The following is a 288,358-nucleotide window of genomic DNA, read 5'->3' on the forward strand; positions in this document are numbered from 1 at the left end:
ACCATGCCTGGCTAATTTTTCTATATATATATATATATTAGTTGGCCAATTAATTTCTTTCTATTTATAGTAGAGACGGGGTCTCGCTTTTGCTCAGGCTGGTTTCGAACTCCTGACCTTGAGCAATCCGCCCACCTCGGCCTCCCAGAGAGCTAGGATTACAGGCGTGAGCCCAGCCTGAAGATGGGTTCTTGCTCCTGCTTTTACTTCTTCCTTTTTTTAGTCTCTCACTTTGTTGCCTAGGCTAGAATGCCGGGGCGTCAGCTTAGCTCATAGCAACCTCAAACTCCTGAGCTCAAGCAATCCTTCTGCCTCAGCCTCCTGAGTAGCTGGGACTACAGGCATGTGCCACCATGCCCAGCTAATTTTTTCTATATATTTTTAGTTGGCCAATTCATTTCTTTCTATTTATAGTAGAGACAGAGTCTTGCTCTTGCTCAGGCTGGTTTCGAACTCCTAACCTTGAGCGATCCTCCCGCCTCTGCCTCCCAGAGTGCTAGGATTACGGGCATGAGCCACCACGCTCTGCCTGCTTTTACTTCTTTATCCCCAGTGCCTGGCACCCAGCAGTGCTGAATAAATACTGCTTGGCTGTAAATCTGAATGAAAGCCTTCCAGAGAGATGTTCTCTCCCCATCTGAGGTTGGGAAGGGGTCGGGTAGAGCTTCCGTCTTTCTTCTCATTCCCCTCTTTCCCATGGGGTCTTGAGCACTGGGCATCAGGTCCTCTGTAGGCCTGACTGTTCTTCCTCTTTCTCCTTGTCATTGATACTACAACAGTTGACCTCTAAGCCATCAGTGACTCAGAGGGCAGTGAATCTAGAACAGAGGGATCTAGAAGTTCACAAGCTGCCTTAGAGGAAAAACTTTGCCACTCACCTGCTGTATGACCCTGAGCACATAACCTCATCTTTAATCTGTGCAGACAGGAAACCAGCATTCATGGCAAGCCTACCAGGTACTCATGCATGCATTCGTGTTGTTATCTCATGGGACTTGCGAAATGAAGGAGTTGGACTATGTAATTTCCCAATTGCCTTCTGGGAAAGGTTTCAGTAGTAGCTTTCAAAACCACTCCAGCTCTCAGTTCACAGAAGAGGCTGTGACACCACAGAGAGCCCAGGACATGGAGCCAGGCCGACCTGGGTTGCCAATGTCCCATCTGTCACTTCCCAGCTGTGCCCACATTGGGCAAGTCACATGGGCACTCTGAGCCTCCGCTCCTCATCTACAAAATGGGAACAATACTACTTCCCCTGTAGGGCTGCCTGGAGGATAAAATGGGACAGGGCATGTAGGAGCTGAGCGCTGTACTTAGCACATGGTAGGGCTCACCCAGGGTAGGTCCTTGCCCTTTGCCAAGCTCCCCAAAGAAGACTTGAAGATGAGTCTTTGTGCAAATGATTTCTGCCAACCTCTGAAGTCTTTGGCTTGGGTTTGGTTTTCGAGAAGGAAGCAGAGAGTTTCATCTGATGGCCTAAGACTGCTGATGGCAAAGGTTTCGTTTCTGCAGCCTCCACTACAAGCCACAGTGTCAATGGTCATTACCACAAACCCTAGCGAAGTAAGCCTTTCCCTCAAGACTCCACTGCCCAAGAACAAATATATATATGTGTTTTTTTTTCCTTTTTTCAAAAAAAAAAACAAAACAGCCTAACTGTGCTAAGGGCAGCAACAATCTGGATCACTTTCTCTGAGAGGCCCTGCATACAATTTGAGCCCCTCCCCCTCCTCTGGCAACTCCCTGTTCCTCTTTCCTACTTTATTTTTCTCCATAGCACTTGTCATCACAGAATGCACGTGCACACACGTATGGTCCACCAGAGCGTAAGCGCTGTGTTCGCCGCAGTATCCCCACTGCTGAGAACAAGACCTGCATTCAAAGGCACTAAATAAAAGTGTGCTGAAAGAATGAATCTGGGCCTGAGCTAAAGCCAAGCTGGCAGTTATGGCCAAATAATAATAAAATATCATGTAAGCCACTGACTTTGTGGATTGCAAAGGCCTCTCCTAATATTTATTTGGAGACTTTGTCTCTGCATTTTCCAAGTAAAGAAACCTGACACAGAGAGATGAAGTATCTCTGGAAGACGGAGGAAGGGAAGCTCTTCTGGCCTCCCAGCCTTGATCAAGTCACTTCCCTTCTCTAAGCTCATTTTTCCTTAGCTGTAAAATGAAAAGTCTTGGACTGGGTCCCTTCTGGGGCTAAGACTTTTAAATTCTTAAATCCTATGACCTGGCTATTAACCCTTTAAAGACTGATTCAAATGATGTTACCCACAAACTATAATTGCAGAATCAGGACAAGCTGAAACCTCAGTCCATCTGATTCCATTTCCAGTTCCCTTTTAGACCCCACCACCACTGGGGGATATTCCAGCTGGTCTACTACGACCCTCAAACAAAAACACTCAGTAACTTCTATATAAGCACGAGTGGTTGTAGCTGTTGTATTTGTTGTTGTTGTTGCAATTTATTTAGTTTATTTTTTTATACTGATTATCAGTGTGTAATTTTATTTAGTTTAAAAATAAATCACTCTGCACTTAACTGGATTTCCAGTAGACTCCTAATTATCTACCTTTAGGCTCTCCCCTCTAATCCATCCTACACACTACTGGATAATAAACAAACCTTGTTTACGAGAAATCAACAATCTTCAGGAAATCAACAATCTTCGGTGGCTCACTACTTCCTACAGAATATAGTTGAAAGGCCAGGTGCGGTGGCTCATGTTTGTAATTCTAGCACTCTGGGAGGCCAAGGTGGGAGGATTGTTTGAGCTCATGAGTTCGAGACAAGCCTGAGCAAGAGCGAGACCCCCTCTCTACTATAAATAGAAAGAAATTAATTGGCCAACTAAAAATATATAGAAAAAATTAGCTGTGCATGGTGGCACATGCCTGTAGTCCCAGCTACTTGGGAAGATGAGGCAGGAGGATTGCTTGAGCCCAGGAGTTTGAGGTTGCTGTGAGCTAGGCTGATGCCACGGCACTCTAGTCCGGGCAACCGAGTGAGACTGTCTCAAAAAAGAAAAAGAATACAGTTGAAGGCTTTAGCCTGCCATTTGAGGCCTTCCTCAATCTTGCCCTACTACTTTCTTTTTTTTTTTTTTTTTTTTTGAGACTGAGTCTTGCTTTGTTGCCCAGGCTAGAGTGAGTGCCATGGCATCAGCCTAGCTCACAGCAACCTCAAATTCCTGGCCTCAAGCAATGCTCTTGCCTCAGCCTCCCAAAGTGCAAGGACTGCATGTGTGAGCCACCATACCTGGCTCTACTTTTTTTTTTTTTTTCTTTTTAGAGACAGAATCTCACTCTGTCATCCAAGCTAGAATGCAGTGGCACGATCACAACTCTCTGTAACCTTTTTTTTTTTTTGAGACAGAGCCTCACTTTGTTGCCCAGACTAGAATGAGTGCCGTGGCGTCAGCCTAGCTCACAGCAACCTCAGTCTCCTGGCTCAAGTTATCCTCCTGCCTCAGCCTCCCAAGTAGCTGGGACTACAGGCATGCGCCATCATGCCCGGCTAATTTTTTGTATATATATATTTTTAGTTGGTCAATTAATTTCTTTCTATTTTTAGTAGAGATGGGGTCTTGCTCAGGCTGGTTTTGAACTCCTGACCTCGAGCAATCCTCCCGCCTCGGCCTCCCAGAGTGCTAGGATTACAGGCGTGAGCCACCACGCCCGGCCTCTCTGTAACCTTGAACTCCTGGGCTCATGCAATCTTTCTGACTCAGCCTCCTGAGTAGCTGGGACTATAGGTGCGAGCCACCATGCCCAGATAATTTTTTTCTTTTTTTGTAGAGATGGGAGTCTCACTGTGTTGCCCAGGCTACTCAAACTCCTGGCTTCAAATGATCCCCCAACATCAGCCTCCCAAACTGCTGGGATTACAAGCATGAGCTATTGCACCCAGCCTTGAGTCTATTCTAAATGCAGTAGGAAGCTGTTAGAAGATGTTCATAGGAGAGTGACATGATCTTTTTTTTTCTCTTTGAACACTGTGTTTCGATAGACATGATCTGATCTATGTTTTAAAAGATGACTCTGGCTGTTGTATGGAGAATGAATTGTGGAAAATAGGAGAAAGGCGGCAAAGAAGAGCAGTGTGGAGGCGTTTGAAGAGTCTCAATGAGGGGTTATGCGGCCTGAGCCGGGGGTAGCAGTGCTGATGGAGAGAAGTGAAGGGGTCATGGATGTTTCTGGAAGTAGAGCTAATAAGACTAGCTGAGGGAGTCATTAGGGGGACATTGGGTAGTAGGGAGAGGGAGAGTCATCATTTTAGACCTGTAGCCTTCCTCAACAAGAATTTAGGCTTCTCCCCTCTTTACTTTCTTTCCACCTCTACTCTCTGCTCTGTTTTCTCTTTTTTTTTTTTTTTTTTTGAGACAGAGTCTCGATCTGTTGCCCAGGCTAGAGTGAGTGCCGTGGCGTCAGCATAGCTCACAGCAACCTCAAACTCCTGGGCTCAAGCAATCCTCCTGCCTCAGCCTCCCGAGTAGCGGGGACTACAGGCATGCACCACCATGCCTGGCTAATTTTTTCTGTATATTTTTAGTTGGCCAAATTAATTTCTTTCCATTTATAGTAGAGGCAGGGTTTCACTCTTGCTCAGGCTGGTCTCGAACTCCTGACCTCAAGCAATCCGCCTGCCTCGGCCTCCCAGAGTGCTAGGATTACAGGCGTGAGCCACCTTGCCCGGCCTACTCTGTTTTCTCTCCACCAGATCTAGACCTACCCATTTTCATACTCCACCCCCCTTTTCAGTGGCACCTTCCTTTTCTGCTTTCTTCAGACCCAAGGATCTTCCTGCACTGACTCTCTGGCTCCTGGTGGGTGTATATCCATCAGTCAGACACTGAAACTAATCTCTTTTTTTTTTTTTTTGAGACAGAGTCTCGCTTTGTTGTCCAGGCTAGAGTGAGTGCCGTGGCGTCAGCCTAGCTCACAGCAACCTCAAACTCCTGGGCTCAAGCAATCTTGCTGCCTCAGCCTCCCGAGTAGCTGGGACTACAGGCATGCGCCACCATGCCCGGCTAATTTTTATATATATATATCAGTTGGCCAATTAATTTCTTTCTATTTATAGTAGAGACGGGGTCTTGCTCTTGCTCAGGCTGGTTTTGAACTCCTGACCTTGAGCAATCTGCCCGCCTCGGCCTCCCAAAGAGCTAGGATTACAGGCGTGAGCCACCGCGCCCGGCCTTAATCTCTTTTTTGATAGCTGTGTTCTACCTTGCCTACTGGGTGATCAATTCTTTAAGGGTAGATACCCTAGCACAAAAGGGGGATAGAATAGCATGTCAGCTATCAGCACAGCTGGAATCTCATTTTTTAGCAATATCAGATAAGTTATTGACTTATCTGAGCTTCAACTTCAGAACTGAAAAAAAAAAGAGGTGGGAGTGTATGATTACATAGATAATGCATGTAAAGTGCTTAGTACAGTGCCTGGTACATAGTTAGCCTTCAAGGAATGATAGCTGTGGTTATTAGTCATCCCTCGGTATCCGTGGGGTATTGGTTCCAGGGAAGCCCCTATCCCTATAGATACCAAAATCCATGGTTGCTGAAGTCCCTGATATAAAATGGTGTAGTATTTGCATATAACCTGCACCTATCCTCCCATATACTTTAAATCATTTCTAGATTACCTATAATACCTAGTACAATGTAAATTGCTATGTAAATAGGTTGTTATATGGTATTGTTTGCAGGCGTCCTCAAACTGCGGCCCATGGGCCACATGTGGCCCACCGAGGACATTTATCTGGCCCGCTGGGTGTTTTTGCCACCGCTGCCTGTCCTGCTTAGCAGCCGACTCGTCCCGGGCCCACAGTGCGCATGTGTGGAATGTGCGCCGCACTCTCCAATGGTCTAGGGACAGTGAACTGGCCCCCTGTTTAAAAAGTTTGAGGACCCCTGGTTTAGGGAATAATGACAAAGGAAAAAAAAATCCATACATGTTCAGTACAGAGGCATTCATCCCTTTTTTTCCACCAAAATATTTTCCATACATAGTTGGTTGAATCCACAGATGCAGAACCCACAGATATGGAACTCACAGATACAGAAAGCCGACTGTATTTGCAAGGCAGTTATGCTGCTTGTGGCTATGACTTTGGGCAAATTGTTTTCCCACTTTCAGTCTCAGTTTGCTCATCTGTAAAATGGGATGAGGTTACATTTCAGCGCTAAGATTCTTAATACTTCTATTTATTAACACTTTAGAACCCACTTTAAATAATGTTATCCAAAACCCATGTGACAGGATTTCTTCTCCGTAATGTTGTACCGCCCTCTATTGGAGATACTCTGCCAGCGTTTGTTGGAGCCTTAAATCAGCAGATGCTTAAATGAAGGCCCAGACCTCTTCGTTTATATTCTGAAATAATCTCTTCTTAAGTAGCATCTCTCCCCATGTGGTTATGGATTATTTTTACAAAAACAAAAAAGTTTTTTTTTGCATTTTAAAATCCTATCCCTATTGTATTCCTTTTTTTAGGACTTCATAAATGTTTAGGATTTTTTTAAAATTAACATATTTATTTTAATATAATTTTAGATTTATAAAATAATTGCAAGAATATTATAAGGATTATAGTACATCCTTCACCCAGATTACCTAATATCAATATTTTACTGCATTTGCTTTATCATTTTCTTTCTCTCCACACACACACATATGTAATATTTTTAATCATTTGAGAGTAAATTAAAGATATAGAAAGACTTTATTGATGGTTATGAAATATTATCAAATCTTCAGACTTTACCAAATTTCTCAAATTATCTCAATAATCATTTCATAGCAGAAGAAAGTCCTATACTCAGTTTTTTTTTTTTGAGACAGAGTCTCGCTTTGTTGCCCAGGCTAAAGTGAGTGCCGTGGCGTCAGCCTAGCTCACAGCAACCTCAATCTCCTGGGTTCAAGCGATCCTCCTGCCTCAGCCTCCCGAGTAGCTGGGACTACGGCATGCACCCCCATGCCTGGCTAATTTTTGCTATATGTATTAGTTGGCCAATTAATTTCTTTCTATTTATAGGTGAGACGGGGTCTTACTCTTGCTCAGGCTAGTTTTGAACTCCTGACCTCGAGCAATCCGCCTGCCTTGGCCCCCCAGAGTGCTAGGATTACAGCCGTGAGCCACCACACCCGGCCTATACTCGATTTTACACTGAGTTGTCATGTCTTTTTAGTTTCCTTTACTCTGAAATAGTTTCAAATCTTTCATTATTTCTCAAGATATTGACATTGGTATGGCTATTTAAATACTAGGAAATAGAGGTACTCTGATGCAAACTCAGCTACACTTAGCTTATTTGCATTTTGTTTGTTAAAGATTATTTTCCATATCAGATGAATGTTTAATACGAAAAATATCTTGCTATGCTATGCTTTGGTTAGTAGCTTTCCACCAACCCTCATTCATGTACTTTTTCTTTTCTTTTTCTTTCTTCTTTAGAAACAGAGGCTTGCTCTGTTGCCCAGGCCTACAGTGTGAGATTATAGTTCCCTGCAAACTCCAACACCTGAGCTCAAGCAATCCTCCTGCCTCAGCCTCCTGAGTAATTGGAACTACAGATGCATGCCACCATGCCTATCTAATTTTTAAAGAATTTTTTTGTAGAGATGGGGTCTTGCTATGTTGCCCAGGCTGATCTCAAACTCCTGGCCTCAAATGATCTTCCTCCTTTGGCCTTCCAAAGTGCTAGGATTACAGGCATGAGCTACCATATCCAGCTGCATGTGTTTTTTCTAAAAAACAAATGCACAAAATAAATGACTAGCTATCATTTAGTAATTTCATTTATAATAAGGATTTTAAAACATGATGCAGTATTTTAAAACATTTATAAAACAGAATCATTCTTCAAAAGGAAGTCAAAGAATACCTTTAATGTTTTTCTTCTGCATCAAAATCAAAAATTTTTGCTGAAACTAAGATCTGTCTAAAAGGCTCAGGAATAGAAAAACAAACCTGAAGGTCTGGTTTGGTTTAGTGTAGTGGGGTTTTTACTGCTTTTTTTCTTAGGAAAAGGAATTGGAAAAGTATGTGGGCCATCTACCGTGAGTTATAGAACAAGCACGGGAGTCCTGGGTTCTGGTTAAGTGACTTCCCCTCTCTGGATTTTTATGTCTTTATTTATAATATGAAGGGATTAGAGCAGACAGTTTCCAAGGAACCTCCCATGTGCCGTCATCCTCTCAGCACTGTCCTAGGCACTGGGGACATAGCAGTGACCATTACCAAGTCCCCACAATGAAGGAGTAAGCAAATAAATAAAGGAAACCATTTCAGGCCAGTGACTAAGGCAAATAAGTTATTAAAACAGGGTAATATGATAGAGATTGTGGGGGAAGGGGCTCCATGAGGCGTTGGTCGGGGGAGGCCTCTCTGTGGGGTGACATTTGAGCTGAGACCTGGATGCTGAGAAGCAGCCAGCCACAGGGAGAGCAGAGGCATGGACAGCACCAACACGCTGGGATGGGACCAAGCTTGGTGACTCAAGGACCAGCAAGGGGGCGTGACAGTTGGCAAGGTGGGAGAGAAAAGCACTGGCTGTGTGGAAATGGACAGCCAGCTGTCCCTGCCTGGGCACAGAGCCACCTCAGCAGTGGGATGAGAAATGAAAACCCTGAGAGCCACGCAGGCAACTCCCATCACATCATTTATCTCTACTCCGACCCTCTGTTTATCTGACCCTAACTGACCTGTGTCTTCTAAATGGTCTCCCTCCTGCCACTTCTGCGCCCTGGAGTCTTCTCTCCTCGACAGCCTCAGCGATGCTGTTGGAGCCTAAGCTGATCACCATGCCTCAGCTCACTATGCTCCTTTCCTTCAGAGGAAAACCCAAAGGCACAGTGATGGCCTGTGAGGCCCTAAGCAATCTGCTCCCCCTCCCTCCCAGTCTCATCTCCTCCTCTCCCCACCCCAGCACTGGCCTCCAGCTACACCGGCTTCCTCACCGTCCCCAGGCATGTCAGGCCCACTGCAGCCTCAGGGCCTTGCTGCTCTGCTGGAAAGACCCAGAAGATGCTCCTCTCTGAGACCCCAGTCGTTCACTCTCCCCCGTCCTTAAGTCTTGGCTCCAATGTCACCTCCTCAGTGAAACCTTCCTAGACCACCATATTCAAAGTTAAAACCCCCCTACTACCTTTACTTTTCCCCTATCATGTATCCCCTTCTATGCTACATATTTTCTTGCATTTCTTGGATGTATTTATGCTCTGCATTGTCTACCTCCCCAACGAGAGTTTGCCCTTTCCATGAGAGCAGGAATCTTCGCTTTGTTCCCTGGTGGATCTCTAGCTCTTACAACATGCACATAGTAAAGTGCTCAAAAAAAAAATATATATATATATATATATTTTTTTTTTTTTTTTTTTTTTTTTTTTTTGAGACAGAGTCTCACTTTGTTGCCCAGGCTAGAGTGAGTGCCGTGGCATCAGCCTAGCTCACAGCAACCTCAAACTCCTGGGCTCAGCAATCCCTCTGCCTCAGCCTCCCTAGTAGCTGGGACTACAGGCATGCGCCACCATGCCCGGCTAATTTTTTCTATATATATCAGTTGGCCAATTAATTTCTTTCTATTTATAGTAGAGATGGGGGTCTAGCTCTTGCTCAGGCTGGTTTCAAACTCCTGACCTCGAGCAATCCACCTGCCTCAGCCTCTCAGAGTGCTAGGATTATAGGCATGAGCCACCACGCCTGGCCTCAAAAAATATATTTTTGAGTAAATGTAGAGAAAACAGTGAGCTCCAGCCTTAGAGGGGTCCTCTTCCGGATCTGTGAGTCCATCTCCTGGCACAGCAAATATGACAGAACCCCTTTCTCCCTGTAAGCCCCTTATATTTGTTATTGGGCTGGTAAAATGACACATTTAAAAAAAAAATATCTAAACTAGGGGCCTTTACCCAGCCTCAGACACAGACACTCTAGACCAGTACAGTCCAACAGAAATGGAATGAAACCACAGATGTAAGTTTAACTTTTCTGGTAACCACGTTAAAAATGTAAAAAAGAAACAGTAAAATTTAATTTTAATAATACATTTTCTTTCTTTTTTTTTTTCTTAACTGAGTTTCACTCTGTTGCCCGGGCTAGAGTGCCATGGTGTCAGCCTAGCTCACAGCAACCTCAGACTCCTGGGCTCAAGCAATCCTACTGCATCAGCCTCCCGAGTAGCTGGGACTACAGGCATGTGCCACCATGCCTGGCTAATTTTTTCTATGGCCAATTAATTTCTTTCTATTTATAGTAGAGACGGGGGTCTCGCTCTTGCTCAGGTTGGTTTCAAACTCCTGAACTACAGCGATCCGCCCGCCTCGGCCTCCCAGAGTGCTAGGATTACAGGCGTGAGCCACCGCGCCCGGCCAATAACACATTTTCTTTAAGCCAGTATGTCTATAATATTGTCAGTTCAACATGTAATCAAAATGAAAATTATTAATGAGATATTTAACATTTTTTTCATACAGACTTCAAAATTCTGGGTGTGTATTATACCTACAGCACATTCAATTTGGACCAGCTACATTTCAAGTGGTTACCTGTGGCAAGTGGCCACTGCCCGGAACGGCACAGCTCTGCAATCTCTGCAGGGAAGGTTGTGGGCCAAATGGGGCCAAAGTAGGAGCTTTGGGCCCCCAACCTAAGGGGTTGGTATAAAATCCCACACCAGCAACATCTCCAGGAACAGCCAAGACTCATTCTCTCTCCCTCCCTGAGCCACTTCCTAAGGCCACTGTAGGCTTTTTGGTCTCCCTTGGGTGCTGGCAGTTCCTGCTCCTTTCAGGTCTCTTCCACTTCGAGGATCCCCCATCTGTGACACTCTCATGACCCAGACTCTCAGAGGTGGGCGAGTACCAAGTTCCACCTCCTCCACCAAGGGGAGGAATAAAAGTTGCCAGCTGCCCCTGGGGAACGAAACGCGCTCCCATGTTCCTCTTCCCCGGGAAAAGGAACCACACACCCAGGCAGGAGGAACCAAGGTTGGGGAGGGGAAGGAATGGGCGCATCAGCTGGAATTTCTGTTTATTCTTCTTTTCAGGGGAAAAAAAAATTCTGGAGCAATTTTGGCTTCCTTCTCTTACAGGTCAGGATAGTTGACTGGTTTCCAGGGTGAAGTTATTTGGACTTCAGTCCCGCTTCTCCTAAAGCCCGTTCCCCCAAAGACTCTGCCATAGGGTCCTGTTTTGCATCTACTGCTTGGTCGGGTTTTAGTCCAGGCTGCCTCATCTCTAAGACTTCCACTCGTTTACTTTATTTTTTTTTTTTTGAGACAGAGTCTCGCTTTGTTGCCTAGGCTAGAGTGAGTGCCGTGGCGTCAGCCTAGCTCACAGCAACCTCAAACTCCTGGGCTCAAGCGATCCTTCTGTCTCAGCCTCCCAAGTAGCTGGGACTTACAGGCATGAGCCACCATGCCCGGCTAATTTTTTCTATATATATTAGTTGGCCAATTAGTTTCTTTCTATTTATAGTAGAGACAGGGTCTCGCTCTTGCTCAGGCTGGTTTCGAACTCCCGACCTCGAGCAATCCGCCCGCCTCGGCCTCCCAGAGAGCTAGGATTACAGGCGTGAGCCACCGCGGCAGCCATTTACTTTATTTTTATCACCCTCCCTCAACCCCCCAGGCGTATTTCTGCCTTTTCCTCCACCTCATCAGTCTCTGCTGTGGTTTTTGATGATTTCCCCTTTGTTGAAGCATTCTGGTGAGATAGGACCCAAAATAGAAAACAAGACAGTGCTGACTTGCATGGAAATAGAGCCGCTAGAACAACTTCAAGCAACAACACTGCGCGAATCACCCTCCCCTAAGCAATGGCAGGTCGCATATTTACAGATCGAGTGTCACCTTACAAAGGGGGACAACTCTTACTCCGCAGCCAGCACATATGTGTTGTGGACTTATTACAGACAAGGCTGTAGGGGAGAGACAAAAGTGGGTATATATATCAAGGCTTCTGCCCCAAAGCCCTTGTACCCCCTACAAGGGGTACAAGCAGACGATGCCTGCTCTGACCCTACATACAATATTTAAAGCAGGATGAAAGGAGGGGAGATTTCATGGATAAGGAGAGTTTGAACTGGGACTTGAAGAGCGGGAAGGATTTTAAAAGGCAGAAACAATAAGGAACTGCCTGCCTTGCAGATTAAAGGGACAGTAGAAAAACATGTGCAGAGGCAGGAGTAGAAGAGATGCACCCCTTGGGCACAGCGCCGGCGTCAGCCTGATTGCTTGGTTCTGGCTGGACTGATCGTTCAACATTTTTAATATTATTCCCAAGTGGAAGGAAAATTACCAACTAGTTTCCTATCCTCACGCTTTCTGGCTCTGCAAGCATACGAATCAGAACAGTTGAGGGAAATGAACCTGAAGAACAGAGGGAGGGTCTGGACCCTTCAGCTGAGCTGCCACTGCCACCAGACTCAATTTCTGCAGCCTGAGCCCGACAGCCTGAATTACACAGGCAGCCAAAGCCAATCCTCCCAGGTCTGTCTGCAGTGTGAGGGGCAGCCCTCCTTGAGGTGAATAGTTGAAGATATTTTCTCTTTTGCAAAAACAGAATTATGGGGGGTGGGGAGAAAATGCCTCCACCGCACCTCCCCCCCCAACAAAGTATAAAAATTCCTGCTATTTAAGCAACTAATTGATAGGGTAAGTCTGGAAGAGCTTTACAGATCACATACATTCAAAGGGCTGGGTTCATTTTTACCTCTTCTGGAACCATTCCCCCAAGCACAGCTCAGTTATCCAAGAGACATCAGTTATCCAACAGTTGTCCCAGCCCCCGTCTAAGATGGGGCTGGGACACACAGAAGCACCATCACATCACCTGGGTTTGATGTTTTTTTGTTTTTTTTTTCACAGCATCTATCGTTATCTGGAATTCTCTTGTTTATTCATCTAGGTTCTTTTTTTTTTTTTTTTTTTTTTTTTTTTTTTTTTTTGAGACAGAGTCTCACTTTGTTGCCCAGGCTAGAGTGAGTGCCGTGGCGTCAGCCTGGCTCACAGCAACCTCAATCTCCGGGGCTCAGCGATCCTACTGCCTCAGCCTCCCGAGTAGCTGGGACTACAGGCATGCGCCACCATGCCCGGCTAATTTTTTGTATATATATTTTTAGTTGGTCAATTAATTTATTTCTATTTTTGGTAGAGACGGGGTCTCACTCAGGCTGGTTTCGAACTCCGGACCTTGAGCAATCCGCCCGCCTCGGCCTCCCAAAGTGCTAGGATTACAGGCGTGAGCCACCGCGCCCGGCCTCATCTAGGTTCTTGATTGTTTGGTCTCCTCCCCTGGTCCCCAATCAGATAAGTCCCCATAAAAGCAGGGATCTGTCATGTCACTGCTCTATCTCCAGTGTTTTGCATCAATGTCAGCATGAAGTGTGCACTCAACGAATATCTGTCAAATTCCACAGATGCAGGAATGATAGCTGTCTCCCAAACATACAAAAGCACTCACCCTGGCCGGGCGCTGTGGCTCACGCCTGTAATCCTAGCTCTTGGGAGGCCGAGGCGGGCGGATTGGTCAAGGTCAGGAGTTCGAAACCAGCCTGAGCAAGAGCCAGACCCCTTCTCTACTATAAACAGAAAGAAATTAATTGGCCAACTGATATATATATAAAAAAAATTAGCCGGGCATAGTGGCGCATGCCTGTAGTCCCAGCTACTTGGGAGGCTGAGGCAGAAGGATCACTCGAGCCCAGGAGTTTGAGGTTGCTGTGAGCTAGGCTGACGCCACGGCACTCACTCTAGCCTGGACAACAAAGTGAGACTCTGTCTCAAAAAAAAAAAAAAAAAAAAGCACCCACCCTTTGACTCGGTGACTGTGAATGAGAAGGTGAGGGCGAATCTCACTTACGTTTTCCTTAAAGGAACCAAGAGCAGCTCTGAACCTCAATCATCAAAGTTATTTATTACACCATTGTTTGTAATCACAGAAGACTGGGAGAAAGTAAATGTCCACTTGGTTAAATAAATTACAATACAGGTATGCAATGAGGATACTAAGTACACCTATAAAATAATGAGGAAGCTCTTTGTGAATATAGAAAGGTTTCCCAGATATATTGTTACGTGAAAAAAAGAAAGGTGTTATGGTATGCTGTCATTGGTGGGAAAAAAAAGGGGAAGGATATATACATATTTGCTTGTTTATGCAAACAGTATTTCTGCCGGGATACCAAAACCAGTCATGATGACTGCCTGCAGGGAGGTGAAATGGATTACTTGGGAGTCGAAAGACTTTTCACAATAAATCATTTTGTAAGTTTTGAGTTTTAAACCATAAGAATGTACTACCTGGCCGGGCGCGGTGGCTCACCCCTGTAATCCTAGCACTCTGGCGGATTGCTCGAGGTCAGGAGTTTGAGAACAGCCTGAGCAAAAGCGAGACCCCCATCTCTACTATAAATAGAAAGAAATTAATTGGCCAACTAATATATATAGAAAAAATTAGCCAGGCATGGTGGCGCATGCCTGTAGTCCCAGCTACTCGGGAGGCTGAGGCAGGAGGATCACTTGAGCCCAGGAGTTTGAGGTTGCTGTGAGCTAGGCTGACGCCATGGCACTCACTCTAGCTAGGGCAACAAAGTGAGACTCTGTCTCAAAAAAAAAAAAAAGTATTACCTGCTTAAAAATAAATTCAATTAAATCCACAATTATATTTATAATTTATTTACAAATATGTACAAATATGTATTGATTGAATAATTTGGTGAATGTACCTCAGTTTCCACTGGTGGCTTTGGGAAACTTAAGCCGGTGTCTACCTCCCTCACTCTCACTCAGGGTCACCGCCTGGGCCTGCCACAGTCTTCTCCCCTCCCCTAAAATCATGCCAAGTTCCTGAAGATTGGCCCCTGTGGCAGCTGTCTCACTTGCTCTGGAGGTGTGTGAAGGACAGGTAAACAGTAGCATGTGGTGGCAACAGAAATTCCCTTCATGCCAATGTGTCCTATAAACAGAATGAAAGAATGTCCTCATGTTTACCTTCTAGGGAGCTTTACAAAAACAACTTTCCTGCTTCCTGAAGCTTCCAGATAAAAGAAAATAAACTTGGCTCTCCTTTGAGTCAACTGACTTAGCTAGAAACCATGGAGTTGGAAGGAAACTTTTAGTAAAGGAGTAGCAGCAGCCTCTTGTATGCCTGGTATATCCTGGCTGTGGAGTGTTCTATTTGGAACAAGTATCATTTTGAGCTGATGGGGAAAGCGTCTCTGAGAAGCTACAGTATCCACGAACAGAGCATGGCCAACCCAGAGAATCCCAACATATCTCCTGGCCTGCCGCCAAAGGCAGCAAACAGGGCCAGCTTCATGGGTGTGCAACCCAGGCTTAGAAGGGCTCCTGACCTTGGTTGAATGCTCTGCTGTCGCTGTCTTGATATTCTTAATAATTTTTTAACAAAGGGCCCATATTTTCATTTTGTACCAGTCCCTGCAAATTGTGTAGTCTGTCCTGCAGGAAGTGTCAAAAAATCCTGTGTCGCCTCAAGTGGCTTATTATTTGCTGTGAAAAACATAGTGTATACTCTCATTCACCAGTGTACCCAAATTTATTGGCTTCTTTCCTGAAAGCCATTTTAGAAGAGCTTGAGAGTCCAGGCACTTGCAGCTATGAACGTGTGGTGGGGGAAGGCCATGGTCGGGGTCAAGGGAGCAGGAGGGTAGGCTAGCCTGCTAACGTGGGATATGGCCAAGCACGTTACCCCAGAGCAGAGAGAGTAGGGGGAGATGGCATCAGGCCTCTTTAGCACTGGGGGGGGGTGCTCTTAGGAGTAGAGAAAGGAACTAAGCCAGTTACATTTGTGTGTGTGTGTGTGTGTGTGTGTGTGTGTGTGTGTGTGTGTGTGATAGGGTCTCACTCTGTCACCCAGCTAGAGTGCATTGGCATCATCATAGCTCACTGCAACCTCAAACTCCTGGGCTCAGGCGATCCTCCCACCTTAGCCTCCCAAAGAGCTAGGATTACAGTCATGAGCCACCACACCCAGCCCAGTTACCATTTCTTGTGCCAGCATCTCTATTTATTACCGGCTGCCACTGGGTGCCTAGAATTATTGTTTCACAGCGTAGTGCCTTTGAGAAAAACCTTTCAAAGAAGACACAGGGATAGGGTCTTTAATTATTTGTGCAATTATTTGTTCTTTCATCCAAGAAATGATGATCCACTTATCAAGCATGTAGACACTGAGGATACGATAGGAAAGCACGTTCCATGCCTTCGTGAAGCTTACAGTGTAGTGGAGCTAGGCCATAAACAACTAAAAATGATAAATAGGAACTGTGGTTAGGGTTATGGAGGACACAAAAAGATTGCCACGAGACAATAACTGGACAGCGGTGGGGAGGAGGAGGAGGGTTACTTGGATAGGGTCATTAAGGAAGGCCTCACTGAAAACCTGATCCTTTTCAACTGAGACCTGAAGTATGAACAGAAGCAGCCATGTGAAGAAAGGAGGAAGGGCAGATCAGGCAGGGGAATAGCCTAGGAAAGCACTTTGGGATGTTGGAATGTGCAGGAACTTGGCCTGTTCAAGAACTGGACGAACGCCAGCGGCCGCAGCGTCAGGAGCAATGGGGAGTGCAGTGGGAGGATACTGGAGCTGGAGAGGTGGGCAGGGCCACATCCTGCAGGGCTCTGCGGGCCACACTGGGGACCCAGCACTCGTTCCAAATGCATCAGGCAGTCTTTGAAGACTTGTAAGAGCGATGGGGATGCCATCAGATTTGCATTTTGGAACGTTTACTCTGGCTGCTACATGCACACTAGAATGCAGGGGGACAGGACCCCAATTGGGAGAACTAGTTAGGTGTTACTAGCCAGGTAAGAGATGACAGTGTCTCAGACAGGGGAGGAAGTGGTGGGAATGAGGAACAATAAGTGGAATTGAAATCTACCTTAGAGGGGGAATAGTCAGAATTTGATGATGGATTGAGGAGGGTGAAAGAGAGAGATGTTAAGGTACCTGGCATGGAAGACTGGGTGGCAGCAGGTGACATTGACAGAATTGGGAGAAAATAGATTTTGTACAATGCTCAGAACGGGAAAAAAAAAAGTAAATAAATCAAATTTAAAAAATAAAAGAAAATCAATTTTGGAGGTAGAGACTGAAACCAACATACACATTCTGAACATGATAATTTGAGGTGACTGTAAAGTATCAGAGTGGACATGGCTATCCCACTCCCCACTAGACAAGTCAGAGGGTGGTTTCTGTCTAAAGGCCCACGTGGAGGGATAGGATGGTCAGAGGAGCAGAGTAGAGCCTGCCTTCCTGCTCCCTCACTGCCAACCACTGGGGCCCAGAGCCCCAGACTGAGACTCCAGCATAGATGCTTTCTGCAAGATTTGGAGTGATCAGTGACCTCTCATCCCTACCCTAATCTCCCAGTTGCTTCAGTTTACCACCTGATGTGGTACTTGCGTGCAGAATAACAAGGTATAGAACAAATATTATACAAGTAGGAAACACATGCACTGTGGAAGGGCTCATGCTAGTTGAATGTGGGCACTGACCTTTTCTCAGGGGTCCTTGAACCACACTGGTCTAGGAGGCAGGGGCTCTGGTTGGATGGCACCTCCACCGGCACAGCACTTTGGGGCTTGCAAACACTTTCACCACATCCATTGTCTCATTTGATTCTCTCATTAACCATTGAGACCAGGCAGGGATTATCCTTAACTCCACTTCATGTTACAAGTTTCAGAGAGGTTAAGTAATTTGCTTAGGTTGCACAGGTTATAGGAGGAATCAGAAATTAAAGTCAGGAACCAAAACAAACCATCTGATGCCAAGGTTGAGGCACATCCTAGCAGGCCATATCATTTCATGGCAGAGATTGGCCATGTTAAGAGAAAGCTGCCTTCATTTCTGAGATAGGACGTGAGAGGCAAAGGAGGCCACCACCGTCTGTGACATTGCACAGAACCACAGCCTAGGAGAGCTACAAGGGCCCCACAGAGATTCTACCCAGTCTCCTTGTCTCACAGCTAAGAAAAAACTGAGACTCAAGGAGGGAAGGAAGTTCATGGCCCTATCAGAACTAAAACCTAAATCTCTTTCCACTTCACTCAAGGGCTCCTGGGTCTGGCCCTCTTCCATCTACCAAAAGGTCAGCCCTTGCACTAGGAGAGCTTTGAGGAGCAGAAGAGTAACCAGAACCACAAGGCAAAATGTTGCTTAGCAACTAGAAATGTGGGCATGTGTGATTTTGCCACCAGGCATCCATTTACCTTTCTTTCTGGTGTCTTCATCACCAGGCTTCCTCTTGGGGGACCACTCACACCCCCTTTTCAGACTCAGCACCTCAATGGAATTCATTTCCTAGAGTTCATGTCACTTTGACTCTAAAAGTGGGCGTGTGACTCAAGTTTGGCCAATCAGAGCATCACATTCCTCTGGCTGTGGTGATTAGCTCAGGAATGAACATGTGAACTAAGCTCAGCTGGTTGCATTCTCTTCCCCAAGGCCCCTGGATCTCCAAGGAGTGGGGCAGGAATGGAAGAAATGGCTGGAGTTCATTCGTCTGTGCTGCAGCAGCCTGTGCTTGTCAGCCTAAATCTTTAGTCTTCCTGACAATTCATTGCAGCTGAAGACCTCTCCACAACCCTTTCGAAATGGTAGTTAGGAAATCAAGTGATAATATCATTTTCCTTATTTCCTGACATCAAGAATCTCTTTCATTTAGCCATAGCTACTTTGCCCCTAAATAGTTACTTGGAAATGAGACCCAATGCCAGAATATTCAGCCGACATAAAATATTTTAAGGATCCTTTCAAATCAGTGACACTCTGCTTGTGGTCCCTGGATCAGCAGCATCACCATCACCTGGAAGATGCAAATTCTCAGGCCCCACTCAGGCCTGTGTCAGAAACTCTGGGGGAGAGGCCAGAAATCTGGGCTTTAAGAAGCTCTTCTGGTGACTCTGATGAGCACTAGAGCTTGAGAACTGCTGCTTTAAGCCATTAGGTTCAGTCCTACATGGATTCACTTAAAGCAGTAGCATGTGAAGAGAGGAGATGCTTAAAAGTTGTGCCTGTCTCATTTTAGATCACATTTTACAGGATTGTTTTATGTTAATCTAGTGGCTTGGAAATAGGGCTTTGCATCAAACAGACCTAAGTTCTCCCCTTCACCCTGTTATTTGTTGGCTGTGTGAATTTGGGCAAGTTGTGCTACTTCTTTAAGCCTCAGTTTTCTCATCTGAAAAACCTGGAATAATAACATCTACTTCATGGGTCACTGTGGAAATTAAATGAGATAATGACTATAAAATTGCTAGCACATAAGAAACTCTCAATACATTTCAGCTCCTAATTATTATTTGTGAGATTAGGCTACTAATTAATTCTTTATAAGTGCTGACTCCCCTTCCCCATCCCAGATGCTGGCTGAGAAAATTGATGTCTAGTCTGAGAGCACACAGAACAGAAGCAGAAGACATGGCTTTCAGGCCTGGCACTGCCCGTAACTTACCGTGTAACGTTCAGTGAGCCAATTTCACCCCTGAACCTCAGTTTCTGCACATGTTAAATAAGTGAATTAGGCTACCTGGGTCCTTCTTGGCTCTGACACTCTGCAACTCTATGTCTTAAGCCTTGAACAGAGTTTGTTAATTACAGTCGCTTGCTTTTTTCTCATTACCCACTCGACTTATCCACACTCGACATCCAAGTGCAAAGGGTTAATTGGCCATAGGAAGCACGGGCTCTAACGCCAAAATGTGTCCAAAAGCAGCTATTTATGAGGATGCAAGAAAGGAGGCCCAGCCTCTCAAGGTGGGCATTACAGGGAGGCAAATCTTTCCACAGAACAAACGTCCCTATAGATTTCCCCCCTTGTCTTGAGGACCACCCCAACCTCTGGGTTGTACCACCAAGGAGCCCACCTCCCAAGCCACCAGCCTCTCTTTCTCTGTTCCACTGGTGACTGCCTCATCAGTTGGCTTGAATCAGGTACCCAGACACTCTGGCCAAAAGCCCTCCTAAAACAGAAAGCAGAGTGATGACTAACCCTCAAACCTGCCAACAATCACAAGAAATTCACTCTCTGTTGAGTTTCAAGCCGGGCTCCAGAGTGTCTCCCAAGAGCTCTGCTCTGCTTATGGCAAAATGGCAGGGCACCGAATCGCCCCTTGCACTTTTTTTTTTTTTGCGCTTATCAACATTCTCTATGTTCCACTTCTTCTGCACTGCATGTTTATCATTTCTGTTTAATCCTAGAAGCAGTAGCTGTGAATGGAGAGGCAGCTCTGCCCCAGCTGCATTTTTCTCAGGCCATCTAAGACAAAAGCCCATTTGGCCTTGCCTTGTTATCTCTTGGTCTTAATCAGCTACGCTCCATTTTCTATCATGTTTTATCTGCAGAAGCCTCCTTGGCTGCCCAACATGAAAGCTGGGCCAAGCTCCCAGAGTTAGTCTGAAGACCAGGCTGGGACTGGTTTGATGGGAGAAAATACAATGGGTGTGCTGGGCCTACAGCCTGTGGTACTGCCAGAGATCCACATCTCTGCACACACAGGCAGCGTAGTGTAGTAGAAAGAGCAGGCAGACAGGCCTGGCTTCAAATTGCAGCTACTAGCTGTGGCAGTAGCCTGTAGTCCCAGCTCCTGGGGAAGCTGAGGCAGGAGGATCACTTGAGGCCAGGAGTTCAAGGTCAGCCTGGGCAACATAGTGAGATCCCATCTCGGAAAAAATAAATTCTAGCTACTTCCCAGTTGACTTTGAGAAAGGTATGTAGCCTTCTGAACCTCACCTTCTTCATCTATAAAACAGGGATGATACCCTAATTGTGTATGTGGCATCATGAGTGCCGGGCCTGAAAGACAAATATATCCAGAGTTCCTGGGTATATTTGTGTTCCTGATGCTCAAAGTGTATTGTCATACTGGTGAAGAATTAGAGGTTCCGCCCTCACCTGGAGGTGAGTCATGGTGCAGAGCCCACGTATCGGTATGAGGATGGTGCTAATGTTCACCAGCTGTGACTAATTCCTCCTCTTAAGATTCAATTTCCTAATCTCTAAGTGGGAAGTTTAATATCTCTCCTGCACCCTGAGATTATGGTTATGAAAGTGCCTTGTTAACTGTAAAATACTAAGTCAGTTTTATCTCTTTGGTACACACTGGTATATAATCAAATCCTTTTGATTTGCCCACCTTGGGCAAATCATTAAACCTCTCTGGATTTGTCAGTCAGGGTACCAGCAGGAAAGAGATGGCACATTCAAACTGGGTAGTTTGTTTAGAGTGTAACAATGGGGCTACTTACGAAGGTGTGTGACAAAGTGAATAGTGCAGTATCTGAGGGCTGGGAAGCATGAGAAGCCTTTGCTATCCCTAGGACTTAAAAGAGCAAAGGAGAAGCAGTTACCTGAATCAGAGGTGCCAGCTAGACAGAGAAGGCCACCTGACAGGGACCATGGCCTTCAGGGGAAGGATGTGTTTCATCTACGTGCCCAGAAGGGAGGGAGTTGAGGAAATAATGCCCTCACCTCACTCCTCCTGCCCTCTGATCTCCTGCAGATACTTCCCTTTGGCCTAACCAAACTGGAAGCCAGAGGCTAAGGGAACCCACTGATGCTGTCCACACAAGTCAGCCTCCCAGGACACAGGACAGGATGGAAAAGGGTGGAGAGCAGGTCTGGAGGGGCAATTGGCAGATATCCAGCACCCTGGGCTTTAATGTATTTCACAATTAAAGGAAGGTGTTGAATGAGATGACGTCTCCTTCTATCCCACCCTCTGATAGATTCTCAGTGCTTTTTCCAAGCTTTAGATCAGGACCTAGGGTTAGACCCTTGGAGAGGATCCAAGCCCTCTCCTAAGAAGATCTTTAGTCTTCCTGATTAATCAAGAACAGAGACATCCTTTTCTGGCAGTCCCAAGTTTAAATTACCCCCTGTGAGTTCTATACTCAAAGCAGTGGGCAAGCCAGCCACAGAGGGGGTAATTCTTTGGAATTCTTATGTTTTAGTATTTATTTTTCTCTTTTAACCAAAGTAAGCCAGGTGCATGTCAGAAATGCTAAACAGATGCCCCTCTGCTTTCATTCATTAGAAGAAACATAATGTAGCATAGAGGTCTCTTTAGGCCTTATCTTTAGAAATAATTGTGTACAGGAGAAAACCCTGGAGCAATCTAATTTCTTCCAGCACCTTCTAGCTGACAGGCACTGTGGCTCCCAGAGGATAAATCAAAGAGCTCAGTAATGTTGGGCAGACAATACTTTCTGAATCTCCTTTTCAACTCTATCCCATCCCGGATGGTTGATATAAATCATGTGCCCATAAAACAAAAGAGAAGGTTTCCCAGGAAATCTCAGCACAGTCAATAAGGGACAACAATTAAAACCATGGGCTCTGGAGACAGTAAAACCTGGGTTCAAGTCTTTGCTCTGTCATTTACTAGTTGTCTTTGGGACCTTGGACAAGTGATCTAAGCTTCAGCCTCCTCATCTTTCAAATGTGCAGAATAACGATGCTTTATCTACCTCATAGGGCTATTTCAAGAACTGGCTGAAATGGTACATGTCTTTAATATATAGGAAGTATTCAATAAATGTAGTGGAGGGGAAGTGGGAAACTCAGGACACATTAGCTCCACAACAGTGACCCTCCTGCCAAAGCCAGCCACAGTAGTTCATGTATGCTCTTCTATGGCCTTCATCATCCCTTGTGTTTTAGTCACCTATACAGTTCCCCTGCTCCAGACATGTCAATTACAGCACATGCCATATCCACAGTCCCCTTGCAGAGGAGAACCACCTTCCCCCAACTACTATAAACCAGAGAGTTTCATGCTCCCTAAGCAAATCATCATAAAGAAATATCACATTCCATTTATTCTCCATTATAGAATACAAGGCAAGGAAAGGCCATCCTGGTGCTGTAATGCCAATGAGCCTAGAACCAGATGAACCTACTTACTGTACTAGACAGAACCTAGAAGACTGACTTAACCACAGAATTTACATGAAACCTATCAACGAGCTGTGACAACACAAATAGTACCTGTGGAAAGGAAGCCTGCAAACACAAAGCATACTTAGAAAAGTAGAAAGGAAGGAAGAAAGGAAAGGAGGGAAATTTGAAACATATTTATGTTCTATTTCTAATTTTTCACATTTTTATTTATTCATTTTTCTGTTTATTATTTACCTTTTTTAGGAACTAGCAAAGCATTTTCCTATGAAATCATGAAGTGAGAATTACAACTCTAGGAAGAAGGTTAATCTTTCCCTTTTTACAGCTGAGGAAACTGCAGCTCAGAGAGGGTAAGTGACTTACCCAGAGTCACACAGCTAGTTAGAGAAAAAGTTAAGATCTCAACAAACACTTCTTTCAAAAGTATGTTGTTAGCATTCTCCATAAATAGCCCCTGAAGTCTGCTAACGTATGGCTTGCAAGTCTATTGCAAGACTATTGTGCAATGTTGTAAAATTTCACCATGATCTGTTTGCATTGCGACAATGTACCTAAAGAAAATGTTTTCCTAATTGATTGTCTATTTTTTTTTTTTTTTTACATTTGTCTTTCACAATAAGCTACTGGCCTAGAAGAACTATCCAAGCATTTATAGTGTGCTCTTCCAGCCTTGGCTTGCACCCTCTTTTCTTCATGCAGCCTTTAGTAGATGATAAAGTCTTACTCTAAAATCTTTAATCTGTGGTCTTATTTTTCCACATCCTTCTCTTCTGAGCCCCACTGCAGTTGTTCTAGGTCAGGTCCTCAGATTAGTTTAATAAATTCCCAATGGTCCCCCACCACCCCAACCTCCAGTCCCCTCTATTCCAATCCATTTTGCATACATTGCTGATTAATTTATCCACAGCACTGCTCATATCTGAGTACTTAAATACTTTCAGTAGCATCCTACTGCCTATAGAAAAACGCCTCTTCTCCCCCTTTCTAATCTGCCTTTCCAATATTAACACCCTTGCTCCAGTGACCCCATCAAACTATACTTCTCACTGTTGCTTTCTCCTCTCTATACTTTCCCAGTGATATGTCCAGGCTCAGTTTCTCCTGCCTCTGTCTCTGCCTCTGTCTCTCCCTCCCAGCTCTACTAACTCCGTCGTGAGGGTTCCATGCTCAAAAACCTCTCCTTTGAGGCCGGGCGCTGTGGCTCACGCCTGTAATCCTAGCTCTTGGGAGGCCGAGGCGGGCGGATTGCTCAAGGTCAGGAGTTCGAAACCAGCCTGAGCAAGAGCGAGACCCCGTCTCTACTATAAATAGAAAGAAATTAATTGGCCAACTGATATATATATATATATATAAAAAAAAAAAAATTAGCCGGGCATGGTGGCACATGCCTGTAGTCCCAGCTACCCGGGAGGCTGAGGCAGAAGGATCACTCGAGCCCAGGAGTTTGAGGTTGCTGTGAGCTAGGCTGACGCCACGGCACTCACTCTAGCCTGGGCAACAAAGCGAGACTCTGTCTCAAAAAAAAAAAAAAACAAAAAAAAACCTCTCCTTTGAGCCTGAAAAATGACTGCCACTGGCTTGTAGGGATATGTGCTTCCATGTTCAAATTCAGTAGAGAAGAGAACATCTGCTTCCTAGTAGATCTCATTGTCCCTGGCTGGCCTGACTTTTGTCATACACCCATTTTTGAATCAAAGCTTGTGGCAGGGGGATGGGATATGCTGATTGTAGGGACTCCCAGAATTTCCCAGTCATGAGGTTTGGGTAGGACTAACTCCCAGCTTCAAGTCCAAGGATGGGCCCTGCCTGGCTTAGGGTAGTGGAGGGAAGTCACTCTGATAGCCCTTTCTTCCAGGGCCCCTTTCCCTTACTGCCAGAGCTAAAAAGCAATTCTAACTCATCTGAATTTGTAAAGCTCTTTATCGGCATTTCTCTTATTCTGTTAATAGTTACTACTGTCCACTTGCATTACAGCTCTCTGTCTCACCTCTGTGTCTTGGGCATCAGTCACAGTGCACATCACACCCACAATCTTCTATGAGAAATGGCCCTGTCCACTGTCCCTGAGTAAGCAGCCAGCCCTTCATGTGATCATGCCCACTCTGTCTCCCTGCTGGCCATGCTGATTCAAATTGGGTGGGCAACTGAACCAAAAGCAGGCAATTGCAGGCTGGCCAGCAGCTTCTGAGGGATCTGAAGAAACAGTTCTGCCCAGAGACCTCAGTGATTAGTCTCAAAGGCCACCATGAGCTGCAATGACAAGCAGGCAAAAGCTCTGAGCAAGGAGAAGCCACGAGACAGGCAAAAAGACAGAGTAGAGATTGAAAACTATTATTATCCTCAGGAGTAAGGAAACTGAGACCCAGAGACACCAACTCACTTGCCTAACAGGTGGTCTAATTCTAAAGGCTACCCTACCAACCAGTACACAATGCTGTCAAATTGCTGCCCAAGCAACTGCATTTCATTTGATGCAGACAAATCCTTATCACACAAGTTCATACTGGGAAGTGTTCATAGGAAATGAGCAAAAGGGTCATTAGAGTTGTCTCCTTTTCCTGAGATGGTCACTCAGAGCTTCTCTTCTAGCCCATTAGTCTTCTTTTTTTTTTTTTTTTTTTTTTTTGAGACAGAATCTCACTCAGTCACCTGGGCTAGAGTGCCATGGTGTCAGCCTAGCTCACAGCAACCTCAATCTCCTGGGCTCAAGCGATCCTTCTGCCTTAACCTCCTGAGTAGCTGGGACTACAGTCATGCGCCACCATGTCCAGCTAATTTTTTCTATATATTTTTTAGTTGGCCAATTAATTTCTTTCTATTTTTAGTAGAGATGGGGTCTAGCTCTTGCTCGGACTGGTTCTGAACTCCTGACCTCGAGCGATCCGCCCACCTTGGCCTCCCAGAGTGGTAGGATTACAGGAGTGAGCCATCACGCCAAACCTAGCCCATTAGTCTTTTGGTCACTCCTCTCAAGACTGTTCAGGAATCTTTCTGCCACACCGTGCCCTGATCAAGAATGGCTTTTATCTACCCTCAGCCAAGAGCGGTCTCATTGGTCCCAAACATGTTGAATAGAAGGCAAAGCCCTGGAAGAAGGCTCTGTAATGGGGGAGATCACCCAGCCCACTACAGCCCCCACCTCTCAGAATGTTCCTCCACTCCCACCCAAGAATGGTTTCCAGATGCACTATACTGGCTACTTTCATTTACATTGGTTCATTTTATTCTCATAATAACCTTGAGATGATAAAATTGAGAATAAATAAATTGTCTCAGACTACAAAACTCTTACATACTATAGTCATGACTCTAACTCAGGTCTGGCTGGGTCCAAAACTCATGTTCTCTGTACTGTTTATGGCTGCCTCCAAATGGACAAATGGGCCACTCCATTTGACTTAGGGTACAACTATAACCAAGGTTTTTGTTTCATTTTTGTTTTGCTGGCATTAGTAGTATTTATAATATTTTTATATTTAACCTTTATTTTGGCAATGACACACCTGTAAACACCAAATGAACCCTTAACAAGTTGGCATCGTGAATCTGGGGAGTTAGTACACATGGTGGTACCCAGCCATGGGATATAGTGTTGAAACAAGTCCCACGAGTACTCAGATGGGTTAGGATTCTCTTGCAATGAGGATATTACTTATAAGAAAATTTTAAAGGCATGAGGAAAAACCCTCCCTCAATTGTGGACTACTTCCAATACATTGAAATGGAGTTGGAAATGTGCACGTAATGTCCTGATGGGAGCTCATCTCTGTATGTCCAAATTTGTTAAGGCAAGTTTGTCCAGAAACACTCACTGAATGTGGCTAAAAATCCAAACAGTAAATGGTCCATGTTCTTTTTTCAAATCATTTCACTATGGGCTATTATTGCTCTAGTCTATAATGCCACATTGATTTGAAAAAAGGATATATTTTATGCATTTCATTTATAAAGTCAATAAATGTATTCTGAGTGCCAATATGTGGTATTTATTCAATAGTGAATAAGTACCATCTCTTCCATTAAGGAGCTTTGGTGGTTTTTTTTGGTTTTTTTTTGAGACAGAGTCTCGCTTTGTTGCCCAGGCTAGAGTGAGTGCCGTGGCGTCAGCCTAGCTCACAGCAACCTCAAACTCCTGGGCTCAGGCAATCCTTCTGTCTCAGCCTCCCAAGTAGCTGGGACTACAGGCATGCGCCACCATGCCCGGCTATTTTTTCTATATATATTAGCTGGCCAATTAATTTCTTTCTATTTATAGTAGAGATGGTGTCTTGCTCTTGCTCAGGCTGGTTTCGAAGTCCTGACCTCGAGCAATCCACCCGCCTCAGCCTCCCAGAGAGCTAGGATTACAGGCCTGAGCCACCGCACCCGGCTGGAGCTTTGGTTTTTAATTCATAAGGTGTTTCTGCAACTCCATAATACTCATAATCAGGCCTTCTTTCTGTTGATACATTACAGTTCATTTGAGCTTCATCACAATTCTGAGGTAGACAGAGCAGGTTTTATAATATAATCATATTACAAATGAGAAGCCTTAGGAAGTTATGCTTTTCTCCCAAATCCTATAACTTACAAAGAATAGATCTGAGATCCAAGCCCACTTCATCTGGAGGTCCCTTTCATGGAGATGAGTGCTCCGCAATCATACTGTAGACATGATATTTCTTGAAGATGCACAGTATTCTGTTTGTGGTACTTCAGAGTAAGGGTTAGCAACCTATGACCTATGGGCCAAATCCACTGCCACCTGTTGTAGTAATTAAACATTTTATTGGGACACAGCCACACTCATTCATTTACATATTGTCTATGGTTGTTTTTGTACTGCAACAGCAAAGTTGAGTAGTTGTGATAGAGGTCGTAGGGCCCACAAAGCCTAAAATATTACTTCTGGCCTTTTAGAGAAAGAGTTTGCTGACCCTGGTCCACAATATAAACTTGACTTGCCTTTCCCTTGATTGCCATCTTTGGCCAGGGTTATGAGTGAGTCTGAGATCAGGATCAGGGTTCAATCTGGGGCCATCAAAGATTACAATTCCACAAATTCTACCATGCCTAGGGCTTTTCTCCATCTGCTTGACCTCAAAGATTGCCATGTGTCTCCACCTCTTCCGGTATGACCTAGAGAGGGCCCCCAGAAGAGTATATGACTTCATATCCAAAGGAAAGAATGTGCATAAACAAGAACTTGATTTGCCGGAAAACTGCCCTCGTTGACCCTATCCTATAGCCACAGAACATTCCATTCGCTGTACATAACATCTAACTCAAGAGGAGGCTGCCTAAGAACTCACTTGGTCTGAAAGTCAAAATGACTCTTTAGGAACAATCCTGTGCTTTTCCAGCTGTGCCTAAATTTAAAACAAGTTCTTACTTTGTACTCCCAGTGAAGCCCAAGCAACCCCATGATTTGTGTGTTTCAATGGCCAGGGCTGCCATTCGCACTGTCCATACTCTTCTGCCCAATGTGCCCATTTAGATGCCCTCCCAGCAACTGGATTCCATCAGTGAGAGCCTCTGCAGCTGGCACCCTCAGCACCCATTAATGAGCAGGTCCTATGAGAGGCCCTAAATTCTTTCTCTGATGCTAGGCAAGCCTAGTATAGTTTAGGGGAGGAGACAGAAGTCATTTAATCCAGGCCTCACATCCAGACTTTTGGCATCATCTACTAAACTACTTACAACTAGAGTCACCACACTACACTGACGGGATTAACCTCAGTGCTGGACCATGTCACTTAGCGTCCACTTTAGACTCAATCAGTATTGCCACAGAACTTTGGCAATGATTTATGAATAACATTTGTCTTCATCCATTCAGGCTGCTGTAATAAAATACCTTAGCCTGGGTAATTTAGAAACAGCAGAATTTATTGCTCATAATTCTAAAGACTGAGAACTCTAAGACCAAGGTGCCAGCAGATTTGGTGTCTGGTCTAGGATCTCTGCTACAAAGATGTCATCTTTGTTGTTGTTGTTGTTGTTATTTATTTTTATTTTAGTGTATTATGGGGGTACAAGTGTTAAGGTTACATATATTGCCCATGACCCCCCTCCACCGGATGTCATCTTCTTGTGGCATCCTTACATAGTAGAAGGGGAGAGCAGCTCCCATCAACCTTTTATGAGGGCACTAACCCCATTCATGAGCACAGAGCTCTCATGACTTAATCACTTCCCAAAAGGCCCCACCTCTTAATACTATCACATTGGGTAATAGGTTCCAACATATGAATTTTGGGGGGACACCAACATATAAACCATAGCAACATTATAAAATTTTTATTTATTTTTATTTTTTTAGAGATGGGGTCTTGCTCTGTCGCCCAGGCTGGAGTGCTGTGGCATAATCAGCGCTCACTGCAGCCTCTAACTCCTGGGCTCAAGCAATTCCCCTGCCTCAGCCTCCTGAGTAGCTGGGACTACAGGCATGAACCACTGCACCCAGATGAAATTACATTTTGACTTTCATAGTAAAAATATCCATTTGTTAAATGTAAATATTTTTAATATACCACAACTTGTATAATACTGCTTTAGAACGTCTTCATATTTTCATTTGCCAGGAGTTACAAAAAACAGAAGAGACCTGAACTTCCTTTGACTTCCAGAAGCCCTGTTGCTGGAAGTCAAATTAATCCACTCAAGAAAGTGGTCACTGATCTTTCCTAACAAAATCCCCGAGTTTGGCTATAATTGGGTATGTTTTAATTTCTACTACTATGTCCCACATAGTAAGTACGCCTCATCCGTCCACATAGGCCAACGAGGAAGATCTCCTGCCGCCATGCGGGTCATCCCCTCTCCTGCATCTCCTCTTGGGAAAAGGGAGAAAGATTAGCCCCGGAGGAAGGCTTATTTTACAATTTCAGACATGGGACAACCCAAGAATTACCTACTGCATCAGTGGAACCAAAATACAAATTCCATTACATACAGCTGTAACTCAGCAGTGCACAAACTCAAATATCATCAGAGGCTGAGCAACCAGCAGAATTTCTGCCAATCACCTATTTAACCTGGACCGGTGCTGCCTACAAAGTTGATATTAATATATATATGATGGTAACATATATGTTTAATATTTATACATATATACACATGTATACATTCACGTGTACATAGATACACATAAATATATTTTATAAATATACACAAACATATGTATGTAATGAATTGAATTGATGCTTATTTCTGAAATTACATTTCCTGAGATGAAAGCTCCTGAATCTTTACAAGATCTGGTGAAACCCAGAGTCTGAGGGGGTCACTTGGGGTTGGGGTATTCGTTCATTTAATAGACTTTCTTTTTTTTTTTTTTTTTTTTGAGACAGAGTCTCGCTTTGTTGCCCAGGCTAGAGTGAGTGCCATGGCATCAGCCTAGCTCACAGCAACCTCAAAGTCCTGGGCTCAAGCAATCCTGCTGCCTCAGCCTCCCAAGTAGCTGGGACTGCAGGCATGCACCACCATGCCCGGCTAATTTTTTTCTATATATATATTTTTAGTTGGCCAGCTAATTTCTTTCTATTTATAGTAGAGACAGGGTCTCGCTCTTGCTCAGGATGGTTTCAAACTCCTGACCTTGAGCAATCCGCCCGCCTCAGCCTCCCAGAGTGCTAGGATTACAGGCATGAGCCACCACACCCAGCCTGATTTAATAGACTTTCATTAGGCTGCCTAGACACCCAGGATTGAAAGAGCTAAATAAGGTAACCCTGCCTGTGAGGGGCTCACAGAGCAGTGGGGGAGACCAGCTCCAATGTAAATCAGACTGCAAATGTGCCGTTGTAGAAATGTAAACCACGTGCTGCTGTATCTCCAAGGAGGAAGCGTGAATTGTGGCTGGAGGAAGACTTCACCTAGAAGAAGTAATATTTGGACTGGGCCTTAAACAATGAGATTTTGAGAGACAGAAATGAGGGAAAAGGCTTTCTATTCAATTTAACAAACACTCTTTGATCACCTCCCCTCTACCAAAAACACTAAACTCTGTGCCTTTCTTAATAGAGGCTCAACTTTTTGCTTTGTTTTGTTTTGTTTTTGAGACGGAGTCTCACTCTGTTGCCCGGACTAGAGTGCCATGGCATTAGCCTAGCTCACAGCAACCTCAAACTCCCTGGCTCAAGCAATCCTTCTGCCTCAGCCTCCCAAGTAGCTAGGACTACAGGTGCGTACCACTATACCCAGGTAATTTTTTTCTAATTTCCGTATAGATGTGGTCTCATTCTTCCTCAAGCTGGTCTTAAACTCCTGAGTTCAAGCAATCCTCCCGCCTCAGCCTCCCAGAGTGCTAGGATTACAAACATGAGCCACCACACCCAGCCAACTTGTGTAACACTATTATGCTGCCAGGTGCAGATAGAGCCAGCACTAGCCCATATGCACCTTTGTTCCATTAGAAAAGGTATATTTCCCACTAGACATTCAGAAGCCAAAATCAGGGCTCATGGCTTGATGAGTCAGGCTGGATTTTAGACCCTTTTTACAGCTCCCTTGTACAGTGAACAACCTGCTCAACCTTATGTGGTAGACCTGGGTGCAGGAAACATAAAGATGAATAAGACATGGTCCGTGCCCTTGAGGAGCTCATCTGGTCAAAAGAAGAAATATGAAAACACATATGATATCACATAAGTGACATAATAAAGTTATATTCAAACATTAACTTTGATTTTGAGGGAGCATCAAGAAATGTGATCAAAGATAAGGAGGCATGAAAACATGAGTACCTTGGGCAGAAAGGGGCAGGTGGCCTTATTTCTCTGCCTCGGTGGTTCTCAAGCCTCCAGGGTCATCAGAATCATTTAGAGAGCACTTAAAAATTACAGACCCCTGCCCTCCACAGCTACCCCAGGGTAGGCCTGAGGTGGGAAGTAGGAATCTTCATGATAATAAGTCCCCGCAGGTGATTTGCTGGGTTAGGAACCACAGTTGTGAACCGAGCCCCCACCCAGCCTCTACACACCCAGTGCCCACTCTCTCTTGGTGAAATAACAGTGTTCAGTACTTTCTCCTCACAATAAAAAGGAAATGAAAGTTCTGTGATCACTACAGCTGACTGCTCAGGTGAAATTTCAGTTCTGCTTTAGGAAGACAACAGGCACCTGAGACCCGAGGTGACCAACACATCCAAGGGGCAGGCTACACAAGGTCGAATGAGCACTTTCCATCCACTGATGTGGCCACTGCCAGGATGCAGGGACAGTAAGGAGCAGCCTGGCCAGGAGAGTAGCCTGTGAGCAGGAGTCTGGATGACAAACCCTCAGATGGAATTGGTCTCATGTCTGTGAACCTGACTATGATGCCTAACCTACCAAAGGCCTCTTCCTGACTTCCTTGCTTATGACCTTGGGCTATGTATTGGAGGAATACATCGTAGCTGGGTTACTCAGTGCTGGGTTCAGTGCTGGGTTACTCAATTGGAAGATGAAGCATGTTCTTAGTGGACCAGCAAGACATACACACATAAACACACACACATACATACACATACACATATGACAGAAAGAAGAGTCTTCTTATCCATGAATATGGAGTATCTCTCCATTTGTTTAGTTCTTCTTGATTTCTTTCATCAAAGTTTTCCAATTTTCCTCATATAGATCTTGTACATAATTTGTTAGAGTTATATCTAAAGATTTCATGTTTTTGGCTTCTAATGTAAATGGTAATATGTTTTCAATTTCAAATTCTACTTGTTCATTGCTGTTATATAGGAGAGTGATTACTTTTTGGTTTTGTTTTCTTTTGGATATGGGGGTCTCACTATGCTGCCCAGGCTGGCCTTGAAGTCCTAGGCTCAAGCAATCTTCCTGCCTCGGCCTTCTGAGTAGCTGGGTCTACATCTGTGCACCACCATACCTGGCTCAACTTTTTTTTTTTTCTTAAGAGACAGGGCCTTGCTCTGCCACCCAGGCTGGAGTGCAATGGTATGATCATAGCTCACTGCAGCCTCGAACTCCCGGGCTCAAGCAAGCCTCCTTCCTCAGCCTCCCAAGCAGCTGGGACTACAAGGGAGTGCCACTATGCCCAGCTAATATTTAAAATTTTTTGTAGAGATCGGTTCTCACTATGTTGCTCAAGCTTGTCTCAAACTCCTAGACTCAAGCAATCCTCCTGCCTCAGCCTCCCAGAGTGCTAGAATTATAGGCATGAGGCACTGTGTCTGGCCTCAACTTTGGTTTTTTCTTTTTCTTTTTCTTTTTTTACTTTTTTTTTTTTTCTTTTGAGCAATGATTTTGCTAAATCAACTTTGGTTTTTAACTTTGCATCCTACAACTTTGCCATAATCACTTAGTTCCAGGTTTTTTTGTTGCTTCTTTTGGATTTTCTGCATAGACAAATATGTCATCTGCAAAGGCAGTTTTATTTCTTCCTTTCCAATCTTTATACCCTTTCTTTTCTTCTTTTCATTCTTTTTTTTTGGGGGGGGCAGAAGAATCAGGTTTGTGGAGGGATGTGGGCTCAGCATGGGGCTGAGGTGTGTGTGGGTGGAGGGGGCTCAAGCAGCCAGGAAGCCCCCATCCGCCCGCATAGTGGAGCCCGTGGTCATGCTGCATCGGTCACATAGCAGGGAGAGGACGACGTCCGCCACATTCTCCACTTTGGCAGACTTGCCAAGTGGAAAGCAGTCTAGCATGATGTTGGCCTCATGGGGGTCACTCACAGCTGGCTTGGACCATGGGCGTCATCACCACCATGGGGTTTATTGCATTCATGTAGACCTTGTGCTCAGCATGTCCAGGGTACCCTCGGTGGAGCAGCACATGCTGTGGTTAGTCACTGTGCACTGGAAGGCCTGGCTGGAGACATTCACTATGGCCCCGGGGGCTCCCCAGGCTATTGAGCCCCTGGACATGATCTGGGGCACCTGGATGACAGCCTAAAGGTTCACATCAAAGGACATGTCACAGGCCTCCTCGGTGACTTCAGGAAGGCTACAGCAGAACCACACCAGCACTGTTCACTAGCACATCCACTCTTTCGAGATTTTTTCTTTATCATTTATTTTCTGTAGTTTGAGTATGACATGCCTATGTGCAGAGTATTTGGGTTTCTTGTTTTTTGACAAAGGGTCTCACTCTGTTGCCCAGGCTAGAGTGCAGTGGCATCAGCCTAGCTCACAGAAATCTCACACCCCTGGACTCAAGTGATCCTTCTGCCTCATCCACCTCAGTAGCTGAGACTACGGGTGCACACCACCATGCCTAGGTAATTTTTGTATTTTTTGTAGAGACGGGGTCTTGCTATTGGCCAGGCAGTATGTGTAGTTTTGTTTGTTTGTTTGCTTCAGATACTGCTTCTGTTTCTTTCTCTCTTTCTTTCCCTTCTGGGATTCCCGTTCGACAGATTTATAGCTTTTGTAGTTATCCCACAGTGCTTGGCTAATCTGTTCTGTTGGGTTTTTTGTTTGTTTGTTTGTCTTTAGAGATGGGGTCTTGCTCTGTTGCCCAGGCTAGAGTGCAGCAGTGTGATCATAGCTCACTGCAGCCTTAAACTCCTGGATTCACGTGATCTTCCTGCCTCAGTCTCTCAAGTAGCTGGCACTACGGTGTGCACCACCACGCCTGGCTTCTATTGGGGTTTTTCCCCCAGACTTTTTAAATCTATGCTTTTCAGTTTTATGCGTTTCCACTGTCATGTCCTCAAGCTCAGAAATTCTCCTCAGTCATGTCCAGTCTACTAATAAGTCCATCAAAGCATTCTTTTTTCATGTTACAGTGTTTTTGATCTCTAACATCTTTTTACTTTTTCTTGGAATTTCCATCTCTCTGCTTACATTATCCATTTATTCTTTTTTTCCCCTTCTGTTCTTGTATGTTCTCTAATTTTTCTACTAAAGCCCTTAGTTAATCATAGATTTTTTTTTAATTACTGGTCTAATCATTCCCACATTCCTGCCATATCTGATTCTGGTCCTGAATCTTGTTTAGTCTCTTTAAACTATGTTTTTTTGTCTTTTAGTATGCCCTGTATTTTTTGTTGAAAGTCAGCCATGATATATTGGGTGAAAGGAACTGCAGTAAACAGGACTTTTCTAAGATGGGAGTAAAATGTAGGGGAGGGCAAGCGTTCTATAGGCCCATAATCAAGTCTCAGTCTTTTGGTGAGTCTGTGCCCCTGGACTGTGAACTCCACCAGTGCTTCTCAGTCTTTCCCCCCTTAGATGGGACAGGATGGGTAGAAGGGGCTGGGGTTGGATATATCCCTTCCCCCAGATTGGTTAGGTTGTGATGTAACCCAGCAGGTAAAACAGTTTCTCCTGAGGGTAAACCCCATTAAGAACAGAATTCTCTGGTGTTTTCTAAATGGTTCGTTTTCCTCTCTCCCTGCCAGAAGCGTGAGGGAATTTTTCTCCAATATTTGATGTGAGGACCTGATAGAACTCCCGGACATAAAACTCGCAGAAGTGTGGAGTCTTCCATGACTGGTCTCCCTGAAGGTTTTACTTCTCAGACTTGTCTATACTGAGCCTCCAGCAATTTATCCATTACGGTTCAGGTTTTTCTACTCCAGCACTTGTTCCCATGCAGGTTTCTGCTCAGGTAAGTTGTGAATCTCTGTATCTGCCTGTCTGTCTCTCTGGTTTCGGGAGCAGAAGTTTGCCTTGTGACTTCACTTGTTTCCAGGATCTAAGAAGAGTTGCTGATTTTCGGATTTGTTTAGCTCTTTACTTATTGTAAGGACAGAGTGGTGACTTCTAAGCTCCTGGCATGCCTTTCTGGAAATGTGAGGTCCCTCACCAAAATTTTTTCAGTATTTGGGGTCTCAAAAAGGACTTACTCCACCCGAGTGGAATAGAATTTCAGGTAACATTTGTCAAGCACCATCCTAAATACTTTCACATTCATTATCTCACTTAGTCCTCACAACAACCCTGAGGGGTGTGTATTACTATGATCAGCATTTTACAGATGAGAAATCTGATACTCAAACTTAACTGACTTGATAAGATCACATAAGTAAAAAATGATAGAGCTAAGATTAAAACCTGGTCGTCGGGCATGGTGGCTAGCACTCTGGGAGGCCGAGGCGGGAGGATCGCTCAAGGTCAGGAGTTCGAAACCAGCCTGAGCAAGAGCAAGATCCCCCATCTCTACTATAAATAGAAAGAAATTAATTGGCCAACTAAAAATATATAGAGGAAAAAAATTAGCCGGGCATGGTGGCACATGCCTATAGTCCCAACTACTTGGGAGGCTGAGGCAGAAGGATTGCTTGAGCCCAGGAGTTTGAGGTTGCTATGAGCTAAGCTGATGCTACGGCACTCTAGCTCCGGCAACAAAGTGAAACTCTGTCTCAAAAAAAAAAAAAAAAAAAACAACCAAGTCGTCTTCTGACACCAAGGCCAGGGACTTAACTTTAGCAAATGAAGTCTCAAGTGATTTTTCTCCTCCTCCTCTCTCTGGGACCCTCACTCATATTTGGCTTTTCATGGAGGTGGGGACATTGGGGGCACTGAAGTCCATCTGCTAAATCAGTGCGGTAGCAGAGGCTGGAGCAACTCTACGGCAAATGCAATTCAGATTTATTCTAACTTCCCAAAACGTACCACCAGAATTAGCAGACAACTGGCACAGTTCAATTTCAATAAGAAGTTCTTCTGTTCTATTTTTGACTGTATAAACCAGAGTTTCTTAACCAAGGTCTATGGATCCTTTAAGGAGTTTCAGGGGCTCCGAGAGGTTTATGAATCTTTTGAAACTGTGTTAAATTTTGTGGGTGTGAGAAAACATGAGATTTCTTTTTTTTTTTTTTTTTTTTTTTGAGACAGAGTCTCGCTTTGTTGCCCAGGCTAGAGTGAGTGCCGTGGCGTCAGCCTGGCTCACAGCAACCTCAAACTCCTGGGCTCGAGTGATCCTTCTGCCTCAGCCTCCCGGGTAGCTGGGACTACAGGCATGCGCCACCATGCCCGGCTAATTTTTTGTATATATATTAGTTGGCCAATTAATTTATTTCTATTTATAGTAGAGACGGGGTCTCGCTCTTGCTCAGGCTGGTTTTGAACTCCTGACCTTGAGCAATCCGCCCGCCTCGGCCTCCCAAGAGCTAGGATTACAGGCGTGAGCCACAGCGCCCGGCCAAAACATGAGATTTCTTGAGGAGAGGGTTTATCTTTCTTTTTTTTTTTGAGACAGAGTCTCAGTTTGTTGCCCAGGCTACAGTGAGTGCCGTGGCATCAGCCTAGCTCACAGCAACGTCAAACTCCTGGGCTCAAGCAATCCTGCTGCCTCAGCCTCCTTAGTAGCTGGGACTACAGGCATGCGCCACCATACCTGGTTAATTTTTTCTATATATATTAGTTGGCCAATTAATTTCTTTCTATTTATAGTAGAGACGGGGTCTCCCTCTTGCTCAGGCTGGTTTCGAACTCCTGACCTCGAGCAATCCGCCCACCTCGGCCTCCGCCTCAGCCTCCTAGAGTGCTAGGATTACAGGAGTGAGCCACTGCGCCCGGCCTATCTTTTTAATTAAAGTCTCAAAGAGGTCTCTGATGCAAACAGGGTTAAAAATAATTAACGTAGGCTTTATCTAAAAAGGATTTGTCCACTTTCTCTCTCTGGATAAAAAGATTTTTAAATTAAAAATTTTAAAAATTTTTTCTAGAAAAAGGGATTTGTTTTACATTTTTTAACTCCAGCCTAGGGGAAAAAAACAGCTACAAGTAAGGAATGCAGCAGTTCATATCAGGAAATAATAATAACACTAATACTTCAGTAATTACTTTTTTCCTCTGTGCTGATTGAGACATAGATCTGGCTTTGGTGAAACCAAAAAAAAGAAACCCCAATGATTTGTGCTGAGACCGAGAGGATGCATCTGTTTCCTGAATCAACCAGATCAAATGAACAGTGCATCAAAAGCTGCCAGTGCTGAGATTTTATTTTCTTTCAGAGAAAGATGAAGCAGTTACATTCAAAGGAGTTGGGAAAAAAGAGTAAACCCAAGCAAGAAGAGAAAGAAATATAAGCTTTAATTTGGGATGATGCCAATGGATTTCTTGATATGATACCTTCTCTAGACTAAAGATCACTCCAAGCAGGTATTATTTCTAAAGTACCTGCATGCAACTCTTCTCTCTGAAATCTTTGTACAATGGAGACTTTGGCTCAGTCTGTCTGCAAGTACTACACTGTATCTTGCCACCTACTCTTACATCTTACCCAGTTCTTCCACACATCTGCCATGATTCAACCATACTTAATTCTTTGCCAAGTTCTCAGTTGCTTCTCCACCTTTGCATTTGCTGTTCCCTCTGCTTGAAATACCCTTCACTCCTTTATTCCCCTGACTATCGCCTCCTCAGCCTGAGGGACATTTCTTCTAGGAAGGCTTCTCTAACCCCTTAGGAAGAATTAAGTGGCTGTCCTTGATATCTCCAAAGCATCCTGTGCTTATCCTCATCCTGGCACCTAGTAGGACCATTCCACTCAAAGCACCTTGATGGCAGGAAAAATGTGTTTCATCTGAGATCTTTAAACATGCCTGACACATAATAGGCTTTTACCGAATGTGTGTGAAATGAATGCACGATTAATTCCCATCAGTGCCTAAATATGCAAGTTAATTGCCTAAAGTAATAGACCCTTGTGCAAATATTCTGCTCTTGAAAGTGACAGAACTATTCTCTGTTCTTTTTTTTTTTCTTGGAACCTGGAGATTTTATTTTTTTTTTATTTTTTATTTTTTTTTTTTTTTCTTAAGGAAGCAAAAAGTCAGTTTAGAAACCTGGAGATTTTAGAAATACTGACCCCTCAGTATCCAAAAGCTCAATGTAACACTTCACACCCATATCAAAGGAGCTATAAGAAAAAAAAGAAAAACATATTTAATCTGATTTATTATAAGAGAACAGATTATGTAATATATTAAAACAAAAGAAAAATTTTGGAATGTAGTCTCAAAAACATCTCTGTTTCCTTATTGTGAGGACATTACTGTGAGGTTTAGGGTAAATAGCCACCATTGGCTATTTTTTTAAAAATCCTCTGCATGTGACATATGAATTCCTTTAACTATCTGGTTTTCCAACGGCTAAATCAGGGCCACTTATTCAGTCATAGTGATGTTCAACTTTAAGTTTTAGAAATGTGGTTACAAAATAGAGAGATTGTATAAAACTTTTAATTTCCTTCCTCTAAGACATGTTATGTGTGGAAAGAGAAAAGGAAAATGGACCAGAGATCAGCCACGTCAGCAATTACATCTGATTGGGAAGGCCTGGTCTAAGACTTGCTTAATGTGCTTAAGGCAAATGAAATTAATCAAATCACATACAAAAGGAAATACTTTGATCTCAGAAATGGGATTTGAAATAAATACAAATTCATTTTTTTAATTTTCTTTTTTTCTTTTTTTGAGACAGGGTCTCACTCTTGCTCAGGCTGGTCTCAAATTCTTAACCTCAAGCAATCCTCCTGCCATGGTTTCCCAAAGGGCTAGGATTACAGGCATGAGCCACCATGCCTGGCTTTAAATTTCATTTTTAAATGACAAATAATAATTATAAATATTTATGGGGTACATTGTTATGTTCTGATAAATGTTTCCAACGTGGAATGATTAAGTCAGGCCAGTTAACAAATCTGTCACCTCACATACTTATCTTTTTTTGGTGGTGAAATCTACTCTTCTATAAATCCAAATTCTTAAAGAATAGAAGAGCTGCTTTCTTTCCTGGAAGCAGAATACTGCACAGAATGACCAGTTGATGTTAGAATTCTATGATTTTTTTTTTCATGTCAGAATAGTATAAGATCATAAGTTTTTAGATTTAAAAGGGACTTTGAAGACCCTTTGGGGATCCAAGCTCTCACTCTAGCCATCTTGATTTGATTCATATCTCTCTGTCATTATATCCCTGGAGAGCACAGGTGGGATCCAGTCCAAAATAGGCATCCTCAGAAGGATTTGGTTCTCTGAATATTTGCCCCAAGGGTCATGTGGTCTGAATACCTTCATTTGAGAAAGATGATATCTAAATATATGCTTCCCACAGATTCGTCCAGTGCTTTATGGTTTATAAAATGTGTTCTCATCATATTATCTAACTCAATAAAGTATGGTTCAATGGCTCTCCAAGGTCACCCAGCTTGCTATTGGTGAAACCTGGGCCAGAGCTCCTGCTGAAACGCTCTTTCTCCCTCACTGTGATACTTCCTCACTGAAAGTTATTCCGAAATGCTACATATGTGATTTTGAGCAGGAGTGCTTGGCCATATCCCGGGACAATACAGAAGTAAGTAAAAATTCTGATGTTTTACAATGAAATTAACAAATCCTTTCTTGAGGGGAGCACATTGCATACAGCCCTTAAACAAGGAAGTGTGACAGAGATATTTCAAAGCTGAGGCGAAACTGGTGACCCCAAAGCCAGTGGTTTTTTTGTCTCATTTCAAAGCATTTCACAGGCTTATAAGGGAGGATATGTTGCAAGCAGTGATTTTCAAACTTTAATATGTTTAGAGGCATCTCAGGATAATGGTAAATGCAGATTCCGACTTACCAGGTCCTGGGTGGGGCCTAGGATTTTGAATTTCTAACAGGCTACCAGGATTTACCAATGCTGCTGGTCCACGGACCACACAGTGTGTAGCAAGTTTTAAGGAAAGAAATCAGTATGGGAAGCATAAGACATAGATCCAAGTTTCAGCTGTGCATTTATGAGCCATATAAACTTGGGCAAGTCTCACTCTGAGTCTATTTCCTTATCTATAAATTGGGGTTATAATCACATCTCTATATGCACCAAGAGCCTTGACACTATTGTCCACCATTCTTCTTCTGGGGCTCTATCCTAAGCATGTGTGTGTTCATATATGTATGAGAACATTTTTTTTTTTTTTTTTTTTTTTTTTTTAAAGGAGAACATTTTTGACCAAAAATGTTCATTATAATATTTTTTGTAACAGTAGAAAACTAGAAGCAACCCACACAGCCAAAATCAGGGAAACATCTTAGTAAGCTAGGATATAGCCATTGAATTGAAGATTAAGCAGCCATTTAAAATCAGGTCTAATGCTTGAAGCTCTTACTCGAGGGGGGAGGGGGAGCATGGGCAATATATGTAACCTTAACACTTATACCCCCATAATACGCTAAAATAAAAAATAAAAATAAAAAAGAGGGAAAAAAAGAAAAATAAAATCAGGTCTAGTATATATATAGTATAAGTATACAAAAAAAAAAGTCTACGTGACAACATAAAATTTTTAAGCCAAAATATAAAATCGTACATATAGAATAACCCCCACAGTAAATATAGGGTGTCCCAAAAATCTTCATACAAAGGAAAAATTTTGTAAAATTTTTTAATGAATATTTTGTAAGTAAAGGTACATAGCTATAATTTCTCATTTTTCCTATCTATGGTGACTTTTGGGACACCCGGTAAGTAAGATCCTTGCCCTGGCTAACTCGCAGGAACACTGAGAACAAAATGAACAGCCATTGATAACTCACTACACTTATAACTATGAGGCATTATTATACTTCATATGAGGTATCATATCCTAACAATGAGGTATTATTGTAATTATTTTCTAACGGCATTGAGAAAATCCAGGTCAGGTTTTGTCTCCTGCTTTGGCAGCCTGCCCTAATTCTGCAACATAACATTTCCTAGAAGGGCTGAATTCTTCTTAGCAGGAAGAATTCATCCTGACTATGCTTCAAAATATGAATCCAAGAAGCAAAGAATGTGTGTGTTTCAACTTCTGTTGTTACCCTTGAGAAAGAGGAAGAAGTGGACAGAATGGAAATACGAATACCACATGCACTCTCTAATAACTGGGAGCTGATCGATGGACACACACAGGCACAAAGAGATAGATGTGAAGGTCACTGGAAATTTTTTTAAGAGTTTTCTGGAACAAATTATTTAAAGGGAGATATTAGAAAAGTAGAGGTGTTTAAGATCAAACAGACTTGGGTTTGAATCCCAGATTTGTCATTTATTGGTTGTGGGTCATTGAACAAGTCAAACACCAGTTTCTCTGACCTTCAGTTTTCAAATCTGCACAACAGTGCTAATAGAATTTATCTCATAAGGTAGTTTGAGGATTAAATGAAATAAATTAGTGGAAAGTGCCTACTATAATATCTGGTACACAGTAAACTCTCAATAAATCATAGCTAATTGTGGAAGACAGGTTCTAGAGTGGCCCCTATGTTCACACCCTGCACGGGTGTGCGTGGGACCTTTGACTTGCTTATAACCAATAGAATCCAGTAAAGGTGATTAAACTTACAATGATATACATAAGGTTCCATCCTGCTAGCACATACTAGAGAGACTATCTCTCCATTGCTTGCTTGGAAGAAGTTCCCTGGCCCTTTGCCATGTTCTCAGTTGCCTCTGCACCTTTGCATTTGCTGTTCCCTCTGCTTGAAGTTCTCTGGGAGGGCCACATGGACAGGAACTGTGGGCAACCCCTAGCAGCTAAGAGCAGCCCCCAGCCGGCAGCCTGCAAGAAAACAAGAGACCACAACCGTAAGGAAATGAATTCTACTAACAACCTGAATGAGCTTGGAAATTAATTCTTTTGTAGCAGCCACCTTGATGGAAGTTTGATGAGACCCTGACTCCTGAGACCCCTCACTCCTTTCTGCCTCCTGACCAAACCTCTCTATGTGGCCCTGTGTGGTGAGGCATGCATTTCTTGGGAAATGTAAGTAATAAATTCTTTCAATGGCATTGACTTCTCCATGTCATCACATTGGCACCTCTGTCAATTAAAATCACACATGTATTTTGAGACAGGTCTACCCCCTGAACTTCCTAGTCAGAAGAAATAATATATTCCTTTTCTGAGATAGTTTGAGGTAATATTCTGTCACCTGCAACCTAAAGAATCCATACTGGTATATACAGATCCCCAGGTTCTACCCCAAACTGTAGAATCTGCATCTTAATAAGGTGATTCTTTTTTAGGTAACCATGTGTAGATCCCAGGTTGGAGTTTGAAAACCCTTACTGGAGGCCAAAAGGCCATGCCAAATTATTAGAGCAGATGAAATAAAATGATCAGATTTGGATTTCAGGAAAATCACTTCTGGCAGTTGGTTTGGAAGATGGACCAAGAGGGCAAGACATGAGGGCAAGGCCACTCCCAGGCCTGACCAGGCCACACACAGATTGGTGGTGCGGATTCCCCAGGCTCTTGTGCCATTCCCAGGCCACTGGGTGTAAAAGGAAAAGGAAGGGATGTGGGCATTTGCTGACGCCCAGAGCCGGGTCTGCAGCCTTTGTGCTGCTTGCCCAGGAGGGCGTACTTTTGGGAAGGGGTGTGTTCTGAAAGTAGGGAGGAAGTCACCACCCCATTGGAAAGAATCTGCCACCCTGCCTTCCAGCTGAAATATCAGATAGTCTGTTCTTCTCTGGGGCAGCAGTGAACTGGAATGGCCAGAGGGATTTTTTTTTTTTTTGAGGGATTGTATGAAAGAACATGATGTCTTGGGCTCACAAAGGGAAAGAAGATAAGGGAAAAGTAGCAAGTTAGAAAGTCCATTGTGTATGTTATCTCTGTTATTTTAGAATAAAAAAAAATAAGTATGGCAGACTGGGATCACAGTTCATGCCAGCCTGGTCCAAAATTGTTGCTTTTATCCTTTTTCCTTGGTTTTGTACTTTGGCAAAGACTTTTCTCAAGAAGTTTTCTGGCGCGCAGTACCAAATTGCCTGGCTAAGAAAGAAAACAGAGACCCACTGAGTCGAGCAAGGGAGGGGTGGGGGAGAAAAGATCTCAAGCTCTCTCGAGACATTTAGAAATGTCAGCTGGGCGCAGTGGCTCGGGCCTGTAATCCTAGCACTCTGGGAGGCCGAGGCGGGTGGATAGCTTGAGGTCAGGAGTTCGAAACCAGCCTGAGCAAGAGTGAGACCCTGTCTCTACTATAAATAGAAAGAAATTAATTGGCCAACTAATATATATAGAAAAAATTAGCTGGGCATGGTGGCGCATGCCTGTAGTCCCAGCTACTCGGGAGGCTGAGGCAGAAGGATTGCTTGAGCCCAGGAGTTTGAGGTTGCTGTGAGCTAGGCTGACGCCATGGCACTCACTCTAGCCTGGGCAACAAAGCGAGACTCTGTCTCAAAAAAAAAAAAAAGAAATGTCATGCCCATAGGTATTCTCACCATGCTTAAAAACACTTTCTTCTTCCGTGGGAATATGAATAGACGATTAGCATCACAGCGTAGGAGTTTCAACTGGAAGGATAATGGAGAGGTTTTGTATGTCCCGGGAGGGCAGCAAGCTGGTTCCAGAGAAGCCTCACAACTCAGGTGAATGTGCCCCCGCCACATCTGTCCTCAGCCTCACCATTCAGAATCCTTAGCTTAGCTTGTAAACCTGATGGATGAAACTGGAATGCTAATTTATTTAACAGTAGACTTTGGCAAGCTGAGCTGGGGATCAGACACTTAATGTAGCCAAACTCTCCAGTGTGTAATCGTTATAGTAAAAATAATAATAACAGCCAACATTTACTGAGCATTTACTATGTGTTAGACATTGTGCTATGTGCTTACATGAATTTTTTCACATAATCTGAAGTAGGTACTTTCATTATCCTCATATTACAGATGAAAATTGAGGCACAAGGAGGGTAAGTAATTTGCCCAAGGTCGTATGTTGACTCTCTATCTGGTCTTTGAACTAGAATTGAACCACTATGAACAAAAAGTTGACAGAAAACTTGGATGAGAGACTTTGTGGGTATAAATAGAGCCACTTTGGCATATAGATAGAACATACTACATTCTCCCTACCTCTGCCCAGAACCAGCCCTGTTCCTCTCCCTAAGGCAGGTGGTTTTAGAAGCCTGGAGACATGGCTTTGGCACACACTTTGGTGTCCTCATATTGAGTCCCTTCAACTCTGGCCACCCTGAGACTCTATCTACTGGCTTCAAGGGCAGGGGAACTAGACCAAGGGAAGCCAAAGCTAAAGAAGAAGAGGCAGACTGACAGGCTGGTTTGAAAATATGTGTGAGGCCTTCTTTGTGGGGCTAGTGGGGTCACAGAAGTGATGTGTGAATACTTTGGTGGCAGAGGCTAAGTTCCTACTTGAGCATGTGGCCGGTATAATTTGGTCATACATAACTGACTCCATTTGCATACATATTCTGGTTCATGAAGCCAGGTGATGGAGGTGGCACTCAATGAGAAGGAATTGTCACGGGGCTTCCAAATGCCCATGTCAACAGGACCAGGGCATTCATTCCCGTCTCCTTTACCTAAGAAAGTTTCCATGTGGAAGGTAATCAGAGTTTCACTCCCCCATTTGTGGCACCTTAGTGAAGTTGGCCATTGCTAACATAGTAAGAAGGGGACACATACCACCATGCAACTGCACAAGGAAACAAAGCCAAATATTTTGAGGGTTCCTGACTATCCAGGATTTTTTTCCCAAAGGTTCTCTGAAGAATTTTCAGTATAAAAATAGGTGTGAACTGTGTGCTCTTTGGAAAGGAATGAGTTGGCCACTGTGGGGCTAAGATTGGTATTGTTCAGTAAACCAAATTCCTGTTCACTGATGTTGTTTTGGGTTGGGCTGACCTTATGAACTAGATTTCTTTTGAGATGGGTGTATTTTTCCTTATTGCAAATTTCCTTCAATTCATCAGCAGAGATTCTAGCCACTTTGCTGGAAGCTTATAACCCTGGTTTGGATAGCTTATGAATACTTGCTTTTCAATAAATGCTTATTTATTTTTTTTGTAGTTTCTGCTTGGCAGTGCCTGCTTTCCCTCTGGACACCATCTTACCCTTCTGTCACCACTCTCTAGTTTCGTCCCCTGTGAATCACTTCCTTTGGGTCACTTGAGTTTTTCTGCTGTAGAAGAATCTTATCTTCATTAACAACCAAATGGAAAAAGACCTTCCTAGATTCCTGCTTTACTATAAATTCAGTGATTCCTGGGCATCATGACTTGGGTGCAATCCACACATCCATTGCTATATTTATCCATACCATAGGGATTGCCACGGTCCCCAAAAGGGCATTGCATTTTCTAACACAGCTCCCACCATACTGTGGGTAATTTGTGGCAGGCCTACATCCTATTAATGGAGCTTTAAGAGCTCACTTTTCTCTGGATTTTCCTATCCAAAAATAACTATAACAAGATAAAATAAATTTGAAATAAGAAACATATAGCAAAGGGAAAGTAAAAGTACAGACATAGATGCAAGTCATGAAGTCTTTACCATAAATAGTATAAAAGTTGGCTCAGAGATTCCTGGTAATCAACAGAGAGAAACCTGTTACAAATGCATAGTGTCTCTAAAGAACAAACACACCAGTTTCATAAGTACAGTGCAACTCTTCTAGAACTAATGTGTCTCCTGTGAGTCCTCCCAATGAAGTCTAGGAAAGTGTCCTAACAACTTTCTCAAAGCATAGTGATGGATTTCATGGCCCTTCTTTCTTATAATACCAAAGCACAGTTGGAAGAAGCATTTCTGCCCAAGGCTATAAAATGTGACTAACTCCCTCTGACACTACCAGGGGATAAAGGAATGACTTCCATGGAAATACTGTGGGGGCCTTGGAGAAAAAATAGAAATGAGAAGAGTACCCAGTAACAGCTATCTGACCGCTGGGGCACTATAAAATATCAAATATCACTCATGAGCTAAGGATTTGGTCAAATTTGTTATTTGGGGCTATCGTGACCAAAGAACTAATTTTATTTTATTGAACTCAATGATCTGCATTCTACAGCCACCCCCAACCCTTGTCCTTGGTCACTCCTTTTGTCTCCCCAAAGAGAAAAGGGAAAAGAGAAGGACAGAGTCTTGAGAAAGGATGAGGGACTGCCCCAAGAAAGGATGTGAAAGAGGATGGGTGGGGACACAGATGAGCACTCAAAGAGGGCCTCACTTAAAACGGGCCAAACTTCTGTGAGTTCTTTGGCCCCACACTGACTTTGTTACTTTTTAGCTTCTTTTTTTTAATAGACTTTATTTTTTAGAGTAATTTTAGGTTCACAACAAAATTGAGCAGAAGGTATAGAAATTTTCCATGTATACCCTTGTCCCCACCACCACCACACACAATCTCCCCCATTATCAACATTGTACACCAGAGTGGTACATTTGTTACAATTCTGAACCTACACTGACACATCATCATCCAAAATCCATAGTTTAGGCGGGATGCGGTGGCTCATGTTTGTAATCCTGGCACTATGAGAGGCCGAGGTGGGCAGATCGCTCAAGGTTAGGAGTTCGAAACCAGCCTGAGGAAGAGCAAGACCCCGTCTCTACTAAAAATAGAATGAAATTAATTGGCCAACTAAATATATATAGAAAAAATTAGCTGGGCATGGTGGCATATGCCTGTAGTCCCAGCTACTCGGGAAGCTGAGGCAGGAGGATTGCTTGAGCCCAGGAGTTTGAGGTTGCTATAAGCTAGGCTGATGCCATGGCACTATAGCTGGGACAACAGAGTGAGACTCTGTCTCAAAAAAAAAAAAAAAAAAAAATGCAAAAATACAAAAAAATAAAAAAAAAATCCATAGTTTACCTTTAGGTTCACTCTTAGTGTTGTATATTTTATGGGTTTGGACAATTGTATGATGACATTTATCCACCATTATAGTATCATACAGAGTAGTTTCACTGCCCTAAAAATCCTCTGCGTTCTGCCTACCCATCCCTCTCTCTAACCTAACCCTTGTGTTTTTTTAGCTTTTAATGAAATTCAGTTGAGCCAGTTGTGCTTACTGGGACACTGCCTAGCAAAGATGTCAGTGTTGGATATGAGATTTGGTTTATTCACTATCACATTTCACATACTTTATCTCTTTCACTAAAACCTGACTTAGCTCCTTCCTATGAGGGCCCATCAATTAAATCTCATGATATAACCCACAAGATGGACAAATTATTTCCATCTAGAGAAAAAAAGAGAAAAAAAAGTTAATCAACCAAAATCTATACTTGGTCCCTCCAAAAAAGGGAAAGAGCATTTTTTTTTTCTAATTTCCCTTTTGTAGATTACTAATTAAGTTTCCAGTATGGTAATTTGGCATCATTTAGAGTTGAAACCAATGCTTCCATGTATGCTAAAGTTCATTAGTAAATTTAAATTAAAAAAAAAAAACTTTTTCAAGCATGTTTTACCAAATTTAGAAATTTAAAACATATTTTTAAGACTTTCAAAACTATATGGTACTAAAAATAACATTGACCTCTGATATTTGTCTGAGGAATCCTCTAGAGAAAAAAGGATTTCGTCCATTGGAGATAAATGGGGCCAACTCATCTGTAGTCTTTGGTCTAATTAGCTAAACTCTTCCAGATGGAGAACATTCAAAGCAAAGGAATATTTCTAAGCCCCCTGGAATTGTTAATAAGTACAACAATATGTTACATGTAAAAGAAAGTATGTGTCCTTTATCTTTGAGGGAATGTTTGGTAGCATTATGATTTTCAGTTTGACTATTGAAAAACAAATGCTCTCATTTTGCCCAACATTCAACAAACAAATACCAAGTGCTTGCTTTTCCCCAGTGCTAAGCACCGGGGGTAAAAATAAGACAGGACCCCTGTCCTTTTGGAATCTCACAATTTCACTACAGGTTGCGTTCCCAGTGCCTGGCACATAGTAGCAGCTGGATAACTATATGTCGAATACATAAGTGAATAAATAAGGAACTACATTTATACATTGATAGAGGTCTGAACAAATTACTGTGGTCAGGGGGATGGTAGCCTTAAGCTATCAGAGAAGGCTTCACAAAGAAGTTTGTCAGGTAGGCATGGGAAAGACTTCTAGATACAAAAAATAGCACTTGTAAAGGCAAGGAGAGAAAAAACAGTAACATGTATTTAGGCAAGAGCTAGTAATTTGGTGTGGCTGGAGAGTATATGTGTACACAGAATGTGCCAGGAAAGTAGTGAGAACACAAAGATGGGTTGGGGCTCATTCGAGGATGACCCTGAAAGCCTGCTAAGTTTAGACTTGATCCTTCAGTTGTGTTGGTGTTTTAGAAAGATAACATGAGACACAGTATTAGAGGACACATAGGAGAGAGGAAAGTAAAGGATAACAAAGGTTAAGTGCCTGATTTGTGCCTAGCACTAGCATAGATCCTGTACGGATTTATATTAAATCTCATTTAATCCTTGTGATACTCACAGTGGGTACATAATATTATCCTCAATTTCAGAGGGGAAAATGCAGAGAAGTTATATAATTTTCCCCAGATCACACAGTTAATAAAAGATGGAACTAAGATTTAGAAGCAGGGTTCTAAAAGTCTCTTTGGAGAATAAAAACACCATTAGGGCCAGGTGAGGTGGCTCATGCCTGTAATACTAGCACTCTGGGAGGCTGAGGCCGGAGGACTGCTTAAGCTCAGGAGTTCGAGACCAGCCTGAGCAAAAGCAAGACCTTGTCTCTACCAAAAATAGAAAAATCAGCCAAGCGTAATGGTTCATACCTGTAGTCCCATCTACTAGGGAGGCTGAGACTGGAGAATAGCTTGAGCCCAAGAGTTTGAGGTTGCAGTGAGCTACGATGATATTGCAGTCTACTAAGGGAAAGAGACTCTGTCTCAAAAAAAAACAAATAAACAACAATAACAACAAAAAGCAAACAAACAAAAAAAAACAACCACACACACCAATGGACTCATACAGATTAGTATTAGGAAAAATACATAGTGGAAGGCTGGACAAAGATAGTGAATATTGAGAACGACACACATGCAAGACACAAGGAAAGAAAAGCATGACTATACAAAAGGATATTTACAGTAAGGGAGATGCAACACAGGAAGTGGAAAGATAATCACGGAAAAACCACAACATGTGTTTTTAAAATGCAGAGCCCCAGGGAAGAGAAAGCAAATGATACAATAATGCCATTCACTCTGGCATCCTGTGCATTTGGTTTTGCACTGTACTCTTTTTTTCCTTTTTAACTTTAAACAATTTACTATGAGAGTAACAAAGATACAGCTCATGATCTTGCAACGCTAATGCTCTAAATCAGAAACAGATGGTGCCTAGTGTACCCTGTTTCCTAGAAACTGCAGAATTTTGAGGACAACACCCTCTCTGCACTGCACCACTGATTTCGGTTCCTTCACAGATACCAATACATGGCTAAATAATTTGGTTGCTGGGCATTGTATTGAAACATGTGTTTTCCTTGCTCAAGAATCTTTTTGAAGGTTAAAACTTTTCTCCATTTTTACTGCATTTTTTTTTCTAATTTCAAAAGTAATTCCTTTTCGTTGTTAAAATTTTTTAAAACACTGAACAAGGAAGAAAATAAAAATCTCCTGTAATCCTTCCATCCAGAAATATCAATGACCACTGTTAACATGTTTACAAAATTCTCCTAGTTCTTTTTCTACACATGCCTACGCATGTGTGTGCTCACATGCACAAACACACACTTTATAGAAAAGTGGATGTATAGAAATTGCTTTCTAATGTTTCGTTCACTGAATAATATATCATTTACATTTTTCCATATCACCAAATATTTATGACTGCTAGTATTCCATCATATTATATAAGTTAATTTACTGAACTCAACTCTTTTTTATTCAACAAATTCTATTAATTAACACCTACTGTGTGTCAGACTACGCTTGGCACTAGATGTACATTAGTCAGTGAAACAGGCAAAGTCCCTACCCTCGTGGAGTTTACAGTCCTATTATTGACCTCCAGCTTGTCTAAGAACTTTTTTTTTTTTTGAGACAGAGTCTCACTTTGTTGCTCAGGTTAGAGTGAGTGGGCTGGCATCAGCCTGGCTCACAGCAACCTCAAACTCCTGGGCTCAAGCAATCCTGCTGCTTCAGCCTCCCAAGTAGCTGGGACTACAGGCATGCGCCACCATGCCCGGCTAATTTTTTCTATATATATTAGTTGGCCAATTAATTTATTTCTATTTATAGTAGAGACGGGGTCTCGCTCTTGCTCAGGGTGGTTTCGAACTCCTGACCTCGAGTAATCCGCCCGCCTCGGCCTCCCAGAAAGCTAGGATTACAGGTGTGAGCCACCGTGCCCGGCCTGAGAACTTTTCTTATTAAAATTATAGCACAGCCAGGCATGGTGGCTCACACCTGTAATCCTAGCAGTCTGGGAACCCGAGGCAGGAGAATCGCTTGAGGCAAGGCTGAGCAAGAGCAAGACCCTGTTCCTACCAAAAATACCAAAAAAAAAAAAAAAAATTAGCAGGGTGAAGTAACATGCGCCTGTAGTCCCGGCTACCTGGGAGGCTGAAGTAGGATCGTTTGAGCCCAGGAGTTTAAGGTTGCTGTGAGCTATGATGAAGCCACTGCACTCTAGCCTGGGCAACAGAGACCCTGTCTCAAAAAATAAATAAATAAAACAAAATTTTATATATATATATATATATATATATATATCTCACAATGAAATGTGGCAAACACTACCTCAGCTATGTAACTAAGCTTCATATCATTGGTGAAAAGTCAAGTAGACAGCAGGTACCCCTGATATGATGTGACAAGAATGGCACTTTACGTCTGTGGTCTTCCTCCCATAACCCTAGTCTAATCATGATTTTTTTTTAATTAGACATATCCAGAGAGACATTCTACTAAATACCTAACCAGTACTTCTTAAAACTGTCAAAGTCATCAAAAACAAAGAAAATCTGAGAAACTCCCACAGTCTTGAGGAACCTAAGGAGACACAACAACTAAATGTAACACAGTGTTCTGGATAGAATCCTGAAACAGAAAAACGACATTAGGTAAAAAGTAGAAAATAAGAAGAAAGTGTGTGTTTTAGTTAGTCATGTTATATCAGTACTGGTTCAGCAGTTATGACCAATGCATCATTCTAATATCAGCTGTTAACCACAGGGGAAATGGGAGGGAGAGTAGATGGAGCATAAAGGAACTCTCCTCAGTATCTTTGAAACTTCTTTGTAAATTTAAAACTATTCTAAAATTAAAAGTTTATTTTGAACAAAAAAACAAAAAACACTGTGATAGTCATTCTTGTATCTTGAAGCATATCTCTGACTGTTTCCTTAGGATAAAACCCCAAGGGTGAAATTGCTGAGTCAAACTGTAAACACATTTTTATCCACCAAAGATTATTCTTTTAAAGTGTTATAGATCTTTTGCTGACTTTTTAAAAATGTTTTCACCTATGCCTAGCATTTTCCTAGTTGTAGAGCACTGAAGATAGAAAGAAACCTAAGAGTATGAAGCCCAACTGCCTCATTTTACAGATGAGCAAACTGAGGCCTAGAGAACTAAAATGACTTGCCTAAAGTTGAGCAGCTAGTTAACAGTGGAAAGTGGAACCCATATTCCTGTTGACTGTAATCTCTGTTGAACTGTCCCTGGGTTTGGCCAAATGAAATAAAATTTTCTGGCCCGTGGTAGAATCTGTGATCAATAGCTAGGCCTGCATCTTTCTATTTTCTGTAGGTAATTATAAGAGTTTGCTTCCTTTGTTTTGGACATGGTTGCTGGGAGTTAAAAGGATTTTTAAATAAGTTTAAGAAATAGATTAATAGAATTTCTTGACTAAATGCCTAGGCAAGTCATTTTTTTCTTTTTTTTGAGACAGGGTCTCCCTCTGTTGCCCAGGCTAGAGTGCAGTGGCATCGTCATAGCTCACTGCAACCTCAAACTCAGCTTCTGGGGTAGCTGGGACTATAAGCACGTACAAGCATGCATGGCTAATTTTTTAAATTTTTTGTAGAGATGGAATCTTACTATGTTGCCTAGGCTGGCCTCAAACTCCTTTCCCTAAACGATCCTCCAACTTTGGCCTCCCAAAGTGCTGAACCACTATGCCTGGCCTCATTTTTTTCTTTCTAAGCTACTGCTTTCCAATCAGAAAATTCAGAATTCTAATACCTATTTCTTAGTTTTTTGACAGGGACCTAGGAAAAATTAAGTAGCTAGTGTAGAAGTAGCTATCTGCGGAAGCCTTAGACAGAAATATCATTTAAGGAAAAGGTATTTGAATGAGAACAAAGGATACATTTTCTATTAAGTGGTCTGTCATATCCCAAGAAAGTTCATTTCCTTGCCCCTATGGTCTCCAGACAAGGAAAATCCCAGACTTGGCATTAGTAGGGAAGAAGAGGGCAATGGAAAGGAAGGGAGAGAATTGTTAGACTTCTTGGCTGGAATTCAGAAACAAATAGTTCCTGAGTCTGGCATTGTCCAGGCCAGCGTCAGGACTAGCCCAAGGAGGCAGACAAGGAACATTACTGTTACTGACTTGGCTCCACTCATCGTTACTCAAGAAAAACTGGTGCGTAAGCAGGATCCTAGAGGATGCAAGAGAAATATAAACAGTCATTGGGTGTGGACCTGTAGTTGCCTATAGAAGCTTTGCCAGGCCTGAGATTGCAGTTGTACATTTTGACTTATTTAATTTCCAGACATTCTTGCAGGATTTAGGCAATGACAAAGGTGAGTTATTAATAAAACAAGACTAAAGTCTGGAATTTGGAAAAGCATTGGCCTTTGACCTCAAATTGGAGCCTCTAATCAAAGTTCTAACCCTCTACTCAGGTCAATGAGACTCCATGCTCTGAGATATGGAAGTGACTTATTTTATTTGCCTATAAACATCTTTCAGCACCTGCACCAAATTGAAACTTGGTAGGCAAAATGAGGAAGGAGTAATACTTCTAAAAACTCTTCCTTTTTATGATTTGAAACTTTTTACTCTGTGAAGGGATAGAACAGGAAAAATGTTAAAGAACTCCCAAGAGCAGATGAAAGGAAAGAAACAGATTGAAAAAAAAATCTCTTAATTGATATTTACTGCCATCATTATTTCACAAAGGAAGACATAAAGGTGTGGGCAGGTTGATTGGCACTGCTCATAATTGTGTAGCAACAAAGGAAGTGATGGCCCCAAAGTTTTAAGACAGGACAAAATGAGGAGGGAGATTTTACAGTAGGTGTAACCCCAAGAGAGTCTTGATATAAATGAGAATTTATACTCCAAAATCTGAATCTCTAGCTTCTCAATTGTACTGTGTGCTTTTATGTGAAAAGGCAGTCCTAGACTCTACACATGCAAACAAAATCTTTTTATTGAATCGGATTATTTTTCTTTTTTTAGAGACAGGGTCTCGATATGTTGCCCAGGCTGAAGCGATATAGCTATTCACAGGCACCATAATTGCACACTACAGCCTCAAACCCCTGGGCTCAAGTGATCCTCCTGCCTCAGCCTTCCAAATAGCTGGAACTACAGGTGTGTACCACCATGCCCAGCTGGATTGGCTTTTATCTTGATCTTTAACATTAATAGTTATGTTTTACTGGGATGACTTAGCCCCTATTGAAGCCATTCACACATCTGGTCCTTGTTGATACCTCCAATTCCGCCATTGGAGATTCATTCCTTTGAATTAGATTTGAATTATATGTATCATGTGCCAATTCGAGTTAACTGATAGCAGCTATCTGAATCACAGTGTTGAAAATTATTTGAGACTCAGTAGGAAAGGACTCCCATGACTGATCAGCAAGATGAGCCAAAAATGGAAGAGTGGCAACACTCCATCTGTTAAGGCAGTGTGTGTTGCTCCTACCCTAACCTCTGGGACAGGCAAATTATTGAGTTTTATGTGTCATTGGCACCTCAGTATGAATTACCATAATGTCAGATCATGTCCAATTATACCAGAGCTAGTTTAGATAGATACAGCACTTATATTTTTTTATTTTGTTGTTTTTCAGCTTTGTGTCCTCATGTGGTAAGCACTTATTTTTTTTGAGACAGAGTCTCGCTTTGTTGCCCAGGCTAGAGTGAATGCCATGGAGTCAGCCTAGCTCACAGCAACCTCAAACTCCTGGGCTCAAGCGATCCTACTGCCTCAGCCTCCCGAGTAGCTGGGACTACAGGCATGCGCCACCATGCCCAGCTAATTTTTTCTGTATATATATTAGTTGGCCAATTAATTTCTATTTATAGTAGAGACAGGGTCTCGCTCTTGCTCAGGCTGGTTTCGAACTCGAGCAATCCACATGCCTCGGCCTCCCAGAGTGCTAGGATTATAGGCGTGAGCCACCACGCCCGGCCTATATTTTTTGAAGCAAAACTCAGGACATATGGTTCAAGCAAGGATTGTTTTTGATTTTGTGAATTAAACTGTGTGTAAGCTCTTACAAAGATGTAAAAAATAACATTTAATTAATTATGTAATGAATCACAACTTATTGAAATTTATGGAAAACATTACATGAGAGGTAAAAATCTAGGGTGTATGGTCCCCAAGGATAAGTTCAAAGCACAGAAGGGTCAGGTCTAGGTGGGAACTTTGGACATTCAGGGGCCATCGGAGGGACCTGGTGTCTGAAGTCATGACGGTTTCCTAAGTGGGTAGAAAGGATACTGAAAAGGGAAGTGAGAAGTCACAGACACACTTAACTTATTCCACAATTTTGCTTTTAAATGCAAAATTTCTTCTGCAGGGCTCTGCTCTGGGGGTTTCCTGGGGAGAATTTCAAAATTCTAGATACCCTGTCAGGGCAATTATTAAGTACCTACACTGTCATCCAGGATTCTCCATGAGTTACCAACCTTACAGTGAAGTTAACTCTCTTTAAGGAAGGTTCTCCCAGGCCCACACATAGTAAAGCCCTCTATACTGAGGTTGGATCAAATTTTCAAAAAATCATTTAACTATTTACAAAGGTTTGATCTAAGTTAAAATAAAATTCTTATACCAAATACACAATAAAAGTTTTCTTAGCACTTTAAGCACTGAGTTGTAAGGAAAGACATTTAAGTAAATCCAAACCTTTCAGCAAGAAAGGAAACACTCTCTACAGTATGACCCCAGCCTTCTCAGCCACTCCTCACCCAATTTGTCCTGTGGCCTCAAGCCTTTTTGCCTAGAATTCTTTCTCACTTTTGTATGTATCTCTTTTATAATACCTATCATATTTTACTATTATCTCTATTTCTCCTTTGTCTCCCCATTAAACTGGGAGAATCTCAAAAGCAGAGAATGTGAAATTTTTAAATTTTAAATTTATTTTTTGTTCTTAATTTTTTTTTTGAGACAGAGTCTTGCTTTGTTGCCCAGGCTAGAGTAAGTGCCATGGAGTCAGCCTAGCTCACAGCAACCTCAAACTCCTGGGCTCAAGCAATCCTTCTGCCTCAGCCTCCCGAGTAGCTGGGACTACAGGCATGCGCCACCATGCCCAGCTAATTTTTTCTATATATATTAGTTAGCCAATTAATTTCTTTCTATTTATAGTAGAGATGGTGTCTTGCTCTTGCTCAGGCTGGTTTCGAACTCCTGACCTCGAGCAATCCGCCTGCCTCAGCCTCCCAGAGTGCTAGGATTACAGGCATGAGCCACCTCACCTGGCCTGAAATTTTTATTTGGCCTGAAATTTCTATTCTGTCAACAAATACTTTGTAAACATCCAGTAAGTGCTAGCCATCATACTAGACACCAGAGATACAACAGAGGACAAGGTAGACAAGGGCCCTGACTGCATAGAGCACCTATATTGAGGGATGGATATATATATATATATATATTATATATATAATTGAGACAGAGTCTCACTCTGTCACCAGGGATAGAATGCAGTAGTGTCATCATAGCTCACTGAACTCCTGAGCTCAAGCAATCTTCCTGCCTCAGCCTCCCTAGTAGCTGGACCTAGAGGCTCACACCACCATGCCCAACCAATTTTTCTATTTTTAGCAGAGATGGGGTCTCACTCTTGCTCAGGCTGGTCTCAAACTTCTGGCCTCAAGCAATCCTCCTGCCTTGGCCTCTGAAAGTGTTAGGATTACAGGCGCAAGCCATCTCACACCCAGCCCTCAGGGATTTTTACAACCCCAATGCCTAGCACGTGGTAGGTGTGCAATTAAGACTGAAAGAATAAATGAGGGATAAATAGGGATCCTGCCAAGAATTTGAAATTTAGTTGCTATGATTAATAGAGCAACATATAGCTAAATGGCAATATACAAAACCTAAAGAAATAGAAAATCTTAAGTCTTTTGCATTGTGGTATCCCAAGTCATTGCTGCTAGCACTAACGGCAATTATTGAAAGTCACTGTCTAAATGGCGAATGTTGTCCAACATGTTTTGGTTCCTAGAACCCAAAAGAAAGTAGATTATGTAAAAAGGGTTCACTGTGAAATAATACTAACTTCAATTAAAGAAATTATCACCTAAAAAATTAAGCTCCATAAAAATGTAAGGTATTACTACTGACTTATTAGGATAGTCTTTGAATTCACCATGTCTAAAACATGGATATGAAGGTCAAAGAAGGCTCTGTAGTCAGAAAGACACTGTGTTCTAATAGATATTTTTAACATATGGGGAAAATAACAGTAAAGACTGGTTTCACAAAATATATTCCCATAGAACAATGGTTCAATGAGTTACTCCTTAAAAAAAGAGTATTCTGTAGGTTAAAGAGTCTAGAAAACACATTATGCATGTAGTCTTCTTAGAGCTTCACAATGCGTACTCTCATATTAATGTTTCTGACAAGTTCTTCAGGAAAGATATATGTTTAACTTTATTTATCATCATTTCCCATACTTACTTAAACCACCAAATTCTTTCAAGGGGTAGCTAGTAAGTTAGGAAAATCTGCTTTGAAGTTCAACTTACAATGTTGTTCGTTTATAATTACCCATTAGTGATGATCTGGCAAACCAAGACATTCTCAGAATACAGTTTTCAAGGATAAAAATATTTTTCTTGTGAAAGTATCTGTAAATAAAAGTTGCTGCACAAACGATAATCTTGGGAACATTCTGTGTATGGTTGCTAAATGAAGTCACTACCTAACCACTAGATGGCAATATGATTCAATTTATGTTACAACCATACCACAGACTAGTAATAGTGTAAGAGGTATTTAAATTTTCTAGAAATGCATATATGCATTTATTCATTCATTTAGTTATTCCTCAAACATTTAAATTCCCGGAACTCTTATGGATTTTTTTTTTTTTTTTTTTTGAGACAGAGTCTCACTTTGTTGCCCAGGCTAGAGTGAGTGCCGTGGTGTCAGCCTAGCTCACAGCAACCTCAAACTCCTGGGCTCAAGCGATCCTACTGCCTCAGCCTCCGGAGTAGCTGGGACTACAGGCATGCACCACCATGCCTGGCTAATTTTTTGTATATATACTTTTAGTTGGTCAATTAATTTATTTCTATTTTTTTTTAGTAGAGACGGGGTCTCGCTCAGGCTGGTTTCGAACTCCAGACCTCCAGCAATCCGCCCGCCTCGGCCTCCCAGAGTGCTAGGATTACAGGCGTGAGCCACCGCGCCTGGCCTCTCTTATGGATTTTGGAGGTAAGAAGAATGAGACAGTGATCCAAACCTAAGGAGCTAACTATCAAAAAACTGAGGTGGGAGGATCACTTGAGCTCAGGAATTCAAGACCAGTCTGAGCAACAGTGAGACTCCATCTCTACCCTGGCCCCCCAAAAAAGAAAAAAAAAGAAAAGAAAAGAAAAATTAGCCGGAGCAGTGTCTCACGGCTATAGTCCCAGCTACTCAGAGGCTAAGGTAGGAGAATCGCTAGAGCCCAGGAGTTTGAGGTTCCTGTGAGCTAGGCTGACACCATAGCACTCTAGCCTGGGCAACAGAGCAAAACTCTTGTCACAAAAAAACAAAAAAGAAAAAAAACTGTAATTCCTAGATTCCTAGGAAACTGAAAGATGCCTCTGAGGAAAAAAAAAAGAAATGTGATTACATTAAATATGCACATATTGATTGCATGACACATTGATATTTTACAAACATGAAAAATTTTAAAGTATACATTAAAGAATTGAGAAAATACTGTGTATGGAAAGCATTGTGCTTTATAAGCATCTAACAAATGATCCAGTATGAGATAACTGGCCAAAGGTGTGCACCAGAAGTCAATTTTGACTCAGGGATGTCATGCTCAGTCGTTAGTCTTGGGAAGTTTCTGTCCCCACAAGATGGGTTCAGTTCAGAGCCTGGAAATTAAGGAGGGATGAAGGTGAAGATTGTCTCTGGCTGTTAGGCCACCGACCCTGGAGCTTTAGTGCCAGAAGAGAGCTTGAAGATCACCCTGTTCTAAGAAACAGAGACACAGATGTTGAGTGGCTTGCCAAGTGACAAGGCGCTAGTTGAGACAGGGCTAAAACTTAAATCCAAGCCTTCTAATGCCCAGCTGATGTTCTTTCCAGTATTTCATCATCAATTTTGGAATTTAGAATAGATCTTCCCTAAACTCTTTCCTTTTCCAAATTCTCTTTCCCTGCTGGCTGCTCATCCTTAGGCAAGGGGTGGGTGTGTGTGTTGTCAGATTCCCCAGAAAACAGACTTGAGGAAAGAGCTTTACATGCACAAGGTTTATTGGGGAGCACCTCTAAGGAGGCATAATTGAGAGATGAACTGCAATGCAGTAGCAACAGAGGCCTTGGCCAATCCTACAGGGTGGTCTGGAGTTTAGATGGTCCTTCAGAGTCTAGATCAAGGAAAGGGGGCTAGACCTTTATACTTCCACACTGACCCATCATTGGATGCAGGCGGCATAACCATAGGTAGCTCCCTTCAGCTAAGGGCAGAAGTCAAGGTGTCAGCAGGGCCCTGGAAGAGAATCCATTTCTCTGCCTTTTCCAGCTTCTAGAGGCTGACCACATTCCTTGGCTCACTGCCCGTTTTCTCCATCTTATTTATTTATTTATTTATTTATTTATTTTTTTTTTTTTTTTTTTTTTTTTTTTTGAGACAGAGTCTCGCTTTGTTGTCCAGGCTAGAGTGAGTGCCGTGGCGTCAGCCTAGCTCACAGCAACCTCAAACTCCTGGGCTCGAGTGATCCTTCTGCCTCAGCCTCCCGAGTAGCTGGGACTACAGGCATGTGCCACCATGCCCGGCTAATTTTATATATATATATATATATATATATATCAGTTGGCCAATTGATTTCTTTCTATTTATAGTAGAGACGGGGTCTCGCTCTTGCTCAGGCTGGTTTTGAACTCCTGACCTTGAGCAATCCGCCTGCCTCGGCCTCCCAAGAGCTAGGATTACAGGCGTGAGCCACAGCGCCCGGCCTATTTATTTATTTTTTGAGACAGAGTCTCACTTTGTTGCCCAGGCTAGAGTGAGTGCCATGGCGTCAGCCTAGCTCACAGCAACCTCAGACTCTTGGGCTCAAGCAATCCTTCTGTCTCAGCCTCCCGAGTAGCTGGGACTACAGGCATGCACCACTATGTCCGGCTAATTTTTTTTTTTTGTATATATATTAGTTGGCCAATTAACTTATTTCTATTTATAGTAGAGACGGGGGTCTTACTCTTGCTCAGGCTGGTTCGAACTCCTGACCTTGAGCAATCCGCCCACCTCGGCCTCCCAGAATGCTAGGATTACAGGCATGAGCCACCGCGCCCACCCCGTTTTCTCCATCTTAAATGCCAGCAACATCACATACCTCCGACCTTTCTTCTGTCCTCACATTTCTCTTTCTGATCTCAGCAGAGAAACAGTCTCTTCTTTCAATGACTATGTGATTAGATTGGGCTCACTTGTATAATCCAGAATACTCATTTCTAGGTCCTTAACTTTAATAACACATGCAAAGTCTTTTTAGCCATGTGAGCTCACAGGTTCCAAGGATTAGGACACTGACAGGTTTATGGAGGGCTATTCTATCACAATCTGGATTAAACATTTTTGGCATTAATATTTTATATGTTCAGAAGAGAGACAGGATGGTGGACAGAATGAATATTTTAAGAGACACGAGGAAGAATTAGAGATCAATGATTTCCCACAGACTGCTAGGTGGAAAGTTACTTCTAAGGAAGCTCTGCAGAGAATCAGTGAATACTCTGAAGCTGCAATTACAATCAGAGGAACATACTTCCCTCCTGGCAAAGAACCCAAGGAAGGAGAGTGGAAAATTTACTTGGCAATTGAAAGTGCCAATGAACTGGCTGTGCAGAAAACAAAGGCAGAAATCACCATGCTCATAAAAGAACAACTGATCCGGCTGCAAAATTCATACCAACCAACAAATAAAGGAAGATACAAAGTCTTATAAACATTTGGGAAAAACTTTTCACCAGTGCTGGTCTGTGATACATGTAGCAATTGTTGTCTGCAGTTCAATGCATTGTAAATTAAGATTTTTAAAATTCTATCTCACTGATTTTTTAAATATAAAAACAAGTATTTGCTAAAGAAGTCTTCTGTTAGTAAGTACCCCTAGAATTAATCAAACTATATTTTAAAAAATATTTTATATACTCATAGCAACATTATTATGTAATATTAACATTTATAGTATAATTATTATATTATTTTATTATTATAGCCCAAAAGTAGAAACAAACCAAATACTCAAGAACTGATGAATGTATAAATAATATATGGAATTCCATTCAACAGATTAATGTTCAGTCATAAAAAGGAATAAGTAGTGACTGACGCTGCAACATGGGTAAACCTTGAAAACATTATGCTAAGTTAAAGAAGCCAGACACAAATGAACACATATGTATGATTCCATTTATATGAAATGTCCAGAATAGGCAAATCTATGGAAACATAAAGTAGATTACTAGGTAGTTTCCAGGGGCTGAGGAGGGGAAATGGGGAGTGACTGCTAATGGGTATGGAGTTTCTAGGGGGCGGGGGGGGGGGGGGGGGGGGGGGGAGGGGGTGGTGATGGTGATAAAAATGTTCTAAAATTTGATTGTGATGATGGTTGCAAACCTATGTGAATAGACTTAAACCATTGAATTGTACACTTCAGAGGGGTGAATTTTATGGTATGTGAATTATAACTTAAAGCTGCTTAAAAATGGTTTGCAGCAGGCCGGGCGCTGTGGCTCACACCTGTAATCCTAGCTCTTGGGAGGCCGAGGCGGGCAGATTGCTCAAGGTCAGGAGTTCAAAACCAGCCTGAGCAAGAGCGAGACCCCGTCTCTACTATAAATAGAAAGAAATTAATTGGCCAACTGATATATATATATAAAAAATTAGCCGGGCATGGTGGCGCATGCCTGTAGTCCAGCTACTCGGGAGGCTGAGGCAGAAGGATCACTCAAGCCCAGGAGTTTGAGGTTGCTGTGAGCTAGGCTGACGCCACGGCACTCACTCTAGCCTGGACAACAAAGTGAGACTCTGTCTCAAAAAAAAAAAAAAATGGTTTGCAGGTGATGCTGCATCCTATATTTTGTATCACACCAGGAACTACTTTATGCCTGGTTGTCCCTATTCACAAGTAATGCTAAGATTGAGCTGTGGATTAGTGTGGTGACAACTGATAAAAACTATATTGTTAACAAGTGCTTCAGAAAAGTTATCTACCTGACAGGAATAATACTACCCTATGAGGATGAAAGTAGAATGTATATAAATATTTAATAAATCATAAACATTGTGGGTAGAAAAATGGCTCTCCCAAAGATGTCCATGTCCTAAGCCCTGGAGCCTGTGAATATGTTACCTTATAGTTCAGAGTTCATAGCAACTTTGTTATTAAGTTTGAGGATTTAGAGATGGGGAGATTACCCTGGATTATTCAGGTGGGCCTAACCTAATCACATAAATCCTGAAAGGCAGAGAACTTTTTCCAGCTGAGGTCAGGGAGAGATGTAATATTGCTGGCTTTGAAAATGGAGGAAGGGGGCCAAGGAATATGGTGGCCTCTGGAAGCTGGAAATGAGAAGGAAAGAGATTCTCCGTTAGAGTCTCCAGAAATAGCACAGCCCTGCTGACACCTTAATTTTAACCCAGTGAGACCCACATTGGACTTCTGACCTATACAAATGAAAGATAAGAAATGTTGTTTAAGCCACTAAATCTGAGGTACTTTATTAAAGCAGCAATAGAAAACTCATATAATAAAGCCTAGAGAATTCTAATAAAAAGATGACTAATATATCCAAGTGAAGTAGTTCAATACAGTAAAACTCAAATTACCCCAACCCATGGTGGAAGTACAGTTCCATTAAAAACATGAACAAACTGCACTAACTTTTCCCCCTACCCACTCAGGCAGCTTCAATCTCTGCTAAAGAGTCCCTCAAGCATTTCTGGGAATACCCACAGGGTGTCTGTTTTCATGAAATAACCTTCTCATGAAGCAATCCATTTCCAGGCAATCTAGATAACTCTACCAGGTTAAGAATTGCTGTGCCGGGCTCCAGTCTTTTTAGGGAACCAGCCCTGCTCTATTGGACACGAGTCCTTGCCAGGTACTTACCCCATCCCTTTGGCCACCACAGACTTCTAGAAGGCATCTCCTCCAATGTGCTGAAGCCTTTAAATGGGCAAAACTGTTCTGGGGTCATTTGCACAAGGGGAATAGTGGCTCTCTCCTCAATGTTTTATAGAATTTGTAATGAACTTGGTCTCTTTTTTCTTTTAGTCTTCCACTCAGCTCTCCAAAGGCCTCAGATGCAAATCCAGTGGCAGCTGGGGAGAGCAACAGATCATATTGTACTCAAAATGATCCCTCCACTACAACTAGGTCCCATAGCATAGATTTGCAACAGGGTTCGCTCTCCCCTAAAGCAAAATTGTTTACCAAGACTCTTTTTAGTCCCCTTGAAAATAGGTTTCCAGCATGCCAATCTCACCAGTTTGACAGACGTGCCCAGATATGACTAACTCCCACTTGGACTCAAGTTAGGATACCACAATATGAAGAAGGCAGTGTACAATTGGGACAAGTAAGTGTTTCTCACTCAAGGACCTTCAGGCGTGCAAAGAAGGGAGATAAAGTTGAATAGGTGGAAAGGCCTTGAAAGTCAGGACAACAGAGAATCCCTGAAAGTTTTTAAGAAGAAACAGCACAGTATAATTGGTTTTTAGGAACATCTACCTCATAGTGCATTTGTAAAATGGAGAGGCAGGGAGAGCAAGAGCAGAATAAGATCAATTAGGGAGTTGTTTCAGTGATCTAAGAATGAAACGTTGAAGGCTGTCGGAAGAAAAGCATTAAGGGAAAAAAAATGTTCCTGGTATATATCACTGCCTAACAAGCTACCAAAAATTTTAATGGTTTAAAGTAGCAATAATGAAATGGCCTGCTGCAGTGGTTCATGCCTGTAATCCCAGCACTTTGGGAGGCCAAGGTGAGAGGATCACTTGAGACCAGGAGTTCAAGATCACCCTGGGCAACACAGTGAGACCCCATCTCTACAAAAAATAAGAAAACCTAGTTGGGCACAGTGGTGCACACCTGTAATCCCAGCTACTCAGGAAAATGAAGCAGAAGGATCTCCTAAGTCCAGGAGCTTGAGGCCAGCCTGGGCAACATATTGAAACCCCATATTAAAAAATTTTCTTTTTCAACCTGTCGAGTTCATATGTTTCTGAGGAAAAAGAATAATTAAGAATAAGAAAAAATTTTTTTTTAAATTTTCTTTTAAATTTAAAAATAGCAATCATGTATTTAGCTCATGAATCTGCAATTTGGACAGAGTTCAGTAGTGTTGACTCATCTCTGCTCTACAAGTAACACTTATGTAACTTCAGCAGGTTGCAGCATCAATGCTTAATTAAACACATTATTATGTTTCATTACAATAGATTACACGAATAGCCTCTCGAAAAAAATGCCAAAAGGCCCCTCTCCCCTTCACTTCCCCTCTTCCCACGTGTCGCTGAAAGGTGAAGAAAGGGAGACCCAGAGGAGATCTTCTGACGGAGGGAGAGGTGATCTCAAACTTGGGGGTCAGCAGAGGACGGATCCCAAGTCTGCTGAACCGCCAGACCTTTCCGACCTCACCCCTTTCGGGAGACAGGCTCGCCGCCGGCGCCCGCATTTTTAAAATGGAAACAAACCCGGCGCCGCCCCCTGCTCTGAGGCCGCGGGGAAAAGGGCACCGCCCTCCGGAGCATGCGAGCTAGCCAACGGAAGGATCCCGCAGAGAGTCGGCTACCACAGCCCCTTTTTCTTTTTTTTTGAGACAGAGTCTCGCTTTGTTGCCCAGGCTAGAGTGAGTGCCCTGGCGTCAGCCTAGCTCACAGCAACCTCAATCTCCTGGGCTTAAGCAATCCTACTGCCTCAGCCTCCCGAGTAGCTGGGACTACAGGGACGCGCCACCATGCCCGGCTAATTTTATATATATATATATATATATATATTAGTTGGCCAATTAATTTCTTTCTATTTTTATAGTAGAGACAGGGTCTCGCTCAGGCTGGTTTTGAACTCCTGACCTTGAGCAATCCGCCCGCCTCGGCCTCCCAGAGTGCTAGGATTACAAGCGTGAGCCACCACGCCCGGCCCACAGCCCCTTTTTCATCTGGCTTACTCCCCGCCCACCTTCATTCTCACGGTAAAAGCCCCGCCATAAAGAGTCGGTCCCGCCTTTTCCTCCCCACATAGCTTCACCTGTCCGCCGCTCCCCCTCGCCCGGCCCCCGGAAGTGACGACGGCCGCGCGGCCCTGCCCGTGTCCCGTCGGGCATCGCGGCGGCGGCGGGAAGATGGCGGCGGCGGGAGCCCTGGAACGGAGCTTCGTGGAGCTAAGCGGAGCCGAGCGCGAAAGGCCGAGGCATTTTCGGGAATTCACAGTCAGCGGCGTTGGTACGGAAATGACCAGGGAGGGCGCGATCCGGTCCTTCCCCTCGGCCTCCTCCCTTGGGTTTCTGACTACCCCTGGTTCATCCTCCTGAGTCCACATGCCTATAACCCCTGGATCAGAGCTTCCTTGGTGTCCGACGTCTTCGTCTTTTCTTTCCCTTCCCTTTGTGTGGGTTGTCAATCCGTCACCCTCTGCTTTCTCAGAGCCTCAATCTCTGTTATCTCTAGAGAACCATGTTTCAGGCTGACCGCGTTCATTTTGCAGGGACAGCAAATGCTGTGACTGGCGCTGTGAAATACAGTGAGAGCGCGGGAGGCTTCTACTATGTGGAAAGTGGCAAGTTGTTCTCCATCACCAGAAACAGGTTCATTCATTGGTAAGTGCTGTGGTTCGCCAAAACCCCCTGGAAGGTAGGGTTCAGCGTATACGTTTTTCTCGGCTGTTGCCAGTGTCATTCTATGAAGCAGTAATCAACACTTAGGAAAAAGAGAAAGACTGTTTTCAATTCATGTCAGAATCAGGGGAAGACTAAGGAGACAGAGTTCTAGAAGAGGTACCCCCCAAACAACACTGAAAACAGGGAATGTAGCTTAGTGGATAAAGCTTATAAAACCAGTTTTAAAAATGAACCCATTATGTAGTGCTTTATAGCTTTCTTCATTCCACAAATATGATTAGAGGTTCAACACATCAGGCAATATGCTAGGTACCGGGATGAAATGATGAAAAAAACAACTACCATTTTCATTATGCAAGGTGATGTAGCAGTGTAAGAATAGATGTGGATCTGCCTTTCATGGGGCAGTTTTGTGGAGGAAAGAGACATTAAACTGATTACCACAACACAGGTATATAAATACAAATTTTCATACTTGCCCTGGAGGAAAAGTATAGGGGCTATGAGAGGATAATGGGAGAACTAAATGTTATTAGTGGAGTAGGAAGGAACTTTAAGGAATTCAGTTAGTCTGAGATCTGAAGCATGAAAAGTTAGCCAGGCATGCGGAGTGGGGCAGAGAACAGTCCAGCAAGCAGGATCACCATATGAACAGGCCTTGACAGGTTTGAGGGACTGACCAGAGGTCTGTGTGGCTTAAATGCAATGGAGAAAACAGAAAGTGATGTGAGAGATGCTGAGGCTGGAGAGGTGGCAGGATTCAGACCATGTTACCCTTGGGTCATTTTTAAGGATTTTTGGATTTGACTCTAAGAACATTGAACCATCACTGAAGGGTTTTTGAAGAGTTACTAAAATGATGAAAATTGCATTTTTAGAATATTGGTCTGTTTTATGGAAAGTGGATTTGGGTTGGATGAGTATAATACCAAAACAGACTTGCTTTTATGATGGCCCACTTAAAGGATTCTGGTGGCTCAATTGTGGGAATGACTAGGAAAAGAGAAGATGGATTTAAGATACATTTAGAAGGTAGATTCCCTAGGACTTGGTGATAGATTGAATGTAGGGTAGGGGATCGTAAGGGAAAGGGAGGAAGCATTGGCAGCTCCCTGGTTTTAGCTGTGACTAACCAGATATGGTTGGGGAGGAGTTGCCATTTACTGAGATTTTGGACAGATTTGAATAATTCTTTTGGACATACTAAATTTGAAGTACTTGGGCAGCAGCCCTTTGGAAATGTAAAGTAGGCATTGAAATTTATAGATCGAAGGCTCAGAAGAGAGACTTATGTTAGAGATACAAATTTCATTTATTTAAGAAATTTTTTTGTGTGCCTGATGTTTCAGTTAGTTAGGACTGGGGATATAGCAGGGAACAAAACAAAGTCCCTGCTCTCGTGGAGGAAGACAGGCAATAACAACAATAACAAAAACCCAAATATAGGTAGGTTGTCAGGTGATAAGTGGAATAGAAAACAGGGAAGCAGGGGAAGAGGAATGCCTATAGGATTTAATGTTTTATTAATATATAAATTGAGCTGGGGGCTCAACTGTGGGAATGAGCCACATTGCTGCGTTGGGCAATATCCACTGGTAAGTTGATATTTGAGCAGAAGAAAAAATATTTGGGAGATGAGCATTTTAGGTAGAGCTTTCCAAGCGAAGGGAACAAAAAGTGCAAAGAACCCTGAGACAGGGTTCTTTACACGCGCGCGCACACACACACACATATATACACACACACACCAATAGCACACCCACATCTTTACCCCAATTATGATAACCACACATCTTTCTAGATATTACTAAATGTCCTTGGGAAGTGAGGCAGAATTGCCCCCAGTTGGGAACACTTGTGTAGAGAGGTCTGAGGAGTGAATCCTGGAAAGCTCCAATAGTTAGGAAAATGAGGAACCACTGAAGGAGCCCGAGAAGGAGTAACAACTAAAGTGAGATTTGAACAAAAAGAGTAGTGTCCCAGAAGCCAAGGGATAGATTTCAAGGAGGCAAGTGAAAAACTATCAAGTGCTGTATGTAAGTCAGATAAAATGAGAAATGAAAATCGACCTTTGCATCATGGATGTCACTGGTGGCCTTGTCAAGAACTCCAATAGATGCAAAAGCCTCAGTGGAGTGGGTTCAAGAGAGAAGGGAAGGAGAGGAGTTGTGAGTATAGAACAACTTTTTCAAGGGGTATTGCTGTAAGGGAGGTGGAGAAATCACGTGGTAGCTGGAGAGCAATGATGGAGTAGAGGAAATATAGTAGTATATTTATGTGCAGTTGAAAATGATCTACTTAGTAGAGTTGAGGGCAACCATAGAGGAGAGGAATTTAGGAAACTTAGAAGGTGGAGTATTAGGAAACATATGGCTGTTGAAATCATTAAGAATAAGGCAGGAGACGGCCGGGTGCGGTGGCTCACGCCTGTAATCCTAGCTCTCTGGGAGGCCGAGGCGGGCGGATTGCTCGAGGTCAGGAGTTCGAAACCAGCCTGAGCAAGAGCGAGACTCCATCTCTACTATAAATAGAAAGAAATTAATTGGCCAACTAATATATACAAAAAATTAGCCGGGCATGGTGGCGCATGCCTGTAGTCCTAGCTACTTGGGAGGCTGAGGCAGGAGGATTGCTTGAGCCAGGAGTTTGAGGTTGCTGTGAGCTAGGCTGACACCACGGCACTCACTCTAGCCTGGGCAACAAAGCGAGACTCTGTCTCAAAAAAAAAAAAAAAAAAGAATAAGGCAGGAGAGAGTGACAGTGGGGCTAGGAATTAAAATCTTCAAGGACTGAGAGAAATCTTTAAATATTAATAACTGTAACAAGTAGGGGTAGCAGGTGGTGTCTGTTTCTTTGGGCTTCAGAGCTGAGTGGTTCAGGCAGGAAGGGAGGAACAGTGGCCTGGGGTGACAATGGGGAATAAGCAGAACATCTATGCCCTACCCTGAGGCCCCACTACAAGAGGCATGATAGAGAAAGCTTAGGGGGCACTGTCATCATGGAAGATCCAGGACCCAACTTTAACCATAATGCTGGAATGTGAAGGGATTCTTTAGAGATGCGGTTCAAGATCCAGAAAATTGTGTTAATACCATCATTTAGTCAAGTAGCTCTGGGGAATCATCAGAGCTCAAATGGTATTTACATCCCTGAGAGTGGTTAAGATGTGCCTTGGGAGAATGTATATGGTGAGCAGAAAAGGTGATCCGGGATCAGGATTTGAGGAAATCTAACATGTGGGGGTCGGGTCTGGGAGGTGGGCAGAAAAATAGGAGAGGGTAGCATCATAGAAGTTAATAGAAGAGACTATTTGAAGAAGGAAAGAATGCAGAATGAAGAGTACACTGAAATTAGTGCAGTGACGTTGATAAGAAAAGGGCGCAGTTGTGGCAAAAGCCAAATTTAGTAGGTTTAAGAGTATGAGAGGCCAGGTCCAGTGGCTCACACCTATAATCCTAGCCCCCTGGGAGGCCGAGGTGGGAGGATCGCTCGAGGTCAGGAGTTCGAAACCAGCCTGTGCAAGAGTGAGACCCCATCTCTACTAAAAATAGAAAGAAATTAATTGACCAGCTAAAAAAATACATAAGAAAAAAAATTAGCTGGGCATGGTGGCACATGCCTGTAGTCCCAGCTACTCGGGAGGCTGAGGCAGGAGGATTGCTTGAGCCCAGGAGTTTGAGGTTGCTATGAGCTAAGCTGATGCCAGGGTACTCTAGCAACAGAGTGAGACTCTGTCTCAAAAAAAAAAAAAAAAAAAGAGTATGAGAGAGGTGAGGAAATAGAGAATGCTTGACCATTGAGGGGAATGGAGAGAATGTGATAACTGGATCAGGTGTGAGGGGAGGCAGGCATGGGGAAACAGAAAGGGAAAGACCAGGGAAGAGATTATTTGAAGGCCCTGAAAGGAGGAGAGATGGGTGCAGGAGAAATATACTTGAGAAAGTCAGAGATTGGCCTTTAGTTGCCGAGAGGAGGCTTGCTTTTTTGGAAAGGATGCAAGTAATATGGTAGATACGGTGATGGGAAGTTAGGGCATTCCCAGCATGTTGCTTTCTATGGTTTCAAACCTACCACACTGCAGAGTTGCACCTGAAAAAGTTGGTCCTGTGTCCTAACACAGTTCTGGCTTTGGCTAAGCACAGTATGTACTGTCATTTTTTCTTTAGGCTTGTGACATACTGTGAGTTATTCTCAGTCCACTTTTGGGGTCTTTTTGTAAGGATTGATAGATTTTTTTGAAAATTTTAATATACAATGCTTTTATTTTTTTCTTGTCACTGCTTTAAACTGTGTTTCCCTCTGACTTGTATATCCTTTAACAAGGACCAGTAGATTTTTAAACTTTTTTAGCTCTGTGGAAAGAAAAACCTGGATTTATTCATAACACAGAGTTTTTTCTTTTTTCAGTTATGGGTAAGATGAAACAGCTGGGACAGAAGCAACCAAAATATTTACAGTTGCCGAAGATGACAGTCCCAGGAATAAGGGCTGAGTTTTAGTAAAAGAAGGATTTGTGGTGGGATAATTTTAGAATAAGATCTCATGGTAAGATGCTTGAAAAAAGACATTATGGTTAGAACAATTTTTTTTTTTTTTTTTTTTTTTTTTTTTTTTTTTTTTTTTTTTGAGGCAGAGTCTCACTTTGTTACCCTGGCTAGAGTGCTGTGAAGTCAGCCTAGCTCACAGCAACCTCAAACTCCTGGGCTCAAGCAATCCTCCTGCCTCAGTCTCCCAAGTAGCTGGGACTACAGGCATGTGCCACCATGCCCGGCTAATTTTTTCTATATATTTTTAGTTGGCCAATTAATTTCTTTCTATTTTTAGTAGAGACAGGGTCTCACTCTTACTCAGGCTGGTTTCGAACTCCTGACTCCTCCCACCTTGGCCTCCCAGAGTGCTGGGATTACAGGCGTGAGCCACCACGCCTGGCCAATGGTCAGAACAATTTTAATAAAAGAGTATATTTACTTCAGAGGAGCATAAGGGATAAAACGAGGAGGTAGAAGTTAAGAAAAATAAACTAGTTGATTAAAATTTGTATCTTGATTTTTGCTGCATGAAAGAGTCTATTTCATCATTCTGGGGTAGCTATGACCACAGCAGGAGGCCTCCTGTGAAAGGAAGTGTCATCTGCTGAAAAGAGAGGGCAGTAAGGATAAACCTGCAGTAGTTCAAGAAAGAGGTGACTAGTTTGATTATAGAGATGGAAGGGAAGGAACAGTGTCAGGAAGAGGAAAGCAGCAGGATTTGACAGATCACAACTGCTGAGTGAAGGACATAGACAAATTTATGCCAGTGATTTTTAAAGATGACAAATACTTAAAAGTCAGAAGTGAGAAATTTCTTCTTTGGAGTAAGATAACATGATAGCCTCTTGTGATGGATAAAAGCTAGGCACAAGAGACCGAGGGTTAAGAGTTTTAATCTTAAAGTCAGACCTAATGTCGTTAGGCAAAATGCTTTGTCTCCTCTGTTGCAACCTGAGTTCAATTCAAAGCTTTTTTTTTTTTTTAATTTGCATGCGTTTTACCAAAAAGCATTTATTGCATGCTAGCTCTGTCCCAGGCACTTGCTGGGTCTGTGGATATCCATGTGCACATGGCAGAGAATCTCTACTCTTATAGAGCTTGCTGTTATTTATCAGTTAGCAAGCACCTTTTGAGGAGTAATAGTAAACTAACCTTGATAGGTTCAACATGCAAAGTTATTGTTTATTATTTTTTTCTTTTTTTTTGAGACAGAGTCTCACTTTGTTGCCTGGGCTAGAGTGCCATGGCATCAGCATAGCTCACAGCAACCTTCAACTCCTGGGCTCAAGCAATCCTTCTGCCTCAGCCTCCCAAGTAGCTGGGACTACAGGCATGCACCACCACACCTGGCTAATATTTTCTATGTATTTTTAGTTGGCTAATTAATTTCTTTCTATTTTTAGTAGAGATGGGGTCTCACTCTTGCTTAGGCTGATTTTGAACTCCTGACCTAGAGCGATCCTCCCGCCTTGGCCTCCCAGAGTGCTAGGATTACAGGGATGAGCCACCATGCCTGGCCGTCTTTCTTTCTTTTTTTTTTTTTTAAAGAAACCAGATCTCTCTCTCTCACCCAGGCTGGGGTATAATGGCACGATCATGTCTCACTGTAACCTTGAATTCCTGGGCTCAAGCAATCCTTCTGCCTCAGCCTCTGTAGTAGCTAGGACTACCGGCTTGTGCCACTACATCTGGCTAATTTTTTTTAAATTTTTTGTAGAGAGGTGGTCTCTATGTTGCCCAGGCCAGTCTTGTATTCCTAGCCTCAGATGATCCTCCCACTTTGGCTTTCCAAGGTGCTGGGATTACAGGTGTGAGCCATTGTGCCCATCTTAAAATAACTTTTTTCTTTCTTTATTTATTTATTTCAGTATACTATGGGGGTATAAATGTTAAGGTTACGTATATTGCCCTTGCCCCCCTTAAAATAGTTCTTTAGTAAGAAACAATGCACCTCATACAAATAAATATAAGGGTAGAACCCATAAAATTGCTATTGTTTTGTGTTATTGCAGGATAAGAAGTAATAGAAGAGGGAAATACCCACAATTATTAAAGTCAATTTTGTTTGACATGTGAAGGCCTTGTTCCACTATAAGTAATGGGAGTATGAAGTGTTGTAGAGTTTAATTGCATTGCATATTGTCGTAAACAAATGGCCTATCAAGTTTAGAAATGCCTCCATTTAACAGAATCATAATGAGATTTGAGTTTTGTTGTGCTGTGTTTTATAAATGTACATAATGTGGTGGTTTGGAATGTAAAAGTGGTCTGAATCTGTTTATCCAAAATTTTCAAATTTGGAGAGTTCGCTTGGATGCTATTCTTATATATTTCAATGCAACAGTCAATGAGAAAGAAAAGCATAAACTTTTTAAACAAATGTCTCTTTTTTTCACAGGAAGACCTCAGGAGATACATTGGAGCTGGTAGAAGAGTCACTGGACTTAAATTTGTTGAATAATGCAATCCGCCTCAAATTCCAAAATTGCAGCATCTTACCTGGAGGGGTTTATGCCTCTGAGACTCAGAATCATGTGATAATCTTGATATTAACCAATCAAACAGTTCACAGGTTACTTTTACCACACCCTTCCCGGATGTATAGGAGTGTAAGTTGGTTAAGTGTAGTATGTTTTATTTCTCAGAATACTCTGGCTGCCACAAATATAGTGCTTGAGTGATATCCTTTGGAATTGAAGGAAATTTGGACTTTTGTTATCCTTCATCAAGTATACTTTGATAGTTACCATTTTAAATGATCAGACACACATTTGAAGTTGAAGAAATAGTGTATTTTTTTTTCTTAAGATCCAGAGCAAGTTGAAAAGAAATAGTTATAATTAAAAAGAACAGCTTTCTTCTTAAGCTCCATAATTTTTTACTTTAAAAGCTTTTTTAGCAATTGAGAGGAGCTGAGCAAAATTCAGATTATTTTGATTTAACAGATTTTTCTTTTTAATTGCTCCATAGGAGTTGGTAACTGAAAATCAAATGCAATCAGTATTCACTGACATTGGAAAAGTTGATTTCAGGGATCCTTGCAACTATCAGTTAATTCCAACAGTACCCGGAATATCACCCAATTCCACCACCTCGGCTGCCTGGCTTAGCAGTGATGGGGAGGCTCTGTTTGCTCTGCCATCTGCTTCTGGGGGGATCTTTGTTCTTAAGCTACCTCCTTATGACATACCTGGTAAGCATGGGAACTGGGCATGTATTTAACTTTAAATAAGGAATGTTAGCATTTAAACATACTTTAGCAGTTAAACCCTATCACGCAATGCAGGTATTGCTTCTATACCGAATTGGTCATTCGGTATCACTTGCCTCATGAGTTCCTAATGCTTTGCTTTTGTACGGTGGACTTTATATAATGGTAAAGGGACTATAAAGCATATTGGAGTATGGAAAAACAAATAAATAAATATAAGACAACCTGTTTTAAGTCTCATGGTAGAGATAAGTTGACCAGTTGTCTACCCTCATGTGGAGGTATTATAATTAAAATAAATTAATTGAAACGAAGAAGTTTGATACCCTGTTCCAAGCAACCACTATCTCTTGTCTGGGTTATTGCATTAGCTTCCTAAATATCTCAGATCTGCCCTTACCCGTCTTCAGAAATTTCTCAGGCAGACTGATACATTTAAAATATAAGTTAGGTCATGTCACAGCACTGTGGATAGCTGTCCATTGAGGGTTCTTCATCTCACTCTGAATAAACCCAGAGTTGTTATGTTGTCTTAGAATGCCCCTCTGCTACCTCTCAAACCTCATCTTTTTATTCTTTTTCCCTCCCCTTCTCTCCACCAGCCACGTGCCTTCTTGGAATTCCTTGAACACGCCAGACACACTCCTACCTCAGGGCGTTTGCCTGAGATAGCCAGTTACAAGCTTGGCTCATTCCCTCAACTCCTTTAGGTCTTTACTCAATGTCACCTCAGTGGGGCTTTCCCTGACCACCCTTTTCAAAATTACAACCCCTCACATCCCCTGCCCCCCATGAGCATTCTCTAAACCCTTTCATGTCTTATTTTTCTCCACTTGTTACCATTCTACTTAATTTTACATCTCTGCTTCTCCCCTCAATGGAATGTAAGGTACATGAGAATAGGAGTTTTGTTTGTTTTTTTCCTTGCCCTTATCTGCAGAAAAGACAGGAGTTTTTTAATTTGTTTTGTTTACTGCTATACAACAATATAGTTTTGTATACTACTCCAGCATCTGGAACTATGCCTAGCACATGAAAGGCACCCAGTGATTGCTTTGGAAGGAGTGAAGTGATTCTGCTGAGCAGTTATTACCACTCAGGGTTACTATCTATAAATGCCAAAAATTTCCACAAGGAGTATAAAAATGCTATTTTTATTGATCCAATAATGATTCAAAATATTTTAAGTGTGATATATGTGGGAAAAGTACATCCTAAACCTTTGTTAGTATAAAAATGTAGAAATTTGTCATCTGTTATAAAGATTTTGTTCATGGTTATATGATTCTTGCCTTTGGGTTTCTCCAAGTATGATCAGGAGTTACCTTGGATATCGTTGCAGGGATGGTGTCAGTTGTGGAACTGAAACAGAGTTCAGTAATGCAGCGATTGCTTATAGGTTGGATGCCAACAGCTATCAGGTGAGTGCTGTCTGACAGGTAAACCAAAGGGCCCAAGAATGTAATCTTTTTGTGCTGATCAGCACCTTTTAGTGCTTCCAGTCTTACTCTAAGGCAAACATACTGCAAAGGAGAGAGGTCAGCATAATATCCTGTTCCATCTGAGCAAAACCACACTCCAGGTACATTTTTATTGTTGTTGAGACAGAGTCTCGCTCTGCAACCTCAAATTCCTGGGCTCAAGCAATCCTCCTGCCTTAGCCTCCTGAGTAGCACGTGCCACCATGCCCAGCTAACTTTTTCTCGCTTTTGCTTAGGCTGGTCTCAAACTCCTGGCCTCAAGCAATTCTCCTATCCCGGACTCCTAGAGTGCTAGAATTACAGGCGTAAGCCACTGCACCTATCCCAGAGTACATTTTATTTGCAGTTGGACATCATATAGCAGGAGAGACTGGCTTACTGTTTATGTTCTCACAATAGTTCAGTGCTCTGCCCTAATTTACTCAAACTTAATTTTGTGTCAAATTATTAGAAGAAAGTTTTTGATGTTTAGAGTAAAACAGTACAAAAGGAAAAATAGTGTTCCATTCTTATGTAAAGACTTAAAATTTATTATAGCAATTGATTATAAACCAAACAGGAATCTAGTTGTCTTATACCAGTATATAAGCTCTTGTTCCTTCTGCTGAGTGTATACTTATAATTTGATATCTTTTGAATTGCAAACTCTAATGATCAGATTAGTTACAACAGTAAAACTAAAACTTGACCTTATGTTTTCAGGGGTGAACAAGGGCCTTCAGATCGTCCCCTCAGTCTTGCTGTTCACTGTGTCGAGCATGATGCCTTTATCTTTGCTCTGTGTCAGGATCATAAGCTACGAATGTGGTCTTATAAGGTAAATGCTACATTTATAGTTACTATAATTTGAAATAGAATTGTGAGAGAATTGAAATCAATCTTGCTGCTTCTCTAGGATAATCAAATCAATTGGTTTGGAAATTATGGCTCATTACCAGATTCAGGCAGTTTCATTTAGCCTTATTTTGCATACATTTCCCTCTTAACTGCTTGTCTTTTTATTATGAAAATTATGAGTCTTACAGGAAAATTGAAAGAATAGTACAAAGTATACCTTTCACTTAAGAGCAACAAATGTGTTTTTAAAATGCAAGCTGGTAAAATACTTTTCAAGACTCACCAACAAAACAGCTGATGATTCTATCTGTCAGACTAAAGAGATATTTTTCATCTTAGCCCTTTAAAAACAAAAACCTGTAAGGTCTTTTGGCAGATAGACTAGATAGAGTGATAGATATAATAAATGTACCTCCTCTGAAAAGATAGGAAATATGCTTTTCTAGCCTGAATATTCTTTGAATACTACCTATTAACATTTATCTTGGGCAGGATCAAATGTGCCTGATGGTAGCTGACATGCTAGAGTATGTACCTGTGAATAAGGACCTTCGGGTCACTGCTGGAACTGGACACAAATTACGACTTGCTTATTCCCCTTCCATGGGACTCTACTTAGGCATATATATGCATGCACCAAAACGAGGACAGGTATGGAACAAGTAAGACATGTGTCAAGTTATTCTGTGTGTACTGATGGGGGAAAATAGCTGAGATTCATTGAGTATATTTAAGCTCTTTGCACCAACCTAGGTGCTTCATGTGTTAAGTTGTTTTCTGAGGTGATGGTGGGTTTTGTGCTAATATGTGGATTAGAATATCTTGAAGGAGGGGTCAGTATGAAAGGAAATAGTTTAAAGGCACATGACAGAAAAAGCTAACCAAAACTAAGAAAGGGTACATACAGAAGTCTGGGTGAACAAATGGAATTATTGAAAGTTAGATGTTTAATGTTTGGAGGAAGTTAAATAATTTTGCTCATCATCCAAACACTAACTGTTATATGTAGATAAGTAGGATATAATAGTATAATCATATGAGCAAGCAGGTATTTGATACTGTGTGTTTGACATTGTGCCAGGCCCTTTATATACTTTAATAATAGCAAACATTTGGATTGTGCTTACTTTGGGCTCTTACATTGTACTTATAGTATCTATTTGATCCTAATAACATTCCAGTGAAGTAGGGTTTGTCTCCCTCACTCTGCTGGAGCTCTGATTCCCCATGCTAGGTCACTGCCCTGCCTGGATGCCCTCCTCACCATTTGGGCCCTGATAATACCACCAGGTCACACCCATACAATGGACACCCTCCTCACCCTACCTGAGGTGAGGTAGGTAGGTAGGTAGGTAGATAGATTGATACCTCTGTTTATATACCCAAAATAATTGAATGGAGGGTCTCGAAGAGATATATGTACAACCGTATACAAAGCAACATTATTCATAATAGCCAAAAGGTGGAAGCAACCCAAGTGTCCATTGACAGATGAATACGTAAATAAAATATAGTATATGCATATAGTTGAATATTATTCAGTTTTTAAAAGGAAGGAAATTCTGGCACATGCTATAACATGAGTGAACCTTAAGCACATTATGCTAAGCAAAATAAGCCAGTCACAAAACTACAAATACTGGCCAGTCATAGTGGCTCATGCCTGTAATCCCAGCACTCTAGGAGGCCAACGTAGGAGGATTGCTTGAGATCAGGTATTCGAGACTAGCCTTAGCAAGACTGAGACCCCATCTCTACTAAAAATAGAAATTAGCCAGACATGGTGGCACACACCTGTAGTCACAGCTACTTGGGAGGCTGAGGCAGAAGGATTGCTTGAGCCCAGGAATTTGAGGTTGCTGTGAGCTAGGCTGACACAATGCCATTCTAGCCGGGCAACAGAGGTGAGACTCTCAAAAAAAAAAAGAAAAGACAAGACAAATATACGAAGTACATAGAACAGCTAAAGTCAGAGACGGAAAGTATTAATTAAATGGTGGTTGCTAGGGACGGGGAGTTGGTTAATGGGTGTAGAGTTTCAGTTATGCAAGATGGAAAGAGTTCTGGACAATAGTCTGAATATATTTATCACTACTGAACTGTATATTTAAAAATGGCTAAGATGGTAAATTTTATATTATGTGTATTTTACAATTTTTAAAAAAAATTGTTTATAAATGCTAATAACACTTAGAAAAGTAACATGTTGATTATTACAAGTAATAAATTATCAACCTGTGTTTTAACAGTTCTGCGTTTTCCAGTTGGTGAGCACTGAGAATAACCGTTATAGTCTAGATCACATTTCCTCACTATTCACTTCTCAGGTAGGTTAAATCATCCTTTGCATATCACACAAGTACAAGAAAAAGAAGTGTTGGCTAATCTCACTGGTGTAATGGGACTGTAGTCTTAAAGTGGAATATTTCGTGATACCTGGCACTGTATTTTGTTTTTATGCCTTTACCTCTCCTACCAATACAAATTTAAGTCACCATGAATTACTACCTTTTCTTTATTGTTTTAACCCTTTTTTTCACATTTCTTTCTAGGAGACACTAATTGATTTTGCCTTAACTTCCACGGATATCTGGGCCCTGTGGCATGATGCCGAGAACCGAACGGTTGTGAAATACATCAACTTTGAACAGTATGGGTCATTTATCATTGTCATCCTACCACACTCCAGGCAGTTTCATGCTAAGAAGACAAGAGCTTTTTATGTAGAACCAAGTCAAGGGTTTTCATTTGAAGGATTCGACCCTGGGTTTACCTGTCGTTACTATCTTCTGAAATATTTCTTTTGGATTTTGTATTATTTCTTACATTTTGGTTTTAGGACAAAATGAGAATTCTTAGGACTGGATTAAGATAAAGAAAATACCATATTTTTTGGGAGAGAGAGCACATATCCAAAATACTCCTAATCTCGTTTTCTTTATTTCTAAGCAAAGATTATTCTTAGTACCCACAACTTTCAAAAGACACTGCAGCCTCTTTGTGTTCTCTGTTTTCTCATCATGAGTTGACAAAGAGATTGGACAGGTACAGTGCTTCTCAAATTTTTTAAAAACAGGAAGCCCTTTTTTCCAAAAGATAACATATAACATAAAGTGAGTATTTTATGAGTATAAAATTATAACATAATGTGTTGATAATCATATTTGGCATCTAACTTTTTCTTTCTTTTTCTTTTTTTTTTTTTTTTGAGACAGAGTCTTGCTTTGTTGCCCAGGCTAGAGTGAGTGCTGTGGCGTCAGCCTAGCTCACAGCAACCTAAAACTCCTGGGCTCAAGCAATCCTGCTGCCTCAGCCTCCCAAGTAGCTGGGACTACAGGCATGTGCCACCATGCCTGGCTTATTTTTTCTATATATATATTAGTTGGCCAATTAATTTCTTTTTTTTATTTTTATAGTAGAGACGGGGTCTCGCTCTTGCTCAGGCTGGTTTCAAACTCCTGACTTCGAGCAATCCGCCCGCCTTGGCCTCCCAGAGTGCTAGGATTACAGGCGTGAGCCACCGTGCCTGGCCGCATCTAACATTTTTAAAGTATATTAGTTGTTTGTTTTTGTTTTTGAGACAAGGTCTTGCTATGTTGCCAAGGCTCTGGAGTATACTACCATAGCACACTATACCTTTGAACTCCTGGGCTTAACTGATCTTCCTGCATCATCTTCCTGAGTTAGCTGGGGCTACAGGCATGTGCTGCCATGCCTGGCAGTGTAAAGTTTTTAAATAGTTACAAGTACATTTTAAAAACCTATTTTGAAGCAACATTTGTATAACCCCTGTAGAGAGGATTTCCTGGACCACTGCTTAGGAACCACTGAAGTAATTGAACCTTCTGGGTCCTTCATAACCCTAATGTCTAGGGTAGACTTCTAAGAATGATTTCCCCCAAGCCACACCTCAGAAGATAAAAGAGTGTTCCTTATAGTTAGCATTCAAGCAGAATGATCAGAAAGCACAGGCTCCAGAGTGGGAGCAGGGTTGGAATTGTGGTTGTGCGACTTACTAGTTATGATGCACTCTAAGCCTCACTTGCCACATCTGCAAAATGGGAGTAATATATCCATCACAAATCGTTTATCATAGGGCATATATGAGTAATATCTAGAATTGCATCTACCATAATATCTAGCAAATACTAAATGCAGAATAAAAGCTGTTATTTGTAGATTTGTGTTTAGACTTTTAATTTCAGGAAGGTACTTATTAAAACTTGGTAAGAAGCCGGGCGCGGTGGCTCACGCCTGTAATCCTAGCACTCTGGGAGGCTGAGGTGGGCGGATTGCTCAAGGTCAGGAGTTCGAAACCAGCCTGAGCGAGACCCCGTCTCTACCAAAAACAGAAAGAAATTAATTGACCAACTAAAAATATATATACAAAAAATTAGCTGGGCATGGTGGCACATGCCTGTAGTCCCAGCTACTCGGGAGGCTGAGGCAGTAGGATTGCTGAGCCCAGGAGTTTGAGGTTGCTGTGAGCGAGGCTGATGCCACGGCACTCACTCTAGCCTGGGCAACAAAGTGAGACTCTGTCTCAAAAAAAAAAAAAAAACTTGGTAAGAATACTTCTATAAAAACTAGACTCTGGCTGGGCACGGTGGCTCACACCTGTAATTCTAGCACTCTGGGAGGCCAGGGTGGGAGGTTCTCTTGAGGTTAGGAGTTCAAGACCAGCTTGAGAAAAAGCAAGACCGAGTCTCTACTAAAAATAGAAAAATTAGCCAGGCATGGTGGTATGCACCTGTAATCCCAGCTACTCAGTAGGCTGAAGCAGGAGGATCACTGGAGCTCAGGAGTTTGAGGTTGCAGTGAGCTATAATGACGCCACTGCACTCTAGCCCAGGTGATAGAGTGAGACTCTGACTCAAAAAAAAAAAAAAAAAAACTATGCTAAGAATAAGTTTAAAACATTTTTAATAGAGTAGTTGTTGCAGGGGTTCAGTGATGAGGCCCTCCCTGCCCAGATATTGCCAACAGCATAAGTTTCATTTTTATGTATCATTTCTGTATAAACTGATGGACTTTTTTTCTATAGTAATGTTGCAGGACAGTGGAATCCAGTTTTTATGCAGCCTCTGCCAGATGAAGAAATTGTCATCAGAGATGATCAAGACCCCAGAGTAAGCAAATGCTTAAGTGTCATGAAAGGGGATGATTTACCCTGATTATTATTTTAAGAAAAACCAACTGTATTACTCAGAACCCTTTCAGCTGCAGGTGACAGAAACCCACCCTGAACTGACTTAAGCTAAAAGGAGAATACATTGACTTGTGCAGCTGAGAAGTTCAGTATTACCTGGCTTTAGCAATAGCTGGAATAATGCCTTCAGGGCTTGGTTTTCCCCTTCTCTCTAGTCTGCTTTCCTCCATGTTAGGTTTATTTTTAGGCAGAGTCCCTCCTCCCCTGGGTGAGCTTGCATTCTGTGAACTTAGTGACCCCAGAAGAAAGAAAGTAACACCTCAGTCCCAGGTCCTTGATGTGATACTCAACTGGCCTGGTATGGGACACATACCAAGCCTGGGCCTTGCTATTGCAGGAACTGGTGAAGTCAGTTGAGTGTGGGCAAGGGAGGGATGATTCCCCAAAGAAAGATAAGGGATTTGTTAGTAAAGTGAGGGGACACGGATTTGGGGCAGGCACAAACACTTAGATGTGCACTACATCAACAATGTTGATACATGTATATAAACTAGAAATAAGACAAATTCTGATAGAGGTGTATGCTGCGAAGAAAATAATTTTAAAAGGTAATGAAATAAAGAGCACAACAGGTTAATCTCCACATTTTCCAGGGACATCCTCATGTTAAATGGAAGAAAATGCTTTCAGTTGATGCCTTAGTGTTAAAATGAGATTAAAGATTATGGGCTCTGATTCTGAAACAATGACTGTTTGCAGGCATAGAAAACCCACTTTAAATATCTGAAAGTGGATATTGCTAAATTTTTAATCCCAAAAGCTGATGGGTAGTGGTTATATATTGTTTCAGTTATAATAATTACTGACACTTGGCTTTTGTTTGAAAGCTAAAACCTTATGCTGATTATTAAAATCTTTGGTTTTCTCCTTTGTCTTGGTCATTTTATCATCCACTTAAATCTTAGTGGAAGGAAGGAAACTTGAATGAAGATCAGTCAGATTTGCTACTTAAGGGCAAATCTGGTTTCTGAGAGTTGGTCAAAATAATTAGGCAATATGAGATTTCCCGTTTTATTGTCTCTGCTTCATTTTCCCAGCTGGGAGAGCTTATTGCAGTTTGTTTTGTTTACATATAATGTCTATTATTATTGATTCCTTTTTTTATATATGAGCCATAAAATGAGTACTTTTATAGATGGTGTAGAAACAAGCTTAGTTTAATTGTTCTCTTACCAATGTATATCACCAGTCATCTAGATCCACTTCCTCAGTTTAAGCTTGGTATTGACAAAGCATGTTTTCCAGTGGAATCCAGTGAAGCACTCCATGAGGAACACACTGTTGTCAGTACAGTACATCTAGTTGACTCAGGCATTGCACTGTGAAAACATAACTGCACCACTACTTGTTATTGTCAAATGTAGAAGGGTGCGATGTCTGTGTTTACATAATAGAAACTCAAGCTTTGATGTTATGTGTTGAATTCTTCCTTCAAATTTTTCCAAATTTTATCTTGTTTAGAGTGGTATTAACTTCTGTTTTAATGTTCTACCAGGAGATGTATTTGCAGAGTCTTTTTACACCAGGACGATTCACAAATGCAGCTTTATGTAAAGCTTTACAGGTCAGTAAGAAAATATTTACTGTTAATTTAAGACTATTTCTTATTTTGTTAGTATATTATGTAATTAATAATTACTATTTTGGTTTGTGTATATTAAATGCTGAACATATTTCTGCATCTATATAAACATGTGTTTATAAATGCTACTGTAATTGTTTTTAAGCATTCTTTCCATTAAATTAGACTCCTAGTGAGGATTCAGGGGTAGCGGTTGCTTTCCCAATAACTAGTGAAACATGCCAGAGGCAAAAAGAGAAACTGGTGCCTATACTATTTTAAAAAGATACCATACCATACTGAATATAATCTCTATACTTGAAAGAAATTTAAAGTGTTTTTTGGTTAATTTTGATTGTAGTCTATTTTTGCCATTTTGTTAGTACAATGAATGTCTGAGTTGGTCAGATTCAAGAAAAAAAATTTTAACTTTAAAGTCACATAGTCTAAGAAGTGCCTAGTGCTTTATGAAAGTATTCTTTAAAGTTACATAGCCTTCCATAAATTGTCACTTAAACTCCTGGATTTAAAACACAATTATGTTAATAGAATCAAAAGTACCTTACAGGCCGGGCGCTGTGGCTCACGCCTGTAATCCTAGCTCTTGGGAGGCCGAGGCGGGCGGATTGCTCAAGGTCAGGAGTTCAAAACCAGCCTGAGCAAGAGCGAGACCCCGTCTCTACTATAAACAGAAAGAAATTAATTGGCCAACTGATATATATATAAAAAAAAAATTAGCCGGGCATGGTGGCACATGCCTGTAGTCCCAGCTACTCGGGAGGCTGAGGCAGAAGGATCGCTTGAGCCCAGGAGTTTGAGGTTGCTGTGAGCTAGGCTGACGCCACGGCACTCACTCTAGCCTGGACAACAAAAGTGAGACTCTGTCTCAAAAAAAAAAAAAAAAAAGTACCTTACAGTCTCTTAGTCTAACCTCCAACACAAAGCAGAAATACCTTCTGAAACTTCTCTGATAGATGTTTATTTATCTTTTAATTGTCTTTACCTCCAGTGACAAGTTTCTCATTAGCTCTTGTGTGTTATTGTTCCCAAACTGTGCCATTTTAAAGTTCTTAGGTATTTGCTTGAATTTTAACCTCCATCCTTTTGGTAGCTCCTTTCTTTTGGAACTTCATAGAACATATCTCTTTTCTATAAAGCAAGTATTCAGGTATTTAAAGAGTCTTTCCATGTTGTCTTTCTCCAGACTAAACACACTCAGTTTCTTAACTTTCTCTCAGATAATGTGGTTTCCAGATCCGTAACTTTTCTTCTAGGTATATTCTTGAATATCTGGCCATTGTGTGCTTTCAGTTTTTCTCTCTGATAAAACTTTAGGATGACATGGTCACCTTCTCTAACTGTGTTTTTTCTTTCATCTCATCAGCAGTTCTTCCTTGTTAACAGTAATTAAGTGTATGATAATATTTCTCATGCTGTCTCTTACACACTAAGATATTGAATAATCATTAAGGTAATTATCGAATGCATTTCTTTAGGAGAATCATTCCCAGTAGAGTGGCCTACCCCCATCGATATTTTAGCTTATCTTTGTGCCAGTCTCAGTATATGTATGTTTGGCATCATCTACATCTTCTTTCCAGCTGGGCAACAGTACTTAATTTTGCTTTTTATAATGATTTAAATGTATTCTATTATAATTCTTTCAGATTTATGGATTTCTGTAGTTTATTCTAGTCTATAGAAACTATTTCAGAATTGCTGTGATTTCTCCTTCAGAAATTATTTGCACAATGTTAGGGGTAAATGTGTATTTCAGGTATGCTCAGTCTCTATCGTATAGTTGTATATTGCTTCATTGCTGCCTAACCCAGAGTATTTTTCATTTAGTTTTAGGTATTATATAGTACTCTAAAATTTTTTGTTGTTTTTTGGAGACGATTTCTCTCTGTCACTCTGGCTAAAGTGCAGTGGCATCATCATAGCTCACTACAACCTCAAACTGCTAGGCTCAAGCAATCCTCCTACCTATAGGCACATGCCATCACATCCAGGAAATTTTTCTATATTTTGTAGAGACAGGGTTTTGCTCTTGCTTAGGATGGTCTCGAACTGCTGACCTCAAGCAATCCTCCTGCCTCAGCCTTCCAAAATACTAGGATTACAGGTGTGAGCCACCACTCCTGGCCTAAAATGTCTGTTTTAATTTTAGATTTTCTGCCGAGGAACTGAGAGGAATTTGGATCTTTCCTGGAGTGAACTAAAGAAAGAAGTTACTTTAGCTGTTGAAAGTGAGGTGAGGTTTGGATAAAGAAAGAATAATTTCTTTATTCTTGATATGGGGCAGATTGGTACTGAGGAATTGCTAGAAATGTTCACTTGACCTTGTTAGTCGGAAATATAAATGTTTAAACCTTTTAATCAGAGAATTAGATACACATTTGTGTAGTCTATGGCACTTAAAAGGATTAGCCTGGAATTAGACTTTGTATAAAAAATAAAATTAAAAGATACAAATAAAATGAAAACAATAAGAAAAAAATACATAAGGAATATTCATTTGTCTGTAGCTTAGTAAAATGACATTGAACAATTATGTTCTTTGTGAAGAAAGATCCTGAATGGTGTCAAGAGTTTACCTTCTTTCTTGTTTGCCAGCTTCAAGGAAGTGTAACGGAGTATGAATTCTCCCAGGAGGAGTTTCGAAATTTACAACAGGAATTCTGGTGCAAGTTCTATGCCTGTTGTCTTCAATATCAAGAAGCCCTCTCTCATCCTCTTGCCCTACACTTGAATCCACACACAAACATGGTCTGTCTGCTGAAAAAAGTAAGGAAGCTGGAGCATTGAGAAGAACTTTTCTAGATAGTTCACTGGGTCTTGCAGAATGTTAGTCTGGTGAATGTTGTATTTAACTGTTAGGACTTTGTATTTATATTTTTTCCCTGAAATTCTAATTCAGTTGTATTTAGATAGGTTTTTCCGTTATTATCTATAATTTTTTGCATTTCATCTTATTTACTTTTTGCATCGAGGTAATTTCCAACTTGAAGTAAAAGTTACAAGAACAATACAAAGAATTTATATATATCCTTCACCCATATTCATATAGTTTATATTTGGATTTTGCCAATTATGCCTGTAATTATTCTTCCTGACCCAGGATCCAATCCAGTCTTTCTTTTTTAAACAATTTATTGTATTTATTTTATTTTTTTGAGACAGAGTCTCACTGTATTGCCTAGGCTAGAGTGCCGTGGTGTCAACCTAGCTCAAAGCAACCTTGAACTCCTGGGCTCAAGCGATCCTCCTGCCTTAGCCTCCCAGGTAGATGGGACTACAGGCACGCACCACCGTGCCTGGCCAATTTTTTCTATTTTTAGTTGTTTAGCTAATTTCTTTCTATTTATAGTAGAAATGGGTTCTCGCTCTTGCTCAGGCTGGTCTCAAACTCATGAGCTCAAGAGATCCTCCCACCTCAGCCTCCCAGAGTGCTAGGAATTAGTTTAATATCTTATACTTCCTCTATCCAAGGACAATATATTAAATGAATTTTTGGAGCAGAGAGATGGAATAGGAGCTTATTCTGTCAGCTCCATACATCAGCCTGGTATTGTAGTACCTCCAGGAACAATGTATCCCACCCACAAATAGGTAAAAGAAAATTTATAAAAATAAAAATTCAGTGAAAAAAATGTAACTAGAAGATTTGTATTTCCAGGGATACCTGTCTTTCCTTGTACCCTCCTCCTTGGTGGATCATTTATATCTCCTGCCTGATGAGAACCTTTTGACAGAGGATGAGACAACCATATCTGATGGTAATAGTAATGGTTACATCCATATTTAATCCCTTTGCTACATGAATCCTATGCTTTGTCTCATATGGATGCAAAAAACATTGATTGCCACAGTGACCTGTACTGGTCACTTTACCATCCTGTGGATATTTTAAGGAAAACAAAGGAGACTTAGACATCTCTGAAACTTCAGATAGATCCCTTGGTATTTAATTATTAATATTTTATTTTAATATAATATCAATCAGTAGATCTTCATTGTCTTGAAACATGAATATTTTCTTTCTCTTACTCATAGATGTGGATGTTGCTCGGGATGTCATATGTCTTATAAAATGCCTCCGGTTGATTGGCGAGTCAGTAACTATGGATATGTCAGTTATGATGGAAATGAGTTGTTACAACCTACAGTCTCCAGAAAAGGCTGCAGAACAGATTCTGGAAGATTTGATCACTATTGATGTGTAAGGAGAATTTAGGGTAAAGTGCATTTTCTAATGGAAATTCAGCAATTTCTAGTGCCAAAATTGGGTTTTTAATGTACTTTCAAGAATGTACATGGTGGCTTAAAGTGATTTGCCATGATTCTATTAAATAAATGGGTGTTTCAGCTTTAAAACAAAATCTCACACACAAATTCAGGTCTGGAAACAGACTTATATGATATAGCTATCAACTCTTAACTTATCTACACATTATAAAAAGTATTTTTCTCATATTCATTTTGTCTTTCATTTCTGAAAAATTGAGGAAAAATTTGCCATTTGGAGTGAAAGTATCTTGTATGCCAGAGTGATTATCTCCACTCCATTATTACATGGCTGGTTTTCCTGTTTCATAAAACATTTAGCTTACAGGACATATAGAGCCTGTCTTATGTATTCTCAGTACTAATAGGAGTTTTCTAATTGTCCTTGTAGAGAAAATGTGATGGAAGATATTTGTAGTAAACTGCAAGAGATTAGGAACCCAATCCATGCCATTGGACTGCTTATACGGGAAATGGATTATGAAACAGAAGTGGAAATGGAAAAGGGATTCAATCCAGGTAAATGACGGAACAACAAATGTGCTGCTTTGATTAAGAGAAAACAATGATACATTTAACTCCGTTTTTCTTCTTATTACAGCTCAGCCTTTGAATGTTCGAATGAATCTTTCCCAGCTGTATGGTAGTAGCACTGCAGGGTATGTCGTGTGCAGAAGTGTATGTAAAATTGCCAGCACTCGCTTCCTGATCTGCCGAGACCTTTTGATCTTACAGCAGCTTTTAATGAGACTAGGAGACGCAGTAAGTACTACTTAAGGGAAAATTTATAAAATCTAAAACCCGATGAAGACCTACAAGTACATAGCAGCAAAATGTCAGCTCTAACAGCACAGAGACTTTGTTCACTGCTTTATCCCCCATGTTTGGCCTTATTAGGTGCTCTATAAATATTTGTTGAACTAATAATGAATAAGCATCATAATCCTTATAAGATTACACGTTAAGAACATACATATATATATATGAAGCAGATTGCTTTACTCTTTTTTTTTTTGTTTTTTGGGTTTTTTTTTGAGATGGAGTCTTGCTCCATCACTCCAGGTAGAGTGCAGTGTTGTCATCATGGCTCACTGCAACCTCATACTCCTGGTCTCAAGCAATCTTCCTTCCTCAGCCTCCTGAGTAGCTGGGACTACAGGTGCACACCACCATCCATGCCTGGCTAATTTTTTCTATTTCTAGTAGAGACAGGGTCTCACTCTTCAGCTGGTCTCCAACTCCTGAGATCAAGCAATCCTCCCATCTCAGCTGCCCAAAGTGCTAGGATTACAGGCATGAGCCACTGTGTCCTGTCAGATTGCTTTGCTCTTAATCTTTGTGTATGTAGAGCAGTGGAAATTTTTCCCAGGTTTGCACTCCCCAAATTTAGTATTATTATTACTACTTTGAATGTGATAGCAGAGTATTGTTTAGTGTGTTTAGTGCAAGCCTTACCCTAAACACAATTTTGAGATTGTGAAGTTTGTCTTTGTGGTCCTCCCAACATCATTCTGTGCTTCCTGAACTTCCATCCTATTTTCAGACCACCAAATTATTGTTGTTGTCATGTAGTCCTAATTGCCCACCCTACTGAGTGTTCCTTGCTTAAAAATTACCTTTCTGCCCAGTCTGAAGTCCTAATTTTCTCTTGAGTCAATAATCTCATTCGAGCCCGACAAAGAAGCAGTCTGATTAAACCAATTCATGTTAATGTAAATGTGTAAATAGCCAAAAAGTCCTTTGGGGCTCCCAGAAGTATTTGTACTTTTTAAATCAGAATTTATTAGCTCAAATATATTGATAATGGTAGAATTTCCAGCAAAAATAAGAAAAAACATTTAGGAAGATGATTTAAGACCATCAAAGAGAAACAGGAACTACAGAGAGTCTGTCACTTAGGTTAGTTAGTCCTTACTGAGCTTTTTTGCTCCATGTAGATCTTCCATTTCTTCTGACTTTTTTATTTTTTAAAATAACAACCTTTGTTTTTCTAAACACAGAAGTAATAGATATTCATTATAGAACCTTATAAGATATAAGTATGAAAAAAGAAAGTAAAAATTCATCTATTAATCTTATACCCCATGATAACTGCTATTTAAATTTTGGTATATATCCTTTTTTCCTATGCAAATAGTGGGTTGCTTGGTTTTGTTTATAAAATTAAAATATGCTACATAGTATTTTTTGTCATCTAGTGCTCACTATTCCTCTACTTTATAAATCTCATCAGCTTTTCCCATGTTATATGAAGTATTCTACAGCATAATTTTTAGTAGTTACCTAATATAGTTTTGATTTATTCAACCAATTCCTTTTGTGGCTATCCAGGTTGTTGCCAGTTTTTCCCTTAGTAGCTATAACGTTCTGTACATCTTTGATTATATCTCTAAGATAAATTCTAAGCACTGGAATTGATTGGTCACAGGATATGTACATTTTTGAGGCTTTGGCTAGTATTGCCAGATTTGCCTCTGAATAAATCATCATGCCTATTTTTACCCAACACACATAGCATAAGAGAGGATTCAGATTTCTCTGCTCTTCTTCAATTCTGGAGCCACAGATTTAATGAAAGTTAAGCTTTTTGGTTGTTGCTTGCTTTTTCAGCATCAGCTCCAATGAGTTGGTGAGCTGTTATTGTTGATTATTTTTGGACTGTTAATTTTTAGGAAGCTATTTTGCCACTTGCTACCCCTAATTGTAACAGGTGTGTTGCTTTTACAATATCATCCCCTTTGTTATTTTATCTTATCTCCACCTGAACTGTAAAGGTTACCATTACTGATGGCTATTGTTTATTGTCTCTTGTACTCACGCATCATGTACAGGTGATTTTGGGAGCTGGCCAGCTCTTTCAAGCTCAGCAAGACTTACTGCATCGAACAGCTCCCCTACTCTTATCTTACTACCTCATTAAGTGGGGAAGTCAATGCTTGGCAACTGATGTTCCACTTGACACACTGTGAGTTTCATTGTCCTAATTATTTTTAAAAACTGTAAATTTAATTATTTTTTCTGTTGTCTTAAAGGAAAAAAATTTTTCTTTAATCATGCTGTGAAATTATGTGCTTTTAAGATTCAAAGAGCTTTCAGATACTCCATTTTCTAAAGATTGAAGGCAACTTACAAGAATGAAAATTAAAATACATTTATTTTATATGTACTTATATGTCTGTGTGTACTGTATGGATAAATCATGTTGAAGACAAAGTATTAAGATGAAGCCAGAATAAAAGTTAGACCGTACACAAAAACATTGTGCTCTAGTTATTAAAGGTAGGCTGAGCTTCTTTATAACCAAAGGAAGAAAGAAAATCCAAGAATTACAAGTTTCATGTTTTCTTTCCTTTTTTTTTTTTACCCTAAGTCTGCTTTCTAGGAAAGATTTACATTTTCAGTAAGATAAACTATTCTGTTTGCTCTGGCTTCTCACTGGAGGATCACTGAGTGATTTGATGGGCAACAATCTAAATCATGACATTTTCCAATTTTTTTTACACTTTCAGTGGAACCTTTTATGTGTAATTTATTAAATAAATTGAAAGTGTTCCTAGTAAGATAACTTGTACAAGTAATGTTTGGAATAGGAGAATTTATTAAACTGTCTTTTTCCCTTTTCTCACAGGGAGTCTAATCTCCAACACTTATCAGTATTGGAACTAACAGACTCTGGTGCTTTAATGGCAAATAAGTTTGGTAAGGAGTGGATTGTGTATGCATTTGATTTTAAATTGTATATTCATTAAAATGGTCTTTTACCACCTTTGCTATGAAAAGGTTGGCCAGGTTCTTTGCTTTCATTTTAAGAGGGCCTGAGCAAGTTGTGGCCTGAGACTTCTGGTTGTGCGGCAGGAGGTCTGTGAAACTGTAGTCCCAGATCAGGCATAAATTAAGGGTGTGGTACATACATATATACTGCTGCTTTTCCATTGTGTTCTGATGCTCTAGTGATTAATTCAACAAAATGACTTTAAAACTTATGAAGTTAGGCCGGGTGAGGTGGCTCATGCCTGTAGTCCTAGCACTCTGGAGGCCGAGGCAGGCAGATTGCTCAAGGTCAGGAGTTTGAAACCAGCCTGAGCAAGAGCGAGACCTTGTTTCTACTATAAATAGAAAGAAATTAATTGGCCAAATAATATATATAGGAAAAATTAGCTGGGCGTGGTGCATGCCTGTAGTCTCAGCTACTCGGGAGGCTGAGGCAGCAGGATTGCCTGAGCCCAGGAGTCTGAGGTTGCTGTGAGCTAGGCTGACACCATGGCACTCACTCTAGTCTGGGCAACAAAGCAAGATTCTGTCTCAAAAAAAAAAAAAAAAACTTATGAAATTCATGGTAGCTTTTGTAATCTTGTCTTAAGCCAACAAATATTTAAAACTTGAAAAGCTTGAAAACTATTATTCTAGAAAATTTATTTTGTATTTTTTTTAGTATAAAACTTGTTATCTTGGGACTAAATGTACTGTAAAGAGATCCTAGGAAAGGCACTTAGATGTAGTGAGATCAGTGAAAAGAAATGACTATAATTTTGAATTAAGTGGCTTTTTTATTGCATTTGTATAGTATTTCGCAGTTTACAAACAGTGTTTATTCATATTGCCACTGATTATATTCATTATCTGTTTTGAAATGATATATTCTTTCTTATAAACATAAAATTGGTAGACTCTCTGAATTGAAAATTGATATTACCATCAGTAGTTTGTGATTATCATAACTTTTTCTCTTTAAGTATCTAGCCCACAGACAATCGTGGAGTTATTCTTCCAAGAAGTTGCAAGAAAACACATTATATCTCATCTCTTCTCTCAACCAAAGGCACCTCTGAGCCAAACTGGATTGAATTGGCCTGAAATGATTACTGCACTTACCAATTATTTATTACAACTTTTGTATCCTTTTATTTAAAAGCCAGTTGAAAGGCCTCCTATCCAAACAGTATAACACTCTGATTCTGCCTGTGTAATGAAGAATTTTAATGAGGTTAAATGCTTACCTACCTAATAACATTTTAGATATTTTCAGATTTGATCCCAATTTTTTTTGTTGTTTGTTTTTTACTCAGAAATTGAGCAAAATTTTGTTGGTACACACACATTTAATACCTGGGTCCCTTTAAAACATTCATTCAGCACTGATTTATTGAACAGCTCTATATGCCAGGCATTATCTTACATGTTGGATGTCCACTTGCACCAACAGTATGTATCTGCAGTATATTGGAAATTATCACCCAGGGATGAAATACATGCTTTATTCCATAGTTAACTAAGTTCTAAGCTGGGTGACAAGACCCTTTATATTTATATATATATATATATATATATATATATATATATATATCTTTTCACTGTATTTGGTATATATAAAGGTATATATATTTGTCTAATATTAAGGTTACATAGTGATGTGGAAAGAACGCTCTTTACCTTTTTTGAAAAAAAAGGTAAGCTGTTTCATGGACTCTTCTGTGTCCCAATATGTACATTTAAGTTTTGCCCAGAAAAGTAAGAAATCTCCTTAACCAATGACTAGATGGCCTAGCAATCCTGGTTGTCTCTTTCTAGAATGTTTGATGGGGAATTGTCAGTATGTACAATTGCAGGTGAGTTCTTTTGAACATTTCAAGTTTAATCATTCTTGTAGAGAATGAGACTGCTGGAATTTTGATCTGATCTGATAATCAGTAATTTTAACTTGATTATGCCGAGACATCCCCAAAAAGATTTTCTTATCTATAGCCATACAACCCTGAACATACCTGATCTCAGAAATTAAGTAGGGTTGGACCCAATTAGTAACTTGAATGGAATACCGCCTGGAATATCGGTTGCTATAGGCTTTTTAAAAGAGTAATAAAATTTAAAGAAGAGAGATTTTTCTCTACTTTTCTTTTTAAAAAAAATGTTTAAAATTAAATTTTTTTTCCCTAAAAGCCATCTCAGTGTCAGATCTACCTCTTTTTTTTTTTTTTTTTGAGACAAAGTCTCACTCTGTTGCTCTGGCTAGAGTGCCGTGGCATCTGCCTAGCTCACAGCAACCTCAAACTCCTGGGCTCAAGCAATCCTGCCTCAGCCTCCTGAGTAGCTGAGACTACAGGCATGTGCCACCATGCCCGGCTAATTTTTTATGTATATACTTTTAGTTGTCGAGCTAACTTTTTTCTATTCTATTTTTTTTAGTAGAGACGGGGTCTAGCTCTTCCTCAGACTGGTCTCGAACTCCTGAGCTCAAATGATCTGCCCACCTCGGCCTCCCAGAATGCTAGGATTATAGGTGTGAGCCACCATGCCCAGCTAGATCTACCTCTCTCTTTTTTTGTTGTTGTTGAGACAGAGTCTCACTCTGTTGCCTGGGCTAGAGTGCTGTGGCGTCAGCCTAGCTCACAGCAACCTCAAACTCCTGAACTCAAGCAATCCTTCTGCCTCAGCCTCCCGAGTAACTGGGACTACAGGCATGTGCCACCATTACTGGCTAATTTTTTTTTATATATTGTTAGCTGTCCAAGTGATTTCTATTTTTAGTAGAGACGAGGTCTCGCTCTTGCTCAGCCTGGTCCTGAACTCCTGAGCTCAAATGATCCACCTGCCTCAGCCTCCCAGAGTGCTAGGATTACAGGTATGAGCCACCACACCCGGCCTCAGATCTGCCTCTCTTAACAGTATCATTCCTAACATAACTTTTTCTAGAGTATCTTTTTCTTAAATTCTCTCTGCTAGATTTTTTCCAATAGTAATACAAATATATACCATTATCTTCATATAAATCATTTACTATAATCTAGTCATTGAACCAGTAAATACCAAAAATTGGAAAATTACTGAGGTGTAAAGTGTGTGTCTGTGTATATATACTGAACTCCTATTTGCTTTCTTAAGATGTCTTATCTGATATAAGAATATATTAATAGGATTAGGTTTTAATCTCCAGATGATTTCAGGAAATGAAACTTTTATATTAATCAGACACTATATTCTCTCCCTCTGTGAAGAACAACTTGAAAATGAGTATCTCCTTAAGTAGTGTTTATTTTTCTAATTCATAAGCACCTTTTATGCTTTTAAGGATTATATTCAACTGCTGCATCCCTGGTGTCAAGTCAACGTTGGTTCCTGTCGATTTATGCTGGGACGGTGTTACCTAGTTACAGGAGAGGGACAGAAGGTAAACTGCATTGAGTGATGAATATACTTTGGTGCCTAGAGATCTCTTAGTTTCCACCTAAGTAGGTTATAGAGGCTATGGGGCACAGAATCCTCTAGATTAGGACAAAAAAGGCTGTACTAATGCCAACAAAGGGCATAATATACATGGGAGGACTCTGTAGCAACTTGTACTTTGTGGTTTTAGTTAGGACATAGGAAATGAGAAAATATTAAAACCCTCCTGCCCCTATGCAGGTGTTTTTACGGATGAATTTTTTATAAGTCATTTATTTATTAATTACATTGTATAATCATAATCATTGTATCTGTTTTTGTTTTTTGCTGCGTTTTCTCACTATGGTTGTTTTTAAATTTTTAAATTTTCAAACATACAGAAAAATTTAAATATTCCTACACTGAATATATACTTACCACTCAAATTCTACATCTCTTAATATGTTGCTACTGTTGCTTTATTACATATCTATCTCTCAGTCATCTTATTACAGTTTACTTTTTAATTAATAGCATTTAAATAAAAAGTGAGATAATTTTTTTTAAATGTTAAATAATGCATCACTTAGAATTTAGATGTGGCAGAAATTATGAATATAATAGACTGTCTTAAATAATTTTGTTTCTTTTTTTGTTTTGTTTTCCTTAGCATGTGAACCACTGATTTATAGCACCTAGAATTGGAATAATCTACCATAAGTCACTTTGTATTCTTTTCACCTAGGCTCTGGAATGTTTCAGTCAGGCAGCATCTGAAGTAGGCAAAGAGGAATTCTTAGATCGCTTGATCCGCTCAGAGGATGGGGAGATTGTGTCCACCCCCAGACTGCAGTATTATGACAAGGTACACAATTCCATTGTATACATACATCATAGAGTGGATGATGGCATAGCCTACTAGATGGTATAGCCTACTATGTACCTAGGCTATGTAGCCTATTGCTCCTAGGCTACAAACCTCTATAACATGTTACTATACAAAATGCTGTACATAAAATATTGTAACATAATGGTAAGTATTTGTGTGTCTAAATGTAGAAAAGATATAGTAAAAATACAATATATCAGCACCTAAGTGGACACATAGGTACTACAGTAATAGGGTATTGGGCACGTGGGAGGGGGGCAGGTATATATATACATAATGAGTGAGATGTGCACCATCTGGGGGTTGGTCATGCTGGAGACTCAGACTTTTGGGGGGAGGGGAGGAATGGGCATTTATTGAAACCTTAAAATCTGTACCCCCATAATATGCCAAAATAAAAAAAAAATACAATATAAAAGATAAAAAGTGGACCGAGTATGGTGGCTCATGCCTGTAATCCAAGCACTCCAGGAGGCCGAGGCAGGCAGATTGTTTGAGCTCAGGAGTTCGAGACCAGCCTGAGTAAGAGCGAGACTCCATCTCCCATCCAAGTACAAACCAGGCCTGACCCTGCTTAGCTTCCGAGATCAGACGAGATCGGGTGCGTTCAGGGTGGTATGGCCGTAGATGAGACCCCATCTCTATTAAAAATAGAAAGAAATTAGCTGGACAACTAAAAATATACAGAAAAAAAATGATCCAGGCATGGTGGTGCATGCCTGTAAGCCCAGCTACTTGAGAGGCTGAGGCAGGAGGATTGCTTATGCCAGGAGTGTGAGGTTGCTGTGAGCTAGGCTGATGCCACGGCACTCTATCTAGCCTGGGCAACAGAGTGAGACTCTGTCTTAATAATAAAAAGAAAAAAAAAAAACATTCATCGGGTGTCAGGCAGATGGGAGTGGGGAGGAGGTGATGTATATATATAGAGACACCTAATGGATACAGTGCGCACCATCTGGGGGCTGGACATGCTTGAAGCTCTGACTTGGGTGGGGCAAGGGCAAAATGCGTAAGCTAAACTTTTGTGCCCCCCTCATTTTATGTTGAAATAAAAGAAATTAAAAAACTTACAACACACACATTAGCCTAGGCCTACACAGGCTGAGGATCCATCACTATCACTGTCTTCAACCTCCACATCTTGTCCCACTGGAAGTTCTTCAGAGGTAATAATACACATAAAATTGTCATCTCCTTTGATAATATCTCCTATGAATTCCTTTGGAATTCTTCCTGAAGTACCTCCCTGAGGCTGTTTTGGTAAGTAGGAGTATACTCTAAAATAACAATAAAAAGTATAGTATAGTAAATGTGTAAACCAATAACATAGTTGTTTATTATCATTAAGTATTATGTGCTATATATACAACTGGTAGTACAGTAGGTTTGTTTATACCAGCATCCCAAATGTGAGTAATACCTTGGCTACGATATCACTAGGCAATAGGAATTTTTCAGTTCCATTATAGTCTCATTGGACTACCATCATAAATGCAACCTGTCCTTGACTAAAAGTTCATTATGCAGCACATGACTGTACTAAAAACAACCCAAGCATCCATTTAACAAAATGGATCCAGGAATTTTGGTTATAGTCCTTCAATGGCATACAACACATCGATGAAATGAACATAATATAATTGTGATAATACAGATGAATCTTGCAAACATATTAAGCAAAAGAAGGCAGGCACACACAAAAAAGCATACTATAGGGGTCTGTTCCCGTAAAGTTAAAAATAAAACTATTAAAAGTCAGGATAGTTTATGTGGGCAGTAGTGGGTAGAAGGAGTCACAAGGTGACTTTGGACTGCTGATATAATACTATTCTTAATCTGGGTATTGGTAACACGGATATATGTTAGTTTACTTTGGGAACATTCAGCCAACTATGTACTTAAGTATGTTTCTAAATATATATTATACTTTAATTAAAAGTAGAACCTAAGAACCAACTAACCATCCAGAACAAAAAGATTTTTTATATAGTTAATAAAGATAAAAATTTTTAAATGTTTGTCATTACTTCATCTTTGATAAATCTGTATTTTGAGTGTGTATTAGAGAAACGCATGTAAAATATATAAGATAAATAATACGTGTGCACATTTGGGGGAGTGTGCAAACAATGTTGTTATTAGGGTGAACAATCAAAGTTTCAAGATCACTGTTCTGTTGTGTTAGAAATGTGTTGTATTAAACATTTAGCATATTCTCTTTAGCATTTTCATAAGGCCCTGATGTTAATTTCTTTGCTGTTCTTTTTTTTTTTTTTTGAGACAGAGTCTCGCTTTGTCACCCAGGCTAGAGTGAGTGCCACGGTATCAGCCTAGCTTACAGCAACCTCAAACTCCTAGGCTCAAGCAATCCTGCTGCCTCAGCCTCCCGAGTACCTGGGACTACAGGCATGCACCACCATGCCCGGCTAATTTTTTCTATATGTATTAGTTGGCCAATTAATTTCTTTCTATTTATAGTAGAGACGGGTCTCGCTCTTGCTCAGGCTGGTTTCGAACTCTTGACCTCGAGCGATCCATCGCCTCAGCCTCCCAGAGTGCTAGGATTATAGGCGTGAGCCACCTCGCCCGGTCTGCTGTTCTTTAAATTCATCTGTGACCTAAACAATTAGTAATGAAATTGTATTTATTCCTTTATTCAATAAATATTTACTGAGAGTCTACTACATACTATGCACTGAGGATAAAGCTCTAAATACAAAAGAGCAATTCCCTGCCCTCGTGTTTGCATTCAGGTAGGAAAGAGAGTAAACAAGTAATTATATAATGTCAAGTAGTAGTAAGTGCTCTGAGTAAAACTAAAGCAGATCAAGGGGATAGAGCAGAAATATTCACTGTGTTAATTATCATGGAATCATACAGTAGTAGGTTCTGTAGTTCCAGTGCTAAGATTTGAATCCCAGGTGACTGTGTGACCTTGGGCAAGTTACTCTACACCTCAGTCTTTATCTGTACATGAACATAGTTCACTTTATCTGTGGGTGAACATAGTTAATACCTACAAAGAGGACTTCAGTAATCACAGAGATAATGTTTTATACCCCCAACTTCTTATTTATTTATTTTCTTGAGACAGTCTCACTCTGTTGCCTGGGCCAGAGTGCCGTGGCATCAGCCTAGCTCACAGCAACCTCAAACTCCCCGGCTCAAGCAATCCTGCCTCAGCCTCCTGAGTAGCTGGGACTACAGGCATATAACACCATGCCTGGCTAATTTTTTCTAGATATTTTTAGTTGACCAATTAATTTCTTTCTATTTATAGTAGGGGGGAGTCTCACTCTTGCTCAGGCTGGTTTTTTTTTTTTTTTTTTTTTTTTTTTTTGAGACAGAGTCTCGCTTTGTTGCCCGGGCTAGAGTGAGTGCCGTGGCGTCAGCCTAGCTCACAGCAACCTCAAACTCCTGGGCTCGAGTGATCCTTCTGCCTCAGCCTCCCGGGTAGCTGGGACTACAGGCATGTGCCACCATGCCCGGCTAATTTTTTTTATATATATATCAGTTGGCTAATTAATTTCTTTCTATTTATAGTAGAGACGGGGTCTCGCGCAGGCTGGTTTTGAACTCCTGACCTTGAGCAATCCGCCCGCCTCGGCCTCCCAAGAGCTAGGATTACAGGCGTGAGCCACAGCGCCCGGCCAACTCAGGCTGGTTTTGAACTCCTGACCTTGAGCGATCCATCTGCCTCAGCCTTCCAGAGTGCTAGGATTACAGGGGTGAGCCACCATGCCTGGCCCCCAACTTCTTATTGAATGCATATATACATACATATATAAATATATATATATACATACATACATACATACATACACACATACATAGACTATTCATATCTTTGGGGCTATTTTATTACTTTGTAACTGCTGTCAAAAGGAAAGCACAACCAAAAGCCCTGTATTTAATCCCTCTAATATTCATCAGTAGTTCTTATAGCTGGGCACAGTGGCTCATGCCTGTAATCTCAGCACTTTGGGAGGCCCAGGCTGGAAGATTACTTGAGGCTAGGAGTTCAGAACCAGTCTGGGCAATATAGTGAAATCCTCTCTGCAAAAAATTTTTTAAAAACTAGCAGGGTGTGATGGGATGTGCATGTAGTCCTAGCTATTTAGGAGGCTGGGGCAGGAGGATTGCTTGAGCCCAAGAGTTCAAGGTTGCAGTGAGCTATGATTGCACCACTGCACTCCAGCCTATATGATACAGTGAGGCCCTTTCTTTAAAAAAGAAAGAAAAAAACATTTCTTGTAAAATTTCTATAAAAAAAACATATTAGAATTATCTCTCTCTCTTTTTGTTCCTTTTTAAAGAAAAAGTTTATCTAAATCAGGCAATCAGAATTTATCTGTAACTGGAGAGCTGTTATTCCAGTAGTAATATCTGGGAAAACAAATTAAAAGGTTTTACAACAAGCCTATATATAACAGAAGAATCTAAGGAAAACCCTTAAATATTAACGAATAATCTTATTGTCAGCACCTTTGATTTAAACTTTTTCTTACTTTTATCTTTCTAATTAATTTAAAATCATAATTCAGTTTGGAGTGCACTACCATATTAATTTTTGATGGAAATTTCTTGTATTTCTTCGTAGGTTTTACGTCTACTAGATGTTGTCGGTTTGCCTGAACTGGTTATTCAGTTGGCTACATCAGCAATAACTGAAGCAGGTGATGACTGGAAAAGTCAGGTAAGAACTAACTGTAATTTAATTGTTTTCTTTAAGGTTTGTAGATGTAGTATTTTAATTTCTTTGCTCTTTCCTGATATTTGATCTAAATTTGATATTTAGGCTACCTTAAGGACATGCATTTTCAAACATCATTTGGATTTGGGTCATAATAGCCAAGCATATGAAGCCTTAACCCAAATTCCTGATTCCAGCAGGTAATCTCACAAGTTTTTTATTTTAGAGAAGGCAATTTACTGCCCTGTTTAACCTGTTAAGATGGTTTACCCTCATATCCCTTTCCTTCTAGGCAATTAGATTGTTTACGGCAGCTGGTGGTAGTTCTTTGTGAACGTTCACAGCTACAGGATCTTGTAGAGTTTCCCTACGTGAATCTGCATAATGAGGTAATTTTAGTTATCCACTGATGACTAGAAACAGCTATGGTGATTGCCATGATTGCTACTAATTTAGATATCTGATTGCTTCCCCCTCATTAGGTTGTGGGAATAATTGAATCACGAGCCAGAGCTGTGGACCTTATGACTCACAATTACTATGAACTTCTCTATGCCTTTCACATCTATCGCCACAATTACCGCAAGGGTGAGCAGTTGAACTAGATGGTATCTGTTGAAGACATAATTTTCTTTTGTTGTTTTTTATTTCGGCATATTATGGGGGTACAGATTTTAAGGTTTCAATAAATGCCCTTTCCCTCCCTCCCCCCACAAGTCTGAGTTTCCAGCATGACCATCCCCCAGATGGTGCACATCTCACTCATTATGTATGTATATACCCGCCTCCCGCCTCCCTTCCCCCCTGCCCAATACCCTATTACTGTAGTACCTATGTGTCCACTTAGGTGCTGCTCAGTTAATACCAGTTTGCTGGTGAGTATATGTGGTGCTTGTTTTTCCATTCTTGGGATACTTCACTTAGTAGTATGGGTTCCAGCTCTAACCAGGAAAATAAAAGATGTACTATACACCGTTGTTTCTCAGAGCTGAATAGTACTCCATGGTATACATATACCACATTTTATTAATCCATTCTTGGATTGATGGGCACTGGGGCTGTTTCCACAGCCTTGCAATTATGAATTCTGCTGCTATAAACATTCGAGTGCAAGTGTCTTTTTTGTAGAGTGTCATTGGATCTTTTGGGTAGATGCCCAGCAATGGGATTGCTGGATCAAATGGTAGATTCACTTGTATCACTTTCAGGTATCTCCATATTGCTTTCCACAGAGGTTGAACTAGTTTGCAGTCCCACCAGCAGTGTAGGAGTGTTCCTTTCTCTCCGCATCCACGCCAGCATTTGTTATTTGGAGACTTTTTGATAAAGGCCATTCTCACTGGGGTTAAGTGATATCTCATTGTGGTTTTGATTTGCATTTCCCTGATGATTAAAGATGTTGAGGATTTTTTCATATGTTTGTTGGCCATTCTTCCATCTTCTTTAGAAAAGTTTCTGTTCAAGTCCTTTGCTCACTTTTTAATAGGGTTATTTGATTTTTTTCTTGCTGACTTTTGTGAGCTCTAAGTATATTTTAGTTATCAGCCCCTTATCGGATGCGTAGGATGCAAAAATTTTCTCCCATTCTGTAGGTTGTCTGTTTACTTTCATGACTGTTTCTTTGGCTATGCAGAAATTTTTAGTTTGATCATGTCCCATTTATTTATTTTTGTTGCTGCTGTGATTGCCTTTGGAGACTTCTTCATAAACTCTTTGCCTAGGCCGATGTCTAGGAGAGTGTTTCCAACATTTTCCTCTAGAATTCTAATAGTTTCATACCTTAGGTTTAAGTCTGTTATCCAGCGTGAGTTGATTTTTGTGAGAGGTGAAAGGTGTGGGTCCTGCTTTAGCCTTCTACAAGTGGCTATCCAGTTTTCCCAGCACCATTTATTGAAAAGGGATTCTTCTCCCCAGCATATGTTTTTGTCTGCTTTGTCAAAGATTAGATGGCTATATGAGGATGGTTTTATATCACGATTCTCAGATCTAGACTTATATAATTTTTAATATGTGTTTAAATATAAGATTAGCTTTACCCTTTTGAAGATTACTTGTAGGTCTTAAAGATATGCCCTTATTCCCATTCTAGAACATTCTTGGGGCGTTTCCATTGAGATGGCATTGTATGGACAACTTCTGTCCAGTTATAAAGGCAACTTTAGCCTTTTCACTTAGAGACACCTTGAATTCTTGTGACTGGATTTGAGCTCCTGTGCCATGTTACCAATGGCCTCTCTTTCCTTATTTCAGTTCTTGAAGCAAAATCCTGACTGCTTAAATATGCTTAGGTCATCTGGATATAATAGATGGTATTCCTTATTAGCTGTGGTTAGATTGTCACATCCCTTTAATTTATGCAAAATCCTTAAAAGGGGGAGTAAAATTTACATTTGGAAGTTATCAAATGATATCCTAGTGAATTGGTTTTTTTCTTCTTTCAACTTTTGTTTTGTTTTGTTTTGTTGTTGTTTTTTTTTTTTGAGACAGAGTCTCACTTTGTTGCCCAGGCTAGAGTGAGTGCCGTGGCATCAGCCTAGCTCACAGCAACCTCAAACTCCTGGGCTCAAGCGATCCTCCTGCCTTAGCCTCCTGCATAGCTGGGACTACAGGCATGTGCCACCATGACCGGCTAATTTTTTCTCTATATATATCAGTTGGCCAATTAATTTCTTTCTATTTATAGTAGAGGCGGGGTCTTGCTCTTGCTCAGGCTGGTTTCGAACTCCTGACCTTGAGCAATCCACCCCCCTCTGCCTCCCAGAGAGCTAGGATTACAGGCGTGAGCCACCACGCCCGGCCTTTCAACTTTTTAATTTAACATTTTTCAGGTCTATAGAAAAGTTAAAACATTAATACAATGAACACCTACCTATATACCCTTTGCCCAGGTTTACCAATTGTTAATATTTTATCACATCACTTTCTTTTTTTTCTTATTTTAAAATAAACTTTTATATCTTTTCCCTTTTTTTCCCTATAAAGTGAAAGTGGATATTACATCACTTTCATACCTATCTCCTTTTCCCTCCTTCCCTCTTTGCCTTCTACCCTTTCCTCCCCTTCCTCCCTGTTGCTCTCTCTACTTACTAATTTATTTGCTTATTTATTTTTGCTGATCCTTTGGAATGTAAGTTACAGATATGACTGTTAATACATAATAGAGGGCCTGGCGCGGTGGCTCACGCCTGTAATCCTAGCACTCTGAGAGGCCGAGGCAGGCGGATTGCTCAAGGTCAGGAGTTCGAAACCAGCCTGAGCAAGAGCGAGACCCCGTCTCTATTATAAATAGAAAGAAATTAGCCGGGCGCGGTGGCTCACGCCTGTAATCCTAGCTCTCTGGGAGGCTGAGGCGGGCGGATTGCTCGAGGTCAGGAGTTCGAAACCAGCCTGAGCAAGAGCAAGACCCCGTCTCTACTATAAATAGAAAGAAATTAATTGGCCAACTAATATATATACAAAAAATTAGCCGGGCATGGTGGCGCATGCCTGTAGTCCCAGCTACTTGGGAGGCTGAGGCAGGAGGATTGCTTGAGCCAGGAGATTGAGGTTGCTGTGAGCTAGGCTGACGCCATGGCACTCACTCTAGCCTAGGCAACAAAGCGAGACTCTGTCTCAAAAAAAAAAATAAAAATAAATAAATAAATAGAAAGAAATTAATTGGCCAACTAATATATATAGAGAAAAAATTAGCCGGGCATGGTGGTGCATGCCTGTAGTCCCAGCTACTAAGGAGGCTGAGGCAGCAGGATCGCTTTAGCCCAGGAGTTTGAGGTTGCTGTGAGCTAGGCTGACGCAACAGCACTCACTCTAGCCTGGGCAACAAAGTGAGACTCTATCAAAAAAAAAAAAAAATACATAATAGATGTATCTCGGGGCTGACTCTGGCACTCACTGTAGCCTGGGCAACAAAGTGAGACTCTGTCTCAAAAAATAATAACAATAATTTAGTGAGTTAAGTTTAAATGAAATGCTGTTATCTAATGTGCTACTCATATTCAGATTTTGCCAGTTGTCATAATAGTGTTTTTTATAGCACACTCCTGAAGAGCATAGGCTAGTCATTTTTATAGAATGTATCTAAATTTGGATATGTGTGATCAGTGAAGTCTTTATTAGAACAGCTAAAATAAAGGGAATATGGATTTGTTTTACGATTATATTTTACAAGGCAAACATTGTGGTTCCCCTTTGGAACATCTAACATTTTCATACCATTTTCATTCAGTGAATTTTTATTAGATATTTTGCTGATTTTCATTGGAAAGAATGGATGGAATTAATTCGTAGGCATGTTCTTAAAATTCCTAATAGTAAAACATATTTGCATACAGGAAGGGAAATACAGACTATTGAAGACCTGTCAGTGTCTGCTTTCACAGTAACATCCATTATATTAATAGCAACCTAACTAGGACCAGTTTACTAAGATTAATGTTCAGGTCTTTCTGGAATAAGGCTGTTCTTCTAACATAGTGCCTTACATATTGTAGGTACTCAAAAAATATTTGTTGAAATGAAATATAGTTTTACTTGAAAACTGAAAGAAGTTTTTTTTTTTTTTTTGAGACAGAGTCTCGCTCTGTTGCCCGGGCTAGAGCACCATGGCATCAGCCTAGCTCACAGCAACCTCCAACTCTTAGGCTCAAGCAATCCTACTGCCTCAGCCTCCTGAGTTTCTGGGATTACAGGCATGTACCACCATGCCCAGCTAATTTTTTCTATATATATTTTTATTTTTCCAACTAATTTTCTTTCCATTTTTTTAGTAGAGACGGGGTCTCACTCTTTCTCAGGCTGGTCTTAAATTCCTGAGCTCAAACAATCCACCTGCCTTGGCCTCTCAGAGTGCTAGCCTGAAAAGAAAATTTTTTTTTTTTTTTTTTTGAGACAGAGTCTCACTTTGTTGTCCAGGCTAGAGTGAGTGCCGTGGCGTCAGCCTAGCTCACAGCAACCTCAAACTCCTGGGCTCGAATGATCCTTCTGCCTCAGCCTCCCGAGTAGCTGGGACTACAGGCATGTGCCACTATGCCCGGCTAATTTTTTTTTTTTATATATATATATCAGTTGGCCAATTAATTTCTTTCTGTTTATAGTAGAGACGGGGTCTCGCTCTTGCTCAGGCTGGTTTTGAACTCCTGACCTTGAGCAATCCGCCCGCCTCAGCCTCCCAAGAGCTAGGATTACAGGCTTGAGCCACAGCGCCCGGCCTAAAAGAAAATTTTTAAATGTTATTTAGTTTCTAGAGTCCCGTGCTGCACCAGAATAATGTATTTCTCAATATCTTGTTCAACCTGTGCAACTAAAGTATAAAAGTAAGACTCTGTTGTTCTGGAGCAAAGCATCCAAACATCTCTTGATCTCACAATCCTGGACAGGCATAGCTGACAGTGTGGCTGAGACTAGGTCTCTACACTAGGCTTCTGTGCCTGGCATGGGAATGTAGTATCTAAAAGTAAAAAATAATAGTTTCCAGTTTTGTTTATATTGTGGTAAAACTACATATAACAAAATTTACCAGCCAGGTTCAGTGGCATATGCCTGTAGTCCCAGCTGGGGACACTGAAGCAGGAGAATCACTTGAGCCTAGGAGTTCAAGTCCAACCTGGCCAATATAGCAAGACACTCTCTCTTTTATTTTTATTTTTTTTATTTATTTATTTTTTTATTTTAAAGAGATTTATTCTGAGCCAAATTTGAGGACCATGACCCAGAGCCACTGCCAAGAGGCCTTGAGCAAGTGGACTCATTGTGGCTGGGTACAGTTTGGTTTTTATACATTTCAGAAACTGGGATTACAGGTAAAGTCATCAATCAGTTCGTGGGAAGCATACATTGGTTTGGCCCAAAAAGGTGGGCCATCTCGAGGGGTGGGGGCTTACAGGTTTTAGGTGGGTTTAAAGATTCTTTGGATTGTAATTGGCTAAAGACATGAAGCTTTGTCTAAAGGCTTGGAATGTTTTAACATAAACTGTTTACCAGAGATAAGCCACCAATTGTTTGGTAAATTGAGGACCTGCAGGTTTGTCTTGCATACCCTTAGGCCTGTTACTGGGTTACAAAGGAAGTCTCCAAGAAGGGAGGGAACTCTCTTATTTAAAAAAAAAAATATATATATATATATATACCGTGAACCATTTTTTAGTGTTCAGTAGTTTAGTAATGTTAAGTACATTTACACTGTCATGTAACCAATCTCTAGATCTCTTTTCATCTTACGAAACTGAAGCTCTATACCCATTAAACAACAATTCCCCATTCCTCCCAGTCCTGCCTCCCCCCACCCCATGCCCAACCACCATTTCACTTTCCATCTCTATGAACTTGGCTACTGGAATCCTAGGGTCTTTGTCTTGTGACTGGCATATTTTACTTAACATAAAATCTTCAAGATTCATCCATAAAGTTGCATATGTCAGAACTTCCCTTTTAAGACTAAAAAAATTCCATTGTGTTTATATACCACATTCTGGCTATTAAGAATAATGCTACTATTACAAATGTTTTTGGTTACAAAAAAAAAAAAAAAAAAAAGAATAATGCTACTATGAACATGAGTGTAGAAATATCTCTTTGAGACCCTGCTTTTAATTCTTTTGGGTGTATACCCAAAAGTGAAATTACTAGATCATATGGTAATTCTATTTTTAATTTTTTGAGGACCCACCATACTGTTTTCCATTGCTGCTGCACCATTTTTTTACATTCCCAGCAACAGTACACAGGGGTTCAGTTTCTCCACATCCTCATCAACATATGATTTTGGTGGATTTTCAGTTGAACCCAATTTAGTTTTAAATTTTAGTATTTGATAAGGATAACAAATTCACTCTGTGTATCTATAAAGAAACATTTTTGAAATTCTAATGTCTAATTTATTTTTGCCTCCTAGCTGGCACAGTGATGTTTGAGTATGGAATGCGTCTTGGCAGAGAAGTTCGAACTCTCCGAGGACTTGAGAAACAAGGCAACTGTTATCTGGCTGCTATTAATTGTTTAAGACTTATTCGTCCTGAATATGCATGGATTGTGCAGCCAGCATCTGGTGCAGTGGTATGAAAATTTCCCATCCTGGAATTTTGGAATATTTAATCTGTTTGATTTGGTCCTTTTAAAACTATTACATCATTTTCCTTCATTTCATTTAAAATTTCTACTGGGATAGTTATGAACTTAATCTATTTTTATAGCAATTCAATTATTATATATTACTACCCCTTTAGTTCTCATGTTCAGAATTATTATAGGATGTATTGTAGTGTTTTTAGAGTAAGGCAGCTCTGACTGACTTCAAGTTACTTAATCTTTTTTCAGTTATCCTCTTGCATAAAATAGATATGGTAATATCTACCTTATAGGATTGATTGGTTTTGGGGGGGGGTACTTTTTCCCCCAAATGCTCTCTCAGCAGAATCATGTTTGAGTATTAAATGAATGAATTTGAGTATATTGCTTAGAACACTGACAATGCCTGGCTGACAAACAGTGCTCAATAAATAGTAGCTGCTTTTATTTCAATCATGTTTATTAATTTAGTCTGTTGTTTTTGTTTTAAAGGACACAGACATTGAGTTTTTCCTATTATACTGATAGGTCACATACACCCAGCTACTTCTGTTATATAGTTCCTGCATTTACTAGGCTGTTGCCCACAGTAATGGGAGGAAAATACAACTCTGGAACCAAGGAAAGTCAGGTTGTTTATATAGAGATCAAATCCATCTCCTTGGACTCAGTAACATGTTAAATGTTAGGGTTAAACGAGCAACTTGGCAAACAAGTCCATTTCTTTGTCTGACAGTTACAGAACCTTTATGAGAAGAGCTTTGCTGGTTGAAATAAAAATAATTTGTATTGAGAGAATTTAATCATGAAAGTTCTGAATCACAGTTAATGATATGAAACTAAAAATACTAATTTCACAGTTAAATCACTTGTTTTGTCTTATCAGTACGATCGCCCTGAAGCCTCCCCTAAGAGGAATCATGATGGAGAGTGCACACCGGCCCCTAGTGAGTCAGGAGTCTCACACTGATTTTTTTGCTGGACAGTAGTTATATTGTTGTATTACAATAGGTAGATAATTATATTGCTATATTGAGAGAGAGAGAAGTTATATATATGTTGTATTATAGTAGTTTTAGTTGACCCTTGAACAATACAGGTTTGAACTGCAGAAGTCCACTTATGTGGATTTTTTTTCATTAGAACATTTTTTTAGAAATTTGTGACAATTTGAAAGAACTCACAAATGAATGACATAGACTAGAAATAATGAAACAATTTAAAAGTTAGGTATGTCATGAATGCATAAAATATATGTAGGTGCTAGTCTATTTTATCATTTATTACCATAAAATAAACACAAATCTTATTATAAAATTGCTTGAGCCCAGGAGTCCAAGGCTGCAGTGCACTATGATCAAGCCTATGAATAGCCACTACATTTCAGCCTGAGAAACATAGTGAGATCCTGTCTCTAAAAAAATTATTTTTTTAATTTTTTTTTTTTCTTGAAACAGAGTCTCACTTTGTTGCCTAGGCTAGAGTGCCATGGCATCAGCCTTGCTCACAGCAACTGCAAACTCCTGGGCTCAAGCGATCCTCCTGCCTCAGCCTCCTGAACAGCTGGGACTACAGGCATGTACTGCCATGTCCAGCTAATTTTTTCTAGATATATATATTTTCTGTTTTGTTTTGTTTTTTGAGGCAGAGTCTCACTCTGTTGCCCTGGATAGAGTGCCATGGTGTCAGCCTAGCTCACAGCAACCTCAAACTCCTGGGTTCAAGCGATCCTCACGCCTCAGCCTCCGGAGTAGCTGGTACTACAGGCATGTACCACCATGCTTGGCTAATTTTTTCTATATATATTTTTAGTTGTTCATATAATTTCTTTCTAGTTTTTAGTAGAGACCGGGTCTCATTCTTGGCTCAGGCTGGTCTTGAATTCCTGAGCTCAAATGAGCCATCCACCTTGGCCTCCCAGAGTGCTAGGATTACAGGCATGAGCCACCACACCCGGCCTTTTCTATATATATTTTTAGTTGTCCAGCTAGTTTCTTCCTATTTTTAGTAGTGATGGGGTCTCACTCTTGCTCAGGTTGGTCTTGAACGCCTAAGGTCAAACGATCCTCCTGCCTTGGCCTCCCAGAGTGCTAGAATTACAGGCATGAGCCACTGTGCCAGGCCTTTAATTTTTTTTTTTTTTTTTTAAAGAAGGTAGGGATACAGGGAGGGAGGAAAAGAAGGAAGGAAACCCTTTAATTTTTTTAATGTTAAAATTTATCAAAACTGAAAGCAGGGACTCAGGGTCCTTCTGACCTTTTGAGTTTTAAACAGCAGGTATCAGAAAAGTTAGCAAGTTACCATAAGGATAACTGGCTTGTATTGGGGAAATTCTTTTTTAATTAGAAAAAAACAATTTTTATCAAATTTTACAGACATTACTTCTCTGCCTTTTGGCTAAGATCAAGTGTAGTATCTGTTCTTACTAGCTTAATATTAAAAAACACAGACACAAACACAGACCACGCATGGTGAGTTCTAAGTCAAGAGAAATGTAAACAAAGGTAAAGATGCTATGTTAATTTATAACTGCATAAAATTAACTGTAGTACATACTGTACTACTGTAATAATTTTGTAGCTACCTCTTGTTGCTATTGAGTTAGGCTGAAATGTTGTATCTACTTAAAATGCCATGTGACATCAGTCATCCCTGTGTGAGCAGTTCACCTCTGCAGTAAATTGGGGTAAAAAGTGATCTCTCAATCATATTTCCTGGGACCTATACAGTGGGCCACTATGATGTTGGAAGTGCTTCCAAGAAGCAGAGAAAAGTCGTGACCTTACATAAGAAAGTTGAATTGCTTGGTATGTACTGCAGGTTGAGGTCTGCAGCTGGGGTTTCAAGATAAATGACATAAGAACCAGCATAAGAACCATGGTAAAAATAGAAAAGGAAACTTGTGAAGCTGTGGCTACAGCTATACCAGCGGGTACAAAAACCTTGCGCTTTTTTCAGAATACCTTTTTATCTTATATTGAAAATGCAACTTTTATGTGAGTACAAGATTGTTACAAGAAAGGCATATACCTATAGACACTAATGATTGGAGAAAAAGCAGTACTTATATGACAATTTAAAGCAAAAGGAAGGTGAAAGATTAAAAGCTGGAGATTTAATGCGACAAAGGATGGTTTCATAATTTTAGAAAGAGATTTGGCTTTAAAAAATGTCAAGATATGGCCGGGCACAGTGGCTTATGCCTGTAATCCCAGCACTCTGGGAGGCCAAGATGGAGTCTCGCTCAAGTATCCGTCAGGAGTTCGAAACCAACCTGAGCAAGGGCAAGACCCCGTCTCTACTAAAAATAGAAAGAAATTAATTGACCAACTAAAAATATGTAGAAAAACTTAGCCAGGCATAGTGGCTCATGCCTGTAGTCCCAGCTACTCAGGAGGCTGAGGCAGAAGGATTGCTTGAGCCCAGGAGTTTGAGGTTGCTGTTAGCTAGGTGATGCCTCGGCACTCTAGCCCAGGCAACAGAGTGAGACTCTGTCTCCAAAAAAAAAAGATCATTGAGGAGAACAGATATCTGCCCAAGCAGATATTTAATTCACACGAAAGTGCCCTGTTATGGAAAAAAGTACCACAAAGAACATTTATTATTTAGAAAGAGAAGTGAGCAGAAGAATTCCAGTTATTTAAGACTGCTTTTGACTACTTTTACAACATGGGGAGCCTTCTATGATACAAGCACTGAAACTAAAGCAAAGAGTGGAAGAAAGATTGGTATCATATAGAAACATTTTTTAGATAAATGAAAAAGTAAAACCAGACAAATTATGATGTATTTCTGTAAAGTTACACTGAGCATGCCTACCTCTCACTGCTTCCCTTTCCACATTCTTTACCTCTTTACTGAGACAGTAAGACCAACCCCTCAGCCAACTCAACATGAAGACAGTGAGAGTGAAGACCTTTATGATGATCTACTTCCACTTAATGAATAGTAAACATATTTTCTCTTCCTCATAATTGCCTTAATAACATTTTCTTTTCTCTACCTTTATTGTAAGAATACAGTATATAATACATCTAGCATACAAAATGTGTGTTAATTGACTGTTTAGGTTACTGGTAAGGCTTCCGGTCAACAGCAAGCTATTAGTAGTTAAGGTGTTTTGGAAATCAGATTTTTTTTTTTTTTTTTGAAACAGAGTCTCGCTTTGTTGCCCAGGCTAGAGTGAGTGCCATGGCGTCAGCCTAGCTCACAGCAACCTCAAACTCCTGGGTTCAAGCAATCCTCCTGCCTCAGCCTCCCAAGTAGCTGGGACTACAGGCATTCGCCACCATGCCCGGCTAATTTTTTGTATATATTAGTTGGCCAATTAATTTCTTTCTATTTATAGTAGAGACGGGGTCTCGCTCTTGCTCAGGCTGGTTTCGAACTCCTGACCTTGAGCAATCCGCCCGCCTCGGCCTCCCAGAGAGCTAGGATTACAGGCGTGAGCCACCGGCCGGCTGGAAATCAGATGTTATACTCAGATTTTCAGCTGTTCTCTACATTGTTCAAGGGTGAACTGTATATGTAATATAGATAATAGTTATATTGTAACATTATATTCATATATGGTTATATTGTTATATACTATTGCAATATTGTCATATACTATATACATACTATATATAGTAGTTGCATTATAAAAATATTATAAAGTTCCTTCAACATTCTAATCTACTAAAGGTTATCTGGTAACTCTGAAAATGTATGGGTGTGTGGGAAATGAAAATGCTTAAAAAAAGAGCGTGTTTGTTTTTGTTACGTGTTTTATTTAAATCAGCTTAGTACCAAATATTTTTCATCAGATTCCTTTGATATTACCAGGGGCGTGATATCCTTCCGTAAAGAGTCTGGGTTCTAGATTTGGACACTCCTTTTTTTAATTCTGCCTCTCACCCTTTGGTCATATTCCTTTCTTAGGGATAGAGGTAACAGTGTTTCACAATTGTTAAAAGAAACAGTTAAAAGAAATTACCTGTAAAATACCTTGTGGACACCTCGTCAACTGCAGTTATTGTTATTAGAGTACTTTGATTTGACTCGGTTCTATGTGTGAAGCAGGGATGTTGCTTAATGTCTTAAGTTAGCTTTTACTGAGTCCCCTGTTTTCTCCTTTTTTGATGCCTTTGGAAATTAAATTGGATATTACTTAATGGTTAGTGGAAATTGACACTTGACAATTTGTTTAAGCCACTTGACACTTTGTTTGTACTTTGGGATTTAAAAATCTTTTCCTTTGATTTATAGCAAATCGGCAAATTGAAATCCTAGAACTGGAAGATCTAGAGAAGGAGTGTTCCCTGGCTCGCATTCGCCTCACTTTGGCTCAGCATGATCCCTCAGCAATTGCCCTTGCAGGTAGGAATCCTGCAGTTACAGCCTCTAGCCTTTTGGTCCCAATAGCACGTTTTAGGTCCAGGCCATGTACTTAAGATGCTAGATGGGTATAAAGCATGGGGTTGTTACTCTGAGATAATCATCAACAAAGTCTTCGATCTCATTGCATATACCCTTGGGTGCACTAAATAGCCTTTTTTCATTTCCACAGGAAGTTCATCAGCAGAGGAGATGGTCACTCTCTTAGTTCAGGCTGGCCTCTTTGACACTGCCATATCACTCTGTCAGACTTTTAAGCTTCCCTTAACGCCAGTCTTTGAGGGACTTGCCTTCAAGTATGTATAAAATTATCTTTTTATAGTCTTAATTTTGTGATGCAAATATATTATCCTGTTGTTTTGTGTGAAGCAGTCATCACAGGCCAAGTAGCCTATAAGCCATTTGTAGTTTAAGGAATGCAATGATTTTTTAAAAAAATTTTTTAGTGGCTTGTGATTTTACTTTTTAAAAAGAAAAGATCTTGGCTGGGAGTGGTGGCTCACGCCTGTAATCCTAGCACTCTGGGAGGCCGAGGCGGGTGGATTGCTCAAGGTCAGGAGTTTGAAACCAGCCTGAGCAAGAGCGAGACCCTGTCTCTACTAAAAATAGAAAGAAATTAATTGGGCAACTAAAAATATATAGAAAAAATTAGCCGGGCATGGTGGCACATGCCTGTAGTCCCAGCTCCTCGGGAGGCTGAGGCAGTAGGATTGCTTGAGCCCAGGAGTTTGAGGTTGCTGTGACCTAGGCTGATGCCATGGCACTCTAGCCCAGGCAACAGAGTGAGACTCTGTCTCAAAATGAAGAAAAGAAAAGAAAAGATCTTGCTTTATAGCTTCTCTTCAGAAATCAGAATAGCAAATAAGTTAAATAATGATGTCCCTTACTGACAAGGCATATGCTCTGGTTAGTCCTTTAGGATATCTTTTGTTCCCGCTAAGCATTATTTAAAAATATTTCTATTGAAGTGACTTTATACCTAACTATAATATAGTCAAGAAGTTTGTGAATTAGAGGTTGGGCATGGTGGGTCACACTTGTAATCCTAGCACTTTGGGAGGCTTGAGGTAGGAGGATTGCTTGAGGTTAGGAGTTTGAGACCAGCTTGAGCAAGGTAGCAAGACTCTGTCTCTATAGAAAAAAATAAGCTGAGTGCAGTGGCACAGACCTGTGTAGTCCCAGCTACTTGAGAGAAGATTGCTTGAGCCCAGGAGTTTGAGGTTGCAGTGAGCTATGATGATGCCATTGCACTCAACTCTAGGCAACAGAGTGAGACCCTGTCTCCCAAAAAATAGGATTAAGCTTGTGAATTGGAAATATTTTTAAAGTTGCAGAATTTTTTATCATTAATTTTCTCTTGAAAGTAGATTTTCTCTTAACACTTATTAATGTCCTATGAGTCATCCAGTTGTGTGGTTTTGAGGAGAAGGAAGAGCTAGTACTCCAGTAGAATTCAGCAATAGACTAGAGCTAAAGTTATCCTATCTCTTCTAGTTTTAGTAACAAAATAAAATGGTACATTTTAGCATTTAGTTTATGAGTGTGGAATCATTTTCATTGCAGATGCATCAAACTGCAGTTTGGAGGAGAGGCAGCACAAGCAGAAGCCTGGGCCTGGCTTGCAGCCAATCAGCTCTCATCTGTCATCACTACTAAGGAATCTAGGTACAGCCCTAGTGTTAATTCAACCCTGGGTAGTTTTACCTGTCTCAACGCTGTAGCTCTCTTTCTTTGATTAAATTGTCCTACCCAGATCATTTCACTTTTTTCTCTCTTCTCTGACTATGTTTTTGTAAAAGCTGGGAGTTTATAATTAGGGTGAAATGCCCATTTATTGTCCAAACCAGGATGTCTTTGCCAATGAAATGTTTCCTTCTCCATATCCCCCTCCTCAAAGACTTACTTTATTATATATCATTAAGAAAATATTCTTTTACAGGCAAAAGTCTATATTTACTTGGTTTGAGAGTGTGTTGTTTCTTTGTTCCCTGTTTCTTCCACTGAGCTGTCACTACATGGTTGTCATCACAGTGTCTTTTTATAAGTTGTCTCCAGCTACTATTTAGCAGTTTGTCACCCACCAACCCCTATTGTCTACCAAACTTTCTTCAGATCTCCTCTCTGCTTACCCTACTTACCTAGGGTACACAATTAGTGTCTGCCTGAATGTACTTCTGCTGCTTTTTCAGAATCCTTCTCTGGTATTCCTAACCCTCAGTAAACTTCCCTTCCTAAATTGCTTTTGCAATTTCTACCATGCATCTTACCACTTTGGAATGGTAGCATTTTCATTTTAGAATTTGGAAGACTTCTGACATTAGCTTTCAGTGCCTAAATTAATGCATCAGAATCACTTACTAAAATGAAGATTATGAAACATCACCCTGTTCTTCTAAGTCAGAACTTCTATATGATTCTAATGCTTGATGAGGTTTGGAAACCTGTCATCTGAGCCAGTTTTCTTGTTTTAGAAATCCAGAAACGGGCTAGGCACAGTGGCTCATGCCTATAATACTAGCACTTTGGGAAGCCAAAGAAGGAGGATTGCTTGAGCCCAAGAATTTTAGACTGGCCTGGGCAACATGGCAAAACCCCATCTCTACAAAAAAATTTAAAACTTAAAAATAAAGGCCGGGTACAGTGGCTCATGCCTATAATCATAGCACTCTGGGAGGCTAAGACGGGTGGATCGTTTGAGCTCAGGAGTTCGAGACCTGCCTGAGCAAGAGCAAGAAGACCCCATCTCTACTAAAAAATAGAAAGAAAATTAGCTGGACAACTAAAAATATATGTAGAAAAAATTAAGGTCAAGCACGGTGGCTCGCACCTGTAATCCTAGCACTCTGGGAGGCTGAGGCAGGAGAATCACTCAAGGTCAGGAGTTGGAAACCAGGCTAAGCAAGAGCAAGACCCCATCTCTAATAAAAATAGAAAGAAATTAGTTGGCCAACTAAAAATATATAGAAAAAATTAGCTGGGCATGGTGGTGCATGCCTGTCTATAGTCCCAGCTACTTGGGAGGCTGAAGCAGTAGGATCCCTTGAGCCCAGGAGTTTGAGGTTGCTGTGAGCTAGACTGACACCATGGCACTCTAGCCCAGGCAACAGAGTGAGACTCTGTCTCAAAAAAAAAAAATTTAAAAAGAACAACAACAAAAAAACCCTCCAGAAACGAAGTTGAATGACTTATATAGTCAAATATGTGGTTAGTGGGAGAAAATTTAAGAATCTATAAAGATGTTTTTCCTTATAAATACATGCTTTGAATGGTACTCTATTTATAATCTGAAACTCATTAGTCATTTTTGCTTTTTTCAGTGCTACAGATGAAGCATGGCGACTATTATCAACTTACCTGGAAAGACACAAAGTTCAGAATAACTTGTATCACCACTGTGTAATCAATAAGCTCTTGTCTCATGGCGTGCCTCTGCCTAATTGGCTTATAAACAGTTACAAGGTAAGTGAATCTTATAGAGACTACAAACCCTCTCTGTCATTCAGATTGTGAGATGATTAAAAAGAAAAGGATAGAGTCCTAACTTATGGGAACATATTGACTTATGTACTTTGGGAAGCTTTTCAATCATTGTTAAAAGCACTAAAAACAATTTAATGTCAATTCCACATGTAGTATTGGATTTGAAGTTTCATAGGTTAGTAATTAAGTTAATGGTTGCTTGTGTGCTGGCTGAACAATGAGTTTATATTTAGAATAATGAGTATATGCATGACATAGTATTATATTTACTATTCATAACTCAAAAAATCACAGGAGTGGACACAGTAGTTTTCAAATAATATAATAGCGTGGCTGGTTCAAGTGTAGTGGTGTACATAACAAATTGGTCAAACCAATTACAGATTTATTTGTTCCTTCTCCACTCCCACTGCTTCAGTTGACTCTTAAAGGGGGGAAAAATTGGGTCCTTGGGCTGTCTGCCTCAGAATTATTTGGGTGGTGGGCTTCTTCAAAATATAGTTTTCTGGGCCCCATCCCAGACTTACAGAATCAAATTATCTGGGGCTAAGAGATAGGAATGTACATTTTAACAGGCTCCTAATTTAATTTTGATACAGGCTGAAGTTTAAGAACTACTCTGACACCTTTGGTAGAATACGAAAAGAGAAAATCTAGATGTTAAAAATCAGGAAAGACAGCAGGGCAAGGTAGCTGACATCTGTAATCCTGGCGGGAGGATTGCTTGAGGTCAGGAGTTCGAGACCAGTGTGAACAAGAGCAAGACCCCTCTCTATAAAAAACAGAAAAATTAGCCAGGCATGGTGACACGCACCTATAGTCCAAGCTACTTGGGAGGCTTAGGCAGGAGGATCACTTAAGCCCAGGAGTTTGAGGTTGCAGTGAGCTATCATGATGCCACTCCACTCGATCCCAGGCAACAGAGCAAGACCATCAAAAAAAAAAATTAGAAAATTTGATATGTTTCTTTTAGTTGGAAAGTAGAGAAGGCAGCTAAGGTAGTAAGGTAAGATTGTAATCAAATCAGAATATTTTAACAGCATATTTAACATAATTAATAGAGTTCTTCCAAACTGGGGCTATATTCAAATTTAAAATTGGTGATTCTTGGAATTCCTTTTGCATTTATCATTCATATATTTTTGAGAATTAATGTGAATATATTGTTGCTGTAGTACTCAGCATTTCTAGAAGAGTTTGTTAACTTTACAATAGTGGAAGCTGAAGTAGAAAGAAGTTAAAATAAGTCTTCTTAGATTACAAAACATGGGGGGAAGATCATGTAACAGAGCCTCACAAGCCCAAAAGTAACTGGGCTATTGGGAATTTAGCTCTTATCCTAAGAAATAGATGAGTAAACCAAGGTACTCATTTATGTATATTGAAAAGTGTAAATGCCAAGGAATCAGACAGCCAATGTCCTTTGGTCAATATCCAGGTAAGGAGGAAATAGGTGTATATTCTTAATCATTTACTTTTTACAGAAAGTTGATGCTGCCGAGTTGCTTCGTCTATACTTAAACTATGACCTTTTAGAAGAAGCTGTGGATTTGGTGTCAGAATATGTGGATGCTGTTTTAGGGAAAGGACATCAGTACTTTGGAATTGAGGTAGGCATATATAGGCGGTCCTCGATTTACAACAATTTGACTTAATTTTTCAACTTTACAGTGGTTCAAAAGTGATAAGCATTCAGTAGAAACCATACTTCAAGTACCCACACAAGATTCTATTTTTCACTGTCAGTACAGTATTCAATAAATTCCATGAGATGTACAACACTCTTATAACATTGGCTTTCAGTTCAATGATGTTGCTCAACTGTAGGCTAACAAGTATTCTAAGCACATTTAAGGTAGGCTAGGCTAAGCTATCATATTCAGTAGGTTAAGTGTATTAGATGCATTTCAACTTATGGTATTTTCAGCTGATGTTGGTTTTAGCAGAACATAACCACATTATTCATCAAGGAGCATCTGTATAAGCATTTCTTTTTAATTCTGTATTATCACATTAAGTAAGGTGAGAATCTGAAAATCTGTACATTGAATAATGTTAGTGTGTTTAACTTTTTCTATTTGTAGTTATACAAGTAAATATCGACACTTTAGAAATCTCTAGTTATCTGTTTATAAAGTGGGAATACATTTTTATTCATCAAAAGAATGTGGCATTAGTATTCAATGGAGAGAAGTAAATAAAAATAAATTGTATTTTATGTGTGCAGTGAGTATGCTAAGTTCTGTAAGCATTTTACATTTAACCCTTAAAGTATCCTTATGAAGGACTATTTTAATTTTTTTTTTTAACCTCATGAGGAAACAGAAGAGGCTCAGAGGTTAAGTAATTTGCCAAAGTTCCCACAGATGGTAAATAGAAGAGCCAGGTCTACCCAGGTGTAGTTCACTATATAGCCAAGCTCTTAAACTCTCAGGAAAGTATTCAGAATTTTGAGAGTTGAGCTTTCCTTTTCCATTTTTTTTTCCAGATAATTTGAATTTAAACTCAATTTCAGGCCAGGTGTGGTGGCTCACGCCTGTAATCCTGGCTCTCTGGGAGGCTGAGTGGGCGGATTGCTCAAGGTCAGGAGTTTGAAACCAGCCTGAGCAAGACTCCGTCTTTACTAAAAATAGAAAGAAATTAATTGACCAACTAAAAATATACATACAAAAAATTAGCCGGGCATGGTGGCGCATGCCTGTAGTCCCAGCTACTCGGGAGGCTGAGGCAGAAGGATTACTTGAGCCCAGGAGATTGAAGTTGCTGTGAGCTAGGCTAATGCCATGGCACTCACTCTACCCTAGGCAACAAAGTGAGACTCTGTCTCAAAAAAATAAATAAATAAACTCAATTTCAAACTGGAAATAGTATCATTTATTGACAATTTAGAGAAGAGTTTTGTTAAGTATGTTTCCCTTAGGCCTCCTCTTTAAGATAAGAGGTGATATGAATCTTACAACATCCTTGATTTTTTTTAAATACTCAACATTTTGCTTTCAGTTTCCGCTGTCTGCAACAGCCCCAATGGTGTGGCTTCCATACTCTTCTATTGATCAGCTTCTCCAAGCTCTGGGAGAGAACAGTGCCAACAGTCACAACATTGCAGTAAGTAAACCCTTTCATGAGACCTCTTCTGTAAGTCCCTACACTAGCAGTTACACCTTGCAGCTTGATCTTTAGTTCTCAAGGATCAAAGGGAGGGCAATTGCCTGTTATTGCCCTTAAAAAGCTGCCCCTATCTCTTTATAATTAAGGCAAAGAATCGAAGCAACTTGGTCAAAAAAACTTAATGAGGAACTGTGTAAGCATTAATTATACAGAGGCAAATTACATGCAGTCCATTCTTTAAAGGCATTTACAGGCCAGGCATAGTGCCTCAAACCTACAATCCCAGCACTTTGGGAGGCTGAGGCAGGAGGAGGGGTCACTTGAGGCCAGGAGTTCAAGACCAGCCTAGTGAGACCCCATCTCTACAAAAAAACATGGAAGTATAATTAAAGTATAAGTAAAAAAGTATAATTAGCCTGGCACGATGGTGCAGGCCTGTAGTCCTAGTTACTCAGGAGGCTTAGGTGAGAGGATCACTTGACCCTAGGAGTCGGAGGTTACAGTGAGTTATGATTGGGCCACTGCATTCCAGCCTGCGAGACACAGTGAGACCCTATCTTAGAAAAATAAATAAATAAAATAAAGGCATTTACAGTTTGGTATGGCAGATTTTACTGGGTAAACAGGTACTTGAAATGCAGTGTGATAAATTATCACTATGTGTGTTTTTTTGGTTTTTTTGTTTGAGACACAGTCTCACTCTTTGCTCAGGCTAGAGTGCCATGGCATCAGCCTAGCTCACAGCAACCTCCAACTCCTGGGCTCAAGCAATACTCCTTCCTTAGGCTCCGAGTAGCTGGGACTACCCGCAAGCGCCACCATGCCCGGCTAATTTTTTCTATATATTTTTAGTTGGCCAATTAATTTGTTTCTATTTATAGTAGAAACGGGGTCTCACTCTTGCTCAGGCTGGTTTCAAACTCCTGACCTTGAGCAATCCTCCCGCCTTGGCCTCCCAGAGTGCTAGGATTACAGGCGTGTGAGCCACTGCGCCTGGCCTAAATTATTGCTATTCTGAGTGAACTTAGCATATACAGCAACATTTCCCAGGATTCGTTTTTTATATATATATATATATATATATATATATATATATATATATATATATATATATATATATATGGAATGCTTCCCGAATGTGTATATCATCCTTGTGCAGGGGCCATGCTAATTTTCTCTGTATCATTCCAATTTTAGTGCTGCTGAAGAGAGCACATTTCCCAGGATTCATATGTTAGCTACTGCTTGCCTTAAAAGAAAAAAATGATACCCTTCCCTTTGCTCAGAGTCATTATAGTGAGAGCTTATTTACCAGTAAGATGGAGTATTTCCTGAGCCTATTAATAGAACTCATAGAATATGATTTTATAAACTAGTCATTGATTCAGAATATAAACTCCAGGCCGGGCGAGGTGGCTCACGCCTGTAATCCTAGCACTCTGAGAGGCCGAGGTGGACAGATCGTTTGAGCTCAGGAGTTCGAAACCAGCTCTGAGCAAGAGCAAGACTTCGTCTCTACTAAAAATAGAAAGAAATTAATTGGCCAAGTAAAATATAGAAAAAATTAGCCGGGCATGGTGGCACATGCCTCTAGTCCCAGCTACTTGGGAGGCTGAGGCAGAAGATCCCTTGAGCCCAGGAGTTTGAGGTTGCTGTGAGTTTGAGGTAGGCTGACGCCACAGCACTCTAGCCCAGGCAACAGAGTGAGACTCTGTCTCAAAAGAGAAAAAAAAAAAAAGAAGAAGAATATAAACTCCAGGTGCTTTTGTATGTTTCTCTTCCAAATCTGTCTTTCAAAGTGTTAGGCAAGAGTAAGAAAGGAAGGCAGGCATGAAAAGCAATTCCTACTAATTGGGTCTATCAATTTAAGATAAATAAAATATTAACAAATAAAACTACCTAAGGTATTAGTCCTATATTTCACTTGGCAGCTAATGACTAGTTAAATCAGATACAGCATCTTTGGTTCTAAGAAAAGAGCTAATAATAAGCTTATTAGTCATTTCTTTTTTGGAAATAAAAAAAAAAAAAATAAGCTTATTAGAATACTGGTATGATTTGCATATTTAGAAAATTCATTAGGAAACCGGATTGAAGTATTGTATATAACAGAAAAGTCCAGTTTTATCAGTAGAGTCACAGCAGACTCCTAAACTGAATGGTGATTAAATGAAGCAGAGCAGCTAACATCTTTATTAGGCAGAGTCTAATTGGTGAAGTCAAAGTGATTAGTAACTTCAATCTTTTTCAATCGTTGAGCTATTCTGTAATGATTCCCTTCTTTTCTCTTACAGCTATCCCAGAAAATACTTGACAAATTGGAAGACTACCAGCAAAAAGTTGATAAGGCAACACGAGATTTATTGTATCGTCGGAACTTGTGATCCAGATTGTTACCTAGCCTTTGTAACCGCTTGGTGCCTCCTAGGGCTTAAGACTACCCTAACAGGAACATTGTACTCAAGGCCAATTTTTACAGCTGTAAATGACATATATAACATTGAAGTCTGCATTCTGCACAAGATGGGAGGGCCAAAGAGTCCAAGGACAGAGGACGCTGTGCTTGCTGGTGGTGCTAACACAATTTCTGGTTTTCAACCTTGGTCTCAAATAGCTGCTTTTGTATATGATTCACAAGCTTTTTTAGAGTTTATATTTTTTTAAACTACCGAAGACATTCTTTATCTGCAGATTAAAACCCATCTCTACTTTCCAAAATAACCAAGAGTGGTTGGTTTGGTGTAGCTCACCACCAAAAGCAGTCCACTGCAGATCTTTTAATTCTACCCTATCACTTTTTGTATTTCAATGGAATTATTTTGGTCCAGAACTGACATGTATTTTCTGTATCGGAAACAGAGGCTAGTGATTTTGCGTACTCTTTTCATTATTTATTGTGGAGTTTTTGTATGATCTTCAATAAAGTATTAAATAGTTTGCCTAGATTATGCCTAAAATGATAACCAGCTATTTAAAAAAGATATCTTATTTTGAATCTGGTTTTGAGGCTAAAGTTGAGCAAACTCTTAGCTAAGAAAAAATTGGAAATCCATCATCTGTAAAAGCAACAGATTTTTTAACTAAATTCTGATAATTTCTATGATTTATGATAATCAAGCCGGACTTGATCAGACAGGTAGTCTAATGTATTGGACCAAAATACAAACTTTATTGATCAGATTCAGAAGCATTCATGCCACATATTTTGGGGAAAGTAAAAAATAATAAAATCTTTGTGGATTTTATTCTGTATATTAAAATTTATCTTTTCAGGAAATAATCTGTATACTACTTGCTTGTATCACCTTTAATTTTTCTTTGAGTTTTTCATAAGCCTTTAATTTTATACTGTCAATATCATATTTACATTATATACATTAACAATGTGAGTTTCTCCTTGGTACTGTCCTTGGTAGATAATGAGGTGTGTAGTTCTTTTTTCATTTTAGCTGTACCATGATTTAATATGAGGTATTTGGTGCAATTAGAGACTAGGAAAGCCCTTGCTCTCTCAGTTCCCTACATCTGTGGCTTTCAACTACAGTAAGAAAGACATTTTCACCTTCATACACATATACACCCAAAAGAAAGGTTTCTCAAAATTTGTATCTTTACTTACTATGTATTCTGATGTTTTCATGAATAATTAATGGATCATAACCCACAGTCTAAAAAATATCAAACGCTGTTGTAGCCATCTCTGGAGAGCAACAAGTAGCAACAGACTGGCCTTTTTCCAGAAACCTATCCATTTGTATTGCTAATCAAAGCATTGGTTTCCATGGCAGTTCACAAGACACCAGCTTTTCCTATCTTCAGTATATATGGTTCAAGGCCTAGATCCCAAGCTGGAGCCAGCCCAGCTCTTCTGTTCGTTTTCTTCCTTCTTCACTTTGAGTCCCAACCAGAGCAGAACTTGCCCAACTCCTTCCTTTCCACTTTTCTCAGTGCTTTGAGTCTGCGTTTTTGTTTGCTAGACAGTGTGATACTTTAATGGTATATAATAGCATCGTTATTTCTTGCTTTTCCCAACTGCAGCAATTTTCTGATCACAATGTTATTTAAAAGGTCCCTTCCTTTTAGTATTTCACTATCATAGTTCTTAAATAATTTAACAAAATGTAACTAATAAGCTGCCTACCAGCCTGTGACAATAAAAGTGTCATTTCTGTTAATATTAGAATTTATGACACACTGAGTTTCATATTAACCATTCTTTTTTTTTTTTTTAAACACTATCAGCTCATACAAATCCATATATTGAACATTGTTACCAAGATTATCACTGTAATCTTTGTGACCTTCCAAGAAAGCTAATTCATTCTATGAAGCCATCTTGGCAGTGTTTGGTCACCTGTACCAGTCCTCGTCACTGAACCATAACTTCTTGAAATCCCTAAGTAGCTCTCACCAGCATGACTGGATGTCCTCTCCCCATTCTGATCTCTCCAGGTGTCAATACGGGCCATGCCATCACCTGCCACAGTCCAGCCTGTGTTGTGTCCTAAAGCTTCACTGAACATAGACTGTGCCTATCCCCTGGGATTTTGCTAGTGGCTACCTCCCTTCTTAGTTCCCAGCCTGCTTTCCTATTACAAATATCAACATTCCTCTCACTGATAGGAATATAAATCAAATTACCTTTAAATAATCAACAAATGGACAAGTCTATGAGTGAAGGCATCCTAGGTAACAGAATTAATTTACCTCAACCTGATACTATATATACTTTTTCTACTAGAATGTAGTATATATTATTTTAAAAGTTCTAAAGTTTCCTTTAATCTTCACAGTTCTTCCTGGTTATATCCGTACCCAAAAGCATAGGTATTCCTATATAGTTTTTTTCTCAAATTAGGTAGAGACTTTAATATTAGTAACATTTATTAATAATTCCTTGCCATAAGAATATAGCTTTCTGCCGGGCGCTGTGGCTCACGCCTGTAATCCTAGCTCTTGGGAGGCCGAGGCGGGCGGATTGCTCAAGGTCAGGAGTTCAAAACCAGCCTGAGCAAGAGCGAGACCCCGTCTCTACTATAAATAGAAAGAAATTAATTGGCCAACTGATATATATATAAAAAAATTAGCCGGGCATGGTGGCGCATGCCTGTAGTCCCAGCTACTCGGGAGGCTGAGGCAGGAGGATCGCTTGAGCCCAGGAGTTTGAGGTTGCTGTGAGCTAGGCTGACGCCACGGCACTCACTCTAGCCTGGACAACAAAGTGAGACTCTGTCCCAAAAAAAAAAAAAAAAAAAAAAAGAATATAGCTTTCTGTGTCTACACAGAACTCCATCATGAAAAAGCAAATTTAGGCTGGGCACAGTGGCTCACACCTATAATCCCCAGTACTTTGGGAGGCCAAGGTGGACTGCTTGAGGCCAGGGGTTTGAGAGTAGCCTGGGCAACACAGACTTGGTCACTGCCAAAAATTTAAAAATTGGCCAAGCACAGTAGTGCATGCCTATAGTCCTAGCTACTCAAGAGGCTAAGGCAGGAGGATCACTTGAGCCCAGCAGTTTGAGGCTGCAGTGAGCTATGATCACTACAGACCCTATATAAAAAGAAAAAAAATTGTATTGTCCAAATAACCTGTGCCTGTCATTGGACTACAAACATATTTCTTCCAGTAAATGAGACTTCATTGTTTAAATGAATTTCTACAGGACACAGAAGGTCAAATAATGTGATATAATAAAGAATATGTCTGGTCTTTGTTCTTGGTCCCTGGCACAGCTTCAAAAACCTGTGGAATTTCCTGAGTGTTAGGAATTTGTTATACTAATGAGGGACTCTTGGTAAGTCCCCAGCTAGCTTCAGAATTGGGGCTGGTCACCAGGAGGACCAACCACAAGATTAGAGAGTTGGAACTTTGGGCCAACCCAACCTCCTGGGAGGATGGGAGAGCTGGAGATTGAGTCCAATCACATGGCCAATGATTCAATCAATCAGGCCTATGTAATAAAGCCCCAGTAAAAACTGGACATCAAGGAGGCTTGCTGGAGTTTCCTGGTTGGTGAAGGCATTGATGTGCTGGGATGGTGACACGCCTGACTCCACAGGGATGTGGCGTGGAAGCTCTGTGCTCTCTCCCAGTCCGCACCCTACTCATTATGCTTTATAATAAAACTATAATCCTAAGTATGCCACCTTCCTAAGTTCTGTGAATGGTTCTAGAGAATTAATAAAACAGGAGGTCTTGGAAACCCCTAAATTTATGGCCAGCAGAAGTGTAGGAAGCCTGGGGACTTCCCTTGCAGCTGGAGTCTGAAATACGGGCAGCTTTGTGGGGACTGAGCCCCATGAAATCCAATGCTAACCAGGTGTTTAGAGTCTGAATTGAATTGTATCAAAATACATCCACTTTGGGATGAGACAGAATAAATGTCGAAATTTAGATAAATCGACAGACACAACCATAAAACTTCATTTCATCCTACCCTGCTGAAGTTGGGAATTCTGGAATAGTCCACTTCTGCAGGTGATCTCTTGAAGTTCCCAAAGCTAGAGACTTCAAATGGATTCAGGAAGGTCAGCTTTTGAAATTAAGATCAAATACTGCATAAAGGCATTGCCTACCAAATATGATTATGGCTCAATATACTTGAAAACACATGATTATTTAAATGATTGTTCTTCCCAGGTTTCACTAGTCAAATGTGCGTCCTGATAATTTGGTTTTATTGAAACATCACAACAACCAGAAAAACCCTCAGTAATTCCAGAAGTGCTTAGGATCCTGGAAATCAAAGATCAGGCCTGACTTTTCTTCTAATCTCTTTAAAACTGACCATGTTTACCTACCAGGAGCCTAGATAGAAGCAAACTTTTTCAGTGAAAAGCCAGAAAGTAAATAGTTCAGGCTCTGTAGTTTACATACAGTCTCTGTGACAAATTATTTGTTTTGTTTTTTTAACAACCTTTTTTTTTTTTTTTTAAGACAGAGTCTCGCTTTGTTGCCCAGGTTAGAGTGAGTACCATGGCATCAACCTAGCTCACAGCAACCTCAAACTCTTGGGCTCAAGCAATCCAATCCTGTCTCAGCCTCCCCAGCAGCTGGGACTACAGGCATGCACCACCATGCCCAGCTAATTTTTTCTATATATATATTAGTTGGCCAATTAATTTCTTTCTATTTATAGTAGAGACGGGGTCTCGCTCTTGCTCAGGCTGGTTTCAAACTCCTGACCTGAAGCAATCAGCCCGCCTCGGCCTCCCAGAGTGCTAGGATTACAGGCGTGAGCCACCGCGCCCGGCCTTAACAACCTTTTTATTTTATTTTATTTATTTATTTTTTGAGACAGAGTCTGTCTGACTCTTGTTGTCCCAGCTAGAGTGCCGTGGCGTCAGCCTAGCTCACAGCAACCTCAAACTCCTGGGCTCAAGCAATCCTTCTATCTCAGCCTCCCGAGTAGCTGGGACTACAGGCAGGCATGCACCACCATGCCCAGCTAATTTTTTCTATATATATATATATTTTTTTTTAGTTGGTCAATTAATTTCTTTTCTATTTTTAGTAGAGACAGGGTATCACTCTTGCTCAGGCTAGTCTTGAACTCCTGAGCTCAAACAATCCACCCACCTAACAACCTTTTTAAAATGTAAAAACTATTCTTACCTCAGCCTAATTTGGCCATAATTTACCCACCCCTGGTCTAGATCTCTAACACCTCCTCTGAGGCCAACAGCAAAACTTGTCTCTCTCTAAAGCCAGTGGTTCTCCACAGAAATACTAAGGATTGTAAGAGACTACTGTGAACCATTGCACACCAACAAATTGGATAACCTAGAGAAATGGATAAATCCCTAGAAACATATAACCTACCAAGACTGAATCATGAAGAAACAGAAAATTTTAAAAGACAGGTATGGAGCTTGAAGCAGTAACCAAAAACCTCTCAACAAAGAAATGACCGGGACCAGACAGCTTTGCAGGTGAATTCTACCAAGCTCTTAAAGAATTAACACGGGCCGGGCGGGGTGGCTCACACCTGTAATCCTAGCACTCTGGGAGGATGAGGTAGATTGCTCGAGGTCAGAAGTTCAAAACCAGCCTGAGCAAGAGTGAGACCCCCCCCCGTCTCTATCATAAATAGAAAGAAATTAATTGGCCAACTGACATATATAGAAAAAATTAGCCGGGGATGGTGGCGCATGCCTGTAGTCCCAGCTACTCAGGAGGCTGAGGCAGCAGGATTGCTTGAGCCCAGGAGTTTGAGGTTGCTGTGAGCTAGGCTGATGCCATGGCACTCACTCTAGCCTGGGCAAGAAAGCAAGACTCTATCTCAAAAAAAAAAAAAAAAAAAAAAGAATTAACACAGATTCTTCTCAAACTCTTCCAAAAAACTGAAGCATTGGAAACACTTGCAAACTCATTTAATAAGGCCAGCATTACCCTCATACCAAAGCCAGATAAAGAACACTACAAGTATGGGGGGCAGGAGGGAGGAATGGCAGGGGCAATATATGTAACCCTAACAATATTTGTACCCCTATAATATGATAAAATAAAATTAAATTTAAAAAAAGAAACACTACAAGTATATTACAGACTAATATTCCTGATAAACATAGATACAAAAATACTAGCAAAGCAAATTCAGCAGCAATGTTAAGAGGATCATACATCATGATAAAGTGGGATTTATCCCTGGAATGCAAGAATGCAAATCAATATATGTGATACACCACATTAACAGAATGAAAGGTAAAAATGATCGGCCGGGCTCTGTGGCTCACGCCTGTAATCCTAGCACTTTGGGAGGCTGAGACGGGCGGATTGCTCGAGGTCAGGAGTTCAAAACCAGCCTGAGCAAGAGTGAGACCCTGTCTCTACTATAAATAGAAAGAAACTAATTGGCCAACTAATATATATAGAAAAAATTAGCCGGGCATGGTGGCACATGCCTGTAGTCCCAGCTACTCGGGAGGCTGAGGCAGGAGGATCGCCTGAGCCCAGGAGATTGAGGTTGCTGTGAGCTAGGCTGAAGCCACGGCACTCACTCTAGCCTAGGCAACAAAGTGAGACTCTGTCTCAAAAAAAAAAAAAAAAAAAAATCATATGATCATCTCAATAGATGCAGAGAAAACATTTGAAAAAACTCAACAGCCTTTCATAATAAAAACTCTCAACAAATTAGGTGTAGAAGGAATGTACTTCAACATAATAAAGTCCATATATGACAAGTCCATTGCTAACATCATACCCGATGATAAAAAGCTGAAGACTTTTGCTCTGAGATCAGGAGCAAAATAAGGATGACCGCTCTTGCCACTTTTATTCAATATAGTACTAGACATCCTAGCCATAGCAACTAAGCAAAACAAAGAAATAAAAGACGTCCAAATTGGAAAAGAAGAAGTTTAATTGTCCCTGTTTGCAGATAATATGATCTTGTATATAGAAAACCCTAAAGACTCCACCAAAAAACAATTGGAATAAATGAATTTAGTAGTTGCAAGATAAAAAATCAACATATAAAAATCAGTAATTTTTCAATATACACTAACAACAAACTCTAAAAAAAAGTTAAGAAAACAATCACACAATAGCGGCAGGGAGTGGTGACTCACGCCTGTAATCCTAGCACCCTGGGAGGCCGAGGCAGGAGGATAGCTCAAAGTGAGGAGTTCAAAACCAGCCTGAGCAAAAGTGAGACCCTGTGTCTACTAAAAATAGAAAGAAATTGTCTGGACAACAAAGATATATAGAAAAAATTAGCCAGGCATGGTGGCACGTGCCAGTAGTCTCAGCTACTTGGAGGCTGAGGCAGGAGGATCGCTTGAGCCCAGGAGTTTGAGGTTGCTGTGAGCTAGGCTGATGAAACAGCACTCGAGCCCAGGCAACAGAGTGAGACTCTGTCTCAAACATACAGACAAACAAACAAACAAAAATCACACAATAGCAACAAAAAGAATAAAATAGAAACAAATTTACGGAAAGAGGTGAAAGATACATACACTAAAATCTATCAGTTGTTGATAAAAATAGTTGAAGAAGACAAAAATAAATGGAAAGATATCCTGTGTTTGTGGATTGGAAGAATTAATATTATTATTAATAAAATGTCTATGCTACCCAAATTGATCTATGGATTCAGTGCAATTGCTATCAAAATTCCAGTGGCATTTTTTTTTACCAAATTAGAAAAAACAATTCTAAAATTCTTATAGCACTACAAAAGACCCTGAATAGCCAAAGCAATCTTGAGAAAAGAAGAACAAAGGTGAAGGCATTGCACTTCCTGATCTCAAGCTATATTACAAAGCTATAGTAATCAAAACAGTACAGTAATGGCATAAAAGCAGACACAGACCAATGAAAGGGAATAAAGAGCCCGGGTGGGCACAGTGGCTCCCCCCTGTAGTTGCACCAATTCAGAAGGCTGAGGCAGGAGGATTGCTAAGGCTGTTCAAGGAGTTGTATGCAACGATTGCATCTGTGAATAGCCACTGCACTATAGCTTGGGCAACATAGCAAGATTTCATCTCTAAAAAACAGTAAAAATTAAAAAAAAAAATTAAAAGGCAACTGAAAGAATGAGAGAAAATATTTGCAAACTATCTATCTGATAAGGGGTAAATATCCAAATTATTAATGTATAAAGAACTCAGCAATTCAATAACAGAAAAGGAGAGGGGCAAAGGACCTAAACAGAAATTTGCCCAAAGAGGATTTACAAATGGTCAACAGGTATATGAAAAGGTGCTCAACATCACTAATCATCAGGGAAATAAAAATCAAAACCACAATGAGATATCACTTCACACCTGTTAGTGTGGCTATTGTCAAAAACGCAAGAGATAAGTGTTGGGGAAGGTGTGGAGAAAAGGGAACCCTTGCACAATGTTAGTGGCAATGTATATTGGTATAACTATTATTATGTAAAACAGTAGGGAAGTTCCTCAAAAAATTAAAAATAGGAACACATACTATTTTATAGAATGAGGTATTGCCTAATTAAAAAAATTAAAATAGCGAGATCCAGCAATCTCACTTTGGGGTATATATCCAAAGGAAATGACACTAGTATTAGTGTATAATATATATTATATATTAGTATATCTTGAAAAGATATATGCACCCCCATGTTCACTGAAGCATTATTCATAATAGCCACAACAAATTGTCAACAGATGACTAAAGAAAACAGGACACACACACACACAGAGGAATATTTTCAGCCACTAATAAAAAAGGAAATCCTGTCATTTGCAACAACACAGATGTACCTGGAGAGAACATTACATTTAGTGAAATAAGCCAGACATAGAAAGACAAAAACTGCATGATCTCACTTATATGTGTTGCTATGGTCTGAATGTGCCCCCCAAAATTCATATGTTAGAAATTTAATGCTCAGTGCAACAACACTGGGAGTGTGGCCTTTTGGGAGGTATCTAGGTCATGAGGGCCCTACCCTCATGACTGGATTAATGCAGCTATAAAAAGGGTTTGTGGGAGTGAGTTTCCTCTCTCTTGCCCTTCCACCTTCTGCCATATGAGGACACAATAAGAAGGCCCATACCAGATGCTGGTGCCTTGATCTTGAACTTCCTAGGCTCCAGATCAGTGAGAGAATAAATTTCTGTTCTTTATAGATTACCCAGTCCCAAGTATTTTGTTATAGCAGCACAGAACAGAATAAGACATGTGGAATCTTAAAAAGTGGAACCCATAGAAGCAGAGAATAGAATGGTGGTTGCCAGGGAAGGGCTGGGTGGTAGGGGAAATGAGATGTCAGTTAAAGAGAAAGTTATAAAATGAATATGTTCTGGGGATCTAATGTAAATATGGTTACTATAGTTAATATTGTATGTTTGAAATTTGCTAAGACAGTAGATCTTAAGTCTTCACACACACAAAATAATAGCTGCAAAGTGATGGATTTGTTAATTAACTTTGCCAAAAGACAAAATGACAACAGATTTAGTTTTACAGATCTTAATTGGCTTTTATTTACCAACTGCATGAATCAGGTAACACTGTATTCCATAAAATAGAATGAGTGTTCCACTAAGCTGAGCAGAGGAGCTTGGTTTTATAGACAGAAAAGGGCTGAGGAAAGTAGAAACAGAAAGCAAAACAGTGATTTGTTTCAAAGCTACTTTCCTTATAAACGTTGCTTATCATGCCGTCTAAAGCTGACTACTCCCCTGTTTGGGGATTTAGCTATTAACTCTCTCTTCCGATTCCTCAGGTGAGATAAACAACTTAGTTTCGGTTTGGTGATGTGGTACTTTGGCATAAATGATTCCATTTCGGTTTGGTCTGTTAGGGCTTAATACAGGAGCTCAGTCAAAACAATGGCCTCCTATAAATTTTATTTAACAGCTTGAGTGGTAATAATTTCATATTGTATATCAAATCATCACATTGCCCAACTTAAATATATACAATTTTTGTCAATTATACCTCAAAAGCTAGGAAAAAATAATAAAGCCAATGGTTAGCAACGTTGGGTAAGTATTAGATAACCTAAGGAGCTTTAAAAAATAGCCAAAACAATTGTGGGTGGGATGGCACATGCCTATAGTCCCAGCTACTTGAGAGGCTGACACAGGAGGATGGCTTGAGCCAATGAGTTTGAGGCCAGCCTGGACAACATAGTGAGACCTCCAATGTCTGAAAACAACAACAACAGCAAATTAGTATGTGTCCTGTACTCCTACTCTTAGTCCAAATGATTCAGATTCTTAAATTGCTTTAATGCCCTCCAGATGGTTCTATGAACAGCCAGGGTTGAGAATCCTTGTTATAAACACAACCACCAACAGAAATGTAAGTTTCCCTCAAGGAAAACAGCTCTTCACCTTCCTAAACATTTTGGTTTAGCTCATAATCTCAACTTGGTTCCAGCCAGTTTTATAATATTATCTGGCCTTTTGTAAACAAAAGACTCATTAATAGTAATAATTAGGCTGCTGAAAAAAAATAGTAATAATTAGTATCACTGTTTATTTTGTTCCGGGTACAATGCAAAAAGAGCCTAAAACTACAATCCACCAGCGTGGACAACACAGTGAGACCCTGCCTCTGCCAAAAAAAAAAAAAAGAGAGAGAGAGAGAAGAAAGAAAGGAAAAAAGGGAGAAAGAAAGAAGAAAAAGAAAAATTAGCCAGGCGTGGTGGGGTGCACCTGTAGTCCCAGCTACTTGGGAGGCTGAGGCAGGAGAACTGCTTGAGCCAAGGACTTCCAAGGCTGCAGTGAACTATGCTGACACCATTGCACTTCAGCCTGGGCACAGACCTATAGTATCTCAAAAAAAAACAAAAAACAAAAAACCAAACAAGAAAGAAACAAAAAGAAGAAAGAAAAAACTATGATCTCATTTAAATTTCACAACAACCCTATAGACACTGTTACAAACACATTTTACACTTGCACAGACAAGTGTAGGCATGTTTAAAAAACTTGTCCAAGCCTTCACATCTGGAAGGTTACTGGAGCCAAGTTTTGAACCTAGATGTTTGGCTTCAGAATTCCAATACACAACTAATGTATTTTACTGCCTCTCCTCCCAAGAAATAAATCAGAAAATTGTTGACAGTTTTAAACAACAAATTCTTCCCTGCTTCGAGATCTTAAATTTTCAGAAATCTGGAGAATCTATAATCTCACAACATCCTAAACCTGATATTCTTCCCATAGGTAAGAAAAAGGAATGAAGTCTTACTATTTCAAGTTTATATATATTTATTCAAAAGCATTTGCTGAGTATTTCCTCTGTTCCAGAAAATGCATTTCATATACAGGGAACAAAACAGATAAGTAACTACTCTCTTGGCTTTTGCATTCAGCAACCAACTTGAGGGTGCATCTGTTAACTGAGGATAATGATATCTACCCTATAAGCTTGTTGTGAGAATCAAGTGCTATTTTACATGTAAAGTACTATACTCACACATAGGAAGCGCTCAATAAATGTTAGATTTTTTTAGTAGCAACTCAATCTATGGATATAAAAATAAACACCGCTTGGTATTCATTTAAGCTCAATTTAGTGGGGCAGTAGCATGTCAAGTGCTAGGGAAGGGCTGGGCTCCTCCGGGCGAGTATGCACAGCACTGCGCCTGAGGAATTAAAAGAATTTCATTATGAGGTGCAGTAATTATTCCACGCAGTGCAAAGGATCGAGGGTCAGAGAAGTGATGCTCCAAGTGGCTGGCTCCAGAGGCAGAGGAGGGAGACAGTGGCGGGGCGGGGCGGGGGAACAGTGGGGGAGGTTTAAAAGATCCCCCCCCCCCCCAAGATTAATCAAAGCAGGTTTAGGGTACCAGTGGGACCAGATCAGTAAGGTTCCTGTATCCCATTCCAACAATTTAGGCTTTTTCCTTGTAGGCAGTAGATTCTCTAGTGATTTTTCCCAGCTAATAAGCAAAATATGAGACATTATCTTTGTGCTCTAAGAAATTACAAAAGCGTAAAAGACCCACTATCCTATTTAATGTTCAATGTTATGCCCAAGGTAAGCCACAATAATCAGGGCGAAACTTGCGGAAAGACCCAGAAAACAGCATAGCTTCCTAAAGGACAAACAACATCGAACACTTCACTGAGAATAGCCACAAGATGGAGGACAACAGGATAAAGAAAAGACAGCAAAAGACGCATGGGTGGAACCCTCTGTAAGTGGAGAAGGCATTCTAAACCCAGGCCCTTCGGCTCTATTGGCTTCACTCGCACCCTTTTTCCTATTCCATTGGCTACCGGCGCCGTCTCTGGGTCAAACCAGCCAATGGCCTGGCGCCGTGGGTAAACCGGCCCTTCCTCCCAGGGGAGGAGGAGCCAGAAGCGCCAAAGGGCCCAAGGCGCCAGCGCAGGCGCGCGCCCCGCCGGTTAAAAGCGGACTCCGGCGGGAGGCGGTGCCGTGGTGCATGAATATTGATTACGCATCGCCACGCCGAGTGCCCGCCCCTCTCGGCTGCCCGACGTTCGCTGCTCGCGCTCGGGCTCGCGATGGGGAAGAAGTCCCGGGCGGTACCCGGCCGCAGGCCCATTCTGCAGCTCTCTCCGCCCGGTCCCCGAAGCAGCACGCCGGGCCGGGACTTGGAGCCGGAACCCGACACCGAGCCGGACTCGACAGCAGCTGCCCCCAGCCAACCATCCCCCGCGGCGACGGCGGCGGCGGGGGCGACGACGACCACGACTGCGGTGACTGCCACCGCGGCCCCGGACGACTCTGCTTCGGAAGGCAAGTGTGCGCGATGGGCCCCGCCTAGTTGGGGCGCCCTAAACTCGAGCTCGGGGCTTGCGGCCTAGGCTTCTCCGGGCCCTCGACCTCACCCTGCGACGGAGAGAAACCCGGGCGGGGGCGGGGGGGGGTCCGCTTTCGCGGCCTGCTTGTTCTGGGCCTGTGGGGCGGGCGGCGTGGGCCCCGGGAGGCGGAAGGGGCCGGCCGTGCTGTGCGCACTCGGCCGGGCCCACCCCGAGGCGCCATCTCTGGTGCGGGGTTGCCCCGGGAACGTTTGAAATGCGACCGGGGCCGGGCACCCCGAATCTCCTAAACGCCACGAGATTAACGCATAGGGTAGGTGTGAGTGTAGGAGTTTACGCGTGCGAGGCTTGTGACCGTGGAACCAGGCCTTCTCTACACGTCACCAGCTTCCTTTCGTTTTTGTTGAAACCGAAAAGAAAAGCTCCTTTTTATTATGCCAGTCAGAGTGTAAGTATCTCCCAACTAACAGGTATCCCCCACACTCTTGCAGAAGTGGAGCTTGTGGGTTCCCAAGCGCTTGTGGGGTTCTCGCTGGAACGCCGCTTGGGTTAAGAGTAACTGGCACGCTGCTACGCAGCCAGGCGCTGGAGAAGCAGCCACCATTTCAGGGGTTAAACTAATCGCAAAAAATACGCTATAGCGGTGCTTGTGGTAGGGGTCCTGTCACAGCCTGGACAAGATTTGTTGTGTGTTAATTTTGAAGTATTGCAGATGTAATTTTTATATACAATGTCAGATTCTTCCTTTTATGTTAAAGTCACCAGGCAAGTGGAAGATTCTAGCTCTGCTTGTTTATCATCTGCTAGTTATTTGGGTCAATGAGACGCCCTGTTTTTAAATTGTGGAAATATAGATCTGGAAAGTCAAATGCAAGATTTACTTGTCAGCTCTAGTGTTTTCTCTGGTCTGGAGTCTGACTGCAGTTTTCTTTTTTTTTAATCCAGATGAACAGGAAGTGGTGGTGGAGGCCCCAAGAGTTGTTCAGAACCCTCCAAAACCAGTCATGACCACCAGACCTACGGCTGTTAAAGCAACAGGTATGGGTTGTTGTTGTTGTTTTTTTTTTTTTTTCCAATTTTTTTTATCTTCTAATAATAGAAAGTACTGGAGTGAAATGTTGTTTTTTACATCTTTTCTAGAATATTTTCATCAATTTAAAGTTGGTTTTGTATATAGAATGCTCTACTGAATGCTTTGGTGTTGCTAATTTATATTTCTTCCATAAAATGGAATTTAAAATCTTTCTGTTCTTGAGAACTGATTGATACATACACTTTAACCAATGCAATATTTGTTGCTTTTTCTGTAGCTAAAATACCTTGTACTACTTTTTCTTCTAATGCAATTTTGTTTCTAGTTTTATGCCCCTCCCCCCAGCTTGGTGTTCCTTAGGGACACCAACCATGGCTTTTCATTCTGTGCATTTTTTTTCTTCTTCCCTCTTTCTTCCGTTTCTTCACTTTCTTTTCTTTCTGTCTTTTTTAGAGATGGGGTCTTGCTCTGTTGTCCAGGTTGGGGTACAGTGTTGCAGTTATAGCATACTGCAGTCTGGAACTCCTGGGCTCAAGTGATCCTGCCACCTCAGCTTCCTTTTTTTTTTTTTTTTTTTGAGACAGAGTCTCACTTTGTTGACCAGGCTAGAGTGAGTGCCATGGCGTCAGCCTAGCTCACAGTAACCTCAAACTCCTAGGCTCAAGCGATCCTCCTGCCTCAGCCTCCCAAGTAGCTGGGACTACAAGCATGTGCTACCATGCCTGGCTAATTTTTTTCTATATATATATTAGTTGGCCAATTAATTTCTTTCTATTTATAGTAGAAATGGGGGTCTCACTCTTGCTCAGGCTGGTTTGGAACTCCTGACCTCAAGCAATCTGCCCGCCTTGGCCTCCCAGAGTGCTAGGATTACGGGCGTGAGCCACTGCACCAGGCCCACCTCAGCTTCCTGAGTAGCTAGGACTACAGGCACATGCCACCATGCCTGGCTAATTTTTTAATTTTTTTTTTTTTTTTTTTGAGACAGAGTCTCACTTTATTGCCCAGGCTAGAGTGAGTGCCGTAGCGTCAGTCTAGCTCACAGCAACCTCAAACTCCTGGGCTCAAGCAATCCTCCTACCTCAGCCTCCCAAGTAGCTGGGACTACAGGCATGCGCCACCATGCCCGGCTAATTTTTTTTTTTTTTTTGTATATATATATTAGTTGGCCAATTAATTTCTTTCTATTTATAGTAGAGACGGGGTCTCACTCTTGCTCAGGCTGGTTTCGAACTCCTGACCTCGAGCAATCCGCCCGCCTCGGCCTCCCAGAGAGCTAGGATTACAGGCGTGAGCCACCGCGCCCGGCCTTTTTTAATTTTTTGTAGAGACTGGTTGCTGTGTTTCCCATGCTGGTCTCCAACTCCTAGGCCTCAAGTGATTCTTCCTATCATTTTGCATTGTTAAAAGGGAAAAAATAGGGGAAAAAGAAAAAAGTGACTCTTCCATCAGCTAGCCATGTTGCTGAGATTACAGGCATGAGCCACCACACCTTGCATATTCTGTTTGTTTTCTAATACTACCTTAATTGGTACCTGACAAATGTTTGTTGACCCGAAAATTGTTCTTGTTAAATATTTTTAGGCCGAGTGTGGTGGCTCATGCCTGTAATCCTAGTACTCTGGGAGGCTGAGGCCAGTGGATCATTTGAGCGCAGGAGTTCGAGACCAACTTAGCAAGAGTGAGACCCCTTTCCTACTAAAAATAGAAAGAAATTAGCTGGACAACTAAAAAAATGTAGAAAAAATGAGCCGGGCATGGTGGTGCATGCCTGTAGTACCGGCTGCTTAGGCTTAGGGCAGGAGAATTGCTTGAGCCAGGAGTTTGAGGTTGCTGTGAGCTAGGCTGATTCCATGGCACTCTAGCCTGGGCAACAGAGCAAGACACTGTCTCAAAAAATAAAGTAAAATTTAAATGTTTTTAAGCACAAAAGAATACTGTATTGATAAATGTGGTTTTGTAGACAAACCTGGGTTCATATCCTCACTGTAGCATTCACTCTAATACCCTAGAACAACTATTAATTGGGCTGAATTTCATTTATTTTACAGCCCTGATTTATTTTGAGGGTTAAATTAAATAATGTATATAAAACTCTGACATAGTATCAAGGATGTTAATTTACTTTTTATGTATCTTGAAGATTAAAACACATTTTTTTTGTTTTGTTTTTTGAGACAGAGTCTCACTCTGTTGCTCTGGCTAGAGTGCTGTGGCATCAGCCTAGCTCACAGCAACCTCAAACTCCTGGGCTCAAGCAATCCTTCTGCCTCAGCCTCCCAAATAGCTGGGACTACAGGCATGTACCACCATGCCTGGCTAATTTTTTCTATTTTTTTTTTTTTGGTAGAGATGGGCTCTTGGTCTTGCTCAGGCTGGTCTCCAACTCCTGACCTTGAGCAATCCACCGGCCTCCCAGAGTGCTAGGATCACAGGCGTGACCCACTGTGCCCAGCCTAAAATACGTTTTCATGTTAAATACTCTATAATTTGTAGTAATTTTTTTTTTCTTTTCAGTTTGGAATACTTTTGTGCTAGTTGATACCTAGAATGATAGATGATTATTTCTCTCTCCCCACCATTTGCCACTTAAAAAAAATACCAGTGTGGGTTATATAAAAGCTAAGATTTGATTGTGAGAGAAATTTCAGAATAGGTAATGCCATTTTGTATTTGCAAATTATATACGTTATTTGAGTCTTCAAAGACTCATGTATGATGTATAGAACTTAAATGTTCCTAGGAGAAATTTTTTTGATTACTGCTATGGTTTGAATGTCCCCTCATGATCTAAACACCTTCCATTAGACTCCACCTTCCGACACTCTTGCATTGGGGATTAAGTTTCCAAAACAATGCCTTTGAGGGGACACATTCAAATTATAGTAGGTATATACCTAAGAAGTAATTTACTGCTGGATGTAGTTTGTTGATTTGCAGATTGTATGGTACTATCCTTCAAAGGTAAACACATTGAGGTTTGAGGGGTCAGCACTCATCTCAGAAAAAGATTGTTAAGGCTTTGAAGTAGGGCCCTGCTTACTTTTCAGGAAGTTGGTTAAAAAAAAAAAAAAGAATATCCCAGCTTCCTCAGGTTTAAAATAACAATAAATCTTCATAGTCGTCTAGGGTGTAAGACTTTTGTTTTGTTTGTTTGTTTAAAGGGTCTTGCCATGTTGCCCAGGCTGGTCTTGAATTCCTAGGCTCAAGCGATCCAACTGATTTAGCTTCCCTAGTAGCTAGAACTATCCATGTGAGCCACCACTCTGACCAGCTTTTGTTTTATTTTTCTAAGATTAAGCAATTTTACATAATAATGTGAACATTTATTTTCATTGTTATTCTGAATTTATGCTGTTCCTTATGAGTATATGCACTACATTTTCAGAGATTTATTTGGAATATATATGCATTTTATGGCTTCTATTCCTTCAGCATTACCTTTAATCCCTTTAGAATTATTTCATGTAATCCTATAATGGTCTGGTTAATCACAGTGGTATTGCATCAGGTACTGTGCTATAATTTGCTTTGCCTAGCAGCCTATTTGAGAGCATTTGAGTTGTTTACAGCTTTCACTTGTTTAAAACAAGCTGCTAGAAGCTTTGTGAAAATTTTTTCTTAGTTATTTCCTAGGATTGTAGTTGCAAAGATAGATAATCATCTAGGTAAAAGAAACTTGAGTTTGTTGGCCTTGGTACCTGTTACCAGGTTGCACTTAAGAAATATTGAATCAATTTATAATGTTTCTAATAATATTCATTGTGCCAGTTTCCCACAACTACTGGGTTTAATATTCATTTACTTTGCTAATTTAATAGTCATTATGTTATTAGGAGCTTGAAGAGATTTGTTGTATGTACTGACTGGCTCTAAGGTTAAGGAAATGGGAATAGACAGAGCCTTGACTAAACCTATTATGAACCTACAAAATTTTGTAATAAATTCCATGCAGCTCATCTAGTTGGAGCCTTTTACCAAAGAATATAGAATTAAGGCCAATAGGCTGAGTTCAGTGGCTCACACCTGTGATCCTAGCACTCCCAGTGGCCAAGGCCAGAGGACTGCTTGAACTCAGGAGTTCAAGACTAGCCTGAGCAAGACCCCATTTCTACTAAAAATAGAAAAATCAGCCAGGCAGTGGCATGCCCCTGTAGTTCTCCTAGTTACTTGGGGGGGCTGAGGCAGAAAGATTGCTTAAGCCCAGAAGTTTGAGGTTGCAGTGAGCCACAATGATACCACTGCACGCTAGGAAGACCAGGCGAGGGGACACAGAGCAAGACTGTCTTAAAAAATTTCTTTTTGGAAATTGATATGTAGTGTAAGAACTTACCTATATACCAAAAAAAAAAAAGGAGAGAAAAGAATTAATGTCTAAAACATTGAATATAAACTTTTTCTTTTCTTTTTTTTTTTTGACCAAGTTAGAATTCTGTATTTTTTTTTTCTTTTTCTATTTTTAATTTAAATTTTTGTTTAAAAAAATATTTTTTGCCTTGTCCTTCTAGGTAGCTATGATTACAGGCACGTCACCACATCCAGTGAATGGAACAACTTACGTTTACTTTTAGGTGAATCCATGAGTTCATGGATGGAATGTATGATACAGAAAACTAGAGTCTTCTTCTTGATATGTATTCATATATGAAATTTTTATTGAGAATATAGAATGTGCCAGGCACTGAAATTTAGTCTAATTAACAGTTGAGAAAGTCTAGCACTTCCTGTGTACTTATAGTAATATTATATAGAGGGGTATATATGTTCACATAATTGTAACATTAGAGTAGCCACAGGTGATCCAAAAGGAAATGGCATAGCAGTATTACAGAGGCCATACCTGTGGCCTTACCACTTGAGTTTGAGGAAGACATAATTTTTCTAGCCATTTTGACTACCATTTTAATTCATGTCACTTCCTGTTTGAGGAATAATCATTAAGAGCTTCGTTTTTAACTTTGAAAATCTGTTTCAACTAGTATACCATAATAGGCTTAGTGTTTGTTTTTTTTTTTAAGACGGTTTTGCTATGTTGCCTGGGCTAGATTGCCATGGCATCAGCCTCGCTCACAGTAACCTCATACTCTTGGGCTCATGTGATCCTCCTGCCTCAGCCTCCCTAGTAGCTGGGACTACAGGCATGTGCCACCATGCCCAGCTAATTTTTTTTTTAGTTGCCTGGCTAATTTATTTCTTTTTTTTTAAATAGAGATGGGGTCTCACTCTTGCTCAGGCTTTTCTCGAACCCCTGACCTCAAGTATCCCTTCCGTATCGGCCTCCCAGAGTGCTAGGATTACAGGTGTGAGCTACTGTGCCTGACCTGGCTTAGTGTTTTGAGGTTAACACTTCAATCACCAAATTCTAAAATCGTCATATACTACGTGCTGTCTTGAAAGGTTGAGTAGTTGAGCATGTATTTTGGGGAAGATGTCAAGTAGCTGTGTACATTCATTTTATTTATTTATTCCCGAGATAGGGGCTGTGTTGTCTAGGCTGGTAACTCCTGGGCTCAAGCCCCATCCTCTTGCCTCAGCCATTTGAGTAGCTAGGGTTATAGATGCGAGATGCCATGCCTGGCCAGATCGATCTTAATTAATTTTAAGTATATAATGTAATTTATATCTCTGTGGTAGTTCAGTGATTATTTATTTTAATGTTATATTCTAATCTTTTTTTTTTGAGGCAGAGCCTCACTCTGTTGCCAAGCTAGAGTATGTTTTAATCTTAAGTACACTGTATGTAAACTCTTTGGCTAAAGAACCACATTATACTTTCTTTTAGATAACTTTCTAGGACATACGAGCATTATTACTAATATTGTTTCCCTTTTTATTTCCAGGCGGTCTGTGCTTACTTGGTGCTTATGCTGACAGTGATGATGATGAAAGTGATGTTTCTGAAAAACCAGCACAATCCAAAGAGGCAAATGGAAACCAGTCAACTGATATTGATAGTACATTGGCCAACTTCCTAGCGGTCAGTGATGCTTTTGTTTGGGTTTTCAGTTATTGAAGCCACTTCGGGACCTGGATCTCAAGTGGGTCAGCATATTTGTTGGTCTCAGTTCTCTTCCCCTACCTCCTTTCTTCTATATCTCTCCTCTATTTTTTTTAATTAATTAATTTTTTATTTATTTCAGGATATTGTGAGGGTACAAACATTTTGGTTACATTTTATGTCTTTGCCTCACCCAAGTGAGGATTAGAGACATGCCCTTCCCCTCTACCAATGCTCACCACATCCATTAGTTGTGAGTTTATCCCCCCCCCCAAATCCTTGGAGAATATTACTACCATGTGAGGCCCATAGTGTTTAGTTAGTGCCTATTTGATGGCAATTACATATGGAGCCTATTCTTCTGATCTTGTGATACCTCACTTCAGATAATGGGCTCAAGCTCTATCTAGGAAAATATAAAAGGTGCTAGATCACCATCATTTCTTATATTTGAGTAATATTCCATTGTATACATATACCAAATTTTAATAATCCACTCATCAATTGACAGGCACTTGGGTTGTTTCCACTGTATCTCTCTTTTTGTGAAACTTGTAAGGAGAAGAAAGAAGAATTGCAGGGGACTGGGGAACATGTGTAATTGGAAGATAAGTTTTTTTTTTTGTAAAGACAGAGTCTTGCTCTGTTGCTCAGGCTAGAGTGCCGTGGCATCTGCTTAATTCATTTCAACCTCAAACTAGTGGGCTCAAGCAAACCTCCTGCCTCAGCCTCCCAAGTAGCTGGGAGGATAGGCATGTGCGGCCACACCTGGCAGAATTTTCAGTTTTTAGTGGAGAATGGGGTCTTGCTCATGCTTGGGCTGGTCTTGAATTCCAAAGCTCAAGAGATCCTCCCACCTTGGCCTCCCAGAGTGCTAGGATTACAGGCATGAGCAATGGCGCCTGGCCAGGGGGTTTTTGTTTTTGTTTTGTTTTTTTTTTTGAGACAGTCTTGCTTTGTTGCCCAGGCTAGAGTGAGTGCAGTGGTGTCAGCCTAGCTCACAGCAACCTCAAACTCCTGGGCTCAAGCAATCTTCCTGCCTCAGCCTCCCCAGTAGCTGGGACTATAGGCATGCACCACCATGCCCGGCTAATTTTTTCTATATATATTAATTGGCCAATTAATTTATTTCTATTTATAGTAGAGACGGGGTCTCACTCTAGCTCAGGGTGGTTTCAAACTCCTGACCTTGAGCTATCCGCCTGCCTCGGCCTCCCAGAGTGCTAAGATTATAGGCGCCAAGGGGTTTTGAGTTGAGAAGTTGAGAATGAGTATTTAGAATTTTAAGTGATTGCCATTTCCTCAAATTTCTCATTTTGATGTAATTAATGCATTTGTTACTCTTTCAATTCTGAAGGAGATAGATGCCATAACAGCTCCTCAACCTTCAGCTCCTGTAGGGGCTTCTGCTCCACCTCCAACTCCACCTCGACCAGAGCCAAAGGAAGCAGCATCATCTGCCCTTTCTTCCACTGCTTCAAATGGAACAGACTCAAACCAGACATCAGGGTGGCAGTATGATACCCAGTGTTCACTAGCAGGAGGTAAACTTGATCCTTTAATTTTTTTTTTTTTTTTTGAGACAGAGTCTTGCTTTGTTGCCCAGGCTAGAGTGAGTGCCATGGTGTCTGCCTAGCTCACAGCAACCTCAAACTCCTGGGCTCAAGCAATCCTGCTGCCTCAGCCTCCCGAGTAGCTGGGACTACAGGCATGCGCCACCATACCCAGCTAATTTTTTCTATATATGTTAGTTGACCAAATAATTTCTTTCTATTTATAGTAGAGATGGGGTCTCACTCTTGCTCAGGCTGGTTTCGAATTCCTGACTTTGAGCAATCCGCCCACCTCGGCCTCCCAGAGTGCTAGGATTACAGGCATGAGCCACCATTAAAGGCCTGGATTACAGGCATGAGCCGCCATCAAAGGCCTGATCCTTTAATTTTTAAAGAAATCTAAAGTGTAATCCTTAAAGATATTCCAGTCATTGACATTCATAGAGATGAAAGCCCAGATGCTTTAGCTCCAGACGTTAAGATTCTGCCCTTTCAAATGTATTTGGAAGATGGTGTGTAGGATAGTAGTCTCTGAAAACTTGCAGGATATAATTTTTTATCTTTTGAAAAATAATTGCTCACCCTTTAGTAGCAGATTATGCTAAGTGAATGATAAAGGCCGTTATTTTCAAAAGCATTTTGGGGTTTAAAATACATTTTTGGACTAGCAAACTTTTTTTTTTTTTTTTTTTAAGACAATGTAACAGTGCCTATAGCAAACTTTTTTTTTAAACCATGTGTGCAAAGGTGGCTCTGAAAATTTATCGAGAAAATAATTCTTAGTGTTAGACCAGTGGTTCTCAACAAGGGGTGAGGGGTTGCACTCATGAGATATTTGACAATATCTGTAGATATTTTTGATTGTCACAATATAGGAGGCAGAGCACCAATCAGCCCAAAATGTTTTGAGAAACCCTGTGTTAGACTTTTGTGGCTTTTTGAGCTGAGTTGGGATGGAAGCCAGAACTTTGGAGGAATTTGTGCTTCTTGAAACTTGTTTTGGCTGGGTGCGATGGCTCATGCCTGTAATCCCAGCACTTTGGGAGGCCAAGGTGGGAGGATCTTTTGAGGCCAGGAGTTCAAGACCAGCCTGGGCAATATAGAGTGACCTTGTCTCTACAGAAATAAAAATAAGAAAATTAGTTGGGCACTGTTTCGTATGTCTATAGTTCCAACTAGGGAAGCTGAGGCAAGAGGATCATTTGAGTCCAGGAGTTTGAGGTTGTAGTGAGTTCTGATGACACCACTGCACTCTAGCCCATGAGACACAGTGAGGCCCTGTATCCAAAAAAATAATTGTTGTATTTTCTTCTAGTCGGAATTGAGATGGGAGATTGGCAGGAAGTCTGGGATGAGAACACTGGCTGTTATTATTATTGGAACACACAAACAAATGAAGTGACTTGGGAGTTACCCCAATATCTTGCCACCCAGGTACAGGGATTACATTACCAAACCAGGTAAGAATGAACTTGAGAAAAATAAATTACCTAGAAGGAAAGCATAGTCTTGCCTTTTGCTCATAGTATTTGTCTTATATTTCTTTCACTAAGTATATTTATTTTTTTAGTTCTGTAACAGGTGCTGACACTAGTTTTGTGGTAAATACAGACTTATATAATAAGGAGAAAACTATTTCTGTTTCCAATAGTAAAAGTGGACCAGTCATAGCCAAACGAGAAGTTAAAAAGGTTAGTGTTGCAATTTATATCATTTGTTTATTTTTAAATCTAATGAACTTGAATGGTACTCTGAGCACAGGTATAGAAGCCTTATAACATAGATGGCAAAACATGTTAAATTCTGTTTCTTTTAATCTATTTTTTTTGTATTATGCACCATTTATAGCAGTTATCCAGTTCAGTGGTTTTTCAGAGCATTAGGGTGCCATAGAGGTTCCTTTGGGTCATTGTGAAGGACTTGGGAGCAGCCAACCAGGCAGGGCTCCAGGTCCCCATCTCCACTTCAGACAGAATCATTCTATTTTGGGATTCCACATAAGAGTTTTTTCAAATAAAAAGAACAACTACCTTAAAATTAAAAACTGCTACAGGTTAAGCATCCCTTATCTGAAATTCTTGGGACCAGAAATGTTTCCGCTTTCAGATTTTTTGGGATTCTGAAATATTTGCATTATACTGGCTGGTAGAATATTCCCTATCTGACAGTCTGAATTCTGAAATGTTGCAATGAGCATTTCATTTGAGCATCATGATAGTGTTCAAAAGAGCATCTTCGATCTTAATAGTAGGGATACTCAGCCTGTACTAGTGAAATACAAACATTTCTATGGCTACATTAGTAAGAAAAGCAAGTTGTATTCTTTGGAGAGTATGTGTTGAATTGCAGTTTATCTTCAGTTTTAAAATGATGACTTTTTTGGTATCAAAAAGTATTTTTAAAATAATTAAGTCTTGGCCGGGCGTGGTGGCTCACGCTTGTAATCCTAGCACTCTGGGAGGCCGAGGCGGGCGGATTTCTCAAGGTCAGGAGTTCAAAACCAGCCTGAGCGAGACCCCATCTCTACTATAAAAATAGAAAGAAATTAATTGCCCAACTAATATATATATATATAATTTGACAGGCATGGTAGCTCGTGCCTGTAGTCCCAGCTACTCGGGAGGCTGAGGCAGGAGGATCGCTTGAGCCCAGGAGTTTGAGGTTGCTGTGAGCTAGGCTGACGTCATGGCACTCACTCTAGCCTGGGCAACAAAGCGAGACTCTGTCTCAAAAAATAAAAAAAAAAAATAAAAAAAAAAAAAGTAAGTCTTTACAACTCTAGGAGGGAGGTAGGACACGTATTATCCCAATATTTTAAATGTAGTCACATATTTCATTTTAGGAATATTTCACTTTCCTCTAAATCACCTTCAAGCATACCTGTGGGATTTCCTCATCATACAGCAGAAGGTGAAGGTTTATCTAGTCATGTGTTGAGCTAATCAGTTACTGATCTTATTCAAATCTGCCTCTGATTATTATTAGTCTATCTTTTGACATCCTGAGAATAATGGGGAGGATATATTTAAGACTCACCCTGAGCTAGGCTCTAGTTCAAGCACTGCCTTTCTAAAGTAACAGTGTTCTATTATATACATGTAATGGTACAAATGTATACCAATGTTTTAGGAGGTGGTTTTAAAAAATGCCCAGTGACTGAAAACAGTTAACATGAACACTTGAATGTGTATGCAGGTAAGATTCCTTGAAGAATTAAGTGAGACTAAATTATTTTATCCTTTATAGGAAGTAAATGAAGGAATTCAGGCTCTCTCAAATAATGAGGAGGAGAAGAAAGGGGTGGCAGCATCACTACTTGCTCCTTTATTGCCTGAGGGAATAAAAGAGGAAGAAGAGAGATGGAGAAGAAAAGTAATTTGTAAAGAAGAGCCAGTTTCAGAAGTGAAAGAAACAAGTACAACAGTAGAAGAAGCAGCAACGATAGTAAAGCCACAGGAAGTTATGTTGGACAATATAGAAGACCCTTCTCAGGAGGATCTTTGCAGTGTTGTCCAATCTGGAGAAAGTGAGGAGGAAGAGGAACAAGATACCCTTGAGCTGGAACTAGTTTTGGAAAGGAAAAAAGTAAGATTTTAAAGGTTTAGTTGAAGTATGTTTTCCTCCTCAGTACTATTGTACACAGGGATCATTGTGCTTGACATACCTATTTTTGAGATTTTGTTATTTCATTTATCTGTGTTTAAGCTTATGCAGTAAAAACTTGAACTGTATAGTTGTAGTATTTTTGTCCCTGATGATAATTTTGGTAGATGACAACCAATAAAGACTTGACATTATTCTGATTTAAGGATAGTTACAGGCTGAGAGCGGTGGCTCACGCCTATAATCCTGGCATTCTGGGAGGCCAAAGCAGGAGGGTTGCTTGAGCTCAGGAATTCTGAGACCAGCCTGAGCAAGAGTGTGACCCTATCTCTACTAAAAATATAAAAAAACCCAGCCAGAGGCTGGGCGTGGTGGCTCACGCCTGTAATCCTAGCACTTTGGGAGGCCGAGGCGGGCGGATTGCTCAAGGTCAGGAGTTCGAAACCAGCCTGAGCGAGACCCCATCTCTACCAAAAATAGAAATAAATTAATTTACCAACTAAAAAATATATATACAAAAAATTAGCCGGGCATGGTGGCGCATGCCTGTAGTCCCAGCTACTTGGGAGGCTGAGGCAGTAGGATTGCTGAGCCCCGGAGATTGAGGTTGCTGTGAGCCAGGCTGACGCCACGGCACTCAACTCTAGCCTGGGCAACAAAGTGAGACTCTGTCTCCAAAAAAAAAAAAAAAAAAACCAGCCAGAAAAAAAACAGCCAGGCATGGTGGTGTGCACCTGTACTCCTAGCTACTCAGTTTGAGATTGCTGTGAGCTAGGCTGATGCCTTAGCACTCTAGTCTGGGCAACAGAACAAGACTCTGTCTTCAAAAATAAAAAAAGGATAGATAGGTACAATGAATATTGAAACTGATTTAACTTCTTAACAAATGAACATTGTGATAATTCAGTTTTTAATCCTATAATTAAAGTACAAGCTGACTTTCAGAGACGATCCATGGCATTGTTTGGATGGTTAAATGGGCATCATATGTTAAGAATTGAAAGGAACCTATAATTTCATGTGCAATCCTTTTACAAAAAAAGATGGTCCTCATGCCAGGCACGGTGGTTCACGCCTGTAATCCTAGCTCTCTGAGAGGCTGAGGCAGGCAGTTTGCTCGAGGTCAGGAGTTCAAAACCAGCCCGAGCAAGACCAAGACCCTGTCTCTACTATAAATAGAAAGAAATTAATTGGCCAACTAATACATATAGAAAAAATTAACCAGGCATGGTGGCACATGCCTGTAGTCCCAGCTATGCGGGAGGCTGAGGCAGGAGGATCGCTTGAGCCCAGGAGTTTGAGGTTGCTGTGAGCTAGGCTGACGCCAGGACACTCACTCTAGCCTGGGCAACAAAGTGAGACTCTGTCTCAAAAAAAAAAAAGGTCCTCAGGAAACTTTCCTCATTGGGATGTTGGTTTTTACCTATTTTCTGCCTTTTTTTCCTCCCCTTAGAACAGTTTAATTTGTTGCCTTAAAAGGTCCTTATATGAAGCAAAATCTTCACAGATATATAATAGTAATATCTTCTTGAAGCTTTCTCCCATTTGAATAGTAAGAAGCTATGGGGGACTAGTTAAATTAAGCTTTTTCTGTTGGGTAAACATGGAAAATTTATATATTTGTGGATCTTTGGAATGTATCCCTTTCAAATCAATATTTGTTACTGTAATTATGTAAGTATAGCAGATACTGAGTAGCAGTAGAATATGGAGCATAATCCTCAGTTCTGATAGCAGAAATGTATTAAGAAATGCTTCCTGTTCTAAGAACATAGTCATGGCTGTTATTTTTGCCAGTCACAAATGCTTAAATAAGCAGTTAATGTAACTTCATTGTTATGTTCATTGTAGGCAGAGTTGCGAGCCTTGGAGGAAGGAGATGGTAGTGTGTCAGGGTCTAGTCCACGTTCTGATAACAGCCAGCCAGCATCTCAAGATGGAATGCGTAGACTTATGTCTAAAAGAGGAAAATGGAAGATGTTTGTTCGAGCTACCAGTCCAGAATCTACCAGCCGAAGTTCTAGCAAAACTGGACGAGATACTCCAGAAAATGGAGAAACTGGTAATTTATGCTTCATATTAAACTTTAGAGTTGAAAGATATGGAGGGGAGGCCGGACGCGGTGGCTCACACCTGTAATCCTAGCTCTCTGGGAGGCTGAGGCGGGTGGATTGCTGGAGGTCAGGAGTTCAAAACCAGCCTGAGCGAGAGCAAGACCCTGTCTCTGCTATAAATAGAAATTAATTGGCCAACTAATACATAAAGAAAAAATTAGCCGGGCATGGTGGCGCATGCCTGTTCCCAGCTACTCAGGAGGGTGAGGCAGCAGGATTGCCTGAGCCCAGGAGTTTGAGGTTACTGTGAGCTAGGCTGGTGCCATGGCACTCACTCTAGCCCGGGCAACAAAGTGAGACTCTGTCTCAAAAAAAAAAAAAGATATGGAGGAGGGGAAGGAAATTTTCTTTTCCTTTTTTAGATTTCTTCTTCAACAAAAAGATGGAGATCATGCTTTGCTCCTTTGGGGGAAGTGCTAGGAAAGAAGCTTCCTTCTGCTTCTCTACCTTTTTCTCTTCCATCTCTAGTAGAGAAATAAAGTCTGAGAGGTTGACATCTATTGGGTGGTATATTCATTACTGAGTGGGGATTACTTCTCCCTCAAAAGCAGAAAACAAGGTTGACACTGGCCTCCTTTTTTAATTGCTTGCCACAGAAATTGCCTTGATCTGTCTAAAGCCCATGGGCTGTCCTTTGCTCACTATTTCCAGATGGTTAGCAAGGCAGGCAAGGACTATTTCTGGGGAGCTCAGCCTCCGTGTGGGTGGGAAGATAGTTTGATCCTGATCCTATTGTCAGGACCCAACTTATCTTCATTCAGGGTAAGATAGAAGAGACCTGCTGCGTTTTAGCCCTGGATAAAGCTAATATGTTAATCTCCATTTGGCCCTAATTCTGTGGTTGAAAGTTAGTGGTAAGATTTGAACACCAAACCTTAGTTGAGTATACCTAGCAGAAAATACTTATGTAGGGCATGATTAAAAAACAAATAGCTGGGCACAGTGGCACAGGAGGCTGAGGCAGGAGGATTTCTTAAGCCAGCTAGCCTGGGCAACATACCGAGTCCCTGTCTCTAAAACCAACAAACAGACACAGGTGGTAAACCAAAGGCAAACATCCTTGTTTGAATTTTTTTTCTTTTCAATTAGCAATATAGAAAGAGTATAAAGGAAAGTTCTATGTGTCCCTTCATCTTTTCTTTATTCTCATTCCCTACCTCTGTAGTCTATTTTCTCTATCCTTTATATACATATATCTTGCCAGACCATTTCCTCTGTCTTTACAAAGAAACTCTTCCCCCTCTCAATGGACATTTAAATTGTGTCTGTTTCACTCTTTAAAAATAATGTTGGCTGGGTGTGCTGGTCCATGACTGGAATCTCACACTTTGGGAGGAAGGCCAAGGTGGAAGGATCACTTGAGACCGGGAGTGCAAGACCAGTTTGGGAAACAAAACAAGACCATGTTTCTACAAAAGTTAAATAAAAAGGCACAGTGGTGCACAACTATTGTTCCAGCTGCTCAGGAGGCTAAGGCAGGAGGATTCTTGAGCCCAGGAGTTCAAGGCTTCAGGAGCTATGATGACACCATTACACTCCAGCCTGGGCAATAGAGTAAGACCCCATCTCTAAAGAAAAGAAAAAATGCTGCAGTTGTACAATCAAGAAAACCATATAGGCCACACAAATGTCCATTCAAAAAAGAAGGAATAGATTATGGCGTATTCTTACAGTGGAATACTAAGCACCAGTGACAAAACAAATAAGCCATAGTTACATTCATCAACACGAATTGATCTTAGAAGCAAAAAGTTTGAAGAAAAAAGCCACAAAACAATGTGTATGTCAATATTATATGTATATAAGTTGGAAAATAGATAAAAGTATTGCATTTACAGGAGTTTGAAAAATATTGCATTTAAAGATCTGTCCATTATGAAGCTAAAGGAATGTAGTGACTTGACACCATAGGAGTAGAGGTATGCATGGTGTGGATGTGTTGACAGAAGCATAGGGAGCTTCAGAGGCATTTGGAGTGTTCTGTTGATATTTTAATACTCCAGTAAGCTGTGTTATTTGTTCGTTTTATTCTTTAAACTGAATTATACACATGTTTCACAGTGAATAATGCTCTAGTAAATATCATGGTACTTGTATCCTTTTTTTAATTTATTTTTTAAAGACTAATCAAGTATAGTAGTGAGAAGGAGGCAGTGTGGGGGGGAAGAGTAGACAAAGAAGTTTGATCTGTAACTGACTAAATAGTCAATTGAGGTAACTCACTACTTTCAGACCAGCTGATTCTGGTGCTTGTATCTTTATGCACATTCTAGTATCACTGCAGCATAGATTCATAGTGAAATATATTGCTAGATCAAGAGGTCTGTGCATTCTAATTAGATAGAGCCTGCATACTTGCTCTCCAAAGCATTCCAGTCTTAGGGGTCTAGTGGTGCTTAAAATTGTTAAATTATTGTACTTGACACCAGATAAGAGATTTCTAATGTACAATGGCATTATTAAAGTAATAGGTGAGATTAATAGATTTTGTTTCAGACAATTTGGAAATATAGAAAGAATATTAATGGTCAGGTGAAAGGAGAACCAAGGCGATTATATGATAAATAAGCATTTAAAGGTTTAGGCTATATAAAGCTGTTCAAATTGATGTAAAGTCACATTTTACTTAAGATCAGTGATTAACCAGCTTTAAGAAAAGGTTCTCAAATTTGGGTTTTTTTTTTAAGTGTGATATTCTCATAACTGTCATTTAGATTGTATGTTTGGCTGGGCAGGGTGGCTCACACCTGTAATCCTAGCATTCTGGGAGGCCTAGGTGGAAGGACGTCTGGAGCTCAGGAGTTTGAGACCAGCCTGAGCAAGAGTGAGACCCGGTCTCTACTAAAAATAGAAATTCAATGGACAACTAAAAATAGAAAAAATTAGCTGGGCCTGTAGGCCCAGGTACTTGGGAGGCTGAGACCAGAGGATTGCTTAAGCCTGCTGTGAGCTAGGATGACGCCATGGCACTGTAGCCCGGGCAACAGAGCAAGACTCTTGTCTCAAAAAAAGAAAAAAAAAAAAATAGATTGTATTTATGCATTGCTTTGAGTATGTAGGTGTTAAGAAATAAAGATTATGAAGGGGGTTCATATCTTGTGCTTCATTTAAGTTTGTGGTAGACCTAGTCTCTTGGAGGGTTCTGCTACCAACAGACATGAACACCAGCCATAATAGGTGGATCCAGTGTAGATTGTCTGTAGGTCTTAACCAGTTCTGGAAGGAAGTTATTAGATGGTTTAAAATTAATGCTGCTCTGCTTTCGAGAGCCTTTCCTCCAAGCCTCCCATCTTAGTAGAAAATCTTATATATTCTAGGTTTGATATCTACATTTTGTAAGTAATCGAAGCAGCAGTATTGTGGAAAAGAAGAAAAGATGTTAAGTAGAAGGGGGGAAAGAAGAAACTATACAGGATAATCTAGGAGAAAAAAGTAAATTTTAAAGATACATTTTTTTTTTTTTTTTTTGAGACAGAGTCTTGCTTTGTTGCCCAGGCTAGAGTGAGTGCCATGGCGTCAGCCTAGCTCACAGCAACCTCAAACTCCTGGGCTCAGGCAATTCTGCTGCCTCAGCCTCTCAAGTAGCTGGGAGTACAGGCATGCGCCACCATGCCCGGCTAATTTTTTCCATATATATTAGTTGGCCAATTCATTTTTTTCTATTTATAGTAGAGACGGGGTCTTGCTCTTGCTCAGGCTGGTTTCGAACTCCTGACCTTGAGCAATCCTCCCACCTCGGCCTCCCAGAGTGCTAGGATTACAGGCATGCTAGGATCTTAGGCGCCCAGCCTTAAGATACATTTTTTAATGATTAAGGAAAAGTAAAGAAGAGAGCTCTGATAACCTTTTTCATGTATCTGCTACAAGAGGAAGAAAATACATGTGGGGCTCTATTTCTATTTGTCCTTTTGATTTAATTTCACATGTTTTCTTTTATAGCAATTGGTGCTGAAAATTCAGAAAAAACAGATGAAAATTCAGACAAAGAGATGGAAGTGGAAGAATCTCCAGAAAAAATAAAAGTACAGATAGCACCAAAAGTAGAAGAAGAACAGGATTTAAAAGTAAGTATTTTACTTAATGCAGCCTGACAGAAAGGCCAGTCATTAAACTTCTTTCTCTTAGCAAGTAGTGGAAGTAATCTATACTATTTCCAGGGCTAAATCATTTACTTGGTTAGATGAAAAGAACATACTTAAGGCTGAAATAAGTAATTACAAGGCTTGACTTGATGCTGAGAAAAGAAAAATAAATTATAAATGCTAATTAATTTTAAGTTAAAGCTTGATTTGAAAGCAGTAGCTTATCAATATAGGTTTCTCCAGTTTGAGAGTACTGCTAAAGAGGCTAGAAGTTACAGATATAATTCCTCCATGAAATACTTGTTTTTATACAAAGGCAAACTTAGTTCCATTTGCATTTCTAATCTAATTTCATGGGGAGAGTTGGACTAAGTAAGTATTAACTATTTAAGGACAGTCTGAAAAAACCATGTGACATATTCTTTTGACTTGAAAGAGAGAGAGAACTCTTCATTAGTTAGCAACCATATAAAAGGGACTGGGAGAATATATTTTGTTTCAGGCTTCAGCAAGTGGCTAGTATAAACAAATAATAATGAGTAAGTAACAATTGGCAATATGGGACTTATATCATTCAGAATATATTTTTTTCCAACTTTATTGATGTATAATTCATAAAAATTGAATACATTTACTGTGTACACGATAATTTGTTATATGTATACATTGTGGTCTGATTACCACAAACCAGCTAATTATCCTATTCATCACCTTACCTTACATAGTTGCCTTTTGTGTATGTATGTTTTGAGAACATTTAAGATCTACTTTATTAGATTCCCCAGACTTACTCATTTTATAATTGAAAATTTGTACTCTTTGATCAACATCTTCCCATTTCTCCCTTGCACCCACCCTGGCAGTCACAATTCTAATAATACTCTCTTTCTGAGTTCAGCATTTTAAGATTAGGATCTATTGTCAACTGATGAATTCCATGTTGTGTTAGAATGCATTATGATGGATTGAGTATAGGTATGCATTTGATTCCTATAGACCTTCTGTCATTACTTACCACTTAGTTACTATCACTTTGTTATATGAATTATATAAGAATTTTATCCTCTAACTAGATATAGCTGTTTGAGGAAGGCAGTTTATAGGCAGACTCATTCTATCTATAATAATAAATGAAAAATTTATATAATACAGAAAATATTGCTGATTTTATTTTTACTTTTCCTTTTTTTTCTTTTCTACATTATAGTTTCAGATTGGCGAACTGGCAAATACCCTGACGAGTAAATTTGAATTTCTAGGCATTAATAGACAGTCCATCTCCAATTTTCACATGCTGCTCTTACAGACTGAGGTAAGAGCCATTTTTTGGTGGGAACAATCAGTGTTTGAATGAAACGTGGGCACAGTGGCTCATGACTGTATTCCTAGCACTTTGAGGGGGCCGAGGTGGGAGGATCACTTGAGGCCAGGAGTTCGAGGCTGTGGTGAACTATGATGATGTGCCACTGCACTCCAGCTTTAGTGACAGTGAGATCCTGTCTCAAGGAAAAAAACAATTTGTCTTGCTTACATTTTAAACCTAAATTATTTTTAACCTTGATGCGTATTTTAGCCATCAATCCAGGAAATAAAATTATATAGTAGCCAAAACAAAATATAATTTTGAAAATAAATACTGAAAGTTTATGTATAATGATGATACCACCTTTAATAAGCATATATATATGTTTAAGAAGAAAAGTTCTGAGTCCTATTTGTAACCTGCATACTTTATAAAAATGGCAGGGTAGGATTATTAGATAAGGAGCTTCTGCAGGAAATTGACTGATTTCCGTAAGAACTGAACCTTTAGGGCTGGGCGTGGTGGTTCATGCTGGAGGATCACTTGAGCTCCAGAGTTTAGTTGCAGTGAGCTTATGATGACTCCCCTGCACTCTACCTGGGAAACAGAGCAAGACCCTGTCTCAAAAAAAAAAAATATATATATATATACATATATATATTTTGAACCTTTAATTTTGATTACTAACAGTTTTCAGCTAAGTGAACTATCTTTTCCAAAAAAGTAGAAAGTAAAACTACTGGGAAAACCAAATTTTGAATAAAATCCAAAGGGGAAGACAAAACTACTGCAGCTCATTTTCACAGAAAATGGGGAGTTGGCAATGTAAAAATATACTGGACCCCAGTCATTTTATAGAACTCTTCAGTGCACTTAGTTAGGGTTGTTTCATGAAATTGAGATGGGTGTATTTTTCTTTGGTCTACTCTCCTGTCAGAGTACAGTGATCTAGTTCCAGAGTAAAAGATTTATGTTCCTTTTACCTCTGTCCTCACATAATAATGTCTAACTTATTTCTCTGTCTGTTGATTGTAGACTCGAATTGCAGACTGGCGGGAAGGGGCTCTTAATGGAAACTACCTTAAACGAAAACTTCAGGATGCAGCAGAACAACTAAAACAGTATGAAATAAACGCCACTCCTAAAGGCTGGTCCTGCCACTGGGACAGGTACGCACTCTTCTCCCCTTTTCACCTTTCACCTTTGACATCTCAGACATGATTTGTGATCACCACCACCTGACGACGTGACAGCCTGTCTGGAGACTGAGAGCAGCTACAGTTAGCAGTGCTGGGCAGGCAAAGCCCCGCAAGCGTAAAGTCTGGGCCAGCCACACATTGGAGAAACAAAAAGCAATGTTTACAGTGTTCCATGTAACGGATTTTTTCCCAAGATTGGACAAAGCTGGTTTTTACTCTCCAGAGTGTTGCACGGAGTAGGGCGGGCTTGGGGGTTAAGCGCATGCGAGAGCTCTGTGCGCTTTACAGGACCTCTGGAAGCAACTACTCCTGATTAACCTCGGTGAAGTTAAGGAAAACTTCGTGGCTGAAGATGTGAATGAAGAACAAGATTACTATCCTCTGCCAGCAGGTCAGATGAAAACATTTCTTTATATATTTGGCTTTTCTTGGTTTTTTTTTTTCGTTATTTGAAATCTTTGCTCTTTTATTTTTCAGCTCCCAGATCCTCTCCCTCTCTTTAGCTTTCACTGTGTTTGATACCAAGAATATGAAATGTGAATTCCACGGTCCAAGAGGGGAAGAGTCACCTTTCACAAACTTCGTTGTTCTCTTCTTTGGAAGGGAAATTAGTGTTCTAGGCGATTGAATCCCTTCATTAATGAAACGTGAAACCCTGTTATGCATTGGCAAAAAAAAACAAAAAGAGAAAGTTGTTTTCTAAGTCGTGTTGGAGTGAGAGGGCTCAGGGCTGTATTCACAGAGCTGCTGGCAGTGCAAATAGCTTTGAATTATCCTTGGTTCTCCATCCTCAATTGTCAAAGCTCTTTGTTGCCTTTGTGAATAGCAGTCCATAAGAAGAGGTTCGTCCCTATGAGAGCAGACTGCTGTCCTGGGACAGGACCAAATGGAAGTGTCTTTGTAGGAGAATGGGTTTTAAAACATGTGTTTTCTTTCTTGTAATTTAGGGATCATAGACGATATTTCTATGTAAACGAACAGTCGGGCGAGTCTCAGTGGGAGTTCCCAGATGGTGAGGAGGAGGAAGAAGACAGCCAAGCACAAGACAGTAGAGACGAGACTCTTCCTAAACAGACCTTGAAAGACAAAACTGGCACTGATTCAAATTCTACAGAGTCCTCTGAGAATCCTACAGGTGCGACAATTTACCCTGTATTAATTGGATAGAAATGTTTTCAGAGAAAAAAACTTTTGTTAATTTATATCATAAAAGAAGGACAGAGTTTATAGTAACATAAGCTTCTAATTGAAAAATAGTGGCTTGAACTTAAATAAGGAATGCACAAGTTATTCTTGTTGGAAACCAGCATACTATTGATACAATGTATCAGACTCTGCTCAAAATTAAAGATGAGGCCTGTAATCCTAGCACTTTGGGGAGGCCTAGGCTGGTGGATGCTCGAGGTCAGGAGTTCAAAACCAGCCTGAGCAAGAACAAGACCCCGTGTCTACTATAAATAGAAACAAATTAATTGGCCAACTAATATATACATAGAAAAAATTAGCCGGGCATGGTGGCCCATGGGAGGCTGAGGCAGGAAGATTGCTTGAGCCCAGGAGATTGAGGTTGCTGTGAGCTAGGCTGACACCAGGGTGCTTACTCTAGCCTGGGCAACAAAGTGAGACTCTGTCTCAAAAAAAAAATGAAAAGATGAGCCAATATATTTTGATTTCAAAGATTGTCCTATAACCATCCTATCATGCCACAGATACAGCTTTGTGTCTCCCAAAATAGGAAAGCTGATTAATGCTAAAGAACTAGATCGTTGAACTCTCAGTAATATCTGGTGTGGTGAAATTTGTTTTACCTTTCTGTAGAACACTTAATCTATTCATACTGCAGCCTCATTTCTCAACTGGACTAATCTTGTAAGAAGTATAGTTGGTACAAATCAAAATGATACAAAGAAATGATATGTAACTAGTACTTGTTTCAAAGAAGCAAAATCATTGCCTATTAAAAATCACCAACAATATTCTAGCATGAAACAATCAATCAGAAGTAGGATATCTCATCCCATATAAAATATTCTTTGAGGAATTCAGTTTTGTTATACTTTTTTTTTTTTTTTAAATAAGGCTTTCTTTGCTCCTCAGTTACTCTGAGGATATGATAGCTCTTCAGAAGAGCCATAACTTGATTGCCATGTTATTAAAGAAGATATTTTCCTCTCTTTCAGTCCTTCTTTCTTGGAATGACAAATATAAGTGAGTAGCCATGACTGTGATTAACCACCTTTAATCTTAAAAACTGGTAGCTGTTTGTTAAAGTGATGGCATAGGAAGGCAAGAGTCTATGGGTGGTTTCTAAAGTAATAGACTTTTTGAAAATAAATAAAATGTAATTTGTTGATAACATAGGGAGTGAAGAACTGAATTGTTTTGTCTTTTGCTTATCAAAAATGATGCTTTTCTACTGGCTCCCTGATCATAGTAGAAAAGTTCTGGTAATGTACCAAATGAAACTGGTCATGTATCAAAAAATTTTGTTAACTTCTTAAATAGCCTAGGAATCATCATCAGATCACTTTAAATGGAAAGCCACATACCACTGCAGTTAAAGTTTTAGAATATAGCAAAAGGGCAGTTTTAATCTACTTCACGTTTCAGACGTGTATTTTCTCAAGTTACAGGATATTTCACCTCCCTTTCTCTTTATAAAGAGGTTTTCTTTTGAATACTTTCCCCTTCTTTTGGTAGACATGTCTAAAAAATAGATTGGTTTTTTTATTTGTTTGTATTTTAGTAGTCAGTGAACTGAAGGTGCTTGATAGTGGTTTGGGGTAGATAATTCCACTCCTGGTCACTGTCTAATGTCCCTTCCTCATATGTTCCAAAGTTGAAAATTGTACAGTTACCAACCCTGAATGTTCTGTAAACACATTAGAGTTAAGTATAAAGATATTTTCTCCCTTCATTACTGACTTACATGGTTGGTACTGTCTAGTAAGCCACTCCTGTCTGATTAAAACAAAACTAGTTGTGGTGTAGGAAAAGTCACTGATGGGCTGGGCAGAGTGGCTCACACCTGTAATCCTAGTACCCTGGGAGGCTGAGGTGAAAGGATTACTGGAGATCAGGAGTTTGAAACCAGCCTGAGCAAGAGCCGAGACACCATCTCTAAAAAAAATAGAAAAAATTAGCCAGGCGTGGTGTCGTGGTATTTGGGAGCCTAAAGCAAGAGGATCTCTTGAGCCTAGGAGTTTGAGGTTGCAGTGACCTATGATGACACCACTATATTCCAGCCTGGGTAACAGAGCAAGACCCTGTCTCCAAAAAGCAAAAAAATAGCCACTGACAAACCAGATTATATCCATAGCCTCTCTTTATTGAGAACCCCTAAAACCACATGACAAACTTGATCTAAATAAAATAAAAACCTTGTACCAAGGCCTGTGAGATTTAAGAGCAATATTGATCACTGTTATGAGTCTATAAAGACAGTTTACATATGTTCTTGGTCAGCTCAGCAGTGACTAAAACCATCTTTTAAAGAAGCAAAATTACAGTACGAGGAACCAAGGAAGTTTCAAAGTTCTATTCATTTTTCTCAATCATTTTTTTTTTTTTTTTTTGAGACAGAGTCTTACTTTGTTGCCCAGGCCAGAGTGAGTGCCGTGGCGTCAGCCTAGCTCACAACCTCAATCTCCTGGACTCAAGCAATCCTGCCTCAGCCTCCCAAGTAGCTGGGACTACAGACATGCACCACCATGCCCGGCTAATTTTTTTTCCTACATATATTAGTTGGCCAATTAATTTCTATTTATAGTAGAGACAGGGTCTCGCTCTGGCTCAGGCTGGTTTCAAACTCCTGACCTCGAGCAATCCACCCGCCTTGGCCTCCCAGAGTGCTAGGATAACAGGCATGAGCCACCGTGCCCAGCCCATTTTTCTCAATCATTTTTTTTTTTTTTTTTTTTTTTTGAGACAGAGTCTCGCTTTCTTGCCCAGGCTAGAGTGAGTGCCGTGGCGTCATCCTAGCTCACAGCAACCTCAAACTCCTGGGCTCAAGCGATCCTCCTGCCTCAGCCTCCCGAGTAGCTGGGACTACAGGCACGAGCCACCATGCCCGGCTGATTTTTAAGTTATATATATTAGTTGGCCAATTAATTTCTTTCTATTTTTATGGTAGAGACAGGGTCTCGCTCAGGCTGGTTTTGAACTCCTGACCTTGAGCAATCCGCCCGCCTCGGCCTCCCAGAGTGCTAGGATTACAGGCGTGAGCCACTGCGCCCGGCCTTCTCGATCATTTTTAATCGTATTGTTTCAGTGTTTGGATTTAATATCATGTCTAAAGATGAAGTAATATTTTATGATATCAAACTGTCCTACTGGGCTTTAGTCACTTAAGTTAAATTTAAATGCTTTTTTTATTTTTAAGCTCTCTGGTGGTACTGTTTGTATAATTATTTGGTTTAAGTTGCTAAACTGGCCTCTTGGTTCAAAGTACTAAACAATAATTTCTCCTTGGTGGAAAATAAAGGAAGGCTGCCTATGAATAGAAATAAAGAAACTTAGAAAAACAAAATTTTTGGAAAATTAAAAATTTGTATCCGCACCCTATTCAGTCTTTAAGCTTATAGTTTTAAAACCTTTTAGCACATAAAAGCTGTGTATATCATTTAATCTGTCCTTGGATTTCAGACCTCAACATGCTCTTAAATGTCAAAAGTACCAACTGAATTAAATTTAGAAAGCAGAAGCATCGTTGTAATATAATATGCATATATATTAAAAACTAGTATTTATTGAACTTTGTTGTGTTTAAGATAAAGGAGTGATTATCAATGTTAAGACATAGCTTTTTGTAATCCTAGCACTCTGGGAGGCCGAGGTAGGTGGATCTCTTGAGGTGAGGAGTTCGAAACCAGCCTGAGCAAGAGCGAGACCACATCTCTACTATAAATAGAAAGAAATTAATTGGCCAACTAAAAATACATAGAAAATATTAGCGGGGCATGGTGGCACATGCTTGTAGTCCCAGCTACTCAGGAGGCTGAGGCAGTAGGTTTGCTTGAGCCCAGGAGTTTGAGGTTGCTGCGAGCTAGGCTGATGCCATGGCACTTGAAGATGGGCAACACTCTCTCTGTCAAAAAAAAAGACATAATTTTTACGTTTTGAGTATACTTTGGGATTAAGTATTATTATTTTCACATCAGACATGGGTAAAGTTCTGACCTTGTAACAAAGTTTGAGGGAGGCACATCTCATACATGAGTGTGAAAACCCAATCATCACATGTAGGCAGCTACAAAAGGATCCAAGATTCAAATATTCTAAAAATGCTCCTTGTGTGTGGCTTAATTTATCAAGCCTAGTTTAATATCGTATTTATACAAGATTTAGTTAATTCTGATTAGCTTTGTTGGAGGTGTAAACCACATTATTAACCTTGAACCTACTGTTTTTTCTTGTTCCCTCTGCATAACAGCATATCACCATCATAATCATATCAGTATAGCATTATACTTCAAGATGAGAAACCTACCAACATTATAAAATCTTATTTTCTTACCTACCATATGTTGTGGTTAGTTTAGAAGAAGGAGGTTTCATCTTTAATAATTAAGTTATTGATTTTCAATGTTTATTGCCTTAGTTCTGATGTAATGTTGATTTACTATTATATAACGTAGGCTGTCTGGCCATGATCATCAGACTTTATTTGTCTGAAAGTTAATGTATGAATTAATTATTAGATATGGCCAAATAAAAACATTTAATGAGTCATTTGAAAATTTTTAGCTGGAAAACTGCATTCACTTTTTCTGGTGAATTTTTTTCCAGTGCCCTTTTCCTTAGCAGTAAGCAACCATCTTAAAATAATTGTGGAAATAATATGAATCATACTAAAGTCTTTTACATAACATACCATCTATCTGTTTCATCAAAAGTAAAGCTACTCCAAAAGCCAAATGGCTCATGGTAGCTTTGGTTTTACCTTGTTGAGTGCCACTATGGTGTATTTTAAACAAAGCCATGTAAATGGCCTTATCCCTTCCCTAGAGCCTTTCATAATTGAACCTTATTTAATCTACCATTTTGACCATGAAATTTAACAGGTGGCTGCATCTGGATGTCTACTCCATGAGAAATGAGATTTATTTTTTTACTGAGATTTCTAAAGCTCTTGGATTTCTGATGTCTCACCAGGAAATCTTAGTCAAATAGGAAGTACTAGATGAGGAATCATACTTGGGCTCTGGCCCTGGCCTGGTCACTAACACCTGTATGATCTTGGGCAAGTCAGTTCCTGCCTGGGTTTCATTACCTTTAAATGAGGAGGTTGAAATAGATGATTTCTCATGTCTCTTCTACTCCTAAATTCTATGATTTTAGGGAGAAAACCCCCTTCAGCATTCCTTGGATATATATCTAATAGTCCCATATATTGTGAAACTTCCCTATTGACGATAAAGAGGGATGGGGAAGGCTACAAGTAAGTATATCCTCCTATTTTCTCTAATTTTTAAAGGTTTTCCCAGCAGAGAAAGAACAGTAATCAATGGTGGCATTTGCAAAATTTGAGGAAAACTGATCCTGAGTTTTTTAGGTGTGGTTTCTTAACTCAAACTTCAGCAACAGTGATTTTAAATTCTCTGCATCTCCAAACACCTTTTTAAAAATCTGAATTATCATTTACAGTTAATACTGGCTTCCTAAATATCCCTTTTCTCATCCCCAAACTAAATTACCTCCAACTTATGTTCCTATAGTTGAACTAATGAATGTAATTTACACAAAGATGTGAAGGAATGATAGAGTTGACAATAGCACCTTGCGAATGGATTTTTTAAAAGAAGTTTTATATGTTTAATGCACAATCACTATTATAGAAGTACTGGTGGTCAATACAATGCTATGGACAATGCAGAGTTGTATCAAAGACTTGGCAGCAAAATCACAAAACTTAATGACATCAAGCAAATGGGTTTTTTAAAAAACGTAATAACCCAGGCCAAGTGTGGTGACTCATTGTAATCTCAGCACTGTGGGAGGATCACTGGAGGCCAGGAGTTTGAGACCATCCTGGGCAACATAGCAAGAACCCATTTGTTTAAAAAAAAAAAAAAATGTAAAAATTAGCTGTGGATGTGGTGGCATGCGCCTGTAGTCCCAGCTACTCGAGAGGATCACTTGAACCCAGGAGTTCAAGGCTGTAGTGAGCTATAATCATACCACTGCACTCCAGCCTGGGTGACAAAGCAAGACCCTGTCAATGGGGGGAAAAAACCCCAAAAACTAATAACCCAAATTAATCAAAATGGATAGAATTTTTGTGAGTAATTTTTAGAGTGTTTTGAATGAATACTTCTCTGGGTCACCTCCACTCAAAAATAAAGTACATGGGTTCAGTATTGCATGTGTACATCATTAACACTCACACCTTCACTTTTGAAATAAAAAAGACCCAGGGTATTACCTTCTACTTACATATGCTGAAACTGAGTGTTTCAAATCAAAAACTCCAGACTACAGATTCAGATGACTGAATTTCTCATCTGAATTGATGTGATATTCTTCATTTTTCTCATCCATAAATCTGGACCCAAAGGTCAAGACTAGAATAAAACAGATGGGGAAAGTGCTAACTATGAGATTCATAAATTTACTTTTCTTGGAAGTCATTTCTGAACTGAGTTAATATTTTAGTGGCATCAGTGTAGAATTAGATGCCTATGGGTCAAATTTTTGTTGGGGAAAGGGCTAGTCCCTGCTGTTTGAAACTGCTTTCCATATTCTTTGCATATCGTGCTAGGTTCCTGTAGATGTTTGTCTCATTGATCAATTGAATGTGTCTATGAATAGAAGCCAGGTAGTTTTTGTCTTTTTCCCTAACTCCTATCTGTTTTCATAGGTTCTCTTTGTAAAGAATCCTTTTCTGGTCAAGTTTCTTCTTCATCACTCATGCCACTTACTCCATTCTGGACCCTCCTTCAGTCAAATGTTCCTGTGCTTCAACCTCCATTACCCTTGGAAGTGCCACCACCCCCACCTCCACCCCCAGATTCACCTCCACCCCCTCCACCTCCACCTCCTCCTGTAGAAGATGGTGAGATCCAGGAGGTAGAGATGGAGGATGAGGGGAGTGAAGAGCCTCCTGCCCCAGGAACAGAGGAGGATACTCCTTTGAAACCTTCAGCACCAACCACAGTTGTAACTACCCAGGCAAGTAATGGGCTTTGACATTTTGAATGATTTGGGGGCCTAGAGCTTGGTTGACATCATCTTATTTTAGAAGAGTATGTTTCACCAGGGCCTTCAGCCACTGACCACAGAATGTTTGTGTTTCAGAGTTCAGTTGATTCTACCATCTCTAGTTCCCCTTCCACTAAAGCAGTAAAGAGAAAAGCTACAGAAATTAGCACTGCAGTGGTTCAGAGGTCAGCTACTATTGGTAGTTCTCCAGTTCTCTACAGCCAATCAACTATAGCTACAGGTAAGCATGATGATTAAAGTGTATATTGTTCTCGGCAAGATGCAGTGGCTCACGCCTGTAATCCTAGCACTCTGGGAGGCCAAGGCGGGAGAATCGCTCAAGGTCAGGAGTTCGAAACCAGCCTGAGCAAGATCGAGACCCCCTCTCTACTAAAAATATAAAGAAATTAATTCGCCAACTAAAAATAGATAGAAAAAATGAGCTGGGCATGGTGGTGCATGCCTATAGTCCCAGCTACTCGGGAGGCTGAGGCAGCAGGATTGCTTGAGCCCCGGAATTTGAGGTTGCTGTGAGCTAGGCTGATGCCTCAACACTCTAGCCCGGGCAACAGAGTGAGACTGTGTCTCAAAAAAAGAAAAAAAGTGTATCTTGTTCTAAGTGTATTTTTTTTCTGTTTCCAGCCTTAGATGCCGTAAATTGTAGAAATGTTAAAGGCTTTTGATTGCAAAGACTATTTATATGAATTTCTTTCCATTACTAAAAAGCTACTGTAAACAATTTGGTATGTATCCTTCCAGATTGTTTATGTACATCAGTGATTTTGATGTTTAAGTATCTTAATGTTAGGGTACTAAAAAGCGAATATTTTGCTATATATAGCAAACGTGGCTATATTTTTTAGAAAAAAAATATTGGCATCATTTTGTAGGTACTATAACCCCCAATTCCCTTTTTCCTTATCTTCCTTCTGTTCTTGTCACAGTGTCCTTTTTATAGTATCATTTTATGTTTTCTGTGTTAGGTCACCAGGCAACAGGGATTGGGAACCAGGTGACAGGGATTGGACATCAGACAATTCCAGTTAGCCATCCAGCAGCAGGAATGGGCCATCAGGCCAGAGGAATGAGCCTACAGTCAAATTACCTTGGACTAGCAGCACCTACAATTATGAGTTACACCGAATGTTCTGTTCCAATTGGAGTGACTGCTCCATCATTGCAGCCAGTCCAGGCCCGAAATGCTGTGCCCGCTACTGCTGTTATAGAACCACCACCACCTCCTCCTCCTCCTCCACCACCACCACCACCACCAGCTCCCAAAGTGCCACCACCTGAGAAAACGAAAAAAGGAAAGAAAGACAAGGTATGATAAATCTCTTGTTAAAAAACTTATTATGCCGGGCGCAGTGGCTCACGCCTGTAATCCTAGCACTCTGGGAGGCTGAGGCAGGCGGATTGCTCAAGGTCAGGAGTTCGAAACCAGCCTGAGCAAGAGCGAGACCCTGTCTCTACTATAAACAGAAAGAAATTAATTGGTCAACTAATATATAAAGAAAAAATTAGCTGGGCATGGTGGCGCATGCCTGTAGTCCCAGCTACTTGGGAGGCTGAGGCAAGAGGATTGCTTGAGCCCAGGAGTTTGAGGTTGCTGTGAGCTAGGCTGACGCCATGGCACTCACTCTAGCCTGGGCAACAAAGGGAGACTCTGTCTAAAAAAAAAAACAATAAAAACCCAAAAAACTTATTGGGCCAGGCTCGGTGGCTCGCACCTGTAATCCTAGTCCTCTAGGAGGCCGAGGCGGGTGGATCACTCAAGGTCAGGAGTTCCAGACCAGCCTGAGCAAGAGTGAGACCCCATCTCTACTAAAAATAGAAAGAAATTAATTGGCCAACTAAAAATATATAGAAAAAATTAGCCGGGCATGGTGATGCATGCCTGTAGTCCCAGCTACTCGGGAGGCTGAGGCAGAAGGATTGCTTAAGCCCAGGAGTTTGAGGTTGCTGTGAGCTAGGCTGATGGCACTGCACTCTAGCCCAGGCAACAAAGTGAGACTGTGTCTCAAAAAAAAAAAAAACTTTTATTAAAAAATTTATTGAGGTGATATATAACATAAATTTAACCATTTTCAAGTGTACAATTCTGTAGCATTTAGTACATTCACAATATTATACAACCGACACTTCTATCTTGTTAGAAAACATTTTTGTTAACCCAAAGGAACACCCTGTACCTAAAAAGTAGTCACTCCCCATTATCCTTTCCCCCATCCCCTGGGAACCACCAAGTCTGCCTTTTATATCCAATTTACCTAGTTTGGATAGTTCATATAAATGGGATCAAGCAATACATGACCTTTTTTGCCTGACTTCCTTCACTTAGCTTTATGTTTTTGAGGTTTGTCCATGCAGCATGTACATTCCTAGTACTTCATCCTGTGGCTGAATAATGTTCCATTGTGTTATATGCCACAACTTTTGCATCCAGTTGTTAGTTAATGGACATTTGGATTGTTTCTGCCCTTTTCTTGGCTGTTATGAATGAATAGGGCCACTGTGAACATGCATGTACAAGTATTGAGTAATTTTTTAAAATTCTTTTGGGTATATACCAATACTGGTTATTTTCCTTTTTTTTGGTTTTGTTTTTATTATGCCCATTCTAGTGGGTCTAAAGTGGTATATATCATTGTGGTTTTGATTTCCATTTCTCTAATGACTAATGATGTTGAACCATTTTTCATTTTCTTGGCCATTTGTCTATCTTTGTTGGAGAAATGTCTCTTCAGGTCTTTTGCCAATTTTTGAATTGGCTTGTTTATCTTTTTGTTTAATTTTAAGAGTTCTGTTTATATTCTAGGTACAAGTCCCTTATATGACTTGCAACTATTTTCTCCTAGTTTGTGGTCGGTTTTTCCTTTTTTTTATGGTGTCTTTTGAAGAGGAAACATTTTAAAAATTACATGTCTAATTTTCAGTTTTTTAAAAAGAATTTTATAATAGTAGTTCTTAGAATTTATATGTAGGTCATTGATTTCATTTTAATATATATGGTGTGAAGTAGAGGTCCAACTTTATTCTTTTGCATGGTGTATACTTATCAGATAAGTTGAATAAAATGTATAGGTATATTTCTTGCACTCTTAATTCTATTTCATTTATCTATATGCCTATCCTTGTGCCAGTACTTAGTATACTGGGTTTTGGGCAGGGTGTTGTGGTTTAGAGACAAAGTCTCACTCTGTCACCCAGTCTGGAATGCAGTGGCATAATCATAGCTCCTGCAGCCTTGAACTATTGGTCTCAGAACAATCCTACTGCCTCAGCCTCCTGAATAGCTGAGCTGCACCACCATGCCCAACTATATATTTTTTCAGAGACTGGGTCTTAAATTCCTGGGCTCAAGTGATCTTAGAACCCCAACCTCCCAGATAGCTGGGATTATAGGTGTCAGCCATTCCTCCTGGCTTCATGACAAGCCATTATTTAAAAAAATAAAATATATCCTTAATACTTCTAATAGGCTGGGTGCGGTGGCTCACGCCTGTAATCCTAGCACTCTGGGAGGCCGAGGCAGGCGGATGGCTCAAGGTAAGGAGTTCGAAATCAGCCTGAGCAAGAGCGAGACCCCGTCTCTACTATAAATTTAAAGAAATTTATTGGCCAACTAATATATATAGAAAAAATCAGGTGAGCATGGTGGCGCATGCCTGTAGTCCCAGCTACTCGGGAGGCTGAGGCAGCAGGATCACTTTAGCCCAGGAGTTTGAGGTTGCTGTGAGCTAGGCTGACACCACGGCACTCACTCTGTCTAGCCTGAGCAACAAAGTGAGACTCAGTCTCAAAAAAAAAAAAAAAAGATTTGTTTACAAAGATTGCTTTAAAAAAAAAAAAAAAGATGCCTCTAATAGTCAAGAATATTTGGGGCTGGGCGTGGCTATTCATAGCTGTAATCCTAGTACTCTGGGAAGCTAAGGCAGGAGGATCACTTCAGCCCAGGAGTTTGAGGTTGCTGTGAGCTAGGCTGATGCCATGGACCCTCTAGACCAGGCAACAAAGTGAGACTCTGTCTCAAAAAAAAAAATTGGGGACCACTATGTATTTTCAGTCTTTTTGCTAAAGAGTTTCATGGGCAGTTGACTAGAAAATAAACTAGGAAAAAGGAGTTTTTACCACTTAATCTTTGTTCCTTTGGCTGTAATGCTCCCCTGTTTAAAGTGTGCTCACACGGCCAGTGCAACTCTTTGGCTCCATAGTTTCAAATGTGATAGGCCATACGTAACATCTGAAACATAACTTATTTTCCCATGACAGATGGGAATCAAATATGCTAAAAATTTACTGGACTCTATAGAAGTCAAAGTGAAACAGCAGTGACTGTTACCTAGATCTGTGATTTTTAATCGTCAGTGTTAAGTAACAGATTTTACCCCAGTGATCTCTCTGTTCATGTGGCCATGATTAATCTGTCTTATTTTTATTTGGTTGATTCCATGCTAACCCAGAATAGTCTGTGTTGGATCTTGTTGGAAGGGTATGTGTACAGTAAACAGGTTGTGCCAAAGGCAAAATGACAGAATTGGATATGGGGGAGTGTGTGTGTGTAGAGGGAGCTGATGGTCTGAACATGACACATGGACATTCATTTCTCCAGAAAGTTAATTACGATCCATGATAGTCAAAATGGAGTATCAGGCAGGGTGGCAAGTAACATAAAAAGACTGAAAATGTTAAGCTTATTGTCTCAGAATTTTGGAGACCTTATTCGAGAAATCTATTGCCCCAAGCGTAAGCAGGAAAGAAAATAATCTCCAGCCCCCATGCATGAGTACAGCACTCAGTCACACTTATTCCTATTTGTCAAGCTTATAGCATGGGTCAGGTCTTCAAACACATGGTTCTGTTTCTCTTCAGAAACATAGGGATAAAAATTTGTGTTAGCAATGTCTAATATATTTGTTAGGTATTCTCCCTGGGGGGTTAGGATTTAGCAGTGAATCAGACAAAAATCTGGCTGGGTGCAGTGTCTCATGCCTATAATCCTTGCACTTTAGGAGGCCAAGTCAGAAGGAATGCTTAAGCTCAGGAATTCAAGACCAGCCTGAGCAAGGGTGAGACCCTGTCTCTACTAAAAATAGAAAAATTAGCCGGGCACAGTGGTATGCGCCTACAGTCCCAGCTACTCCCAGGAGTTTGAGGCTGCAGTGAACTAGATGATGCCATTATACTCTATCCAGCATGACGAACAGACAAGACTCTATCTCAAAAAAAAAATAATAATAAATAAAATAAAATCTTTTTATTAAAAAAAAAAAAAAGACAAAATCTGCTTTTGTAGAGCTTTTCTTCTGTCAGGGGTGGGTTTGGGAAAACATATAAGGAAAAGATATAGGCCGGGCACGGTGGCTCACGCCTGTAACCCTAGCACTCTGGAAGGCCGAGACGGGCAGATTGCTCGAGGTCAGGAGTTTGAAACCAGCCTGAGCAAGAGTGAGACCCATCTCTACTATAAATAGAAAGAAATTAATTGGCCAACTAATATATATATAGAAAAAAATTAGCCAGGCATGGTGGCACATGGCTGTAGTCCCAGCTACTTGGGAGGCTGAGGCAGCAGGATCGCTTGAGCCCAGGAGTTTGAGGTTGCTGTGAGCTAGGCTGATGCCACGGTACTCACTCTAGCCTGGGCAACAAAGTGAGACTCTGTCTCAAAAAAAAAAAGAAAAAGATATATATGTTAAGTGTTTTTCTACTATTAAAGTACTTGTTTGTTATAGGTAGTTTAGAAGATGAAAGTAAGACCAAAGAAGAAAAATGAAATTTATTATATCTTCTCTCAGGACAAACCTAATCATTGACCTGTTTATAATTCTGTAGGCATTTTTAACCAGCCCTTTTGGTTTATACTTGGTAGAAATTTCTGGCAAGAATTTAGAATAGTTTTTATTTTCTGTATATGTTACTTTGAGTTTTAAAGTTCACTTATTCCTTAGAACGAGGAAAAGATGTTTGTTTGTTAGTTTGTTTTGAGACAGAGTCTCACTATGCTGCCCGGGTTACAGTGCCATGGCCTACCTAGCTCACAGCAACCTCAAACTCTTGGGCTCAAGCAATCTTCCTGCCTCAGCCTCCCTAGTAGCTGGGACTACAGGCATGCACCACCATGCTCGGCTAATTTTTTCTATATATTTTTAGTTGGCCAATTAATTTCTTTCTATTTATAGTAGAGACGGGGTCTCACTCTTGCTCAGGCTGGTCTGGAACTCCTGACCTCGAGCAATCCACCCGCCTTGGCCTCCCAGAGTGCTAGGATTACAGGTGTGAGCCACCTCACCCAGCCGAGGAAAAGATCTTGATCTCCAGTGTTTATGACTCATTTCTTAGGCCAGGTGCAGTGGCTCACACCTATAATCCTAGCAGTGTGGGAGGCTGAGGTGGGAGAATTGCTTGAGCTCAGGAGTTGGAGAGCAGCCTGAGCCAAGAACAAGACCCTGTCTCTACCAAAAATAGAAAAAATCAGCCGGGTGTGATGGTGTATGTCTGTGGTCCCAGCTTCTTGGGAGGCTGAGGCAGGGTTGCTTGAGCCCAGGAGTTTGAGGTTGTAGTGACATATGATGGCACCATTGCACTCTTAACTGGGGCAACAGAGGAAGACTGTTTCCAAAGAAAAGACTAATTTCTTTAGTTTATATATTCCCTCTGACCTTTAACCTTCATTACAGGCAAAGAAGAGTAAAACCAAAATGCCATCTTTGGTAAAGAAGTGGCAGAGTATCCAGCGTGAGTTAGATGAAGAGGACAATTCTAGTTCCAGTGAAGAGGACCGGGAATCAACTGCACAGAAGCGAATTGAAGAGTGGAAACAGCAGCAGCTAGTTAGGTAAAAGAAAAGGGATTAGAAAAGGGTTGTTGTTGTATTAGAACAGTTATAGTCTTAAGATCACAACCCCTTCTGGGAGGCCAAGGTGGGCGGATTGCTCGAGGTCAGGAATTCGAAACCAGCCTGAGTAAGAGCCAGACCCCATCTCTACTATAAATAGAAAGAAATTAATTGGCCAGCTAATATATATAGAAGAAATTAGCCAGGCATGGTGGCGCATGCCTGTAGTTCCAGCTACTCAGGAGGCTGAGGCAGTAGGATTGCTGGAGCCCAGGAGTCTAAGGTTGCTGTGAGCTAAGCTGATGCTATGGCACTCACTCTAGCCTGGGCAACAAAGGAAGACTATCTCAAAAAAAAAAAAGATTACAACTCTTAATTTTTGCTATTCTTTATAAACTTATCTTAAAAAGTTTTTAATTCATAGAAATGTTTATTTCTCTATAAAAATCATGGTCTAGCCTTTTTTAAAAATCAGAAATATCAGTGTTGTTTACTCTTCTGCTGATTGTCTTAGGCAAAGGACTGTCAACTCTATCAGGAAAAATAGTCATCAACATTTGCCATCTAGAACCAATATTTTACAAATAATTATAAACATAAGAATAAAGAAATAGGGAGAAGGCTTCATTAGAAATTTTAGAAAGAATTTAAACAAAGCAAATCCAGATTTCTATTCCATATTGTCCTGGTTTTTAAGGCATTTATACTCAAATGGGCAATGTTCTGTGAATGCAACTAACATTTCATCAGTTGTCGGTGCATAAACCTGGAACATAACCATCTCATAAGTACTGATGCCAGATTTCAAATTCACCTCTGATAGCTTCTAGCTTAATTTACATTTATAGAAACGTCCAATGCACCCATTCTGGTAAATGCACAATAGAATTTGAGTTTTAATCTTTATAAATAAAATTGCTCAAAGAGGAGCTCAGCATTAGTTCCAGGGGTCACTGATGGCATATTCAAAGTTAAATTTACCTGCCTTGAAGAATCATAACTCCTATGGGCTAAGAAAAACTTTAATAAAAAGATGTTTTATTCTTTCAGTGTGGCTTTAATGGTTATTGGAGATATATTTATAGAAAGTAAATATACACTTACATATATACATAAACTGAGTGTGTTTGGTTGGCCTGTCAGAATTTAAAAATTTGAAGAATATACTTACATTTAGCTGATAAAAGATTTTTATAAACATAGACGTGATACATCAGGTTTTCAGTTTTAGAGGTTTTTAATTGCTAGGAAATGAACAGTTTTGCTCTTTTTCTTTCCAGTGAAGTAATCTGTATGTTGTTTTCACAGTGGCATGGCAGAGAGAAATGCTAATTTTGAAGCCCTTCCTGAGGATTGGCGAGCAAGACTGAAGAGAAGGAAAATGGCTCCAAACACATAGTTTTTTTAAATTTAGAGAAATTTTTTAATTTGTGTTCATTTCAGAGTCTTAACCAGTTTTACTGTTGTCAAATAAACTATAAATGTTATGGGGAAGACCATATAAATTTCCTAGGCGAGAACATATGCATACAGAGTTTTCACACTTGTGAAATGTAATTTTTCTGTTTTGCTTAAAGGTGAGGTGATTGGAATTGCTTTGACCTGTCTGCCTTTATTCCCACTGGCAAAATTAGCATGTTAGGTATATTAACCTCATCAATCTTGAAGAACATGTGGCACATGAGTCTGACACTTCTGTAGAGGGCTCATTGACAAAAAGTGAATAATTTTCCTGCCTGCTAGAGGTTCATTTAGTTGTAGTGTGGCACATGCTCTTAATTAACTTCTCCAAAACAAGTGCAATTCATATGGCAGCTCTGTATTTGACCTTGCTTGACTGAGATAGTCAGGATCTCTGTCTGACCTCTTCCTCTAGTCTGCTACCCCTGAAGTGCAGAGGTATGTCAAGTGGTTTACCTTGTGCTGACAGATGGCCACATTCTTTAAGTAGTTCTTTCTTTCTCACAAATTCTAGAACTGGTAGCTCAATCATTTCACACACTAGGTGGCATATTTGAATTTTAATACAAGCAGCAACAGCAGCTTGTATTATATCACTGATTTTGAGAATTTTCCCCTTGTATATGTGACAGTAAATGCAACAAATGCCACTCTGTATCAGTGTGTTTCCATTGTCTTAACCTGGTCTGAAATCACCTCCCTTTGTGTGAATGTATTCTCCATAAAATTCCAGTATTTAAAAGGCAGTTTACTGTTCTGTACTTTCTATTGTACCACAATCAGGTAAAAGTCACTTTAAACTGAAGAAAAAGCAAATTGTGTTTTAAAGCTCTTTGTATTTCTCCAGTTTCTGACCTTGTAAATTTGTATATATGCAGTAATAAAGCTTTTTTTATACTTCTGATTGGTTATCCTTTTGCTCTTCAAAGCCTGTTACCCTTGATTATGTAACCAGGACTTATTTTAAGTCAATTCTTAATTGTTTTTTTCTAATTGAATACAGTGCAAGGCATGTGCAAACCAGTTGAGGAACACCTTTCAGGAAAAGAGCCACAAGATCTTGGGCAGGGGTTTAGGGGATTGGTGGGGCGGGGTTAGAAAACAGGCCTACAGTACCAGATGGTGCTGTGTGACTTAAGTTTTTGGTTGTACTCTGTAATATTAACTATTATTTGACCTACTTAAGTCCTGGAACTGATGTAATGTGGTTAAAACAATAAAGGTGCTTTATAGCTTTTCTCTTTCCCACTTTGATTCTAAAAGTAATAGATACTTTCGGTTATCTTCGTATAAAGTTAACCAAAGACAATTTGAATTTTATTCCAGTATATTTCTATGCATCTAATTAAAATTTTTTTAAACTAATAAGTCGAAATGCGTGTGGTATTTATTTGCTAACTTTGTTTCTTGTAGTTTTGCAACGTAGAAGGTAATTTTTCCTTTCTGGCCATGGCATGGAGAAAATAAATATGAGGTGAAAGGAGAGCAGCTCCCTTAAAGCAAAGCTAAGGAACGAGCTTGGAAATACGTTGAAGACTACTGGCATTGTAGTCATCAATGCGATTTCAATCCCCAGATTGAGGCTATAACGTATGAAGGAGGAAGAATGAATCTAAATCATGTCACCCACCAAGCTTAACCTTCCTAGGGCTCCTGGCTTCCTCCTTGGGGCGGAGCCCAGCTCCCCGGAAGTCCCTGGTCGCCCCGCCCTCCCGCTTCCTGCTTGCGGTTGCTAGGCTACCCCGGCCCTCACAGAATGCGGGGACTGCAGAGCGCTGCTGCGTTTCACCTCTGGTGCACAGCCTGGCCTCTGGACCTTGCCTGCCTGACTTTCTGCCTAGCCCAGACTCCTCTGCTGCCTGCGCCCACCACTGCTGCCCGGGACAGGCTGGGGCTTGGAGGTGGTCGCACCTTTCGTCTGCCGTCTTAGGAAATCTCTGCTTCCCCTACTCCTTCGGACCTATGGGATCAAACAGCTCGGGACCCCTGAATTCCCTTTACAGGGCCCACTCTCCCGACCCCTGACCTTTATTTCCGTCTACCCACACTTCTTTCACTCTCCTGTAGCGTCCTGGTGGCGGGCGTCTCCCTTCTCCGGGAGAGGGACACATTGGACCAACAAGGGGCCTGGCGCCTTGGGAAGAAGCGGGAAGACAGCCCTCCGTGACTCCTCAGGTGCGCCTCCCAGCCTCATGGTGGGAACCACCGGGCGGGTCTTTCTTTGAGGAGAGGCTGGGATGGCAGGATTTCCTCAAGTCAAGCGAAAGCTGGAGGTGTGCGGGAAGGAGAGCGAGAGGTTTTTCACTTGTCCTGTTTTCGATTTTGTAGCGTCTCCTGTGTAATCAGCCGCTTATTTGGAAATTAGGCGGGAGTTGCAGCTGCACGCAGGTGTCACTGGTCTTCAACATACCATGCAGAAGTAACATGTTCCCAGCATTGGAAACAGAGCTAAAGCAGGAGGTCTGTACACACCCCTCTCCGAGAACTCCACAGAAATCCAATTCTAGATCAGAAGGGATATTCTGGTGGCACCTTTTTCTAGCTGGAGGTCTTGATTCCCAAGATAGAATAATGTGCATGAAGGTCTTTCACTTGGTTTATTTACAGAAGCTCTCAAGTACACCGCCCAATGCAACAATGCTCGTTGACTTTTTAAAAGTTTATTGTCATTTCAAAGGACTATTCTGATTGAGTTGGCCTTTCCTTTCACAGGCTCTTCCTGATCCTTATGAAGACTTTATGTACCATCACCTTCAGTATTATGGCTATTATAAAGGTAGTACTGCATTCTTACCTAACCACCTTTCCTGGGGTCTGGAAGTGAATTTTTCATTAACTGGGGTAATTGTGTTTGAATAGACTAATAAATAATTTTTCTAGTACCACTTGATGAAAAGTACTTTCTTTCCCTATTGATCTGCTATGTCACCTCTTGACTGAGTTACTTTGTACAAAGATCTGTTTCTGGGCTCTATTCTATTGGTCTGTCTGTCTATCCTTTCACAAATATCACCTACTTGTAATTACTACATGCTACATGGCATTAAATAGTCTTGATATCTGGAGAGGCATGTCCTCCCACTCTTTTTTTTTTTTTTTTTTTTTTGAGACAGAGTCTCACTCTGTTGCCCAGGCTAGAGTGTGGTGTCAGCCTAGCTCACAGCAACCTCAAACTCCTGGGCTCAGGCGATCCTGCTGCCTCAGCCGCCTCCCAAGTAGCTGGGACTACAGGCATGTGCCACCATGCCCGGCTCATTTTTTCTAGATATTTTTAGCTATCCAAGTAATTTCTTTCTGTTTTTAGTAGAGACAGGGTCTTGCTCTTGCTCAGGCTGGTCTCGAACTCCTGAGCTCAAAGGATCCACCCGAGATCCACCCATCTCCGCCTCCCAGAGTGCTAGGGTTACAGGCGTGAGCCACCTTGGCTGGGTGTGGTGACTCAAATGCTTGTAATCCTAGCACTTTGGGAGGCCAAGGCAGGAGTTCTTGAAGCCAGGAGTTCAAGACCAGCCTGGGCAACATAACAAGACCCCATCTCTACAAAAAATTAAAAAATTAGCCAGGCATGGTGGCACATGCCTGTAGTCCCAACCACTTGGGAGGCTGAGGCAGGGGGATCCCTTTAGCCCAGGCATTGGAGGTTGCCATGAGCTATGATCACACCTCTGTACTCTAGCCCAGGCAATAGAGCAAGACCCTGTTTCGAAAAAGAGACAGAGTCTGGCTGTGTTGCCCAGGATGAACTTGAACTCCAGGGCTTAAGCGATCCTTCTGCCTCAGCCTCCCACATAACAGGGACTACAGGTGTACTCCACTACTCCTGGCCTATCCTCTTGTCTTGTTCTTCAAAAGTGCCATGACTCTTCTTGAGTCTTTGCCTTTCATATAAATTTTAAAATTGGCTTATGATGTTTAAAAAAATTATTGGAATTGCATTGAATCTATAGATGATATTTCACAAGAAATGGCAATTTTCTAACATGGGGTTCTCCAATCTATGAATATAGTACATATCTCCATTTATTTAGGTCTTCTTTTTTTTTTTTTTTTTTTTTTTTTTTGAGACAGAGTCTCGCTTTGTTGTCCAGGCTAGAGTGAGTGCCATGGCGTCAGCCTAGCTCACAGCAACCTCAGACTCCTGGGCTCCAGCGATCCTTCTGCCTCCGCCTCCCGAGTAGCTGGGACTACAGGCATGCGCCACTATGCCCGGCTAATTTTTTATATATATATATCAGTTGGCCAATTAATTTCTTTCTATTTATAGTAGAGACGGGGTCTCACTCTTGCTCAGGCTGGTTTCGAACTCCTGACCTTGAGCAATCCGCCCGCCTCGGCCTCCCAAGAGCTAGGATTACAGGCGTGAGCCACAGCGCCCGGCTATTTAGGTCTTCTTTAGTGTTTCCCAATAAAAATTTACTGTTTTTTCACAGTATTTCATATTGTATGCTATTATAAAGGTTAATCTTTTTAAATTTTAATTTTCTAGCTTTGTGGCCAGTATACAGAAATAAAAATGAATTGTTTTTCTTTTGTTTTAGAGACAAGGTCTCATTCTGTCACCCAGGCTGGAATGCAGTGGTGTGATCATAGCTCACTGTCCCCTCCAATTCCTGGGCTCAAGTGATCCTCCTGCCTCGGCCTTTGAAAGTGTTAGAATTACAGGAGTGAGCCACTGAGCCTGACCAAGTTTTTAATATTGATTTTATTTCTATTAATAGGAACCTTGTTAAACTTTGTTATTAACTATGGTAGTCCCCCCCTTATCTGGCAGGGGATATATTCCAAGATTTCCAGTGAATGCCTGAAACCACAGATAATATTAAATTCAATTACTGTCAATTAGAACAGACTTTAGTTCATGTTACACCCACAAATGTAGTTCCTTTTCTACCTTCATTACTTATCACACACTTTTGCAGTTTGAAGTGTAGCAGCCTTGCTTGCTCTGCTAGCGAGACTGTCTCAAAAAAAGGGGAGGGGAACCACTGTATTTCATTTTCTAAGTGATTAATAGTTTATTGAAAACTGAATTTCTAGTTTGCCAGATTCAGCAGATGCCCTCAGGACAAAGTGGCTTTGGGCATCAGTGCTCCCCTACCATTCTTTTTTTTTTGAGACAGAGTCTCACTTTGTTGCCCAGGCTAGAGTGAGTGCCGTGGCGTCAGCCTAGCTCACAGCAACCTCAAACTCCTGGGCTCAAGCAATCCTACTGCCTCAGCCTCACGAGCAGCTGGGACTACAGGCATGTGCCACCATGCCTGGTTAATTTTTTCTATATGTATTAGTTGGCCAATTAATTTCTTTCTATTTATAATAGAGACAGGGTCTCACTCTTGCTCAGGCTGGTTTCAAACTCCTGACTTCGAGCAATCCGCCCGCCTCGGCCTTCCAGAGTGCTAGGATTACAGGCGTGAGCCACCGTGCCCGCCTCCACTCCCATTCTGATACTTGCCTTCACCTGGGTTTGGCTCTCTTGGCAGCTGTAGGAGCAGAAGGAAAGCTTCCCTTCCACCCTCTCTGAAGGTTTGCTAACTGATAATAGACAGATTTATAGGAGAAAAAGGCATATAAATATATATGTATGTGGATAAGGGGATTCCCACAAATAGAAGACTCAAAGAAGTGCCAGATGGTTGATGTTTAAATACCTTCATCATAGGGGAGAGGAAAAGGGGGCTGGTATAGGCATTTTTGAAGGGAAGTAAATTATTTTTAGGGGAAATGAATGAGCCCAAAGAAAAATGAATAGCCTGGACAGACTTCCTCTGGGCTATGGTAGAGGTGTCAGGAAGGGGACAAAGATCTGTGTACAAAGATTGTCTTATTATGCGAATAGTCTTCTAGCTAATCTCTGAAGAATAGATGAAAAGTCTATCTGGGTGTAGTGGAGACTTTCAGTCTCTTCTCTAGTGGTTAACCTTTCCTGGTTATTTGATGAGATTCCTAGGGTGGAGGTCTTAAGACAATTGCTTTTCTTTTGGAAAGAAGTTTCCCTATGGAAATTCTAGAGAGAGTCCTCCCTCCCTGCTCTTGGGGTAGGGGGAAACAGAAGTCAGAAAGTTCTTGTTTATAGGGCTGGACATGGTGGCTCATGCCTGTAGTCCTAGCACTCTGGGAGGCCAAGGTGGGTGGATTGCTCAACGTCAGGAGTTCGAAACCAGCCTGAGCAAGAGTCTCTACTAAAAATAGAAAGAAATTAATTGGCCAACTAAAAATATATTAAAAAAAAATAGCCAGGCATGGTGGTGCATGCCTGTAGTCCCAACTACTCCATAGGCTGAGACAGAAGGATTACTTGAGCCCAGGAGTTTGAGGTTGCTGTGAGCTAGGCTGACGCCATAGCACTCTAGCCCAGGCAACAGAGTGAGACTCTGTCTCAAAAAAAAAAAAAGTCCTTGTTTATGAGGCAGCTTCTAAGGCCTTCCTATTTTAGTTCAAAGTGTTCAGTATGCAAAAGTGCCAAACTTTTGGGGTATCATTTTCTGAGCCCCAACACATCTCTTGCTACCAGGTCTTTCTGTCTCCCAAGCCCTTTCTTGTTCCACTACACCATGCTGCTTCTCAAGTCTGCCTCCTCTCTTGTTTCCTCAGCTGTAAATGGGATAATTATGCTTAACCAAGAGAAGTTGAAATGTGAAAGCTCTTTGAAAAATGGCACATATTCATTGCAAAGGCCTGTGGTGGTGGTTAGTGATAGAAGTGGTGATTTGGGTAGTAGTGGTTTTGGTATTGACCTGTATGTTAAGAAATGGTGAGCCAGCCATCCAGCAACTTGAATTATACCACCTATTTTTAGCTCAGAGAGGCAGTTTACCAAACTGTGCTACGCATCAGCATGTTTGGAAGGATAACTCTCGATACCTATTGAATGGCTCTTTTGGGGAAAGAGATGATTTGATACCAGATACCCTGCAAAAGGAGAAGCTTCTATGTGAGTAATAAATCAGTATGTGTGTCCCTTTCCAGAACCTCACTGCCTAATAACTCCTATGGGAATTAAGGAGAACATGGCCTAATATGGGAGAGACCAGAGGAGCAGGTTTGGCCCCTGTTTCCAACATCACTGAAAACTGTTCTCTCTAGATCTACTTTGGATTGTAGGTTTAAATGAAAATACTGTGCTCTCTGGATATCTTTCTCTAAATTGTTGGAAAATTTGTTAAGACTTTTTCATCTAGAGTAACACATTGATTATTCACACAGTTCAGGTGGATATCCTTGCTAAGGCCCTTGCATAAGAGTAGCGGAAAGCAACTCCAGTTAGCTTAAACAAAAATAATTTTTTACAGAGACACTGGTTTCTTCTGGAATCCAAGGGCAGGATTGCAGTTACATTTCTCCCTCAATATGTATCTAACCAGGCCGGGCAGGGTGGCTCACGCCTGTAATCCTAACACTCTGGGAGGCGGGTGGATTGCTCAAGGTCAGGAGTTTGAGACCAGCCTGAGCAAGAGGGAGACCCTGTCTCTACTATACATAGAAATAACTTAATTGGCTAACTAAAAAAATACATATAAAAAAATTAGCAGGGCCGGTGTGGTGGTTCCCGCCTGTAATCTCAGCGCTCTGGGAGGCCGAGGCGGGCAGATTGCTGAGGTCAGGAGTTCAAAACTAGCCTGAGCAACAGCGAGACCCAGTCTCTACTAAAAATAGAAAGAAATTAATTGGCCAACTAATGTGTATAGAAAATATTAGCCGGGCATGGTGGTACATCCTGTAGTCCCAACTACTCGGGAGGCTGAGGCAGTAGGATTGGTTGAGCCCAGGAGTTTGAGGTTGTTGTGAGCTAGGCTGACACCATGGCACTCACTCTAGCCTGGGCAACAAAGCAAGACTCTGTTTCAAAAAAAAAAAAAAATTAGTGGGGCATGGTGGTGCATGCTTGTGGTCCCAACTACTTGGAAGGCTGAGGCAGGAGGATCGCGCTTGAACCCATGAATTTGAGGTTGCTGTGAGCCAAGCTGATGCCATGGCACTCCAGCCAGGGCAACAGAAGTGAGACTCTGTCTCAAAAAAAAAAAAAAAAAAAAAAAATATATATATATATATATAAAACTGAACATCAATCTACCTCTTTTTTCTCCACATCCTCCCTTCTACCCCCACCCTCCCAGTCCCAAGCTACCCTCATTTCTCACTATTAAATCAGCCTCCTAATTGGTCTCCTGACTTCTTTCTCGTTATGTGTTGCCCACTACCAATCCATTTTCCACATAGCCCTGTTCTTTTTTATATGCAAATTGGATTGTGTTGCTTTTTTGATTAAAACCTTTGAATGACACAAGATCTAAAAACCATAAATCATAATATTGATAATTTTTAGACCAAAAATTTAAACTTTTGTTTGGAAAAAACACAATTTATAAAGTAAAAGGACAAACTGAAAAAAAATATTTGCAACAAATATGCCAAAGGGTTAATTTCCGTAACATATAACAGCTCTTACAAATCAGTTAAGTACTAACGATCAAATAGAAAATTGAGCAAAAGATATGAACAAGTATTTCATAGAAAAACAAACATAGTCCATAAGCTTATGAAAAGATATTCAGCCTGATCAATAGTGAGACCCTGTCTGTACAAAAAATAGAAAAATTAGCCTGGCATGGTGGTACATACCTGTAGTCCCAGCAATTTAGGAGGCTGAGACAGGAGGATCACTTGAGCCCAGGAGTTTGAGGTTGCAGTGAGCTATGATGACACCACTGCACTCTATCTAGGGTGACAGAGTGAGACCCTGTCTCAAAAAAAAAAAAAAAAAGAAAGAAAGAAAGAAAGAAAAGATGAAAATCAAAATGTCAAGATTTTTTTTATCTTTTTTTTTTTAGGCTGCTCCAAGATTTTTTTTAGAAGAGATTTGGGCAAAAGAAATTTTTTTAAATTATACCTAGTATAGGTTAATGTTTGAGGGAACACTTTCCTATACCGCTGTTGGGAATGTGAGTCGATAGACTGTTTTAGGAAGGCAATTGGGCAATAGCCGGGAAAATTAAAACAGTACTTAACCCTTCCATTTTCAGGTATATATTTTGTATGCTTGCTGACACCAGTGCCCTGAAGGTTCTTCCACTCTGTCCTAGAGCTCCTGGCAGGGAGTAGAAAAGCAGGGATTGAGCAAAGGAGTGGTCAGTGTTAGAGCCAGCTGACCTCCCCCCTTCATTTTTCTCCTGTCCCATTTACTAACACTTGAAATTCCATTAAAAAGAAAAAATTCCTAGTCCTTTTTAATTTAATTTTTTAAAAATTTGTTCCAGCATATTGTGGACATAAAAATGTTAAGGTTACATATATTGCCCTTGTCCCCCCTCCCCCCTTGATTATTATTATTTTTTTTTTTACCAGCATATTGTGGGGATACAAATGTTAAGGTTACATATCCTAGTCCTTTAAAAAAAAAAAAAAAAAAGTTCTGTTTGGTTCTCTGGGAAAAAAAGTAATAAAAAAAAAAAAAAAAAAGGCTGGTCAAGTGAAGCAGTGGAGAAGGAACAAGGGAATTTGTAAATGGTTGTGACCAATTAGTTGTAAATACCACTAAACTTGGACCAACCCAATTCCTAGTCTTTACATAATAAATAGCATAAAACTACAAAATTCACAACAATGTGAATGAGTTTTAGCCATAGCATAATTGATAATCTAACTTTTTTTCTTGTTTAGATCACTGGAGTAATAAAAATATTTTCTTTATACCAAAGAATTTATGATTTTTTGTTGGATTGCCTTTTCTTTCTCTTTTTTCTTTTTTTATTTTTGAGACAGGTTCTTGCTATATTGCCCAGGCTAGAGTACAGTGGCATCATCATAGCTCCCTGTAACCTCCAACTACTGGGCTCAAGAGATCCTCCTGCCTCAGCCTCCCGAGTAGCTGTTATTACAGGTGTGTGCCACCACACCAGCTAATTTTTCTACTTTTTGTAGAGATGGGGTCTCACTATGGTAATCAGGCATGAGCCACTGTCCCCAGCCTTGTTGGTTTTTCTTTTCTTTTTTTTTTTAACCAGAAATGTACAAAGGAAAAAAATAATGGGTTATAATCTGCTTGTTAAAAAAAAAAAAAGAACTATGCAGTATAAGGTTAGAAAGTTCAAACAGTAGAAAAAAGCCCAAAGTGAAAACTAAAAGCCCTTCCTGCCTCCCCTTAATGTACCCACTATTTTTATAATTCTTTTCAGGAAAAAAAAGGAATATATCCTCAAGTATCTATATGTTTTTACTTTTTTATTAAATAATTGCACATAGGGCATTGTACAAGCAACCTTCTTTGATTTTTTTTTTGAGACAGAGTCTTGCTTTGTTGCCCAGGCTAGAGTGAGTGCCATGGCGTCAGCCTAGCTCACAGCAACCTCAAACTCCTGAGCTCAAGCGATCCTTCTGCCTCAGCCTCCCGAGTAACTGGGACTACAGGCATGTGCCACCATGCCCAGCTAATTTTTCTATATATATTAGTTGGCCAATTAATTTCTTTCTATTTATAGTAGAGACGGGGTCTTACTCTTGCTCAGGCTGGTTTCGAACTCCTGACCTCGAGCAATCTGCCCGCCTTGGCCTCCTAGAGTGCTAGGATTACAGGCGTGAACCACCTCGCCCAGCCTTGGTTTTTTTTTAATTTGTTTAATAGTATATTGCAGAGATAAATAAGCACCAAAAATTTTTACCTGATTCTTTTTGAGACAAGGGCTTGCTCTGTCACCCAGGGTAGAGGGCAGTAGCATGGTCATAATTCATTGCAACCTCAAACTCTTGGGTTTAGGTAATCTACCTGCCTTAGCCTCCTGACCTGGGACAACAGGCGTGTTCCACAACACCTGGCTCATTTATTTTATTTTATTTTTTGTAGAGCCAGGATCTCCCTATTGCCCAGGCTTGTCTTGAACTCTTGGGCTCAAGCAATCCTCCTGAGTAGCTGGGAATGAAATGAAGCTTCTGCACCCAGCTTTACCTCATTCTTTTCAAAGGCACCTATTCCATCTCACTAATATGGCACAATTATTTAAGCTCCCCTTTTGATGGATACTTTGTTTCCACTTTCTTGTTATTTGTATATTGCTGCATTGGACATCTTTATATGCAATGAGTATATGTATCCTGACATACTTTTATGAGAAAAATCTTTAAATTCTTAGCTGTGGGATTGTTAGATCTAAGAATGTGTATGTTATAAATCTTATTAGATACTGTCAAACTGTGTTCTGGACAGTTTGCACCCATTTGCCCTCTTGTCAGCAGGTTCTAAGAGTACCTGTTTACTGACACCTCTGCCAGGATGATTGTGAAAATACATAAATGTCTTTCCTATTCATTAGGTAAAAATACTGGTATCTCCTTGTCACTTTGATTTATATTTCTTTAGTTATGAGTACGTTTCAAATGTTTATTGCCTAACTCCACCTTTCCCCCCATTGAATTGTGGGGAAAAGATTTAGATAGATAAAAATACAGGGCCCCAAAGTGGGCATGGGAGGTGAGAAGGAATGGGACAGAGGGTAGAAAAAAGAAAGACAGGCGGGTGCAGTGGCTCACGCCTATAATCCTAGCACTCTGGGATTACAGCTGGCGGGCAGATTGCTCAAGGTCAGGAGTTCGAAACCAGCCTGAGCAAGAGCGAGACCACGTCTCTAACATAAATAGAAATTAATTGGCCAATTGATATATATAGAAAAAATTAGCCGGGCATGATGGTGCATGCCTGTAGTCCCAGCTACTTGGGAGGCTGAGGCAGCAGGATCGCTTGAGCCCAGGAGTTTGAGGTTGCTGTGAGCTAGGCTGATGCCACGGCACTCACTCTAGCCTGGGCAACAAAGTGAGACTCTGTCTCAAGAAAAAAAAAAGAAAGAAAGAAAGAAATTAATTGGTCAACATATATATATATATATATATATATATATATATATATATATATATATAAAATTAGCTGGGCATGGTGGCGCATGCCTGTAGTCCCAGCTACTCGGGAGGCTGAGGCAACAGGATCACTTGAGCCCAGGAATTTGAGGTTGCTGTGAGCTAGGCTGACGCCATGGCACTCACTCGAGCCTGGGCAACAAAGTGAGACTCTGTCTCAGAAAAAAAGAAAAAGAAAAAAGAAAGACAAAAATCCCTAAGACAAACAGTGTCTCCTTCTTCCTCTTTTCAGGGTCTACCTGTTTATCTTCAGCTGTGCACAAACAGATAGAAGCTGTAAGCAGAGGTATTTCATGTCCTTCTAGACCAGAAAATTCAGGCTCTTTTATGGGAATATGTCTTCACCACCTGCTCTCTCCACCAAAACTGAGAATTACCAGACAAGCCTGGGATTCACATCTGATGGGCACTAAGGGGCCTTCACCCTTTAGTTGCCTCTTTTGTTTCCATTTTTTTTCTTCTTCTCATGTACTTTCTTTTTCTGTCTCCCTAAAAGTCTTTCTTTTCCTCTCTTTTTTCTCATTCTCTCTTCCCCCAGAGCTGTTCTTCCTTTCTTCTACCTCTTCTCAGTCCTTTTCTGCCCCTCCCCTTTCTATATTCTTTGTTTTATAAGACTCTCTGTCCTTTGAATGGTTATATTATGGACCTGAAATTTAATTTGTAGATTATTTCACTATAGTTAATAAAGTTTTATGTAATTTTTCTCTAAAATGCTAATGGATGAATTGAAATTTCCCTCTCGTCACTCTTTAAACAAAAATAATATAGCATATTAAGTAACTTCTTGAAACCTTAAAATTTGTACCCCCATAATATGCCAAAATAAAAAAAAATAAAAGTAAAGTAACTTCTTATTCATTGTAACCCACTGTTGAAATATCTTAAATAGATTAAGTAATTGTTTTAAAAGCTTCTTCTAATTTACTGTAAATCTTTACATTTACATATTAAATAGAATGTGCAGAATTTTGACATTTTATAATTTTGATTCTGTCATTCTGGACTAATTCTCCTTCTTGAAGGAGAAACATGTCATAGGATTGTATATCCGTGCTAATATTTTAATATAGTGGTTAAAGCTATTTCATTGTTATAGATAAGTTAAAGTTCCTAAGGAAGATGTTCATTTATTCCCTTTCCCTTTGGCAGATTCACTTATGCTGAATCCACCACTTCTTAGGAGCAAACAGCTTCTTTATGATGAGTTGGACAAAGTAAACCCATGTCTTCGAGAACCTCAAGAGCTCTTTGCCTTTTTCTCTACTAGGGGGGTACTGCAGGCTCCAAGATGGCCAATAGAATGTGAGGTCATCAAGGAAAACATTCATCATATTGGTAATATGACTTGTATGTGGTGGTCTTGCTATTCTGCCAGATGTTAGAATTTTATGTGCTGTGTGCTGAAGTATAAGGCAGGACAGAGTCAACATCTGTTAATTCACCCTGAAAAGATTAAACTCTGGAAAACTGATATACACACTCACTCAAGTCAAAAGTTACCTTAGTGTATAAACTAGAATGCTTATGAGTTTTTCAGAATGGGAGGATACCTTCCTAGAGGTCAAAATGTATTAAGTACTTAAATTTGTTTTCTAGATTATTCCTGTCTCAGTATTAATGTTCAATTGTAATTTTACCAGCCTTGGTATAATTGATGAATATATACAAAAACATAGTTTTTATTGTTTTTAATTATGTTTTGAGTTTATTGGAGGTTTTTTATGGTGATGGTAGAGACTTTCTTATGACATTGCCGATCATATCTGTGAGCTCTTGGTGCAAGTACAATCTGTTGCATCCATTTTATGAAGCATTTACAGAAGTGAGTTGCATCATGATGTCTCTGCTTTACACTACTGTATAAACAATTGAATGTTTCTCATTTTCTCACTCCCCTCTAAAAGAGGTAAGGCTGAAAATTTAGGGAGGGGCTCACTCAGTATTTTCTGCTGGGGAAGCCCTGCTCTTAGGGTGTTTGGAAATAGGGGAGCAGGGCATTTTGAGTTGGCACAATTACTGGGAGTCCTAAGATTATCTGTCCCTACCCTGTATAGTTTTTAAATAAAAGTACAAGGCTGGGCGAGGTGGCTCACACCTGTAATCCTAGCACTCTGGGAGGCCCAGGTGGGCAGATTGCTTGAGGTCAGGAGTTCGAAACCAGCCTGAGCAAGAGCCAGACCCCCGTCTCTACTATAAATAGAAAGAAATTAATTGGCCAACTAATATATATAGAAAAAATTAGCCGGGCATGGTGGCGCATCCCTGTAGTCCCAGCTACTTGGGAGACTGAGGCAGTAGGATTGCTTGAGCCCAGGAGTTTGAGGTTGCTGTGAGCTAGGCTGATGCCACGTCACGCACTCTAGTCTGGGCAACAAAGCGAGACTCTGTCTCAAAAATAAAATAAATAATAAAAAAGATTAAAAAATAAAAAATAGATAAAAGTACAAGTTGATCTGGCCAGACAATAGGATTTTGCTATTCCCTATATATAATAGTGGAACTGAGTATAGGTATTAGACCAAGACAGAATTCCTGTGAGGATTAGGGATTCAGTTCCAAGACAAAAAAATAAAAGTGGGAAATTGGAATTTAATAAACAAGTTATTGCAGTGGTAATCCATCAAACCACAGATCTTTCAAAAAAGCAATTTTGGAAAAAATTTCAAGGAAATTTATTAATAAGCACCTTATAGTTTAAATTGTCAAAGCCTCATCACTTCCTATAACCTTGAAGAAAAGAAATTAGCATCATCTTTTACTGAGTTGTGTCTTTATATGCCCTTGGCTTTCATCAGTGGCTACTGTACTTAAAATGATATTGAGAAGTTGCCACCGCGCCGGGCCATCTTCGTAGTCTTTATGGAAAGAAGCAAGATATAATTTACAAACAAGCTGGAAGCTTGGGGTGGGAATTTGTTTTGATTCAGCCAAACTAGCCATTTTAATAATTATCATTTTATATCAGTTCTGATAATGCCTTTTATATTATTTATTTTGTTCTTTTTAAAATGTCTCCTTTCAGAATGGGTTCCACCTCAACCAGAATATTTCTATCAACCTACAGGAGATGAAAAGGTACCAGAAATTGTAGGAGAGGAAAAAGGCACAGTCGTCTATCAATTAGATTCAGGTACTGTCATACTGAACAGTGAGTGGTTAATCATGACACAGTTATAATAAATGTATTTTCTATAATAAAAGTAATTTGAGGCAGGGCATGGTGGCCCATTCCTGTAATCCTAGCACTCTGGGAGGCCGAGGAGCGAGGATGGTTTGAGCTCAGGAGTTTGAGACCAACCTGAGCAAGAGTGAGACTCTGTCTCTACTAAAAAAATAGAAAGAAATTAGCTGGACAACAACAACAACAACAAAAATATATATATACATACACACACACATACACACACACACACACACATATATATTAATTAGCTGGGTGTGGTAGCACATGCCTGTAGTCCCAGCTACTTGGGAGGCTGAGACAGGAGGATCACTTGAGCCCAGGAGTTTGAGGTTGCTGTGAGCTAGGCTGATGCCACAGCACTCTAGCCCAGGTAACAGAGTGAGACTCTGTCTCAAAAAAAAAAAAAAAAAAAAAGTGATTTGAAAAATCCATCATTTAGTGATAAACTGTCTTTTCCAGACCAACCTGAGTGGGAGCCCTGAGAGTAGTCATGACTAGCCAGTTTTTAAATGTTAATGGAAAATGACAGTATATCTTTCTTAATAGTTCTAAGTCCATTTTATAGCTTACCCCTTTTTATTCTAATTCCTGAAAATCAGATGTTGGATCATCTTGGGGAGCTTATTCTTATTTTTACCACCTCCTGTATGTACTTTAGTTAGTCCTTTATTGTATGTGTATATGATTATCATTTAGTATGTGGTTTCCTGCATTGAGCTGTGGGCTTCCACAGGTAGAATCTATGTCTTTTATAAAAAATATGCAGAACACTATACCCAACAACAACAAAATATATATTCTTTTCAAGGGCACCTGTTATATTCCCCAGGATAGACTACATGCTAAGCCATAAAGCAAGTCTTAATACATTTAAAAGGATTAAAATCATACAGAGTACATTCTCTGACCACCACAAAATTAAACTAGAAATCAACAACAGAATGAGATCTGAGAAATCTACAAATAGTTGAAAATTGAACATTACATTTCTAAATAAGCTGTGGATGGTTGGGTGAGGTGGCTCACGCTTGTAATCCTAGTACTCTGGGAGGCCGAGGAGGGAGGATCACTCAAGGTCAGGAGTTCAAAACCAGCCTGAACAAGAGCGAGACTCCATCTCTACTAAAAATAGAAAGAAATTAATTGGCCAACTAAAAATATATAGAAAAAAAATTAGCTGGGCATGGTGGCACATGCCTGTAGTTCCAGCTACTTGGGAGGCTGAGGCAGAAGGATTGCTTGAGCCCAGGAGTTTGAGGTTGCTGTGAGCTAGGTTGATGCTATGGCATTCTAGCCCAGGCAACAGAGTGAGACTCTGTCTCAAAAAAAAAAAAAAAGAAAAAAAAAATTGGGTTAAAGAAATCACAAGGAGAGTTCAGAAATCTTTTGAACTGGGTGAAAATAAAACCACAACATATCAAAATTTATAGGATGCAATTAAAAAATTCATGGGATACAGCTGAAGTGTTGCCTGGGAAATTTATGACTATAAATGCCTTTATTTGAAAGCAAGACAGATCTCAAATCAATTACCTCAGCTTCCACCTTAATAAATTAGAAAAATAAGAGCTAGCTAAACCCAAAGAAAGCAGAAGGAAGGAAATAATGAAAATATAATAAGAATGGAAATCAGTGAAATAGAAGACAGAAAAATGATAGAAAATCAACCCCAAAGTTGGTTCTTTGGAAACATCAACAAAATTGACAAAATGTTAGCTAGACCAACCAAGAAAAAAGGAGGGAAGACACAGATTATCAAAATCAGGAATGAAAAAGGGAACATAGCCACCAAACCTGTAGAAATCAAAAGATTACAAGGTAATGCTATTAGCCAACTTTATGCCAAAAAATTAAACAATTTAGATAAAAGGACAAATTGCTAGAAAGACACAAGTTACCAAAACTAAGGAAGAAATAAAAAGTCTGAATAAACTATAACAAAGAAATTGAATTAGTAATTAAAAATCTTCTCAGGGAGAAAACATAAGCCCAGATCACTTGACAGGGTTTGTTTGAATTCTATCAAACATTTAAAGATGGCCAGGGACGTGGTGGCTCATGCCTGTAATCCTAGCACTCTGAGAGGCTGAGGTTAGAGGATTGCTTGCTTGAGCTCAGGAGTTTGAGATCAGCCTGAGCAAGAGTGAGACCCTGTTTTTCTACTAAAAATAGAAAACTTAGCTGGGCATGGTGGTGCATGCCTATAATCACAGCTACTCGGGAGGCTGCAGCAGGAGAATCACTTGAAGCTCAGGAATTTGAGGTTGCTGTAAACTAGGCTGATACCACAGAATCTATCCCAGCTGACAGAGCAAGACTCCATTTCAAAAAAAAAATTTAAAGATGAAATAGCACCAAATTTTCACCAACTCTGAAAATAGAGGAGGAAGAAATGTTTCCCAACTCTTTATGAAACCTGTATTGCCCTGATACCAAAGCCCAAGACATCACGAGAAAACTCCAAACCAATATTCCTTACGAATGTAAGTACAAAAATATATATGGAATATATACATAAAAATATATTTGTCCTTTCCACGCTACCCGCAGAAGGGGCCCATACGGTGTTGTTCTGGATTCCCATCGTAACTTAAAGGGAAACTTTCATGATGTCCGGAGCCCTTGATGTCCTGCAAATGAAGGAGGAGGATGTCCTCAAATTCCTTGTAGCAGGAACCCACTCAGGTGGCACCAACCTTGACTTCCAAATGGAACAGTACATCTACAAAAGGAAAACTGATGGCATCTACATCATAAATCTGAAGAGGACCTGGGAGAAGCTTCTGTTGGCAGCTCGTGCCATTGTTGCCATTGAAAACCCTGCTGATGGCTGGGCGCTGTGGCTCACGCCTGTAATCCTTGCTCTTGGGAGGCCGAGGCGGGTGGATTGCTCAAGGTCAGGAGTTCAAAACCAGCCTGAGGGCCGGGCGCTGTGGCTCACGCCTGTAATCCTAGCTCTTGGGAGGCCGAGGCGGGTGGATTGCTCAAGGTCAGGAGTTCAAAACCAGCCTGAGCAAGAGCGAGACCCCGTCTCTACTATAAATAGAAAGAAATTAATTGGCCAACTGATATATATATAAAAAAATTAGCCGGGCATGGTGGCACATGCCTGTAGTCCCAGCTACCCGGGAGGCTGAGGCAGAAGGATCACTCGAGCCCAGGAGTTTGAGGTTGCTGTGAGCTAGGCTGACGCCACGGCACTCACTCTAGCCTGGGCAACAAAGTGAGACTCTGTCTCAAAAAAAAAAAAAAAACCAGCCTGAGCAAGAGCGAGACCCTGTCTCTACTATAAATAGAAAGAAATTAATTGGCCAACTGCTATATATAGAAAAAATTAGCTGGGCACGGTGGCGCATGCCTGTAGTCCCAGCTACTCGGGAGGCTGAGGCAGGAGGATCACTCGAGCCCAGGAGTTTGAGGTTGCTGTGAGCTAGGCTGACGCCACGGCACTCACTCTAGCCTGGACAACAAAGAGAGACTCTGCCTCAAAAAAAAAAAAAAAAAAGAAAGAAAACCCTGCTGATGTCAGTGTCATATCCTCCATGAATACTGGCCAGCGAGCTGTGCTGAAGTTTGCTGCTGCCACTGGAGCCACTCCTATTGCTGGCCGCTTCACTCCTGGAACCTTCACCAACCAGATCTAGGCAGCATTCCGGGAGCCGCGTCTTCTGGTGGTTACTGACCCCAGGGCTGACCACCAGCCTCTCACAGAGGCATCTTATGTTAACCTGCCTACCATTGCTCTGTATAACACAGATTCTCCTCTGCGTTACGCGGACATTGCCATCCCATGCAACAACAAGGGGGCTCACTCTGTGGGTCTGATGTGGTGGATGCTGGCCCGGGAAGTCCTCCCCATGCGTGGCACCATCTCCCGTGAACACCCGTGGGAGGTCATGCCTGATCTCTACTTCTACAGAGATCCTGAAGAGATTGAAAAGGAAGAGCAAGCTGTCGCGGAGAAAGCTGCGACCAAAGAGGAGTTTCAGGGTGAATGGACAGCTCCAGCTCCTGAGTTTACTGCTACTCAGCCCGAGGCTGCAGACTGGTCTGAAGGCGTGCAGGTGCCCTCTGTGCCTATTCAGCAGTTCCCCACTGAAGACTGGAGCACCCAGCCTGCCACAGAAGACTGGTTTGCAGCTCCCACTGCTCAGGCCACTGAATGGGTGGGAACAACCACTGAGTGGTCTTAAGTTCTTCTACAAACTCTTAAAAATGGAAATAAGGTTGATGGGAAATAAACATGAGTTTCTAAAAATATATATATATACATATTTGTCATGAATATAAGCTGACAAAAGCTAGCAGAATCAATCTTTTCAGAACTCTGGAATCTAATTATAAACAGCAACATAGGGGAGGGCTTAATGAAGAAACAAGCTGCAAAAAAAGAGAAAGTTGGAGCTGGTTGTGGTGAAGCACTCCTGTAGTTTCAGGATCCCTTGCAGCCAGGAGTTCAAGTCCAGCCTGGGCAACAGACCCCATCTCAAAAAAAGATCTCATCTCAAAAACAAAAAGATCAGTCCAGGTATAGTGGCTGACGCCTATAATCCTAGCAACCTGGGAGACCGAGGCAGGAGGATCGTTTGAGCTCAGGAGTTCGAGTCAAGCCTGAGCAAGAGTGAAACTTTGTCTCTACTAAAAGTAGAAAAATTACCTGGGTGTTGGGCCTGTACCTGTAGTCCCAGCTACTTGGGAGGCTGAGGCAGGTGGATCCCTTGAGCCCAGGTGTTTGAGGTTGCTGTGAGCTAGGCTGATACTACAACACTCTATCTCTGGGGACAGAGCGAGACTCTGTCCCCCCCCCAAAAAAAATCACAAAAGAGAAAAGTGTAGCATTTTTGCTTGCCCACATACTATCCCCCATTCCCCAGCTCAGCAGAAGCCATGAGGACAGCTGCCCACATGCTGGTGTTGGAAAAGGGGAATCGGAGAAGGACTGTGGTTCTGATTTTCTTGCCACACAACTCCCTGAGGAGTCAGAGTAAAGGCTAACTTTTGTTATCCTCTCAGGATAGAGCAATTTTTCCTCATGACATCTGTCAAAAGCACATAAAGATATCCACTGCCCATAGCCACCTGGGGCAAGGGATGGCAAATGGAGCAAGCAGCAGACAGACCCAAAAGTCAGGGAAGGAAGAAGTGGAGGGGAAATATTCTTCAGGAAATGAGGGCTTGGAAGGGCTACCACAAATACTGGAGAATGCAGAATGCATGGAAAGGACTGGACCCATGTTTAGAAAAGACCTAAGAGAACCCAGGCATGCACTTCTGGTTATTCTTTGGGGTCTGTGCAAGCAAGAGATGAAGGCTAACATTGAGTTGTTAGCAGCCTGCCTTAGTATTGAGAAACATCCCACTTCAGGGCCAATCTGCAAAGACTAGGAAAGTTTTATGGGTCTCCCCCACCAGGGTATTTAAGGAAATCTCTGTCAGGTCACTGGTTGACCACTGATATAATGAAACACAGACTTGGTGACCACACATGACAATTTGGAATAACATCATACTCAATGGTGAAAGACTGAAAGCTTTACTTCTAGGAACAGGAACAAGATAAGGATGCTTACTTTCACCACTGCCATTCAAGATTATGCTGGAAGTTTTAGCCAGAACAATTAGGGAAGAAAAAGAAATAAACGTCATCCAAATTGGAAAGGAAGAAGTAAAATTGTCTCTGTTCACTGATGACATGATCTGATATATAGAAAATCCCAAAGAATACACATATATACAAATACTACTAGAGCTAATGAACACATTCAGCAAAGTTGCAGGGGACAGATCAACATACATCCATTCTGTGTTTATACGCTAATAGTAAACAATCTGAAAAGTAAGCTAAAACAATTTACAATAGCATTCAAAAGATAAAATACCTAGGAATAGGCCGGTCATGGTGGCCACTCCTGTAATCCTAGCACTCTGGGAGGCCGAGGCGAGTGGATTGCTCGGGCTCAGGAGTTCGAAACCAGCTTGAGCAAGAGCTAGACCCCGTCTCTACTATAAATAGAAAGAAATTAATTGGCCAACTAATATGTATATAGAAAAAATTAGCCGGGCATGGTGGTGCATGCCTGTAGTCCCAGCTACTCAGGAGGCTGAGGCAGAAGGATTGCTTGAGCCCAGGAATTTGAGGTTGCTGTGAGCTAGGCTGACGCCATGGCATTTACTTTAGCATGGGCAACAAAGCGAGACTCTGTCTCAAAAAAAAAAAAAAATACCCAGGAATAAATTTAACCAAGTAGATGAAAGACTTGAACACTACAAACTATAATATACTGCTGAAAGAAATTAAAGACCTAAATAAATGGAAAGGCATTCCTTGTTGATGGATTGGAAGATTTAATTTTGTTAAAATGGCAATACTATGCAAACATCTACAGATTAGATGCAATGCCTATAAAAATTCCAACAGACTTCAAAGAAAAATTTCCTATGGCTTTTTATGCAGAAATAGAAAAGCTGGTCCTCAAATTTATATGGAATTGTAAGGGGCCCTGAATAGCCAATATATTGAAAAACAAGTTCAAAGTTGGAAGACTCATATTTCCCAATTTCAAAACACTGCAAAAGTATAGTAATCAAAACAGTATAGGCTGGGCACCGTGGCTCACGCCTGTAATCCTAGCACTCTGGGCAGATTGCTGGAGCTCAGGAGTTCGAAACCAGCCTGAGCAAGAGCCAGACCCCGTGTCTACTATAAATAGAAAGAAATTAATTGGCCAACTAATATATACAGAAAAAAGTATCGGGGCATGGTGGCACATGCCTGTAGTCCCAGCTACTTGGGAGGCTGAGGCAGCAGGATTGTTTGAGCCCAGGATTGTGAGGTTGCTGTGAGCTAGGCTGATGCCACGGCACTCACTCTAGCCTAGGCAACAAAGCAAGACTCTGTCTCAAAAAAAAGAAAAAACTACTATAGGGGGGCATGGGCAATATACGTAACCTTAACATTTGTACCTCCATAATATGCTGAAATAAAAAAAATTTTAAAAAAACAGTATAGGCCTGGCACGGTGACTCACGCCTATGATCCTACCTATCTGGGAGGCCAAGGCAGGAGGATCGCTCAAGATCAGGAGTTCGAAACCAGCCTGAGCAAGATCGAGACCCCCATCTCTACTAAAAATAGAAAGAAACTAATTGACCAACTAAAATATGTAGAAAAAATTTAGCCAGGCATGGTGCTACATGCCTGTAGTCCCAGGTACCCGGGAGGCTGAGGCAGAAGGATTGCTTGAGCCCAGGAGTCTGAAGTTGCTGTGAGGTAGGCTGGTGCCACAGCACTCTAGTCTGAGCAACAAAGTGAGACTCTGTCTCAAAAAAAAAAAAAAAAAAAATCTTGGGAAAATTCATTTAACTTAAATATTTCTCAGTTTTCTAATCTATAAAATAGGAATAATTATAGTAGTTATATCATAGAGTTATTATGGGGATTAAACAAGACAGTACATGAAACACCCTTAGTTTATTTTTTATAAATACCAAGCACTCAATAAAAATATAATACAGTATTAAAAAAAACCCAAAAAAACAGTATAGCACTGGCACAGTAATAGGCATATAGATTGACGGAATAGAATTGAGAGTCTAGAAATAAACTTACACATTTTTGATCAGTTAATATTCATTCAGCAAAGGTGGCAAGACCATTCAATGGAGAAAGAATGGTCTCTTGAAAAAATGATGCAATAACAGGTGGATATCCACATGCAACAGAATCAAGTAGAATCCCTACTTCACACCATATTTTAAAAATTAGGCCGGGCACAGTGGCTCACGCCTGTAATCCTAGCACTCTGGGAGGCCGAGGCGGGATTGCTCAAGGTCAGGAGTTCGAAACCAGCCTGAGGAAGAGCGAGACCCCGTCTCTACTATAAATAGAAAGAATTTAATTGGCCAACTAATATATATAGAAAAAATTAGCCGAGCATGGTGACACATGCCTGTAGTCCCAGCTACTTGGGAGGCTGAGGCGGTAGGATTGCTTGAGCCCAGGAGTTTGAGGTTGCTGTGAGCTAGGCTGATGCCACGGCACTCACTCTAGCCTGGGCAACAAAGGAAAACTCTGTCTCAAAAAAAAAAATTAACCCAAAATGGATCAGTGGTCTAAATATAAATCCTAAAACAATAAGATATTTAAAACAGGGATAAGTCTTCATGACCTTGGATTTGGCAGATTCTAGATACAACATGAAAAGCACAATCATAAAAGAAAGATTGATATAGTTGGATTTCATTTAAATTTATAACTTTTGTTCTTCAAAAGACACTATTAAAAAAAGGACAAACCACAGACTGGGAGAATAGACGAAAATCATACATTTGATATGCAAATCATATATTTGATACATTGTATGCAAGATCAATGATAAGACAACCCAACTAAAAAATAGACAAGAGATTTGAATAGATATTTAGCCAAAAAATATATACAAGTGGCTTTTAAGCACATGAAAAGATGCTCAACATCATTAGTTGTTAAGTGAAAATTAAAACCATGAGATAATTTTTCATACCTACTAGAATAGATATAAAAAAAGATATACAATAACAAGTGCTGGGGAGGTTGTTGAGCAGGTGGTAACAGTACCATTTCGGATAGAACAAAGGGGACATAATGCTAAAGAGCAATGAGCCAAAGAATGTAATAGGAACCTTCCTGAGGGGGAGAGGGGAACTAAATTTGAATAAAAGGATGACAAGTTGACAATAGGGATGGATGTCGGGGAGGTAGGGGAGCTGCCCACAAAGGCATCCTTTGTCATCATTAAAAAATTATCTGAGGCCAGGGTGGTGGCTCACACCTGTAATCCTAGCTTTCTGGGAGGCCGAGGTGGGCGGATGGTTTGAGTTCAGGAGTTTGAAACCAACCTGAGCAAGAGTGAGACCCCATCTCTACTGTAAATAGAAAGAAGTTAATTGGCCAAGTAATATATATAGAAAAAAATTAGCCAAGCATGGTGGCGAATGCCTGTAGTCCCAGCTACTCGGGAGGCTGAGGCAGCAGGATTGCTTGAGCCCAGAAGTTTGAGGTTGCTGTGAGCTAGGCTGACTCCATAGCACTCACTCTAGCCTGGGCAACAAAGTGAGACAATGTCTCAAAAAGAAAAAAAAGAAGAAGAGTTGAGCCCACCCTATTAAAAGAATGAAGAAATAAAAACTGAGAAGATGAGGCTCCAAGGAGAATTCTGGTGTTTGTCAGTTTAAAGGGTTCCAGAACAACTATGTGAAAATATTGGGAAAAAAGGAAAGAGGCTTTATTTTTTGAGAAATGTTATTGTAGGCTATAATTTGCATCACCTTACATGTTTCTTCAACGTCTCAAGAAAATATTGAAGTGCCTATATTAGTGACATTTGGTTGCTAATCTGTACTTTGTAGTTCCTGGAAGAGACTGAATCACATGGGACTCCAGCTTTTAATTGGATCATATGTGCCCTTGCTTCTATTTCTGCTCCTGTTTCCTCTATGCTTGTTTTCTTTCACTCACTTCTTTGCATGTTTGCTTTCTCCTTTGTTTTAGTTTATTATCCAAGTGTTTATTATCTAAGTCTCCACAGTGACAAGGTTGCATGTGGAAGCAAAAGTCATCAAAATATGGACATGTTTACTAATGAACTAGCTAATTATAAAATCAGACCCTGTACAAACATTACTGTTTGTTTCATGATAGGATCTATACTGCGCCATGGTTAACATCTTTGATATCAATCTCTCTTAGTTATTAGTGGATATTTTTTTTTTTTTTTTTTTAGACAGAGTCTCACTTTGTTGTCCAGGCTAGAGTGAGTGCCGTGGCGTCAGCCTGGCTCACAGCAACCTCAAACTCCTGGGCTCAAGCGATCCTCCTGCCTCAGCCTCCCGAGTAGCTGGGACTACAGGCATGCGCCACCATGCCCGGCTAATTTTTTATATATATATCAGTTGGCCAATTAATTTCTTTCTATTTATAGTAGAGACGGGGTCTCGCTCTTGCTCAGGCTGGTTTTGAACTCCTGACCTTGAGCAATCCGCCCGCCTCGGCCTCCCAAGAGCTAGGATTACAGGCGTGAGCCACAGCGCCCGGCCTATTAGTGGATATTTTTAACATCCGACAATGTGATGCAGATTGAGTAAAAATTAATTGCAAAGTGAAATTGTGATCTTTACAAGAGAAATGCAGCATTTTATGAAATTGCTGAATGTGAAAGAACTGCTTGAATCATTTATAAAGCCATTGACAAATGAGATGAGGATCTAGAAACTTTTCATCAGTTAACAAAGAGAAAAATCAACAAAATATGACAAAATATACTTCGGTTTCTCTTCAGATCGTATAAATCTTTTGCCTTTTAAAACATGACAAAACAGTTCCTTCAAAGTAGGGGACAGAAAAAATAAAATAAAAAGATGACAAAATAGGTCCTCTTGGGCACAATAAGAATATTGTGGGGCCGGGTACTGATTCACACCTATAATCCTAGCACTTAAGGTGGCCAAGGCAGGAAGATCACTTGAAGGTAGGAGTTTGAGACCAGCCTCTACAAAAAATTGAAAAATTAGCCAGCCATGGTGGCACATGCCTATACTCCCAGCTACTCAGGAGGATGAGGCAGGAGGATCACTTAAGCCCAGTTGGAGTTGGAGGTTGCAGTGAGCTGTGATGACACTGCTGTACTCTAGCTCTGGGAACAGAGTGAGATCCTGTCTCAAAAAAAAAAAAAAAAAAAAAATATATATATATATATATACACACATACACATACATACATATATGTAGTGAGGTAGAAAGAAGCCCTTGGAAAAACTATGAAGCCCTAAAATGGTTTTGCAAAAGTAACTACAAAAATTGAAGCTGTCATATGGCATTCCTCATGAATTTGTCTGAAAAATTACAACACAATTAAAAAAATCAATAATTGATTGTTTATTCCAAGGATTAGAAAGAGGTAGTGATTATAACCTAAATTGTATAAAATAAGATAAAATAGATTTCATAATTTTTTGTTTTAGCTTCGTCTTACAGGTAAAATGCCAATCATAACCTTTTGTTTTCACTAATAACTATCATATTTTGGTTCCCATGCTAATTCTTTTTTGTTTTATTTAAATCCTAAAGGGTATACCAAAAAATTATATGTATTATACTAGAAAAAAATTAAAAGTCTCAGCAAGGATAATTGAAAATTTGAATATTCATTGTTGTTAGCCTAGAATAGTGCTAACTACATACAAGGGCTCAGTAAATAATTGCTGAATGAATGGATTTTTGAATGGAACCTGGCCAAAATATGTCTATTTTATCTGCATTGCCCACAGAAGGTTCCTATTTCACCAGTTCCAGAGTGGGAGGCAAACGAGGAAGTATCAAGGAACTTGCTGTCACGTTGCAAGGACCAGAAGATAATACTCTGTTGTTTGAATCAAGGTTTGAGAGTGGGAATCTGCAAAAAGCTGTCAGAGTGTAAGTAACAAGAAATTTCCCAAAGGGATGATAATTGGAGTGACTTAGAGGTGTCTCAGGAACAATATTGGAATCAGGAGCGTTTGTAAAAAAGAGAGAGGTGATGGGAAGTGGTTATGAGGATGAAGAAGAAGCACGAAATAATTATGACTCATGTTTTTCCCCAGAATAAAAGATCATCTAAATTGTTTCTTCAGCTTATAAAAGAAATTAGAGCTCATTTAAAATGCGTTTTATTAATAGTAAAAGTACGTAACATAAAAAGTCCTATAGTCACATTTCCCAGGTGCAACAACTACTAAAGTTTGGTGTATATCCCTTAATTTTTTTCTGTGTATATATATATATATATATGTAATATACACAAATTATATATTTTAAAAATAAAAATTAGGTAATATACACACATTGTTTTGCAATTTTTTTTTGCTCTTAATAAATTTTAGGTGTTTATGGCAAAACCATTCATATACCTCCTTATCTTTTTTTTTTTTTTTTTTTTTTTGAGACAGAGTCTTGCTCTGTTGCCTGGCTGGAATGCCATGGTGTCAACCTTGCTTACAGCAACCTCAAACTTCTGGACTCAATTGCTATGAGCTAGGCTGATGCCGTAGCACTCACTGTAGCCTGGGCAACATAGTGAGACTCTATCCCTCCCCCACAAAAAACAACTGGGCTCAAGCAATCCTCCTGCCTCAGCCTCCCGAGTAGCTGGGACTATAGGCGTGTTCCACCACACCCAGCTAATTTTTTCTATTTTTAGTAGAGACAGGGCTGGGGAGGGGGGGTGTCCTCACTCTTGCTCAGGCTGGTTTCAAACTCCTGAACTTAAGTGATCCTCCTGCCTCAGCCTCCCAGAGTGCTAGGATTACAGGCATGAGCCACCATGCCCAGCCAACACAGCAGTGATCTCTAAGATGGACATGCTAGCAGCCAAAAGAGGACCCTGGCCCCGCTTACTGTTCAGTGTGTTTCAGATAAATATACTGCAGTGGTTAGAAACTGCTACTGAGCACTCTAGAAAAACACCAAGAAGCTCACAGAACTTCCAAACACTCTATGCAGCAGTACGTTTTGAGACTCTTCTCTATCTCAAATAAATTTTCCTTCCCCAAGTTTCTACTAGTGTATGTGAGTTGGAGAACTAAGTTAGAAAATAAATATTTGATGTAGCTGGTTTTCCTATTGTAATAAGATCTGTTTTTACCAGGTTAAAACAATATTTTCCCAGATTTGTTTTTGAGGAGAGTGTGAGTTTACGAACATGTTCTATTTTCCCTATTACAGAGACACCTATGAATATGAACTCACCTTGCGGACTGACCTCTACACAAACAAACACACTCAGTGGTTTTATTTTCGGGTTCAGAACACCAGAAAAGATGCCACCTATCGCTTCACCATCATCAACTTGCTAAAACCCAAGAGCCTTTATACGGTAGGGATGAAGCCACTCATGTACTCCCAGTTGGATGCCAACATCCACAACATTGGCTGGAGGAGAGAAGGAAGTGAAATCAAATACTATAAGAACAACACAGATGACGGGCAGCAGCCGTTCTACTGTCTCACATGGACCATTCAGTTTCCACATGACCACGACACTTGTTTCTTCGCACACTTCTACCCATATACATACACCAATTTGCAATGCTACCTCCTGTCAGTGGCAAACAACCCCATGCAGTCTCGGTTCTGCAAGCTCCGAACTTTATGCAGAAGCCTAGCAGGAAATACAGTCTACCTGCTCACCATCACCAATCCATCCCAGACCCCTCAAGAAGCAGCTGCAAAGAAAGCTGTGGTCCTGAGTGCCAGAGTCCACCCTGGGGAAAGTAATGGCTCCTGGGTTATGAAAGGCTTTTTGGACTTCATCCTTAGCAACTCCCCAGATGCCCAGCTCCTCAGAGATATCTTTGTCTTCAAGGTGATTCCCATGTTAAATCCAGACGGTGTGATTGTGGGAAATTATCGGTGTTCTTTGGCCGGAAGGGACTTGAACAGGCATTATAAAACCGTTCTGAAGGAGACTTTCCCTTGCATTTGGTACACTAGGAACATGATCAAAAGGTAAGACCTTTATCTGTTGATCTTTCTGTGAATGCTGTGAGCACTAGCACCAGATATCCCTATCTGATGGGGTATGAGGTCTCCTCTGCTGTTATAGGAATCAGTTGTGGTGGAGACAGAGTCTTTACCAGTCTTTGCAGTCAAGTGGGTTAATTTTCAGACTTTTAAATCACGTCTTATCTTTGGGTTGAAATTGAACATGCAGCATTTTAGCTAGGGTCATTTCACTTATAAGTGAAACAATTAAATGGAAAAGGTCAGAGTTCAAGGGATCTCATAGGTGTTTGTAATGAGACTTGTGTAATACTAATAGTAAGTAACGATTAGTCCTTATATATGAAGTGACAAGCACTATTCTCAGTGCTTAACACGTAAGATCCACAATCAATATCCTATGTTGTATGAAGTCATAGAGCTAATAAGTGACAGAGTAGATATTTAAACACAGGCTCTCTGGTTCTAGAGTCTGAGTTCCTTATTACTATCTTATATTGCCTCTCATGAAGAAAGAATAAAATCAGTCAGCAATTTTCAAGCCTGTGTTAAAGCAATTGACAGCTATAGCGTTCAATAGCACCTACCTTGAAGGAACTTTCTTCATTCACACCACATGAGAATATGGGCATATGCACACCTTGTAACCATCCTATGTAAATGCAGGGAGTAGTGTTGGGCTGGTGTGCATGAGTTTGGGAGTCAGGCCTGGATTTGAGACCTAGTTTTGCTGCTGGCTGGTTGTGTGGCCTTGGCTAACTGATTTAACCTCTCTGAGGTTCAGCTTTCTCATCTGTAGAATGGCAATAATAATACCTGTTGTGGGTGGTTACTGTGAGGATTAAATGAGATAATCCATGTGATCCATTATATTTAGCATAGTACCCAGTACACTATAAATATGTAGCATTATTGTTTTTATCCTCTTCATCTTACCATCATTATCATGGAGAAAGTGAACATGTTTGAACAGTGGGAATAGGCGTCCTGGGTGATGAGAAGACAAAGAGCTGAGCCTTGTAGGAACTGGCCCTGGAAAGTCAGAACCAAGGCTTGCTTTGGTTCTTTTTCTTTCCTGCAGCTGTGGCCTCTCTGCCTCCCTCCTTCTCTTCACAGGTCTGCTCCAGGGTGGGCTTTTTCTCAATAGGCTTGCCCCACTTCCTTGTCAGCTTACACAAGGCCTGCTCATCTTCCCTTTCCATATCAGAGCTTTTCCATTTCAAGTTCCTCTGATTAACAAGGATAAGACATGCTGGTGACATGTTTTTAGCAATGGCTAAGGATGGGGATAGGGTCCATTGAAAGCCATTGAAGTTGAGATTTTCTTAGGAGGGAAGGTATCGACAGCCATACTTAAGGAACACATTCCACATAATCCTTGATTATTTGCATGCATTTGATCGTCCACTGAGTCCTTTGTTTCCCTCTCCTCAATAGACTTCTTGAAGAAAGAGAGGTTCTCTTGTATTGTGATTTCCATGGCCACAGCCGTAAGAATAATATCTTCTTATATGGCTGTAATAACAACAATCGCAAGTACTGGCTTCATGAGCGAGTCTTCCCTTTAATGTTAAGCAAAAATGCACCAGATAAGGTAAGCTCATAAGACAATTTTATATCCATTGACTGAGGGAAAAGGGAACTCACTGCTTCCTTTATATAGTGTTTTTTTGTTTGTTTGTTTTTACTTTTTAAGACAGAGTCTCACTCTGTTGCCCAAGCTAGAGTGCCGTGGCATCAGCCTAGCTCACAGCAACCTCAAACTCCTGGGCTCAAGCAATTCTTCTGCCTCAGCCTCCCAAGAAGCTGGGACTACAGGCATGAGCCACCATGACAGGCTAATTTTTTTTCTATATATTTTTAGTTGGCCAATTAATTTCTTTCTATTTTTAGTAGAGACAGGGTCTGCTCGTGCTCAGGTTGGTCTCAAACTCTTGACCTTGAGCGATCCTCCCACCTTGGCTTCCCAGAGTGCTAGGATTACAGGCATGAGCCACTGCGCCTGGCCTATATTGTTTTATTTTATTTAGCACTTCTTTTTGAGACAGAGTCTTGCTCTGTCACCTAGGCTAGAGTGCAGTCACTTAATCATACCTCTTCACAGCCTCAAACTCCTGGGCTCAGGTGATCCTCTTGCCTCAGCCTCCTGGGTAACTAGGACTATGTCCCGGCCCGCGGGACCTTCTGTTACTCGTGGGGGTTAAGGGGGACCATGCCTGAAAGAGATGGGCGAGAGAAAGGAATGAGACCAAGCAAATGGTTGTCAAGGTCTACTTTACTTAGATTCTTTGTAGGTTTTATAAACATACAGAAACAAGGAAGTAGAAACAGAAAAATAGAGTGGGGTGACGATGAGGCTTGGGTTTGGGCTAATTAGCCCCAACCATCGTCTTATCAGTATGGAGGCTGTTTGTGACTGATTACTCAACCTCAACCTGGCAGGTGGTTGGGAACAATTGCAGTTAGCACACCCTGGAGCATTTCGTGGTCAGCACGTCATGGAACTGCATTCTTTTCGGAGCTATAGCTGGAGGGTGGGGTGCTTTTTTTGTCCTAGGTATTTTCCAGGGCGAAGCCCGCGTGTAGGACAAGTCATAGGGGTGTTGAGGGTCTTCAGCTTCTAACAGGACTACAGGTACCAGCCACCACACCCAGATATTTAAAAAAATTTTTTAGAGATTGGATCTCACTGTGTTGCCCAGGCTAGCCTCAAACTCCTGGCCTCAGCCTCCCAAAGTGCTAGGATAACAGCATGAACTACCACACCAGGCTATTATTTGGCACTTTGCATCTCTTTTTATTATTTTGGGTAAATGCCAGCAACCTAGACTTCAAAAATTTAGAAAGATGTGGCTTCAAAAATTTCTGTGTCGGCCGGGCGCGGTGGCTCACGTCCGTAATCCTAGCTCTCTGCGAGGCTGAGGCGGGCGGATTGCTCAAGATTAGGAGTTCAAAACCAGCCTGAGCAAGAGCGAGACCCCATCTTTACTATAAATAGAAAGAAATTAATTGGCCAACTAATATAAATAGAAAAAATTAGCCGGGTATGGTGGCGCATGCCTGTAGTCCCAGCTACTCAGGAGGCTGAGGCAGTAGGATCACTTGAGCCCAGGAATTTGAGGTTGCTGTGAGCTAGGCTGATGCCAGGGTACTCACTCTAGCCTGGGCAACAAAGTGAGACTCTGTCTCAAAAAAAAAGAAAAAAAAAAAATTCCCGTGTCTATCAGCATCAATTGATGAATAGATAAATAAAATTTGGTAGTTTCACACAATGGAATGTTATTAAAAATACTGAACTGTAGGACATGGATGAACCTTAAATACATTATACTAAGTGAAAGAAGCCAGACACAAGAGACCATATATGACTCCATTATTTGAAATGTTCAGAAAAAGTAAATCTATAGAAAAAGACAGTAGCTTAGTGATCGCCCTGGGCTAGTGGGGGGAGAGTGAAATGAAGAGTGACTGCTAATGAGTACTTTAGCAGTACTTTAGCAGTACTCATTATTCAAAAAACTTGTTTTTTTTGAGGAATTATGAAAATGTTCTAAACTTAGATTGTGGCAGTGGTTGAACAACTCTGTGAATATACTTACACCATTGAATTGTGCACTTTATTTTATTTTATTTTATTCCACTTTTATTTATTTACCTTTCATCAGTTTAAATTCTTGAGGGGTACAGCATCACACGGATTCTGTGTCCAATGGCCTTAGCAGGAAGGTTGCTTCTGAATTTGGCACGAACCATGCCACTGTTTCCGTGGGCCTGAGTTACCTTTCCCCAGATTACTCAGGTTTTGTTTGGTTTGCCACCAGGAGTCACTGTGTTATTCTTTGCTTTGTATATATAAGCACATCTCTTGCCCAAATAGAATTCAGTTTCATCTCGGGCATAAACACCTTCAATTTTAAGAAGAGCTGTGTGCTCTCTTTGGTTCCAGAGACCGCACTTATAGCCAGCAAAAATGGCATTTGACCACAGCCTTCCAGACATATTTGCCTTTTAAAAGTCTTGTTCCCAGGAGACCTCCACAGGCTCCAAGATGGCAGAAAGAGAGAATTGTGCACTTTAAATGAGTGAATTTTATGGTGTATGAACTATATCTCAATAAAGATGATTTTTTGAAATTGTTTTGGCTGCTTCACCTGGGCATAAATTGAAATTCTTAGTAGATAGTTACTTATGACCTTTAATCCTGTGGTTGGCCCTGGAAGAAGAGATTGAAGGATGAGCCAAAATGCTAATGTCATATGAGTTTCCACAGAAAAGGTTATGTAGGCCAGGCACAGTGCTTCATGCTTGTAATCCCAGCACTTTGGGAGGCTTAGTGAGGGAGGATCATTTGGGGATAGGAGTTCCAGACCAGCCTGGGCAACCTAGCAAGACATCATCACTACAAAAAATAGAAAAATTAGCCGGGCATTGTGGTGCTTACCTGTAGTCCCAGCTACTTAGGAGGCTGAGGCAAGAGAATCGCTTGAGCCCAGGAGTTTGAGGTTGCAGTAAGCTATGATGAGGCCACTGTACTCTAGCCCAGGCAATAGAGAGAGACACTTTCTAAAAAAAATTTTTAAATCCAAAAATCCCCAGGAAAAACTAAAACTACTTGTAATATCTTTCAAAAAAAAAAAGAAGGGAAGGGAAGGGAGAAGGGAAGGAAAAGGAAAGGAGGAAGAAAGGAAGGAAAGAAAAAAAAGAAAGGAAGGAGGGAGGGAGGGAGGGAAAGGGAAGGAAGGAAGGGAAGGAGGGAGGGAGGGAGGGAGGAAGGAAGGAAGGAAGGAAGGAAGGAAGGAAGGAAGGAAGGAAGGAAGGAAGGAAGGAAGGAAGGAAGGAAGGAGAAAAAGAGAAAGAGAAAGGAAAAGAAAGAAAATGTTATGTAATACACGATCACAAATGGCTGGGTATTGTAGGGGAGGCTGAGGCAGGAAGATGACGTGAGCCCAGAAGTTCTAAGCTGTGGTGCACTGTGCAGATCTGGTGTTCACAATGAGTTGGGCATCATTATACTGACCTCCTGACAGTGGGGGACCACCAGGGTTGCCTAAGGAGGTTGTGAACTGGCCCAGGTTGGAAATGGAATAGATCAACACTCTTGTGCTGGTGAGTAGTGGGATCATGCTTGTGAATAGCTACTGCACTCCAGACTGGGCAACATAGTGAGACTGTCTCTTACATTAAAAAAAAAAATCGCAAATAACTGTAATATATTAAAGAGCTAATAAAAACAACATAAAAGTTTTAAATAGTTTACTAACAACTTTGCAACGGTTGGGCATATACAGATAATCTGCATTGGTTTAGAAGTTGTTTTTTTGCATTATAAATAGATCTGTAAAATGTAGCTTCACGCCAGGTATGGTGGCTCATACCTGTAATCTCAGCACTTTGAGAGGCCAAGGTGGGGGATCACTTGAGGCCAGGAGTTCTAGACCAGCCTGAGCAACATAGCAAGACCCTGTCTCTACAGAAAATACAAAAATTAGCTGGGCATCGTGGCACATGCCTCTTATTCCAGCTACTCAGGAGACTGAGGCAGGAGGATCACTTGAAGCCCAGGAGATTGAGGCTACAGTGAGCTATGATGACACCACTGCATTCCCGCCTGGGTGACAGAGAATGACCCCATCTGTTAAAAAAAAAAAGTAGCTTTCAGAAAGAAAAAAGTAGGTTGGATTTACAAAAGTATTTAAACGATAGTGTACATTTTCTCATGTGAGGATGTATGAGACAAATATTTTATATTGTTCTTGCTTTAAAAAAAATAGAAGTTTTTCTTCCTTCCTCCCTCCCTCCCTCCCTTTCTTCAGATGAAATCATATGCAGAACCCATATGTAAAACAAACTAATTAAAGTGGGGAGAGAGCTTGGAACCCTGACCCCCTCTGCCTCCTCAGTCCTTGAAGCTGAAATGCTCTGAGGCTCCTCACTAGAACCCTTGGATTCCACAGGGCACAATTTAAAAATCACTAGACACTGAAACCTTCTTGGTAGGATAGGATAGGTAGGGAGAGGTGGCAAGTATATGTTACAAGTTCTATGTGAGAGAAAGGGCTGGGGGATGGTCATAAAAAACAGTGGAGGATATTGAATGAGAGGGATTATGGGGGTAAGGAATACACAAATACAGAGAGAATAAACCCACTAGATCTAAGGGTTCAAGTTGGAGGGGTAGCAGAAAGTAAGTCTTAGAAAGATTGGCTCATGTCTTAAATGCCTACCATATGTTCTAGGAACCTGCAAAATTCTCCTTGGGGGAGTAGTGAGGGGGGGAAAGGGAAATAAGGGTTCATGAGTAATTAAATTGGGAAAATAAAATGCAAATATACTCCCTTCCCCCACAGTCCACAGTAGCATATTAAATGCCCTTAGAGGTCTTGCAAAGGAAGCCTGTTTAATTTTCTTTTCTTATTTTCTTATTTTATTTTTTTTCTTCTAAAATTTTATTGACATATATTTTTTAAAATTTATATTTGCTTTCTTTTTTATTTTTTATTATTTTTTTTTAAAGCCTGATTTTTCTCTATAATTTTCTTTTTTTTTTGTTTTTGAGACTGAGTCTCGCTTTGTTGCCCAGGCTAGAGTGAGTGCCGTGGAGTCAGCCTAGCTCACAGCAACCTCAAACTCCTGGGCTCAAGCAATCCTCCTGCCTCAGCCTCCCGAGTAGCTGGGACTACAGGCATGTGCCAGTGTGCCACCATGCCTGGCTAATTTTTTCTATATATATTAGTTGGCCAATTAATTTCTTTCTATTTATAGTAGAGACAGAGAGTCTCACTCTTGCTCAGGCTGGTTTTGAACTCCTGACCTGGAGCAATCCGCCCGCCTGCCTCAGCCTCCCAGAGTGCTAGGATTACAGGCGTGAGCCACCACTCCAGCCTGTTTAATTTTCTTAACCCTTCATCTCCCTGACTAACATAACTACAGAACTCCTTCTTTCCCTGTAGTACCTATTAACACCCCTCAGAATTAATATTTTATGGAACATGCTTTAGGAAATAAAATACAGACCTCAAGGGAACTATTCTTGTATCATATGAATGAGTCTTAGACATTTTACATTTGCTGGTTTATGATTAACAGAGAATTTGGATTTCTCTTTAGTTCTCTTTTCATAGTTGTAATTTTAAGGTCCAGAAGTGCAAAGAAGGAACAGGACGAGTTGTGATGTGGCGGATGGGGATCCTCAACAGCTACACGGTGGAGTCTACCTTTGGCGGGTCCACCCTGGGTATGCTCCCCTTTGAATATCACAGGCCAGCATGGCAAGGGAAAGTCAAGCAAAGCACCTGGGGAGATGAAATACCTTAATGTTGGGGAGATAACTGATCTAGGGGATTTCCCTGTCTAGCCTTATGGTAAATTTGAGTACCCAAAATATGAATGTGAAATATAGTACTTGATGGAATAGTATACCATAGTGTTTGTTCAAGACCTGGAATTAGGCAGATATGGGTTTGAATTTCAGCTCCATTTACAAGTTGTGTGATGCTGGGCATATTACTTAACTTCTTTGAACCTCATTTTCTTTAGCTGGCAATAATAATAGTACCTGCATTATAGGTATTACTTAATGAAATAATGCATATAAAGCACCTGCCATAAGGCCTACCACAAAGTAAAACCTCAGTAATTATAGCCAGCCTGATTATAAGTTTTTTTTATGGTCAAAGATCCTTCTGAACCAAACTAAAAATAGGAGAGCTACCCTGTCCAGAAGCATAATATTCTAGAATTAGACATTTTACATAACTTAGATTTGCATTCAGTCACTGAGATTTAATTAAAAATGCTTATGGATTTTTTTCCAGGTAGTAAAAGAGACACCCACTTTACAATTGAAGATCTGAAATCTCTAGGTTATCATGTCTGTGACACTCTTCTTGATTTCTGTGATCCTGACCAAACCAAGGTAAAAATGGGGTTTCAAGAAATGTGGTGATGTTGGCTGGGCGCAGTGGCTCATGCCTGTAATCCTAGCACTCTGGGAGGCCGAGGCGGGCGGATTGCTCGAGGTCAGGAGTTCAAAACCAGCCTGAGCAAGAGCGAGACCCCGTCTCTACTATAAATAGAAAGAAATTAATTGCCCAACTAATATATATAGAAAAAACTAGCCGGGCATGGTGGCGCATGCCTGTAGTCCCAGCTACTCGGGAGGCTGAGGCAGGAGGATCACTTGAGCCCAGGAGTTTGAGGTTGCTGTGAGCTAGGCTGACGCCACGGCACTCACTCTAGCCTGGGCAACAAAGTGAGACTCTGTCTAAAAAAAAAAAAAAAATGTGGTGATGCTATTGTGATGTTTCACATTGGTCCAAAGTCATCCCAGTAGGATTACAGATGATCTTTATTTTGCTCTTAGTATTTTTCTGAAGTTTTTACAATCAAAGAAAATAAGCCCCGAGCATACACACCATCAGGGAATGGCAAGACCTCATAGTTCGCTGAGGAGGTGGAGAAATTCCTTTGGCACACCTCTCCCTCACTTCTAAGCTTACTCATGGCAGCGCAGATTCTTACATTCTTTTCTCCTATTTCAGAAAATCAGATGTCTTTTCTCTAGAACTACCCATGCCTTTTGTGCACTTGTCAACTTCCCCTATGGCCTCCTTGAGGTCTTACCTTATTAATTATGTCCTCTCTTTTCTGTGTCCTCAGTTTTTTTCTCTTCTTGCTTTTCCTCAACTGCAAGTCTTCTCAAGCTACCCCTATCCTAAAATACAAAGGTTTCCTATGGCTTTGTTTCTCTAGGAGGTTATTTCTATTCTATTTCTGCTTATCACTCAACTTCTTAAAATGGAGTCTGTACTCATCTTTTCTTTCTTTTTTTTCTTTTTTTCTTTTTTTTTTTGTTTTTTGGAGACAAAGTCTCATTCTGTCACCCCAGGTAGAGTGCAGTGGTGTCATCATTGCTCACTGCAACCTCAAACTCCTGGGCTCCAGCATGTAGGTGGGACTACAGGCACGCACCGCCAAGCCCTGCTAATTTTTTCCATTTTGGGTAGAAATGGGGTCTTGCTCTTGCCCAGGCTGGTCTTGAACTCCTAGGCTCAAGTGATCCTCCTGCCTAGGCCTCCCAGAGTACTAGGATTACAGGCATGACCCCCCCATACCTGACCTGTACTCATCTTAGTCTCTAACTCATCTCCTATACTCCTTCTGAAATGCTGGCCCTGGGAACACTTGATGTACACTACGTTGGATACAAGTATTTAATAAAAATATTTATATTTGGCCACAATACATTCCATTAAATCATATTTTCCATAAGCCAAAATCTGAATTACCTCTCTCCTTGCTACTCAAAAAAATAAATCAGAGCATTACATTAAGAAGTTGTCTATAGCCATAGAAAAGCCAGAGAAATGTTGGGTCTGGTGGCTCATGTCTGTACTCCCAGTGACTCGGGAGGCTGAGGCGGCAGGACTATTTGAGGCTGGAAGTTCAAGACCAGCCTGAGCAACATAGCAATATCCTGTCTCTAAAAAAATAAGTAAAGCCAGGGAAAAGTGGCTAAAGCAGTGCTCACTGATGTTCTGCCCTAAAAAAATTTGTATCTGTTCCTACAGCTTATGTAATGTATCTATTAATATATCCTTACTAGCATGGGTTGCAGCTTATTTATCTTTGTGTTCCCAGCAATAAAGTGCCAGCCTGGGCCAGGGGCAGTGGCTCACGCCTGTAATCCTAGCACTCTGGGAGGCCGAGGTGGGAGGATCACTCAAGGTCAGGAGTTCGAGACCAGCCTGAGCAAGACCGAGATGCCGCCTCTACTAAAAATAGAAAGAAAATTAATTGGACAACTAAAAATATATAGAAAAATTAGCCAGGCATGGTGACACATGCTTGTAGTCCCAGCTACTCGGGAGGCTGAGGCAGGAGGATCGCTCAAGCCCAGGAATTTGAGGTTGCTGTGAGCTAGGCTGATGCCATAGTAACAGAGTGGGGCAACAGAGTGAGACTCTGTCTCAAAAAAAAAAAAAAAGGGCCAGCCTGGTATAGTGGCTCATACCTGTAGTCCCAGCACTTTGGGAGGCTGAGGCAGGAGGATCACTGGAGCCCAGGAGTTCAAGACCACCCTGGGCAACATAGCAAGATCTTGTCTCTCTAAAAAAAAAAAATTTAGCCATACCTGGCAGTGCACATCTATAGTCCCAGCTACTTGGGAGGCTGAGGTGGGAGGATCACTTGAGCCCAGGAATTCAAGGTTGCCATGAGCTAGGATTGCACCACTGTACTCTAGCCTGAGTGATAGAGCAAGACACTGTCTCTAAAAAAATAATTATAAAATGCCTTTCAGCATATACTTAGTATTTGAAGAATAAATAAATGACTTATAAAAATCATTTTTTTTCACTTTCACAGTTCACTCAGTGTCTAGCAGAGCTTAAGGCACTCTTACAACAGGAAATCCACAAGAAATTCAATGAACTTGGACAAGATATGGATTTAGAAAGAAGTTGGAGTGACATCTCTTTGTCTGACATTGAATCCAGGTAACAAAGAAAAACCAGAGGAGTTTATTTTTTTAAATAAATTTGTTGTTTTGTTTGATCTGTTGTTTTGTTGGTTTTGGTTTTGGACCACAAATGCAAAAAATTTGAGTAAATCATACTCTTCAATTCATAGTGCCCTTAAATACACTTCATTTCTTTGGCAATTATGTATTTAGCACATTTTCTTTGCCAAACTCTGTTCTAGGCACTGGAAAAGGGGGGTAGGGAGTTGGGCAGGCAATCTGTGGTCAACTAAAAAGCTTTTGTCGTTAACTCCAAGGGAGATGGAAAAACTTTAGGAGGTTTTGAGTAGAGAAGTGTCATGATCTGACTTAGGTTTTAGTTTCAACAGGAACATTCTGGCTGCTATGTGGAAAATAGATTGTGAAGAGGAAAGGTCTAAGCAGGGAGACTCATAGGAGGTTCTTGCATTAGTACAGGTAAAAGGTGGCAGTGGCTTTAGACTAGAGCAGTAATAGTAATTGGGGGAGATGTGAATTGTTTTGATTCTAGATATATTTTGAAGTTAAAAACATTAGGATTTGATTACAGATTGGATAGGGGGCATGAGAAAAGGAGAGAATGACTCCACAATTAGGTGGCTGGAGTTGCCTTTAACAGAGATGGGGAAGATCAGGGAGTGGAAAATGTTAGGGAGATGGCAAAGATTAGGAGTCTCGTGTTGAGCTTGTTAAGTGTGAGATGTCCAGTAGACATTGAATGGAGATATTTAATAGACAGTTGGATATATAGGTCTGGAATTCAGTGGAGAGGTCCCGTGGAGAGAGTCATCATTGGATAGATATTATTTAAAACTTATGACTGGGTGGAATCCCAAGGGAGTAAGTGCAAATAGAGTAAAGCAGGGGTCCAAATCTCAGTTAGACATCACAACTTTAATAGGTTCAGAGAGTTAGTGGAGGAGCCAAGAAAGGAGTCTGAGAAGAAGGGACCAGTGAGGCAAGAAGAACACCAGGAGAGTGATTCTTTTTAAAACTTAAATTAGATCATGTCATTCTTCTGTTTAAAGCACTTCATAGTCAGATATTGTGGTTTACACCTGTAGTCTCAGCTACTTGGGAGGCTAAGGCAGGAGGAAGGCTCCAACCCAGGAGTTTGAGGCTATGGTGAGCTGTGATGAGGCCACGTACTCCAGCCTTCGTGACAGAGTGAGACCCTGTCTCTAAAGAAAAAATAAATAAAATAAAATGAAAGAAAGCACTTCATTGTCTTCCCCAATTCACTCAGATAAAAAGCCAAAGACAGCACTCTGGGAAGCCCAGGCGGGCAGATTGAGCTCAGGAGTTTGAGATCAGCCTGAGCAACAGTGAGACTTCGTCTCTACTGAAAAATAGAAAAAATTAGCCTGGCATGATGGTACATGCCTGTAGTCCCAGCTACTTGGGAGGCTGACGCAAGAGGATTGCCTGAGCCCAGGAGTTTGAGGTTGCTGTGAACTAGGCTAACCCCACGGCACTCTAACTCAGGCAAAAGAGTGAGACTCTGTCTCAAAAAAAAAAAAAAAAAAAAAAAAGCCAAAGACCCTATGGTGGCCTACAAGACTATAGGATCTAGCCACTGATACCACTATGGCCCCTACCCTTCCCTTTTCACATTCTGCTACTGCCACACCAGCCTTCTCAGTCTTGCTCAGATTTGTCAGGCCCTCTTCTGCCTCAGGGCCTTTGAACTTGAAATTCCATATGCCTGGAATGCTCTTTCCTCAGATATCCACATGGCTAATTCCTTCACCGTCCTTCAAGTCTTGGCTTAAACATCACCTTTTTCAAAACGGCCCACACTTATTATTCTAACACTGCAACTTGCCTTCCACTTCCCCCTCCTGCCACTCCTCATCCCCCTTAGGTGCTCTGTTTCTTTCTGTAGCATCTGTCACCCTCTTTCATTCTGTATCGTTTAGGTATTTATTGTGTCTGCTGTTCATTGTCTGTCTCCCCCTAAGAGGTAGGTTCTATAAGGTCAGAGATCTTTATTTTGTTTATCTCTATATCTCATGAACTTAGAACAGTTCCTGTTCTGTACCTAGCACAGAGGGAGAACTCAATCAATATTTTTTTAATTAATGTAGTATGCAGGATCTCAGCTCCACCCTTGTAGTCTCCATGACTATTTCAAGAAACCCGTAGAAGGGTGGATATCTCCTGGGTGTTCAAGAACACTTCCTACTCCAGCTTACTGGCCAGTGTGCCTCAAGGCTGACCCAGATGCTCTAAGGTTTCTGGCTGAGCAGGGAGGTCTTCTGCCAGAGGCTGCATTATAGTCTGTGGAGGACATTGGAAAGGAGGTGACTCTCCCACCCACTCTGTGTGGCACCTTGACATTTGGGCCCTAAAGCTGTTCTAGCTGAGCCTCCTGATGGACCTTAAACCAGATCATCAGGCCCAGTAGGGTGCCCCATTCACCATGTCACCACTTCCACTCTCTCAGAATCCTTTGTCTAAACTTCTGAGACCACTGCACCACCCCTCTTCCACTTTCAGCCTCAAAAACAAAATGCCCACTGCATGTCAACTCATAAATATAGGGCCCAAGGATAATCAACTCAGAAACAACCAGAATGTGGCTTAGCAGCGACATTCTGATATATTTGGTTAAGAATTATTGAAACCAGACCGGGCATGGTGGCTCACGCCTGTAATCCTAGCACTCTGGGAGGCCAAGGCGGGCGGATTGCTCGAGGTCAGGAGTTTGAAACCAGCCTGAGCAAGAGTGAGACCCCGGCTCTACTATAAATAGAAAGAAATTAATTGGCCAACTAATATATATAGAAAAAATTAGCCGGGCATGGTGGCGCATGCCTGTAGTCCCAGCTACTCGGGAAGCTGAGGCAGGAGGATTGCTTGAGACCAGGAGTTTGAGGTTGCTATGAGCTAGGCTGATGCCACGGCACTCACTCTAGCCTGGGGAACAAAGCGAGACTATGTCTCAAAAAAAAAAAAAAAAAAAAAAAGAATTATTGAAACCAGTTTGCCAGCCTCTGCCTTAGGAAGCTGTTTATGACAAACCTCCATGGGGCTCGACCTATCTATTCTTACAATTGTACAGAAAAGCAGACTGTGAGTGTATAAGCCCAGTTTGAGTTTGCTCTGTCTATATGTGCACACACATGGTTTTTGACACTTTCTGGAACACACTGCCTCTAGTGCTTTAATCCCATTTGTTAAAGCTTTCTGTTTTCTCCCAAAGGGACTTCAGAAGCTATTATCCAACTTTCACAGTGGCAGTATCATAGCCAATGAGGTTTATCCAAGGCACAATTATTACTAATTGAAAATTTTTCCCGATACTCCACCATATGACTTGCAATATAGTCAGCATTGGCAATTTTTGGCAGTCCCTATGGGAACTGAGTTAAAAAAAAAAAAGAAAGAAGCTACTATACAGTGGCCTCAAAGGCTTCTCTTTGCCTGGAAAAGCCTTGTGAGAATTGGGAATTAGATGAGAGAGGATAGGGCTTTGTTTCTGATGTCTTGCTGTAGGACTCCTTATTGTGCATTGAGGGGAACGTAAACGGAATGAAGGGCTGGGCAAAACGATGGTTTGAAATGCTCACTTTTCTCATGTGATTTGAATTCTGTGCTTAAGAAACTTTTTATATGTAGAGCCCCTATCATACAGTACAGCTCTCTGTTCTAGCTAACCAAACCCCAGGGAAGGGAAAACATAATTTTACACTTAAGCAAAGGACATGATAAAGAAAGAAAGAATTGATTATCTTAGTTGGCATTAATTCTTGCCCTTACAGAAAGAGGGAGGAAACTGTTTGTAAGGGAAGACTTTAGATTAGTCTAGATATGTATCCAAATGTTTGAAGGTAGGATTGGGATGATAAAAGTCATACTCTTGATCTCTGACCTGCAGATTCTTTATTAAATTTATTTGTTTATACATTTATTTATTTTTGTTTGTTTTTCTCATTTTGGCTCCTTTATTTTTTTAATTTTTTTTTTCATTTCAAAATATTAAGGGGTACCAATATTTTTGTTACATGGATAGTTTTATAATGCTTTAGTTAGGGCTGTAAGTGTGCCTGTCACCTGAATATTATTCATTGTACCTGTTAGGTAGGTTTTTACTCCTCTTTTCCTTCCCCATGTTTATGTATTTAATACATTTTTACAGAGTACCTGGTAGGACCCTGGCTCTCTGAACTGATACCAGTCTGACAGGAGTGAATGAGAAAAATCCCCTGCTCTCAAACAAATCACAGTCCCCTGCTGTTCTCTATGATTCTTGAGAATCCCATGGCCCCTCACAAACTCTGCCAAGGGCAACTTTACCCATCTGTCCAGTATTTGCTTTGCTGCATGGATTGTGAACTCCTTGCTGTCGGGGTTCTGCCTTGTTTATCTGTGTTCTTTGTGCCCAAAGCACTTCCTGGCATGCAGGAGGTGTTCAGAGTGAATAAATGAATGTGCTTATCAAGAATTCTTAGTAATTGAAGCATAGACAATGAGGCAAATAGTGGACTAAATATCCTGATCCTATGCGCTGGTCTGGCAAATGTTATACTTGCTAGACATATTAACTGTCATGTTAATGATAGTTATTTCCCTTTTTTTTTTTCTTTTGGAAACAGCACCAGTGGTTCTGACAGCTCTCTCTCAGATGGTCTTCCTGTTCACCTACTGAACATAGCAGACGAGGTGAGATTATATTAACTTTACACCCAGGAAGTAGCAGCCTTAAAAAAATCATACTACTACTCAATAATTTGGTGAAATTTTCCAACTCTCCTAAGATCTACAGAAAATATAGCAATAGTATCCTAACTGGTCACCTTGTCCTGAAGTCTTTTATTTTGTCCTTTATAACTTTCTTGCTTGGCCTGGGTGCAGTGGCTCATGCCTATAATCCTAGCACTTTGGGAGGCTAAAGCAGGAGGATTGCTTGAGGCCAGGAGTTCTAGACCAGCCTGAGTAAGAGTGAGACCCCATGTCTACAAAAAATACAAAAATTAGCAAGGCATGGTGGCACATACCTATAGTCCTAGCTACTTGGCAAGCTGGGGCAGGAGGATTGCTTGAGCCCAGGAGTCAGAGACTGCAGTGAGCTATGATGATGCCACTGCATGGGCAGCAGAGTAAGACCCTGTCTCAAAAAAAATAGAAAAGTAAAGAAAAACAAGAAGAAAAAATAATAACTTTCTCGCTTAATTATTAAAGCCACCTTATGGTAAACAACCAAACTAATGATCAGTTTGACCACATATCTAATGATCAGTGTTATCTGTACCTGACATTATTGCCATAAGTAATCTGGTTTTATATTATAAATGACAGATATTTGTTTATTGGTATATGTCCCCCTTTGGCAGTGTATCTGTAATAGTGGGATTTGGGTGTGTTAAGTAGGGAGCAGCTTCTAGTAAGGAGGTAACTGAGATGTTCGTTCCCTAGAGAACCTGTGGCCTCCAGGCCACAGGTGGCCCTCCAGATCTCCAAATGCAGGCCATCAACCAAGTCCACAACAAGTCCTTTATTAAATGGATTTGTTCTATAAAATTTGAATTCAGTCAAAAGGCTGTACCCAAGGATCCAGAAGGCCACATGTGCCTCCAAGGCTGTGGATTACCCACCCCTGATAGCCTTTATGTCTTGAATGTTGTGTGAAAAGTGTGCCACATGTGGTGGATATAGCTCTGGAATCCTCAGTGACCAGTTTCTCTATTTCTGGAATAGTTGAATCAGAAGAAGAAGGCGCTTAAGAAGAAAAAAAAGAAGCCACTTCAGACTAGGAAACAGCGAAATGAGCAGTATCAGAAAAATAATTTGATGCAGGAGTTAAAGTTAACAGAAGAAACCCCAGTAAGAAAGCCCTGCTACCTATTTCTACTGTCTGATCACAGAGTATTCCATGGAGCAAGAAAAGAGGTTAAAGTTTACTCCAAACCAGAGGGGAATGGAGACTGGGACAGGGGAAGACTTTCTATTTTGAGGTCAGAGCCCTTCCATGAGTCTTCTGGACATCTCTGAGCAGGTTTCGGCCTTGGCCCACTGATCCTCTCCTACACTCTGGCATAGCAAGGCTGGATTTAGACCAAGTCTGGATTTCTAGAGGAAAGAGATGGTACTCAGAGAATGGTGACTATAGCTAGTCTGAGTGGATAGGTGACTGTGGAAGCAAGCCTGGTCCAGGTAAAGGACACTGCACAGCTCCCTCTTAGTCTTTCTCTGGGCTGCCACACTCACATTGTACCATTTGCTAAGGACGAAAGTGCTTTCAGAGCTGGTAATTTTGCTGTTGGGAGAATTGGGTCAATTATGAATGGATCAATTAAAAAAGATTCTCTTTTCATTCATTCCTTCTAGGAAAGAGCAGGATATGCTTCTACTCTGCAAAAGCAGCCTACCTTTTTAAAAAATTCAGAGAATTCCCATTCTTCAACAGTGAAAAATGAAAAACCAAGGTTAAATGAGGTAGTATTTTTGTTTGACTCTTTGTCACACAGGTTCTCCTGATTTCTCCAATTAGCACATCTTACCCACAGGGTGAAAAATGCAATAGCCAATAGTCACCCTTACCAGTCAGTGCTACTGAGAGCAAGGGAAAATTAAAATTAGGGGTTGGGTCCCGGCGTGGTGGCTCACACCTGTAATCCTAGCACTCTGGGAGGCCGAGGTGGGTGGATTGCTTGAGGTCAGGAGTTTGAAACCAGTCTGAGCAAGAGCGAGACCCCATCTCTGCTATAAATAGAAAGAAATTAATTGGCCAACTAATATATATATATATATATATATATATATATATATATATATAAAATTAGCCAGGCATGGTGACGCAAGCCTGAGCAAGAGCAAGAGCAAGACCCTGTCTCTTCTAAAAATAGCAAATATTTCAAGCTACTTGGGAGGCTGAGGCAGGAGGGTAGCTTGAGCCCAGGAGTTTGAGGTTGCTGTGAGCTAGGCTGACGCCACAGCATTCACTCTAGCCTGGGCAACAAAGTGAGACTCTGTCTCAAAAAAAAAAAAAAAATCAGAATCCATAGGAACATGTAAAAAAAAAAAATAAAAAAAAAAAAAAAAAAAAAAAAAAAAAAAAAAAAAAAAAAAATTGGGTGTTGGCCAGTGAGGTGGCTCAAACCTGTAATCCTAGCACTCTGGGAGGCCAAAGCAAGAGGATCATTTGAGCTCAGGAGTTTGAGACCAGCCTGAGCAAGAGTGAGACCCTGTCTCTACTAAAAATAGAAAGAAATTAGCTGGACAACTAAAAATATATAGAAAAAATTAGCCAGGTATGGTGGCACATGCCTGTAGTCCCAGGTACTCGGGAGGCTGAGGCAGAAGGATTGCTTGAGCCCAGGAGTTGGAGGTTGCTGTGAGCTAGGCTGACACCAGCCTAGGCAACAAAATGAGACTCTGTCTCAAAAAAAAAAAATAAAAAAATAAAACAAAATAAAATTGGGGGAGACACTGACTTTGCTTTGGATCAGACACCACTGAAGTCTGATATCAAATATTGGTGATTTGTGATTATAAATCAGGAATATAACAACAGGCTGCTTTGCCATCCATTCATCCATCCATCTATCCATCTACATTATCAACAAATTTTATTATGTACCCACTTCATCCCAAGGCCTTTATTGGATGTTGGGAATGCAACATTGAACAAAATACTGGGATTCAATTTCTGCATCTAAAGTATTATGGTGAGAATGTCTACATCCTAGGGTTGTTGTAAGAATTAGATGCAAAACTATGTTAAGTATATGGCATATGGTCAGAATTTAGTTCCCTTTCCTTCTTTTCTTTGAATTGTTATTTGTCTTGCCTCTCTTTTTGTGTTAGAGTATCATAATGAATCAACATGTATGAATAAAAAGCAAACAAATAATGTAAATTCCATATAATCACCCTTGTTCAAGTGGAAAATTTAGTGAGGATTTGTTCATTTACTTTAGACACAGTTAATTGGAAGAGACAAAGCCACCTCCCTGGATCCATCAGTGACCACCCTGATTCTGACTAAGAATAAAGAGAAAATGCAGGTACTTCATCTAATATACTGTATATATTTACATGCCAGCAATTTGCCTTTTTCTTTTTCTTTTTTTTTTGAGACAGAGTCTCGCTTTGTTGCCCAGGCTAGAGTGAGTGCCGTGGCATCAGCCTAGCTCACAGCAACCTCAAACTCCTGGGCTCAGGCAATAATCCTGCCTCAGCCTCCCAAGTAGCTGGGGCTACAGGCATGCGCCACCATGCCCGGCTAATTTTTTCTATATATATTAGTTGGCCAATTAATTTCTTTCTATTTTTATATAGTAGAGACGGGGTCTCACTCTTGCTCAGGCTGGTTTCGAACTCCTGACCTCGAGCAATCCACCCACCTCGGCCTCCCTGAGTGCTAGGATTACAGGCGTGAGCCACTGCGCCCGGTCTGCCTTTTTCTTTTATTTTCTTTCTTTTTTTGTTTTTTTTTTGAGACACAGGCTCGCTCTGTCGCCTGGGCTATAGGGACCTGGCATCAGCCTAGCTCACAGAAACTCAAACTCCTAGGCTCAAGCAATCTTCTTGCCTCAGCCTCCCGAGTATCTGGGACTATAGGTGTACACCACTACGCCTGGCTGATTTTTTTTTTTCTTTTCTTTTTTTTTTTTTTAGAGACGGGGTCTCGCTATGTTGCCCAGGCTGGAGTGCAGTGGCTATTCACAGGCGTGATCCCACTACTGATCAGCACGGGAGTTTTGACCTGCTCCGTTTCCGACCTGGGCCGGTTCACCCCTCCTTAGGCAACCTGGTGGTCCCCCGCTCCCGGGAGGTCACCATATTGATGCCCAACTTAGTGCGGACACCTGATCGGCATAGCGCACTACAGCCCAGAACTCCTGGCTCAAGCGATCCTCCCATCTCAGCCTCCCGAGTAGCTGGGACTACAGGCGCGCGCCACCGCGTCCGGCTTTTTTACTTTTAGTAGAAAAAAAAATAGGATCTTGCTCTTGCTCAGGCTAGTCTGGAGCTTCTGACTTCAAGTGATCCTCCCCCCTCAGCCTCCTAGAGTGCTAGGATTACAGATGTGAGCCACTGAGCCAAGCCCAGCAATTAATTTTAATTAGCTTTCAAATGTATTATGTGATTTGGAGGAGTGGTGATCCACTCCAGAAGGCCACCCAGTTTTGCCTTCTCAGATTTGTTCTGCTCAGATGAAATATTTAAGGTAGTTTGTACCCTCTGGCTACAAACCACCTCACCACCCTGAGGCACAGCTCATAAGGTACTACAGGACTGAAGGAAGCCCACCCAGAGCTAAATGTTTGCCATGGAGAATTCAATTTTCTTTAATATTTCAACAAATATTTGTTAGGCAACCATTATTTAAAACTCCATGGCAGCCGGTGGGTCTCGGCTGTAATCCTAACACTCTGGGAGGCCAAGGCGGGCAGATCGCTCAAGGTCAGGAGTTTGGAACCAGCCTGAGCAAGAGCAAGAGCAAGACCCTGTCTCTTCTAAAAATAGCAAGAAATTAATTGACCAACTAAAAATATATATACAAAAAATTAGCCAGGCATGGTAGTGCATGCCTGTAGTTCCAGCTACTCGGGAGGCTGAGACAGGAGGATTGCCTGAGCCCAGGTGTTTGAGGTTGCTGTGAGCTAGGTTAACACCATGGCACTCTAGCCCGGGCAACAGAGTGAGACTCTGACTCAAAATAAATAAATAAATAAATAAATAAATAGATAGATAGATAGATAGATAGATAGATAGATAGATAGATACATACATACATAGATACATAGATAGATAAATAAATAAATAAATAAAACTCCATGGCAACATATCAGGTAAAATGGTGATAGTGAATAGTGCAATGGTTCTCAACCCTAGGAGATGTCACTGTCATCCAGTGTTACCACTGATTATTCAATACCTAGGTTTGTGAATGATTTGCTGTTTTGTTTTTATTTTTTTAGAGACAGAGTCTTGTTCTATCACCCAGGCTGGGGGAGTGCAGTGGTACAATCATAGCTCACTGTAACCTCGAACTCCTGGGTTCAAGTAATCCTCCCACCTCAGCCTCTTGAGTAGCTGAGACTACAAGGCACATACCACTATGCCCACCTAAGTTTTAAAAAATTTTTTTGTAGAAACAGGGTCTCACTATATTGCCCAAGCTGGTCTTGAACTTTTGGCTTCAAGCAATCCTCCTGCCTTGGCCTTCCAAAGTGTTAGGATTACAGGTGTGACTGTGCCTAGCCATTTGCCTTTTTAAAAGAATAAATTAGAATGAATTCATATTTATCCCTGCAATAACATATCTCATGCTCATTTGCAGCACTCGCATATTCTTTCCTGAACTCGAGGAAAAAAGAGGTGGAGAAACAGCTGGTTAGCTGCTGGTAGCTGGTAGCTCTGGGTACCTCTACAGGAGGGTGTTGCTCACATGCATCTGGGTGGAACAAAGGTTGAGAATCACTGGATTAAGTTAGGTGTGCTAGATATAGAATGGACGGTTTTCCCAAAGTGAAGTCCCTGCTGTCTTTCCATGTCTGTTGCTTAGGAATTCTTGGATTGATGCTCTCACTTACCTATCAATGTCTTCTGCGGAACGTACTATGTGCAGGGCCCTTATAGGACAGTAAAGACAAGATTCTCTAGGAGGGGTGACAGGGCAGATAGATCACTATAGTATGACAGAAACAAAGGAACAATGAAAAGAAAGATTTAAATAAAGTCAAGTCAAAGAGGGTTTCAGTCCTGACAAACTAACAAATGGTGAACCTGTCCTCTTTCCTCATTCAGCATTCATCGTAGGAAGTTTATGGGTACCTGAAACCATATCCCACAATTGAAACATGCTAATTAGGCTATAACATGTAAGCATGGGTACATTAAAATTCAATGTAGTGGATGAATGCTATCCAAACCTTTACCTTTACTTCATTTTCTTAACACTTCTAGTGTGATATTTCTCTAATGGAGATGTGAACATTTAACTTCCATAGCATGTCAGATAAACAGAATTGAAAAACTTGGGCATCTTGATAGATCAAGTTTTTCTCCTCCTTTGTGTAATGTTTCTACACAGCTTATAAAATGCAGTCCCTCCACTTCTCAGAGCAATTAAAATGTTGCGCAGAGATCTTGATTTGGCTATCTGGGGAACCAAGACAAGTAACAATGTCAACTATTTTGATATTTGGGAAAGAAATGCAAACACTTCTTACTAACTGCTTGTAAAGCCAACCCCAACCCTAACTATAACTTTAGAAATGGCAACATAAAGTGAACTCAACTTTTTGATCTTGTTTGCACAGAGTAAGAAGCTAGGCGTTACAGTATCAGGCACTCCAAAAAGAAGCACAAACTCAAGCCAAGAGCCAGTTCCAGGTATGAAGCCAAACTGGCCTACAAACAGATATCCTGTCACAAAAAGAGGCCGTGCTAACATGGTGGCATACCCATCCTTGCACATATATACGTACCCATAGGTATACCTGCACCATGCCACACACGTGCTTCCTCAGGGTGTTTGGGGTTAGATATATTTTGAAACATGGGAAAGGTATGATTGGGAACCACATTTATTTGTGGTGTACTGTGTTGTGCATTCATCATGCACTGATCTTACACTACAAAGTACAAACTTGAACTGTATGCATGAGCTCAAGATGCGTACCTCATGAATTTAACTATTTTTTCATAAAATGGAATTATGATGTATAGAAAAGCTTCCTATATCAGAAACTGAAGTGTGTGCTCGTGGAAATACAGCACATATGTCCTCATTTTAACCAATAGGTAGTCTCTCTAAAATTATGTGTGAATCAATTTTAAAAGATCAAATTCTAATTTCAACATATTTTGGAAGGGTACTATATAAAAAAAAAAAGCCTTGTGTCAAAGCTTTCTAGTGATGAATGATCAGACTGTTGTATATCAGGTTTGCTCAAAATGAGGTATTCCCACATAGTGATAATTCATGTATTACCCAGAGTTTAATGTTACATGTAACCTCAACAAGGATATATAAATTTTTTAACCTGATGATTAAAATTCTTTTTCTCTGGCAAATTGTTTCCTTTGATTGGTTAACTGCATAATCATATGCAAACAGATATTTTATATCAGCCTTTTCTTTCTGAAAGTCCCTCATGAGCACCCAAGCATAGTCTGCCAGGTGCAACATGTCATGTCAACATGCTGAAGCTGTGTGGTTTTTTTTTTTTTTTTTTTTTTTTGAGACAGAGTCTTACTTTGTTGCCCAGGCTAGAGTGAGTGCTGTGGCGTCAACCTAGCTCACAGCAACCTCAATCTCCTGGGCTTAAGCGGTCCTACTGCCTCAGCCTCCCGAGTAGCTGGGACTACAGGCATGCGCCACCATGCCTGGCTAATTTTTTGTATATATATATTTTTTAGTTGGTCAATTAATTTCTTTCTATTTTTAGTAGAGACAGGGTCTCCCTGGTTTTGAACTCCTGACCTGGAGCAATCCGCCCCGCCTCAGCCTCCCAGAGTGCTAGGATTACAGACATGAGCTACCACGCCCAGCCTTTGAAGCTGTGTTAAAGAAGTATCACTACAGCTCATACCAGGCCCCCTGTTTTGACTTTACTTTTTCCTATTACATTGAATTGAAAGTTTTCTAGCATGTTTTTAAATTTTATTTATTTATTTATTTATTTTTATTTATTTATTTATTTTTTTTGAGACAGAGTCTCACTTTGTTGCCCAGGCTAGAGTGAGTGCTGTGGTGTCAGCCTAGCTCACAGCAACGTCAAACTCCTGGGCTCAAGGAATCCTTCTGCCTCAGCCTCCCGAGTACCTGGGACTACAGGGATGCACCACCATGCCCGGCTAATTTTTTCCATATATATTAGTTGGCCAATTAATTTCTTTCTATTTATAGTAGAGACAGGGTCTCACTCTTGCTCAGGCTGTTCTCGAATTCCTGACCTCGAGCAATCCGCCCACCTCAGCCTCCCAGAGTGCTAGGATTACAGGCGTGAGCCACCCCCGGCACCTGACCTATTTATTTATTTTTATTTCTAAAAAAATCTGTGCCCAAAGCATTTTGATCTGATCTAGCATGTTTTTTATTATCACTTTTAAACTCCTAGCCAAGGCCAGGTGAAGTGGTTCACACCTGTAATCCTATCACTCTTTTAGGCCGAGGTGGGAGGATCGTTTGAGCTCAGGAGTTCAAGACCAACCTGAGCAAGAGTGAGACCTCGTTACTACTAAAAAATAGAAAAAATTAGCCAGGCATAGTGGCGCATGCCTGTAGTCCCAGCTACTCAGGAGACTGAGGCAGCAGGATTGCTTGACCCCAGGAGTTGGAAGTTGCTGTGAGCTAGCTGATGCCATGGCACTCTAGGCCGGGCAACAGAGTGAGATCTGTCTCAAAAAATAAATAAACAAATAAACTCAGCCAAAATCACTGCCTCAGTGACTAGTAATTAGAACCACATGACAACACAAATTTTATTATAATTCCAGTATGTCTTAAAACATTTTTTAGAACAGTGTTAGATTTACGGAGAAATTGAGCAGATATTACAGAGAATGCCCATATGCAGCTATCCTCGCATCCCTCCACTCATGCACACTGCATGAGTCTTTTAAAGGGAAGGATATCTGCCCAAGTTTGCAAATATCTTTCTCCTATGTCACACCTTACTCACATACTAAAACATCCTAAATACACATTTTAAGTATCTAGAAAGCACTCAGCCCAAACTCTACTTTTTATCCCTGAAGTAAAAGACAAGTCCCCAAACCATTGTAAACTCCTGAAGGCAAACCTTGTTTGAAAGTTGTTCAGAAATAGTTTTGCTCCACATAATTTTGAAGAAAGTTTATAAAAAGTGTCCCAGGATGATGACAATATTTTTGGAGTCAAAAATCAGAATACATGATCAGTTGTTTCTAAAAGTGCTTTTTGAGAGTTCAGAGCTTTCTGAGAGATGTGGTTTCAATGTGTGTTGAAGGGCAAAAAGAAAAGAATCCTATGAAATCCAGGCACAGTCTTCACATCCAATAATTGCTGAAAGGGCATGATAATTAAATTTCAAGAACTGCCCAGCTCACATGAAGTCAGTCCTGTAAAGGAGTTGTATTTGTTCTCTTTAGAAAAGTGTGGCAAGTTTTTCTCCTCGGATTATGAGGAATAGCCCCACAGGAAATTTACATGCCGCAATGTCTAGAAGCCAAAGTGCTTGTCATTTTTCATTAAGCTTTTGATAGGAAGCTGAAAGGATGACTGACTCTGGCTAGAGATTTTTAAATGAAAAACTAAGGTAATTCATGCTAACTGCCTGCACAATATAAATAAATCTCACGCTGCTGGAGAAACAACCTGAGGCATCTTGATTACTAAGAGTGAACTGTGAAAATGGAATCAGGAAGAAGTCGAAAAATAGCATTTTAATGGGGTCAGAAGATAAATAAGATCAACTTTACATCTAATGGTTGTTGATAAAGTTTAAGGATAGAGAGAAGAACAATGAATATACTTTATACTTTGTTTTCATTATAAACGTAATGTACAGTCACTAATTTTTTTTTTTGAGATTCAAATGGATTTCAGGTGAACGTGTATTTTAAGAAGCCTTACTTTTTGGACTACATGGCCTAATGGAGGTCCTATTGCCATCTGGTGGCATACCCTTTTCTGTTTTTGGACAGGGGCCAACCAAAACAAATGTGAACAGGTAAAGTGATGACAGTAAGCATTACTCTTAGGAAGTTTTTGATGAAACATTAAATGTAGGAACTCTATTGACACAGAGGCTTTTTGAGAATAAAAATTCTAGGTGTTTTTTCCCATTCATTAAAAGATGTAAGAATTTTGAAGATCTATTGGATACCTGGCCACTCTGAAACTACCATTGATCACTGGCTTTAGTTATGTTGTCAAAAAATTTCCTTATGAAATCAGGTTCAGAAAGGCATTGTTTTAATGAGTGTGTTTACTGACAAAGCTCTAGTAACAAAGTATACTTTACATGTCCAGTGTAATGCTTGCTTAATAAGGCTTGAAAAAAATGCCACACAAAATGCTCTGCTTTGCAGAAATAGAACTACCATCTTTTTGTTTTCCATGGTGTTCTCAGACTAATTCTGGTTTAATTATCTAGAATAGCAGAGATGTTTCCAGGGCACAGAGACTTGGTACCTTCTGTACAAGATGCCTTTGAAGCTACAAAGCACACTCTGTCCTTTAAACTACAAAGACAAACTGTATGGCTTGGCTAGGTTTAGTTGAACTAAATTCCACCAGTGACATTTCTATCCATTTCTTTTTTTAGAGACAGAGACAGGAGTGTCACTATGTTGCTCGGGCTAACTTCGAACTCCTGGGCTCAAGCAATTTTTCCCATCTCCGCCCCCTGAGTAGCTGGGACTACAGGCACATACCACTGTGCCTGGCTATTTCTGTCCATTTATTAGTGTCCATTCCTTGGGAGGATAAGCTCATCTCTGTTAATGCTTGCTAAGGTCCAAGATCTTAATCCCCTTTCCTACACCCTGATGCTGCCTGATCAGCTGAAAAGCTCAGAATTTATTTTCCCCATTAAGTGGGTTCCACCTTGGCTCTGTGAAACTGAGTCACATGGTCTATGAAAAACAAGCTTCTTTATGAAATCAGGTTCAGAAAGGCATTGTTTTAATGAGTGTTTACTGACAAAGTACATACCACATGTCCAGAGTACTGCTTGCTTAGTAAGGTTTGAAAAAAAGAAAGATGCTATAAGAGTACAGAAAGAATTAATGCTACTTGAAAATTCTGACTGCCTGCCAACAGTTCTACCCTAAGATATGGTCTATTCCCACTAATTCGTCAGTCAAACACAATGCATTGAGCAGTGACTGGCTTAGGAACTATTTCTTTTTTTTTTTCTTTTTTTTTATATGGCAAGAGCAGCATCTGGGTATGACTTGGGAACTATGGAGAATGAACTGATGCATAAGGTTCCATTCCTACCCCTGTGCTTAAAATCTAAGTGGAGAACAAAGACTAGAATACAAAACAAACCAGTTTCACATTTTACCAGCTTCAGAATATTATAGTGGATTAAAGAGCCACCAACTTGGAATTTAGAACACCTCAGTTTGAATCCCATCCAGTTTGGGGGCAGGGAGAAGAGGGGGCAGTTGCTTAACTGCTCTGGACCTTTACTTCCTGATCTTAAAAGTTAAGTGACTATCCGGTGAAACAATCTCCAACATCTTTTCATTTTTATGAAATCACATTTATTTGAACACTACATTCAGCTGTTGATCATACATTGATTGCAATAATATAATATGCCTGAAACAGTTTTCCTCTTCAGCCTAGGCTAGCTAGGTCTTCTCTCCCTCAATCTTTGGTCTTTGGGGAAACAAAGTCTCTTTGGTTGCTCTGAGTATAGTCCCTCCCATCTTGTCCCCAATCAGTTTTGGTACAAACCCATCTTTCCTCATAGCCTCCTGAGCTGGCTGTTACAAGATTGTGGATTCATTGACCAGAAGTCATATCAATAAACCCCTTCATAGGTCCAGTCACTCCCTTGTCTCCCTCTTGGCTTCACTTCTCCTCTACTCAGCCCAGACTCCAGGGTTCATGACATCAGCCACTCTCTTGCCAGCACCCCAGTGCCCTCACCTTCTGTCCTTCTGCCACATCCACCTGGTAGTTCCCTGACTTTGGATCAGCCAGCCTGCCCAACCATCTGTCTTCTCTCCTCCTACACCCAGGCTGCCAAAAAAGCTGCAGGAAAACATGCCATCGAGTGGACCAGGCCACTGCACCTGTATCTTCTCTAGCCTTGGAAACTTACCCTCTGCTTCTGAAACTGAAGCTCCTTCACTTTTCCCCGTCTGTGGCTACTTTACATCTTCTCCATTTCCTCAAGTCCCCTGCTCCCTCTCTGCTACCACCTTCCTCATAGCAAGCAAGCTTGCTCAGAGATAGTGGTTAAGAAGCTAAGGCTCTGCTGAGAAAAGAGTAGGGAGAAAACTGCAAACACATTCTGAACTGTCTTTGGTAGGTTTGTTTATATAGCAGTGTTAGCAAAACAATTCTAAAACAATTTTACATGTATTATATAGTTGAACAAATGAATAAATAAATGTGCTGATGTTAAGTGCCAGGGTTCTTCACTCTGGGAGGAAAACGACAGATATTTAATGGAAGGAAACAAGAAAATAAAACCCTATAGGAGTGAATTGAAATTAGAGATATCATTGTGAACTCCTGATTTCTAAAATATGTATATGTATATATATACCCGTGTATGTATACAAGTATATATGTACATATGTGTGTATGTATATTCATGTGTATATACATGTATGTATGTATATTCACTGTTTGCTAAAAGGGTATAAAATCAAATATACTCCATTGGCAATAAGCACATTTTGCACTGAGATCTTGGTCTCTAATAGCATTCTTCATTAAAAGCAATTAGGGTTCATTAGAGAAATAGTTGATTTCAGAGCTAGGGCATTGTATTTATGAGATGAAGAGCCTGGAATATTTTGTTATGCCAAAAAGTACAATGTGAGGCATGTCACAGGACAAAGGCACCAGCTTGAAGGGGCTCCCACTAGCAGTGGGTTTAAAGCTAATCTCTCCACATTATGCTTCAATTCTACCTCCCTACTTTATCTTCCCAAACTTTCTGCATTGCTTTAATCCCCCCTTCCTTTGCTCCCTCTCTAACAGCAATTTCTCTGTGCCTAAAGAGATGCCAAACCTCCGTAAATCTTTAAAGAAAGCAGAAAACCCTCCATTGTGTCTCTGTAAAGCTACATTTCTTTAGCTTGTCTCCGTTCCCTCCCTTTTAAAGGTTCTCACCTCTTTTAATAATAGCCACCATTTATTGCAGGCCCACTATGTGTCAAGAGATTTATCTTCCAGGTAATAGGTAATAGGAGATAGCGATTAGGCCGTTATTTCAAGGATGAGAAAATGTGGACTCAGAAGGTTTTTTTTTTTTTTTTTTTTTGAGACAGAGTCTCACTTCGTTGCCCAGGCTAGAGTGAGTGCCATGGCGTCAGCCTAGCTCACAGCAACCTCCAACTCCTGGGCTGAAGCAATCCTCCTGCCTCAGCCTCCCAAGTAGCTGGGACTACAGGCATGCGCCACCATGCCCTAATTTTTTCTATATATATTAGTTGGCCTGTTAATTTCTTTCTATTTATAGTAGGGACGGGGTCTTGCTCTTGCTCAGAACTCCTGACCTAGAGCGAACTGCCCGCCTCGGCCTCCCAGAGTGCTAGGATTACAGGCGTGAGCCACCACCCCTGGCCGACTCAGAAGATTTGATCTGAGAACTGCCTGCGTCTAGAATGCTCCAGTTCAGCATCTTCTTACCACTTGTGGCTATGGAGCAGTGGAAATGGGGCTGATCCAAATTGAGATGTGCTGTCTAAATGCAAGCCAGGTTTCAAAGACTTAGTACAGGTACAAAAAAATAAGAGACTGTAAAATATTTCATGAATATTTTTTAAATTGATTATATCCTGAAATAATATGTTAGATATTTGGGGTTAAATATTATTAAAATTAATTTTACCTGTTTCTTTTTACCTTTTTTTTTTTTTTTTTAGATCCAGGAACAAACTGGAATCTAAACTGTTTTAATGTAGCTACTAAAAAAATTGAAATTAGGCCGGGCGCAGTGGCCCACGCCTGTAATCCTAGCTTTCTGGGAAGCTGAGGTAGGTGGATTGCTCTAGATCAGGAGTTCAAAACCAGCCTGAGCAAGAGCGAGACCCCATCTCTACTATAAATAGAAAGAAATTAATTGGCCAACTGATATATATAGAAAAAATTAGCCAGGCATGGTGGTGCATGTCTGTAGTCCCAGCTACTCGGGAGGCTGAGGCAGTAGGATCGCTTGAGCCCAGGAGTTTGAGGATGCTGTGAGCTAGGCTGATGCCACGGCACTCACTCTAGCCTGGACAACAAAGCGAGACTCTGTCTCAAAAAAAAAAAATTGAAATTACATATGTGGCTGGCATTACATTTCTATTGAACAGCACTGTCCTAGAGTATTCACCTCACAATGTAATATGGCCTCGTCGTCCTTATCTCAGCTCCCTGAATGTGCCCCTGGACTCTGGGGCTTTTCACTCTGCACATCTTACCTGAGTAATCTCAGCTCACCCCTGATGACATTGGGTCAGGCCTTTCCTACCCCCCAGACCACTAGCTCCTCCCCTAGCTCTCTCATTTCCACTTAGTTCCTCTTAGTTCTGCTCAGCTTCTCAAAGGCAACGTATCCAAAATGGAATTATCGTATTCTTTTCCTTAAACCAAAGTGCTCTCTGTATTTTATTTCCTAGGAAATGGTACCACCATCATTGCATACTTGTAACTTCAGTGTCTCTAGAGTGTCTCTCCCCTGAACCTCCATGTTCAGTTCGTGACCACGTCCTATTAAATTTACCTTTTAAGTAAATCCATACCTTTCTCTCCACCCCCTTAGTTTAGGTTATCATTGTTCTCTAAAGTTAATAAATCTGGTCTCCCAACCTCCAGGCTTGCAGATCATGACCTTTCTTTGGTAGAGTAGCCAAGGTGAGCCCACATTAAAAGGCAAATCTGGGCCAGGTGAGTTGGCTCATGCTATAATCCGAGCACTCTGGGAGGCCAAAGCCGGAGGATTGCTTGAGCTCAGAAGTTCAAGACCAGCCTAGCAACAGTGAGACCCTGTCTCTACTAAACATAGAAAAATTAGCCTGGTGCGGTGGCATGCACCTGTAGTCCCAGCTACCCAGGAGACTAAGGCAGGAGGATCACTTGAGCCTAGGAGTTTGAGGTTGCGGTGAGCTATGATTGTCAGGGTTGATTTTTTTTTGAGGGGTATTGCCCCAGTTCTTTGGCTCCTGGCTTGGAAGAATCACAGGTAGGGCTGGTGTGATGGTGTGATGACAGACACTTAGTTTTTCCACAGAAGAAGCTTTTGTTGCAGGCTTGTCAGCGTACAATAGAAAGCACTAGAAAGAGATCAACATTAGATAATACTACATCCCTTTTGGTGATGTTACATATTTGCAAAACTAGATTTTCTCTGTACCCCCATAATATGCCAAAATAAAAAATAATAAACAAACAAACAACAAAAAAAAACCTAGATTTTCAGTGGTTACTATAATGAAAAGCAAGTGCCATGCAAAAGTCAGTGTGGAATAGGCCATGAGGGTGGTGGTGTCTCATCTGATTCCAAGGTTTGAAATCAGACCTTGTTCAGGGCCCAACAGGTGAACATATCCCATTACTAAGTAGTAACCATATTTAAGTATGAAATTTTAAATCCTTTTTCTTTAAAATTTATATTTTTTTCAAATGTATACCAAATTGTTAGCCATTAATTAATACTTAAGTCATTTAGACCTAAGTACCAAATAAACAGAACTGTTAGGCATTTCTTTTGGTTTTCAAGGAGTCCCTTGAAAAAAAATTACTGAAACATTAAAATCACCATGAACTGAGCAAGCTTGGGAATCTCTAAGCTAAGCCTTATAAATGCAAAACCAAACACACAGACCTTGGCTAAGGCAGGGCTATGACAGAGCATAAAAATCTATTGGAATGGGCCAAAAGATAAATAGAATGGTGCTTTTTTTTTTTAAAGTTTTATGACTGCACTCACAGAGCAGATTCTTCTCTTATCTGCCTCACTTGGAGGCCAGATGACCCACAGGCACCTGCTACACTGTTTTCTAGAAAGGCCAACTACTGCTGCCATGGCTCTTGACACACTGGGCTAATCTGTTCCCTTCCATCAAAGGAAGTAAATACCTTCAGACATGGCCCCAATTACATAAAACAAAACAACAACAACAACAAAAAACAAAAAAACAGTTAAGAGCTGTAGAAAAGGGAAGGTGAACTCCATATGGTGTTTTTATATTGATATTAATGCTTTTCTAAAGACAGTTGCAAATACGATGTGAACCAACTTTCCACAAGAGGAAAATCTCATAATTTTCTCATTGTTGCAAGCGTCTACAGGTCGAATTTGCACTGGACAAAACCAGGGGAATTGGTGAAACAGTGCTAGGAAAATTAGATTCTTGGCTTCATTCCTCCTACTAACTCACCATATTAATGTTGGTTTTTTAAAATTTATTTATATCAGGAAACAGTGAAGACAGGTCACTAATTCCCAACTATCTGACTTGGGCAAGTCTTTTATCTCATGTGCAAAAAATTAAACTATAATAACACCTTTTTTTTTTTTGAGACAGAGTCTCACTTTGTTGCCCAGGCTAGAGTGAGTGCCATGGCATCAGCCTAGCTCACAGCATCCTCAAACTCCTGGGCTCAAGTGATCCTGCTGCCTCAGCCTCCCGAGTAGCTGGGACTACAGGCGTGTGCCACCATGCCTGGCTAATTTTTTCTATATATTTTTAGTTGGCCAATTAATTTCTTTCAATTTATAGTAGAGACAGGGTCTCACTCAGGCTGGTTTTGAACTCCTGACCTCGAGTGATCCACCCGCCTCGGCCTCCCAAAGTGCTAGGATTATAGGAATAACACCTTTTTTTTTTTTTTTTTTCTCAAAAACAAAACAGAAGTATAGGAATAACACCTTTTTAACCCACTTTGGAAGGTGGTTGAAAGGACAGAATGAGATACTGTACAAAGAAAAATTATTAATTTTTATCATAAATAATAAAGCATATCTTGTTAATTATACTAGGTAAGGATGTCTAATTTTGCTCTTATTATTTTATTTTATTTTTTTTATTTTTTTTGAGACAGAGTCTCGCTTTGTTGCCCAGGCTAGAGTGAGTGCCGTGGCGTCAGCCTAGCTCACAGCAACCTCAAACTCCTGGGCTCAAGCCATCCTCCTGCCTCAGCCTCCCAAGTAGCTGGGACTACAGGCATGTGCCACCATGCCCGGCTAATTTTTTTCTATATATATTAGTTAGCCAATTAATTTTATTTCTATTTATAGTAGAGACGGGGTCTCGCTCTTGCTCAGGGTGGTTTCGAACTCCTGACCTCAAGCAATCCGCCTGCCTCGGCCTCCCAGAGTGCTAGGATTACAGGCGTGAGCCACCGCGCCCGGCCTGCTCTTATTATTTTAAATAATCATTCAGTCAGTTAATAAGTATTCACTGGAAGACTTATGGTTTTACTTTTTTTTTTTTTTTTTTTGAGACAGAGTCTCACTTTGTTGCCCAGGCTAGAGTGAGTGCTGTAGCATCAGTCTAGCTCACAGCAACCTCAATCTCCTGGCCTCAAGCAATCCTCCTGCCTCAGCCTCCCTAGTAGCTGGGACTACAGGCATGTGCAACCATGCCTGGCTATTTTTTTTCTATATATTTTTAGTTGGCCAATTAATTTCTTTCTATTTTTAGTAGAGACAGGGTCTCACTCTTGCTCAGGTTGGTCTCAGGTTGGTCTCAAACTCCTGACCTTGAGCGATCCGCCGGCTTCTGCCTCCCAGAGTGCTTGGATTACAGGTGTGAGACACCGTGTCCGCCAAGACTTATGGTTTTAAAATGTCAGAGAGGTCCGGGCGTGGTGGCTCATGCCTATAATCCCAGCACTTTGGGAGGCCAAGACCGAAGGATTGCCTGAGGCCAGTTAGAGACCAGCCTAGGCAACACAACAAGACCTTCCCTCTACAAAAAAATAAAAATAAAACAATTGGCTAGGCCAGGCACAGTGGGTCATGCCTGTAATTCTAGCACTATGGGAGGCCAAGGCTGGAGGAAGGCTTGAGGTCAGGACTTTGAGACCAGACTGAGCAAAAGCGAGAACCTCTTCTCTACCAAAGTGGAAAAATTAGCTGGGCATAATGGCGTGAGCCTATAGTTCCAGCTACTTAGGAGGCTGAGGCAGGAGGATCACTTGAGCCCAGGAGTTTGAAGTTGCAGTGAGCTACGACGACACCACTGCACTCTACCCAGGGCAACAGAGCAAGACTTTGTCTCAAAAAACAAAAAAAAATTAGCTGGGCATGGTGGGGTGTGCCTATAGTCTGGAGCCTGAAGGCAGAAAAATCACGTGAGCCCAGGGGTTCCAGGAGTTGGAGGCTGCAGTGAGCTATGATCGTGCCAATGCACTCCAGCCTCAGTGGCTGAGTGATATCCCGTCTCTAAATATTATAATAAATAAAAATTAAAAAAATAAAAAGTAAAAATGTCAGAGAAAATTTGGCCATTCCCTCTTCTCTTGGAATTCATTTAAAACTCCATTTTTGACAAAAGTAGAGACACCTAAAATCCCAAAACAATAAATCCAAGATAGAGCTGCCAAATAACATGAAGGTCAAAGAGAGATATGGGAAGATGTTGAGAGGCAAAGAAAATAGAAGCTCATTCCTCCATACATTGAAGGGCAAAACCAACAGTCCCCAGTTAGAAATAGTGGGATCGGCCTCTGACATCACATCTAAGAAATCTTTGCCTAACCAGAGGTCACAAAGAATTTTCTATTTCTTTATAAAAATTTTCCAAAGACTTGAGTTGCATAGAAAAAAATTTTTTTTAATAAGATAAAAGTTGAAATTAAAAGAAAATGTATGGTTATAGCTCTCATTTAGGTCTATGGTCGATTTGAGTTAATTTTTGTATATGGTATGAGGTAAGGGTCTAAGTTCATAATTTTACATATGAATAGCCAATTGTCCCATCACCCCTTTGTAAAAAGATTATCTTTTCCCCCATTGAGCTACCTTGGAACCTTTGTTGAAAATCAAATGACTATAAATGTAATGGACTCTCAATTCTTTTCCCTGGCACCAACACTAAGTCTATCTTGACACTGTCTACAGTCTTGACTACTGTACCTTTATAGTAAATTTTCAAATAAGGTAATGTAAGCCCTCCAAGTTGTTCTAGTTTTGCAAAATTGTTTTGGCTCTTCTAAGTTATTTGCATTTCCATATACGTTTTAGGATCTGATGGTCAATTTCTACAATATGATGGCTGACAGAGTTTTGACAGGGACTGTATTGAATCCATTGATCAATTGGGGAGAATTACCATCTTATCAGTTTTGATTCTTTCACTCTATGAACATGGTATGTCTTGCCATTTATTTGGATCTTTTAAAAATTCTCCCAGCAATGTCTTGTAGATTTCAGTGTACCAGTTTTACACTTCTTTTGTTAAATTTATTCCTATATATTTATTTTGTGGTTTGTTGAATTATTGCTTTAATTTCATTTTCAGATTTTTTATTGCTAGTATATAAAAATACGTCCACTGGATCTTAAGTCCAATGCCTCAAGCACATGGCCATCTCAGGTTTTAAAAAACAAATAAATAAATAATAAAGTTGATTTTTGTATATTGATCTTGTATCATGTGACCTTGCTAAACTCATTTTAGTGCTAAGAGGGCTTTTTTAAATTCCTTAGGATATGCTACACACAAGATAGTTTTACGTCTTCCTTTCAATTTATCCCTTTAATTTATTTTTCTTGCATTATTGCACTGGCCTGAACCAAAAATACAATGCTGAATATAAGTGGTGAGTGTGGGGGCCAGGCATGGTAGCTCATGCCTCTAATCCTAGCACTTTGGGAGGCCAAGGTGGCAGGTTCACTTGAGGTCAAGAGTTCAAGACCAGGCCGGGCGCTGTGGCTCACGCCTGTAATCCTAGCTCTTGGGAGGCCGAGGCGGGCGGATTGCTTAAGGTCAGGAGTTCGAAACCAGCCTGAGCAAGAGCGAGACCCCGTCTCTACTATAAATAGAAAGAAATTAATTGGCCAACCGATATATATATAAAAAATTAGCCGGGCATGGTGGCGCATGCCTGTAGTCCCAGCTACCCGGGAGGCTGAGGCAGAAGGATCATTCGAGCCCAGGAGTTTGAGGTTGCTGTGAGCTAGGCTGACGCCACGGCACTCACTCTAGCCTGGGCAACAAAGCGAGACTCTGTCTCAAAAAAAAAAAAAAAAAAAAAGAGTTCAAGACCAGCCTAAGCAAGAGTGAGACCTTGTCTCTACAAAATGCATAAAAATTAGCTGGGCATGATGGCATGTGCCTTTAGTCCCAGCTACTTGGGAGGCTGAGGCAGGAGGATCACTTGAGCCCAGGAGTTTGAGGTTGCAGAGGACTACCAGGACACCATTGCACTCTAGCCTGGGCAACCAAGTGAGACCTTATCTCAAAAAAAAAAAAAGTGAGTGTGGACATCCTTTGCTTGTTCTCAATCTTTTTTTTTTTTTTTTTGAGACAGAGTATCACTTTGTTGCCCAGGCTAGAGTGAGTGCCATGGCGTCAGCCTAGCTCACAGCAACCTCAAACTCCTGGGCTCAGGCGATCCTCCTGTCTCAGCCTCCCGAGTAGCTGGGACTACAGGCATGTGTCACCATGCCCGGTTAATTTTTTGTATACATATTTTTAGTCCAGTTAATTTCTTTCTAGCTTTAGTAGAGACGGGGTCTTGCTCAGGCTGGTTTCAAACTCCTGACCTCGAGCAATCCGCCCGCCTCAGCCTCCCAGAGTGCTAGGATTATAGGAGTGAGCCACCGCGCCCAGCCTTGTTCTCAATCTTAAGGGGAAAATATTCAATCCTTTACCATGAAATATAATTTTAGCTAAAGGTCTTTCACAGATGCCTTTTATTATGTTGAGGAAGATCCCTTCTATTCCTATTTATTGTAAATGTGTTTAATGAATATGTGTTAGATTTTGTCAAATCCTTTTCTCATCTATTAAGATGATTATGTGGTTTTGCTGTTTATTATATTAATATGGTATATCATGTGAATTGATTTCCAGGTACATTCCTGGAATAAACCCCAGTTGGTTATGGTGTATAATACTTACTGGATTCAGTTTGCTAATACTTTGTTAGGATTTTTGCATCTATGATTATGAGGAATATTGGCCCTTCCTTTCCTTTTCTTATAATATCTTTGTCTGGCTTTGGTATCAAGATAATACAAACCTTATAGAATAAGTTGAGATGTAATCATTCCTTCTTTATTTTTCTGAAAGAATTTTGGAGGATTGATTTTTTTTTTTTTTCTTTCTGAGACAGGGTCTTGCTCTGTTGCCCAGGCTAGAATGCATTATAGCTTACTGCAACCTCAAACTCCTGGGCTCAAGCGATCCTCCTGCTTCAGCCTCCAGACTAGCTGGGACTACAGGAGCACACCACCATGCCTGGCTAATTTTTCTTATTTTTTGCAGAGACAAGGTCTTGCTATTTTCCCCAGGCTGGTATCAAACTCCTGGCCTCAAGCGATCCTCCTATCTCAGCCTCCCGAAGTGCTAGGATTACAGGGATAAGCCACTGTACCCAGGCTAATTTCGGTCCTTTTAAATTTACTGAGATTTATTTTCTGGCCTAACATATTCTACAGAATATGTTTTTAAATAAAAAAGAAAGGTGAAAAACAGTGCATGTAAGAAAGTGCTCAGGGCCAGGCACGGTGGCTCACACCTGTAATCCTAGCACTCTGGGAGGCTGAGGCAGGTGCATCACTCAAGGTCAGGAGTTCAAGATCAGCCTGAGCAAGAGCGAGACCCCGTCTCTACTAAAAATAGAAAGAAATTAATTGTACAACTAATATATATAGAAAAAAAATTAGCCGGGCATGGTGGCGCATGCCTGTAGTCCCAGCTACTCGGGAGGCTGAGGCAGAGAGATTGCTTGAGCCCAGGAGTTTGAGGTTGCTGCGAGCTAGGCTGACTCCACAGCACTCACTCTAGCCTGGGCAACAAAGCAAGACTCTGTCTCAAAAAAAAAAAGAAGGTATAATTTAATCAGTCTTCTCAGTATTTAAAAAAAACTCTTAGATCTGCACATTGAAAAATTATACATTTCCTGCGTTTTTTTTTTTTTTTGGAGACAGACAGTCTCACTTTGTTGCCCAAACTAGAGTGCCATAGCATCAGTTTAGCTCACAGCAACCCTAAAGTCCTGATCTCAAGCCATCCTCCTGCCTCAGCCTCCCGAGTAGCTGGGCCTACAGGCACATGCCACCATGCCTGGATAATTTTTCTGTTTTTAGTAGAAATGGGTCTCACTCTTGCTCAGGCTGATGTTGAATTCCTGACCTCAAGTAATCCTCCCACCTCGGCATCCCAGAGTGCTAGGATTACAGGCATGAGCCACCATGCCCTGCCCATTTCCTGAAATTGAGCACAAGATTAGCTACTTGCCATCTGAAAGGGCCAATAACAAGGTAGAAGTGCAGTGAAAAGAAAGTGACTTTATTCCAGAGTAAGCAGTGAGGAAATGCCAAGGCTTGTGCCTCAGAGAAACCATTTCAAAGTCTTGTGCTAACGGTAGGGGTTTATAAAGGGAATTTGGTACAAAGGGCATGTAGGAGTGGCAAGGAGGTGCTGGTCAGCTTGACCCGTCTTAATGACTATCTTGAATTATTGCTCTACCTGGTGGATGGGGGAGCATTATCCTGAAGGCTGTTTATCTATAGATTAATTGGGACCTTGAGGTAACCTCCTGGAGAGGGGTCTGAATTGTTTTGAGACTCAGTCTCTGGAGCTTCTAAATAAGCACATAATTAGATAAGGGGAATTTATGCAAGGGAGTGCCTAGTGGAAGGAAGGAGGATAAAGGTCAGTATTTCCTCATTAAGAACACAGCAAGAAACTAGAAGGAAATTTTCAAAATGAGGCATGGAAAAACAGGTTATAGTCGCAGAAAAATTAACAACAAAAATAAAACTACACTTAGGGCCAGGAATGGTGGCTCATGCCTGTAATCCTAGCACTCTGGGAGGCCGAGGTGGGAGGATGACGCAAGGTCAGGAGTTCGAAACCAGCCTGAGCAAGAGTGAGACCCCATCTCCACTAAAAAATAGAAAGAAATTAATTGGCTAACTAAAAATACATAGAAAAAATTAGCTGGCTGGGCACGGTGGCTCATACCTGTAATCCTAGCACTCTAGGAGGCCGAGGCGGGTAGATTGCTCAAGGTCAAGAGTTCGAAACCAGCCTGAGCAAGAGTGAGACCCTGTCTCTACCATAAATAGAAAGAAATTGATTGGCCAACTAATATATATAGAAAAAATTAGCCGGGCATGGTGGCATATGCCTGTAGTCCCAGCTATTCGGGAGGCTGAGGCAGCAGGATCGCTTGAGCTCAGGAGTTTGAGGTTGCTGTGAGCTAGGCTGATGCCATGGTACTCACTCTAGCCTGGACAACAAAGCGAGACTCTGTCTCAAAAAAAGAAAAAAAAGAAAGAAAAAATTAGCCAGACATGGTGGTGCATGCCTGTAGTCCCAGCTACTCGGAAGGCTGAGGCAGGAGGATCGCTTGAGCCCAGGAGTTGGAGGTTGCTGTGAGCTGGGCTGATGCCACGGCACTCTAGCCCAGGCAAAAAAGTGAGACTCTGTCTCAAAAACGAAACAACACAAAACAAAACTACACTTAGTAAAGTTATTTAAATTCAAAGGTGAAATTTGGGCATCAAGGCAAAAAGATCAAAAAATTTTAATATGCATATTTTGAAGGAATATATTTTCCATGGTTGTAACAAGAGAAAATTGCCTAAAAAGGGGTAAAAATGTTTGCTGTTTCTTCAAAATCCCCTCACCATTTCTGAGAACTAACACCTATATCCCTGTCTCAGGCCATGGGTCAGGAGGGGCAAGAGGGTGTCCTTTGTTCTTTGTGCCACAGGAGATGATGGTTCAAGGGAATTGTCCAGACGGAGGTCAGAAGATGTTCTTAGCTGAAGATGGGATTACTCAGAAACTTTAGAAGCTCTGTACTTCTGTTCAGAAATAGTATATTGGAAACAAAATCAAAGGTAAGAAGCAACAGCTGCTCCTTTTGCTAAGAAGAAATCAGCAAAAGAACTCTGGAAGTGGCCAGGCATGGTGGCTCATGCCTGTAATCCTAGCACTCTGGGAGGCCAAGGCAGGCGGATTGCTCAAGGTCAGGAGTTCAAAATCAGCCTGAGCAAGAGCGAGACCCCGGCTCTACTATAGATAGAAAGAAATTAATTGGCCAACTAATATATATAGAAAAAATTAGCTGGGCATGGTGGCGCATGCCTGTAGTCCCAGCTACTTGGGAGGCTGAGGCAGCAGGATTGCTTGAGCCCAAGAATTTGAGGTTGCTGTGAGCTAGGTTGATGCCATGGCACTCACTCTAGCCTGGGCAGCAAAGTGAGACTCTGTCTCAAAAAAAAAAAAAAAAAAAAAAAAAGAACTCTGGAAGTATGAAGAATCAAAGTAAAAAGACACCCCCAAAAGGGAACACCGGCTCTCTAGCAATGGATACCAACCAAAATCAGATCATTGAAATGACAGATGAAGAATTTAAAACATGGATTGTAAGGAAGCTCAGTGAAATGCAAGCTAAAATGGAAACCCAACACAAAGGAACCATAAAATACACAAGGGTTAGATAAACTATTTGAGTATCTAATGGAGGAAAATTTCCCTGGCCTTCCTAGAAATCTAGATATCCAGGTACAAGAAGCTCAAAGGACTTATGGGAGATTTATCACAAAGAGGAAAACACTATGACACAGTCATCACACTGGATAAAATAAACATGAAAGAGGTCCTCCTTTGAACCATAAAGCCAAAAGCAGCAAGTAACTTACAAAGGAAAACCCATCAGACTAACTGCAGACTTTTCAACTGGGACTATACAAGCTAGAAGGGACTTGGGCCCCATTCTCAGTCTTCTCAAACAGACTAATGCCTAGCCTCGAATTTTGAAGCCTGCAAAACCAAGTTTCATATATGAAGGGGAAATAAAGTCTTTCTCAGACAAGCAAACACTGAGGGAATTTCTCAAAACAAGATCTGTCCTGCAGGAAGTACTCAGAATTGCATTACACATGGTTAAGCACAATAGACACTCACCAGTGTAAAATTATACAAAAGCTAAAGGTCAAAGGCCAGATACCACAATGGCTCAAGACATAAAACAAAGCAACAAAGTTCTACTCAACAGGATGAAGAGAAATCCATCCCACTTATCAATTCTTTCAATAAATGTGAATGGCTTGAACTACCCACTGAAGAGACATAGGCTGGCCAAATGAATAAATATATACAAGCCAAGTATCTGCTGTCTTCAGGAATCACATCTAACCACAAGGATTCATTCAGACTCAAGGTGAAGGGATGGAAAACAATATTCCATGCAAATGGAAACCAAAAGAAAGCTGGTATAGCAGTTCTAATATCAGATAACTTTGTCTTCAAATCAACAAAAGTAATGAAAGACGAAGATGGTCATTATATAATGATAAAGGGAACAATTCAACAAGAAGACATAATTCTAAATATATTTATACACTTAACACAGGTGCACCCAGACTCATAATGCAAATCCTACTTGATCTAAACAAATTGATTAACAAGAGCACTATAATAGCCAAGACTCCAACACCCCACTGACAGAACAGGACAGATCTTCCAAAAAGAAACTAAACAATGAAACAATGGACTTAAACAGAACTCTAGAACAAAAATGGGCCTACTAGATATTTATAGAACCTTATACCCAAAAAACACTGAATATACATACTTCTCATCAGTTCATGGGACATTCATTAAGACTGACCACATCTGAGGCCACAAAACTTGTCTCAACAAATTTTAAAAATCAGAAATTATGCCATGCATCTTCTCAGACCACAGTGGAATAAAACTAGAAATCAACTCCAACAGAAACACTCATTTCTACACAAAGTCATGGAAACTAAACAACCTACTACTGAACAATTATTGGGTTAAGGAGGAAATTAAGATGGAAATCAAAAGATTCTTTTTCTTTTTTTCTTAAATTTTACCCCACCTCCCACCTCCTCAAAAGATTCTTTGAACTAAATGATAAACAGGAGGGGACACAAATTATCAAAATCTGTGGGACACAGCTAAATCAGTCCTGAGAGGAAAATTCATAGCCTTAAATAACTACATCCAGAAGATAGAAAGATTACAAATCAACAATCTAATGAATCAACTAAAAAACTGGGAAAATGCTGGGCGTGGTGGCTCACGCCTGTAATCCTAGCACTCTGGGAGGCCAAGGCGGGAGGATTGCTCGAGGTCAGGAGTTTGAAACCAGCCTGAGCAAGAGTGAGACCCCGTCTCTACTATAAATAGAAAGAAATTAATTGGCCAAATAATATATATATATAAAAAAAAATTAGCGGGGCATGGTGGCGCATGCCTGTAGTCCCAGCTACTTGGGAGGCTGAGGCAGAAGGATTGCTTGAGCCAGGAGATTGAGGTTGCTGTGAGCTAGGCTGACTCCATGGCACTCACTCTAGCGTAGGCAACAAAACGAGACTCTGTCTCAAAAAAAAAAAAAAAAAAAAAAAAACTGGGAAAAAGGCTGGGTGAGGTGCTGTAATCCCAGCACTCTGGGAGGCCAAGGCGGACTGATCACTCAAGGTCAAGAGTTCGAAACCAGACTGAGCAAGAGCAAGACCCTGTTGCTACTAAAAATAGAAATTAATTGGCCAACTAAAAATATGTAAGCCGGGCGCGGTGGCTCACGCCTGTAATCCTAGCTCTCTGGGAGGCTGAGGTGGGCGGATTGCTCAAGGTCAGGAGTTCAAAACCAGCCTGAGCAAGACCCCGTCTCTACTATAAATAGAAAGAAATTAATTGCCCAACTGATTTATATATGTAAAAAATTAGCCGGGCATGGTGGCACATGCCTGTAGTCCCAGCTACTCGGGAGGCTGAGGCAGTAGGATCGCTTGAGCCCAGGAGTTTGAGGTTGCTGTGAGCTAGGCTGATGCCACGGCACTCACTCTAGCCTGGGCAACAAAGTGAGACTCTGTCTCAAAAAAAAAAAAAAAAAAAAAAAAAAGGAAAAATATGTAGAAAAAATTAGTCGGGCATGGTGGCACATGCCTGTAGTCCCAGCTACTTGGAAGGCTGACGCAGAAGGATCGCTTGAGCCCAGGAGTTTGAGGTTGCTGTGAACTAGGTTGACGCCATGGCACTCTATCCTGGGCAACAGAGTGAGACTGTGACAAAAAAACACACAAAAAGCTGGGGAAAAGATAAGCAAATCCAGCAGAAGAAAAGAAATAACCAGGATCAGAGCAGAACTAAATGAAATCAATAACAAAAGAACTATACAAAAGATTAATGAAACAGGCCAGGTGCAGTGGCTCACACCTGTAATCCTAGCACTCTGGAAGGTCAAGCCGGGTAGATTGCTCGAGGTCAGGAGTCCAAAACCAGCCTGAGCAAGAGCAAGACCCCGTCTCTACTATAAATAGAAAGAAATTAATTGGCCAATAATATATATATATAAAATTAGCCAGGCATGGTGGCGCATGCCTATAGTCCCAGCTACTCAGGAGGCTGAGGCAGGAGGATTCCTTGAGCCCAGGAATTTGAGGTTGCTGTGAGCTAGGCTGATGCCACGGCACTCACTCTAACCTGGGCAACAAAGCGAGACTCTGTCTCAAAAAAAAAAAAAAAAGATTAATGATACAAAAAGCAGATTCTTTGAAAAGATAAAATTGACATGCCTCTCACTAGATTAAGTAGAAGCAGAAAAGAAAGGACTCAAATAAACTCAATCAGGAGTGAAAAAGGAGAAATTAAACTAACACCACAGAAATACAAAATATTACACTATTATCTCTGAATACTATAAGAGCTACTTGCCATATGCAAGGGCCAATAACGAGAAAGAGGTGCAGTGAAAGGAAAGTGACTTTATTCTAGAGGAAGCAGTGGGGAAATGCCAAGGCAAACCATTTCAAAGTCTTGGGCTAACGGTAGGGGTTTATAAAGAGAATTTGACACAAAGAGCATGCAGGAATGCCAAGGATGTGTGGTCAGCTTGACTTGTCTTTTTTTTTTTTGAGACAGAGTCTCATTTTGTTGCCCGGGCTACAGTGCCTTGGTGTCAGCTTAGCTGACAGCAACCTCAAACTCCTGGGCTCAAGCAATCCTACTGCCTCAGCCTCCTGAGTAGCTGGGACTTCAGGCACATGCCACCATGCCTGGCTAATTTTTTCTACATATTTTTAGTTGGCTAATTAATTTCTTTCTATTTTTAATAGAGACGGGGTCTCACTCTTGCTCAGGCTAGTTTTGAACTCTTGACCTTAAGCGATCTGCCTGCCTCAGCCTCCCAGGTGCCAGCTTGACTTGTCTTAATGACTATCTTGAATTATTGCTCTACCTAGTGAATGGGGGAGCATTATTATGAAGGCTATTTAACCATAGATTAACTTGGACCAGTTATCTATTCCAGTTCTGAATCTATTCCAGTTCTGATTACTATAAAAATCTCTGTGCACATAACATGAAAATGTGGAAGAAATGGACAAATTATTAGAAACACACAGCCTCTCCAGGCTCAATCAGGAAGAAATAGAACTCCTGAACAGACCAATATCAAGTACCAAAATGAAGCTGTGATAAAAAAATCTTCCGAAAAAAATAGTCCCATAGGCCGGGCGCGATGGTTCACACCTGTAATCCTAGCATTCTGGGAGGCCGAGGCGGGCGGATTGCTGGAGGTCAGGAGTTGGAAACCAGCCTGACCAAGAGCAAGACCCATCTCTACTATAAATAGAAATAAATTAATTGGCCAACTAATATATATAGGAAAAATTAGCTGGACATGGTGGTGCATGCCTATAGTCCCAGCTACTCGGGAGGCTGAGGCAGAGGGATTGCTTGAGCCCAGGAGTTTGAGGTTGCTGTGGGCTAGGCTGACTCCATGGCACTCACTCTAGCCTGGGCAACAAAGCGAGACTCTGTCTCAAAAAAAAAAATCCCATAGATTTCAGTTTCTTGAGCAAAAAAGAAAAAGAGTAAAGGAAAAAAGAAAATATAATAAAAATGTATTTAAAAAGATAAAAAAGGCCGGGCACAGTGGCTCACGCCTGTAATCCTAGCTCTCTGGGAGGCCAAGGCGGGTGGATCACTCAAGGTCAGGAGTTCGAAACCAGCCTGAGCAAGAGTGAGACCCCGTCTCTACTATAAATAGAAAGAAATTAATTGGCCAACTGATTATATATATATATATATATATATATATATATATAAAGTTAGCCGGGTATGGTGGTGCATGCCTGTAGTCCCAGCTACTCGGGAGGCTGAGACAGAAGGATTGCTTGAGCCCAGGAGTCTGAGGTTGTTGTGAGCTAGGCTGACGCCACAGCACTCACCAGATCGCTTCACTCCTGAATTCTACCAGACCTACAAAGAAGAACTGATGCCTATCCTGAAGAAATTATTCTACAATATAGAGAAAGAAGGAATCCTCCCCAACACATTTTACGAAGCCAACATCACAATGAAACCAAAACCAGGAAAGGACACAACAAAAATGAAAACTACAAACCAATATCCCATATGAAGACAGATACAAAAATTCTCAATAAAATCCTGGCAAATCAAATTCAGCTGCTCATCAAAAAATAATCCATCACAACCAAGTGGGCTTCATCCCAGAAATCCAGGGATGGTTCAACATATCCACATCTATAAATGTAATCGCCACATAAACAGAAGTAAAAACAAAGACCATATGATCCTCTCATTTGCAGAAAAAGCATTAGACAAAATTCAGCACCCTTTTATGATAAGAAAGCTTAACAAATAGACATAGACAGGACTTACCTCAAAATAATAAAAGCCATTTACCACAAACCCACAGCCAACATCATACTGAACAGGGAAAAAATGAAAGTAGTTTCACTTAAAACTAGAACCAGACAAGGTTGTTCTCTATCACCACTTCTATTCAACATAGTGCTGGAAGTCCTAGCAAGAGCAATCAGAAAAGAAAAGGAAATCAAGGACATCCAAACGGGGACAGAAGAGGTCAAACTATCGTTCTTTGCTGACAATATGATCTTATATCTGGAAAACCCCAAAGATTCTGCCAAGAGACTACTGGAATTGACAAATTAGTTCAGCAAAGTCTCAGGTCATAAAATCAATACACAACTCAGTAGCATTCATATATGCCAACAACAGTCAAACTGAGAACCAAATCAAAGACTCAATTCCTTTCATGATAGCAACAAAGAAAATAAAATACTACGAATATATTTACTAAGGAGAGATGAAAAACCTCTACAGAAAGAACTACAAAACACTGAGGAAGGAAATAGCAGAGAACATAAACAGGTGGAAAACCATACCATGCTCATGGATCGGCAGAATCAACATTGTTAAAATATCTATACTACCCAAAGTGATCTTCAGATTCAATGCAATCCCTATTAAAATACTAACCTTAGTTTTTGCAGAGCTAGAAAAAATAATTTTATATTTCATATGAAACCAGAGAAACACCAGGATAGCTAAAGCAACCTTAAGCAAAAAGAAAATATTGGGAGGCATCAACTTACGAGACTTCAAGCTATACTACAAGGCTATAGTAAACAAAATAACACAGTACTGGAACAAGAACAAAGACAGACCAATGGAACAGGACTGAAGACCCAGATATAAGACCATCCTCATATAGCCATCTAATCTTTGACAAAGCAAACAAAAACATACACTGGGGAAAAGAATCCTTATTCAATAAATGGTGCTGGGAGAATTGGATAGCCACATGTAGAAGACTGAAACAGAATCCATACCTCTTAGCTCTCACAAATACAACTCATAATGGATAACAGACTTAAACTTAAGGCCATAAGAATGAAACCATAGGAATTCTAGAAGAAAACGTTGGAAAAACTTTTATAGACAATGGCCTATGCAAACAATTTATGAAGAAGACCCTAAAAGCAATCACAGCATCAACAAAAATAAATGGGATCTGATCAAATTTAAAAGCTTCTGCACAACCAAAGAAACTATCGATAGAGTGAATAGGCAACCTACAAAATGGGAGAAAATATTTGCATACTATGCAAATATATGATAAAGGCCTGGTAACTAGAATATATATATAGAACTCAGGAAAATCAGCAAGAGAAAATCAAACAACCCCCATTAAAAAGTGGGCAAAGGACATGAACAGAAATTCTTCAAAAGAAGATAGACTAATAGCCAAGAAACCTATGAAAAAATCCTCAACATCTCTAATCATCAAGGAAATGCAAATGAAAACCACAACAAGATATCGCCTAACTCTAGTGAGAATGGCTTTCATCAAAAAGTCCCAAAACAAGAGATGTTGGGATGGATGCAGAGAGATAGGAACACTCATACACTGCTAGTGGGACCACAAATTAGTACAACCTCTATGGAAAGTAATATGGAGATACCTCAAAGAACTGAAAGTAGAACTATCATTTGATCCAGCAATCCCACAACTAGGTATTTACACAGAGGGGAAAAAAGATATTTTATAATAAAGACATTTGCACTCAAATGTTTATAGCAGCACAATTCACAATTTCAAAGATGTGGAAACAACCCAAGTGCCCATCAGTACATGAGTGGATTAATAAAATGTGACATATGTATACCATTGAGTACTACTCAGGCACAAAAAACAATGGTGAACTAACACCTCTTGCATTATCCTGGATGGAGCTGGAGCCCATTCTCCTAAGTGAAGTATCACAAGAATGGAAAAACTAGCACTACCTATACAGCCTGGGCAAGTGTACGTAGCAGCTTGGTACCTTCTGCACTTCTCTTATTTATACTACTGACTTTGTTAGATAGATAGCGAGGGATTCTGGGTCTCCTAGTGATGAAAGTGGGCCCCCAGTCCTGGTGATGCCCCACCTAAATCCTGTCCCAAGTGACTGCCATACCTAAGGGAGGAGGGAATACCCTATGAATCTGCCAATCAGAATTCAGTGCACCAACTGCAAAAGAATGCAGAGGACTCTAGCTCACAGGCCAAGCAGCATAGGTAAAATAGAGTCTGGAAAGTGACCTAGAACAGCCAGCTTTCAGAGAGGCTTATGGGAGATCCACATGTGTAGTAAAACTCAGGGCATGTAACTCCCAAATGTCCAATCAAAGTGGTTCCATGGTGACATCAGAGCCATGAGGGAGGTCCCAATCTGGACACTATAAAACAAGAGGCAGACCATAACCAGGCTCTCTCTTTTGCTATGACAAGGGGCCCGGTCATCATCTTTGGCATATGTATCACATTCTGTGACCCTATATCTTTCTCTCCTCAATAAACCTCATTTTCATTCTTGTCTTACTTTGGTGCATCTGGTCATTCTTTGGCCATGAGCATGCGAAGAACCAACATTTCAGACCCTAAAACCCAGCAACTTCAGTTCCCTATCCTCTGCAGATTCTTCCCAAAACGTAATGGGCAGTCTCTGCCTTACACCATTGGAAAATACAGTGGGGCAGTCCAGATCACCTACCCACCCATCCTTGCAAGAGTCTCTGTGCCTCTCAGTACACAAAAGCACCAGCAGGACAAAGGCAATGGATATATTTTGACACCATCAATGTACTACTCCATGAATAAAAAGTCCTTTCACTAAATGGTCTCTCTGGTTCTGATCAATGTCTGTAAAGTTTCTGGATTTAGTTACAAGCAATGTGGAAGTTTCTTACAACTCTAAAAGTTATGATAGATTTTGTGTGTCAGGCTGGGTAGGCAAATTATTTCATTCAATCCTCACAGCAATGTATGAAGAGACATTACCATACTTATCTGTCTAAAGTTCATAGAGGTAATGTGATCTAAGGTCACAGTTAATAACTGGCAGAAGTGGAACTTGGACCAGGTCCATTGAACTTCAAAGCCCATGTGCTTCCTGCTCTATAAACTGACTTCCAATATCACCTAGCCCTGTGCTGAGTACAGGACGATATTAATTAAAACTAACATTTGTATTTCAATATACAGTTTTTTTTAAAAAACTCTTTCCTAGGCACAATTTCACTTAATGCTTATAATAATCCTGAGAGGTAGATAGTAGTGTTATCCCTAGATATAGATATAAAAACTGAAAATCAAAGATGATAAAATGACAAATGGATAAAAAGGAAAACTCAGGATCTAAATGCAAGTCTTTTCTCAGTAGTACATTTTCTGCTCCATGCTCTGCTTCACTAAATGTTTGGTATAGAACACGTGAGCTAGTAATGCAAGTTCTTCAACTTATTAAAAAAACAAAAACAGGCCGGGCCCATTAATCCTAGCACTCTGGGAGGCTGAGGCGGGCGGATTGCTGGAGGTCAGGAGTTTGAAACCAGCCTGAGCAAGAGTGAAACCTGTCTCTACTATACATAGAAAGAAATTAATTGGCCAACTAATACATATAGAAAAAAGTAGCTGGGCATGGTGGCGCATGCCTGTAGTCCCAGCTACTCGGGAGGCTTGAGGCAGAAGGATTGCTTGAGCCCAGGAGTTTGAGGTTGCTGTGAGCTAGGCTGACACCATGGCACTCAAGCCCGGGCAACAAAGCGAGACTTTGTCTCAAAAAAACAAAAAGCAAACACGAGAGCGAGAGCTGGGGCTGAAGTGGTAGGATAATGCTTTTTTCATTTTTGCCTCTGATAGCCTGTAACCCAGTAGGCTAAGTATTTGTTCACTTGTGCAGTAAATATTTATTGAGCACCTAGTACTCCAGTACTGAAAACACAGCTGTGAACAAAGGCTGTCTCAGTTCCTTAACTCTTGGAGTTTCCACTCTGGTGGAGGAGACAAAGAGAGAATTTCAGACAGTGATAAGTGCTCTGGGGAGATGTGGTAGGAAATAAAGGGGAGGTAAATTTAGATAGAGTGGTCGGAGAAGGTATTTCGGAGAAGGTAACATTAATCGAATAAATAAATGCACGAAGAGCAACTTGCAGACAGATTTACTATTCATACCAGAGTCATCAAGTGTGTGTCGACTATTTTACCGTTATGACTCTGATGCTGAATACCTTTTGAAACCTTATGTTGATGATGGCCAAACGGCAAGTGCAGACGTGAAGCATAACGAATAATCCCTTCCAATTCTTTTCATTCCTCTGACCTTGCCTTTGCCGTCAGGGTCACCCGACCCCACCACTCCCATTCTTCCGTCTCCAGACACTTCCGGCCTGCGCATGCGCAAGAGAAACTGTCTTTGCAGAGGGCGCGGATCCCAGTACAAGACGCATGCGCCCCTGGCCCGTAAGCCCCGCCCCTACCCCGGCGCCCGCTCGCGAGCGCCTGCCGTTTCACGGGGCGGGGCTGTGGGCAGGGACGGGGCGGGGCGGCAGCGCCTGCGCGTGCGTGTGCGCGCGCCGCGGGCGAGCCAGTGAAGCCGGCGGCCCTGGCACGTGATCCGGGACCGACTCGCTTGGTGGCTGGGTGGCTCGGTCTGTCTGTCCGTCCGCGGGTGCCATCATGGCGGACGCGGCCAGTCAGGTGCTCCTGGGCTCCGGTCTCACCATCCTGTCCCAGCCTCTCATGTACGTGAAAGTGCTCATCCAGGTACGAGTCGTCGCCGTTCCCTTCCCCGCCCGGTACCGTGTTCAGTCGCCGCTGCCGGTGGCGCCTGGAGATTGGCTCCAGCCTTGCGGGCCCTTCAGTCTCCCAAGATGCTGCTTCTTCTCCGCAGCTCTCTCCTTCCCCGCAGGGACAACTTCCACCGTCCCGCGGCCCCTCGCGTGGGCCTCCCCGAGGTCTCGCCTCCCGCCCAGCGTTGCAGGCCTTCTCCTTCTCCAGTACCCAACTGCCACCCTGCCCTGCCCTGCCCAGGGGCTCCTCTGAACTTTGTTTTATCTTCCCTGAGGTTGACCCTGGCCGGTCGCCACTGAGGGCTTCCTAACCCTCTCCTCTTGCCCCTCTGAAATTAGCATTCGCCTTTCCCTCCCCCACTTCAAAAACAAAATATCTCAAACACAATACATGAAATATTCAGTTGAAGACAACATTTGAAATTAGAGAGGTGCCAACATTTTATTTTTTATTCCCTTTACTTCTTTCTTTGCTACTGTTATTACTGCTTTTCCGTTCCGAGATTTTAGCACCAGATAACTCACAGAGCACCAGAAAAACACAAGGAGCTCATTCAGAAGTGACACTGAAGTGGCTGCTCTGGCAAATTTCTGAGCGCTTTCCAGCAGCAGCCCATGTGGCTTATGACAATGAAACTCACATTTGTCTTAGCTGGAAATCAGTTAAGCTGAAAGTTAGTTTTAGAGAGCTTAAACATAGGTGTTAGTGTCTTATCTACTGTAAAATAATTCTTAAATGATATTTTATATTCACAAGCCTGTTGGCCAGATGATAGACTTAGGAAGTATTTTCAGTTGCTTTTCTAAATTTCAGTGTTCTGGGCAGGTGATTCATTTAAAAAAATCTTTATTGAGTTTTGACACATTGAGTGTTACATTGTCCCAGGGAATAGAGTGATTTTCAGAACCCCTGTCCGTCCTCACCATCTTTCTGTAAAAAATATGCAAGATATTAGGGAGGACCACATTTCTTATTCTTGAGTTGTTGCTAATCCAAATTATTTGTTGCTGAGTTAACCTACATGGATTCATATTCCATATGTAAAAGGCTATTGTAAAATAAATTATTTGAACTTCAGAGCAGAGACTTTGATTGAATGTGCTATGACATCTAAAACAGAATTGGCTTATTTGGGGCTAAGCATCTGAGGTGACAGTATTTTGCAATACATTTAGTATGAACCCACTGCTCCATGAGACAGTTTTCTAGTGTCATTCAGAGCTCTTGCCTCAAAAACTTGAATATCCTTACTTCTGATTTCACAACATCTATGTGTTGCTAAGTATCTCAGGGGTTTTGGTGAAATTCCCAAATAACTTTGTTTTAAAAGTACTTCCATAGTAACACTTTCAGGGAGCTCAGACAGGTGTTATTTGATAGGACAGATTAAGAATCACAGCAGCAGAGTCAAAACTATGTCCTACAGAGTTCACTCTCTCAAATATCCTTTTATTATAGATCCTGACTATATAACAAAAATGATAATCATTAACTTTATAAAATGGACTTCATTATGACAGTCTGTTCATTTAACATGAACTTAACATGTAATTATTTCCTAAGTGAATTATCCAGCTATATCTGCATTTGCCTTTTGAGTATTTTATCTAGCTAGCCAAAATATGCAGTTTATGCTGTTTAGTGTAAGCCTTCTCATTTTTTTCAAATATAAAAAGGCTCTAGGTTTTCTTTAGGAAATATTGTTGTGCTTCCTTGGTACCATAGCTTCCCTAATAAAAATTCCCTTATTTTATTTTCAGTTTGGTATTAGTCTATCTCTGCCTCATAATTTACTTCATAGACTTTGAACCAAAGGAAAGTTGGAGTTTATTGAACCCAGTCTTATCAATTGACAGAACAAAAAACTGACAAAAATGATACTTCTTCATTGCATTGGAAAACTTAACTGCATTTGTACTTGTATTAAAAATTATAACTCTAATTTTGTTCTTTATTCAAGACCTTGAAAGCAAGGCATTTTTGGAAATATTGCTTAATATATTAAGCAACATAATATATTAAGCAATATTGATAAATTCTCTTTCTTAAAGGTGGGATATGAGCCTCTTTCTCCGACAATAGGACGAAATATTTTTGGGCGGCAAGTGTGTCAACTTCCTGGTCTCTTTTGTTATGGTAAGTGTCTTTGGTTTATTTGGGCTTGTATGACATTGAGGACTGTGATAGGCAGGAGTTTTTACCGAAAGAAAATATATAGAAGGCATATTTCTTTTGAAATTTCTGTGTCCACTTTTTAAAATTTAAATCTCTGACTTGTGTTCTTAGCTCAGCACATTGCCAGCATCGATGGGAAGCGTGGTTTGTTCACAGGCTTAACTCCAAGACTGTGTTCAGGAGTCCTTGGGACTGTGGTCCATGGTAAAGTACTACAGGTGAGAGGAAAATCAATTCATGTTCCCACAGATTTTGCTTACCTTTTGTGCAGTTTGTTCTACTGATCAAGAGGAATTTCAACAATATTGATAACCCTGGCCTTTTTTGAGGCCAGGGTGAAAAACATTTTCTTAAAATATATCTATTTTTTGCTGGGAAGCAAGGGGAATGAATTTGTGCAGAATTAAGTAATTGTTTTGATCTACACCACCTTCTTCCTCAGAACCAGTCATTCTGAGCAGAAATTTAAATGCATTCATTTATTTGAGCCACCTGTATAGCTTAGTTTATTTCTTTGAAGGGAAAAAGAGCTGGCTAAATCATACTTTTTTTTTTTTTCTAAAGTTATTTTCCTCTTATTTCTAGTGTTACTCTAGTATAATGTTTTCTACTAAAAACTTACTTTAGGCTGAGCAGGGTAGCACACACTTGTAATCCCAGAAACTTGGGAGGCTAAGGCAGGCGGATTGCTTGATCCCAGGAGTTCAAGACCAGCCGGGGCAAGATCACAAGACCCCCATCTCCCTCCCCTGAAAAAAAAAAAAATATATATATATATATATATAAATGCTTATTTTTTTAAAAATAACAAAGTAAAGTATTTAAAAAGCCTCTTCAAATTGTACATCAAGATAAGGTAGTAGTTAACTTTTGGGAAGGGGAAGGGATGAGAAGTGGAACTTCAACTCTATCTGTGACATTTTATTTTAAGAAGGCAAGAAATCTTAAGCCAAAAAATGGCAAAATGTTAACATCTGTTTAGCTTCAGTCTGTCCCGGATGCATCAGTGAATTAATTTTATTAATGTTTCTGTATACTTGAGATGTTACATAAAATGTTTTTTAAAACATCAGAGTTACATTTGTTTCTCTCTTAGTGCTCCTTTTGTTTTGCCAGCTTATTTTTACTTCTAATGCTTAAGCTTATAATTTTGATTGTACTGGTTTCTCAGTGGCACCTGTTACAATGTCAGTCAAACTGAATTAATCTTTAAGACAATCTTAGTACTTAGAAAGTGCTTCAGCAGACGGAATTTCCCTGTGCTGTATTTATAAAGGTGTTATAAGAATTCTGTACCATTGAAAATACTCCAAGGGAATGTTGTGCAGCATGAATATAGTTGAGAATGTAAAACTAATGGGTTTTCTAGCTCATTCATCTGTCTCCTGCTGGCACCAAGGATATGTTATCCTTTATGCTGTAACTTTTTTTTTTTTTGAGACAGAGTCTCACTCTGTTGCCCAGGCTAGAGTGCCGTGGCATCAGCCTAGCTGACAGCAATCTCAAACTCCTAGGCTCAAGCAATCCTTCTGCCTCAGCCTCCTGAGTAGCTGGGACTACAGGCATGTGCCACCATACCTGGCTAATTTTTTATATTTATTTATTTATTTATTTATTTATTTATTTATAAATAGGGCAATTAATTTCTATTTTTAGTAGAGACGGGGTCTAGCTCTTATTTTTTTTTTTTTTTTTTTTTTTGACTGCCCTATGCAATGGTATAGGGGTCTAGCTCTTGCTCAGGCTGGTTTTAAACTCCTGACCTTGAGCAATCCACCTGCCTTGGCCTCCCAGAGTGCTAGGATTACAGGCGTGAGCCACTGTTATGTGCTGTAACTCTTAAAAAATATTGGAGTGCATGCTAACCATCTAGATAATATTTTCAGCCTATACGATATAGCAGATGTGTTAAATTTTAAATATTTCCTAAGTGCTCATTTAAACAGTACTTCATAACCACCCTCTGTGTACTTTTTAAGCCTTTAACATAGCCCCCAATTCTAATGTTTTAACATCTAACATCTGATGAACAAATCATGATTTTTTTAAATCTTCTGCTCTATTCCAGCAAAAGTCATGATTTTGTTAAACAATTTCATGACCTAATTGTCTTGGTTTTTAGATTCCCTTCAGCCTTCATTGATGTAAATTGGAGAGGTTTTTCAGCCAGCTCTTCCATTGGAAGCTATGTCTCCCATCAGTTATTTTGTTATTCTTTTTTTATTGAGACAGTCTCACTGTGTTGCTCAGGCTAGAGTGCCATGGCATCAGCCTAGCTCACAGCAACCTCAAACTCCTGGGCTCAAGTAATCCTATCTTAGCCTCCCAAGTAGTTGAGACTACAGGCATGCGCCACCATGCCTGGCTAATTTTTTCTATATATGTTAGTTGGCCAATTAATTTCTTTTTATTTTATTTTTTATTTATTTTATTTTATTTTTTTTTGAGACAGAGTCTCGCTTTGTTGTCCAGGCTAGAGTGAGTGCCGTGGCATCAGCCTAGCTCACAGCAACCTCAAACTCCTGGGCTCGAGTGATCCTTCTGCCTCAGCCTCCCAAGTAGCTGGGACTACAGGCATGCGCCACCATGCCCGGCTAATTTTTTATATATATATATCAGTTGGCCAATTGATTTCTTTCTATTTATAGTAGAGACGGGGTCTCGCTCTTGCTCAGGCTGGTTTTGAACTCCTGACCTTGAGCAATCCGCCCGCCTCAGCCTCCCAAGAGCTAGGATTACAGGCGTGAGCCACAGCGCCCGGCCCAATTTCTTTTTATTTATAGTAGAGACGGGGGTCTTGCTCTTGCTCAGGCTGGTTTCGAACTCCTGACCTTGAGCAATCCGCCCGCCTCGGCCTCCCAGAGTGCTAAGATTACAGGCGTGAGCCACCGCGCCCGGCCATGAGTGAGAATTTTTAAAGAGGCCTGAAACTAGTAGAATTAGTTCTCGCCAAGGACCTGGAATTTGGCTAAAAGGCATCAGTTTGCTTAATCTTTATTAATTTAATTTTTTAAAAGATGGGGCAAGGTTTCACTGTGTTGCCCAGGCTGGTCTCATACTCCTGGATTTAAGCAATCCTCCTGCGTCAGCCTCCCAAGTGACTAGGATAACAGGCATGAGTTACTGTACTTGGCCACTTTGCTTAATTTTGACATTTGTTTTCTTGCCTGTGATTTTTTTTTTAATAAAGCATAATTCATTTTACAAAAGAAAGTGTTGTCTATTTTTTAAATTTGGTATAGCTAAAAATAATAAAACTGATTGTTAGCAGTAAGTAGCTCAGTTGTCTGATTCTTTTATTTTCACCTAGTCCACATTCTGTTTCTAAAATATCATGCAAATAATATATCTTCCAGTATAGTCTGGGCTTCAGCAGTATTCATGTTCTCTTCTCTAGGGGAGAAACAAAAATCTTTTCTCTTGCTTGTTTTAGAAACAGATACAAAAGGAAAAGTGAGGCGATTTCAGCTGTTCAGGCGTAACACCAGTTCTTTTGTTTTATGCAGTGAAGAAGAGAGTCTTGTCCTAATTTGGTATTGGTTCTGCTTTTTTCATGCAAAGAGTAGGAACCTTAGGCTATATCTGTACTAACATATTTTCTGTTAAATGTGTTTAGTAAATTATGTTCTTAGATTTTCTTTTTTGTTTTCCTTTTCGTTTCTTTTTTTTTTTTTTTTTGAGACAGAGTCTCGCTTTGTTGCCTAGGCTAGAGTGAGTGCCATGGCGTCAGCCTAGCTCACAGCAACCTCAATCTCCTGGCTCAAGCAATCCTTCTGCCTCAGCCTCCCAAGTAGCTGGGACTACAGGCATGCGCCACCATGCCCCGCTAATTTTTTATATATATATATTAGTTGGCCAATTAATTTCTTTCTATTTATAGTAGAGACGAGGTCTGGCTCTTGCTCAGGCTGGTTTCGAACTCCTGACCTCCAGCAATCCGCCCGCCTCGGCCTCCCAGAGAGCTAGGATTACAGGCGTGAGCCACCACGCCCGGCCTGTTTTCCTTTTCTTTCTTTCTTTCTTTCTTTCTTTATTTATTTTTTGAGACAGAGTCTCACTCTGTTGCCCATGCTAGAGTGAGTGCCGTGGCATCAGCCTAGCTCACAGCAACCTTAAACTCCTAGGCTCAAGCGATCCTCTTGCCTCAGCCTCCCAAGTAGCTGGGACTACAGGCATGTGCCACCATGCCTGGCTAATTTGTTCTATATATTTTTAGTTGGCCAATTAATTTCTTTCTGTTTTTAGTAGAGCCAGGGTCTCGTTCTTGCTCAGGCTGGTTTTGAACTCCTGACCTTTAGGGATCCACCCACCTCAGCCTCCCAGAGTGCTAGGATTACAGGCATGAGCCACCACACCGGCCTCCTTTTCTTTTTTTAAATAGGTTTTCATGGCCGGGCGCTGTGGCTCACGCCTGTAATCCTAGCTCTTGGGAGGCCGAGGCGGGCGGATTGCTCAAGGTCAGGAGTTCAAAACCAGCCTGAGCGAGACCCCGTCTCTACTATAAAATAGAAAGAAATTAATTGGCCAACTGATATATATATAAAAAATTAGCCGGGCATGGTGGCGCATGCCTGTAGTCCCAGCTACTCGGGAGGCTGAGGCAGAAGGATCACTCGAGCCCAGGAGTTTGAGGTTGCTGTGAGCTAGGCTGACGCCACGGCACTCACTCTAGCCTGGGCAACAAAGCGAGACTCTGTCTCAAAAAAAAAAAAAAAAAAAAAAAAAATAAATAAATAAATAGGTTTTCATGAGCATTTGCTTGTTCCTCTGGCTGACCAATACGTGAAACTTAGCAACAGGGTCATCTTGGAGACACTTATTTTCCAGTTGATTAATTAGGAATAGAAGTTAACGGAGATTTGCAGGGGAAAAAAGCTAAAGTTATTTTAATTTTACTCTGCCTGTAGAGTTTTCATTTTATGTCTTCTCTCACATGACATCTCACAATCATTCTTTTTGTTTTCTTCTGTAGCAATGCCAGGAGTCTGACAAGGATGAGGTACGTTGGAGCTGATTTCTAAGCATGAGTGCCTTTCGCTTGTAAGTTATTATTATTTGGACCTCTTTAGGAGCAAAGCCAAGCAATCAGTTTCCCTTTCATCTCAGTGAGTGTTGGCATGTGAGTTAGCCACAAGTTTGGACCATTCTATTTAAAACCATCAGGATTTCTGTCTTCTTTGATTTTGATTTCCAGGATTTAGGATCTGGAAATGTACAGAAAGAAGTCTCATCTTGCTTTGACCGGGTTATCAAGGAGGTAAGAGATGAATTATATCCTGCACTATTTCCCTAGCTCAGCCTGTCTGCCATGTGGTGACTAGAGTCAGGATCATCAGGCCTATGTGTTCAGTGTCTGTCCCCAAATGAAATTAAACCTTCAGTTTAATTTGGGCTTTACTTAATGTTAAGAATAGATAGATTTCAAGGAAACTTATTTTGGCCACTCTATCTTTAAAATTGAAGATGTTTCTACTAGAAATCTTTGAATAGTATTGAAAACCTCGGGCACAAAAGTAGTAAAATAGCAACCACAGGCCCTTTTTATGTTGGATATTATCTATCCAGAAATGCTTTTACGACATTATTCTAACACTGAAATATTCTTCATCACCCATTTCCCACCCCATCTTCTGCCATTGGCATTTCTTTTGTTCCTAGCCTTTTTTTTTTTTTTTTGAGACAGAGTCTTGCTTTGTTGCCCAAGCTAGAGTGAGTGCCGTGGTGTCAGCCTAGCTCACAGCAACCTCAAACTCCTGGGCTCAGGCAATCCTCCTGCCTCAGCCTCCCGAGTAGCTGGGACTACAGGCATGTGCTACCGTGCTCGGCTAATTTTTTTCCATATATTTTTAGTTGGCCAATTAATTTCTTTCTATTTATAGTAGAGACGGGGTCTGGCTCTTGCTCAGGCTGGTTTCGAACTCCTGACCTCGAGCAATCTGCCCGCCTCGGCCTCCCAGAGTGCTAGGATTACAGGCGTGAGCCACTGCGCCCAGCCTGTGCCTAGCATTTAGAACTGCTATTTTATTTCTTAGTCTTCACGTTGTCTAATTGTCAGTAATGAAGTCACAATTTTTCAGTAAATGCTACCTTCTAAAATATATATTCCAAAATAAATATTACTAAGGCACCAGATAAATTAGCTCTATTTACTATAAATTTCATGAAGTAAGTTTGTTTAAAAGTAGGGATACCTTTATTAATATGCATTTAGCATTTTCTTAACTTCAGTGAGCCCATCTTATCCCATAGGATCTTCTTAGAACTACCATTGGAGGAGGGTTGAGGGGTGTCTTCATTCAGTGACTGAAGATAATGTTTAAATGCAAAAGCAAATAACAGACCTATATTTACAACCCCAGGAACTGTCTTCCAAGATTGTAATTAAATTTGCTTTATTACTTCCTTATAGAGTTCTAGATTAGAAAGATAAATTAGGATAAACACAGTAGCTTTAGGATACCACACAGTTACTGGGTTGTGTTTGCAAAATAAATCAAATTTGTTCTGTTCTTCCTGAGATGTTGGTATAGTTTAAATGGAACCTGACATTTGTCTAGCGCAGATATCAGTCTCTCTTCAAAATTACTCATAATAAGAGAGCAATTTTATAATCTCAATACAGGCTTCATAGTTTCATTTCAACTTAGTGACAATTTGTTGGGTTTCCCTCCCTGTTTCCTTGCGGCTTTTTTTCTCTTATCTGTAAAATTGAGAAAAAAACAGAAATCTGCTTTGCAGAGAAATTTTGAGAAGTGACTACAACAGAACATTGAAATCTGTGAGTGAAAGGGATGATAGAAGGACAGTGTATTATTTCATATCCCCCTCAAGCTACTCTTCCTGACTCCAGGGCAGGAGTGCTGTGTTGTTCACTTGCTTATACTATAACACAGTATCCACCCACATTCCTTGTCATAGGAGTTTGAGTGTCATTTATTTAGATTTCAGAAGTGTGTGTTGATTGTTTCTAGACAACTCGAGAGATGATTGCTCGGTCTGCTGCTACCCTCATCACACATCCCTTCCACGGTATGTTTGCAGTTGATAACTGAAATCTGATTTCTTATCTTTCTTTTATGACTTGATCTCTCTTGACCACTTAGATAGGTTGATTTGGAAGTTGACTAAAGTGCCTTGCCTGCATGATTTTTGTTTGTTTTATTGTTTTGCTTTTATCAAATAGATTTGATAAAATCTTTTTTGGTCAAGACTATCAAAATCTATCTCAACATAGTGTGGTGTTTGTTTGTTTGAGACAGGGTCCTGCTCTGTTGCCAGGGCTAGAGTGCAGTAGCATCATCATAGCTCACTGCAGCTTCAAACTCCTGGGCTCAAGCGATCCTTCTGCCTCAGCCTCTCAAGTAGCTGGGGCTACAGGGAAATGCCACCACTCCCGGCTAAGTTTATTTTATATTTTGTAGATACAGGATCTTGCTATTGCCCAGGCTGGCCTCAATTTCCTGGGCTCAAGCAGTCCTCCCACCTCAGCCTCCCAAAGTACTAGAATGATAGTCATGAGCCACCGTGCCTGGCCTCAACATAGTTCTAAAAGTTTTTTCTCTGTATTCCACAGTAATCACTCTGAGATCTATGGTACAATTCATTGGCAGAGAATCCAAGTACTGGTAAGTGTTTTTGTTTTTGTTTTCAAGTACTTAAGATCTGTTGAAGTTAAAGTATTAGAGTAATACTGCTTTATATTTTCATGATACTTTAGGATTTATAGAACATGTATATAAATTCATATACTTTTTATCATTTAATCAACACAAAAATCAATAACATGGGAGAAGACAGACCCAGGCAGGTTTAGGAGCCTACCCAGGATCTCAGAGTAAGTTGCAGAGACACTGAAGCCAAATTCACCCTGACTGCAGATTACTGCATCCTTTATTTCTAACTCCAAGTTGAACTATCTTTGCTGAAAGAGAGGGTGCTAGACGAATGTGAGGGAAGGGAGTTATAAATTTGACCTCGTTCAAAGTGGTAATTAAAATTATTTTGTTTATAGCTGCAAAACAATCTTAATTTATTTTACCTTTCCTTCTTGTGTACCTAGTGGACTTTGTGACTCCATAGTAACCATCTATCGGGAAGAGGGCATCCTAGGATTTTTTGCGTGAGTAAATGTTGATTTGTGTGTAAGGGATATTAGTGTGAGTAAAAAACTTTCCTGAAAATAAGGACAGCAAATCTTTGTTTAATCCCTGAGGAAAATGTATTCCCTGGGTTTGTTTCTCATTAAGCTCTATTTAGGCTTGAACTCTCTTGTAAAGATCCTGAACTTTTGCTTCTAGTTATTTAAAACATTTGAAATGAGGAATTTGTTTTTTTAACAGATACATTAATTCTAAATTTAGATCTACCCTTGTAGTAAGTGCCCAATTATATACAGTTAATAAACTGAGGAAAATTAATTTTTGAAAAATAGTAAAATCATCTTTTTTTTTTTGAGACAGAGTCTCACTCTTGCCCGGGCTAGAGTGCCGTGGCGTCAGCCTAGCTCACAGCAACCTCAAACTCCTGGGCTCAAGCAATACTCCTTCCTCAGGCTCCGAGTAGCTGGGACTATAGGCATGTACTACCATGCCCGGCTAATTTTTTTTCCTATATATATTAGTTGGCCAATTAATTTCTTTCTATATTTAGTAGAGATTGGGTCTTGCTCTTGCTCAGGCTGGTCTCGAACTCCTGAGCTCAAACAATCCACCCACCTCAGCCTCCCAGAGTGCTAGGATTACAGGCGTGAGCCACAAAATCATCTTTTTTTTTAAGAGACAAAGTCTTACTTTCTCCCTCTAGGCTGGAGTGCAGTAACATGGTCATAGCTGACTATAGCCTTGAATTCCTGGGCTCAAGCTATCTTCTTGCCTCAGCCTTCTGCCTAGTCCTAGCTATTTGGCTACTACCTGCCTAGAAGCTGAGAAGCTAGGACTATAGGTGTGTACCACAATGCCTGGCTTTTTATTTATTTATTTATTTTTTTTTTGTGGTAAATGTGGAGTATCTTTGTTGCTCAGGCTGGTCTCAAACTCCTGGCCCCAAGCAGTCTTGCCTCCTCTGCCTGTACTGGGATTACAGGCATGAGCCACCACACCTAGCCAGGAAAATCTTTTTTTTTTCTTTTTTTGTTTGAGACAGAGTCTCACTCTGTTACCCGAGCTAGAGTGCCGTGGCGTCATCTCAGCTCACAGCAACTTCAAACTCCTGGGCTCAGGCAGTCCTCCTGCCTCAGCCTCCCGAGTAGCTGGGACTACAGGCATGCACCACCATGCCCAGCTAAATTTTTCCATATATTTTTAGTTGGCCAATTAATTTGTTTCTACTTATAGTAGAGATGGGGTCTTCCTCTTGCTCAGGCTGGATTCGAATTCCTGGCCTTGAGTGATCCACCCGCCTCAGCCTCCCTGAATGCTAGGATTAGAGGCGTGAGCCACCACGCCCGGCCAGGGAAATCTTTTTAACGTGTATTTTACTTATCCAGAGGATAAGTTTTTGCAAGGATTGAATTTATTTTGCAAGAGCTCATTCTGTTAACAAAAATTTTGTGTTAAGTAAATGGTCCCTTTTAATTTTCAGAGTGCTTCCACACACTTTTTTGTTTTTGTTTTTTTTGAGACAGAGTCTCACTCTGTTGCCCTGGCTAGAGTGCCATGATGTCAGCCTAGCTCATAGCAACCTCAAACTCTTGGGCTCAGGTGATCCTCCTGCCTCAGCCTCCCAAGTAGCTGGAACTACAGGCGTGTGCGACCATGCCCGGCTAAATTTTTCCATATATTTTTAGTTGGCCAATTAATTTGTTTCTACTTACAGTAGAGACGGCGTCTCGCTCTTGCTCAGGCTGATTTCGAACTCCTGACCTTGAGCGATCCACCCGCCTCAGCCTCCCAGAGTGCTAGGATTACAGGCGTGAGCTACCTCGCCCAGCCCACTTTTTTGTTTTTAAACACTAAGATAAGCCCTAAGAGCACAAGGCCTCAAAAAATTGGTCAAAGACTCAGAATTGTTCTTTTCCATGGAAATTTTTAGTAAAATGCAAAAGATTTATATGATCTGAAGAGAAACCAGAGCATTATTTCCACATACTTGATTTTGAGTATCATAGGTACACTTGGAGAACAAGGCACACTAGTGCAAACCTGTAGTCCCAGTTACTTGGGAGGCTGATGCAGGAGGATCGCTTGATGCCAGGAGTTTGAGGCTGTAGTGCACTAGGATCACACCTGTGAATAGCCACTGCTTTCTAGCCTGGACATCAGGGTTTTTTAGAGACTGCATTTCTCAAAATAAACAAGTAAATACTCTGGGGAATAGATAGGCTGGACAGAGCTATTGTCAGTCTCTAAAATTTTAGACATAAAAAACAGTGATGCTTAGGGATATTCATTTGCTACATCTCACGTAGCTGACGAATGATGGAGTTGGCATTTGAACCCTAGTCTTCAGTCTGTGGGGTAATGTTCTTCCCTGTTACCTAGGTCACTCACATCCTGGGACCATGTTTTTGGTGCTTCTCATCTGTATCATGCTTGGACCATTCTAACTTTGTAGTTTTTCTCATCTTTTGCCCTGCCAAATTTGAATACTAGATAGTTGAACAAAACCATAGTTCTTTTTTCCAAGGTGCCACATAAACATTTTGCCTCCCTGTTTATAGTTATTAATAAGATGAGGCATGGGCTCACAGGGGTATATGCAGGTTGACCTGCGTTTTAGGTGACAAAAGTCATTAGAGAGCAGCCTAAAGTACAGCCATGTTAACTAGAAAGAACTAGGTATGAGGCCTAGACTCTGGTGTTTGGGATCTCTTTCAGTTCCCTAGAATGTTTTGAAATCTCTAATTCTTTGAAAAGTATTTGCACTGAGTAGATTATCTTTTTACTGATTGCCTTTTTTTTGTTCTTATTTTTATTGTTTCTTCATGTAGGGGTCTTGTTCCTCGCCTCCTAGGTGACATCATTTCTTTGTGGCTCTGTAACTCACTGGCCTACCTCGTCAATACCTATGCACTGGACAGCGGGGTAGGTTGTGACCTTGGTGAGATGTGCTGGTGCTGGCTTTTTATATTCACCGGGCTGCTAGGTTAGCATTAAAGTAAAATGACAGTTTGCTACATGCCCGATTGAACATTACGCAGTTAAAAATTACCAGTTGAATTTTCAAAGGCTAATGGAATGATCCATATTGTTTACTATAGAGAGATGCTCCCAAAGAGTCCCTAAGATGTGATAGAGTATACCCAAGAGGTTTAGCCATGTCACTGTTCAGGGCATTAAGGAGATCACTTCTTTGTTGATAACTAGTTTTAGAGGACATGATAAAGCAGAAGGACAGCTTTATGGTATATTTGAGGCTTTTCTTCTAATCTGGAGTATTAAGGAGACTCCCGTATTGGGCTTTTCAGAAACCTCAGCCTGAGAGGTTTTGAGAATCCACCTTATCTAGAAGTTGTCTCTCCTGTCTTAGCAGTTGTGGAGCCTCTTTGTACATAGATAGCTCCATAGCATGGTGAAAAATTGAACACACGGAGAGGTATGTGACTGAATCCACTAAATCTTGAGTATAGAGGTGGATCTTCTCCGAAGCATCTGGTACAAAGCTAGCTGTATACAGAGGTAGTGAATTGTCCCTTGGATATATTGCAAATATAGTTTTCCAGGGATTATATTTCTAAGACATGGGAAAATTTACCAATTTCATTTTCTTTTGTTTTTGAAATCCTGAGACCATTACATTTGTTCCTCATATTAGACTTGTCTAATATGAATTTGTATATTAATGTTGAATCAGGTTGATCATTTTGATGACTGCCTTTTTATTCTCATAATCAGTATTTTTTATGATTTTATCCTCAGCTAATTTTTAAGCTGTCAAATAAACTGATAATTTACCAATAGAATATATTAAATAGTTATAGACAATTAACTTAAGGCTCTTTTCCTGTTTTAGGTTTCTACCATGAATGAAATGAAGAGTTATTCCCAAGCTGTCACAGGAGTGAGTTTTTTTTAATCCTTTTAACCTCCTAGGAATAGTTGTGTCTTGTTTTGTTGTTCTTTCAAATCTGGCCTGTGTTATCACTGCTTTAAGAGAACCAGATATCTCACTTGGAAATCTCTCTCAAATGTGTTAATGTTTGTCAAAGGTAAGAATGATGCAGAGCTACTGCCTCAAAGCAGCAGTAATAACAGCCCATGTGGTTTGGTGCTAGTCAGCTTTTAAAGGGGTGTACTTTTTTCCTGAATAACGTAGTTCAGTTTGATTTCAGTGATGACTGGGTCACAAGGTAAGAGAAGTCTTTAGACATTTTGTTACAATGTTGGATGTAGTGGTATGTTAGGAGGAAGGAGTGTTTCCAAGCTCAAAAATGTATAACTTAGTCTTTCCAGGGGTACTGAGAAAGCAAGACCAGTGTTGGAGTATTTGACCACAGTGGCGCTAGGCCTTTAAGGGGGAGGAAAGAAGAGAATAAAGAAGACTAGGTATGACCTAACAACTTAGATATCTTTTTTACCATTTTACAGTTTTTTGCCAGTATGTTGACCTATCCCTTTGTGCTTGTCTCTAATCTTATGGCTGTCAACAACTGTGGGTAAGTACTTTGCATTTCTTATTCTAGATGTTGGCTGCCTATATGTCTGGCAGGCAGAGCAGTCTTGGTAGAAATTTGGGAAAAAAAGATATAGTAGATCCTACTGTTAGGTTCCTAAAAACCTGGCCATAGCTGTAATCCTACCACCTTGGAAGACTGAGATGGGAGGATTGCTTGAAGCCAGAAGTTTGAGACCAGCCTGAGCAACATAGTGAGATCTTGTCTCTACAAAAATAGATTCCTAATTTTTTTCTCTATATGCCATATGTAGCAGCAGCCTCCATTTTTATTTATTTATTTATTTACTTTTGAGACAGAGTCTCACTTTGTTGCCCAGGCTAGAGTGAGTGCTGTGGCATCAGTCTAGCTCACAGCAACCTCAAATTCCTGGGCTCAAGCAATCCTGCTGCCTCAGCCTCCCAAGTAGCTGGGACTACAGGCATGCACCACCATGCCCGGCTAATTTTTTTTCCTACATATATTAGTTGGCCAATTAATTTCTTTCTATTTATAGTAGAGACGGGGTCTCGCTCTTGCTCAGGCTGATTTCGAACTCCTGACCTTGAGCAGTCTGCCTGCCTCAGCCTCCCAGAGTGCTAGGATTACAGGTGTGAGCCACTGCGCCCAGCCTCCATTTGTATTTATAAGGAGCCACCTCATACTCTTTTTTGGAATAGAGAAGGTCATAAATAACATTTCTTAAGTAGTTATAATTAATACATACTTGCTAATAGTACAGTCCTATCCTCTAAAAAAAGGTAAGATACCCCATGCATTCATACAAATAAAAAAATGAAAATAATAAAAAAATAATAAAGGTTCTTTAAAGGGGGTAAGATAATTATCAAAATATTCTATTTTCACATCTTTTATAAAATCTTTATCCTCTTTTCTATGAAATTAATAAAAGGTATGTTCTGGATTAAATGACAGTCTGTCCCTGTTTTTCCTAGGGGCTTCATGGAGAAAGTGAGTTTTAAAGATAGAGAAATAGGAAATTTAGTCTATGGAAAGTTTCTTTCAACATCATTGACACTATTATGTATTTAATTATTTGTCACCATGGTGTTGACAGCTTTCCCTGAACTGAATTGGATGGGCAGGTGGTAGTGTGGTGGTAGACACCATTGATCTCCAACTTCTAATTTTTTTAAAAAGTAGAGATGGTGTCTTGCTCTTGCTCAGGCTGGTCTTGAACTCTTGAGCTCAAGTGATCATCCTACCTTGGTCTCCCAGAGTGCTAGAATTACAGGCATGAGCCATCGCACCTGGCCTGCTCTCCAACTTAGATGCCTGGTGACTCTGCTGAGTTGGGAAGAAGTTTTGCCTTTTGATTTGATTCAAAATTTATCTCCCTATGGTACCTGACATAATATATCATTAGACATGTTGTCACTATATAGAGTTTTCAACATGTTACATTCTGTTTTCTGATTTGTGGAGCAGCTGTCATGTTTTAGCTCAGAGCATCCTTGAAGGATAAGTTAAATGTCTTATATTCCTTACAGTTTTTCAAAAGGAATTGATTGGCCGGGCGTGGTGGCTCACACCTATAATCCTAGCACTCTGGGAAGCCAAGGCAGGGAGATTGCTCAATGTCAGGAGTTCAAGACCAGCCTGAGCAAGAGCGAGACCCCGTCTGTACTATTAATAGAAAGAAATTAATTGGCCAACTAATATATATAGAAAAAATTAACTGGGCGTGGTGGCGCATGCCTATAGTCCCAGCTACCTGGGAGGCTGAGGCAGTAGGATTGCTTGAGATCAGGAGTTTGAGGTTGCTATGAGCTAGGCTGACTCCGTGGCACTCACTCTAGCCTGGACAACAAAGTGAAACCCTGTCTCAAAGAAAAACAAAAACAAAAGGAATTGATTATGGGTTATACCAGAATAGGAGCATGTAGTCACCACTGTTCATATCCGTTGTCACATATAGGTTCTTTGTGAATACCAGTTAGTTTTTAACTTCCTTTTCCCTACTCTTTAATTGTATACTTGATATCTAGAGTTTCATCTGTTCACAAATGAAAAACATAAATGGGCTGGGCGAGGTGGCTTACGCCTGTAATCCTAGCACTCTGGGAGGCTAAGGCGGGCAGATTTCTCAAGATGAAGAGTTTGAAACCAGCCTGGGCAAGAGTAAGACCCCGTCTCTACTATAAATAGAAAGAAATTAATTGGCCAACTAATATATATAGAAAAAATTAGCCAGGCATGGTGGTGCATACCTGTAGTCCCAGCTACTCGGGAGGCTGAGGCAGCAGTATTGCTTGAGCCCAGGAGTTTGAGGTTGCTGTGAGCTAGGCTGACACCACGGCACTCACTCTAGCCTGGGCAACAAAGTGAGACTCTGTCTCAAAAAAAAAGGAAAAACATAAGTGTTTTAGAAAATAAAATTGAACTTTATTTCTTGATTGAAACCTAAATACAGGGGAGGAAATCCCTTTTGGATACTTGATCTTTCCCTTGCTCCCGTATAATTTGTTTCATTAAAACTAAAATTGCCTCTGGGAGAACCTTCTATATGGGAGGCTATTTTTATGAATGTTTATCAAACTCTTGAGAAAATGTTTTATAAATAATTAGCATGAATAGCTAATCTTTTCTATTTCAGGCTTGCTGGTGGGTCTCCTCCTTACGCCCCAATATATACTTCCTGGCTAGATTGTTGGTGCATCCTACAAAAGGAGGTATTTCTCTCTCTCTCTCTCTCATTCGATTTGGTTTTGGTTATTTGTTTCTTAAATGTCTCTGGAATCCCATGTTAACTCTTGTAAAATGCGATGCTTAGAAATCATCAGCAGGGATGATGAAGAACCTTAGTGTGGTGGTCTAGAAGTCAGTTTCATGATCACATTCAAGTTACAAATAGAGTCCAGGTAGATAATTACCCTGGTTGTTAAAATCATGGCCTTCATTTCAGACTTTCTTTTCCCAAACTTACTATTTTAAACTCAGAATCTCCTTGTATATTCAAGTGTTTCCCCATTCTATAGATGAGGAAATTGAAAAATGACAAATTATTTATTTATAACAAATTATTTGTCACAGTGGTGTTGACAGTGCTGGTCTCGTACTTCTAGAACAGGCGTCCTCAAACTTTTTAAACAGGGCCAATTTAAAAAAAGCTATGAACAAATTCCTATGCACACTGCATATATCTTATTTTGAAGTGAAAAAACAAACGGGCAAAAACACCCGCATGTGACCCGTGGGCTGTAGTTTGATGATGCCTGTTCTAGAGTCTTATTAGTGGATGACTTTGTCCAAACTGCAGCTTGTTTGTTGCAGCTTGTATGGTTTCTTACTGCTGTGAGGTGTATAACTTGCAGCCACAAATTCTCGATCTAGACAAAGTTTTATTAGAAAAGAAAATAATGGCCAGGTGCAATGGCACGCACCTATAGTCCCAACTACTTGGGAGGCCGAGGCAGGAAGATCACTTGAGCCCAGGAATTTGAGGCCAGCCTGGGCAACATAGCGAGACTCGTATCTTACCCCATCTCCCAAGGAAAAAGGAAAAAAAGGATGGGCTGTGGGCTGAATTTAGCACAAGATCACTTAAAATGGCCATCAGTTTAAAGCTGTTTTTGAGTGAAAACCACTTTTTAGAGGATTGCAGGAAAAAGTGTATAAAGAAGCTCTTTGTTGTGTTATTTTATAGCAATAGTGATACATATGAGAAAGACCTTTGTTCACAGAGTTCAGGCTCCCGTAGTCTGAACTCAGAATGAAAAGGTCTAAGTGTCACTTGTGTTTGCTTTTGTGTACATGCATGCCCAACAAGCCCCTCTGCAAATCCAAGCTAGAACACTGGGAAGATTTAATTTCGGTACAGACCTGCCGTGAACATTCTGGGTTTCGTTCTGAGTTTTACACTCTTTATTGAACATCCTCCTAGTGTGATCCCTGTTTAAAAGGAAAAACAACCTTTCCTTCTCTACTTTCTAACTAACTCCCTGTTATAGGAAGAAAGCAGACAAAAAATGGGTTGGGGCCGGGCGCTGTGGCTCACGCCTGTAATCCTAGCTCTTGGGAGGCCGAGGCGGGCGGATTGCTCAAGGTCAGGAGTTCAAAACCAGCCTGAGCAAGAGCGAGACCCTGTCTCTACTATAAATAGAAAGAAATTAATTGGCCAACTGATATATATATATAAAATTAGCCGGGCATGGTGGCGCATGCCTGTAGTCCCAGCTACTCGGGAGGCTGAGGCAGAAGGATCACTCGAGCCCAGGAGTTTGAGGTTGCTGTGAGCTAGGCTGACGCCACGGCACTCACTCTAGCCTGGGCAACAAAGCGAGACTCTGTCTCAAAAAAAAAAAAAAAAAAAAATGGGTTGGATGTTAAACATACCTTACCTATGGAATAGTTGATCCTGTAGGTCCTTAAGACAACAGCAAATCTTGATTGGTCATCTGCTGTATACCAGACGTGGTATTAAGAGATTTCCAGGCCGGGCGGGGTGGCTCACGCCTGTAATCCTAGCACTCTGGGAGGCCAAGGCAGGTGGATTGCTCTAGGTCAGGAGTTCGAAACCAGCCTGAGCGAGAGCGAGACCCCGTCTCTACTATAAATAGAAAGAAATTAATTGGCCAACTAATGTATATAGAAAAAATTAGCCGGGCATGGTGGTGCATGCCTGTAGTCCCAGCTACTCGGGAGGCTGAGGCAGCAGGATTGCTTGAGCCCAGGAGTTTGAGGTTGCTGTGAGCTAAGCTGACACCATGGCACTCACTCTAGCCTGGGCGACAAAGTGAGACCCTGTCTCAAAAAAAAAAAGAGAGATTTTCATGTGTCAGCTCATATAGTTCTCAAAATAACTAAATAAGGATAGGTACTATTCTTTATTATCCCATTTCACAATCAAAGAAACTGAGGCTTAGAGCAGTTTAGTGCCAGTTATGTAACCCAAGGTCACACAGGCTATATTTGGGATAGGTGAGACTTATACTTCAAAGTATATTCAATTATTACTTTAATTGTAAGATTTTGTAGGTACTCCTTGGAAAACCTGATCATTTCATTAAACGATAAATAAAAGCTAGCACTTAGTGAATGTTAGGCACTGTTCTAAGTGCTTTACATATATTGACTCATTGGATAATCCAGCTAGAAAGTAGCAAAGCCAGATTCCAAATTGGGCATTCTATCTGTATGAGTAAAGAAATTCTTGCCTTATTGAGGAGAAGTTGCAGTAATTTAGTTCCGAAGTAGCTCAGCCTGTCAGAGAATATACCGTATTCTGAAGGGATCATCCCAGTTTTGTCCTGGTCATTTAGATGTGTCTCCCAGAAACATGTCCAATTGGATCTCTCTGCTGATTTGGATTGGCTGACCTCATCTTCACTCTAGACTTTATTTGTGTTTATTTTTCTTTCCAGGGAAATATGAGCCGAGGAAATAGCTTGTTTTTCCGGAAGGTCCCCTTTGGGAAGACTTACTGTTGTGACCTGAGAATGTTAATTTGAAGATGTGGGGCAGGGACAGTGACATTTCTATAGTCCCAGAGGCACAGAATTATGGGAGAGAATGTTGATTTCTATACAGTGTGGCGCGCTTTTTTAATAATCATTTAATCTTGGGAAAATGGAGGTATTTGGTGTCTGCCTTTTTTTGTTCTTTTTTCAGCACAACATAATTTACCACTGCTATTTCCCCTTTGGTTATTCTGAGATGGGATGGTTTTCCTACAGATTCTTACTGTACTAAAAAGAAGACAGTTATATTTTGCTAAAGGTAGAGGCAGGTTGTCATGTGATTTGAGTCTCAATTTAAGGCTTTGTAAAATAAAGAGTAGAATCCCAAGAAGAAAGAAATAATTTTGTAAAACTTGAGAAAATTAATAAGGCAAACTATATGGGAGGTTATGAATGACCTTTTCTTGAGTAGACCCTAGAAATTCAGCAGCGTCCACCAGAGTCTGCCTCCTGTTAAATGTTTCTAAGCACGCTTGATTAACTGTCTCTCATGCTTCAAAAAAGGACAATATGTTGCCAAATTACCCTAGAAAATCTATGAGAGATCCACACCTTCAGTCTATTACTACGAAGTAATAAAGTGTCACCAACAACAAAGAAAAAGGACAATAGTAGAAAATAAGCAAGATTTGGAAAGGAAATGTGTAATGGCTTATTTTTTCCCCAGAAGTTCTTGTTTTCACCTAAAGTATGAGAAGCAAATACTGCAGCAGTAGTCCCCTTCTCGGAGAGCTAAGTCTTTACCAATCTCTAAATTACATCATTATACAGTTCTAATTGTATATAACCTTTTGTTCTTCAGTTTTTCATTTTTTTACCTTTTTGTTATTGCGGAAGGTGAGTAGTTTGTTTTTCATTCCTGATGACAGCCTTGGAAAATGTATTTGTAACTCCATATCTGGTAATGTGGACTTATGTCCAGAGAAGTCTTAGGGTATTGACCACCTCGCATGTCATACTGTCAGGCATATTAACAAACATTTATAGGAGGAAAAAAATCACTTTAGAAGGAAATAAAATTCAATTCAAGCATAAAGCTCCTATTTACTCAGGCCTATTAAAAGCAGGTTAAAACGCTCTAAAATGAGAAAGCCTATGGTTTCACTTACTTAAATAACCCACTGGGATGTTGCCAAATGAATAAGCACTTAATTTGCTGTTTCTGAGACTTCTCTGTCAAAGCAGCAGCACCTATAATATTAGAATGAGCATGCAGGGTTCTCCTCCCTCCCCCAGGGTTTGGGAATATAGCCTGAAGCTCATGAATAGCTTAGCTTGAACTGTCTTTGATGTCTCTTGTCTTAAAAAGTAATGTAAATTTTATATACTATTCAATATTATCTGCATTTGTTTTAATATAAAAATGTTTTGCATTGCCTACTTTTTTCTCCCAAAAAATCTTCAAGTAAAGATGATCTAGGAAAACATGCCATGTTTATCCTGTGGCTTCTGTGCACATAATGCGTGCCTGTTCCCAGTTGAGAAGCGTATCTGACTGTGATAACCAGTCTACCACCAGAGGGCGCCAAGGCTTCGGTTTTGCCAGTGGAAGTTGGGCTGCGGAGAAATTTCACCAAGGCCTGGGATTGCTCACAAGTACTAGTCCAGCCATTTCAGTCTTGCTGCAGCCAAGTTTATAGTTCCAGTAGGGGTCCTCTACATATGGTTCTCCATAAAATTTTTATTATAAACTTTTAACATAAAAATCTGAAGTTTATTCAGGGTCTAGTAAATGCAGGTAGGTACCCTTAACACATTAACTACCATGTGAGTTGTATTTAACTCACGCTGATTTTGAGGCCAGGCTTCCTGAAGCAGATGTAACTTACATGTCTCCTCACCTTGGGAGCCACAGATCTATTTTTCGAGTTGCATATAACTCATGCACAAAAAACAATAAAAAATAACAAATTTTTCATTGAATTAGGAAGGATGATTTTGTTTTTTTGTTCTGTTTTTGTAATAAAACATCCTGGGCCCAAGGAAAACATCATTTTCTTTTCTAGTGTGGCAGTCAGTGTGTTAAGAAACACATGCAAGAAATAGTGAACTGACTCAGTGAATAATATAAACTTAGATAATAGGTATCCAGTAAGCCGCACCTGTGAAACTGGGCAAACACTTTCTGCCTTGGTGGTACCAAGCTAAGTTGCATCACCCTAGGTAGTGTGATGACCATTGAAACCTTGATTAAGAAGAAAAGAATATGGGGTTTCCTGGAACTTTTAGGGTGATTGTTAAAATGCCTGGGTAAAAAAGCAACCTTAGGATGAAAGAAACTTTAAACATAAGCCTTATCCTCCATCTTCTCACTGTTACTAAACGTACTTTGGCTTTGCTGTAATTTCCTATTGTACGAGTGTCCTCCTTTCCCTCTTCTGATTGAACTGTTTCCTATACTATAAGATTCAGCTCTGTCTAGCACCATCTTTTTCTGAAGTCCTCCCAACTGGAGGAGGGCTTTGCCTTCAGTCTCCCCCTCCCTTATAGCATGTTAATTATAGTCCAGACTCAACCGACAAACTACATCCAACACCGAGGTCAAGTTTTACACAGCAGTGGCATTACCTCTCTCTGATTTGAAAATCTGTGGAAAAAGAAAAGTGTGTGTATATATATATTTAGCCCTTTAAAAGAGGTCCCGTAGGGTGAGGCAGTGACACTAGTCTGTAATCCCAGCACTTTGGTAGGCCCAGGCAGGAGGATGGCTTAAAGCCAGGAGTTTGAAACCAGCCTGAGCAACATAGTGAGACCTCTTCTCTGTGAAGAAAAATTTTTTTAATTATCCAGGTATGGTGGCATGCACCTGTACGCCCAGCTACTCAAGAGGCTGAATCAGAAAGATCACCTGAGTCCAGGAGTTTGAGGCCGCATTGAGTTATGGTTCTACTGCTGTGCTTTAGCCTAGGTGGCAGAGCAAGACCTTGTCTTAAAAAAGATAAAAATCAGCTGGCCAAGTAGTGGTAAATGAAGGTGGTTGGCCAGGTGGCTCACGCCTATAATCTTAGCACTTCGGGAAGCCGTGGTGGGAGAATCACTTGAGTCCAGGAGTCCAAGGCCAGCCTGAGCAACATAATGAGACCCTGTCTTTACAAAAAAAAAATTTTTTTTAAAGTTAGCTGGGTGCCATGCTCATCTGTAGTCCCAGCTACTCGGGAGGCTGAATGAGAGCTGTACCTACTCTGGCTTCCCGTCCAGTCTGGGGTCCTGTCCTCCTGGCATCACAGAGACTGTTGAGAGTGTCCTTTAGCTAGAAACAAAAGAGAAGGGTAAAGTCAGAAAACAGCTGAACCACCCCTCGTTTCAGACTGCTCCCCTCTCATTGGGATTCAGTGTCTCATGCCTTTCTTCCCCCTGAGGGGCCTGAGGCAGGAGCATCACTTGAGCCTAGGAGTTCAAAGCTGCAGTGAGCTATGATTGTGCCACTGCACTGCAGCCTGGGTGCCAGAGTGAGACCCTGTTTCTAAAAAATATGGTTGTCAGTTTAAGGTACTGTAGCAAATGAAGGAGCAAGAAGCAGAAATCACTGCTGTGCTTGTCATGGAAGTTCTAACTTGCATAATTTTTGGCAGAGTAGGCATCCTCACTTTAGAAATGAGATTAAGTAACTCAAAATCATATAGCCAATAAATTTCAGGGCTAGATCAAAACCCAGGTCTGTCAAAGTCCAAGGCACGCTTATTGCTTCATGGAGACTATAAAATGCTAAGAAAAAAGTAGCTAGTAAACCAAATGGTATATAATTCCTCCATCTGAGGAAAAAGGCCCTGTATTTGTAGCCAAAGCAGTGAACGAAAGAACTAGGCTTCCAATAGAATAGAATTGCCTTAAATCAAGAAAGACGTAGCTTGTGCCTCTGCAGAATGATAAATAGGTGAAGTGGCTGAAAATAGAAATGATCACCGTTGTTTTCCTAAGCTATTAATGATTATGCAGGTAAAAAGCTAAGTGAGGCCGGGCGCAGTGCCTCACGCCTGTAATCCTAACACTCTGGAAAGCTGAGGTGGGCAGATCGTTTGAGCTCAGGAGTTTGAAACCAGCCTGAACAAGAGCGAGACCTCGTCTCTACTATAAATAGAAAGAAATTAATTGACCAACTAATATATATAGAAAAAATTAGCCAGGCATGGTGGTGCATGCTGTAGTCCCAGCTACTCAGGAGGCTGAGGCAGCAGGATTGCTTGAGCCCAGGAGTTTGAGGTTGCTGTGAGCTAGGTTGACGCTACGGCACTCACTCTAGCCTGGGCAACAGAGTGAGACTCTGTCTCAAAAAAAAAAAAAAAAAAAAGCTAAGTGACCATATGACATATTTCGTCCTAGAAGGACCATTAGTTCAATGTATTTGGACTCCTAATACATTTGGAAGGTAGTGTTTCTTAAAAGTGATCTATGTATCAGGCCGGGTGCAGTGGCTCAGTGAGGCCTGTAATCCTAGCACTCTGGGAGGCCGAGGTGGGTGGATTGCTCAAGGTCAGGAGTTCAAGACCAGCCTGAGCAAGAGCAAGACCCCATCTCTACTAAAAATAGAAATTAGCTGGACAACTATATATATATACACACACACATTATCCGGGCATGGTGGCACGTGCCTGTAGTCCCAACTACTCGGGAGGCTGAGGCAGTAGGATTGCTTGAGCCCACGAGTTTGAGGTTGCTGTGAGCTAAGCTGACAGCACTCTAGCCTGGGCAACAAAGTGAGACTCTGTCTCCAAAAAAAAAAAAGTGATATATGTGTCAGCACCTCTAATGGGTTCATCTAAAACATCCTTGCAGATTAGATGGGTTCATTAAAACTGCCAAAGTGCCCTGGTAGTTTCTATTTTGGCATTTTTTGCTTTTTAGATGAAGATACATGATTTATCTCGTTTTCAGAGATTTTAGGCTTTCCTAAAGTCACATGTGATATCTGATTTTATTTTTTCCCCTTCTATTGATTCCTCATCTTATTTTCTCTTTAGACTTAAGGAGAGTCAGAATCTTTACCTCTGATTTTTGTCCTGGAGGGAAAGTTGCAAGTGAGAGGTTCTCTTGCCACCAACCAAAATATAGGAATGTCTTAGGTGGAGACAGGGATTGATTTTCTAAAGCAAATAGGATTGTTTTCCTTCCAACTGACTTTGTCCATACAACAGCTTCGTCATCCATTTGCTGCCTAGAGAGATGTCTTGGGGAGTCCCCCAACAGTGCTTGAGTAGTCTGCCATCATCCGTGGCCGTGAGATGAAACTGAGAAGAGCTGGTATGCCTTGGTCTCATGAGTGGATTCCTCTGCATTCTGGGCACCAAATCTCTTGTCTGGGACCAATTGGGCAGATTTTGTATTAAAACCACAATTGTTCTGGAACCAACTTATTGCAACCCAGAAGAAGAATGTTTTCAAGTAGATTCTGATCAGTACCACACACCAAAATATGGCTAGAGGATGGCACTTGAGAGCACAGAAGCAGGAGAGGCACGAAACCAGTGTGACCTGGAGGTGCCCTTCAGGACTCACCAGTTTCCTGAGAGGCAGCAAATAAGGAAACAACCTTGCCCAAGTCTCCAAGGTGACACATGGGTGAGAAAATTTTGTAGCACTGATTCTGCCTCACTAAGGCAGTCAAAAGAATGGACCATTCCCTTGTAATGCCACATGTCCATGGAAAACCTATTAGTTATTGCATTTATTTCCAAGCAGAGTAGAATAAAGAGCCAGAGGTTAAATAAGGACAATAACCAGATTTATACCTACTCTGGCTTTTTATCCAGTCTGGGGCCCTGCCCTCCTGGCATCACAAAGACTGGCAAGAGTGTCCTTTGGCTAGAAACAAAAAAGGAGGGTAAAAACAGAAACAGCAGAACCACCCCTCGTTTCAGACGGCTGGCTCCCCTCCCACAGACTTCAATATATCATGCCTTTCTTCCCCCCTCGGAGCCTGCATTGAGAGTTTATAAATGCAGCTGTCATTAAGCGCGTAGTTTAGGCAAAGTCCCGTGCTAGGGGGCAGTGGAGGATGCAATGGCCCATAATAAATCTCCCTGTCCTCCATGGCGCTTAAGCTGAGAGAGGGAGACAGAATGACAAAAACAAACTAGCAGCGTTGCAAGGATTAAGTGAAACCTTATGTAAGCGGCAAGGCCTGGTACACTAAAAGAAGGTGCTCATCAAAGCTCTTTTAAACACTCTGATGACTTGTGCAAAGCTGTATCCACCAAGAGAAGTCAGAAGCAAGCACCATGGGGTCAACTGGAGTGAAAGCTCATATCAGGCTAGGGAGGTCAGGGTGTAATGAAGGAGTGGCGTTGAGTTGGGTTTTGTAAGGATTGTGAGGATGCTGGAAGGCAGGATGGTGGAATGGGAGCAGTTGCTAGCTCTGTCACCAACTGCAAGACCTTGGGCAAGTAACTCAGTCATTTTAAGCCCGAGGACCCTCACCTCTAAAATGAGACGTTATACTTCTCTTACTGGAATACTGAGTACTCTTGAGCTCTTACATCGGGGCACTATAAAAAACTAAAACTAATTTAGTGCAGTGCCTGACATGGAATTAATATTCGGTCTGGGGTAGCTATTTGTATTGTTAGAATTTTAAGAATTAGAAGGGGAGAGGATCTTATAAGTATAGACGATGGTATGGGCCAAGTCATGGAGTTGGTAAAGGCTAAAGCAGGTGAGGGCGAGTGGAATCGCATCTCTAACTGCCCTAACCTTTCTTCAAAGCAGTATTTCTGCCGTATAATGAACACCTAGAACAGTGACTAGCACACAGTAGATACTGAACAAATGTTTGTTGAGCAAATGTCCAACTGCCTCCTAGATGTAGCCACCTACATGTCCTTCAGGATCCCCCAATTGAGTGACATCTCAACCACCCTTCCCAAGCCTGCAGTGGCACATGCATTCTCAAGCTCTGTTAAACACCCTATTTCCCGAGATAGAAACTCTGGAGATGACTTTGAGTCCTCTCTAGCCCTCCCTCTGCTTCTAAAAAGTCATTGCCAGGTTCTCAGAAATGCCTTTTGGACTTGTCATCTTCCTTCCATCCCACTGCCTTGACGCATCATCTCTGCCCAGCTGCTGCCTCGGCTTCTATCTCATCTTCCTGCTGCCAGCATGGGGCAGCAGGCAGTAGATAAAAGCTGGAGCTTTGCCAGCTTTGACCAGCGTATACAGGATGGCCACAGCCCTCCTGCCTACCTGGGCTTCTGGCAAAGGATAAATGCTTCTCTCTGACCCAAGTTTCTTGGGGTCTCTTGACCTAGCATCCTTTATCCTTACACCAGAACCCAAGCCAGACAGTCCCAGTCCTACAGCCTCCCCTGCTCGGCACATTCATACAGCCTCAGCAGCTGCTATCTGTGTCTGTTATCTTCCACCGAAGCCTTGTGCGGGAGGAGCCGAGCTGAGAGACAGGGCTATTTATAAATAGGAAGTGGGTGTAAAGTTCTGCAGTCACAAATGTTTTAAACAAGGCTAATTCCATCTCTCTTCCATTTGAGCTTTGAAATTTCTGTCCACCCCCTCATCTTCCATCTTTTCCCAAAGCCTGTAAGTTCCTGCCCTCTCCTTGATCAAAGCCACAAGAAGCCTGGATACCACGGTGGCTAAGAGATGTGACACTGAACGAAGTGTGGGAATTACATGGATTCAGTGACTATACACAGTCAGCTCCTGAGATAACAGGAATGTTCCTCCCACCTAATAATAGAATATTTATTGATGGTTCACTATGTGCCCTGCCCATATAGCCATTAACTCCAACCCATTAACAACCATATAAGCAAATTTTGCCCCCATTTTGGTGGTAGAAAAGTGAAGCTCAGAAGGTGACTGATTTGCCCAAGACTGGTAAATGGCAAAGCCAGAATTCAGTCTGGGGTTTCTGCTATGCCTTGCATGTGTATTGAGTCTAAGTATTTCTGCATAATGACTGGAGAACAGATTGCAACAGGGAGTTAAATATGAAACTTAATGAGAGGAGGGAACTTGTGATTTTATTAAAACAATGCAGGGGTCAACATTGTATGTTACAGTTGCCTACTCAGAAGCCCAACTAAACTGGCTTAATTAAGAAGAGAAATTTATTGGCTCAATAAATTTCTGGTTATTCCACTGGTTTATAAAAGGGCACAGGACTCTCACTCTCCCCATCCCTTGGATCTGCCCTCCTCTGCCTGGTTTCCCTCTCAGACATGCTCTCTCCACATGGCAATAAGATGCCAACTGGCTTCTTCAAGCTTGTAATTCCAGAGAAAAAGCAAATATGTTTTCCAAAAGTTCCGGCAAAAATCCCTAGGAGAACTCTGGCTTGAAACACACCCCCATCTGTAAAACATTTGGTGTGTCTGGGAGATGCTGGCCAAGCTTGAGTCACGGGCCCATCCTGAAAGGGTTGGGGACCAGGGTCAACCCCAGTAGAAGCGTATATATTGGACAAGACTGTTTCCTAACGTGGAGGGGCATGGCTCATCACAGGAAAACTCACTGGGCAAAGACATAACATGACATTCTGTCCACAAGAAATTGCTTGAATAGAAAGGGAAAGAAAACAGCAGTTCACCAAGAACATGTAACATGTGAGAATCCATGAACCTAACTAAGATGGGCACAGGAGTTAGTGTGTTTGAAACCTTCTATGTACAGATATATACATATATTAGCTTGGTCACCCCTGAGCCACAGAATATCCCTTTTTTCAAGTGAGAAAAATGGAAGCTCAGAGATTTAAGCAATTTGCTAGTAGGTGGCAAAGGTAGAACTCAAGCCTCAGTATGTTTGACTCCAAACCCTGCAAGCTTGGCCGGGCGCAGTGGCTCACGCGTGTAATCCTAGCACTCAGGGAGGCCAAGGCGGGCGGATTGCTCAAGGTCAGGAGTTCAAAACCAGCCTGAGCAAGAGTGATACCCGGTCTCTACTAAAAATAGAAAGAAATTAATTGGCCAACTAAAAATATATATAAAAAAAATTAGCCGGGCATGGTGGCACAAGCCTGTAGTCCCAGCTACTCAGGAGGCTGAGGTAGGAGGATCTCCTGAGCCCGAGAGTTTGAGGTTGCTGTGAAGAAGGCTAATGCCACGGCACTGTAGCCCAGGCAACAGAGTGAGACTCTGTTTCAAAAAAAAAAAAAAAAAAAGCCCTGCAAGCTTTACACCACAGCACACTGCCAGTCCGGGAGGAGCCAGACACGAGAGTGAGAGTGATGGGAGAGGGCCTGGAATCCCTGTCATGTTGGGGGGTGGGGGGTACACTTCTGCCCGACACTCTGAGAGCAGCATACACTGGGCTGAGAGACTCTCCCGCCCGTTCACAGTAACCAGCTGAACAGCTGATAACTCTTCACACAGCATCCTCTCTCAGTGGGAGAAAACTTGCCAGAGAACTGCTCTTCCAGCCTTACTTCTCACCATGAGTAAGAATCGCTCGGTGCTGTCGGTGAGACAGGAACCACAGGAGAAAGGTGGATTGAGAAGGAAGAGCATGTTGGAATGAATCCTGGAATGAATGGGTAATTGAATAGATGGTCCTAGAAAAATGATTGGAAAAGTTATGACCCCAAGTTTAGAGACAAGATAGGAATATGGCACAAGGGGGATAGGAAATTGGGACATCCTGTTTGTGGAAGAATCCCTGTGCACAAAAAGGGGGGGAGCTAAAGAAACCAGCGTGGCTCTGTAGAGAGCTTTCTGACAAGCTCAGAATTGAAAAGGTAAGGTACAAGAGATGGAAGAGTGGAGTTCTTGATAAATTGGTACTTCGAAAAGGTGCAAACAATAAAAGACATCGTTGGGTATGGTCAGAGCAATAAAGGACAAGATGGGGTTCCACTGAGAGACAGACGTGTCAGGTTGGCAGCTGTCAGAGAAAGCAGAATACTCGACCCTGAGTTTCTTCTTTCTCCCCTGAGGAAAAGCATTTCCAAACTGGGAAGGATAAAGCAAAACACAGTTCAGAGGAAATTGAAACCTGAAATAGCAGAAAAGATAAGAGAAAACCTAAGCACCTACCCATTCAAAATGAGTTGCAAATCCCCAAGTGTTGAAAAATTTCTGCAAATATGATCTTGGGGCCCTTGCCAATGTGTCTGAGAAGGCCATGGCGAAGGACAGGGACACAATGGGGGACAGCTGCGAATGACCCGACGTACATAAAAGAATAAAAAGTAGGCCAGGCATGGTGGCTCACGCCTATAATCCTTGCACTCTGGGAGGCCAAAGTGGGAGGCTCACTGGAGCTCAGGAATTCCAGACAAGCCTGAGCAAGAGCAAGACCCCACCTCTACAAAAAATAGAAAAACTAGCCAGGCATGGTGATGCACATCTGTAGTCCCAGCTACTTGGGAGGCTGAGGCAGGGGATCACTTGAGCCCAGGAGTTTGAAGTTACTGTGAGCTATGATGGCACCACTACATTCTACCCAGGGTGACAGAGCAAGACTCTATCTCAAAAACTAAATGAATAAATAAAAAATCCATAAACTATGACCAGGCGCGGTGGCTCACGCCTGTAATCCTAGCACTCTGGGAGGCCGAGGCAGGTGGATTGCTCGAGGTCAGGAGTTCAATACCAACCTGAGCAAGAGTGAGACCCCGTCTCTACTATAAATAGAAATTGGCCAATTAATACATATATAGAAAAAATTAGCCGGGCATGGTGGCACATGCCTGTAGTCCCAGCTACTTGGGAGGCTGAGGCAGCAGGATTGCTTGAGCCCAGGAGTTTGAGGTTGCTGTGAGCTAGACTGATGCCACAGCACTCACTCTAGCCTGGGCAACAAAGTGAGACTCTGTCTAAAAAAAAAAAAAAAAAATCCGGAAACTAGGTGGGCACATTTGAGGTGAATTCCCTCACAATTTATTCTAGAATATAGTACTAAATTGTGCTTGAGAACACCTAGAAAAAGAATTGGTAACTTGTCAAAGAACGAGATAGGGTGAAAATAATTTATTATTTGTCTGGACGGCCAATAGGAAAATTTCTTGGATCGCAATGTTCCTTGTTTCCAGTTAGATACTGAATGCCTCGAGATTGAGGAGGAGACAGTTAGGAAAATAATGATCTCAGAGATTGCTCAGTAGGGTGGATTTATGTAACAACTAAGCCCCTTCACCCCAGTTGGTTATTTAATTGATGCAGCTCTGGGAGAAGACTCTAGTTCCATGTTACTAGACTCTGGTCGGCTCAGTAGTGACTGGTGTCCACCACACCACACTCACCAAATTTGCAGACAGCACCAATGTTGGCAGGAAAAGCTAATATTTGGATGTCAGAATCAATAGCCTAAAATAACTTGAAACAGGCTGAAACCAGCAGGATGAAATATCAAATAAATCAGTGGAAAGACCTGCATTTAGATTTTTTTTTTCTAAAAAATCAGCTGCACAAGCACAGGAGGAAGGAAGTCCAGCTTGCCAGTGGTGCATGAGAAAAAGACTGAAGGCTTTCAGCTGACCTCAGGTTAAATAGAAACCAGTAAAAATGAAGCAGCTGCTTAAAAAGATAAGTGGTTCTCCCCACCCATTTTTATTTTGGATACAAAGGGGAGAAACAGTGAAAAGTATGTCTCCCAAACCATTCCCCTTCCCAGAAGGCAACCGCTGTTAATGGCTTCTAGTATTAATAGATCCTCTCCGAGGTTTTCTGTGCACGTTTAAGCAAATGCATACTTTTTCTTTTTTCACATGAGTGTTAGCATATCATATACCTTGTGTTTTTTTTTTACTTAACTAACAATATATCTTAGAGGTTATTTCATATCAGCATACAAAATGATTCTTTGTTCTTTTACAGAGGGTGCAATAGTATTCTATGGTATATTTGTATAATAATTTATTGAATTGGTCCTCTGTTGATTAGACTGTTTCCAGTATTTTGCTGTTACAAACAATTCTGCAATGAATAACATGCCATTTGCTATTACAGTTTGCTATTACAAACCATACTAAAATTAATAACATATAAGTTCAAATACTTGGGCATGTATCTGAAGAACGTCTTTTTAAGAAGTGGAATCACTGAGTTAAAGAACATGCACATTTTTTAATTTGGTAGATGTTGTTCAATTGCCCAATTGTATCAATTTACCCTCCCACTAACAATGTATGAATGTCTGTTTCTCCACATTCTCACCAATAGAATGTGTTGTCAAGTCTTACTGATCATTGACAATTTGAGAAGTAAAAAAATAACAATAATGGCATCCTACTGTAATTTTCTTATTCTGATTATTTGTATTTTTTATTAAGTAGTTATTTATATCCTTTGCCCATTTTTCTATTGAGTTTCTTACTTAGAGTGCATTATAAAAAAAAATTGCTCATTATGATATGAGTTACAAATATGTTTTTTAGTTTGCTTTTTTTTTTTTTTGAGACAGAGTCTCACTTTGTTGCCCAGGCTAGAGTGAGTGCCATGGCATCAGCCTAGCTCACAGCAACCTCAAACTCCTGGGCTCAAGCAATCCTGCTGCCTCAGCCTCCCAAGTATCTGGGACTACAGGCATGCACCACCATGCCCAGCTAATTTTTTCTATATATATTAGTTGGCCAATTAATTTATTTCTACTTATAATAGAGATGGGGTCTCGCTCTTGCTCAGGCTGGTTTCGAACTCCTGACCTCAAGCAGTCCGCCCTCCTCGGCCTCCCACAGTGCTAGGATTACAGGCGTGAGCCACTGTGCCTGGCCTCCATCAGTTTTTTTATGACTTCTGAATTTTGTCATACTTCAGAGTCCTTCCTTACTGTGAAATTTCTTTTAAAGCACCAAATTTCTTTTAGTGCTATTTTTGGGTTTTATTTATACATTTAAATATTTGATCCATTCATCCAGATTTTTGTATAAGGTGAGATGTATGGATATATTTTTTCCAGATAGCTACTTAGTTGTTCCCATACAATTTATCAAATTGAATATCATTTCTCTTCGGATTTAACATCCCACTTTTACAATATTCTAATTCCATATGTATTTGAATCTAATACTTAATTTTATATTCTGCCCATTGATCTACTGAAAACATATACAGAGAAAATAAATATCATCCCTGAACCTATCATAAATAATCTACTGAATATTTCAGTGTTTACTCATCCAGTCGTTTTCTATGTAATTTTTTCTTTTTGAGACAAGGATTGCTTTGTTCCTAGGGCTAGAGTTCAGTGGTGTCATCATAGCTCACTGCAACCTCAAAGTATCCTCTCACCTCAGCCTCCCAAGTAGCTGAGACTACAGGTGTGCACCACCACACCTGACTAATCTTTCTGTTTATTGTAAAGATGGGGTCTTGCTATGTTGCCCAAGCTAGTCTCAAACTCCTGGCGTCAAGCGATCCTCCTATCTCAGCCTCCTGAAGTGCTAGGAGTATAGGCATGAGCCACACCACTCAGCCTATAATTATATTTTTTACCCAATAAGATGATATTATGTAAGTCAATTTTTCCATCCCCCAAATCTAGTATGATCTAAATGTCCAAAGCAGAACTAGTCCTATTTTTACCCAGAATTAGTCCACTCCTCCCTCATCCTCCTCCCAGATACCCAGCACAAGAGGTGGAGTCAGTCTTGAATCGTGCAACTTCTTCACTGCCCTCCTCATTCATAGTCACCAAGTTCTCCACATTTTCCCTCTAGTGACTCACAGGCCCCTACATGTGAAATCCTCTCAATATACAGATGAAGAAACCAAGACCCAGAAAGGGGAAATAACTTGTAAAAATTAAGAGTGCTTTTAACTACAAGAAACAGAGGCCCCAACTCAATGGCTTCCCCAAGGAAGGGGGTTTACCGTCTCCCATAATGAGAGGTCCATAGAGAGGATAAAGCAAGGGCTGGTTAACTGGGTGGCTCATTGATATCATCAAAGACTCTGATTCTTGCCGTCTTTCCATCCTGCCATCCCCAGGGTGTTGCCTTTTGTCCTCACATTTTCCCTACATGGTCACAAGACAGTGACAGTAGCTCCAACTATCATCTGCTCCCATAATATTACCTCGTGGCCAGAATGAGTGTGTTCCTTTCTAATTCCATAAATCCATAGTGCCCAAATTGGGAGGCAGGGGGTAGTTGGGAAATGTGGGAGGGTAGGAGGGTATTTTTGGTTATCACAATGATTGGGGACACTACTGACATTTAGTGGGCAGGGGTCAGGGATGCTAGATGTCCTGTAACGTTTAGGATGCCAGTTAAATGAAGTATTAGCTTAAATGAAACATTAGAATGTCTCACAACATTCATGTAGGTGGAAAACCAGAACCTAACACTATTTTGACATACAAACTAATTTTTTGTAAGGCTTTCATATACACTACATTTTTCAGGAATGTAATTTCCATATAAATTGAAGAAAAATTGTAATTTGTTTTGTTTGGAACTTCACTAGGAGTCATTCACCATTTTAGACATCTAGGTCTTTTTTTTTCCCACACAAAGTCATAATGATCCAAGAAGTTAGCTGTGACAGGATTGGCATCCCACTGGCTTCCAGAATAAAGTCTAGATGGTGTAGCCTGGCACTTAAAATTCTTCAGGATCGGATCAACCGTGTTTTTCTTGACCTCTCACCTATCAACATCTACAAATTTCATACTTCAGCCACACCAATACTATTGTTCATTTTTCAAACACCCCAAGAGGTGTTTGTTTACCAGTCAACACAAATTGAATGCTTACAACATGTGAGGCTCTGTGCTAACTGCTCTATATCAAGTATGTCTTTTTTCCTTTTTTTTTTTTTGAGACAGAGTCTCACTCTGTTCCCCTGGCTAGAGCGCCATGGCGTCAGCCTAGCTCACAGCAACCTCAAACTCCTGGGCTCAAGTGATTCTACTGCATGAGCCTCCCGGGTAGCTGAGACTACAGGCATGTGCCACCATGCCCAGATAATATATATATATATATATATATATATATATATATATATATATATATATTTTAGTTGTCCAGCTAATTTCTTTCTATTTTTTTTAGTAGAGACAGGGTCTCGCTCTTGCTCAGGCTGGTCAAGTATGTCTTTAATGCTCGCAACAATGAAGCATAGATACTTTTATTATCCTCATTTTACAGCTGGGGAAACTGAGCTCATGCAATTAATGATGGAGCTGGGATTCAAACCAAAGCAGACACGGTCCTGAGCTGCCTGCTTAAGAGTGTTCCTTTGTGCTCCTTGGTCCCTTCTCCCGGAATGCTATTCTCATCTATTTTTTACTCGTCAAAGTCCAGTGCAGCCTTCACAACTTTACTTTGTTTAGTGTCACCTCTTTCATTAAGCCTCGCTGGACCCCTCCAGTTAGAATTAATTTCTTTTCCTAGTGTTCCCATTGCACTTTATCTGTGGTTTTTATTTATGGCTACTCTTTTAAAATCTGAGGGGCAATGATAGATCACCATGTGCCTTGTATGCCTGTCCCTGCCCCTTCCCTCTGGCTGTAGCGGCTGCTCAGTTGGGTTGTGGGTGACGCTTACATCCCAGGCTCTCTCTGCAGTCACTCTGGCACTGCACTGCGGTGAGGTGAACACAGGCAGAGCAATTCAACCCCTGCCCCCAACCACCAGTCAGAATCAGAATGCAATGCCTCTGTCATCAAAGAGTGTGGGCGCCCTTCATTGTCAGAAACAGGGATCAAAATGCCACACGAGCCACAGGGATTCTCTCTCCTTTACCTACCTGGGCAGGACATATCCTTCCTTCTTCTCTCCCTTTCTCTTTTCCAGGGACTGTCACTCCCTGAGGCTCCCACAAGCCATGGAGACCTAACCATTGTCTCCTGCCAGGGCCAAAACCACCAGTTTCAGCTCACAGAAGAATGGGTCTCCTCCCAGCCTTCCCCAGTTGAAAAACTTGACTTTTGCCCCCAAGGATGTATGGATTATGGTGGCAGCATGCAGCATCCCATGGCCAGACATACAGGATTTGGGTCTCCTGACAGTCTGGAGTTACTTATGCCTCCATGGTCTTCTGCTAACATGGGTCAAGGGGAACTTGCAACAACAGCTCTGGGAATGAGCCTGGGTATGGGGAGAGACCAAAACTTACTGGTTTAAAACAACGATCATTTTTATTCCTTGTGGGTCTGGCAGTGCACTGGGTTCAGCTAGGCCATTCTTGTTCAGGGTCTCTCATACAGTAGCAGTCAGGCGGTGGCTGGGCCTGGAGTCTTCTCGAAGGCTTCCTCGCTCATGTTGCCAGCAGTTGGTGCTGGGACCTCAGCTGGAGCCAGGGCCAGCTCTGCACAAGGCACTTCACTATGCTTGGTTTGATGCTCTGTTGTCACCATCTAAATTCCTTTTTTGAACAATAGGCTCCACATTTTCATTTTGCACTAGACTCTGCAAATGATGTAGCTGGTCCTGACTGGGACTGTTGGCCACAGTATTTACACATGACCTTTCCATGTGACCTGAACTTCCTCACAGCATGATGGCTGGGCTCCAAGTTTGAGAGTTTCAAAAGAGAGATCCAAGCAGAAGCAGCATCACTTTTTTTTTTTTTTTTTTTTTTGAGACAGAATCTCACTCTGTTGCCCCAGCTAGAATGCAGTGGCTCCATCATAGTTCACAGTAATCTCAAACTCCTGGGTTCCAGTGATCCTCCTGCCTCAGCCTCCTGAGTAGCTGGGACTACAGGCATGCGCCACCACACCTGGCTAATTTTTCTATTTTAAGTAGAGACAGGATCTAGCTCTTGCTCAGGCTGGTCTCAAACTTCTGGGCTCAAGTGATCCTCCCACCTCAGCCTCCCAGAGTGCTAGGATTATAGGCGTGAGCCACTGTGCCCAGCCAGCATTATCTTTTATGACCCAACATAACTCTTCTTTGTCATGGGGAGTGGCAAGCTCACACTGTAAGAAGAGCAGGTGGGATGGATGATACTGTCACAATGGTCTTTGAAAAATGCAATCTGCCACATCAAGTCATGAGCATGTCGCCTCTCCATTCATCTGCAAAAGGGGCTTGGAGATTCAGTTCTGACTTTTATGAAGGATTGTCTTGGGACCTTTGAGCCCTGCTGGGAAAAGGGCCAAGGGAGAGATGGGAACTTGGTCCTCACAGCCACTCCTAGCTTCCTGCTTCCAAAGATCATGTACCATATGCTCAGAGGAATTAGAACCAGGGTAATGGGGCAGGATTCTGACCCAGGAGCCCTAAACTCTGCCTCCCTCCAGGGAAGACTGGGACTCAGCTCCCCGACATCTGTTTTTCCTGCCAGCATCTCTGCTTGACTAACATTCCTCCTCTTTCATTTCTCCCTGGGGCGTGTTGTTGTCTTTCTCATTAACTTTCCCTCAACTCCCAGCAAGGTCCCTAGACTCTGAGCTCTGCTAATTCCCCTGTAATCCACTGGCAGAGCAGGAAGCTAATTAAATTGTAAGCTTGGGTGCTCACTTCTCTCTGTCATTGTCTGACTCTCTTTGCTTAGTCCCTCGCCCATCTGTCTCTTCCTTTCTTTTCCTTTTGTATTGCCCCTGCATAGTTCACATTCATCTAGACACTTTCAGTATTCTCTCGCCCATCTGCCTGCCTCTCCTCTCTTCTTCTGTCTCCTTTCAGTCTGCAACCAGAGTAATCTTTAACATACAGCTCTAAGCACGCCTTCCCCCCCCTTCTGCTGCAAGATAAAAGCTCCTTAGCTCGGCATTTAAGCCCCACACACCTTACCTGCCTCAGCTTCCCTTGACAAACCCTTCCGTGCTCAATCTAGCCCTCCCCAAGCCTCCTCTCTGCCACCTCCACACCTTTGTTCACATTCTTTTTTTTTTTTTTTTTGAGATAGAGTCTCACTTTGTTGTCCAGGCTAGAGTGAGTGTCATGGTGTCAGCCTAGCTCACAGCAACCTCAAACTCCTGGGCTCAAGCAATCCTCCTGCCTCAGCCTCCCAAGTAGCTGGGACTACAGGCATGCACCACCATGCTTGGCTAATTTTTTCTATATATATATTAGTTGGTCAATTAATTTCTTTCTAATTTTATAGTAGAGATGGGGTCTCGCTCTTGCTCAGGCTGGTTTCGAACTCCTGACCTCAAGCAATCCGCCCGCCTCGGCCTCCCAGAGTGCTACTTTGTTCACATTCTTACCTTTGGCTGGATCCTACCCTCTCACTCCTCCGTCTCTGCTTCCATCTCACTATTATTTAGAAATAGCCAGCTTTGTGACAGTCTCCCTGATCCCCACCCCCAGCTGGAATTCCTTCCTGGAGCTCCCATAGCACTGGGTGGCTCTCTCCTGGCACTGTTCTCTTTCCAGGCTTCTTTATGTCCACATCCTGCCACCCCCCATTACATGATTAGCTCCTTGAGGGTGGGGTCACGGTCTTGTTCATCTCAGTTTCCTACCTAGCACTGTGCCTTAGAATACTTCATTGTTGTCTCTTGGCCAGAAGTGGCAACTGGAGCTTCAGCCTTCGAATCCACACTCCCAGAAGAGGGAAGAGAGG

The 288,358-nt window shown here is 40.9% G+C and overlaps 4 protein-coding genes, 1 long non-coding RNA gene, 3 other non-coding genes and 5 pseudogenes across 16 annotated transcripts; 8 read left to right on the plus strand and 5 right to left on the minus strand.

The window, feature by feature from the left end:
• Nucleotides 1-41,462: 41,462 nt before the first annotated feature.
• LOC105884528 (uncharacterized) lies at nucleotides 41,463-65,367 on the minus strand. Of its 2 annotated transcripts, none has more exons than XR_012918933.1 (3): nucleotides 65,221-65,305; nucleotides 63,151-63,362; nucleotides 41,463-42,401 (listed from the first exon to the last, which is right to left on the minus strand). It is a non-coding gene; the product is annotated as an uncharacterized LOC105884528 (long non-coding RNA). The 2 variants fall into 2 exon arrangements; XR_001160263.3 differs by having other exon boundaries at nucleotides 41,464-42,401; nucleotides 65,290-65,367.
• NUP160 (nucleoporin 160) lies at nucleotides 65,352-121,986 on the plus strand. The gene is made up of 36 exons (XM_012788493.3): nucleotides 65,352-65,483; nucleotides 65,746-65,857; nucleotides 72,806-73,016; nucleotides 73,378-73,600; nucleotides 74,961-75,039; nucleotides 75,802-75,916; nucleotides 76,429-76,587; nucleotides 78,186-78,263; nucleotides 78,489-78,586; nucleotides 80,981-81,065; nucleotides 82,641-82,709; nucleotides 84,877-84,960; nucleotides 85,323-85,493; nucleotides 86,386-86,485; nucleotides 86,763-86,928; nucleotides 87,385-87,512; nucleotides 87,595-87,755; nucleotides 89,825-89,958; nucleotides 90,622-90,692; nucleotides 91,727-91,886; nucleotides 92,530-92,599; nucleotides 94,060-94,158; nucleotides 94,879-94,998; nucleotides 99,623-99,718; nucleotides 99,821-99,915; nucleotides 100,008-100,104; nucleotides 100,198-100,303; nucleotides 106,605-106,765; nucleotides 107,664-107,724; nucleotides 112,025-112,135; nucleotides 112,326-112,449; nucleotides 113,717-113,818; nucleotides 115,471-115,612; nucleotides 117,118-117,243; nucleotides 118,634-118,738; nucleotides 121,036-121,986. Exons 1-36 carry the CDS (start codon nucleotides 65,384-65,386, stop codon nucleotides 121,123-121,125), a joined length of 4,209 nt encoding a protein of 1,402 aa, XP_012643947.1. The 5' UTR covers nucleotides 65,352-65,383; the 3' UTR covers nucleotides 121,126-121,986.
• On the plus strand, nucleotides 86,143-86,308 carry LOC142870690 (uncharacterized; annotated as a pseudogene).
• Nucleotides 109,155-109,359, plus strand: LOC142870687 (uncharacterized; annotated as a pseudogene).
• Nucleotides 119,856-119,956, minus strand: LOC142870745 (uncharacterized; annotated as a pseudogene).
• Nucleotides 121,987-133,586: 11,600 nt separating the features above from the next.
• FNBP4 (formin binding protein 4) lies at nucleotides 133,587-172,239 on the plus strand. Of its 5 annotated transcripts, XM_012788516.2 has the most exons (17): nucleotides 133,587-133,931; nucleotides 134,900-134,992; nucleotides 140,828-140,964; nucleotides 142,343-142,529; nucleotides 143,854-143,998; nucleotides 144,109-144,229; nucleotides 145,785-146,123; nucleotides 147,993-148,203; nucleotides 152,195-152,319; nucleotides 153,545-153,649; nucleotides 154,676-154,809; nucleotides 155,787-155,974; nucleotides 162,698-163,008; nucleotides 163,135-163,279; nucleotides 164,022-164,362; nucleotides 169,719-169,876; nucleotides 171,185-172,239. In XM_012788516.2, exons 1-17 carry the CDS (start codon nucleotides 133,697-133,699, stop codon nucleotides 171,273-171,275), a joined length of 3,066 nt encoding a protein of 1,021 aa, XP_012643970.1. In that variant the 5' UTR covers nucleotides 133,587-133,696; the 3' UTR covers nucleotides 171,276-172,239. The 5 variants fall into 5 exon arrangements, 4 of the variants coding, with proteins under 4 accessions (XP_012643970.1, XP_075857983.1, XP_075857982.1 ...); XM_076001868.1 differs by lacking the exons at nucleotides 163,135-163,279; nucleotides 164,022-164,362; nucleotides 169,719-169,876; nucleotides 171,185-172,239 and adding an exon at nucleotides 157,020-157,047 and having other exon boundaries at nucleotides 133,591-133,931; nucleotides 162,698-162,854; XM_076001867.1 differs by lacking the exons at nucleotides 163,135-163,279; nucleotides 164,022-164,362; nucleotides 169,719-169,876; nucleotides 171,185-172,239 and adding an exon at nucleotides 161,179-161,278 and having other exon boundaries at nucleotides 133,591-133,931; nucleotides 162,698-162,854.
• Nucleotides 159,993-160,099, minus strand: LOC142870857 (small nucleolar RNA U13). The gene has a single exon (XR_012919186.1). It is a non-coding gene; the product is annotated as a small nucleolar RNA U13 (small nucleolar RNA).
• Nucleotides 172,240-172,378: 139 nt separating the features above from the next.
• AGBL2 (AGBL carboxypeptidase 2) lies at nucleotides 172,379-222,603 on the plus strand. Of its 4 annotated transcripts, XM_076001873.1 has the most exons (17): nucleotides 172,379-173,512; nucleotides 173,666-173,797; nucleotides 174,050-174,113; nucleotides 183,471-183,524; nucleotides 184,388-184,573; nucleotides 186,261-186,368; nucleotides 197,727-197,871; nucleotides 199,159-199,941; nucleotides 201,373-201,529; nucleotides 207,043-207,169; nucleotides 207,750-207,850; nucleotides 210,301-210,431; nucleotides 215,032-215,098; nucleotides 216,134-216,259; nucleotides 216,764-216,871; nucleotides 218,356-218,442; nucleotides 221,707-222,603. In XM_076001873.1, exons 2-17 carry the CDS (start codon nucleotides 173,762-173,764, stop codon nucleotides 221,878-221,880), a joined length of 2,454 nt encoding a protein of 817 aa, XP_075857988.1. In that variant the 5' UTR covers nucleotides 172,379-173,512; nucleotides 173,666-173,761; the 3' UTR covers nucleotides 221,881-222,603. The 4 variants fall into 4 exon arrangements, with proteins under 4 accessions (XP_075857988.1, XP_075857985.1, XP_075857986.1 ...); XM_076001870.1 differs by lacking the exon at nucleotides 218,356-218,442 and having other exon boundaries at nucleotides 221,707-222,602; XM_076001871.1 differs by lacking the exons at nucleotides 216,134-216,259; nucleotides 218,356-218,442 and having other exon boundaries at nucleotides 221,707-222,602.
• LOC105884541 (small ribosomal subunit protein uS2-like) lies at nucleotides 188,979-191,010 on the plus strand (annotated as a pseudogene).
• Nucleotides 203,567-203,934, minus strand: LOC105884553 (large ribosomal subunit protein eL33 pseudogene; annotated as a pseudogene).
• On the plus strand, nucleotides 213,660-213,797 carry LOC142870704 (U4 spliceosomal RNA). The gene has a single exon (XR_012919053.1). It is a non-coding gene; the product is annotated as a U4 spliceosomal RNA (small nuclear RNA).
• Nucleotides 222,604-249,485: 26,882 nt separating the features above from the next.
• On the plus strand, nucleotides 249,486-270,068 carry MTCH2 (mitochondrial carrier 2). Its single transcript, XM_012788652.3, has 13 exons — nucleotides 249,486-249,683; nucleotides 251,762-251,846; nucleotides 251,997-252,103; nucleotides 256,858-256,884; nucleotides 257,080-257,142; nucleotides 258,857-258,914; nucleotides 259,459-259,510; nucleotides 259,945-260,004; nucleotides 262,813-262,906; nucleotides 263,835-263,882; nucleotides 264,410-264,477; nucleotides 267,092-267,167; nucleotides 269,859-270,068. Exons 1-13 carry the CDS (start codon nucleotides 249,597-249,599, stop codon nucleotides 269,943-269,945), a joined length of 912 nt encoding a protein of 303 aa, XP_012644106.1. The 5' UTR covers nucleotides 249,486-249,596; the 3' UTR covers nucleotides 269,946-270,068.
• LOC142870715 (U5 spliceosomal RNA) lies at nucleotides 261,843-261,958 on the minus strand. The gene has a single exon (XR_012919061.1). It is a non-coding gene; the product is annotated as a U5 spliceosomal RNA (small nuclear RNA).
• Nucleotides 270,069-288,358: the final 18,290 nt, after the last annotated feature.

This window comes from Microcebus murinus, chromosome 4 (assembly GCF_040939455.1).
Source record: "Microcebus murinus isolate Inina chromosome 4, M.murinus_Inina_mat1.0, whole genome shotgun sequence".
NCBI lineage: Eukaryota > Metazoa > Chordata > Mammalia > Primates > Cheirogaleidae > Microcebus > Microcebus murinus.

What these genes read in the sequence shown, in the direction of transcription:
- AGBL2 (XM_076001873.1), top strand. Translation starts at nt 173,762, where the DNA reads ATGTTCCCAGCATTGGAAACAGAGCTAAAGCAGGAG. An exon ending in AAACAGAGCTAAAGCAGGAG is followed by an intron (nt 173,798 to 174,049) that starts GTCTGTACACAC and finishes TTCCTTTCACAG; the next exon opens with GCTCTTCCTGATCCTTATGA. An exon ending in GCAAAAATGCACCAGATAAG is followed by an intron (nt 201,530 to 207,042) that starts GTAAGCTCATAA and finishes ATTTCTCTTTAG; the next exon opens with TTCTCTTTTCATAGTTGTAA.
- MTCH2 (XM_012788652.3), top strand. Translation starts at nt 249,597, where the DNA reads ATGGCGGACGCGGCCAGTCAGGTGCTCCTGGGCTCCGGTCTCACCATC. An exon ending in ATTCCCAAGCTGTCACAGGA is followed by an intron (nt 263,883 to 264,409) that starts GTGAGTTTTTTT and finishes ACCATTTTACAG; the next exon opens with TTTTTTGCCAGTATGTTGAC. An exon ending in ATGGCTGTCAACAACTGTGG is followed by an intron (nt 264,478 to 267,091) that starts GTAAGTACTTTG and finishes TTTCTATTTCAG; the next exon opens with GCTTGCTGGTGGGTCTCCTC.
- FNBP4 (XM_012788516.2), top strand. Translation starts at nt 133,697, where the DNA reads ATGGGGAAGAAGTCCCGGGCGGTACCCGGCCGCAGGCCCATTCTGCAG. An exon ending in TAGTTTTGGAAAGGAAAAAA is followed by an intron (nt 146,124 to 147,992) that starts GTAAGATTTTAA and finishes TGTTCATTGTAG; the next exon opens with GCAGAGTTGCGAGCCTTGGA. An exon ending in TCCAGAAAATGGAGAAACTG is followed by an intron (nt 148,204 to 152,194) that starts GTAATTTATGCT and finishes TTTCTTTTATAG; the next exon opens with CAATTGGTGCTGAAAATTCA.
- NUP160 (XM_012788493.3), top strand. Translation starts at nt 65,384, where the DNA reads ATGGCGGCGGCGGGAGCCCTGGAACGGAGCTTCGTGGAGCTAAGCGGA. An exon ending in TACGAATGTGGTCTTATAAG is followed by an intron (nt 75,917 to 76,428) that starts GTAAATGCTACA and finishes TATCTTGGGCAG; the next exon opens with GATCAAATGTGCCTGATGGT. An exon ending in AGAGTGCACACCGGCCCCTA is followed by an intron (nt 107,725 to 112,024) that starts GTGAGTCAGGAG and finishes TTTGATTTATAG; the next exon opens with CAAATCGGCAAATTGAAATC.